The sequence below is a fragment of the Symphalangus syndactylus genome, chromosome 22 (genome assembly GCF_028878055.3).
Source record: "Symphalangus syndactylus isolate Jambi chromosome 22, NHGRI_mSymSyn1-v2.1_pri, whole genome shotgun sequence".
Lineage (NCBI taxonomy): Eukaryota > Metazoa > Chordata > Mammalia > Primates > Hylobatidae > Symphalangus > Symphalangus syndactylus.
The window spans coordinates 13,139,375-13,410,458 of NC_072444.2; the positions used below are offsets into that span (position 1 = coordinate 13,139,375).

At 46.7% G+C, this 271,084-nt stretch overlaps 3 protein-coding genes across 14 annotated transcripts; 1 reads left to right on the forward strand and 2 right to left on the reverse strand.

Annotated features, from left to right (window-relative positions):
• Nucleotides 1-13,941: 13,941 nt before the first annotated feature.
• Nucleotides 13,942-75,651, reverse strand: NIPAL3 (NIPA like domain containing 3). 6 transcript variants are annotated; one of them, XM_055260973.2, is made up of 11 exons: nucleotides 75,524-75,651; nucleotides 46,763-46,831; nucleotides 44,776-44,947; nucleotides 41,766-41,825; nucleotides 37,068-37,213; nucleotides 32,859-32,955; nucleotides 30,233-30,368; nucleotides 27,535-27,623; nucleotides 25,964-26,027; nucleotides 22,775-22,869; nucleotides 13,942-17,946 (listed from the first exon to the last, which is right to left on the reverse strand). In XM_055260973.2, exons 1-11 carry the CDS (start codon nucleotides 75,611-75,613, stop codon nucleotides 17,747-17,749), a joined length of 1,218 nt encoding a protein of 405 aa, XP_055116948.1. In that variant the 5' UTR covers nucleotides 75,614-75,651; the 3' UTR covers nucleotides 13,942-17,746. The 6 variants fall into 6 exon arrangements, with proteins under 6 accessions (XP_055116948.1, XP_055116947.1, XP_055116949.1 ...); XM_055260972.2 differs by lacking the exon at nucleotides 75,524-75,651 and adding an exon at nucleotides 71,785-72,134; XM_055260974.2 differs by lacking the exon at nucleotides 75,524-75,651 and adding an exon at nucleotides 71,812-72,019.
• A 1,986-nt stretch (nucleotides 75,652-77,637) lies between these two features.
• Nucleotides 77,638-135,593, forward strand: STPG1 (sperm tail PG-rich repeat containing 1). 4 transcript variants are annotated; one of them, XM_063631606.1, is made up of 11 exons: nucleotides 77,641-77,748; nucleotides 80,907-81,021; nucleotides 82,394-82,491; nucleotides 90,248-90,385; nucleotides 99,995-100,113; nucleotides 107,593-107,694; nucleotides 111,772-111,942; nucleotides 118,159-118,267; nucleotides 122,140-122,305; nucleotides 131,249-131,439; nucleotides 133,960-135,593. In XM_063631606.1, exons 4-11 carry the CDS (start codon nucleotides 90,316-90,318, stop codon nucleotides 134,034-134,036), a joined length of 1,005 nt encoding a protein of 334 aa, XP_063487676.1. In that variant the 5' UTR covers nucleotides 77,641-77,748; nucleotides 80,907-81,021; nucleotides 82,394-82,491; nucleotides 90,248-90,315; the 3' UTR covers nucleotides 134,037-135,593. The 4 variants fall into 4 exon arrangements, with proteins under 4 accessions (XP_055116958.1, XP_063487676.1, XP_055116957.1 ...); XM_055260982.2 differs by lacking the exon at nucleotides 82,394-82,491; XM_055260983.2 differs by lacking the exons at nucleotides 80,907-81,021; nucleotides 82,394-82,491 and having other exon boundaries at nucleotides 77,638-77,748.
• GRHL3 (grainyhead like transcription factor 3) lies at nucleotides 127,509-173,309 on the reverse strand. 4 transcript variants are annotated; one of them, XM_055260977.2, is made up of 16 exons: nucleotides 173,040-173,309; nucleotides 161,116-161,302; nucleotides 157,710-157,771; nucleotides 155,596-155,941; nucleotides 155,287-155,360; nucleotides 154,649-154,802; nucleotides 154,335-154,446; nucleotides 152,667-152,761; nucleotides 150,161-150,319; nucleotides 149,645-149,723; nucleotides 149,392-149,525; nucleotides 147,492-147,526; nucleotides 145,914-146,002; nucleotides 145,010-145,095; nucleotides 142,462-142,526; nucleotides 127,509-127,806 (listed from the first exon to the last, which is right to left on the reverse strand). In XM_055260977.2, exons 1-16 carry the CDS (start codon nucleotides 173,054-173,056, stop codon nucleotides 127,620-127,622), a joined length of 1,881 nt encoding a protein of 626 aa, XP_055116952.1. In that variant the 5' UTR covers nucleotides 173,057-173,309; the 3' UTR covers nucleotides 127,509-127,619. The 4 variants fall into 4 exon arrangements, with proteins under 4 accessions (XP_055116952.1, XP_055116954.1, XP_055116953.1 ...); XM_055260979.2 differs by lacking the exon at nucleotides 127,509-127,806 and adding an exon at nucleotides 137,165-138,159; XM_055260978.2 differs by lacking the exons at nucleotides 127,509-127,806; nucleotides 173,040-173,309 and adding exons at nucleotides 137,165-138,159; nucleotides 169,489-169,605.
• Nucleotides 173,310-271,084: the final 97,775 nt, after the last annotated feature.

A 271,084-nucleotide genomic window follows, 5' to 3' on the forward strand; every position in this document is an offset into this window, starting at 1 on the left:
CCCCGCCTCTACTAAAAATACAAAAAAAAAAAAAAAAAAAATTAGCTGGGCATGGTGGCAGGCGCCTGTAATCCCAGCTACTTGGGAGGCTGAGTGAGGCAAGAAAAATAGCTTGAACCTGTGAGGCGGCGGTTGCATGTGCCATGATCGCGCCACTGCACTGCAGCCTGGAGTCTTGCAAGAGTGCAAGACTCCGTCTCAAAAAATACAAAGCAAAACAACAACTACAAAAAAACAGCTAATATTATTGAGGTCTTACCATGTGCGAGGCATTGTTCTATATTCAGTCCTTATAAACACCTACACGGAAGGGAGTATTACCATCCCAGTTTTACAGATGAGGAAACAGAGGTCTGGAGGGGTTATGTAATTTCTCAAAGTCGTCTCAGAGGGTGAACGCCAGAGCCTGGCACCCTTTGCCACGATGCCATGCTGCCTCCCAGAGTCCTGCGTCATGCTTGTTATGACTCGACAGGCCTTCCTAGAAGTAGTGGTCTTCCTTCTACCTATGCTGCAGGCAGTATCCCAAAAGATCTAGATGACATTTAAAACCCACCTATGCCTGGAATTGAACAATGAGAACACTTGGACACAGGGCAGGAACATCACACACCGGGGCCTGTCGGGGGTGGGGGCTGGGGGAGGGGTACCATTAGGAGAAATACCTAATGTAAATGACAAGTTGATGGGTGCAGCAAACCAACATGGCACATGTATACTCATGTAACAAACCTGCACGTTGTGCACATGTACCCTAGAACTTAAAGTATAATACATTAAAAAAAAAAAAGAAAACTCACCTGTGCCATGAAACCAGAGATCATGGTGAATGGTCCTGCTGCAATACACACAGCCCCTTGAATGGTTTCAAATGCTGCCGGCATTTGCCTTGATGTCGCTGTGGCCTGACGGGCTGGATTGACATCCTCTTCTCAGAATGCAGTGGGGTACTTGGTGAAGACCTGAATCAAAATTCTGGACTGGGCATGATGGCTCACACCTGCAATCCCAGTACCTTGGGATGCCAAGATGGGAAGATCGCTTGAGGCTAGGAGTTTGATACCAGCCTGGGCAACATAGGGAGACCTCACCTATAGAAAAAAATGTTTAAAATTAAACAATTAGCTGGCGTGGTGCTAAGCACCTATCTATTCTAGAGGATCGCTTGAGCCCAGGAGTTAGAGGTTGCAGTGAGCTATGATTGCACCACTGCACTCCAACCTGGGCAACGGAGCGAGACCTTGTCCCCCCCCACCAAAAAAAAAAAAATCTGAAGCTGAAAAAAATCTACCATTTGAAATGTTTTTCTTTTCTTTTTCTTTGACACCGAGTCTCACTCTGTTGCCCAGGCTGGAGTGTAGTGGCGCAATCATAGCTCACTTTAACCTCCAACTCCTGGGCTCTAGCTGTCCTCCCACCTCAGCCTCTCAGGTAGCTGGGACTATAGGTGTGAGCCACCACACCTGGCTAGCTTTTTATTTTTTTTTTTTTATATATATATTTTTTTGAGACGGAGTCTCGCTCTGTCGCCCAGGCTGGAGTGCAGTGGCGCAATCTCGGCTCACTGCAAGCTCCGCCTCTGGGGTTCACGCCATTCTCCTGCCTCAGCCTCTCCGAGTAGCTGGGACTACAGGCGCCCGCCACCACGCCCGGCTAATTTTTTTTTTGTATTTTTAGTAGAGACGGGGTTTCACTGTGGTCTCGATCTCCTGACCTCGTGATCCGCTCGCCTCGGCCTCCCAAAGTGCTGGGATTACAAGCGTGAGCCACCGCGCCCGGCCAGCTTTTTATTTTTTATAGAAACAGGGTCTCGCTATGTTTCCAGGCTGGTCTCAAATTCCTGGCCTCAAGTGATCCTCCTGCCTCAGCCTCCCAAAGTGCTGGGATTACTGGCATGAGCCACCTTGCCTGGCCTGAAATAGTTTTTGACTTTAAGGGAGAAGACTTGAGTTGCCTCAGTTCTGGGAGGGCCAGCTGTGTCGGGCTCTTTGAGAAAGGAGATGTAAGTTAAGTTCTTGAGGAAAGACTTGGGCCCAGTGGAATCCAACAGGTCCAGCTTCTCTGGTACTTGGAGATTCTTGGTGGAGGGAAAGAGGGCTGCCCCTGAGCCGTGAAGGCTTACATGGATGGGGGATTGGTGGGGGGAACCCTGCTCATTGAACCTTCTGAGGTTAGGCATGGCCTGTAGGCTCACACGGAGCCATTTCCAGGGCCTGTGCCCTGCCTCGTAGGGAAAACCCACGGTGGAAGGCAGAGCAGGTTGGGAACCCCTGGCAGTGGGAGGTGAGCAGCAGGGGGCTGCTGTGTGCTGGTCTTGAGGGGCAACAATAGCTGAGCAAGATGAGAAAACCCAAGAGATGTTGCAGAGTACACGGTATGCTCAAAGCATTCCCTGAGACTGTCTCCAAAAAACAGAAGATGCGGATGGGGGAGAGAAAATGTCACATTGAGGTGGGCTAATTTCCAGCTATTAAAAGCTTGTGATGGAATCATTTGATATAAAAAGGAAAAGCATTATTAGCCAGTCATGGTCTGGTGAGGCCTGAGACATAAGGGTCCAACTGAAATGTAAATTAGACAAACTTTTTCTCTGTTGCCCAGGCGGGAGTACAGTGGTGCGATCTTATCTCACTGAACCTCCGCCTCCCTGGTTTAAGTGATTCTCCTGCCTCAGCCTCCCTAGTAGCTGGGATTACAGGCACGCGCCACCACACCTGGCTAATGTTTGTATTTTTAGTAGAGACCGGGTTTTGCCATGTTGGCCACGCTGATCTGGAACTCCTGATCTCAAGTGATCCGCCTGCCTCGGCCTCCCAAAGTGCTGCTATTACAGGTGTGAGCCACCGTGCCCGGCCAAATTAGACACTTATCCAAGTGGGACATTCGACCAATCAGGCTGTTGGTGTCAGGTGATTTGGCTTGAAGTGAATTGACTCAGATCCCTGCCATCTGTATATCTCTCTTTTACTTCAAAGCTTTCCCATGCAGTGTTGAGCTGTCTCTTGATTTACAAGTCTTTGATTTTTCAAAAGGCAGCAGTGTACTGCAGGTGCCCACAGAGCAGCAGAGTCTATTTTCCTTCTTTCTTTGAATCACCGTAACTTATTTTGATGGAAACTGATGCCTACAACTTTTAGGAACGTGCTGTTTCTCTTAGATGAGGCATGTCTTGAGCTGGATTCAGAGCAGCTTTAACACTAAGAACCTACCAGTTTGTTACTTTTAGTCCAAAGAAGTGGGCATCGCCTAAGTGTCCTGGAAAGGCCCCCGCTGGACAGATATCCAGGGTCTGCTTCCTGGGCGCTGTGAGCTGTGCAGGGGCACAGCGCCCCACATTCTAAAGGGCCTCACACTTGGTTTAAATGCCCTGCGTTTATCATCTTGAAAACCTTAACCATCTCATCTCTGAATATTTTTCCATCTGTAAGCAAAGTCAGATGGGACAATGCAGCCGTGGGCAGATTGGCACAGTATATGTGTCTCCTGTTTTTTGCTGCCCATTCACATACAGCATTCACCACGCCCCTGAGCACCGAGTTCTGTTGGATCCATCACGTGTGCGCAAAGCAAGTCCAAGGTTAAGTGTGTGATGGCCGGGCACAGTGGCTCACACCTATAATCCCAGCACTTTGGGAGGCCAAGGCAGATAGATCATTTAAGGCCAGGGGTTTGAGACCAGCCTGACCAATATGGCAAAATCCCATCTCTACTAAAAAAATACAAAAAATTAGCCAGGCATGGTAGTGCAGGCCTGTAATCCCAGCTGCTCGGGAGGCTGAGGCATGAGAATTGCTTGAACTAGGGGAGGCGGAGGTTGCAGTGAGCCGAGATCGCCCCACTGCACTCCAGCCTGGGAGACAGAGAGCGAGACCTTTTTTTTTTTTTTTTTTTTTTTTTTTTGGAGACAGAGTCTTGCTTTGTTGCCCAGGCTGGAGTGCAGTGGCACGATCTCGGCTCATAGCCACCTCTGCCTCCGGGGTTCGAGCAATTCTCCAGCCTCAGGCTACCAAGTAGCTGGGATTACAGGCGAGCGCCAGCACGCCTGGCTAATTTTTTTGTATTTTTAGTAGAGACAAGTTTTCACCATACTGGCCAGGGTGGTCTCAAACTCTTGACCTCAGGTGACCTGCCTGCCTCAGCCTCACAAAGTGTTAGGATTACAGGCGTGAGCCACTGTGCCAGGCCGACTCTGTCTTAAAACAAGGTGTGTTATGTTTATGATTCTGCGGGGGGCGGGAATGGGAGTGGGGAAGGGATGGCCTAATGGGAGGCCATGCTTTCTCTTCAACCCAAACTTTCTTTAAACACAGAAAGAAGGCTGTGGACAAGGAGCCCTATCATGTCCTCCTTACTAATGCTACCTCCTGTGTCAGCCAACAGCATACACTGAAAATGATGACATACAGAGACAGGAAAAGGTGGGGCAACCCACAGTGTCTTTTCCTTTCAGTCTCTTTTTTTTTTTTTTTAAAAAGAATCGGGGTCTTGCTGTCACCCAGGCTGGAGTGCTGTGGTATAATCATAGCTCACTGCAGGCTTGAACTCCTGGGCTCAAGCTATCCTCTCACCTCAGCTTCCTGAGCAGACAGGACCACAGGCATGTGCCACCACTCCTGGCTAATAATTTTTAGTTTCTGCAGAGTCAAATTCCTGGGCTCAAGCGATCCTCCTGCCTCGGCCTCCTGAGTAGCTGGGACTTCTGGCGTTTCCTTTTAGTCCTTCTTGACTCATCAACAAGCTGAAGGCAGAGAGAGGTGGTAGAACGTGTGCAATCAATCAATGAAATAAACACAGTTGAGTGTGTTTCATGCAGGGTTCTCACTGTTCTGGTAAGAACAAAATACGTATGTATGAGCAATGAAACACAAATTCTATACTTCAGTGATTACAGGTACGAGTTAAGTGCTCTTATATTTGCATTTAAAATGAGTATTTCAGAAAACAAAGATGAATGGGTAAAAAAATTCATGCTAATCATTTAAAATTTTAATTTGCCTTTACTGAAAATGACATTAAGTAACACATTTAAAAAGTCAAGAGAGAGACTGTTGTTAAAGAGAGAAAAAAGCTTTTAGAAGTCCCTTGGTGGCACTTTTTCTTGGTTTTTGAACTAAGGGCCCCTCCATTTTCATTTTGCACTGGGTCCTGGGGACCGGGTCAGGAAAGGCTCCAGGTACGAGATACACTGCCTGCTCTGTCACTGCCAGGGCCACCCCCACAGCTTTCATTTCCCTTTCTTGGTTCTCTCGCTTCCTGCTTCGTCCTGACACTGTGAAGTGTCATTGCTCCCTCAGTTATAACATTCACCACACTTTATGTGGTTTGCTTTAATTTCTGACTGCTCTGCATGGGGGAGGGGCACTCTCTCTCCTTCTCCATTGTATATCCAGTGCTTAGCTCCTAGTAAGTGCTCAGTGACACTTACTTTTCATTTTTTACTATGAAAACTTCACATAGGCTGGGCACAGTGGCTCACGCCTGTAATCTCAGCACTTTGGGAGGCCGAGGTGGGCAGATCACCTGAGGTCAGGAGTTCGAGACCAGCCTGGCCAAGATGGTGAAACCCCATCTCTGCTAAAAATACAAAAATCAGCCAGGCGTGGTGGCGTATGCCTGTAGTCCCAGCTACTTGGGAGGCTGAAGCAGGAGAATCGCTTGAACCCGGGAGGCAGAGGTTGTGGTGAGCCGAGATCGCACCATTGCACTCCAGCCTGGATGACAAGAGCAAAGCTCAGTCTCAAAAACCACTTCATGTAGACATAAAATAGAGAAGGTAATTTAATGAACCATTGCCCTGTCTGCATTATCCTGCCATTCTTATATTAACTCAATTATTTTATTTTTTAAATTTTTTGAGACAGGGTCTTGCTCTGTCGCTCAGGCTAGAGTGCGGTGGTGCAATCATGGCTTACTGCAGCCTCCATCTCAATGGGCTCAGGTGATCCTCCCACCTCAGCTCCCCAAGTAGCTGGGACTCCAAGTGTGCACCACCATGCCCGTCTAATTTTTTGTATTTTTGTAAAGACAGGGCCTCTCATGCACCATGCATTGTGTGCATTTTTTTTTACCAGGTTGCCCAGGCTGGTCTCAAACTCCTGGTCTCAAGCAATCCTCTCCCCTCGGCCTCTTAAAGTGCTGGGATTGTAGGTGTGAGCCATTGTGCCCAGCCTCAGTCATTTTAGTCTCTCTCTTTCAAGCTGTTGAATTTCCTCAAATGGCTTGTGATTCTTGGTGGACAATCCCATTTATAAATAAAGAACTACAGTGCTTACTAGAGATTTCCTTTGCAGTTGTGTGCATTTGTTTACCTGAAGGCGTACCATCATCCCCTGAATGTGAGGGGGGATTTTCATCTTGGAGGAAGTGAGCAGGGCCTGGTCATCGGTTTCCTCCTCAGGTGCGTGAGCATGGAGCTGCTGGCTGCCTTGAGACAAGACATCTGCTGAAGGACGTGGGACTCGGCTCTAGCTCTCCACAGGTCTGTCTCCTGACAGAACAGAGCTGGAGGTCCATTCGTTTCCTCACCCCCTGCTCCAATATCCCTACCATGGGCGGTCCACAGCCAAATCTGCCACTCTTTTTTTTTTTCAGACGGAGTCTCTCTCTGTCACCCAGGCTGGAGTGCAATGGCATGATCTTGGCTCACTGCAACCTCTGCCTCCCAGGTTCAAGCGATTCTCCTGCCTCAGCCTCCTGAGTAGCTGGGATTACAGGTACGTGCCACCATGCCCTGCTAATTTTTGTATTTTTAGTAGAGATGGGGTTTCACCATGTTGGCCAGGCTGGTCTCAAACTCCTGACTTAGTAAACATTTTTGTATTTTTAGTAGAGATGGGCTTTCACCATGTTGGCCAGGCTGGTCTCAAACTCCTGACTTACTAAACATTTTTGTATTTTTAGTAGAGATGGGCTTTCACCATGTTGGCGAGGCTGGTTGCAAACTCCCGATCTCAGGTGATCCACCCGCCTTGGCCTTCCAAAGTGCTGGGATTACAGGTGTAAGTCACCGTGTCCAGCCATCTTCTGCTGTTCAGAGTAATTCTTAGGGTTGCTTCTGGGGCCGATGTTGTTCTGTGTCCATGGGACCTATAAATATTCTTCACATTAATCCAGACTGCTGCCTATAGCACACTTGTTCTTCTCACTGTCTAAGCTCAGAGCCACTCTGGAGCAGAGAGGAGGTGAATGTGTGTGCCTAGGTTGCCATGTTGAACAGGAACCACTAACAGATATTCTTGGCATGGTTAAATAATTGTTTTCTCTCCCACTTAAGGTCAAGGAGTATCTCTTTTTCAATCTGTGGTCTCCAGGGCTCATCCAGAGGCTCATGGGTCTGAGTCTCCTTTTTTAAATTTTTTTCCCTGAGACAGAGTCTTGCTCTGTCACCTAGGCTGGAGTGCAGTGGCGCAATCTCGGCTCACTGCAACCTCCGCCCCCCAGATTCAAGCAATTCTCCTGCCTCAGCCTCCCAAGTAGTTGGGATTACAGGCATACACCACCACGCCTGGCTGATTTTGTATTTTTAGTAGAGATGAGGTTTCACCATCTTGGCCAGGCTGCTCTCGAACTCCTGACCTCAGGTGATCTGCCCACCTCGGCCTCCCAAAGTGCTGGGATTACAGGCGTGAGCCACCGTGCCCAGCCTGGGTCTCCTTTTCATAGGGCCTCTCCTCCAAGCTGAGACAGAGCATCAGCTAGTGAGGCTGCCTCCTCAGTGCTTGAGTTTCAGGTCCACAGGGCCCCTCCTCCAAGCACCTGCATTTTAATGATTCCAATCTGTTATCTGTCTTCCCCCAGTCCTAGGGGTGGTGGCTTTTGACAGTGTTCTCTCCACAATACCTTAGCCCTCTTTTACCCTTTCAGTTACCTTGTGAAAAAAAAATGTATACCTAGTTAACAATTATGTATGTATTTATTGTAGAGACAGGGTCTCACTATGTTGCCCAGGCTGGTCTTGAACTCCTGAGCTCAAGCAATCGTCCCACCTCAGCTTCCCAAAGTGCTAGGATTACAGGCGTGGGCCACTGCATCCAACCCTAGTTAACAATTATTTATGTTAAATTTTCTGTTCCAATAACTGCTGTGGCTTCTGTCTCCTGACTTGACCGTGATAGACATGACTGCCAAAGAAATGATACATACCTGGGCTAGGCAGAGTGGCTCACGCCTGTAATCCCACACTTTGGGAGGCCAAGGCAGGCAGATAGCTGGAGTTCAGGAATTCAAGTCCAACCTGGGCAACATGGCAAATCCCGTCTCTACAAAAAATTTTTTGAATTAGCTGGGCATGGTGGTGCCTCCTGTAATCCCAGCTACACAGGAGGCTGAGGTGGAAGGACCACTTGAGCCTGGGAAGTCGAGGCTGCAGTGAGCCATGATCACACTATTGCTGTCTAGTGTGGGTGACAGAGTAAGACCCTGTCTCAAAATAAATAAATAAAATAAAGAAATGATACATGCTGGGCACAGTGGTTCATGCCTATAATCCCAGCACTTTAGGAGGCAGAGGCAGGTGGATCACCTGAGGTCAGGGGTTCGAGACCAGCCTGACCGACATGGTGAAACCCCATCTCTACTAAAATACAAAAATTAGCCATGCGTGGTGGTGGGTGCCTGTAATCTCAGCTACTCGGGACGCTGAGGCAGGAGAATCGCTTGAACCCAGGAAGCAGAGGTTGCAGTGAGTTGAGATCGCACCATTGTGCTCCAGCCTGGGCAATAAGAGTGAAACTCTGTCTCAAAAAAAAAAGAAAAGAAAAGAAAAGAAAAAGAAATGATACACTAGGTATATCAATGAAAGGACAGATGGCCTGGCCCAGGGAGTTTATGAAGACTGACAAGCTAATAGCTGTCACGATACTCAGAACCCAAGGAAGTTTCATTCTACGCAAAAAATAAATAAAGAATTTAAAATAATTGTCTATTGATATATAGAGGACTGAAATTTTTTTTAAAATACAGACTTTGAAATCAGTCATATGTAGGTTTGAATCCAGGCTCTGCCACTTACCCACCAGGTGGCCTTGGACAAATTACTGAACTTCCCTGAACCTCCGTTTCCACATGTGTATCATATAACAGGGGTTGAACAGCTTCCTTGTGGGGCCGTTGTGAGAAGAAAATGCATAAAGTATGTAAAGTGCCTGCCCAGAGTGAAAGCTCAACAAAGGATAGTGGACCTAGGATGTAGGAGGTGTTAAGAGGACGAGACCAGAGATCATGAGACCTGAGTTAAAGTTCTGAGCCTGCAACTGACTAGCCAGTGACATCCTCTCTGTGGCCCTCCCTCTCCTTACACCTGTACCAAGACCAGGTGTGGCTCTACAATGCTGTTCTCATCTTACCGGCCTGCAGCAAAATAGGCAAATAATGACAATGTCTGACATTTTTCATAAAGCTAAATTATTCAGTTCAGGCCGGGCGTGGTGGCTCAAGCCTGTAATCCTAGCACTTTGGGAGGCCGAGGTGGGCGGATCGCGAGGTCAGGAGTTCGAGACCATCCTGGCCAACATAGTGAAACCCTGTCTCTACTAAAAATACAAAAAAATTAGCTGGGCGTGGTGGCGGGCGCCTGTAGTCTCAGCTACTCGGGAGGCTGAGCCAGGAGAATGGCGTGAACCCGGGAGGCGGAGCTTGCAGTGAGCCGAGATCGCGCCACTGCACTCCAGCCTGGGGGACAGAGCCAGACTCTGTCTCAAAAAAAAAAAAAAAAAAAATTATTCAGTTTAAAGGATTACTATCTGAGATTTTGTTCTTCTTACTGTTTTGGTGTTAATGTCTTTTTTAAATGAAATGACAGGATAGTAGGGTATTTTTTTTTTCCTTTCTATGTTCTGGTTTGACAAAGTAAGTTTGAAGAAGAGCAAGGAGCTGAGACTTGCCCAAACAGATTGGAAAACATATTGGAAAGCCTCGATAATTGGAACAGTGTTACTGGTGAATGTATAGGCAGACCACTGGAACAGAATGGCAAGTCCCAAAACTATAGATATTTAGTGTATTATAGAAGTGGCATCCAAGTCTTTAGGGCAAAGCTGGACTATTCCATAAATGGTATTGGCATAGCTTGGTAGCTATCTCAGCAGAAAAAAGTTGGATACATACCTTGAACTGTGCACCAGAATAAACTCCAATGGCTTTCAGATGTAAACACACAACCAGACTATTGTCTAGTAAGTCCAACATAAAAAAAAAAAAAAACTAAAAAGACTCAAAGATGACATGGGGAATTCTTTTATAATCTTGGAGTAAGACCTTTCAAACTATGATTCAAAATCCAGAAGCTATAAAAGACAAGACATTCGATTATGTAATACAAATATTTGTATAAGTAAATAACATATTTATATAGAAATAACTATATGTAAAACAATAAACACAGAAGAAAAAGTCTCTTTCATAGTAAAAATAAATACTACAAGCAAATCAAAAGGCAAGTAACAAACGGGAGGGAAATAATTGTAGGTGTTATCACAAAGAAAAGGTTAATTGATACCAAAGAGCACTTTCAAATAAATAAGAAACCAAAAGAACCATAGAATGCTGAGCAAAGCATATGGACAATTTACAAAAAAAGAACAAATAGTGGCTGGGCGTGGTGGCTTATGCCGGTCATCCCAGCACTTTGGGAGGCCGGGGCGGGTGGATCATTTGAGGTCAGGAGTTTGAGACCAGCCTGACCAACATAGTGAAACCCTGTCTCTACTAAAAATACAAAAATTAGCCAGGTATAGTGGCACACACCTGTAATCCCAGCTACTTGGGAGGCTGAGGCAGGAGAATCGCCTGAACCCAGGTGGTTGAGGTTGCAGTGAACCGAGATCACACAGTTGTACTCCAGCCTGGGCAACAAGAGCAAAACTCCGTCTCGGAAAAAAAAAAAGTACATGAACATATGCAAAGATGCTTAGTCTCATTCATATGAAGAGACATTTGTGACTTGACAATTTTGATAGAAGATATTTTCATAATTATAAGACAATAGAAGAGATTGCTATCTAGTTTCCTGAATCATCCCAGGAGACCTACACAGCTGAGGTGTGGGTCAGAGTGCAGGGACAACCGCATAACTGTATTTCTGATGCTGTTGTTTAAAAGACAAACAGGAGAGTTAAAGATAGGGCTTTCTGGTTTTTTTGTCTTTTAACTTCTTAAAAAGTAATCCTGAGAATTAAGTGCATCAAAGTTTCTAGAGTGCCTCACATTTCAGTACAAGCTGGAGAAGGCAGAAAGCAATGCTCTATCTTCTCTCCTTACACCTGGGCAGCTTTCACAGAACTATGCTCCTACCTGAATACCTTATGGCATCACAATGGGAAAATGTTTGTTTCTTGGCTTGCATTTGCTTTATATTTATAATTTTAATATTCTGCTTGGTGCATTTTGACATTTAATAAGGTCATGACAGAACACGGTGCTGCTGCACCAAACATCGTCTTTTTCTTAAGCAAGCCTTGTACTTTGTTTTCCTTTTTTATTGTTTGTTTGAACAAAGAAAGCTGATTTTGTAGTGAAACTAATAAGAAACATATTAAAGAGAACAAGATTAGCTATAGAAATAGTAGCCTTTTGCCAAACTCTATAAAATTTTTGTTTCATGAAACCAAAAAGTAAAATAAAAACTAACTGAATAAACAAAAAAATTAATGAGAACAAGATTAACGACGTAACCTTTTGCCAATCTCAATCTAAATATTTTATTATTTCATGAAACCAGAAAGTAAAAACTAATAAAAATAACAACTGAATAAGCAGCAACAAATTAATAAGAAGATTAACTATAAAAAGTAACTCTTTGTCAATCTCTATTTTAAAATTGTACTGTTTCATGAAATAAAGTCTGAGAGTTGTGGATGATTCTAAAATTCCCTCCAGGTCTGTGACAGGCTGAATTTTTTTTTTTTTTTTTTTTTTGAGATGGAGTCTCACTCTGTGGCCAGGCTGGAGTGCAGTGGCACAGTCTTGGCTCACTGCAACCTCTGCCTCCCTGGGTTCAAACGATTCTCCTGCCTCAGCCTCCCAAGTAGCTGGGACCACAGGCATGCACCAGCACGCCCAGCTAATTTTTGTATATTTAGTAGAGACGGGGTTTCACCGTGTTGGCCAGGATGGTCTTGATCTCTTGATCTTGTGATCTGCCTGCCTCGGCCTCCCAAAGTGCTGGGATTACAGGCATGAGCCACTGCACCTGGCCGGTAGACTGAATTTTATTCCCTCGTCTGGTTAGCAGGTGGGACCATTGCAAACGTGGTCCCCAGAGACTCAGCTAATGAGCTTCTGTCCTTCAAGTCTGCACCTTCCTTTGAAACTGGGCCAAAGGTGATGTCCTAACCCATGGCAGACCTTACTCCCACTAAAATCCCGCTTGCCCACACCAGGAAAGGCAGCACAGTAGAGGGAAGAGCTCAGGTTTTGGAGTCAGGCAGTCCTGGGCTCAAATACTGGCTCTGCTGTTCACCACCTATGAGACCTGAGTCTCAATTTCTTTTCTTTTTGAGATAGGGTCTTGCTCTGTTGCCCAGACTGGAGTGCAGAGGTGCAATCATGGCTCGCTGCAGCCTCAGTCTCCTGGGCTCAAGCAATCCTCTTACCTCAGCCTTCTGAGTAGCTGGGACTATAGGTGCACACCACCATGCCTGCTAATTTTTATTTTAACTTTTAATTTTTTTTTTTTTAGTAGAGATGGGGTCTTGCTATATCGTACAGGCTGGTCTCAAACTGCTGAGCTCAAGTGATCCTCCTACCTTGGCCTCCCAAAGTGTTGACATTACAGGCATGAGCCCCCATGCCCAGCCAGTCTCAGTTTCTTCATCTGTAAAAGGATACGATTAAAATTTACCTCGTGGAACTGTTATAAAGGAGAAATGAGATGTAAAAATGAGGTCTTAATATATCATGTGGCATACAGTAAGTGCTTAATATATGAGTATGTATATATGACTGTATTTTTGTGACTGTACAAATAAATATATAGGTAACATACTACACCTGCCTTTGTAAATTGGAAACTCGGAATAAGAGACATATGTCCTTAGAAATACTTAAGATCAAAAGTGTTCATTATATAATTTAAAAAAGAATAAAGAGAAAAAAAACCCCATTGTTTCAATATAATACAGTGCCTTGATGGGATGCTCATATAGTTCCAAGACTTTACATATATTAACCCATCCAATCCTAAAACAATCCTTAATAATGCTGTTATTCCTGTTTCACAGATGAGGCACAGAGAGGTTAAGTAACCTGCCCAATGCTACACAGCTAACAAATGAGAGAGGAATCAAATCCAAGCAGTGTAGACAAAGAGTCTGTGCTTTTTTTGGGGGGTGGGGAGGGATGGAGTTTCACTCTTGTTCACTCTTGTTGCCCAGGCTGGAGTGCAATGGTGCAATCTTGGCTCACCACAACCTCCACCTCCCAGGTTCAAGGGACTCTCCTTGCCTCAGCCTCCCGAGTAGCCGGGATTACAGGCATGCGCCACCATGCCCAGCCAGTTTTATATTTTTAGTAGAGACGGGGTTTCTCCACGTTGGTCAGGTTGGTCTCAAACTCCTGACCTCAGGTGGTCTACCCGCCTCAGCCTCCCAAAGTGCTGGGATTACAGGCCTGAGCCACCATGCCTGGCCAACAGTCTGTGCTTTCAACCAAGGTGAGGGTTGCAGGGGAAGCTCAAGTGAGCCTCAGCTGCAATTATGGGCATCTCTAGACCTGTACTGTTAATATACGAGCTACATGGAAATGTAATTAGATGAAATTAAACATTCAGTTCCTTGGTTGCACTAGCCACATTTAAAGTGTTCAACAGCCACATGTGGAGAGTGGCTATCATGTTGGGCAGCACAGACATAGAACACTTCCATCATCACACAAAGTTCTACTAGACAGTACTGTTCTAGATAATTCTAGGTAGTATTAGCCAAACATAAGACACGAACTCAGCTGTCACTGCATGGATTTTTAATTAAATACCACTTCATAATGTTATTCGCACCTAGTACTTTTTTTTTTTTGAAAAATAAGACATGCCATAAGTCGTGAAGTTAACAAAATATAAGCATCCGCACAGAATATATTCTAAGGTGACTTCACTTACATCGCTTCTCAGACACACAAGTAACCTTTTGTCTGCCTATCAGCCAGTGTTGCAACAGCTTTGGAATTCACATGGAAGGCTGCCGGGCTGGTTCCCCAACACTAGCCTGATGGAATCCTGTATCCGCACCGCGCCATCAAACTGGCTGGTTTCCACTAGAAAAGCAATGGAGAGTCAGCTCTCCCATCTTTACCCAGCATTCAACTCCACACTGCAAAAACTGCATAACCTGAACCCCGATGTGATGGCAACTGAAGTTTAAACCCAGGTTTGGTGACCTTGCTTTAGGTACCTGGGCTGCTCGGAAGGGTCCGAGGTGTGATATTTAACATTGCTTGCAACATTCAAGAGGGCTTGGGGACGTCAGAGCCATGAGTAACAATAACGAACCAGGGCTATGAGTGGAAGCCTGGTGTACCCCTTCCCCATCCTAACAGCCAGTGCTGCGTATGGCCATCAGCAGACAGTCCATTTATACCACGGGACAAAGATTGGGAGGAACTAGCCCAAGACAGATGATGGCTCCACACCCACTGTGCTTCCTGACTACTCAAGTGACCTACGTGTGGCTTCCACTCAGGAAACCACCATTTAACTTTCTGCTCAGCCCTTGCATGGCTCAGATTGGTGCGATGACGCCACTGCTCCAAACCCGAAGGCAAGGGAGCTTCCCAGGCCTCAGCAGCAGTTCCTGGGTGGCACTGTCCCCATGATCTGAAGCAGACCTGAAATTACAATGCACTTTTATTCACTCATCTCAAGAAAGCTGGCCGGCCCAAGGCTAAAAGGCCCATACCCCCCTCCTCCAAAAAAAAGGGGAAGGAGGGGGGCAGAGTAAGTTTGGGAGCATATATGTGCCCAAATTATTACTGATCACCTGGGTTTGACCCATCTAAATAGCCTCCCTGCTCACCTTTTCTTTCTCCCTCCTGCCTCCACTCCCAGCTTTAGAAAAATCATTTGGGAAAGGAGGAATATATAAATAGCAGTGAAACCTGATTTTAATTTCCGCTTTTTGTTTTTTGTTCTTGCGGGCTCGGAGAAGGTAACTTATTCCCCCGTCTGATTCTTCCTCCACACTGAACAAGCCCTCCTTTTCAATCAGTGCTGATCCTGCCCTTCTCTTCCTCACGAACCATCAGTGGCTCCCATGTCCTCTCAGATACACTTTAAACTCCTTAGGCCAGGTATTCAAGACCCTTCATGATTCGGCCCCCACTGCTTATCTTTTTTTTTTTTTTTTGAGACATGGTCTCATTGTCACCCAGGTTGGAGTGCAATAGCGTGATCATGGCTCACTGTAGCCTTGGCTTTCTGGGCTCTAGCGATCCTCCCACCTCAGCCTCCTGAGTAGCTGGGATCACAGGCATGCACCACCACACCCAGCTAATTTTTTTAATTTTTAGCAGAGATGAGGTCTTGCTACGTTGCCCAGGCTGATATAAACTCCTGGGCTCAAGTGATCCTCCAGCCTTGGCTTCCCAAAGTGCTGGGATTACAGGCATGAGCCCCTGTGCCCAGCTTCCACTACTTAGCTTTGAGACTCATCTCCCACCACCTTCCCTGGCTCTCCTTTCTTTGCCCAGCTCCTCTTATCTCTGTGCTTTGCAAATGCTGGCCCCTCTGCCTTGGGGGTGATCACCCTACTTTCATATGCTTTATACAAATCTTAGATTTGCTGCTCATCTATGAGTGGGGCCAAAATCATCTCCACTTCTGAATACCCCTTTGGGCTCATGGTCCGACCTTTAGCAGGGTCTCCATGATGGTCATTTTCTGTGGCCCACCATTGCACTTCACACCCCTCAGAGATTCCTGGGTATTTGTGCCTCCCTCTGCTGGCCTGGAGGACAGGAACTGTCTTATCTTTGTAGCTTGGGTCTTCCAAATGCTTAGCACATAGTAAATGCCTTATAAATATTGTTGAATTGAGTTGATACTCATCCTAAGGGAAAGGAACCCACTGCCCGTTGCCGCCTTAGGCAGTTAAGACCACACAATACAGAAGTGGTTAAGACACAATACAGAAGTGGTTAAGACGCAATACAGAAGTGGTTATCACAGACAACAGATGTCAGTTTTTGAAGTCAAGATACTAAATCAGTATTAAGCACAATCCATAAAGATAAGTGATCTATCACACTGGTCTATTAACACTGTTATCATGCCTATTAAAGGCTGTCTAGGGAAGTGGTGAGTGTAGCTCTAAGTAGTATTCACTGGATGGAGAAATGCCACAGATCCTATGGGGATTATTTAACCTTGCAAAGGAACCCTAGTGAGGAAACTTTCTAGCAAGACTGCATGGGGCCCTGGGGGTTTTAGCAGAACATCTTTGTAAATTCTTAAGCTTTCCAGATGTGAAATCTCGGGATTGCAGCATCGCATCAGAATCACTGGTGGTACCAGTTAAGAATGCAGACCCGTGGGCCCCACGCCAGTCCCACTCAACAGTGTCTGCAGCTCGGGTGCAGGAATCTGCATTTTACATACACTTCTAGGGGATCCTTATGCCCATTAAAGTTTGCAAACCTTTATCTGCCCCTCTCAAAAGTATACCATCAGTCTAGGGGAAGACAGTCACATATGCAGCCAGGAAGAAAGCAACAGCCCTGTTTTTGAGAATACTTGCTCCTCCCAGACATATATGCGTGGGGATGAGGACCCAGAGAGTCTCTATTGACTTCAAGGAAATTAACCAGTAACTCGAGCTTGGCTTGTGGCTCTGTAATGGAGAGACGGAGGACAGGTAAAGAGGCTGTCTCTGAAATGAGGATCCCCATCTTTCCAGGGGGCACTGGTATGCAGGGGGAAAAAAACACATAAAGTGGCCAGATATTCTACCTATCCTTTTTTAAGTGGTGCAATCACCTTTTGTAAGAGTAACGGGGACTTTTCTTCCTTAATGGGCTGAAGCATCATCACACTCTCCTATCCTCCGTATTCTTCCCCTTCCCTTAACTTCCTAATTCCTTTGGGGGCAGGAGGCAGACAAACAAGTAGTCCTCACAGGACCAAAACCAAATTCGTTTTCAGAGTAGATCCAATTTGAACATATCAAGAACATCTTCCCTAGAAGGGCACAGATGACTGGAAGGCAGATGTACATTTCTGAAACACAAATGTCAGAACTTTCCACCCAGGGTTGGCCCAGCCTGCCATGTGAAGGCAACGCGAGTGCTATCACAGATACGGCATCAGGAGTGTCGGGGTGAGATCAGGCATGCACGTGAGGTGGAGGAAGACGAGATTTAGAGGTGTCCAGGCTTTTGCTGGATTTGAGAATTAACAGCAGACTCTCTGTCTTGTCTTAGCTCTGAAGGATACAGCATCCTTTGGTCACTGTCGGAGGAAGCTCGGTTACCATCCTCAAGGATGGTAGAAAGGCTTTCCAAATCCCGCTGGGCTAATCCAGGCAGAGGTTGGATTCTATCCCGCCCACCTGGAATAATGCTTCCATCCCCCTACCCTCATCATTTGAAATTTCCAAGACCAACATAACGCATCCTTTCCCAGAGACAAAGGCTTTTTGAGATCATCATCCATAGAGTTCTCAGTTAAAAACAAAATGAGACTTGAAAGGCAAGTTTTAGGATTCAGGGTTGAACCACTGTCAGCCTGGCGGGGACAGTTGTAAATAGAGGGAGGCGAGTCTCATTCCTTCTTGGTGTGCTCTAGGACTCGGTAGGGGACCCCAGAGGCACTTCTGGAGCCGTGCTCTTCTTGCATGACTGGCAGTGTGGCAGGAGCGTAGATCTCAGAAATGTTGTCATTGTTTTCCAGAGCCCCATAGGAAAAAGAAGATTTGAGGTCAGGCTGGACAGTCATCCCTTTATCGTGCATGTTCTGCATACCTGAAATGAAATCCATTTTCCCCAAATCATTACGTGGTAAGGGGGCCGAGGAGGCCGCATCTCCCTCTATCCCGCCCCAGACTAATTATAGTGCTCAGCAGCTAATCATGTGCATTGTCAATTTCCTGAATGCTTTAGATTTAAAAGAGAACACCCACAAATATACACTGGAACTATTACGGTTGCTAAGCAACAAGGGATGAATCTTCAGGAAATATGCACACAGACCAGCTGCTGTCAGGAGGAACCCTCAGGTGGCCTAAAGTGAGGTGGGAATGTCGGTGTGGGCCCCAGGTGGAATGGAACTAGCACTGTGCTTTGAACGTGGTAGATGCCAATGCTTCACTTCTGAATTAAATCAGGATCCAGGAAACTTTGTTACACTGTCGAGGAAAGAGGATAATTTTTGTGTCATGGGCACCTGAAGGTGACAGATTCATTCTGATGCCCAGAGGGAGCATCTTGGCCTTTAACTTTAAAGTCCCTGGGCCACATAAAGGGGAAGGTGAGATTTGCTTATTATTACTTCTGGGTACTTTGACAAGGGATTCCTACTTACATTTGAGGGCAAAGCCTTTAATCTTTAATTCCTTTACCTTTGTCCTACAATTCCGCTAGTCAGGTCAGGAGGGACGTAGTTTGTTTGTTTATTTATTTATTTACTGAGACAGGGTCTTGCTCTGTCGCCCAGGCTGGAGTGCAGTGGAGTGATCTTGGCTCACTGCAGCTTCAGCCTCTGGGGCTCAAGCGATCCTCCCACATCAGCCTCCTGAGTGGCTGGTACTACAGGTGCATGCCACCATGCCCGGCTAATTTTTGTGTGTGTGTGTGTTTTTTTTTTTTTTGGTAGAGATGGGGTTTCACCATGTTACCCAGGCTGGTCTCAAACTTCTGGGCTGAAGTGATCCACCTGCCCCGCCTCCCAAAGTGTTGGGATTACAGGTGCGAGCCATTTCGCCAGGCCGGTTACTTTTGAGGCCAACTTTCCCTGCCAGGGAATCAAGACTTCAAATTCTGCCTTCAGGCCGAGTCATAAGAAATTGAATGCAATGAAACTATGATGATAATAACAGCTGACATCTAACTGTTTAATATGCCCTGGGCACTGGGCTAAATAAAGCACTTTCTTTTTTGAGGTCTGTGTTTTCCAGGCTAGTCTTGAATACCTGGGGCTCAAATGATCCTCCTGCCTCAGTCACCCAAGTAGCTGGGATTACAGGTGTGAGCTAAAACACCTGACTGGGCTAAGCACTTTAAATAGTAACAGTAACAACAATAGCAATGACAATGGCTTATGTGTATTGAGTATTTAACTGGTGGCAGATACTGTTCCAAATAGTTATAAAGTTCTATCTCATTTGATCCTCAAGATGACTAATAAGGCAAATGAAGCAGGAGAAATGAAGCATGTAATTTGCCTGGGATCACACAGCTAGTAAGAGGCAGTGCCAGGGTCCAAATCTGGGAGTTTCAACTCGAAAGTCCATCCTCTTTTTTTTTTTTTTTTGAGACGGAGTCTCGCTCCGTCACCCAGGCTGGAGTGCAGTGGCGCAATCTTGGCTCACTGCAAGCTCTGCCTCCTGGGTTCACGCCATTCTCCTGCCTCGGCGCCCACCACCACGCCCGGCTAATTTTTTTTTTTTTTTGTATTTTTAGTAGAGACGGGGTTTCACCATGTTAGCCAGGATGGTTGCAATCTCCTGACCTTGTGATCTACCCGCCTCGGCCTCCCAGAGTGCTGGGATTACAGGCGTGAGCCACCATGCCTGGCCGGAAGTCCATACTCTTAACTGAAAGCTGTGTGGCTTCCCTATATACCTGCACTTAATCCCCAAACAATCCTATGACAGAGATGAACTACTGTCCTCATTTTCTGGATAAGAAGAGATTCAGAGAGGTGAAGTAACTTGCCCAAGGTCACACAGCTAATGAGAGACTGAGGTGGGATCTGCCACCAGAGCCTGTGCTCTTATCCACTCTGCAAATGGCCTGGGAAGACCCAGTCCGTGAAAGGCCCTTTGGCTCCCTATTGCATAAGACTTAACTGATGGTTCTTTGAAGGGCACAGTTTAAGAGTCTGTGGTTTGGATTTTGGGGGAGGGCAGAAGAGGGAAGTGGAAGAGCTGAGGAGGTGCCTGTCCTCAGGGAAGAGAGCTGGCTTAACAGGCCTGGTTTACCTTTTGGATTTTGTCAATGCCCTCCAGCCAAAGACCAACAGGAATACACCTATAGTCTAACAAATATGGGTTTATTGACACATTGCAATGAGAGAGATGTACACGGCGGGGAACGATGAACCATCTAAGAGAGGGCTACAAAGGAGTTATTGTGGGGTTGGCTTTGACTAGATGATTTTGGGGAGGGTTCAAGGAAGTGAGGCTTTGCTTTGGGTTGGATGCTGTCAGGAAGCAGGGCTAATTCCATAATTGGAGATCTTAGTTTTTACCTAGAAGATGCCTAGACTGAAGCTAAAGCTGTGCCTGGAAAAGAAGCGGCGGTCTCTCACATTAGCAAGGTCAGAGGGATGTTTGGTGTTTTTCATGATTTGGACAATGTCCATTTTTTGTCTATGTTTAGACAGGCTAGCAGAGTAGTCCTGTTTGTGTTTGTTTATTTATTTATTTATTTTTAATTTTAGGAAAAAACCCTTTTCTTCCCATTCCACCTGCTTGTGTCCTGATCCATCACAGCTGCAGAGTGGCCTTGTCTGCTGTTGATGTTCTGTGAAATTCTTTCTGTTCAACAGGAGAGGGCCAAGGCCCAGCTGAGAGTGCCAGGCTAGCTCCTGGAGGTCAGGGGCTGTTTCTCGTTCTCATTTTTAAGAAGTCTTTCAGGTGCCTGAATTACTCAAAGTTTCTCCAAATTGTGGTGTGGTAAATTTCTGGAATTTGAATACCTCTTGAACAGCAGTTGTCTGTTGTGAAGATATGAATCTAGGTACCCAAAAGGCAAGATCCTAATGCTGACCAGGGAAACCAAGTGGCTGGAAAAGCACCTCTATTTAGACGGAGACTGTTCAGCAGTTTTATTCTGCATGTTCTACCTGCCACCAGGTCAAAGAAGTGTGTGAAACTTCCAAAGGTTTTTAAAGCAAAAGGGAAGTGAAACCAAATATAACCAGGCATCTACCATGTCCCAGACACCATGCAAGAGGCCTTTACACATATGACCACTAGCCTGAAAGAAGGAATCCCAGTTACAAGTGAGGATGAGAGGCCTTGGGAGGTCACACAGCAGGAAGGTGGTAGAGTTGGGATTTGAATCCAGGTCATCTGAAATCCAAGCCCACGCTCTTCACAGTACAGAACACCTACAGTCGGAAGTGTCCTGACAAGCCACTGCAAGGGCAGGGTCTCCCTGATTCAACAGCTGACTTCCCACTGGTCACAAGGTACAAAGAAAAAGCTGAGAGCCACACCCACAAACAGACCACAGAATGTTGATATCTAAGATTACCTTAGGTTACCTTCTATTTTCCACCAGAAAATACATCTATATATATATATATACACACACACACACACAAATACTGATATTGATATATACACAGTTTATAAATACACGAACACACGTATACATACACATACTTGCACACACAGAGTTGACACCTCACCTATCTGGAATTCAGCTATCCAGCGCCCTCATCTATCCGGAACACAGCCGAGAAACAAGGAAGTTAGCAAAAAAGGAATCTGAGCAGCCAGATTAGACGTTTAAAAAGTTCATGCACCAAAGCTCATGCACTTCACTCCTAGGAGAAATCTTAGGCCCCCAACTCAGAGCTCCTTCATTTTGATTTCATTTGTAATTTGAACAAGCTGGGTTGAAGGAGCACATTGACACTGAGTTACTATACTCAGGCAGGCTGGCTACAGCAAGAAGGACAGACAACACCTTAATAACGAGAGAGGAGGAACTAATATAAAAAGTAGACACATAAACCCTGGGGCCATTTAATGTAGGGGCACACCAGTCAACCCTGAGAACACACCTGCATCACAGTGTTACGGCATGAAAACCTCTCGAGTAAGCAGTCCTCTAGACCGTCAATGTGTTTATATTTTGTTCATGAGATTGTGTTAATGAAGGACAGGAGATTATGTTTTAGAGAGAGTTCCATCTTGTATAAATAAAATTAAAATGTTGAGTTAAGTGTGAAAGCTAATGGTCACCAGCAACCTACAGAGTTTAGGTCAGCAAATCTGAGGTTGGTCCAATGTCTTAACTTTTCTAATCCAAATTCCTTTAGGCTAGACAGGCACTCTCCAGTCCTCCACAGGTCCCACCACTCCCTGCTGGGCAGCATTTGGCTGATTCACATGTTTATGTTACTGTCAGGGCTTACAGACATTTAAATTTGTGTTTCTCGGTATGAATCCTTAGCTCGCTAGGAAATCAGGCTTTCCAGAATGATCCACTCCCTTGTGGCATCCAGGGAGTGAGATTATAATATTTTAATTTCATTCCACTCATTTTCCTTCCCCTCTCTGATCATTTCATTCCAACTAGATGAATGGATTTTTCCATTTGCAGGCATGAAGCCTGGGGCTGCAGATCCTAATTATATTGAGTATGAATCAGAATTTTATTTAAAAGATCCCCAAATAGACACGGAACTGGCAAGATGTGCTCAAAACCAACCGAGGTGCCTCAGCCATTGTCTATCCTTTTGCACAAAATTAAAAAAAAAAAAAGAAAAGAAAAAAGACAGTGAGAGAACAGTCACACGATAAAGGCACAGCACAGCAGTTGGTTGTCTCTTTTTAAATAGGAAGTAGCAGTCATTCTATATGGATGGTCAGCTAGACCCACAGGGCTTTAACCTTACCTGGCATGGCATCCATGGAAATATAGGGCTCAAGTGGAATGGCCTTCTTCCTGTTACGCGTGATTAAGAAGACGCCCAAGAACGCGATGAGGCACCTGAGGAATGGAGATAAGATAGGAAGAGAAATAAGGCCAGGAGCAAGGTCGGGGAGGGACACTTTCAGGCTCAGGTGATGGAAAGAGGTAAAAAGGCTTGCAGGCTGCGGAGGAGGGCTCACCGCCCAAGGAGCCCTGAGAGACTGCCAGCCTGGGATCAGCAGGGGCAGATGCAAGTTGAATAACAATAGCTGGAGTGGCCTCACATGCCCTACACTCTCCATGAGCTGTAATCAGAATAAATTAGACTCTCCTAGGCGAGCTTCTCATAGCTCTTCACTTCCATTCAATCGGGATTCTCGGAAGCTTGCCTTTTAAAATATTTTTTTAAATTGAAGTCATTCATTTCAATCACTACTGAAGTATAGATAGTAAAAATCAATAAAAATTGGAGAGTCCCTGTACTCCTGGTCTCACTTGGCCAGGCAGGTGTATAGCCTTCCAGGTTATTTTCTGTTTTGTTTTGCTTTTTCCCTTTTTCCTATAGCTTACATAAACAAGCATACTTTCTAAACATTAAAGTATAATTTATAAGCAGAAAAATGCACAAACCCTAGATGTCTAGCTGAATGAATTTTACTTGTGGAATCATCAACCAGGTCAAGACAGAAAATACGTCCAACCCCCTCAGAAAGTTTTCCTGGGCCCCTTTCCATTTCATGACAGCCCTTCCCCAGAAGTACTACTATCTTGACTTCTCTCACCATGGATTAAATTAGTCTGTTCTTTAATTCACGTAAGTTAAATCATACAGTATGTACTCTTTTATGTCTGGTTTCTTTCATTTGATAAAATGTTAAGATTCATTTTCCTTTTTTATTTTTTTATTTTGATTTTTTTTTTGAGATGGAGTCTCGCTCTGTTGCCCAGGCTGGAGTCCAGTGGCAGGATCTCGGCTCACTGCAACCTCCACCTCCCAGGTTCAAGCGATCCTCCTGCCTCAGCCCCCCAGTGCCTGGGATTACGGGCATGCGCCACCATGCCAGGCTAATTTTTGTATTTTTAGTAGAGATGGGGTTTTGCCATTTTGGCCAGGCTGGTCTCTAACTCCTGACCTCAAGTGATCCACCCGCCTTGGCCTCCTAAAGTGCTGGGATTACAGGCGTGAGCCACTGCACCTGGCCTATAGCTCATTATTTTTAATTGTTGCGTAGAACCCATTGTCTGAATATACTATGTTTTTCCTACTCTCCTGTTGGTAGACATTTGGGTTGTTTCCAATTTAGACCTATTATGAATAAAGCTACTATATAAATACTCACGTGAGAGTCATTTTGTCAACAGATGCTGATATGGTTTGGCTGTTTCCCCACCCAAATCTCATCTTGAATTGTAGTTCCCACAATCCCCATGTGTCATGGGAGGGACCTGCTGGGAGGTAACTGAATCATGGGGGCAGTTACCCCATGCTGTTCTCATGATAGTGAGTTCTCACGAGATCTGATGGTTTTATAAGGGCTTTTCCCCCTTTGCTTGGCACTTCTCTCCTTCCTGCTGCCATGTGAGGAAGGACGTGTTTGCTTCCCCTTCTGCAATGACTGTAAGTTTCCTGAGGCCTCCCCAGCCATGCTGAACTGTGAGTCAATTAAGTCTCTTTCCTTTATAAATTACCCAGTCTCGGGTATGTCTTTATTAGCAGCATGAGAATGGACTAATACAGATGTACTCTTTCTTTTGGGTAAAAAATCTAGAAGTGAAATTGCTGGATCATAGGGTAAGGCCACTGTTTTTTTTTTTTTTTTTTTTTTTTTTTTTTTTTTTGAGACAGACTTATGCTCTCATTGTCCACGCTGGAGTGCAATGGCACGATCTCAGCTCACGGCAACCTCCACCTCCCAGGTTCAAGCGATTCTCCTGCCTCAGCCTCCTGAGTAGCTGGGATTACAGGTGCCTGCCACCACGCCTGGCTAATTTTTTTGTATTTTTAGTACAGACGGGGTTTCAGCACGTTGGCCAGGCTAGACTCAAACTCCTGACCTCAGGTGATTCACCCGCCTCAGCCTCCCAAAGTGCTGGAATTACAGGCTCGTGTGCCACTGCACCTGGCCAAGGCCACATTTTTAAAAGTTTGTGATTTTTTTTTTTTTTTGAGACGGAGTTTTGCTCTTGTTGCCCAGGCTGGACTGCAATGGCGCGATCTCGGGTCACAACCTCCGCCTCCCGGGTTAAAGCGATTCTCCTGCCTCAACCTCCCGAGTGGCTGGGAGTACAGGCATGCACCATCACGCCCGGCTAATTTTTGTATTTTTAGTAGAGACGGGGTTTCTCCATGTTGGTCAGGCTGGTCTCGAACTTCCGACCTCAGGTAATCCTCCTGCCTCGGCCTCCCAAAGTGCTGGGATTACAGGCATGAGCCACCTCGCCCAGCCTGTGATTTTTTTTTTTTTTTTTTGATGAATGTGTTCTAGACATGATTCTGTGTCAGCACCTACGGACTGGCCTCAAGTTTTCAAAATGGCAGCATGGCATGCTATTATCTGGATATGGCATAATTTTTTAACACTTGTATTCTACTGCTGAGCATTTCTATCGTTTTCAATTGTTTGCTTATACAACTAATTTAAAAATTAATAAATAGCCTCATACATGTGTCTTTGCATCCCTGTTGAAGCATTTTTCCAAGATAAATGATTAGAATGGAATACTGTATCAAAAAGTATGCTTGTGTGGATTTTGTGTTGCTGTTGTTACATTTTCCTCCCACATTCAAGTATGCTAACAGTGTGGTAGTCGGCTGGCCTCCTCATCCTCTCGCCAGTGTGGAATACTATTAATCCTGTTAGTTTTTGCAAAATGATGGTATCTCATGTAGCTTCAATATGCATTTCTTAGATCCGAGGTGAGGTTGAGAGACTTTTCTTGTGTCAAAATGTGATATTTGAGAAATGCCAAAGAGATTACAGTCCAAAAGAGAAGGGGAAGATAAAGCCCTTAGAGGAATAAAACGCTCACCTCTGGGGACAAAGCTCCAAAACCCCACAGCTCCTCTGACTCTAAAGGACGGGGCAGCTGTAGCAATAAGGGAGGGAGAGGGGCAACCTGCCTGGAATTCCACACGTAACGTTTTGGGGCCGGCAAGCAGGACAGAACTCACCCCAGTGCAAACATGCAGATGTGCAGCACGTCCTCCCCGATGAAGTCCAGGTAAAATATTGCACCTGCAGCAGCAAATCATAGAAAATACCGTTGAGCTGTTTTCAAATCACCCATCTGCCAGTCTGTCTAGAATCTGGCTAAGCTCTCTTCCTTTTAGGAAAGTAAAATGATCAAAACTTATTATGACTGTGCCTTACAAGAAGAAAGGAATAAAAGCCATTTAGGGGATCAGGTTGTCAACTTTATTCCACCTTAGGCCCCTCTGATCTCTATGTTGTTTTTTAACTTTTATTGGGGGATAATATTAGACGCACAAAAATGGTGTAGAGTCCCCATGCACCCTTCCTCCAGCTTTCCCCAGTCATATCTTCCATAACCACAGCACATAATCAAAGCAGGAAAACGACAATGAACACTTACTAACCAAACCACAGACCCCGTTTACCAGCTTGTGCCTACAGTCGTCTCCCCTCCACCTTTCTTAAGATAGATAAACAAGGCTTTGTGCTTATGTTGTTAGAGCTTTCTAACCTCATGTGGCCAGTAGATCCCAAGTCTGTGAGTCTACTCCTATGGTATGGGAGTGGGGTGGGCCTACTGCCCCTGCCCTGAGCCAGCCTTTGTCTGGAATCATCTCACCCACACAGGCCTCCAGCTGCATTACTGAGCTCCTGATTCCCTGCCTTGACTTCTGTTCTCACTCAACCATGGTGTTTGCAATTCCTTTCAACCTTGACTGGACTTCACGCTTCTTGACTAAGCTTCTTGACCCTGACTTAGCTTATGGCTTCTGGCTGCTCTGGGTCAATGCCTCATGGCCCCTGGTGCTGCTCACAGCATGGGCCCTGGAAGCTGTGCGCCTGTGTGTTCCTCCTGTGTAGACAGGAACTGCAGCACCACTTGTCTTAAGTGTTGTGCAAAGCATAGGGCTTTACAGCCAGGTTTTCATCAAAGGAAAGCACTTAGTTCTTATTGGATTTTTTACTCTGAAGATTTTAGTCACCTATTATACCATTTAAACAAACAAACAGCTTTATATAATTGCAACCTCTGAGGCCACTACAGAAAGAAAATGAAAAAAAAAAAAAAAAGAGAGGTGAAATAGAGGAAAAGGGGGCTGTGATGCTAATGATCACTTATTGAGCATCGATGATGTTGCAATGCTATGCATATTCATAATCTCTAAAGTTATATAGAAGAGATTTGTGGTCACTTAGCCAGTGGGGGTTGTGGAGCTAGAAGATAGCAAAACTTGTTAAAGTACACACAGTTCGGCACAGGGCACATTTGGATCATACCCATTACAATTCTAGGAGGTAAGTGTTATTATCCCATTTTATGAATGTGGAGCTGAGGCTCAGAGAGGTTAAGTGATGTATGCAGAGCTGATGTGCGTCTGTGCTGGGATACAAACCCAGGTCTCTCTGTCTGGAAATCCTGCACACTCTCCATAAACCCATACATCACTCTATGGGGAGAACAAGTCAGCAGAATCAGCCTCCCTCCGCCCTGGGATAATACCCTGCTGCTAAAGTAGAAGACAGAAATCTAGCAATGGGTCACCCTTACCTGCTGTGATAGCAATGGTTGTGGATAGAATGTAGCCCACACTGGCAATCAAAGAGGAATCATACATCTGTGAGGCTTGACTCAAAAACCTTCAACACAAAAGCACTCCAGTCAGTGGGCTGTGGAGATGTTGGAAAGGCTAAGAGCTGACGACAGTTGAGTTTGGTTTGAAATATGAAGATGATACATTTAGGAATGTTCCTCGGGTTTCTAAAAATGCCACCCTCATGTTACAGGGCACCGTGTATCCCTGGTCTGGGGTTCATGCTTGATTCCCACTCTTCCCCTAGACACATAGCTAAGGCCCATCCCCATTTCCCAACTGAGCCATGCCATCATGGTCTCACACCTTTGGCCGCACGGTTCCTGTCACCTGAAATGCCCTTCTCCTCACCCCCCGTATCCCCACCCCATTAAAAAGAGCCATTCCTGCATCTCTTATACCCCTGCCCCCAGAAACTCTTATAGCACGAATCACGTTCTGCCTGGTGGCATAATTATTCTTTTAAACAAAATTTCTTTTTAATTTGAAAATAATGTGATCACTGAAATAAATATAGGAAAAAGAGAAAGAGTTCTTCCTAATCACTCCATCTATGATAAACAATACCCTCGTCTTGGAAGATATGCTTTGCCCTTTCTCTGCATAGTTGCTTACACCATGCTCATCACTCAATTGCTTTTATTTTTTTACCTCGCTTTGTGGCCTAGGCTGGAGTGCAGTGGCACAATGATAGCTCACCACAGCCTCTAACTACTGGGCTCAAATGCTCCTCCTGCCTCAGCCTCCTGAGTAGCTGGGATTACAGGTGTGAGCCACTGCATGCAGCTTGGCTGTACTAGTTTGTTCACCGGCTGTCCCCCAGCCAGGGCTGTGAATGCCTGAGGGCAGTGAGTGACTACCCTCATCATCTCTGTGTGCTGAGCACCCTCAGTGGGCTGCACTGGCTCGGGGATGAGTAGCTCCTTAGGAGGTGGGCGGTGGCATCTGAGCCATGTTTGTGACACCTGGAGTGCTCGGCACAAGGCCTTGGACTGGCAGGAGCTCCCTGGTGATGGCTAGAATTGTTGCAGTGGGACCAAAAATAATAACGACCAAAATAACAATAGCAAGGCCAATAATCATAGAAGCAGCTCATGTTTACCGGGCATTTCCCTAGAGACGTTCTCCTAAGAACTTCATGTGATTCTCTTAGGTAGGGACTGTTGTTCTCATTAGCAGGTGAAGAATCTGAGTCTTGGAGAAGCTGAGTAGGCGACAGCAGAGCAGAGCGGTGAGGGCATGGGCTGGGGAGCCAGATACCTGGGTTCAGATCTCAGCTCCGCCACTTCCTAGCCTCTCACCCTCTCTGCCTCAGTTCCTCATATGCAAAATGGGGATAATATCCTCTACATCAAAGGCGTGTTGTAAGGACCAAATGAGCTGGTTCCATAAAGCACTGAGAAAAGAACCGGGCTCACACCGGGCCAGCAGCAGCTGCTCCTGTGGTCCCTGGAGGCCATGTGGCTGGTGGACCTTGAGTCTGAGCCTGAGCTTCCCAGGCTGGGTCAGCCTTGCGTGCTGCTGAGTCCTGTGCACCTACACAGGTTTTGTCACCTGCAATATTCCTAGAGCCTCTCCTCCCAGGCCCTCTGTTGGGCTCTAGGACTTAGATGCAAACAAGACACAGGCCCTGCCCTCAGGCTGCTGCCTTTTATTTAACTTCATGCTTAGAAAGAGGAGGGGGCACTTTGCCTTCCACTCAGGAAGATTTGGAGGTGATACATTGAAGGCAAGAAATGACAACTTTTCTTTCCAACCCAGCAGACAAGCAGGTGCCTCCTAGGGATGGCCATGCTTCCGAGGCCCCTGAGACAATCACCTGCCCCAGAGAAGATGGGAAGTAAGGCTGCCTCCAACCGCAAATTTCTCACATTCTGGCCAGGTGTTGTGGCTCATGCCTGTAATCCCAGTACTTTGGGAGGCCAAGGTGGGTGGATCACTTGAGGTTAGGAGTTTCAGACCAGCCTGGCCCACAAAGTGAAATCCTGTCTCTACTAAAAATACAAAAATTAGCCGGGTGTGGCGGCACACACCTGTAGTCCCAGCTACTTGGGAGGCTGAGGCAGGAGAATCGCTTGAACCCCAGAGGCAGAGGTTACAGTGAACCGAGATGGCTCCACTGCACTCCAGCCTGGGCAACAGAGTGAGACTCCATCTCAAAAAACAAAACAAAACAAAACAAAAAAATTATCACATTCTGAGGGAGTGGGGAAAAACCCATCCACTGCTGGCTTCGTCTTTCTTTTTTCTTTTTTAATTCTTGTGTCTCAGCTTCCTGAGTAGCTGGGACTACAGGCATGTGCCACCACACCCAGCTAATTTTATTTCGTAATTGTATTTTTAGTAAAGACGGGGTTTCACCATGTTGGCCAGGCTAGTCTCAAACTCCTGGCCTCAAGTGACCCACCCACCTCGGCCTCCCAAAGAGCTGGGATTACAGGCGTGGGTCACGGCACCTGTCCTGGCTTCGTCTTTTAAGCAGCAGGTGTCCCTCCAGGTGACAACTCAGCAAATTGGCAGCTCCTCTCCACGCTGGATGCCAGGCCCTGGGGCATGTTCTGGCCTCCTTGTGGCTTCACAGCATACGTCATCAGGCCCCCAAAAGAGAAGCGGCCTGAATGGCGGGGCCCAGCAGGAAACGGATTTGTAACTCACGCAGCCTGATAGACGGCAGTTGCCACCATGCACACGAACATCACGTAGAAGATGGGGTAGTCAAGCTGCAGGTTCCCTTGAATGGACAAGACAAGCATTCCAGCCACGGCCTTGACTGTCACCACTGTCATGGAGCCTGCAGACAGGAGACAAGGGCGAGTGGGGAAATGCAGAGAGTTAGGTCTGGAAAGCCAGCCTGTAACCCCAAAGGACTTGGGGGACAGAGGGGAGGGAACAGGAACAGAGTCAAGCCGGCAGTTTGCACGGTGACAGACGCCATTTGCACTGGGTCTCGTGTGCACCTCTCCCATGGACTCCCATGCTCTGTGCTGACTACACCCTAAAGGAGGGAGGAAGGCCAAATCCCTGCAGATAATCCTAGATGTCACTTCTAAACTGCTAAGCATGGGCAATAAGTTCAGCTCTCTGAGGCCCACAGTGCCCAGCACTGTGGCCAAAAGGTTCCGAGTGGATCAATGAACTTACCAGTCTCATGGCAACCACAGGAAAAACATGTGGTGTGTAAACAGCTTAGGAGTTGTTGGGTTTTTTAGTGCTCAGCCACTTGCATTTTTTGTTGTTGTTGTATTTTTTTTTTTCCTTTTCATGGAGAACAGGGTCTCGCTATATTGCCCAGGCAGGTCTCAAACTCTTGGGCTCAAGCTACCCTCCCACCTCTGCCTCCCTAAGAGCTGGGATTACAGGTGTGAGCCACCACACCCAGCTGGTCACTTGTATTTTTAAAAACATTTCTCCAGTGTTTGGGAATGCACACCCCTGTGTCCAGAGAAAAAATGATTGAAGTTCTAATATTCTCTCTGTGTACCCAGCAGAGCATCCTGCTCACCTCCCTGTGGAGACCCTCGCTCTACCCTACTGTTCAGAAATGTCTTCTAACTGCAGACTGCCCTGCCAAACAGGAGTTAGACACAGCCCCCAATACTGGTCCAGGTGAAGCCCTGGTCCCAGCTGCTGTGCTTTGCTTTCCTATTCTTCAGCTTTGGTTTATTTCACTTTCTCCTGCCAACACCCCCAACACGCAGTGTCTCTCGGGCTCCTCACCCATTAGGCTACAGTTTCCAAACGTCAGCAGCCACTTAAGCACTTGTCATCAGGGAGTCCTCCTTAGTCAGAAGGGGATCGGCCAATGGCCCCAGAACTTTCTGGCCTTCCTACGTAAGAGGAGAGGATGTTTCAGAGCCGTGATCCTTCCCATCCACTTTGAAAACAAAGTCACCAAGGAATGAAAGACTGATTCATGCTACGACGTGGGTGAACCTCAGAATCATCATGCTCAGTAAAAGAAGCCAGTCACATCAGGCCACAAAGCATATGACTTTATTTATGAAGGTGTTCAAAAAGGCAAATCTACAGGGACAGAAGGTAGCTTAGTGGTTGCCTGGAGCTGGGAAGAGGGAACAGGGAGTGACTGCTAATGGTTTCTTTTAGGGGTGACAAGATGTTCTAAAATTAGATTAGGATGATGGTTTCACAACTCTATGAAATACTAAAAACCACTGAATTGTATACTTTAAACAGGTGAACTTTATGGTATGTAAATTATATCTCAACAGAGCTGTTAAAAAATTAATGAAACCCTGTCTTCGGTGACAGGTATCTATTTGGTTGATGGCTTGTGGCGGTGGTAGGGCACACAGTAGGAAGGCTGGAAGAAAAATGCACATATTAGGCACCTGTGCACATCTCATTTAACCCCCACTCCCTTCCGTGACTTGGATGTTCTCATAGGCTCCCCCCTTTAGAGAAGTGGACAGTGTGGCTTAAGGAGGGAGGGTCACTAGCCTGAGGCCACACAAGAGCAGCGAGGTAGCAGGCTTCACCAGCCCTGACACCAGCCTGCTCCTCCGCCTCTGTCTGCTTCTCCTTCTCAGGAAGGATGGATTCCGCACAGCTCTATTTATCTATCAAATTATATGTAGTTCTAGCCAGGCACAGTGGCTGATGCCTGTAATCCTCGCACTTTGGGAGGCCAAGGCAGGGGGATCACTTGAGGCCAGGAGGTCAAGGCTGCAGAGAGCTAAGATTGTACCACTGCACTCCAGCCTGGGTGACAGAGCAAGATTGTCTCAAAAAAAAAAGGAAAAATTAATATGCAGTTCTAGCCTCAAGCTGATTCAGGAGCTATCTCTTCCACAGCACCCATCCCTCTAAAAGGAAAAGAAAAAACAGACGACAAAATCTAGTTTTACCTTTGAATCAGAATGAATTCCTAAGCTCTGATAGGTTTCGCATGGATCTTTTCAGGGCTCAATCGCAGGGGCATGCCCTACTACTACCGTCTCTGAAACAACGTAACTCACCTCATCCTCACTCTGCTTTATTCTTCCTCATTGGAATTGTTATTGCCCAAACTTACATAACCTATGAATTTGGCTAGTTGTTTACTGCTATTTTCTCCCTTTAGATTGGAGGCTCCTGGAGCACAGGAGTTTGCCTCCAGTCAGCAGGGACCCAGCTCCCCAGAGCCACTGATGTAGACAGAACAACCTGAGCCAGTCTCAAGCAACTTCTGTGTCCAGCGGCTACAGCTCTGCAAACAAAACCCACATCTCCATTTGGTGCTTCTTGGTGGTGGCAAAACTCAATCATCCAGATGCCAACTTACCAAGTAACGCCACCAAGAGAAGAATCACGACAATGTTGTTGGCGTTCCTCTCCTTGTAGAAGTAGAGCAGCAAGCAGAACAGAATGATCTCCACCAGCTGTGGAAGGCAGCGAGCAGGGGGGTCAGTGGGGACCGCAGAGGTAGGCGACACCGGGAGACCCTGGTGGGCTGGGCCATCATCAGAGTCACAGGGTTGAAAGGGAATGACTGAGCTACGATTCAGCATTTCCCAAACTACTGTTAGACATTCAGGGGAAAAAGGGAAACAGAGTGAATCTCTCTAATCCCTGGCTAGTACTGAGAAGGAATTCCCTGTTGTCCTGAGGCTGAAGCTTTGAAGGTGATGTGCTGCCCTCATATCCACTCTTTCTTGGAGGGCCAAGATTCATCAGGCTGAGATGGTTTCTTCCCACCCCACTGCTCCATGGGTATCCCCATGAAAACAATGGGTTGGTCCAAGAGGGAGACACTTGTTCACCAAGCTCTTTGGTCAAGAATGCGAGGCCAGGCACGGTGGCTCACACCTGTAATCCTAGCACTTTGGGAGGCCGAAGTGGGTGGATCACTTGAAGTCAGGAGTTCGAGACCAGCCTGGCCGACATGGTGAAACCCGGTCTCTACTAAAGTAAAAAAAATAAAAAAAAATAAAAATTAGCTGGGCACGGTGGCATCTGCCTGTAATCCCAGCTACTCAGGAAGCTGAGGCAGGAGAATTGCTGAGATCGTGCCACTGCACTCCATCCTGGGAGACAAAGTGAGGGTCCATCTCAAAAAAATAAATAAATACATAAAGAAAGAATATGAGTATACACTCCCTGTGCTCCCAGGCAAGCTTCCAGTGTGAAGCTTAACAGAGTAGAATGAGGAAGGCATTTGGAGTCAGGGAGACCTGGGTTTGAACTTGGATCTGCCTCTAAACTAGTTGTGTGGCCTTGGGTAAGTCACTTAACTTCTCTAAACCTTAGTTAACCCTCTGTGAAGTAGGGTTAAGAATTCTTTTTATGGGCGCATAATCATAGCTTACACTAAATGACGTCTCCTTGTACGCCAGGCAGTGTTCTAAGCATTTTATCTACATTAAACTCACTAAATCAGCACAATAACTCTACGAAGCAGGTACTACCATGATGGCATGGCACAGAGGAACTTAAACCTGGACAGTCTGGCTCCCAGGCCCATGCACTTTCCTGCTAAGCCACACTGTCTGGTGCTCTGTGAGTAGAAACTTACCATTAGACGATGGCAAGTCCGAGCTTGAGAAGCTCCCCCCCTTGCATCAACAACTTTTCCTTTCTACCCCTTAAAAGCCCAGATATTTGCTAACACTTTCCCAAGAAGTTAAGCCAACCCTAGCGCCCAGTGCAACTAAAGCAGAAAACTTTGACAACAGCTTAGTCCCATTTGCCTATCCCAAACCCCTTATCAAAGCTGATTTAGTATAAAAAAAACACAGAAACATTAATGGGCATTTTGAAACATTTAAAACATTCCTTCTAATTAGAGATGATAAAACACAGCTGCTTTCATTTCCCCCTGTTTCTTCTTTGTCTTTGTTCCAGTGAATCCATATTTTATCGAGTTGTCATTATAGTCAATGCACAATTTCGTACTGGGCTGTTTTTAGTTACCATAAACAATCTTCATGTTTTGTGAAGTTGTCATAATTATCTTTAATTGCTGCAGAATACTTCATCAAGTGGATGTGCCGTCAATCATCAACATTCCCAACCACTGTGCCTGCATTTGAGGGGTCCCAATTTTTCAGCCGTTCTCCATGATTTTTTTTTCTTTCTCTTTTTTTGAGACAGGGTCTCACTGTGTCACTCAGGCTGGAGTGAAGTACTTGATCATGGCTCACTGCAGCTTTGACCTCCAGGGCTCAAAGCTATCCTCCCACCTTAGCCTCCTTAGTAGCTGGTACTACAGGCATGCGCCACCACACCCGGCTAATTTTTACTTTTTTTTTTCCAAATAGAGACAGGGTTTTGCCACATTGCCCATACTGGTCTCAAGTTCCTGGGCTCAAGCAGTCCTCCTACCTCAGCCTCCCAAAGTGCTGAGATTACAGGTGTGAGCCACCACACGTGGCCCATTCTCCATGATTCTAAAATGAACGCTGGAATAGCACTGGATATTATATCATGAGATGGCTGTGCATATGTGGTGCCTCCCAACAGTCCGTGAGTTCTGTGGGCATGTCTCATTTATTTTTTATAACCATAGTGTCTAGCACACAGCAGACGCTCAATAAATATTGACTGAATTCGGTTTGGCCAAATCTCTCCAGCTGGCGGCACTGCCTCCCAGCCATGATGAAGTAAGACGACAGAATCATTCACTGAGCATCTACCACCTTCTGGGTGACTTAAATGCTACTTCCTAGATCTCCCAATAGCAATTCTAAGTCCAGAGATTCTTGCCACTTTACAGAGAGGGAAACAGAGAAGGAAAGCGACTTGGCTAAGGCCACACAGCACTTAGGAAGTCTTGGGCTTCAATCCTCTGAGTGAAAGGTCTGTTTTGGGGTAAAGCTTTGCCCAAGGAGGCAGTCCTTTGCTCTGTCACCAACTACATGCTGGGGCTGGCTGCCAGTTGGGAAATGACACAGCCCCCATTTCAGGGGAAGTGATCCTCTGCCTTGTGGATAATCTGAGGGAAAAGGATGTTCCAGGGCCTCTAGACTCAACCAGAGATCAGGCTGTTTATGTCAGAAGAAAACAGTGAACACCTTTGTCGGCAGGCCACGGGGAAGGAAGACGGCACCTGAGGCCAGGTGGGTCCGGCCTTCAAATCCAACTCTGATTTTATGGACTCTGAGCAGGTCAGCTAAGCTCTCAGAGCCATGGTTTTCTCATCCATAAAATGGGAAGAACATTTACTTTATAGGGTTAAGAGAATCTGAGATGATATATAAAAATGTGTTTAGCATAGCTCAGGGCATGGAACAAGAACGTACCAGTAGCTTTATCACATACTTTAGATGTTTTCCTTAATCAGTTGATTTATAGACTTAAAATGGGATAGAACTGGGGCAGAGGACGGAGCTCTGGCGGAGTGGTTAGGAGACAAAGTTTCCCGTGTCTCCTGGGCTTCTATCAGCAGTGTGATACGGGGAAAAAAAATAAAATAACATTCTTAAATGGTTTACAGTTTTAACTTTTTCTTCCCCTTACCATAAAAGTTTGAAATGGTTACTGTAGAAATTTTGGACAATTCATAAAGATGAAGAGGAAATAAGAACTGAGTCACAACACTATCTCCCAGAGCCAACTACTGATGGAATTTGCTTTCCCATCCAGGCCTTCATAGATATATTACATGACCATATACCTTTGCACACCTCTAAAAAATAAAACTGACATCATACTGTATAATGGTTTTGATATTACTATGTGGGGCACAGCGGCAGTTCATTCGTTCTCACTGTGTACGGTGATCCACTGTGTGAATACAACACAATTGATTCATTCTACTGCTGGGGGGTATTTGAGGAGTCTCCAGCCTGGAGTTATAAAAAATAATGTTGCTGTGAACATTCTCGTACATGTCATTTGAGAAACATATGTATGCATTTCTGCTGAGTATAAAATGAGGGGTGGAATTCCTCCATAGGATATGTGGATGTTCAATTTGGTAGTTAGTGTCAAATGTTTTTCCCAAGTGGTTGTACTAATTTACACTCCCACCAGTAGAGTTTCTTTTTTTTTTTTTTTTTTTTTTTTTTTTTTTTTTTTTTTTGAGACGGAGTCTTGCTCTGTCACCCAGGCTGGAGTGCAGTGGCGCAATCTCGGCTCACTGCAAGCTCCGCCTCCCGGGTTCACGCCATTCTCCCGCCTCAGCCTCTCCGAGTAGCTGGGACTACAGGCGCCCGCCACCACGCCCGGCTAATTTTTTGTATTTTTTTTTTTAGTAGAGACGGGGTTTCACCGTGGTCTCGATCTCCTGACCTCGTGATCCGCCCGCCTCGGCCTCCCAAAGTGCTGGGATTACAAGCGTGAGCCACCGCGCCCGGCCTAGAGTTTCGATATTACATAAATGAAACAAGCATTTCGCCATGAACTGTGTACTCTCCAGAAGCACGGTCTTTCATGCTGGTAAAATGTGCCACAATTCATGGAATCCCCTATTGCTGGGTATTCACGTTTCTGGTTTCTAGGACTTGATCTCCCTCCTGCCACCTCAGGGGGAAGGACTGGAGGCTTCTCTTACCATGTACAAAAGGAAAGGCCAGCTCACGAGGTGCCTGGTGACATTCTCGCCTGTCATCTTCTCGTGACTGTTGGGTGCGAATGTCACCAGCAGGTAGGTGCCCACGACAGCCAAACCGCAGCCAACAAAGGACAAGACGTAGCGCCCTGTGGGGAAGAGAGGCTGTCACGGACTCATTGCAATAACAGGCCCGAGATACAGTACACGTTCTCAGCCACGAAAAAACAGGCTTCTCCTGCAACATACCATGACCTGGTATTGTTTGTATTTTTGATTTTTACTTTAAAAAATAAATGATTTTCCTTAATTTTGTTTAAAAAAACACAATGTAAAAAAAAAAAATTTAATGAAGTATAACATGCATACAAAAAGCGCTTGAGGAATTCTCCCAAAGTGAACACACTCATGAAACCAACTCCCTTAGCCGGACACTGAAATTTCTCATTTGTGAAACTGATCACTAGACCCCACCCTTTCGATCGCTAGACCCCACCTTCAGGGTTACACTATCTTGACCTGTAACAGCACTGATAGCTTTGCCTGGCTTTGCTTTATATGAATGGACCCATAGAGTGTGATCTCTTTTGTTTGTATTCACTCAACATGATGTTTCTGAGATTCATCTGTGTTGTGGGGCACAGTGGCAGTTCATTCGTTCTCATTGTATATGGTGATCCACTGTGTGAATACAACACAATTTATCCATTCTACTGCTGGGAGGCATCTGAGGAGTCTCCAGCCCAGAGTTATAAAAAATAATGTTGCTGTGAACATTCTTGTACATGTCATTTGAGAAACACATGTATGCATTTCTGTTGAGTATAAAATGAGGGATGGAATTCCTCCATAGGATATGTGGATGTTCAATTTGGTAGTTAGTGTCAAATGTTTTTCCAAGTGGCTGTACCAATTTACACTCCCACCAGTAGAGTAAGACAGTTCTAGTTACACTCTTGTCAACACTTACATTATGTCTTTTTCATTTTAGCCATGATGGTATTGCACTGTGATTTTAATGTGCATTTTACAGGTAATGTTTTAAAGCTAAAATCACTTTACGGGCAAACTAAAAAACCAAATAAAATAAAACATAAAGGCAAACCTTCAGAGTTCAACATGTACCTTTTAAAAATTACCTCATCCTTTCCCAACTGGCTATTTAACCTGATGCCAAGAGAACTATATAATAACTACATAATTACTGTCAATATTCTACTCCACAGACCTGTCAGAGACTGTTAGTGGTCCAGGTGGCATGGCTCTTGTCTCTCCCCTGGAGTCTTGTCACACTCCTATTGAACTCTGTAAGGTTGGTGAAAAGCCTCCAAGGTCCAGCCCAGCCCCAGGCAGCCAAAAAATGGCTGAGAGTTCTAAGCCACACTTATGGTGACCACAGGCCTCTGGACTTTTCTGGGATAGAACTAACTTTGCCTATTTCATCCCACAGTAGGGAAAATGTGATACTATGTTAAATGTCTTTTATCTTTATTCTCAGTACTAGGCCTCGTAAATGTAGGAGGTGCTTAAAAAACGGTTGTTCAATTGTTCAATGAATGAATGAGCCACGGTTAAACTCAACAAAGTAAGTCTGTTATCTAAAGTTTTCTTCAGGCAGGGATGGGTCTTACTCATCTCCACACCTGCAGTGTCCAACACAGGTCTAGCACTGAGTGAATGTTTGCTGAATGTAATGGAACTCCAGGTAAGACAGTCATGTTCAGCTGTGCAGGTTGCTCACTGCACAAGGGCACCTGGCTGAATAGGTGAGATGGGCTAAAATCCAGCCCATGCTCTGCTCATCAAGGCTTGTGCCTACAAAACTACAGATGCCCAGAGGGGCCTTCTTTATCCAAGTCACATAGGGCACTGCTTGGACTAGCATGGCTCTCATCCTAGGACTACCTAGAGTATTCCCAAAGGGATGCAAACTTCTATACTGGTCTTAGAACCAGCCCTAACCTCCCTGCCCCATCATTAAGACTACTGAAATTCAGCCTGTCGTTTGGTCTTCTTGGCAGTAGCTCCAAAGTCTCTACTTTTTTCTTTTGGCAAAGTTCTGCTTTTTTTTTTTTTTAGAGTAAAATTCTTTTCTTTTTTGGCCTCTTGGTCCCACCCTGATCTTATTCTATATCAATGATTCAGAGTGGTCCCCAAACTTGGCTGTATATCCACAACATCTTGGAAATTTTCTCTCCCCGAAGTTCTGTTTTAAAAATTTTCAGACATATATTAAAGTTCAAAAAGTTGTATAGTGGGCCGGGCGCGGTGGCTCACGCCTGTAATCCCAGCACTTTGGGAGGCCGAGGCGGGCGGATCATGAGGTCAGGAGATCGAGACCATCCTGGCTAACACGGTGAAACCCCGTCTCTACTAAAAATACAAAAAATTAGCCGGGCGTGATGGCGGGTGCCTGTAGTCCCAGCTACTCAGGAGGCTGAGGCAGAAGAATGGTGTGAACCCCGGGAGACAGAGCCTGCAGTGAGCTGAGATCATGCCACTGCACTCCAGCCTGGGCAACAGCGAGACTCCGTCTCAAAAAAAAAAAAAGTTGTATAGTGAGTACCCATAGTCCCAACAGCTAGATTCTAAACTGACCTTTCATTATACTTGTTTTCTCACATATCTATCCATCTCTCTATCCATGCATTAATCCATCTTATTTTTTATGCATTTCAAAGTGATTTGCAGGCATCAGCATACACTTCACCCTGGGGAGCTCTATAAGAATGCCAAGGCCCTGGCCCCAGCCCAGAGCTCAGAATCTCTGAGGACAGAGCTTGGGCCACCATCACATCACTCCTCAACTCCTCAGTATGGCACATAAGGCCTACACATCAGCCAGTCCTCCACGTCTCCCTGATCTCCCTCTCACTTTATTCATTACCCTCTGGCTACACAGCCTTACTGAGACTGGACAAACCAAGCTTGTTCCTGCCTCGGATCCTTTGCACCTGTGACTCCTGGTATGTGGAAAACCCTGCCCACAGACCTGGGGATGGAAATCTCCTCAGTATCACCTGGATCTGGGCTTAAAAATCACCTCCTTGTGTAAATTAGTTCAACGATTGTGGAAGACAGTGTGGTGATTCCTCAAAGTCCTGGAGGTAGAAATACCATTTGACCCAGCAATCCCATTACTGGGTATATACCCAAAGGAATATAAATTGTTGTATTATAAAGATACATGTGTACATATGTTCACGGCAGCCCATTCACGACAGCAAAGACATAGAATCAACCTACATGCCTATCAATGACAGATGAGATAAAGAAAATGTGGTACATCTACACCATGGAATACTATGCAGCCAAAAAAAGAATGATATCATGTCCTTTGCAGGGACACGGATGGAGGTGGAAGCCATTATTCTCAGCAAACTAATGCAGGAACAGAAAACCAAATACTGCATGTCCTCACTTGTAAGTGGGAGCTGAATGATGAGAACACGTGGACACATGGTGGGGGAACACCACACACCAGGGCTTGTTGGAGGGTGGGGGTTTGGGGGAGGGAGACCATTGGGAAGAAAAGCTAATGGATGCTGGGCTTAATACCTAGGTGATGGGATGATCTGTGCAGCAAACCACCATGGCACACGTTGCCCTATGTAACAAACCTGCACATCCTGCACATGTACCCCTGAAATTAAATTAAAAGTTGGGGGGAAAAATCACCTCCTCAGACAGTCTGACCCTGATCAGTCTAGGAAAGTGTTCCCATCTCCCCAGTCGCCAAAAGCATTCAATTTTCTCTGAAAAACTCACTACAACCTAAAATTATTTCATTTAGTTGCTTGTTTATTGTATCTCTCCCCTCCCCCAACACACACACACACCACACACACACACACACACACACACACACACACACACGACTATAATCTCTGTGAGCAGAAGCCCCATCTATCCTACTGCTGTATCCCCAGCACCTATAACACAACATGGCACTTAGTAGGTGTTTTGTGGGGAACGCTTCTTCCCTACTCCTTGGGTTTCCATGTGGAGGGACCTCCATTAAAGTGACTCTTCTGCCTCTTGCCCTATTGGTCTACATTTCTCAACTTGGGTGGAGCTAATCTACTTAAAAAAATAAAAAAATTAAATACTGGGGCTTTGATCTTTTTTCTTCCTCCTCTGGCCCAAACTATGTGAGGCAATAATTCTGGCTAAGTGTCTCCACTCTGTAAACCCAAGTGTTTCTTCAGGGGACCCGCCCAAGGTCTGACTGGGAGCTGGAGGGTCCTGTGGGGAGAGTGCAATGACATTCCCTTGGCTGCTCACCTAAGCAGCTTGATGCTTTAATCTAGCTCACCTAAAATGCTCTAATCTAGCTTTTATTAGGAGTAAAGCATGACTTCTGATCATCTGTGTTTGACTCCCATTGCTTTAGAACTCGGTCAGGGAGAGAGGGTTTCTTTTCTTAGGCATCCTAAAATCCCAATAATAGATGCTCAAAATTGATCCAACGGGGTGGATAAAAGTCCATTTTTAAAAGCCTCACCGATGATTCTGATGTGTGGCCAGGCTTGAGAACCCCTGATTTAAAAATCCAGCTCTCAGGAGCCTGTTGAGGGCAGAACATAGAACCACAGAGGAGAGCAGGAGGCAGATAACCTCTGAATGAGAGTGAACTAGTTTTACAATTAATAAAAAGCCTTCATATAAAATTAAGGACATAGTTCAAATCACTGAACTTACTCAGAAAGTCTTTTGGTTTCCACTTTTCCTTGATGAATATGATTCCTATGATGGCACTAGCTGAAAAATGAAGCACAAAGAAAAGGGAATTGAGGCTGCTGTTAAAGGGCATCCCTTCACCCATGCCCTCTGGGTGGCTCCTTTGCATTGGAGCTTGGCACTTCCTAACCTGTCACTCATGCTGCCAAGAGCTTGGTTCCTGTGTGATTCCATCTAGGAAAGGGAGGTTCAGAGAGGAGGCCTCCTTCCTGAGGATTTCCTACAAGGCCAGAAGCATCGAGTGCCTGCTGTGTGACAGGCGATTTACACAAGTTATTTCTGGCACGTTCACCCTTGGAGGTGGGTACTCTCATTATTCCTATTTGACAAATGGGGACACTGAAGCTTAGAGAGGGAAAGGGCCCGCTTGAGATCATGAAGGTGGTAGGGGAAGGCAAGACTTGAACCCAGGATTGCAGGAAGCCAGGGCTCTTACTTCTTCCACTGTAACACCCACCTCTGACATGTCTCCCGGCTCTTTCCTCTCCCTGGCTCTTGCACGTTCACAGATGTACTCAAACGCCCTTGGGACTGCCCAAAAGGATAGGGCTGGCAGTCACTGTGAACAGACCTGGATCACTCACTACCCTAGTGCTGCCTCTTCTGGCTGTGTGTCCTTGGATATGTCACTTCACCTGAGTCTCAGTTCTCTAGTCTATGAAATACGGTGTTAGATCCAGCTGGCACCAGCTCATAGAATGTTAAATATTTTGTTAAATATTCAGAAAACCATCCGTAGCTTGAAATCAGCCATAGTGGGAGTAATAATGTCTACACCATATAAACTGGCAAGCACTACAAATCAGGTCTTCCTTTTCTCCCTTCCACTTTTCCATCCCTTTTCTCCATCCCTCCATCTCCTCTTCTTTTTCTTCTCCTTTGTCTCTCTGAGAGGTGGTTTACCAGCACACCACTGAAAATTGCTTTTCTGAATGATAGGGGTAATTCAATGATATATGTAAGTCATTTGGCACACAGTCAATCTCAATAACTAAGCTAGTATTATTACTAAAAGTACCTGGAGCAGTGATGGTTAAGTCATAGATATCCAATAAGTGATAATCATTATTATTTTTAATATTACTCCTCACTGGATGACTTCAGAAGCTCTAGGGCCCCTTAATTTCCAGTGACTGATATCTGAAGTTTTATCATTATAACTTGGCCTCTTTAAAAAAAAAAAGAATTTGGTTATTTGAACCTTACTAAAATTTGAAGACTAATATTTAAAGCACCAGTCACTTAGACACTTATTTCTCATTGTGAAAAAGGTTTGGGAGCCCTTTGGAGATATCTGCAGTGGGCAGAGTGATAAGGCTACAGGTATGATCACATACAGGGGCTGGGGAGTAACACAACACCAACATAGAAAATGGTCTGGAAGTAAGACAACAGGGAAAGGCTGAGACTCTGGCAAACTACTTGCCTCAGCTAAAGACATTCAAAATACATTTAAAAAATACTGTGTGGGGAAAAAACACACACCATGTCTGAGGACCTCATTCACTTTGGAAGCTGCCAGTTCACCAACCCTGGTTAGGAAAAACAGGGCCTTATAACAGGATCAGGGAAAGTAAATAGGTTTCTGCTCCTTTGCCAACTCCTGGTGATTGGTAGTGACTGCTGGAAGCACTGAGAATTCTGAGGTCTCATCTATGCTCTCTAGGAAGGAGTGCCATGATTGATTAATGATGTCTGCCTTGAGCACAGGAAGGGAGGGGCACATAGTTACCATGCATCTGCCATCCCTTGCATAGAAGAGAACCTCTTAACTGAAGGAGGAATAAGACCCAAAATATGACTTTCTCCTTTAAGAGCAGAGAAGAGCATCTGGGCAGAGTAGTGCTTGCCAGCAAAATGGAAAGAAATATTTCAAAGCAAGTTCATTGTCCTGGCTGCTATGCACACAAAAAAGCTATTGTTCACTAATCTACTAACATCTTTTCTTTAAGAAGAAATTTTTTTTTCTAATTCTGTTTTGCTTGTGTTCTCATGAACATTAAAGCTCCCTTGTCTTTTAGTTGGTTCAAATGTTCTGAAACACTGGTTCAGTGATTATGGAAATCACAGAAAGCTGGCAGATGAGAAAGTTAATGGCCGGGTGTGGTGGCTTACAATTGTAGTCCCAGCACTTCGGGAGGAAAGGCAGGCAGATAGTTTGAGCTCAAGAATTTGAGACCAGCCTGGCCTGGCCCCAAACCCTACAAAAGCTTAATTTGTTTTTTTAATAGATGGGGTCTTCCTCTGTCACCCAGGCTGGAGTGCAATTGTGTAATCAAAGCTCACTGCAGCACTCAAACACTGGACTTAAGGGATCCTCCTGCTTCTGTTTCCCAAGTAGCTAGGACCACAGGTGCATACCACCATGCCCAGCTAATTGTTTTTCTTTTTTGTTTGTTTGTTTCATTTTGTAGAGATGGGGTCTCTCCATGTTGCCCAGGCTGGTCTCAAACTCCTGGCCTCAAGTGATCCTCCCACTTCAGCCTCCCAAGTAGCTGGGATTACAGGTACAAGCCACTGCACTCAGTGACAAGCTTAATGTATCTTGATGGTGAAAAGATGCACGGGTTAAGGTTTATCTTCCTTCTTCTTTTAGAAATAAAAAGCAATTCTAATAAGCTTTCTGAATCTTAAACAGATCCTGGAGCCAGACAGCCGAGTTCATATCCCAGCCCTGTTACTCACTAGCTGTGTCATTTGGGGAAAGTAATTTCATTACCCCGTGCCTCAGTTTCCTCATCTGTTAAATGGGGATAACAACAACATCTCCCTCAACATGTTGCTGGAGGATTAGCAGAATTAATATCTGTAAGCACTTACAGAGCCTCGTGTGTCTGAAGCCCTTTGTATTAGGCTATTATTATCCAAGCCAAAGCTGGTTTGTTCAATGGGCACCTTTGATCCTGGTGGTGGCACTCTGGTCACGCAGCTGGGAGCACCCCAGGGGAGGGTGGGGCAGCCCTGGTCTTACCTATCACAGAGACTGCGCTGAGGGGCACAATGAGTGACAGCGGCGCGAAGGCGTAGGAGGCGAACACACCCAGCTCGCCCAGAAGCATCAGGAACAGGCCCAGCCACCATGTCTTGGTCTTGAAATAGGCCCGGGGATCCTTGGAGCCTGCCAGGCGGATGTGGCAGTACTTCTAGAAACCAGAGAAATAATGCAGTTTGCTCAGATGTTTGGGGAAAACAATGCTGTGATGTAGGTACCCTAAATCTACCCCCGACTTGCAAATAAATTGGGAAGACTTGTCAGGTTCTTGTGGAGTCCTGACTCAGAGAAGAGTAAGACAGTAGGGATCTAAATACTAGATCTAAATTCTAGGACGGTAGCTCTCCAACAGGCTGAGAATCCTTATAATCCCCTGGGAAGCTCTGTCAAAATATCCACCTGGGCCTCATCCTGAGTCAGTCTCAGAGAGGTATGGGTGAGCCTGAAAACAGGCATTTCTAATGCATGTCACAGGCAATGCAGTCTCAGGGTGGGAGCCATAGTCTAAGGATCCCACTTGGCCTGGCCCTTGGGTTGACCTCCTCCCTCTCTGCAGTTTCCAGGATTCCCCACGTTTGGATGCCCAAGTGTTCGGCACACTCCTTCCTGTCTACATGCCAGCAGCTCTCACTGGGCAGTTGTGTGGGTATCAGTGGGCCTTGCTCTCCCTGGGGTGGATACATGGCTCAAGCATGGTCAATATTCTTTTTGGGGGAAATGTGAACCTGGGACATAGAAACTGAGGCAGTAACTAAAGCAGGCTAGAAAGTCATGTTGACTTAGAGGGCCAAGTCTGCCATTTGGGGAGGATCATGATGTGGGCTGCCCAAAAGCGGATGAATAACTAGAGATGCTGCCCTGGAGAAAGAAGAGAATGAACCAGACAAGTAGCTAAGAGACCACGTGGTCTCAGTGACACACAGAAACATACACATCCCAGAGCTGAGATGCATAGAGTACAGGTGAACAAGGCACAAGCGTGTCCCCACAGGGATCACAGTCTCCTGCCTGCTCCAGGGAGGGAGAGCAGTTCACTGCAGGCAGAAGCTGGGCAGGGCTGGCAGAGTGAAGCTGGCCAGTGTGCTGTGGGATTCACCCTGTTAGCAGGTATCAAGTCTTATTTGGGTTTCCCAGAAGCAGTCCCTGAGACAAGAACGTGGGAGCAGGTAGTCTGTATGTGATGATTCCAGGGAGCACGAGTAAGGGAGGGGGAAAGTGAGGCAGGGAACAGAGATGAAAGGTGCATTCACGAGCGAATTAGTCCAATGGGCAACTAGGGCTCAGTCTCACAGGGGACCCTCTGAAAAACCCTGTGAATCTCACCTTAGAATCATCCTAGCAGAGGATATGAGCCTGGGGCATTTATTCCCTGCCTCCCACCCCTGCTGGCAGAAGGCAGCCTCCAAGGTCATTAACCGTCCCACTTCCCCAGTGCACACCCCAGTTGTGCCTGCGTGCCAGTAGCACCAGCTCCCTGGTGCCCCCATGAGAAGCTCCTTAGCTATCAACTTGCTCCACACCACAGCTGCTTGTGAACTCAGACATGCTGAGGGGATTTGGAGGTCAGTAGGAGGGTCCACAGCAGCTGTATAGGGCATCTCTGAGGCTTTTAAGTAATGAACGGTGCTGTAATTAGAGTTGAATTTGACAAAACTATGGTAATTCCAGCAGCTTTGTGGCAAGGCAAAGAGGAGAGGATGAGACCAGAGCCAGGGAAGCTAGCAGGAGGTCACTGCAAAGCCCAAGGAGAAACAGTGAGGACCTGGCTAGGAGGGCGAGGGCGGGATGGAGTGGGGCCACTGAATCAAGAGAAATCCTGGAACGGCCCACAAGGTATTGTCCCAGGTGCAGCCCAGGGATGCAGTAGGCAAGGCCCTGCAGAGAGGAGGCAGCTGGACTTCGATAAGACACCCTGACTTGTCTGCTGTGTCTCTGCCCCGAGACAGTGCTGGTAACTGAAACTTACCTGGAGGTTAAGTGCAATGCTGACCACGAGGTGCCCGAAGATCGCCAAGAGGGCGCCGATCAGGTTTTCCTGTAAGGAAAGTTCACAGGAGCGGACATGATTTGGGCACAAGCCAGGGGACCCCAGGACACTTCTGACACTCAACCATTTGCTGCCCCAAAACAAAACCAGAAAAACAATATCCGTGACAAAGCCACACTCCAGACCCACAAGTGGAATTTTACTACTCAAGGTTAATCTGGCTGCTTTGCTGGTTTATAAAACGCTGCCCTGGATACTTTGGTGGCCCGATCACACTAACCTGACAAGGTCTAAACCTGCTATGCTATTCCCTTTAAAGTATTAACTTGCCACCATCTTGTGTGGAAAAGCAACATTCCAAAATCAGAATTTACAAGAGAAATACAGGCCAGAGAATACTTTTTGCTGTCTTGTCAATAGTGTCTTCAATTTCCCAGAGGGTTTCAATGAAACTCTTTTAACTGGCTCACTTGCTTAGGGCATTTTCAATTACTCAATTTATAAAAAGTTAATTTACATCACCTATGAGTTAGGTTCAGACTACCTGGCATGGAATTTTTTACTTTATGAAATGATTACCAAACATATATTCATTGTAGACTAAAGAGGAAATATATATAGACAAAAATAATAATATCTTAGACAAGGTAGCATGAGAAAAAAATGAAAAATAAAAATAACAATAACACCACCATAATAGAAAAGTCACTTTTAATTCTATAACCCAGAGATAATGACTGTAAACATTTTGGTTCTTATTCCTGCAAACATTTTTCTGTCCATAAATTTACATATCAATGGAAATGTTAATTTACTTTATAAAAATAAGATTACCATCTGTTTCATAATCTGTTTTTTTACTTAACATATTGCGAACACATTTCCCTGTCAGGCATACCTAATTTGTCATTTTTATTAAATGTCAAATAACTCATTATTTTTGGATGTGCCATATTTTATATCATTACTTTGCTATTACTGGATATTTAGGCTGTTTCCTTTATTATTAATTTTTCATTTAACTTTATTTTAGAGTCGGGGTAAATGGGCAGGTGTGTTACATGGGTAAATTGTGTAATGCTGAGGTTTGGGTTTCTAGTGAACCCTTCACCCAAATAAGTGAACACAGTACCCAATCAGTAATTTTTCAACTCTCACCCCCACCCCAACCCCTCCCCGTTTTGGAGTCCCCCATATCTATTATGTTTCCTTTTTAAAAATCAATGCTGTGATTGAATAGCCTAGTGCACACATTTTTGTGCGTTTGTCTGGATTAGTCCCTTGGGGCAAATTCCTATAAGTGGAATTGCTGGGTCAAAGTGTACTAGCATTTAAACCACGCTATAGCGAGTCCCCAACACACCCTCCATCCGTATTCCACCACTGAACACCAAGGAATGCTCTATGCTGGCCAATGCTGCATCCTCCTTCCCAGCATGTTCTCCCAACCCCATCTGGTTCCCCTCCCTGGCGAAATCCTGCCCATTCTTTAAGGCGTGGGACAGGCCCTAGGGAATCGGCAGTTTACAAGACAAACAGTCCTCACTGTCATATGTTCAGTCCATCTGGAAAGACAGATAATTAGCAAGCTGCCCCGCAGTGGCCAGAGCTGGCCGAGGCTTCCCCCTCAGGACAGAGTCAGCAGTAATAGTGAAGTCAACCCTCCCTCCTTCCCTCCTAGATCGCGGGGCTTAGAGAGCTGAGGGCAGGTCTTCCCTGAGAAGGGGCAGTTGGCCAGGGACGGGAGAGGGCAGGAGGACTGAGAGGGAGTCCCACCAACTGAAATCACCATGGACAGCTGTCCTTAACTTCTCTCCCAACAAGGCTCAGCGCTGCCACAGAAGGGAAAGATGTGGAGCCAGGGGACCCCAGTCTAGTCCCAGCTCTGCCACGACCTCACCACACCTGAGATGTGTCCCCCACCTGGAAAAGGTCAGAGCTGGGAACTGATTCTGACTCACCTGATGAGCAGCAAGATGGAATAAAACCACCTGTGGGCAGAACACGTCCTTCCTGTAGGATCACAGGATCTCAGAGCTAAAAGACTCGCTGGAGACCTGCCCAGCCAGGGTTTCCCCAGCTGAGTTCCCAGAGATGCTAACGGGGTGCTAAGGCAAGAAAAGCACCATGTAGTTAAAGGCAACGCATCCTCTACCCACTGCTGGGAGGCCCCCACAGCATGTTAGAGGCTCTCAGAAGAGTTTCTCCTTGTCTAACTCAGGTTCTCAAACTTATTTGGCTCTAGAACTCTTAACTTGGAATCCAGCCATCAGCATCTGGACTAAACATCTATGACTCTCACTTGACTAACATTTTAATCCTTTCCTTTTCTTCTGATAAACGGCACCCTGATTTTGCTGGGGAGAACTTTACTCCGCCCCCTCCCCATTGGACACAGTCTTATTGGAACTGTCATTCCCAGTGCTCCATCCTCCCTAGACATCATGGCCCAAGTGTGACCCAGGCCAGGCAGGCCAGAATCTCTTTCTCTGGGATCCAGATCTTGGACTGAGAAACACAAAGGCTGAAGAAAGGTTGGCTCCCTTCAGCCCAAGGTGAGGCCTGAGCAAATCATTAGCTGCTTCTCCTCGGGACCCTGGAGCTATCCTGGTCCCAGACCTCCGGGTTCCAGACCTTCCTGAAGCCAGGAACAGCCCAATTTTGCTTAAGAACTTGTTTCTGTTACTTGCAACTAAAAAGCTCAACAGAATCAACACTTTGTGGAAAGCATTTTGGGACACTATTATTAGCCCAACTTCTCATAAACATGAGTGAGGTTTTTTCTTCCCCCTTCTTAGAGGCATTGCTTTGGTGGACAAAAAAGGCAATCTGCTGGGGTGGGGGAGTGGGGAGGGACAGCATTAGGAGATATACCTAATGCTAAATGACAAGTTAATGGGTGCAGCACACCAACATGGCACATGGATACATATGTAACAAACCTGCACATTGTGCACATGTACCCTAAAACTTAAAGTATAATAATAAAAAAAAGAAAAAAGAAGGCAATCTGCTTTTATTTTGTAAAAAGAAATATGCTATTCAAATTTAGTTTTTTGAAATAAAACCTTACCACAGAACTAATTATTATAAATAGCTAATTATATTTACAAATATAATGAATCTTAGATATACATATTTTGAGATGGAGTCTCACTCTGTCGCCCAGGCTGGAGTGCAGTGGCGCGATCTCGGCTCACTGTAAACTCCACCTCCTGGGTTCACGCCATTCTCCTGCCTCAGCCTCCCGAGTAGCTGGGACTACAGGCGCCCGCCACCACGCCTGGCTATTTTTTTGTATTTTTAGTAGAGACGTGGGTTTCACCGTGTTATCCAGGATGGTCTCGATCTCCTGACCTCGTGATCTGACCGCTTTGGCCTCCCAAAGTGCTGGGATTACAGGCGTGAGCCACCGCGCCCAGCCAGTTTCAAAATTTTAATGCTCCTTGCATACAAAAAATTATTTTATAACTTTCCATTTAAAAAGTCAATTATAGAACATCTGCTTCTGGGAAGATGGAGTAGATGTACTTTTCCCTCTTCTTCCTGCTACGTACAACTAAAACCCTGGTCATCACATATAAGGCAAACAAAAGGCCAGGCACAGTGGCTCACACCTGTAATCCCAGCACTTTGGGAGGCCAAGGCGGGTGAATCACCTGAGGTCAGAAGTTCGAGACCAGTCTGGCCAACACTGTGAAACTCCATCTCTACTAAAAAAAATAAACAACCCAAAAATTATCTGGGCATGGTGGTGGGCGCCTATAATCCCAGCTACTCAGGAGGCTGAGGCAGGAGAATCACTTGAACCCAGGAGGCGGAGGTTGCAGAGAGCCGAGATTGCGCCATTGTACTCCAGCCTGGGTGACATGAGTGAAACTCCGTCTCAAAAAAAAAAAAAAAAAAGACAAACATAAAACAATTCTGAATGCAGACAGAAGAAGGCAGAGAAGCTAGAAAAGTCGGGACCCCAGGAATGGCATATTGATGAGCTCCTTGGGTATTCTGTATTCTTTTTGCCTCATACATCCCAAACTTGTAGGTGAAGAAGCCAGCACTCTGGAAATACCAACAGAGGTGGAGCAGGGTTAAAAAAAAAAGCCCCAAGAAAAGCCTCCTCTCACTACCAAAGGACAAGTTGATGGGAAGCTTGGCAAGAAAAACACTTTTAGACAATAACCTCACTATTCCAAACATCACAGAGAACAAGGCACCTGTACGTCTGAATGTTTGTGCCCGCTACCCCCTAAGTTTATATGTTGAAGTCCTAACCCCTAAGGGGATGGTATTAGGAGGTGGTGCCTTTGGGAAGTGACTAGGTCATGCGGGTGGAGCCCTCGTGAATGGGATCTTATAAAAGAGGCCCAAGAGAGGCCGCTTGCCCCTTCCATCACGTGGGGACAGAGAGAGGAAGTGCCGTCTGAGGTGGCGGGTCCTCACCAGACACCCAATCTGCTGGGGCCTTGATCTTGGACTTCCCAGCTTTCAGAACTGTGAGAAATACATTTCTGTTGTTATAAGCTACTCAGTTATGGTATTTTGTTACAGCAGCCCAAATGAACTGAGTCAGCCCCTCAACTCCCTTGTTGGGACTATCAGGGAAGGCTAAGCAGGGAGCCAGCGGCAAGTTGTCCTCCTCCCCATGGTGTCAACAGAGACCACACGGAGAGGCTGGACTTCTACCTTTGATGCCGAAAAGTTTTAAATTTTGATGAAGTCTAATCTATCTATTAGATAGACTTTATGTTTTTCTTTTGTTGTTTATGCTTTTGGTGTTTATGCTTTTGGTGTTTATGCTTTTGGTGTCATATTTTTTGTTTATGCTTTTGGTGTCATATTTTGTGACCATAATAGCATCGTGGGTGGGGGAGAGGGATGGAGCTATATAGATACGACCTTTCACGTACTACTAAAATTAAGTTGGTGTTAATCTGAACTAGACTGTTATAAGTTAAGGTGTTGTTATCCTCAGCACAATCACTAAGAAGATAACTTAAAATATATAGTGGAAGAAATGACCAGGGAATTAAAATGGTACACTACAAAATATATCTATTTAACACAAAAGAAGACACTAATGAAGGAACTGAATAAAAGAGACAAAAACTGTTGCCTGATCTAAAATAACACCTTTATTTTCTTCTAAGAATTTTACAGTTTTAGCTCTTACATTTAGCTCTCTGATCCACTTTGAGTTAATTTTTATGGATGGTGTGAGGTGGGAATCCAATTTCATTCACTCTTTTACATATGGCTATCCAGTTATCCCTGCACTATTTGTTGAAAAGACTATTCTTTCTCCATTGAATGGTCTTAGCATCTTTGTCGAAATCAATTGACCATAGATGTATGGGTTAATTTCTGGACTCTGAATTCTATCCCATTGATTTATTTGTCTGTCTTTATGCCAGTACCATATTGTCTTGACTACTGCAGTTTTGTAGTAAGTTTTGAAATCAGAAGTGTGAGTTCCTCAACACTGTTCTTCTTCCTCCAAGATTGTTTTGGCTATTTTGGGTCCCCTGGACTTCCATATGGATTTTAGGATCAGCTTGTCTCAAAGTAGTTCCTATAATTTCCCTTGTGATTCTTTTCATTGACTTGTTGGTTATTTAGGAGCGTGTTGTTAAATTTATACATATTTGTTAATTTCCCACTTTGTTTTTGTGAATTTCCTTTTGTGATTTTTAATTTCATTCCATTGTGATCAGAAAACATACTTTGTATAATTTCAATCTTTTAAATAATGAGACTTGTTTTCTGTCCTAATATGTGCTCTATCCCAGAAAATGTTCATGTGCACTTAAGAAGAATTTGTATTTTGCTTTTGTTGAGTGGAATATTCTATAGATTTCTGTCAGGTCTTGTTGCTTTACAGTGTTGTTCAAGTCTTCTATTTCCTTGCTGATCTTCTAATTGTTCTATCCCATTAGTAAAAGTGGGGTATTCGCTATTCTAGTCTGGCTATTATCGTCTATTTCTTCCTTTGATTCTGTCAGTTTTTGCTTCATGTATTTTGGGACTGTGTAGGTGCATTTATTTTACAATTGTTACATCTTCTTGATGAATTTACCCCTTCATCATAATCTAATGTCCTTCTTGGTACCTGTAACAATTTTATCTTCAAGTCTATTTTGTTTAATATTAGTATAGCTACTCCAGCTCTCCTTTGGTTATCGTTTACATGAAATATCTTTTTCTTTTTTACCTTCAATCTATTTGTGTCTTTGAATTTAAAGGGAATCTTTTGTAGATAGCACATACTTGAATGTTTTAAAATATATATTCTGCCAATCTCTGCCTTTTATTTGGAGAGTTTAATCCACTTACATTTAATAATAATTAGTAATAAGAAAGGACTTCTGTCATTTTGCCATTTGTTTTCTATAGTCTCTTTTTGTTCCTCAATTCCTCCATTACTGCCCTCTTTTGTGGTAAATAGATATGTTTTCTAGTGTACCATTTCAATTCCCTTGTCATTTATTTTACTGTACATTTAGAGTTATTTTCTTAATGGGTGTGCTGAGGATAATTAACACCTTAATTTATAACAATCTAGTTTAGATTAATAGCAACTTAATTTTAGTGTTATACAAAACTTTGCTCCTATATAGTTCCATCTTTCTCCCCCACCCTTTATGCTATTATTGTCACAGGTTTCTTAATTCCTTTTAAAACTTAATCATCTGATATGGGTAGACAGAATTCTACCTTCCTTTCATTTAGAAATTATATCTAATTGGAGCCTCCACGTCTCTCTTTTCCTTCCCAATCAATAGAAGGAACTCAGTTTATGTTTCCTGAATAAATGACTTAATCTAAGCACAAATAAATGGCAATAATTGAAAGAGTGCTGAGAAAAAGGTAGAATGTCAAAGGAGGAATTTACTCTGGGCACAAGACCTGAACTACTTGGCTTAATATTATGTGGCAAAGGAAGTATGGAAGGACTATAGCTAAAATTCAGGCTCTCAGACTTCCAGCCTGAGTGTTTTTTACATGCCCGGCCTCCTCCTCCAACCTTCATATGGCACCCGGCCTGAGGCAGAGCATACCCAACCCCCTCAACCAACATTTGTGGCCTGAAGAGGACTGCAGAAGGCAACCTACAACGTACAGTGTTTTGTGGAAACTAAGAGGACGTCGTAATCCTAACTGCTCCAGCACAATAAGTGTGTGGAGTGTGGTTATTCAGAGGTAGGTTCTAGAGTCAGGCAGACCTCACCTTGAATCCAGCCTCTGTCCTTCATGACACTGTGACTTGGACATATCTTTGGGCATTTGCTTCCTCAACTGTAAAATGGAGTTATTAAGGGTACTTACTCCTCATGGCAGTTGCAAGAATGAAACAAGATAAACCCAAGGAAGTAACAAAGCACGATTCCTAGCACAAGTCAGAGGGTTTACGGATACAGATTTCTTTACTATGGGGCTTCTCAGAGCCTTCAATAAATATTAGCTATCATAGTTAGAGTCATCCATCATTCAACAATAGGGCATCATGAGAACCTCCTACGTGTTAGGCACATGACAGTGGGAGGTGATCAGGTTTACTAGAGAGCTCAGCCTTTGGAAACTGACAGACTAGCCTTGTTGTAAAGATTAGAAATGATGACAACAATGATAATCATAAACTAACATTTATCAAGCACTTACTATGTGCCAAGTATTACTCTAAGTACTTCAAACATATTAACTCATTTAATCCTCATAACAACCTTTTAAGGCAGGTACTATTATCATCTAATTTTACAGTGAGGAAGCTGAGGCACAGAGGATAAGAGATAGCTAGTAAGTGGCTGAAGAAGGATGGGAACCCAGGTAGTCTGACACCAGAGCCCATGCTCACAATTATTACGTCAAACTATACAATATATAAAGCTCTATAACAGGCCTGGAACAGGGTAGGTATTGAATAAATAGTAGCTATTATTAGGAGCTGGGGAATTGGTTCTTCACCCGGTGACTCCCAGGCTAGTGCAGAATACAGACACTTAAAATATTACAATCTGGCCGGGTGCGGTGGCTCACGCCTGTAATCCCAGCACTTTGGGAGGTTGAGGCAGGCAGATCACCTGAGGCTGGGAGTTCGAGACCAGTCTGACCAACATGGAGAAACCCTGTCTCTACTAAAAATACAAAATTAGCTGGGCATGGTGGCGCATGCCTGTAATCCCAGCTACTCGGGAGGCTGAGGCAGGAGAATCGCTTGAACCCGGGAGGCGGAGATTGCAGTGAGCCGAGATCATGACTTTGCACTCCAGCCTGGGCAACAAGAGCGAAACTCCATCTCAAAAAAAAAAAAAAAAAAAAAATCTATTAGAGATGGGCACAAGACGTACAGAGAAGGGAGGAATGGCCCTCCAGTCATTTGTTCCTTCAGTGCCTAGCTTGTGCCATGCCCTGTCCTTGTCCTCACATAACATACATTGAACTGACTATGTAATCACATTGTGGTTAGGGCTACACAGGAGAGGCACAGGGTACTCTACATGACAGGGACCTGATCTAGTGTGTGTGTTGTGGGGTGGTCAAGGAAGACACCTCTGAAGAATGATTTCTGAAGGGAGGCCTGAAGACCTGGAGTGGTGGGGGTGGGGTGGAGAAAGCTGTTCCATAACGCGTAGGAAGATCCTGGGGTGGGAACGAGCAAGTACTTTTGAGGAAGAAAAAGATGGCTGGTGTAAGAGGAAAAGACTCAGGGAAAAATGGGATCGGGGAACTGATTAAAGGGAACCCCCTTTAATTCAGTTTTAAAAGGGGTCCAGGGAAGATGGAAAGAAACCAGAGAAGACTGCAGTTATGGCTCAAATCTGTGTAGGGGACAGACCAAGGGCTCCTCCTGATGGCATAGCCAAGGAACCAGTGAACTGGAAATGCAACCCCCTGATTTTGAAGAAGGTCTCCATCTATTTCAAAGGCACACGTTCGCCATCTTGGCCACGCTGGTCGCCAGCTCCTGACGCCGAGTGCTCTGCCCGCCTCAGCCTCCCGAGGTCCTGGGACTACAGACGGAGTCTCGCTCACCCAGTGCTCGGTGTTGCCCGGGCTGGAGTGCGGTGGCGTGGTCTGGCCTCGCGGCAGCCTCTGCCCCCCAGCCGCCTGCCTTGGCCTACCAGGGTGCTGGGATTGCAGCCCCTGCCCGGCCGCCGCCCCATCTGGGAGGTGGGGAGCGCCTCTGCCCGGCCGCCCCGTCTGGGAAGTGAGGAGCGCCTCTGCCCGGCCGCCCCGTCTGGGAAGTGAGGAGCGCCTCTGCCCGGCCACCCACCGTCTGGGAAGTGAGGAGCGCCTCTGCCCGGCCACCCACCGTCTGGGAAGTGAGGAGCGCCTCTGCCCGGCCACCCACCGTCTGGGAAGTGAGGAGCGCCTCTGCCCGGCCACCCACCGTCTGGGAAGTGAGGAGCGCCTCTGCCCGGCCACCCATCGTCTGGGAAGTGAGGAGCGCCTCTGCCCGGCCGCCCCGTCTGGGAAGTGAGGAGCGCCTCTGCCCGGCCGCCCCGTCTGGGAAGTGAGGAACGCCTCTGCCCGGCCGCCCCGTCTGGGAAGTGAGGAGCGCCTCTGCCCGGCCACCCCGTCTGGGAAGTGAGGAGCGCCTCTGCCCGGCCGCCCCGTCTGGGAAGTGAGGAGCGCCTCTGCCCGGCCACCCATCGTCTGGGAAGTGAGGAGCGCCTCTGCCCGGCCTCCCATCGTCTGGGAGGTGAGGAGCGCCTCTGCCCGGCCGCCCCGTCCGGGAAGAAGTGAGGAGCGCCTCTGCCCGGCCGCCCCGTCCGGGAAGAAATGAGGAGCGCCTCTGCCCGGCCGCCTCGTCCGGGAAGAAGTGAGGAGCGCCTCTGCCCGGCCGCCCCGTCCGGGAAGAAGTGAGGAGCGCCTCTGCCCGGCCGCCCCGTCCGGGAAGAAGTGAGGAGCGCCTCTGCCCGGCCGCCCCGTCCGGGAAGAAGTGAGGAGCGCCTCTGCCCGGCCGCCCCGTCTGGGAAGTGAGGAGCGCCTCTGCCCGGCCGCCCCGTCCAGGAAGAAATGAGGAGCGCCTCTGCCCGGCCGCCCCGTCCAGGAAGAAATGAGGAGCGCCTCTGCCCAGGCGCCCCATCCGGGAAGAAGTGAGGAGCGCCTCTACCCGGCCGCCCCATCCGGGAAGAAGTGAGGAGCGCCTCTGCCCGGCCACCCACCGTCTGGGAAGTGAGGAGCGCCTCTGCCCGGCCACCCACCGTCTGGGAAGTGAGGAGCGCCTCTGCCCGGCCACCCACCGTCTGGGAAGTGAGGAGCGCCTCTGCCCGGCCACCCACCATCTGGGAAGTGAGGAGCGCCTCTGCCCGGCCACCCACCGTCTGGGAAGTGAGGAGCGCCTCTGCCCGGCCACGCCCCGTCTGGGAAGTGAGGAGCGCCTCTGCTCGGCCACCCATCATCTGGGAAGTGAGGAGCGCCTCTGCCCGGCCACCCCGTCTGGGAAGTGAGGAGCGCCTCTGCCCGGCCGCCCCGTCTGGGAAGTGAGGAGCGCCTCTGCCCGGCCACCCATCGTCTGGGAAGTGAGGAGTGCCTCTGCCCGGCCTCCCATCGTCTGGGAGGTGAGGAGCGCCTCTGCCCGGCCACCCCGTCCGGGAAGAACTGAGGAGCGCCTCTGCCCGGCCGCCCCGTCCGGGAAGAAATGAGGAGCGCCTCTGCCCGGCCGCCCCGTCCAGGAAGAAATGAGGAGCGCCTCTGCCCGGGCGCCCCATCCGGGAAGAAGTGAGGAGCGCCTCTGCCCGGCCACCCATCGTCTGGGAAGTGAGGAGCGCCTCTGCCCGGCCACCCATCGTCTGGGAAGTGAGGAGCGCCTCTGCCCGGCCACCCTGTCTGGGAAGTGAGGAGCGCCTCTGCCCGGCCACCCTGTCTGGGAAGTGAGGAGCGCCTCTGCCCGGCCACCCATCGTCTGGGAAGTGAGCAGCGCCTCTGCCCGGCCACCCCGTCCGGGAAGAAGTGAGGAGCGCCTCTGCCCGGCCACCCCGTCCGGGAAGAAGTGAGGAGCGCCTCTGCCCGGCCGCCCCGTCTGGGAAGTGAGGAGTGCCTCTGCCCGGCCGCCCCGTCCGGGAAGAAATGAGGAGCGCCTCTGCCCGGGCGCCCCATCCGGGAAGAAGTGAGGAGCGCCTCTGTCCGGCCGCCCCATCTGGGAGGTGAGGAGCTCCTCTGCCCGGCCACCCATCGTCTGGGAAGTGAGGAGCGCCTCTGCCCGGCCACCCACCGTCTGGGAAGTGAGGAGCGCCTCTGCCCGGCCGCCCCGTCTGGGAAGTGAGGAGCGCCTCTGCCCGGCCACCCCGTCCGGGAAGAAATGAGGAGCGCCTCTGCCCGGGCGCCCCGTCCGGGAAGAAGTGAGGAGCGCCTCTGCCCGGCCGCCCCATCTGGGAGGTGAGGAGCGCCTCTGCCCGGCCACCCATCGTCTGGGAAGTGAGGAGCGCCTCTGCCCGGCCACCCCGTCCGGGAAGAAATGAGGAGCGCCTCTGCCCGGGCGCCCCGTCCGGGAAGAAGTGAGGAGCGCCTCTGCCCGGCCGCCCCGTCTGGGAAGTGAGGAGTGCCTCTGCCCGGCCACCCATCGTCTGGGAAGTGAGCAGCGCCTCTGCCCGGCCGCCCCGTCCGGGAAGAAGTGAGGAGCGCCTCTGCCCGGCCGCCCCGTCCGGGAAGAAGTGAGGAGCGCCTCTGCCCGGGCGCCCCGTCCGGGAAGAAGTGAGGAGCGCCTCTGCCCGGCCGCCCCGTCCGGGAAGAAGTGAGGAGCGCCTCTGCCCGGCCGCCCCGTCCGGGAAGAAGTGAGGAGCGCCTCTGCCCGGCCGCCCCGTCCGGGAAGAAGTGAGGAGCGCCTCTGCCCGGCCGCCCCGTCCGGGAAGAAGTGAGGAGCGACTGTGCCCGGCCGCCCCGTCCGGGAAGAAGTGAGGAGCGCCTCTGCCCGGCTGCCCCGTCGGGAAGAAGTGAGGAGCGCCTCTGCCTGGCCGCCCCGTCCGGGAAGAAGTGAGGAGCGCCTCTGCCTGGCCGCCCCGTCTGGGAGGTGAGGAGTGCCTCTGCCCGGCCACCCATCGTCTGGGAGGTGAGGAGCGCCTCTGCCCGGCCACCCATCGTCTGGGAGGTGAGGAGCGCCTCTGCCCGGCCACCCATCGTCTGGGAGGTGAGGAGCGCCTCTGCCCGGCCACCCATCGTCTGGAAAGTGAGGAGTGCCTCTGCGCGGCTGCCCCATCTGGGAAGTGAGGAGTGCCTCTGCCCGGCCACCCATCGTCTGGGAAGTGAGGAGCGCCTCTGCCTGGCCGCCCCGTCTGGGAAGTGAGGAGCGCCTCTGCCCGGCCGCCCCGTCCGGGAAGAAGTGAGGAGCGCCTCTGCCCGGCCACCCATTGTCTGGGAAGTGAGGAGCGCCTCTGCCCGGCCACCTATCGTCTGGGAAGAAGTGAGGAGCGTCTCTGCCTGGCCGCCCCGTCTGGGAAGTGAGGAGCTCCTCTGCCCGGCCGCCCCGTGTCTGGGTAGAAGTGAGGAGCTCCTCTGCCTGGCCGCTCCGTCTGGGAGGTCTACCACGGAGGCCAGAAGCAATGTGGGGGCTGGACGTGGTGGCTCACGCCTGTGGTCCCGACACTCTGGGGGGCGAGGCGGGTTGATCACTTCGGGCTAGGAGTTCGAGACCAGTCTGGCCAACTTGGCGAAACATGAAGAATACAACAGACAAACCAACCAACCAACTCAGTGACAACAAAACAGGTCTACCCTGGAGTCATACTCTAATTTTTTCTATTTTCCTCCCTTTCTGATCCTTTATCCCACTTTCTTTTTCTTCCTCTTCCTTCTCCCTCTTCTTTGTCAAATAGAGGATTGAGTTATTATCACTGATCCAAAAAAAAAAAAAAAAAAAAAGAAACCAGAGAAGCCCTGCTCCAAGACATTGGACCTGGCTATGGAGATGACAGGGAGGCTCTGAGTGACGTTATTAGGACTATGTTTCTAAAAGAGAAATCATTTCACTTGAACACTTGGAGGTCATAAAATAAAAAATAAATAAAATAGAAATCAGGGTTGCAAGGACTAGAAGGCCATCTTCTTTGGACTGGGGCCAGAGATTTTCTTCCACAAGGTGATACTGACAGTCTTAAGGGACTTGATCACCTATCTTCATGTCCTTCCATGTTCTTTGCCAGCTTTTCGTATGTTCCGCTTTCTCATTTCACCTTTTACAGCAGTTTTCTCCCTTTTGATCAAAGAAAGGCTTGTCCTTCATTTACCTTAGAATCTTACTCTGGTACATTGCCAAGTTGTAAAACCACCAGGAAATCAAGGGGAATTCTGAAATTTTGTTTCCCACGTTTTTTTAGTGATAATCAAGATGCTGTAACACTCATCCCAAGAATGACTTTTCTTCCCTCTGTCATCCATATTCCTGTTAGGGCATGACACTGGAATGGGACAGTCTGGCCCTTGTTGGAATATTCCTAAGCCAGAGTCTGGTTTGACTGATGTTTGGACAACAAGGACTAGCTTTGTTAATTAGGTTATATTCCAGATCTGTTACACAGATTGAATGAGCTAAATTTCCTGCTCTAAGCTTTGACAAAAATATATTCAAAGCTTGTTATAAAATAAAATCATTTATACTTGAAATATATGTGCAAATACTTATACATTATACTACATAATAAATGTAAAAATATATGTGCATTAAAGTACAGCATAAGCAAAGGAATAGTAAAAATAATATTTCAATATCCCTGACCCTTTCTAGAAAAATCAGGTTAACACAAGGTGTCTTTAGGTGAACGAAGTTACAGGCATAATCGACAATGCCCTTTTGGTAAACTTCACAGAAATTGTGAAAGCAAAACAAATCGTGTTGTTGTAAATTAGGAGTGTCCAGTACTTTGCTTTGAACAAAAATGAAGGTGGCTCTAATCATATCGTTAGCTCATGAAAACAGTTTATCATGATGTGACTTTTAGCATGTAACTTGGAAGGAGTTTAAAGAATTTAGTGATACTGGAGCCGAGCACGGTGGCTCATGCCTGTAATCCCAGCACTTTGGGAGGCCGAGGCGGGTGGATCACTTGAGGTCAGGAGTTCAGGACCAGCCTGGCCAACATGGTGAAACCCCATCTCTACCAAAAATACAAAAATTAGCCAGGTGTGGTGGCTGGCACCTGTAATCCTAGCTACTTGGAGGCTGAGGCAGGAGAATCACTTGAACCTGGGAGGTGGAGGCTGCAATGAGCAGAGATCATGCCATTGCACTCCTGCACTCCAGCCTGGGCAACAAGAGTGAGACTCTGTCTCAAAAAAACAGAAAAAAAAAAAAAAAAAAAAAAAAAAAAAAAAAAGAATTTAGTGATACTGCTATACCAACACTCCTTCCATTCCAGGTACTTATACTAATGTGAATAAAGTTCTTAGCACTTTAGCTTTGGGAAACAAAACTTGCAATAGAATTGATGCTAAACTCTACCTCATTCTAGCAATCAGTAATATTTATCTTGAATACAGAAATTAATTTTTAAAGAAAGCCTCATTCTTCTCATTCAGCTATTTGTTTCTAACACATTGCTTTTTTGCTTAATAATCATTGTAAAACTTTATACTGCATTAACAGCTTTCAGTCAATCATATCAATAAAAAAACTCTTCTGAACCTCATATCCAAGGAAATTTTAATAAATGAAATTTGATTACCTATTCTACATCTTTTCTTATAGAGAAGTATGAAAAAATTTTCACTGGGAGGCCATCAGGCTGAGACAGCTGTAGGGCCTTGGGTTCCTATGTAAGCAAACTGATTTGCAATGTAACCAGTAAAATGAAACTTAAGCATAACCAATCAAAGCATCAACTAACCTCTAACTGGGGACTTTCCTCCAATCAGACCGAAATAAAGCAAGCACCTGTCCTGTCTGTAGCCAATCAAGCCATTTCTTTGCTTTGCTTCTGCATTCAACCTATAAAAGTGTGCTGCTCAGGCCACTAAAGCGGAGCTCTCTGAACCTCTTCTGGTTCTGAGTGCCTGCCCATTTCATGAGTCATTCTTTGCTCAAATAACTCTGTTAAATTTCATTTGTCCAAAGTTTTCCTTTTAATGGAAGTATGAGAGGAGTCCACCAAACTTTCAAGTATTAAAATACACAATTTTGGAATAAAATTCTGTGAGGGAAATAGAATGGAAATACAAATTCAAGGAGAAAAAGGAATGATGTAAAATTTTCAACACTTAAAGAACAGCTTATATATTTTCAGAAGGCTGATAGTGGGTACTGAATGGTCTTTAGACCAAGGGCTTCAGTTAAGAGTATCTAACAGCACTCAATACAATAAAAAATACCAATGTTTAAATTTGCCAGAAATGGTTCAATCCATTCTCCTGCCTCAGCCTCCTGAGTGGCTGGGACTACAGGCATGTGCCACCATGCCCAGCTAATTTTTTTGCATTTTTAGTAGAGACGGGGTTTCTCTATTGTTGGCCAGGCTGGTCTCAAACTCCTGACCTCAGGTGATCTGCCCGCCTCGGCCTCCCAAAGTGCTGGGATTACTGGCGTGAGCCATCACGCCCGGCCAATATTCAACCATTTTTGATGCATAAAGGTGGTAGTTTCATATGGTTCCACCTATAACTGGTAGCTGCTATTTTATTTTTACCACAAGAGACCAAGAGGAGATGGCCTCAGATGAGTGGTTGACTAAATCCACGAGGATTTAGTCTGTCTTCACAGACTAGCCTGAGAATGTGTTAACTCACTACCACGAAAGTGCAGAGCTGCAGAAGGGCAGAGGGAGGCCACTGTGGCCACAGAGACAAGTCAGGGAGTGGGGCAGGGAAGGGTGGGACCCAGAAGTGAAAACTATAAACCTCACAAGGAGGAACCCATCTAGGCAGCAAAAACATTGGAGGCTAAAAGGTTATGTATGGGCCAAGGGAAGACTTCCCCAATGCCCTCGGAAGGTTCGCTGAAAATCAACTGATGAAAGGCAGATTAATAGGAGAAAAGGCATACAAATTTATTTGATCACCATTTTATGTGACATGGGAGCCTTCAGAGAGAAGACCCAAAGACACAGGAGAAACTGTCATTTTTAGGCTTAGGTTCAACAAAGTATGGACGACTGTGTAGAAATATGATTGCACAAACGGGCCTGATCTACTGCTGATAGACTGAGTGGGGAACCCAGCCAGGTCTGATGTTGAGATTCTTCTTGGCCTCTCTGGGTAGCATTCCTTCCTTATATGAGTCAGGACCCTCTCTGGAATAGGGGGTCTTCTGACCTATGATCAAACAAAGTAGGTCTGATAATTTCCTTATGGCCAATTTTTACAAAGAAAAGTGGAAGAAAATTAGAGTAATATTTTAGGTCTTATAACTGGCTTTGGGGAAAGGAGGTTCTGGTCTCTCTCTCTCTCTCTCTCTCTATTTCTTTCTTTCTTTTTGAGACAGGGTCTCGCTCAGTCACCCAGGCTGGAATGAGGCTGGAATGCAGTGACGTGATCTTAGCTCACTGCAACCTCCATCTCTGGGGATCAAGCCATACTCCCACCTCAGCCTCCTGAGTAGCTGGGACTACAGGTGCATGCCATTACACCCAGCTAATTTTTGTATTTTTAGTAGAGACGGTGTTTCACCATGTTGCCCAGGCTGGTCTTGAACTCCCGGGCTCAAAGGCTGCCTGGCCTTCCAAAGTTCTGGGATTACAAGCATGAGCCACCTCAGTGCCTGCAGGGGTTCTGGTTTCTATGACCTGCCTTGGGGAAGAGGGATTGTAGTTTCTATGGCTAGCCTGGTGGAGAAGGGGGGCCAGAGAAAGGAGAGCAAGAAAAGGTCAGAAAGGAACTTTTGCTTCTGAGGCTTTTTCAGGTATGGTTTTCTGATCCCCGATAGTTACTATGATAATAAAGGCTGGTATTGATGGAGCACATATCAATGGAGCACACTGATGGTGGGCTAAGCCCTTTCTGTGCACCCTCCTCTTAGGGCCACAAACAACGCTGAGATGGGTGTTACTATGAGTCCTGTTTTTAGTATCTAAGCCTGACTTCCAGCCTCTTGATGATAATTACTCCTCCAGACTGTCTCCATTGTGTTCTATGAAGTGTCCTTCAAAGGTGGCACAGTCAATTAGGAAAAAAAAATAACCTTATCAGTGCCACATTTCCACTAAGGACACAGATGGCTGAGGTTTCTTTTAAAAGCCATTTCCATAACATATGAATGTCCACATGTAATAACCAGTTACAGACAGACACGATTAGCAATAGTGTAATATAACTCCACCTAAGCGTTTCAAAGGGCTTCATCAACATTAATTATGCCCCCAAACCCTTGTGAAGTGATGACGGGTCCAATTTTATGAGCATTCAAAGACAGGCCAAGAAGTTGCTACCAGCCCTGGGTTACACTGCTTGTACACACACCTGTGAGGTGCCCTGCAGTGCCTGGCATAGGGCAATGGGGAGGCAAGGATGACTCCTGCCAGCAAGCTCTTCCTCCAGCCCTCAGGTTGGAAACCATAAATGTGGGTGCCCAGTTCTGCTGCAGGGAGGGAATGGGTAGTGCCCGGCCAGCTCCCACCTCTGGACCCCGCTGGCAGCCTTCTCTACCTAGTCTGCCCCTCTTTTTGCTGAGGAACCACCTTGTATGTCTTCACTGGGGTTATTTCAGGGGTGGAGCGCTCACAAGTACACGTGCATGGTTAACCCAGAACAGGGATATTCCACCTTGAATCAGTTGACTTTGTGCCTTAAGCAAAGACACAGTGCAAAGTGGAACATATGGTTCCCAGCTGACAGGCAGGGGTGAGAACTGTCTTGGGTGGCCCCAGGCTTGGGCACTGCCAGATCAGGTTGATTCTTCTGAGGCGACACCCAGTCAGGTTCCCAACTTTTCTCGAGTTGACAAGGCAGAGTAGAATCGACAGTGTCAACTGAAGTGGAAGAGAGGGGAGAAGGCTGGCAAATATCTCAGGAGCTGCTCCCAGTGGAGATCTGTTACCCAAGAAAGCCCAAGACTCAGCCAAAGTCACGGAATAAGCGACTGTCAGGGTCTCCCCACACCACTCTGGTTCCAGTATTTTATGGGTGAGGAAGTATGAGGCCTCCCAACTACCAGGAGCCTTATATTTAGGGTAACTGTGTACCTTCCAAATAGGAAGACTCCTCAGATCACCTGAAGTCAGCAGTTCAAGACCAGCCTGGTCAACATGGTGAAACCCTGTCTCTACTAACAATATAAAAATTAGCTGGGTGTGGTGGCACACGCCTGTAATCCCAGCTACCCGGGAGGCTGAGGCATGAGAATCACTCGATCCCGGAAGGTGGAGGTTGCAGTGAGCCAAGATCATGCCACTGCATTCCAGCCTGGGCGACAGAATGAAACTGTATCTTAAAGAAAAAAAAAAAGGAAGACTCTGAGAATGAAAGGGGGCTCTATTAACATACACAGGCATAAGGCACAAACCAGGACCACGGTCACTCTACCCGTGCTGCAGTCTCTCAATGGGGAGTGTTACTGGCGAAAGAAGTGAGGTGAAGGCAAAACTACTCACCCCAACTACGCTACCCATTGACTGTGTGGCCATGGGAAAGTTAATTAACCTCTCTGTGCCAGCTTCTTCACAGGTAAAATGGGGTTGTAACAGTACCTATCTCATGAGAGCTTTTGTGAGGATTAGCACAGTTCCTGTTCTATAAGTAATGTTAATTGCTTTTATTATGATGATTACAATAGTCATTGTTAATTGGCTATGAAAGGGTGGCTAAAGGACCTATATTGTATTGCCAGGAAGACTGACAAAGGCTTCATGGATGAAAAGGCGATACTTGTGCTAGAAGGCTGGGTAGGATTTCCAAAGGCAGAAGCAGGGGGTGGTGCAGGCAGCTTCGTTTTGCTCATCTGTAAATTCCAGTCATTCTCATAACTACCCTATAGGATGGGTATAAGACTTACCCACAGAGGGGTTACATGATTTTCCCCAAGTTATAATGCTAGAAAATAACAGAGCTGGCGCAGAGAGCTATAATCACTGTGCACTCAGCCTGGGCCACACAGGAGACTCTGTCTCCTAAAAAAACTAAGAAGAAAGGTAATAGGGCCAGGGATTGGAGCCAAGTCTCTGATTCCAAAGGCCATGCTCTTAACACTCTGTTGTATCTCTATTTTTGTGTCGAATTCTGTCTTGAGGGGTAAACACTTGTGAAAATGTATCTTCCCCACCTCCCTCCTAGACTGTAACCAGGGAAGATCTGTCTTGATGATCTATATCGGGGTGTTCAATATTTTGGCTTCCCTGGGCCACACTGGAAGAAGAATTGTCTTGGGTAACACATAAAATATGCTAACACTAATGATAGCCACTGATGAGCTAAAAAAAAAAAAAAAAAAAAAATCTCATAATGTTTTAAGAAAGTCTGTAAATTTGTGTTGGGCTGCATTCAAACCTGTCCTGGGCTGTGGGCTGGACAAGCTTGATCTATATAGCTCCCGCCCCACCCAGCACAAGCTGGAGAGAGTAGGTGCTCAGATGAAATGTCTACTCACTCAATAGAAGAATTGAGACCTGACTTTTCCCGGCTGAGGTAAAGCTTCCACAGTGTCAATGTCCTGCTGGGAGCTGCTTCCTGGGCAGCTCAGCCTGGGGGGCTTCCTGTAGCAGAGTGCCCTCCCCAGCAACCAAAATTTATACGCTGATGGGCAGGGCAGAGGGCAGGGCTGCAACTCAAAGGCAGACAGCTTGCTCCTAACTTCATCCCACCCATCAAGCTGGACTTAAGAGTCTCTCAATATTTTCCTCCTCCCAAAGGTAAGAGATGAGTTGTGAGCAGCCTGCCCAGCCCACATGACCACTTTTCTGAGGCCTGCCCATAATGGTAGAGCCTCAGAAACCATGTTTGCCAGGTGGTGTCAGCTGGGTGGCACTCCCTGGCCATCACCGACTGAACCAGGTAGACAACTTACCCAAGATGGCCACTCAGGTCTTCCCTCTTTTGAAGGCGAGGTATGAGTTCCAGCACCTTCCAAGCCCCATTGCCTTTCCTGCCACTGGATTTCATGAGCTACCCTGTAGCCTTATAATAATTTCCCTTTTTGCTTCAGCTTCTCTGAAATGGGTTTTTACTCCTTGCAATCAAAATAGCCTTAACAAAATTGAGAAAAGAGACGGCTTTCCCTCAAAACCCCTCTCCCCATCCCCATGCAGAATTAACCACACCTTCCCCTCTACTCTGTGTACCTTCGTCTGTTCCTCTTGGAAACCCTGGGGCATATCTGAGTCACATGCTTCCTGCATGCCTAGTACATGGTCAGACACTGCGTTAGGTGCTTTTTCATTGATCCACACAGCCGCTGGGAGGGAAGGATGAAAACCAACATTCTACAGATAAGATAACAGGAGCTCTGCAGGGTTGCACCATACACCCAAGGTCACTTAGCTAAGAAGGAACAGTGGGGATTTGGACCCAGGTCCTCTTCTCTTTACCCCACCCAGTACTTCAGTCAGCTCAATCATCATCACAATCATGACTGTCCCTCACCTCAATTCATACATCCTTGGTAGAGTCACCATGAATTATTCATCTTTGCTCTGGCATGAAGATATTCCATACTAGGCAACTGAATTGAATTTGTGATTAAAATGGAAACTTACTAGAAATCTCATCAGGGAGAGTGCTCTGAGTTTTCTTAGATTCTTATATTTGTCCATTTGGCATCCATTCATCACAGGGCCAATTGTATTAACTGATTTTTTATATTCTAAGGAGCATACCTTTCATATGCTAACTAACCAATCCAGAGATGCAAACATCTCCTTTATTAAACTCTCACACCCCAGGTCAATATTTCCCTTGCTCTACATCAACCCAGGGCTACGTACCAGACAACCCAGGGTTCTTCAAATCAGCCAGTCCTAAACTGTTCACCCTGTCCTGCCGTGCCTTTCCCACAGAAAAACACAATAAAGGCTCTGATCTAAGCTTTCCCCACATGCCCTCTGCTTCTAACCAACTGACCTTGGTGTGTCCCGTGTGGCCCTCTGCAGCACGATGTGCCATTTTTTTTTTTTTTGTGAGACGGAGTCTCGATCTGTCCCCCAGGCTGGAGTGCAGTGGCGTGATCTCGGCTCACTGCAAGCTCTGCCTCCCGGGTTCATGCCATTCTCCTGCCTCAGCCTGCCAAGCAGCTGGGACTACAGGCACCTGCCACCGCGCCCGGCTAATATTTTTGTATTTTTGAGTACAGACGGGGTTTCACCGTGGTCTCGATCTCCTGACCTCGTGATCCGCCCACCTCGGCCTCCCAAAGTGCTGGGATTACAGGCGTGAGTGCCTCCTTCCTTTAGGAAATGTAAGCAACAAAAATCTTCTTCAATGGCATTAGCCATCCATGGAGTCACTCTGTCATCTTCATAAATTAAAGCCTGGGGAAAACTCAAGAGAACAGCTTCTATCATTACATTAGAAATGGTGTAGACTCTGAATATCAAAAGCAGAATGGAACGTTCTGGTTCCTTCACAGAATGAAAGCACTCAGCACCTTCAATATGTAAGGCAGTATTCACTCAAGCTGACCAGTAGCTCCTGAATTTCCTCTGAAGTCAAGACTGTGCCACCATCAATGTGTTTTCTGACTTGAAGAGAGGGTGATTACTCCTGGGGGGAGGGGAGTGACTAGCAGGGGCACAAGGAGACTTTTGGGTACTAGTAACGTTCTGTTTCTTGATTTGGGCATCAGTAGCAGGTATGCACCCTCTTCGTTAAAATTTAACATCTAGAGCTCATGATTTATATATTTTTCAGTATGCATACCATACGTCAATAAAAAGGCTAGTTAAGAGAAGTGTTTTCCGACTTGGAACCCTGCTCCATTTTGAATAATGCTCTGTGCAGCACGCGGACACCTCCAAAGACGGGAACAGTAATGCTGCCTACTTGAGAAGAGTGTTTTGCTCACTTTGAATATCAGTGCTGACTAAGATGTGATGGCCTGAGGTCTTGATTTCTCAGGATGATGGAGTTGGTGCGGGAAGGAGCTTAGTAGATCATGTGGTCCACAAATTCCCACACCTGGCTGATTATATGATTTACCTGAGGAGGTTTTACAAAATGCGTGTTCTGGGTTTCTAGCCTAGCTATGCAAAACCACAGTTTGCAGGGGAGTGGAGACAAGGGGGTAAAAGGGTGAAGGCAGGGAGAGATGAGTCTGAGGCCTAGAAATCTGCAGATTTTTGAGCTCCCCAGGTATTTCAGGTGGCTAGGCAGGACTGGGGACCATCTATGAACTCTACCTCTTCATTTTACAGAGACAGAAACTGAGGCGTAGAGAAGGGATGACACTTGCCCAAGAACACATACCCAGAGATGACAGAGCTGGGCCAAGAACTCAGGTCTCCCAGCTCTCAGCCTGATACTCTTCCCAACAGAGCCCTAGATGAATACAGTAGCTGCACAGGAAGGGGAAACAACAGGCTTTCATGGAAAGAAGATCAAGGGGCGAGATGCCAATGCTGAAACAGTCATGCCATCTTGGCTCTGAAACTGGTCTGCTCGGTGAGGCAGAGTCTACTGAGAATGTCAGAGTCAGTCTTTGTTCTAGAACGAGTCTAATTCCAGACAAATGTTCATAATTTCCATACATATTCCACCTGGCTGGTCAGATGGAATTAAAATGACAAAAGCCCTTTAATGACCTGCAGAGTCCCCTCCTTGGGCACGCTGGGATGTGGTGGCAGCAGTAGGAGTCAGGACACCGGGGAGTCAGAGCAGCGCCGCAATTGGGAGCGTGGGTTCTGCAGCTGGTCTGACCCGGGTTTAAATTCTGGTTGCACAACTTACTAGTTGTGCCAGTCAGGGCCATTACTGAACTTCTCTGTGTCTCAGTCTCCTTGTCTCTAAAGTGGGGATAAAGATGGTAACAGCTAGCACTTGACAAACATTGGCCATTATGTGTGGGTCATTGCCTAAGGGCTTCACATGAATAAATTCATTTCATCCTCACCACCACCAGGAAGCAGTTACTATTCTACAGAAGAGGAAACCTGGACCTACTGTGTAGTGCTAGTGTGAAGATTACCCAAGGAAAGGCATGTGACAAACTCAGCACAGTATCTGGGATAGAATAAATGCTCAATAAATATTAATCATTGTTATTATGATCATCATTATTATCTAAAATTAACAACAGTTCTAGCTCTTCCTCTCAACTTGCTGTAGGATCTTAAGAATGCCACTTCTCACCTCCCAGCCTCACTGTTCCAATCAAATGAGAGGTTTGATGAGATGATCTCTAAAGTCTCCTTTAGCTCTAGGGTATTAGCAGTCACTGATTTTTTTTTTTTTTTTTTTGAGGTGGGGTCTCACTCTCTCACCCAGGCTGGAGTGCAGTGGTGCAATCTTGGCTCACTGCAATCTCTTGCTCCCTGGCTCAAGTGATCCTCCCAACTCAGCCTCCCAAGTAGCTGGGACCACAGGTGTGCACTACCACACCTGGCTAATTTTTTGCATTTTTGGTAGAGACAGGATTTCATCATGTTTGCCTAGGCTGGTCTTGAACTCCCGAGGTCAAGCCATCCACCCGTCTCGGCTTCCCAAAGTGTTGAAGTTACAGGCATGAGCCACCACACCCGGCCTCTCTGACCTTTAAAAAAACAATTTTCAATAAATCCAAGTCATCAGATGCTGCATTGATAGGTGTTTAGAAACACTTAAATTTGACATTAAAACCCCCTTTTTCAAAAAGGTGCATTCCCTTTGACCTATTCATTGTACCTACGTGACTATATCTAAGGAAAGGATCAGAGATCAGCACAGAGATTTACAGTCCAGGATGTTCATGGTTTACAGCCACTCCAGATTAGAGACAGCCTGAATACCCAGCAGCGAGGGTCTGTTGAGCAAAGTTTGACACAGCAGCTCAACAGGTTATAGGGCAGTCATTCAAAAAGTATGCTTTCAGTCACTACTCGATGACATGGGGAAATAGTCCACAAGTAAGGTCAAGTTAAACAAGATACAAAACTTTACAAAACCAAGATACAAAACTTTATGTGCAATGTGACCCCAAATTTATAATACTAGAAAAAAACAAGGAGATATATTGAAATACGAATGAAAATTATCTCCAAGTAATGGAGTAGGTAATATACATACATACCTATATATATATAATTTTTTTTTTTTTTTGGCAACAGGGTCTTGCTCTGTCACCCAGGCTAGAGTGCAGTGGTGCAATCATAGCTCACAGCACCCTCAAACTACTCTTAGGCTCAAGTAATCCTCCCGTCTCAGAATCCTGAGTAGTTAGGACTACAGGCACATGCCACCACACCTGGCTAATTTTCAACTTTTTTGTACAGGCGAGGTATCACTATGTTGCCCAGGCTGGTTTCAAACTTCTGGCCTCAAGAGATCCTCCCACCTTGGCCTCCCAACGTGCTGGAATTATAGGCATGAGCCACCACAACTGGCCCAGAGTAGGTGATTTTTTAAAAATCAAATCTTCTAAGTGGGAATGCATTCCTTTTATTCTATACCTTTTATGGTGTTTCTCTGCCTCCCTATTTTTATGTATTTTAATGAGCATCTCTTTTTTTTTTTTTTCCTTTTGAGACAGAGTCTCACTCTGTCGCCAGGCTGGATAATAGCGGCACCATCTCAGCTCACTGCAACCTCTGCCTCCTGAGTTCAAGTGATTCTCCTGCCTCAGCCTCCCGAGTAGCTGGGACTACAGACGGACACCACCACACCTAGCCAATCTTTGTGTTTTTAGTAGAGACGGGGTTTCACCATGCTGGCCAGAATGGTTTCAATCTCTTGACCTCGTGACCCGCCCAACTCCCAAAGTGCTGGGATTACAGGCATGAGCCACCGCTCCCGGCCCATCTCTTGTCTTTTGCTTACACATTCCCTTATCTGTGTGAAGAGCCTGCCTGTTTCTGCCAGTGCCAGGCATGCAGATCCCATACATATCTGTTAGCCAATGCAGAGCACTGTGTAACTTTCTTGTTAGGAAAATACAAATTCCCAAACCCCAAAAAAGCCCTTGCCTTGTAGGAGAAGGAGGACTCGCTCACAGCGCTGGAGCTGCTTGTGGGAGGCAGCTGCTGCAGCTGCAGGGCTGCACTGTGGGCTCCGTCCATGGTGGTCTAGTGGCGCATCCCGCAGGGCCTGGCCCAGGAGGTGGAGCTGCTGCTAGGCGGGGCCCAGGCCAGATGCCATCTCTCCTCGTGGTGTTCACCTCCCTCCAGCAGCCATCACTTCCTCATGACAAAAGAATACTTCAAGGCTGTTTTGGCAGATTTACAGCCTTCTCCTCAGCTTCATTCAGAGAAGTGCCAATTTCCGTGGCTCTCCCAGGCAGACAGAGAGGGGTGTGTTTTCCAGTTCTTGCGGTGCTCTAGGGTGGTGGAGAGGAACATTAAAAATGCATGGACAAGGAAACACTGAGCCCAGCTTTGTTATCTGAGAAGAGAATACCATTCAGATAAAACATAACCGGCCATGACAAGTGAGTCCATTAAAAAAATTCTTCAAAATTCCATTCTAGCAGTTAAAAACAAGTTCTATCATGCCTTTGTCCTCCCCTTAATACAAACCTGACTCATCTATCTCAAAAGCTTTCTCCCTGGCCCGTAAATGTTCCCTTTCCTCCTCCACTTTGCTTCCTTCCTCCCATCGCACCCTAACTTAAATCCTCCCTTTTTCCACAGCTCTTGAGCACAAGAAGTAGAATACTAACTTCTCCAGGTCTCAAAAAAAAAAAAAAAAAAAAAATTCCACTACCACAAAAAGGGAACATTTAAGTTTCAACTTAGGAAGAAAAGAATCAGAAGAAAAGCTACGTCAATGGAAAACAGAACTGGCCTGCTACCGAGGGTTGGCCTGACACAGGTGAGGTGACACTGGTCTCGGAGGTGGAAAACGTGTGTGACCAGATAACTGCCTCTCAGAGATTCAGTTGCCTCCTCTGTAAAGTGGGGGTAATAATGTGGCCTCAAATAAACCCAGCAATGATGAGAATCCCTACTAATTTCATCGGACTTATATTTTCAGTGCTTCCCGAACTTTTCCTTTTTTTTGGAGACAGAATCTCACTCTGTCATCCAGGCTGGAGTGCAGTGGCACAAACATGGCCTCAAGCTGGGCTCAAGCAATCCTCCCTCAGCCTCCCAAGTAGCTGGGACCTCAGACGCACGCCACAAGGCCTGGCTAATTTTTTTGTAGAGACAGGGTTTCGGCATGTTATCAGACTGGTCTTGAACTCTTGGGCTCAAGCAGTCCACTTGCCTTTCCCGAAGTGCTGGGATTACAGGTGTGTGCCACTTCTCAAAATTTTCTACCAAACAGAGAAGAGAAAGTATACTTCTAGTGTCCTAGGAGGCAGGGCCAAAACCCTACTTAAAAGTGTTAGGGGTTTCTTTGAGGACTTTTCATACATTTTTTGAAAATGTATTCTACTGCATAGTCTATGTTTATTTTAATAGAAAAATGTTTTAAATTGCTTTTGATGTGCCATGTGCTACCTGTTTTACCCTTGCCAGGTCATTTAACTTTTCAGCCAGGTTCTCTAGCTGTGAAATATAGATAATAATGTTCTCGCCCCACATGGCAGTCATGAGAATTTGATGAAATCATTCATACATGTAAAATGCAGGCATAGCAAATGGTCCATGAATGTCAACTGCTGTTAGGATTAATTTTATTCTCCCCTGTTTAATTATTTATTTTGCCCATTCCTTTCTCTGTCATGCATTCATCCAACAAATATTCACTGAGGGCTCACTGTGAGCTAAACAATTTCTGCCACTCCCTGAGGCTTCAGAGAGCTGCCTCCTGTGTATCCTGTAGCTTCCAGTTCCTTCTGCTATCCAGCCCTAGGCCCAGGAATTCTGGTTCATGGTGTGGACAGCACATACATATGTGATAAGGCGAACACCATGTCCAGTCCTGGGAAACAATAGATGCAGGTTTAGCACAGGGACAGCTACAGAAGCCTTTTGGCTTGGTTTCACTTTGTCAGAGGGCCTCAGGATGAAATTATTGCTACTACCTGCAGACGAGGTTATATATCCAGCATACAGACATGAGATGTAAGCATTCACCGGGTAACTTTATCAGGTAATTCACATCCCATAGCTAGACTTCCCTGCCTGTAAAACCCTATGAATATGTGTTTGCAATCTTGTGGAAAGCATAATTATTCACTATACTTTCACATACATGTGAAAAGCATTATTGTGTTACATTTCTGTAAAAATGTTTTAGCATTTGTAATAATCATAAGAGCCTTAAGAGTGGCTCAGGGCTCTTTGTACCTCTGAGAGGCCCCGGGAAGCATTCAACCATGAAGCAGTCATGGAGTTGAGGAGCACAAACTCCAGTGGTGTTTGCGGAATACCCTGTTCAGTTGCTCCCAGCTGAGATCTAGCCCAGAGCCTGACAGTGACTTGTATACATACCAACCCACTGACTAAATGACATCTAGCCCAGAGCCTGACAGTGACTTGTATACATACCAACCCACTGACTGAATGCAGGCCGGTTAAGCACGGGGTGCACTGTGGCCCCTTCGCAGTCAAGAATGCCTTTCTAAGGCCTAATCAACCACAACTCCAGAGCTTCAACAAGCAGATATACTCAGCCCCACCCACAGGAGGACAGAGAAAGCCAACAGACCTTAGCGACATGTCAATCAAGGGAGTGGTGGGAACTCAGACCTCCTAACATCCTTTAGACTAGTTTGCCCAAGTGCTTTTCTGGTTTTGCTTTTGTTTGTGGTGGTTGGCATTGCTGTGGTTTAATTTTTCTTTTAAAAAGCAGCTTCCCTCTCTGCCTCAGGAACTCGCAGGCCTCTGAGGCATCGCCTGCAAAGATTGAAGGCTCTCCCTCAGCTGGGTGGGAGTCCGGACTGAAAGCCTGGAGGAACACTTTGCAAGCTGTACTCCCTTATAAGACACATACTTTTCACCTGGTGACTCTCTTTTCCTGATTTCGAAGCATTTCTCCAGGACCTACATATGCCCGAGAGGCAAGCAGTCACCTGTGCGTTGTCAGCCACCCCCCCCACAATTAGAGCACGTGGTCACTGACCCAAGAAAGTAATGAGAATTCACTGGGTGCTCTGCTTCCATTCCCACCCCGTTTATCTCGATGACGGATTTCACCAATCCCACAGAGCACGTTTTACAAATGAGAGAGCCATGGCTCATAGCGTCTGTATTCGAATTTGCCTCTTTCTGAACAAATCAATAAAACACGCTCTTTTCCACCACCTGACGATCTGGCTTCTGGAGGTGAGCGCCAGTTCCCTGCCAGGCTTCCCGTTCCTGGGCTTTGGCTGACGAGAAGGTTACGTTCTTCCGTCCCGTCCCATTGAGCTGGAAACTACAACTCGAGGAGACAGCATCTCTGTTCCAGAAGCGGGCTTAGACCAAGAACGCCTCCCCTCATCCCACCTGCTAACTCCACCATCTGCTGCCGCCAGGAAGCCCGAGCCGCTCGGCACGAACAGGAGAAATTCTGGCAAAGTTACTCCATGTCACTTCCTGGTTGGGTAGAGCCTGGCATCACCTTTAGTAAGGTAGCCCATGCCCCCGCTCCTCTTGGCCTCGATGCAAAACTGGAAAGAACATTCTGAGGCAACAGGACCCAGGTTGGCGAGGCTGGTGGCAGTAAGAAGGAAGGGTATGTACACTAGGGGACGTTAGGTGACTTCGCTTTTTCCAGAAAAAAAAAAACGAAGGTTAAATTCAATTCCCCTTCCTCCCAGTGTTAATCACTACTCACCGGCGGCGTCTCCTCTAAGGCCCACCTATCAAAACCTTCTGAGAAATGACTCGGACTCTTCGTGCAACCCGGAGGCACAGCCTCCTTCATCCCTTCCCAATTCAGGGCTGCCAAGATTCTGCAGTGTTTTGCTTTCAAAGGTCGCGATTTGATTTGCCAGACTGCCTGCCAGTCAGAAGTTGGCAGGCATTTCGCGCAGGCGAGTGGCTGCGAGGACGGGGAGTGGGCGGGACAGCCCCTGGCAATTGGCTGCGCTGCAAAGCTTGCTTGAAGGATAGGGGAGCGACCTGGGGCTAGAGCTTGGCGCTCACCTGGAGCGGGGACCCCCTAGCGGCCACAGGAAGAATGTTGCGGCGACTCCCCTGCCCCCTCTCCCGCTGTCCTAGAGAGCTCAGGTGGTTGCTCGCCTCCACCTGCCCGGCAGGTGGGCCTGGTTTTAGCAGCCTGCCAGGTGTCCTCCCTTCTTATCCTCATAGCCACCTTCCGGGCTTTGCTCCTGCTGTTCCCCTACCCGACGCTCTCACCAAGTATTTAAATCCAAAACGTCCTTGAAGACCCAGCTCTCCCCAGAGCCCTCGCGAGACTTGGGGCCAAACATATCTCTCCTTTCCTGCCCTCCTGGAACACCTGTCGGATACCAAGCCTCCCAGCAATACTGAAGGTCCTGAAACGAGCCTAGCGCTTGGTTAATGTTTCTATAATGTACATAATTATCACGGCTATGATAATTAACATGCTCATGGAGTTTTACAGATGACAAGCTTCTCATCGCTCACACGTTGTCATATACACGCATTTGCTTTCAGATCGTCACAGCCATGAGTGAGACATGAAGCCCGTTTTACACATGAAGAAATGTCGTTTGGGCCTAGACATCAACAATGAGAAAGAGGCAGTTCTGGTCTCAGATAGTGGGGCAGAGAAAGCTCCTTGGAAACACGAGAGAGGAACGAGTTGGTGCATTGTAGAAATTGTCCGAAGGCCAGCAGGGCTGGTGAGAGATTTTTCTGGGGGCGTGGTTGGGCCTGCGATCTGAGGGACGGGCCAGGGACAGTTTATAAATAGTATATTTGGGGACCGGGGCGGTGGCTCACGCCTGTAATCTCAGGACTTTGGGAGGCCGGGAGGATCACTTAAGCCCAGGAGTTTGAGACCAGCCTGGACAATATAATGGGACCCCATCTCTACAAAAAAATTTAAAAATTAGCCGGGCGTGGTGGCGAGCGCCTGTGGTCCCAGCTCCTCAGGAGGCTGAGGCGGGAGGGTCGCTTGAACCCGGGAGGCGGAGGTTGCAGCGAGTCGAGATCGCGCCACTGCACTCCAGCCTGGGCGTCAGAGCAAGACCCTGTCAAAAAAAAAAAAGCTCAGATTTCACCCTAAATTTAAAGGCGAGCTATTGGAGGACTTTAAGCAGGGGAGTAACAAGGTCGTTGTGATTGCCCTGCCCTGAAGCGTCTGAAGAGGGGCTCCTGGAACACTAAGTGGCTGCCCTTTTATAGTCGCCCACGTCAAACTTTTTTTTTTTTTTTTTCCTGTTAGAAACAGGGCTTGGGGCCGGGCGTGGTGGCTCACGCCTGTAATCCCAACACTTTGGGAGGCCGAGGCGGGTGGATCACCTGAGGTCAGGAGTTCGAGACCAGCCTGGCCAACATGGTGAAACCCTGTCTCTACTAAAAATACAAAAAAATTAGCCTGGCGTGGTGGCGAGCGCCGGTAATTCCAGCTACTCAGGAGGCTGAGGCAGGAGCATCGCTTGAACCTGGAGGGCGGAGGTTGCAGTGAGCCAAGATTGCGCCACTGCACTCCGGCCTGGGCGACAAAGCCAGACTCTGTCTCAAAAAAAAAAAGAAACAGGGCTTGGATGAATGTTAATTCTCTTAGGTATATTCCTTGAAGCAGGATTTTTGAGTGAGTAAAATTCTAAGGCTTTTGGTTTATCACAAGATTTTTGAGGCATGGCCTAGATAAATCTCTCATTAGTTCCCCACCTAGCCACAGGCCCTGATGTAATTAACCTAAGCCCTAAAATTCGTCCGGCTTCACTGCGGACTTTGAAACGCCTCTAATGATTGGTCAACAACTTTTCACGTTAAAGAAACAGAGGATGCCATTGGCTGGAGTTACCTCGCGGACGGCGGAAGGTGGACTCGCGAATGTTAAGCCTGTGGTTGCCACAGCGACCGGGAGGTTGGGCTGGCCAGATTCAGCCGCCGGGACCGGACCAGGTAGGAGGCAGTTCCGGCGGGGGGACCGGTCCCTGAGGTCGTGGGGAAGAGGACACGGTGCACCATGTCCTCCGCATGGGACGCCCGCGGAGATCCCCCCGGCCTCCGGGTGCTTGCGGAATTCCAGGGCTGAGCTAGGTGGAGCCCCGAGGGCGGGAAGAAGCCATCATGGGAGTTGCCCCTGCGTCGGGGCGTGTCCTCGGTGTTTCCACCCGAAAAGTGGTGACAACTGGGGCTTGCCTGCTCCACCGAGCTCCTGCGAGAGGCGTGGGCGTCCGACCCTTCTGGCTCAGCCTCCGCGAGTGCGCAAAAGTTACGAGGCTTCAGTGCCTGGCAGTGGGTGGACGCCAAAGATCTGATCTCTACTCATAGGTCCACCCCAGCTCAGGGGGTGTCCCCCAGCAAACGACTTCCCTGCTCTGGGCCTCGATTTACCCATCTGTAAAATAAAAGGGTGAGATTGGAACCTGGTGGTCACTAGCCCGCCGCTAAATTTCCTTCCAGCTCCCTGACACACTTTCTCAGCCTATGAAGACTATCAAATGGGTTATTTACCTGAGTGCTTTGAAAAAATGTAAGCTTCTTCCAGGATGCTTATAACTGAGTAGATAAAAATCGCCTACAGACGAAACTACTCAGGACATCCAAAAAAATTCCATCTAAAGTAACAGTATACATAGTTTAGTATATGTTTATATACCCTGTAGAGTAACATGTATAATGTAAACTATAATACTTAGCATATATAACGTTTTTTAAAAACATAAGAGATGATAAAATGAAACTGTGCCTATAGTTGTGACCATGTGAGCTGTCCTTATAGAATCTAACCTGCAGGAAATATGAACACAGCTGTACACACAATTGCTAAAAAGTGTCTACCTCTAGTATTCATTCATTCATTCCACCAATATTTATGAAGAAAATACTATTTTTAAAAATTCTCGTTACTATTATTATTATTTTTGTAGAGACAGGGCCTCGCTATGTTGCCCAGGCTAGTCTTGAACTCCTGTCTCAAGCCATCTTTCCCCCTCAGCCTCTCAAAGTGCTGGGATTACAGGTGTGAGCCACCATGCCTGGCCAACTGAGCAAATACCATATGCCAGAAAATAGAAGATTCAGAGTTGAACTTTCTATTGGGGAAGATCATAAACAAATAAAGTAAGGAACATACAATATAATGTTGGGTAGTGAAAAGTGCTTTGAAAAAGATAAAGCAGAATAAGGGACAAGAGAGAGATGGGTTGGTGCTTCTTAAGAGAGGGTGGTCAGGGAAGTCATCCCTAAGAAGGTTTGAGCAGAGAGTCTCGTGAGTTTGGTGACAGGACTGCAGGACGATGCCCGGGTCCAGTGAGGAAAAGGAACTGCCCGTGCAGGGAGGAGATACATGGCAAAAGCCAAGAAGGTCCCATGTGGAGAAGAAGATTAGTCTTTAGGTGGTGGGGCATGACAGCTGCCTTCAAATTCTTGCAGAATAGTCATATAGAACAGTGGCTTTCAAACATTTTGACTGTGACTCATGGTAAATGCATTTTATATTGTGACCCAGCACGCACACACGCATATGACAAACTAAAACTTCACAAAAGACTACAGACTATGACTTGCATTTTGAAAATCACCAATGTGGAAGAGAAATGAGACTTATTTTGAGTTGGTTCCAAGGGTGGGAATTAGGACGGATAGAAAAAGAAAAAAAGAGAGAGAGAATCAGCTTTGATACAGGAAGGAACTTTCTAGCAATTAGAACTGCCCAACAGGCTGAGCGCGATGGCTCACGCCTGTAGTCCCAGCACTTTGGGAGGCCGAGGCGGGCGGATCACAAGGTCAGGAGATCAAGACCATCTTGGCTAACATGGTGAAACCCCGTCTGTACTAAAAATACAAAAACTTAGCCGGGCGTGGTGGCGGGCGCTTGTAATCCCAGCTACTCAGGAGGCTGAGGCAGGAGAATGGCGTGAACCCGGGAGGTGGAGCTTGAAGTGAGCCAAGATCGCGCCACTGCACTCCAGCCTGGGTGACAGAGCAAGACTCTGTCTCAAAAAAAAAAAAAAAAAAAAAAAAAAAAAAAAAGAACTGCCCAACAGTGAACTTCCACCAGTTTTTAAACTGTGTTCTGATGAAACCTAGCATTCTGTGAATATTCAAGAGAGTCAAATATTTGCCCCCCACCCAGCCATCCCTTATTTGCTTTGTATTTTGAAAACTATATGCAATATTCTAACTTCAGAAACCCAACCAGGTCAGGCACAGTGGCTGTAATCCCAGTGCTTTGGGAAGCTGAGGTGAGAAGATCACTTGAAGCTGGGATTTTGAGACCATCCTGAGCAGCATAGTGAGACATTGTCTTTACAAAAAATTTTAAAACTAGCCAGGTGTGGTGGCAGGTGTCTGTAGTCCTTGCTACTCTGGAGGCTGAGGTGGGAGGATCACTTGAGCCTAAGAGTTTGAGGTTGCAGTAAGCTATGATTGCACCACTGCACTCTAGCAAGTGGATGACACAGCTAGATCTTATTTCTAAAAATAATAATAACCAATCATAGCCACTTGGGTGCTAAATGTCAAAATTTAGCAAGTTAATATTTAGTGTGTGCTGCCTGAAAGGTTATTATAGAGGTTAAGGAGTGAGTAGAAGTCAGACTTCCTGAGTTCAAAGCCTGATTCCACTTTTCTTCTAATGTGACTTTGGGCAAGTCACTTAACCGCCCACCAAACTTCAGTTTTCTCATCTGTAAAAAGTGGGGATTATACCTCACTGGATTATTGTAAAAAATTGCATAAGATATTCCATAGAAGACATTTAGGACTGTACAGGCTCAATAAATGATAGCTATTATTTTAAGTTGTTAATACGATATCCCTGTGCATATATTAAAACCCTACGTTAATACAAGCCTACTGCAGGATAGGCAGTATTAACCACTTCACATGGGTCAGCCTAAGAGGAAGGTACTGTTATCAATCCCAGTTTATGGAGGAGGAAATGGGCTCAGAAGGTTGAGTGACTCATCTAGAATCAGGGCTATTAAGTGGCAGACCATAACCTTGAACCCAGGACTGGATACTCTGGACTGCTGCACTGGCTCCCACGTAGGAATTGCTTAAACATATGTTGTTTATTTGGAAGGTGGTATATCTTCACTGCTCTTTCTTAGATTCTAGGTCCATGCCATTCTGTCATGAACAGTTACACAGGTGGACCAGTGAAGCACACCTGGGCAGTGCTCTGTTCACATCTGGCCTGCAACTGCTCTCATCCTGCCTTCACAGGTATGCAGTGAGAAGACTGGAAAGCATTATTAACAGTGTGGTCTTTTGGTGGTAGGATTGAGGATTGTTTTTTATTTGTTTGTTTGTTTGTTTGTTTTGAGATGGAGTCTCGCTCTGTCGCCCAGGCTGGAGTGCGATGGCGCGATCTTGGCTCACTGCAACCTTCACCTCCGGGGTTCAAGCGATTCTCCTGCCTCAGCCTTCTGAGTAGCTGGGACTACAGGTGCACGCCACCATGTCCAGCTAATTTTTGTATTTTTAGTAGACATGGGGTTTCACTGTGTTAGCCAGGATGGTCTGGATCTCCTGACCTCATGATCCGCCCGCCTCGGCCTCGCAAAGTGCTGGGATTACAGGTGTGAGCCACAGCGCCCGGCCATGGATTGCAGATTGTTTAAAAATTTTTTGTAATTTATCATATTTTCTTAAATGTTGACAGTGCACATACATTATTATTACAGTAGTCCTCCCTTATTCAAGGGGGATATGTTCCAAGACCACCATTAGATGCCAGTGAAACAGTGGATAATACCCAAACTGATTACTGTCAATCAGACTGTTTCTGTTCATATCTTCCACTCACAAATTTAATGCTTTTTCCATCTTAACTAAGCACTTATCATGCTCTGTGGCTACAATTTTTATAGTTTGAGGTGAAGCACCAAAACTAGCACCAATTTTTTTCCCCTTTGAAATTTGATGGATAAAAGTTTTATTCTTACTGTAGATCTTAGCAACCTCAGAATACAGTTTTTTTCTTGCCTTATTAAGTCAAGAACTTTCACCTTTTCACATAAAGGAGGCACTTTACAGCTTGTCTTTGGCATGTCCAAAGTGCTGGCATCACTACTCTTGTGCTTTGGGGCCATTATTAAGTAAAGTAAAAGTTACTTGAACACAAGCACTGAGACAACGTGACAGTGGATCTGACAATCGAGATGGCTACTAAGTGACTAATGGTGGGGTAGCAAATACAGCTTGAATGTGCTGGACAAGGATGGTTCACATCCCCATCGGGTGGAGTCAGACGATAGGAGATTTCATCACATGCGTCAGAATGGTGCATAATTTAAAGCTGATGAATTATTTATTTCTGGAATTTTCCATTTAATATTTTCAAACCACAATTGACCATGGGTAACTGAAACTGGAAAATGAAGCTACAGACAAGGGTGGACTACTGTGTAACAGGAAGCTTAATATTTTTCTAATCACTCATAATTCCAGAACACTAATGCATTTTTTAATAACAGCTTTATTAAAGCTAGGGCAGTAGATGGTTTTTACTAAAATGGTATAACATTGAGGGGTGGTAAATGAATAGTGGCTGCTTTGGTTATTTTTTGAGACAGCGTCTCACTTTGTCACCCAGGCTGAAGAACAGTGACACGAGCATAGCTTACTGCAGCCTTGACCTCTTGGGCTCAAGTGATCCTCCTGCCGCAGCCCCTAAGGTAGCTGGGACTGCAGGTACATGCCACCATGTCTGGTTAATTTTTATATTTTTTGTAGAGATGGAGTTTCACCATGTTTCCCAGGCTGGTCATGAGCTCAAGCTATCCCCCAACCTCCGCCTCCCAAAGTGCTGGGGTTGCAGGAGTGACCCACTGCACCCAGCCCAGGATAGTACCCAGTATAGATACTAAAAAACCTTGTTAAGCTGGATTGGTGATTGTGCTTTGATCATTATTGATTTGCTTCTGTTATTTTGAATCTCTTAATTTCTTGAAGAATGTTGTCAATAATTCTATTAAATATCAAATTTTTAGTGTAGATTGTCCACCAAAGAAAAGTGAGAATTGCTGCTGTGAGGATTACAGAATAAAGTAAGGAAAAATACTGCAGGGAAAAGGACCAGTAGAGCGTAAAATCATTTATTCAGTCCTTTACTCATTAGAATATATAAATGGTATAAGTTCCTTAGGGAAAAAAATGGACAAAATGAAACCCAAGTCTGCTAATGAAAAATAATTGCTATGGAAATTAAATTATGCCCTTGCTATTAACAACTAAAAAGTAGTTAAATGTGTTAAACAACTCACATTGGACAACAGGCACAGTACAATAATCCCTGAAGGAAGAAAAGCAAGATGAGTCCTACAGTTGCCCCCATTTAGTACTGGGGTCAGTTTTTAGGCCATATTGTAGGAAATCCAAATGAATTCCAGATTTCTGAGTTGAGAAGATAAAAATAAGAATTCAGAGAGGCCAAAGAGGCTAGAATTTATAGGGAGAACCCTAAAGGAAGGAACTGCACCAAAAATGTTCAGAAACCTGAAGAGAGGTCTCCTTGAGTTTTTGGCTGAGCAGTAATCTGCACATGCATGAGAAACTAAGACTGGGGAAATACCAACCAAAAGGCCATAGGCTGAACAATTTCTGGGGCTTAAACAGAACTGGGAATGTTTCACGTTACCATAAACCAGAATGGAGACACATGGTATTAGATAGGAATTGGGTAGAGTTCACAGAAATGTCATGCCTTAGTAGTGGGGATAAATTATTCCCAGAGTAAAAGCTGCTCTGGACTTGCCATAACAAAGTTTGAAAGCTTGAAAGAGTCAGATGGATCTACAAGTTACTGAAAAGTGTGCCACATCCTTTACAGGAATATATCAAAACCCAGCACTCAGCAATGTAAAATTCAAAATGTCCAATATCTAATACAAAATTACCAGACAAGAAAAGATACAGGAAAATATGACCCGTATCTGAGAGGAAAATTAACCAATAGGAACAGACTTAAAAATGACAGATTATAGAATTAGTACAAAGAAACCTTAAAGCAGCTATTGTGAATCTTACAAATATTCCCAAGGATGTAAAGGAAACTGAACATGATGAGGCTAGAAATGGAAGACATAGAAAATGAGCCCAAATTTAACCTCTAGAAAGAAAAAATACAATATTTGAAATAAGAATACAATGGATGGGATTTGCAGCTGATGAGAGACTTCAGAAGATCAGTGAACTTGGCTGGGCATGGTGGCTCATGCCTGTAATCCCACCACTTTGGGAAGCCAAGGCAGGTAGATCACAAGGTCAGGAGTTCAAGACCAGCCTGGCTAAGATGGTGAAACCGCATCTCTACTAAAAATACAAAAATTAGCCAGGCATGGTGACAGACACCTGTACCCAGCTGACACAGAGAATTGCTTGAAGCTAGGGGCAGAGGTTGCAGTGAGCCGAGATCACGCCACTGCAATCCAGCCTGGGTGACAGAGCGAGACTCCGTCCAAAAGAAAAAAAAAAAAAATCAGTGAACTTGAAGACATGACAATATAGACTACCCAAATGAAGGACAGAGAGAAAAGAGACTTAAAAATAATGAACAGAATATCAATAACCTTTGGGAAAATATGAAGTGATCTAATATAACTGTAGCCCCAGGAAAGAAGGAGGCAGACGCAGAAAAACTATTTGAAAAAATAATGGCTGAATATTTTCCAAATTTGGTGAAAACTATAGCCTACAGATTAAAGAAGTTCATTAAAACCCAAACATTAAAGACATAAAGAAAATTATGCCAAGATACCATGAAAATCAAATGCTGAGAGGCACATAGAATAGTCAAAGTAATAGAAATAGAAAGTACAATGGTGGTTGCCAGGGGTTGCAGGAAAAAAGGAATGGGGAAATACTGAGGAAGCACCGTGTTGTAGGAAATACCGGGCAAGTACCATATTGGTTAATGGGTATAGCGTTTCAGTTTTTCAAAATGAAAAGATTTACAGAGACGGATAGTGGTAATGGTTGCACAACATTATGTATTTGAATTCCACTCAGCTGTACACTTAGAAATGGTTGAGATGGCAAATTTTTGTTATGTGTGTTGTACCATAATAAAAAATTGGGAAAAATCAAATTGCTGAATGAAAGTGATACACAGAAAAGCTTAAAAGTTGATGGATAAAAAAAGAATTATTACTGACAGAGGAATCAAAATAAGAATTACAGTGGACTTCTCATCAGAAACTATGCATGTCAGAAGACAAAGGAATAATATAAAAGTTCTTGGGAGAGGTAGGAAGAGAAAAAACCTATGAACCCATAATTCTATACTCAGTGAGAATAAGTTTCAAAAATAAAAGAAAAATAAAGACCATTTCAGACAGACAAAAACCTGGAGAATGCATTATCAGAAGACCTGCACTACCTGAAAATTTAAAAGAATTTCTGTAGATAGAAGGACTATGACACTAGAAAGAATCTTGAATTTACACAAAGAATTGAAAAGCACTGAAAATGATAAAGATAAAATACATTTTTTCTTATTTTAATTTCTTTAGAAGATAATTGAGTGTTTAAAAAACAATATTAGATTAATAATATATATATAGAAGTAAAATGTATACAAAAGTAACAAAAAGGATGGAAGATAGGAAATGGAAGTGTATTGTAAAATTCTTACATTATATGTGAAGTAGCGTACTATTATTTGACTGTGATAAATTAAAGATGTATACTGTAAACCTTAAATCAATCACTGTACATAAGTATAGCTAATAAGTCAGAAATGAAGATAAAATGAGACCATAAGAAATATGCACTTACTCTCAAAAGATCCAAGAAAAAAGAGACAAGGGCCAATATAACAAGTAGGAAATTGATAGGTTTAAGCCCAACCATATCAAGTGCTACATTAAATGTAAAAGTTCTAAACACTCCAATCAAAAGGCAGAGTTTGATTAGATTAAAAACCAGGACCTAATATATGTTGTTTTTAACAAAACATCTTTAAATATAAAGACACATTCCTGCCAGCAGACGTATGAAGAAAACTCAATAATTAAATATAAAGACACAAGCAGGTTAAAAGTAAAAGGATAGAAAAAATATAGTGTGCTAATAGTAATCAAAAGAATGCCGAAATGGCCATGTTAATATCAGAAAAAATAATAGACTTTAGAACAAGGAATATTACCAGGGATAAAGCCGGGTATTTCATAGTGATAAAGGGGTCAATTCACCAAAAAGACATAAAAATTATAAGTGTTCATGCACCTGGTAATAGTGCTTCAAAATACACAACAACAATCAACAAAGCTTAAAAGAGAAATAAACAAATTCACAATAATATAATATGGTAATTTCAACACTTCTCTTAGTATTGATAGAATGAATAAATTGCAAATCAGTAAGGATGTAAGAGACTTGAACAAACTATCAAACAATTCTACCTAATTGACATTTATAAAAAACCCCATTCAACAACAAAAGGAAAATTCAAAAAGATAACTAGAGAATCCCCCTGACTACTTGGAAATTAAACATTAGACTTCCAAATAAGCCATGTGTAAAAAAGAAATTACAATGAAAAATAAAAGGTATTTTAAACTGAAAGAAAAATGAAAACACAACATGTTAAAATATATGAGATGCCACTAAAATGTTGCTTACAGGAACATTTAAGATATTAAATACATGTATTAAGAAAGAAGAAGGCGCTGGGTGCGGTGGCTCACTCCTGTAATCCCAGCAATTTGGGAGGCCAAGGTGGGCAGATCACTTGAGGTCAGAAGTTTGAGACCAGTCTGACCAACGTGGTGAAACCCTGTCTCTACTAAAAATACAACAAATTAGCCAGATGTGGTGGGAGTGCCTGTAATCCCAGCTACTGGGGATGGGGAGTTGGAGGTTGCAGTGAGCCGAGATTGTGCCATTGCACTCCAGGGCCTAAATTCAATTATTGAAGCTTCCACCTAAAAAGCTAGAAAGAGAAGAACAAATGAAACCCAAAATAAGCAGGAAGAAAGAAAAAGTAATCATAGAAGTCAGTGAAATAGAAAATTTAGGAAAACAGTAGAGACATATCAATAAAACCACACGCTGTTTTCTTTTGAAAAAATCAATACATTGGTAAACCTCTAGCCAGACTTAACAAAAATAAGTAAAACACAAATTACCAATATCAGGAATGAAGTAGGGACATTACTACAGAACCTGCAGATATTGAAAGGGTGATAAATGACTTTATGCCAGTAAGTTTCATGATAGATGAAATGGAAAAAATTTCTTGAAATACACAAATTACCAAAGCTCGGTTAAGAAGAAATAGTTAATCTGAAGAGCCCTGTATCAAGTTAATGGACTTTGTCATTAAAAATCTTCCCACAAAGAAAACTCCAGACCCAGATGGCTTAATTTGTAAATTTAAGGAAGAACTAATACCAATTTTACACAAACTGTGCCAGAAATTAAGAGAAAAAAAACACCTTCCAACTCATTTCATGAAGCAAGCATTACCCTGATGCCCAAATCAAAGACGTTTTTAAAATGAAAAGGAAAGCTACAGATTAATAGCCCTCATGAACACAGATGCAAAAATCCTTAACAGAATTTTAGCAAACTGAATCCTTCAATATATAAAAGTGATAATATCTTATGACCAGGTAGCATTTATTCCAGGAACACTAGGTTGTTTTAACATTTGAAAATCAATCAATGTAATTCAATTAATATATTCACAAAGAACAATTATATGATCATCTCCATAGATGCAGAAAAAGTATTTGATAAAATTGATCACCTATTCCTGTTAAAAACTCTTAGGAAGCTAAGATTAGAAGTGATAACAAGCTTTTATTTAAAAAAACCTACAACTAACATTGTACTTAATGCCGAAAGACTGAATGCTTTCCCACTCAAGCCAGTAACAAGACAAAGATGTCCACTATTGTCATTTCTGTTCAGTATTGTACTGGATGCCCTAGTCATTGCAGTATTACAATAAAAAGAAATAACAGGCATACAAATTGGAAAGGAAGAAATAAAATGTTTTATTCACATATGACATGATTATGTATGTAGAAATTCCTAATCGACAAAAAAGCTACTAGAACTAAAAAAAATGTTTAGCAAAGTTACAGGATACAACATCAATATATACAAATTACTTATATTTCTGTATACCAGCAATAAACAATTAGAAATTTAAAAAATTTTAAGACCATCTTTATGACATAAAATATGAAATACTTAATCAGTTTAAGAAAATATGTGCAATTTTTGTACACTGATAACTGTAAAATATTGTGAGAAATTAAATAATATCTAAATAAATGGAGAATATACCATATTAATGGAACATAATACTCAACAAAGTTAAGATTTAAGTTCTCCCTAAATTGTTCTATAGATTCAATGCAATCTCAATCAAAATCCAGGGAGGTTTTTTTTTTTAGTAGAAATTGACCTGTAAGTTATATGGTAATTCAAAAGGGCTAGTACAAAAGCTAATATAGTCGAAATAATTTTGAAAAATAAGGCAAAGTTGGAACTACCTGATTTTAAAACTTATTCTAAAGCAAGATAGTGTGCTGTTGGTATAAGGATATACACAGAGTTCAAAAGAACAGAATAGAGAATCTAGAAATAGCACTATATATATCTAAATAAACACATACACACAGAGTAGATTTTTGATGAATGTGCCAAGATAATTCAGTGAAAAAAGGATATTCTTTTTAGCAGATGGTGCTGGATTAATTGAATCTTCAAATGCAATAAAATGAACCTGACCCTTACCTTAATACCGTATACAAAATGTAGTTCAAGATGGATCCTAGGCCTCAATGTAAGAGCTAAAACTATAAAACTTCTAAAAGAAAATGTAGGAGAAAATATTTGTGACCTTGAGTTAGGCAAAAATTGCTTAGATCTAACAAAAGAAATCTTAAAACCTTAAAAAAAAATTTTGACAAATTTGATCAAAATTTAAAAATTTGCATTCAAAAGATAATGTTAAGAAAATAAAAAGGCAAACCTCAGCCAGGGAGCAAATACTTTCAAAACATATATGATAAAAGGCTTGTACCCAGAATGTATTAACTTTTACAACTCAATAAATAACCCAATTAAATCCAATTGTTTTTGGGTTTTGTGGGGTTTTTTTGTTTTGGTTTGGTTTAGTTTTTTTTTTTTTGAGATAGGCTCTTGCTCTGTTGTCCATTCTGGAGTGCAGTGGCACTATCATGGCTCAGTGCAGCCTTGATCTCCTGGGCTTAAGCAGTTCTCCCACCTCAGCCTCCAGAGTAGCTGGGACTACAGGCTGGCTAATTTTTTATTTTTTGTAGACATGGGGTCTCACTGTGTTGCTTAGGCTAGTCTCAAACTCTTCGCTTCAAGCAATCCTCCCGCTTCAGCCTCCCAAAGTGTTGGGATTATAGGTGTGAGCCACCATGCCTGTCCCAGTTTTTTTGTTTTAAAGGCAGAAGATTTGAACACACTTCACTAAAGAAGATAAATAAGCACCTGAAAATATCCAAATTAAAATGACGATGAGATACCCTATAAAATCACTAGAATGCCTAAAATTAACCAGATTGAGCAAACACATGTTGGTGAGGATGTAGAACAATTGGAACAAAGTACTGGTCTATGCAACAATATGGAAGAATTTCAAAAGCATTACACTAAGTGAAAAAAGACACAAAAGAGTGTTTATGATTGCACTTATGTGACATGCTAGAAAGGCAACAATTGTGACAGCAGAGCAGTGGTTGCCAGAGCAGTGGTTGAGAGGGTACTGACTGCAAAGGGACACAGGGAGCTTCTCAGCATCATAGATAAATTAATATCTTAATTGTGGTGGTATTTAACTCGACTGTAAACATTTGCTGAAACTTGGAATTGTACAACTAGCATGACGAGTTTTATTTGTGTATACATTATGTCTCAGTAAAGCTAAATTTAAATAAAAATAGGCCAGGCATGGTGGCTCACGCCTGTAATCCTAGCACTTTGGGAGGCAGAGGCAGGCAGATCACCTGAGGTCAGGAGTTCGAGACCAGCCTGGCCAACATAGTGAAACCCCGTCTCCACTAAAAATACAAATTACAGGTGGTGGGCGCCTGTAATCCTAGCTACTCAGGAGGCTAAGGCAGGAGAATCACTTGAACCCGGGGGGACGGTGGTTGCAGTGAGCCAAGATCACGCCATTACACTCCAGCCTGGGTGACAAGAGCAAAACTCTGTATCAAAAAATAAAAAATAAAGATAAAATCCAAGCCTTCAGTAGTTCTGTGAGCAACATCAACAGTGACTTCTTATGCAGTTCCTACTGCAGGCAGCACCATGTGCTTGGGACTTTGGGTCACTGGACTTGGTAGATCTCAGCCGGCACCCACACCATTTCTCAGTTTACCCTGTAGATAGAACAGAACCCATTTGCAATAATTAACCAATGCGAAATGATCTCTACAAATGCTGTGTTTTGCTGTTTCAGGTGCTTAGGAGAAGATGCAGTAGAGCTTTTCATCAGACAAATGGAACACATCACAGAATTTTGCTAACATGGACAACTCTGCACAGAAAAATGAACGCGCTGGCAAACATCCCAGATGTGCCAGTGAAGTACAGAAAGGTACATGTGTCTTTGCAGGGAGGAGATAGCTCCTGACGTATGCTTATTTTAGTACATAAGAGTAAATTTGGGGGGAATAGTAAATCCTGGGTTATATCCACAGGGCCATCCTTACAGGCATACCAGATAGATGGCTTTAGGCCCTACTGTTTCAAGTGTGATGATTGGGAAGAAACTGTGAGAAGAAAGGATGAGAGAAGAAAGAGGAAGTCTGTTTAAAAATAAAAAACTAATAAACAAAACCCAGACTTGTTATTTCCATGTATCTGGTAAGAATCTCTATCCTCAAATTTAGATATGTAAGAGATCTTTTTTTTATTTCCTAGAAGTCAACTTGAGTTATGACTGCAAGTCCCCATTCTGCTGGGTTGTTGGAAAGGATGACTCCAGCCATTATCAGCATAAATCCTATCTCCCTCATGATTGTTTCAAGTTCAGAACTTTCCCAATAGTTAGTGTGATCCTGGGAGGCTGGGTTGGGGTGGGGAGGAATACTCAGGTCATTGGTCAACCATCCACATTGGTGAGATCCCCAGTGTCCCAGCTCATGTGCTCCCTTTGGTTTTGCTAGTGTTTGGCAACTAGTGTTCTGGTTCGTTAGTGTGGTTTAGGAATTATTACTGAGATGGGAAACCTCATTTTGAGATCCTCCTAGGCTCCAGCGCTTTTTCTTTCGAGGCTGTTATCACCTCCCTGGTGGGCTTCCAGAGTCACTGCTGCTCTCAAATCCACAGAGATCTCTCTTTCTTCCTCCTGTCCTCTGATTTTGCATTCTCTTTTTCTTTAACATTTCTTTAAATTGAAGCATAAATATATATTCAGAAAAAGTGCACAAATCCTGATTGTATAGCTTAATGAATATTCACAAACACCGCCTATGGAATAACTTCTCAGACCAAGACAGAATGTCAGCAGCATCTCAAAAGCCCTTGTCCCTTCTCAGATATGGATCTCCCTTCCCTGCAAAAGCAAACACTATGGTTACCCTGACTTCTCATCTCATTAATAACTTTAGTTTGTTTTTGAATGTTATGTAAATGTGAATCATACAATATGAACTCTTTTCTCTCAGGCTTTTTTCACTTATGTTTCAGAGATTTAACTTCATGTTGTTTTATCTTACCTATCAGTAATTTGTTCATTTTATTACTCTTGTTTGAATATACCACAATTTATTTATCTATTCTACTACTGAAGGACATTTAGGTTGTTTCCAGTTTGGGGCTATTATGAATAAAAACTTCTGTAACTATTCTTGTACTTGTCTTGTGGGACACATATTTATGTATTTCATGGGTCTATACCTGAGGAGTGGAACTGCTGGGTCATAGGGTACGTTTAGGGTAAGCTTAGTTGATATTGCCGAACGGTTTTCCAAAGTAGCTGTGCCAATTTTACCTCCTTACAAGCAATGTATGTGAATTCCACCTGCTCCAAATCCTCACCAACATTTTAAGCTCATAATAGTTTTAATTTGTATTGCCTTAGATCAATGAGATTGAGCACTTTTCCTGTTGACTGGCCTTTTGGATATTCTCTTTGGAGAAGTGACTGTTCAACTTTTTTGCCCATTTTCTTCTGCTGGGTCTTGTCTTTTCTTTTCTTTTTTTTATTTGTAGGAGTTCTTTAAACCATTCTGTCCTTTTCTTATTTATAGGGATTCTTTATTCTAGAAACAAGTCATTTGTTAGCTATAGGTATGTGTCTTCCCCTATCCTGGGACTTTCCTTTTCACTCCCTGAACAATGTGCTAAGAAATGGAAACTGTTGATTTTAATATAGCCCAGTTTATCAATCTCTTTATGTTTAGTGTATATGTCTATTCTATTAATACTTAAGAAATCTTTGCCCATCCCAAGATAGTTTCTTCTAGAAACTCTATTATTTTACCTTTTACATCTAGATCTACAATTCACTTGAAATTGTTTTTGATTGAGGAAGATGCCCAATTCTGTTGTTTTCCATGTTGACCCAGCACCACTTATTGAAAGGCTGCTCATTCTCTACTACTCTGTATTGCTCTTGCTATCTTTGTCATAAATCAAGTGTCCAGGCGTATGCAGCTCTGCTTCTTGATTATTTATTCTGTTCAAATATCATACTGTCCTAATTACTGTAACTTTATAATAACTCTTTAATAGCATAAGCCCTTCAACTTTGTACTTCTTTGTTTATGCTGGCTATTCTTGACCCCAGTGCATTTCCATATAAACTTATTTTACTTTTTTATTTTTAATTTTTATGGATACATAGTAGTTGTACATATTTATGGTGTACATGTGATATTTTGATAGAAGCATACAATGTGTAATGATCAAATCTGGGTAGCTATAAAAATTTTATAATCAGCTTATTAATATCTTAAAAAAGCTACTCTCATTTTAATTTGGATTGCATTGATTCTAGAAATCAATTTAAGGATCATTTACATCTTTACAATAAATATTAACTTCCCTAATCCATGTATAGATCCTTTTATTTAAGTTATCTTAAATTGTTCTCAATGTTTTAGTTTTCTATGTAGAAGTCTTGCATATCTTCATTATATCTATTCTAGGCATTTGATTTTTATGCTGTTATAAATGGTAATTTTAAGTTTTATTTTAAATTGTTTGTTGCTGCTGTACAAAAAATTAATTGATTTTTGTATATTGACCTTGATTCTGGTGACCTCACTAAATCCAACTATTACCTCTTATAGGGTATCCATAGATTCTTTTGCAATTTCCCCGTATACAATCTTGTCATCTGTGAAAATGACAACTTTATTTCTTCCTTTCTCATCCATATATTTTATGTATTTTTAATATATTTTATGTAGGCGTTTGTATTGGCTAGAGACCTTCAGTACAACGTTGAATAGAAGGATAATAGCAGTTGTACTAGTTTCACTCCCTGTCTCGAGGGAAAGCTTTTAATATTTCACAATTTGGTATCCTGTTTGCTATAGACTTTTGTTATAGACACCTTTTATCAGATTAACAAAGTTTGCTCCTATTCCTAGTTTGCTAGAGTTTTTCTTTTAATCGTCAAAGGATATTAGATCTTATGAAAAGCTTTTTCTGTATCTACTAAACAGTTACTTCACCAAAAAAAAGACATACAGAGGGAAAACAGCATATGAAGGAATGCTTAGCATCATTAGTCATTAGGGAAATGCAAATTAAAACCATAATGAGATACCATTACATACCTAATGGGATGCCTGAGATTAAAAAGACTTCCCATTGCTGATAAGAATGTGAAGTCATAGAAGCCCTCATACACTAATAGTGGGGATGTGCAAAAGTACAACGACTATGAAAAATAGCTTGGCAGTTTTTTAAAAAGTTAAACATATGATTAGTCATTCCACTCCTAGGCATTTACCCCACAAAATGAAAGCTTATATCCATTTAAAGACTTGTAGATAAAATAATCATAGCAATTTTATTTGTAATGCCCCCAAACTGGCGACAACTCAAATTTACATCATCAACGAATAGACATCATGTTTTTATACAATGGAATATTACTCAACAATAAAAAACAATGGAGTATTAATATATCAGCAACAGAGATGAATCTCATAGTAATTATGCTGAGTGAAAGAAGCCACACAAAAAGAGTATATGCTACAGGGATATGATTTTTTTAATCTGTTGAGATACTCGTAAGATTTTTCTTTTTTAGTTCGTTAATATGATGAATTATATTGATTTTTAAATGTTGAACTATTTTTGCATTACTGGGGTTGGTCATGATGTATTATCTTTTTATATATTGTCTGGCTTGATTTGCTAAAATTTTTCTAAGAATTTACGTATTTAATGTTTATGAGGGCTGTTGAACTCTAGTGATCTTTTTCCCTCTTATAATGATGACATATAGTTTTGGTATCAGATAGTGGTTGCCTCATTGAATGAGTTTGGAAGTGTCTTTTCCTCTTCAGTTTTCTAGGACAGCTTATATGGAATTGCTAGGTGGAGTGTTCTATAAATGCCAATTAGGTCAGGTTAGGTAATAGTTTTGTTCAAGTTTCATATATCTTTACTGATCTATCTACTTGTTTGAATTATCGAGGGATATGTTTTAAAATCTCTGACTATAATTGTGAAATTTTCTATTTTTTCTTGCAGTTTTATCAGTTTCTGCTTCTTATATTTTCAATCTCTTTTTATTGGGTACATCAGCATTTAGGACTGTTATGTTCTCTTGAGGAGCTGATTCCTCATAATGACCCCATTGTGAAATGACCCTCTTTATTGCAGGTAATATTTTTTGCTCTGAAATCTACTTTATCTGATAATATCCAACTATCTTTTGATTAGTGTTAGCATAGTAAATCTTTTTCCACTATTTTACTTTTAACTTATTTCTGAGTTTATATTTAAAGTATGTTTCTCCGAAGTAGGTGTTGGTCTTTCTTATCCAATCTGAGAATCTCTTTTTTAATTGGGATATTTAGATTATTTACATTTAATGTGATTATTGGTATATAAGTTTAAGTCTATCATCTTGTGACTTGCTTTCTATTTGTCCCATCTGTTCTTTATTTACCTTTTCTCTGTCTCTTGTATTATTTTTAATGCTTCAATTTTATCTCCTTTGTTAGCCTATTAGGAATAACTCTTTGTAGTATTTTCCTAGTGGTTACCTTAAAGCAACAGTTGGCAAACTTTGCTCCTTGGACCAAATCTGACCCACTGCCTATTTCTATTAATAAAGCTTTATTGGAACACGGCCACCCCAGTTTATTTATGTATTGTCTGTGGCTGCTTTTACCCCATAATGGCGGCACTGAATAGTTGCCACAGAGAATAAATAGGCTGCAAAGACTAAAATATTTACTATCTGGCCGGGCATGGTGGCTCACACTTGCAATCCCAGAACTTTGGGAGGCTGAGGCAGGAGGATTGCTTAAGCCCAGGAGGTCAAGGCTGCAATGAACTATGACTGCACCACTGCACTCCAACCTGTGCAACAGAGCAAGACCCTGTCTCAAAATATAGATCAATAAGATAGATAGATAGATAGATAGATAGATAGATAGATAGATAGATAGCTAGCTAGCTAGCTATAGACAGATAGATAGACAGATATGTACAATCTGGCCCTTAGAAAAAGTTTGTTGATCCCTACATACTTTAGAGTTTATAATATATATCTTTAACTTATCATAGTCTACCATCAAGTGATATTGTAACACCTCACATATAGTAGAAGAACCTTAAAACAGTATATTTTTATTTTTCCCTTCCTAGCCTTTATGTTATTGTTGTTAAACGTTTTACTTGTACATATGGTATAAACCATACAAAACAGTTGTTATTTTTGCTTTACGTAATTTTTTTTTTTTTGAGATGGAGCCTTGCTCTGTCGCTCAGGCTGGGGTGCAGTGGTGCAATCTTGGCTCACTGCAACCTGCACCCCCCGGTGTTCAAGCAATTCTCCTGATTCAGCCTCCTGAATAGCTGGGATTACAGGCACCTGCCACCATGCCTGGCTAATTTGGTGAGGAGGTCTCCCAAAGTGCTGGATTACAAGCTACCGCGCCTGGCCCATAATCATTACTTTTTAAATGTTTAAAATGTTATATTTAAATTATTCAAGGCTGGGTTTGGTGGCTCACGCCTGTAATCCCAGCACTTTGAGAAGCCGAGGCGGGCAGATCACAAGGTCAGGAGATCGAGACCATCCTGGCTAACACGGTGAAACCCCGTCTCTACTAAAAATACAAAAAATTAGCTGGGCGCAGTGGCGGGCGCCTGTAGTCCCAGCTACTCGGGAGGCTGAGACAGGAGAATGGCGTGAACCTGGAAGGCGGAGCTTGCAGTGAGCCGAGATCGCGCCATTGCACCCCAGCCTGGGCGCAAGAGCGAGACTCCATCTAAAAAAAAAAAAAAATCATTCAATGTATACTCATAATTTTATATTTTCTATTTACCCACATATTTACTATTTCCAGAGCTTCATTCCTTTATGTGATTCAGATCCTACTGGTATCATTTTCTTTGGCCTGAAGGGCTTCCCTTAACATTTCTTGTAGCTCACGTTTGCTAGTTTTAAAAGCTTTTATTCTGCTTTTGCTTTCGAAGATGTTTTTACGGGTACAGGATTCTAGGGTGACAGGTTTTTTTTTTTCCTTTTAGTGCCTTAAAGGTGTTGTTTTCAATACCAATCTGCTGTCATTCTCGTATTTGTTTCTTCATATGTGACATGTCCTTTTTCTCTGCCCAATTTTAACATTTTCTTCTTATCACTTTTTAAGCAATTTGATTATGGTTGGCCTACGGTGTTGTTTTCTTCATGTTTCTTGTATTTGACGTTAAGTGACTTTCTTGAATCTGTGAGTCAGTTTTTTTTTAATCAAATTTGGAAATATTTCAACCATTTTTTCTTGAGCTATTTTTTTCTATTTCTTCTCTCCTCATATTTCTTTTTTTGAGAGCCTGATTACATATATATTAGGCTCCTCGAAGTTTCCACACAGCTCACTAATCCTTTTTCTTGTCCTTTTTCTGTGTTTTATTTTGTATAGTTTTATTTCTAGGTCTTCAAGTTTACTAATCTTTTTTTCCTCTAATGTCTAATTTGCTATTCATCTCATCTAGTGTATTTTTAATCTCAGACATTTAGTTTTCACATCTGGAAGTTTGATTTGGATCTTTTCATTATATTTTCCATATCTACTTAATATGTTCAGTCTTTTCTCTGGCTTCTGGAACATATGAAATACAGTTAGTGCAGCAGTTATAATGTTCTTCTCCGCTAATTCTATCATCTGTATCATTTCTGAGTTGGTTTTGATTGTTTATTTTCTCCCCACTTTGAAGTATTTTTTCCTTCTTCCTCCTATTAATTTTTTATCAATGCCAGGTATTTTGAATTTTACTTCTTAGGTGCTATTTTTGTAGTCCCATACATGTTCTTGTGCTTTGTTCTGAGATGCAGTTAAATTATTTGGAAACAGTTTGATCTTTTCAGGTCTTGCTTTAAAGCTTTGTTAGCTGGAACCAGAGCAGTATTTAGTCTAGGGGTAATTTTGCCCTATTTCTGAGGCGAAACCCTCCTGCATACCCTATGTTCCATGAATTATGAGGTTTTCCCGCTGTGTCTCATGAAAACAGGAGCTATTCCTGGCCCTGTGGAAGCCTCAGGGATTGCTCACTTCAATTCTGCCAGGCGGTTCCTTCTCCAGCCCTGGGTAGTTTTCTCATGCGCATGTGTTGGTCAATACCCAGGAACTTACTCAGGGGACCCTATTGCAAAGCTCCATAGCTCTCCATCTGGGTAGCTCTCCCTTCTCTGGTACTCTGCTCTGTGAACTTAGCTGTCTTGGCCTTTCTGGACTCCCAGATCTATTTCTTCAACTCAGGAAGACCACGGGGCTCCATCTGGATCCCTTCTTCCTGTGCTGTGGTCTGGAGATTTTCTCCTGGCAGAAAGCTGGAGGCCATCTTATTGCCAACCTCATTTATTTTGCTTCTCTCAGGGATCCCTGTCCTTTGTCGCCTGATATCCAGTGTCTTGATTGCTTTATATATCTTGCCCATTTTTAACTTTTTTTTTTCCGGCTGGGAGGGCAAATCTAGTCCTGTTTTGGTTAGAAATAGGAGTTCAGTCATCCAGAGTGTTTTTCAAAAATTCTACTTTTTAAATTGTTTCATCAAGAGGACTGCTCTGACACATGCCATTCTGTTATAGCCAGAAGCCTTGGATCTCCTTTCCAGTCAGGCAGAAACCTCTCCTTTCCCCAGGAGAATGTCCTTCCTTCAACCTTTTTTAAATAACTGTCTTTACTGCCTCCTCTGCACATTCCCTTAGCTGTTCTATAGGCTTAGGCTTTTAGAGACAAAAGCCAGGAAGTCTTGCAGCTGCTTCTGCCTTTGGATTTGCTGTATAGCTCTCTTAAAGCAAACAAACCAAGAACATAGCCATTCATCTACTTAAATGGGGAGGGGAGGAGAAGAATACATTTACCGTATATTGGTATCCCCAAATATTTTCTACTTAAACACGTATTCAGCTCCTTTTACTTGCGTCATCCTCCACCCAGGCAGATGAGGCTCGAGTGTCCTCTCCCTGTTGTGTTTATTGAGCACTTACTAGAGGCCAGCTCAGGAAGAGGAAGCACAGCTCAGAGCTCAAGAGCCCGGGCTCATTAGGCAAATCATGTTCACACCCCACCTGTTCCGCTTAAGTGCTGGGTGTTTTGGATGAGTAACTTAATCCCTGTAAGCCTCAGTTTCCTCATCTGTGAAGCTGGTTCATGATTGTACCCCTTGAGGGGTCCCTATTGTCTTCAGGCTTCCCACTCTGAAAAGGAGTATTGTTTTTCTAAAAAAATTCAGAGATGAAGAAATGAGCCTTACTGATAGTTTCCATACAAACCACCCTCTGCCATGGCTAACACATACTTTCTTCTTTCCTTCTCTTGACTGTTTTTCCCCCATTTCTGCATGTATTTTCTCTCTGAGGGTTAGGATTCTGATGTTAAAATAATTTGGCTTACTGTTGTGAACAGCCTACAGGGTCAGGATGCACCTCCCACCCAAAATTTGGTTTGGATGTCAGGACTTACGGTGCCACACACACGCTCATCAAGAGTGTAGGAAAAGGCTTATCACCCACATAGTGAGGCCTTCTGAGGACGGCAGTACAGCCTTCCTAACCTGATCCAATAATGGCTTGAGAGAGCAGGGAAAGGAGCCTGGCTTGGGGGTTTTCTTATGGTTGGAAAGCGGGGCTGGACTGAAGGCAGGGGTTTGCGTGGTTTGAACTTCCAGCTGGTGCCACGGGAGGGAGCTCTGGGCTTTCTCATCCGCTTGCCCAGTGGTGGGGCAGAAGGGAATGAGGGAGTGGTGAAGCTGAAGAGCTATCAGCCATCAAACATCAAAAAACTGGAGTCAGAGTCCATTACACTTACAGGTTAGAGTCTATAATCAACCTGCTATGCAGACAGATGCTGCCAAGTTCTAGCAGTTGTGGAAGTCTCGGCAGGAGGGGAGTTTATACATCAGACGTGCATGTATACATCACAACCTAAACAAACGAACTTTTAACTTCAGTTTTTATAGATGATCCCTTTCTGCTTTTTAACCCCATGTCTGCTCAAAACAGAAACGAAAACTTAACGCCTGTCTTGCACAGTGCCCTGAAAAGTGAGAGCCAGCCCCAGGCTGGGATTTCCCTAACCTCTTTGGATTTTAACGGCCTAATGCTGGTGTCTGAATCTAGGCCAAGGAGCAGTGAGGATGCTTCCTCTGTCCTCTGACCGCGCCCTGTCCAGGCTGCTCCCAGAATAGTTTTGCTGTCTCCTTCCTGCCTGGCAAGAATGTCTTTACTATCATCTCCTTCCTTTTCCCTGGGACGCCTGCTTTAAGGTACTTTATGTGACCACATCTCACTAGTTTAAGAACTGGAGGGGGGAAGTCCGATAAATTGCCGAGAGGGAAAGAAAGTTAGGAATTTTTTTTAAAATCCGGTTTCATGTCTGTTTCCTGTCAAAAGGCAAGTTTCTCTTCTCTACCATTTAAAATAAAACTCTAATATACACCTTGGTGTTTTCCACATCTGTCAATCATTGTTTTGTATTCATTTTGATTTTATTTCATTTTTGTCGTTTAGGTTTTACTGCTGCATATCCAACACAGTCATCCATTCCTTTTAAATCTCAAGCTTCGGTAATCCCAGAATCAGAAAAAAAAGGATTCAATAGTCAAGCCAAGAGATTTTCTCATAAGAAGGTAATGACGTTGTCTTAGGGGTTCTTTCATTTTAGTCTGAATTTTAGCCTTGCGGGACAGGCACGTTCTGTCTGGCTGCTGTGTCTTTCTGTGGACAGTGGAGGGCAGTGTGCTCCCAGGAGCCGTGGCACCAGCTGCACTGAGGGGCACTGACTGGACTAACTGTAACGAGCCTGAAAAATGGGACATCCAAGGAAAAACAACTATGTCCGGATTTATGGCGCCAAAAATATTGAACTGGACCAAAACTATTCTAAGAAAACGATATATTTTGAAAATCATTATAAAACTAAAAAATTGCAAAAATTCCCATGTTATCAATTAAGTAAAAGGTTAAAAAAAAATCTTCCCCATCCTTGTGAGAGGAAATCACACGACTTCAAATAACACAAGAGGAAAAGAAGAGTCGAATACATCTCGAATTACCTTTGGAGGGCCGGGCGAGGTGGCTTATGCCTGTAATCCCAGCACTTTGGGAAGCTGAGGTGGGAGAATTAATTGCTTGAGCCAGGAGTTTCAGACCAGCCCAGGCAACATAGTAAAACCCCATCTCTACAAGAAAAAAAGAAAGAAAAAAAAAGTACAAAAATTAGCTGGGCATAGCGGTGTGTGCCTGTAGACCCAGCTACTCAAGAGGCTGAGGAAGGAGGATCACCTGAACCTGAGGAGGTCAAGGCTGCATTGAACCAAGATAGCGCAACTGTACCCTAGCCTGGGTGACAGAGCGAGACCCTGTCTGGGGGAAAAAAAAATTACCTTTGTAATGAGCCCTGCCCTACTTTAAAACAAAAAAACTTCCTTAAACAATGTGTTATTAGCCAGGTGCAGTGGTTCACACCTGTAATCCCAGCATTTTGGGAGGCCAAGGTAGACAGATCACCTGAGGTCACGAGTTCGAGACCAGCCTGGCCGACGTGGTGAAACCCCATCTCTACTAAAAATACAAAAATTAGCTGGGAGTGGTGGCGCACACTTGTAGACCCAACTACTGCCTCTCCTGAGGCAGGAGAATCGCGTGAACCTAGGAGGCAGAGAGTGCAGTGAGCTGAGATTGCGCCACTGGACTTCAGCCTGGGCAACAGAATAAGACTCCATCTCAAAATCATCACCACCACCACAACAATGTGTTATCATATTCCTGTGTTACCCACCACCCCCCCTTCCCTAAATCTTGCTGCATCTCTTTTCCTCTCTAACCTGGAAAGTTCTGCGTGGTTCCTGACCGGTCCTTATTTACTCTTTGGGATTTCTGGGACCTGACTTTCTCCTCTCTCACCAGCAGGGGACAGAAGCAACTCATAGGCGTCCCTGGAGTCTAAAAAGTTTTTCATTCCTTCATTCATTTAAGCAAGACCTTTAGAATAACGTTCTTTTGGAGGAGTCCTCATTTCACGTATCTTTTGCTGCACTCTAAAAATGGTTTTCATCCCATCACCTTGCCCAGATGGCAGAGAGGGAATGAGGAGATCTAGGTTCTGAACGGAGCCCAGGCATGGAGTGAGGGGCCTTGGCCAGCCCTGGTGCCCTCAGCCTGATTCCTCCTTGGTAGATGAGAACGCTGAACTAGAGAATGTTTTAAGTTTCTTCCACTTCTGATATTTTAGGATTCTAAGAAAGCAAATAATAAAGAATAGAGTGTACACACACAAACACACGCACACAGTTTTAAATCACTTGTAGGTTTTCTCCAAAGATAATACATATTTGCTCAGGAGTTTTCTTCTCTCCCTGGTTTCTCTGTTTTAACTGTTTGGCTCTTTCCCATTTTCTGTCTGCTTTCCCATTTGTCAATTTAATGATAATATATTGTCCCTCTCTAGGATATTTGCAGCCCAGCCTCCGATAAAAACAATAGCAGCCACCATTTACTTATCCTTACTATGTGTACTTTTAGACTGCCTTTTATCTCTAATCCTCAGAACAATGCCGAAAGGAAGGGTTTATTATTTTAATTTAACACGAGGAAACCGAGGCTTAGGGAAGTTAAATGACCCACCCAAGGTCACACAACACAGGGTTTGGCACATAAGAGGCTCAAAATAAATGTTTGCTGAATCAATGTTGAAAGAATTAGACCTCAACCCAGGTGTAGTTCACTCCAAAGCCTCTTGCTCTTTCCACACACTGCACCACGCCTGCCTTTGTGGCCCGCAAAGCTGTAAATTTGGCCTGTGAAAGTCAGCAAGTTTCGGAAAAGGCCTTAGCAACACAGACCAAGCTGAAGACAAGGGAGGATGTCAGCTACCGTGGATGGGCCCCATCCCCCGTGATCTAGTTCTGAACACTCAAATTCAGAAAGCAAGCGGGCTTACTTGTCAAGTTAGTGTTTTAAAAGGTGATTGCTTCTCAGAATGTTTTCGACTAAAGGAACCAAGGAGGCAGGTAGCCAAACCTACAGGCAGCATCGAATAAAGACGGGAATTGCTCAGAGATTGGGTTCCAACTTTTTAAATGTGGTCGTGTTACTTGCAACATGAAAACTCATCTCAGCATTTGTAAGCATTTTAGAAATAAGGATGGAATTTTATGGAAAGGGCAGGGGATCCATCAATCAGGCTTTCTGTGTCCTACTTTGTCACTGGCTATGTGCCTTTAAACCAGTCACTTGACTTTTCTGGGCTTCAGTTTCCTCAACTGAAACATAAAATTTGGATTATATAATTTTCGCGGTCTCCTCAAGTTATAAAAACAGAAAAACAAATTCCTATTCTATGTTCGTTCTCATTTTTCCTGAGGGAAATGGGCATTGAGAAGTTAAAGCTCTTGTTTAACATCACCTGATAATTTAGTGAGGCAATACAAATTAAAAACAGATTTTAAAACTCCAGGGCTTCACCACCCTTCTTAAAGCATTAGTCACACACACCCTTGCTCCAGATTGAACATGGCTGCCTCCTCACAGTAGTCCTGTGGCCCATCTTAGCACAACTTTGACACAGAGAATCAGTGCTGTTTGAAATGTGCAATTACCTTATCAGGCTAACTTTGCAGTGAACCATCAGGGCCTCGTTGCCCAGCTCACATTCCCCATGAGAATCTTACTGCAGAGTACAAGGAATCCTTCATAGAGCTCAGTGTCTGGACTGGCAGTTTTGGCTGCTGGAAATGAAGTCTTTTCCTGAACATTTTTGAGTTATTTACAGATGTGCTGGTAACTGTGCGTAGGTGAAGAGACATGCCTGATCTATGTGACAGAGCATGGCCCAGCGGCCTGTCGGACATTTTCTACCCCCGCCTCCCTGTTTCTGTCTCCACTTCACCCTGGATTGTGGTCACTGTTTCCCAAACTGTGTACCCCTAAGGACACCACTTAATGTCTTTGCTTCTCTGTTTCCTCATCCTAAAAATAAAGATGTTGTAATAGGTAGGTAAGCCCTTGCCAGGAATGAGTATTTCATGGTTCTAAACCTCATCCCTTCCAGGTTTGAATAAATAAATACCGGTAGGACATAGGTACTATGTGCTCTAGATGGGAACAATTTAAAAATATGTGTTAATACCATTACATAGTAAATCTACCTTCCCAAATGGGAAGCCAGCCAGTGGTTAATTTGTGATGAAATCATACAAAGTTAATATTGTTCACTTATTAACTTGATATGACACTAGACCAGGGATATTTAAATGAAAGGAGGTTCAGTTTGCAGAAGTCACCATGTTCAAGGGGACAGCTGCCCCAAGTGTGCCCTCAGCTGCATATCTGACCCTCAGTAGGGTCTGCCCTGCCTCCCTGCTCTGTGAAGCCTGACTTCTCTGCATCAGTCACCAGTACCCCTTCCTAAGGGGTCTGCAAACACTGGGCTGGCACTCATGACATGCCAGGTACCCCTCAAAGACCTTTGCATTTATTACCTCATTTAATCCCCATAATAACCCCGTGAGCTAAATCCCATCATTATCCATACTTTTCAGATAATGATCCCGAGATGAAAAGAGGGTGAAGTAGCTTGTGCAGTTGAGGCTGGGCAGAGTGAGGATGAACCCAGGTAGCAGCTCCTGGTCCTCAGACCCTCTTTCCGCAGCATCTTCCCCAGGTGGAAGCACCTCCCACAGCCTGTCTTATGCCCTTGATACGAGGTTAATGTGTGTGCTGTCTTACCTCTACCACCTGCCTAGGGGCTCCTTGGGCAGTGGCCATTGCTGTCCTTTCCAGACCCACAAATCCCTCAAAAATGGATCAAATGACCCCAACTCAAGTCTGCGCATTTCCCATCGAGTCACGACCACACATTCATCCATGAGCACTGCTGTGATGCATCTTCTTCCTCCCATTCCTAGACCTTGTGAGCCGCTAACAGGTTTCGCCTGTATCTTCCATCCTTGGCATAGGTCCTGATGCACAGTAGGTTTCAATCAGTGTCTGCTAAATGGCATTTTTGCCCCATCCCACGCAGGGGACTTCAAGAGGCTGCTTATAAGCTGCTCAGTCCCACTCTGAAGGTTTGTGACTCCCAAGGGAGGGTCGTGGCTCCATGGAGGCAGTAGCGGGCAACATCGTGCGTGGTGATGATGATGATGGCGGCCCGCATCGTCACTTTTCCACCCACTTTGTGTGTATTGACCCCTTTAATCCTCACACTTAGAGGCAGTGAAGGAGACAGCGGGTAGGGCTTCCATAGAGCACTAGTAAATGCGAGTTCTCTTCCCTTCTCCCTCCCCATACATGTTTTTGTTTTGTTTGTTTATTTGGTTTTTGCCAAGAAACCAAGGAGTGGCTAAGTTCACACCAGTCACAACTTGGATTCTCGTTCTCTGGGATTTGCTCTGAGAGGCCTAAATTCATCCAAGTCACAGAATGTCAGTCGCAGGAACTGGTTTTGCACAGGCGAAAGGTCTCTCCGAGGGTGCCATCCGCCCACCTCTAGAAGTTGCAGGAGAATGCTTGACATTTCCCTCCCAGAGACCTACTTGAGCATTGCACGAGGGTGGTGGTGTGCTGGTCACCCATCATTTACCCTCCTCGAAGAAAAGTGCCGAGATGTAGCATCTGCCCGTTTTTGTGGTATAAATACTCCCACCGTGGCCAATTTCAAGCCACCACCAGCAACATTTTGGAATTTTTAACAGTTGTCCTCACAAGCTGCCGCTGCCTGGAGGACTCTCTTTTGCTCACTAAGAACAAACAGGCAGCACTCCATTCCTCCAGGCTAAGTGGTAACAGCCTTCTTCCCATTTGCCCTGGACTCAAGCCAGTTTGCAAAGTGGCAGAATTAAAGTGTGATTAAAGCCCAGGAAGGTTGTGAGCTTCAGCAAATGAAAATACAAGATGTCCAGTTAAATTAGAATTTCAGATAAATGGCAACTCTGTTAGTACAAGTATGTCCCAAATATTGCATGGGATATACTAAAATCATCATCTGCAGTTTATCTGAAATTCTAATTTAACTGGGCAGGTAGGATGGAGCAGGCATTTAGGTCTTGCATTTTGTCTGGAAACCCTAGCTCCTCAGACACATATGAGTGCTCAGAAAATTCTTGCAAACTGATGGTCGGGTTCAGAGTGTGGTGATAACCAGGAGCTAGAGGTGTGTGTCTTCACTATCTACTATTTAAACCGAGAAGAGTCACAGTGCCACTTCCTGTGTCAGCTTTCCTAGATTCAGGGACTCTGGAAGCTCAAAAGCACCCCAAGGCCCAACACCTTGGACTTACAAATAAGGAAGCGTAGAGAGGTGACTTGCTCAAGATCGCTTAGCGTGTGGCAGCACAATTTCTGATTCATAACCCAGTGGGGATTTTTTTAATCCTATACGATCTCATTTGAGAGTTAGTTTGGTTTCGTGGTTAAGAGCAGACTCTGTGGTCAGAGTGCCTCGGTTCTGGCTCTGACATTTATTAGTTATATGGGCCTTATCTCTTTTGGCCCCAACTTCTTTAAAATGGAGATTAAGTGAGCTAATAGTACATGTAAAGTCCTCAGAACGGTGCATGGCACTCAATAAATTGATGCTTACCCTGAAAACAGCTGCCTAGAAAAATCTCTTCCTTCTCTCCCGGTAGCCCTTCACATCTGCATCCACAACACCAGGGTTCTCCTGAGCCCTCGGCCTGGGGTGCTGGGGTACCTGGCTCCACAGCGCCTCCTGCTGCCTGCCTCTCCATGGCAGTGAGTTCCTCTTCCGTCCACCGGGGATCATTCTCACCTAAAGCAGGAATCAGCACCCCTGTCGCCACCGCCCATGGGGCAAGGGTGAAAGGACTCACTGCATTTAAAAGTCAGCACAGAAGAACCTGTTAACAGCACTTTGACCCTATTCCTTATATGAAACCATAATTACACACTGCCCAGCCAGACTGGAAAGTCCTGGAAGGCACTGATGGTACCTTGGGCTTTCTACCCTAAGGAAGGCAGTAGGGATGGTGGAGACAGGACAGGCCTGAGTGGCAGAGATTGGAGATAGCGAGCTCTGGAGTCGGGCTGTCTCGGTTCAGCTCCAGGGTTTGCCACTTACTAGCTGTGTCTCTGGGCCTCACTTTTCTTAAAGTAGCCCTGACCATACCTCATTGTAAAAGGCTTGTTGTGAGGAGTAAACAAGACAGCACACACCATGGGCTTGGCACTGAAGTCAGGTACTGCCACTTACAGCAGTGGGACCTTGGGCAAATTCATCTCCACGTGCCTCGGTGTCTCCATCTATCAAAGGGGGACAGTAATCCCTTCCTCACTGGCTGATGGTGAAAATGAGACCAACTTTGAAAAGCTTCTGACACCAAGCAGGTACCCAGGAACCTCTTGCGACAGTGGAGCATCCTTAGCATTTCACACCAGTCAGCCAGCTTCTGTCAACATTTACTTCCCCCTGGTAACTAGCACGGGAAATGCAATGAAAGCCCGATGAGCCGCCACAGCAGAAATGAACTTGGAAGTGACCTCTCACTTATTCCTCTCTCACATGCCTGCATCATTCAGCACTTGAGCCTTAAGAGCTTGCCTCTTTCTGTCTGAGAGTTAGAAATGGCCTGGTTTGGGATGAAGGTTGTTTTTGTTTCATTTTGCTTTATAAACAGAAACACTCCCTGGTTTCTCTTCTGAAAGGCTGAGGAGGAAGCTGAGTCAGGTGGGGTGGGGTGGGGTGGGGTGAACGTGAAATCGCTCACCCTTCCCTTGCCGTGGGTCTGGCTTACCCAATCACTGCACACTGACTTGCACATCAGCTGCATTCGGTGTCCCACTTTAGGCCCATTTCTCTAATGACTTGAAAAAACAACTGTGTTCTTATGGAATGTGGCAGGGCACAGTGGAAAGAGCAAGGGCTTCGGGAGTCTAGCCTGGCTTGGAATTCCAGCCCCACCACTTGGTAACTGAGACGAAGATCGGGCAAGTCAGGAAATGGTGGAGCCAGGCTGTCGCCTGCCAAGTGGTGGTAGCGCCTGTGCTGTGGGATTACGGTAAGGCTTAGTATTAATGGATGTGAAGCCTGTAGAAAAGCACAAGGGAATCGAAGTATCTCGATGACACCACCTTCTCTTCCCTTTCAGAATGATATCCCAGGTCCTGGGTTCTACAATGTCATTCACCAGTCACCAGTGTCCAACAGTGTCTCATTGTCCAAGAAAGGAACTTGCATGTTTCCCTCGATGGTGAGAACCACTTCTCTTGAGTAAAGCATTAACTGGTCAGTGATTTCCTTCATTCATTGCATAATTATATATTGGACATCTGGTCCTTTCTCTCCAAAGGCCCATGGTTCTAATTAGGAGAATAACTGCCTCCTCAAATTTCACACAGGTAAATTGGACCCTGTGTCTCTAAGTAACTTTTTCCCATCTCTACCCATTGCCAGGGTGGGAAGAGAAGCCAGAGGAATCTTCAGAACTTGATCCTTCCAAACCAATTTTGTCATCACTGAGTGCACTAAGCAAGTATTTTCCTGAGATGTTTAGGCATGCCAGGAAATTGTTACTCTTACACATCTTGGTGTAATATGATTTTTACAATGCTTAATCTAATTGGTTGTCAAACTATTGAGAAATCTGATAGGACTAAAAAGGGGGCCGGCAGTGGGCTGAAATGTACTGGCCCCACCCCATTCCTTCTCTTCGTAAGATATGGGACTTAATTTTTGTTGAGGGCTGTAACAATCAAGTAGCTATATGGATTGCCAGTGACCCTGACCAGAGTTGGGCAAAGATAGGCTTCTTAAAAATATTTATACATTGTCAAGAAAAATAGATACAGCAAAATAGATAAATGGTCAAGAAAAATAGATACAGCAAGGGGAAAGATACAAACTAAGGTAAGACTACTTGAGGAAGAAAAGTGAAAAGTGGACAGGCACGGTGGCTCAATGCCTATAATGCCAGCATTTCAGAAGGCCAATGCGGGAAGATCACTTAAGCCCAGGAGTTCAAGACCAGCCTGGGCAACATAGTGAGACCCTATCTCTACAAAATAATTTAAAAATTAGCCAGGAGTGGTGATGTGTGCCCATTGTTCCAGCTACTCGGGAGGCTGAGGTGGGAGGATCACTTGAGTCCAGGAGGTTGAGGCTGCAGTGAACTATGATTTCACCATCACACTCCAGCCTGGGTGACAGAGGCAGACTCTGTCCCAAAAAAAAAAAAGTGAAAAGAAAGCAAGCCCAGACTCTAACATTAAATTAACAAACATATGCCATCTTGTCCCTTTAAAAGTTATAATAATTTCTTGCACAGATGTATTATGATGCCTGACATTGGAATTGATTTTTTTTTTAACCACACAAAGGGACCATTTAAGACACACTAAATGTAGCCACGTCTTATTGGAATTTGAATTTGGCAGAATTGGATACTCAAGGAACAGACCAGCTTTGGAGTTAACTCCCCATTACCGAAGAAGCTGAGTTTGTACATGGCCTCAGTAGGTCCACAGAACAGCCATGCCTCTACCTATTTTTCTGCCACCAGCTCTGCTAGGAAAGAAACTCAAAAGAAGTGCCGTCTCATGAAGTCCTAGTGTAGAAGACAAGACTTCAGACCTGATCCTGCCTCAGCTGTGGATTCTTGACGTGACCTCAAGCACGTCACCCTTCTGTGTCCCAGTTGCCTCATGAAAGTGGAGACTCCCTGGAGGCACTGGGCAAATTAACGTTGCAATGAGTGAAATACTCTTTGAAACAGCAAAGCATTATAAACATGCTAAATATTATGATTGTTACCACCTGAGTCACAAACAATACTTCCTGCAACACCTAGGTTTTCTCTCCGAGAACTTCTTTGCTAAATAATGGCACTGCCCATTCCTTCTTGGTGCCAACAAAGAGACTGAATCAGAGGACACGACTGGTTGTCTACAGGCTTTGCGTGCGGTAACTTTCCAAATGAAAAGCCGGACTCTGGAGGAGAAGGGGCCCAAGGCAAGAGCTGAGTGTTGCAGAACCTAGCCACGCCTTTCAGGCCTTTAAAAAATTCAGAACCAAACCCTAAAGAAGGCAGACTTTGAGCTGTTCAGGCTTCCCCCTCTCCTCCCTTTCACAAATATGGGAATTTGTATTTATAGTTATGTTACACTCAGGTATAAGCACTTAAGGTCCTATACCTGGGGATGAGTGCCTGACATGGTCGATGGCGATCTATTAGGAGATCTCTGCATTTTACCTCATTCCTGCGTGAACTGGATGAGAATTTCATAGCCCCCCACCCCACCGCCTCTTTCAGTAACTTTCACCTTTAGCACCTCCTCTGCTTCTGCATCCCAAGACTTGGAGGGAATTAAAAGTAGCTCTCATCAGAGAAAGATCAGAATGACCAGTAGGAATGTGATTATGGGTGAGGCTGACCAAAAAACTCTGTGGGTCTATAAATTTTAGAAACTTCCTCATGACTGTTGAAACAACTACACCCAACCTTTTGAGAGACCTGTCATCTCTCTAAGTCCGAATGATATAAAGAGCTTTATTAGTATATTCCAAATCTTTGCTCCAGAATTTTCCACAGGACTGACTAGGAGAAGTGTATGAGGCAGGTGGGTGGAGAGTTTGATGGCCTCTCTGTATTTGCATGCTGGCAGGAGTGGCTCTAGAAAAGTTAGCAGGTGCTGGAGAGAAGTTCATAAATGCCGGCGTTTGGCCAGATTGGAGGCCACAGGCCTGGCAAGTAAACCAAGAGGTGTGTAGTGTTGGTGAGTGAGTGTTACTCTAGCCATACTCTGAGAGTAATTCTATTACGATACTTTATAAAACATTGCCTCTACTGGGACTTTTTTGGGAAGAAGTCTTTTCATTTTCAGAATGTAAGTCATAGGTGTTCTAAACCAAAAAAGAGTCTATGATTGAATGGGCTTGCTGTTATCCCAGGGCCATGCCACTCAACCCTTTCCTCTTTAGAATGGGCTATCTGATCCATGTCATGTAGTGGAGGCCGACTGCTTGGGTAGGAATGCTGGTCCTCCGCCTGGATTAGCTGAGGAAGTTCAGCTTCCTCATCTGTAAAGTAGAGATAATCATAAGATCCACTGCTCAGGGTTGTCGTGAGGATTCAACACAAAAACCCACCAAAGGTATTGGTTAACTCTTGGCCAGAATGAAAAAGATGAAGCATGTTCAAAGCTGGGGTGACCTTACTTCTAGGAGCATCAGCAAATCCTTACACACTGCATGTAGCCACTTCTTATTAGAATTCGAGTTTGGCAGAGTTGGATACTCAAGGAACAGATCAGCTTTGGAGTTAACTTCCCATTACTGAAGAGGCTGAGGTTGAGCTGGGGCTTGAACCCAGGTTAGGCTCTGAACAACTTAGGCTCTGGACAAGAACACTCCCACTTCTGGTGCTACACCCACCCAAATGCTAGTGGGGGTCCATAAACCAGACGCTGAGGACCGTCACCACCAAGCACAGAGTGAAGTAGGGGGGCCCTAATGCCTTCCTTTTGGCTCACCCACTTTCTGTGTTTGTGTAGTTATTGATTCCTATCAAGTGAGAAAACCCAGGGCAATGTTCTCAAGCTTTTGACCATTAAATAGTGGGAAATTTTTTGTTTTATCAGACTCCAATACTTGCCGTGCTATCTTAGGGGAAAGTGATGTTATCACTGAGTTTCTGTGACTTTTGTCCCTGTTCTTTTGACAAACATTGATTCTGTTTGTTTTTTAACTGAAGATAATTTATTGTGGCTTCCTGAAAGGAGTGGGATTGGTTCTGTTAAACAGTGAAAATACTGTAGGATTTGATGAAAACAGTAATTTGGTGGAGGGTAGGAGGCACGGATGGACAACAAGCCCCCTGGAGCTTTGTTTGAAGCAAACTTGTTGCTTAGGCAGTTCAGATCATTTAACCTTAGAAACAAGATGTGAGATTTTACTCAGAAGAAAAGCCTAGGCTGAGAAGAGCGTCTAAAGCTTCCTATCACATAAATTACCCAACAGCTGATGAGTCAAGGGTAAGTGGCCTGGAACAGGATTGGGTGGAAATGCATTTATGGCAAAATCATTTTTGCCAAGTCCCAAACAGAAGATGAATAATTTGAGTTAGTTTACAGAAGCCAGTACAGGTCTGAACTTGCGTTTTCCAAGGGAAGATCCTCAAAGCCCGAGGTCAGTTTATCATTGTTACCTGCCAGAGTTTTGCCTTTTATAAAATGCATTTAGACCTTGTGCTGGTCACCATCTTTTTGGCATCTGTCCTTCAGAGCCACAATATTATGTGACAACGCTTATTCCTTTGGTTGTCTCCTTACAGTGCGCCCGATTGGACACCATCATTTCTAAATACCCTGCGGCGAACGCATACACTATCCCGTCGGATTTTATTTCCAAGAGAGACTTTAGTAATTCGTGTTCCAGCATGTTCCAGTTGCCAAGCTTTATGAAAGTTCTCAAATTTGAAACTCCTGCACCAAACTATTACAATGTAAGAACTCTGCCTATGCTTGCTAAATATAGATCAAATTAACGGTTTACTAAAATAAAAGGAAGAGGGGATCTTGGGGACATTGTATTTTAATGCAATTGTCAAGCCAGTTAGCATTTGTTGACTACCCAATGGGTGCCTAAGGCTGTACAAGACTCTTACAGGGAATTTGCAGACCCCAGAGATCAGGGTGGGCAACATGGAGACCAGTATCAAGCTGTGGGGAGGCCACTGCCCTGAGAAACACATATTCTAATTACTCTTGTCCTGTAACCTTTCTGGGACATAGTTTTCTCATGTGTAACAATGGGTGGATTATTTACCACTTTGTCTGCAGCCACTAGTGATTTCCTTTTTAGGTTCTTCTAGGGAAAATAAACTTTCATATCAGAAAATAGGTGTTTTAACAGTCGTGCCCTGCTGTGCCAATTATGATCGCTTTGTATTCACTGAGGCAGAATGGCGTGGATGGTTAAGAGATGGATTCAGGAAGGTTTGGTTTAGCTCTTGTCTCTTGCCACTTTCTAACTTTGTGGCCTTGGGCAAATCCCTTAACCTTTCCAGAGCTTAGTTTATTGATCTGTAAAATGATGATGTATGTTTACCTCATCATGTTAATGCAATATTAAATGAGACAGTGTATGCTGCATGCCCAGGACAGCACCAGTCACACAAGGACCACACAATACATGGAGATTGGTAGGGCTGTCTTTGTTAGTACATGAAGGGTATTTACTTACCTTTAAATACAAGGCAAGTAAGTAAGTCACAGCCCCCACTGTACAATGGAATCGATTCTACTTGCCCTACAGGGTTACCATAAGGCAACGAACATGAAAACACTCTGAAGTGTGCAAGATATGAATTGTACTTAAGACATCAATGTTATTGTGCCATTTTCCAAACTATTTTGGTTTTATACATTTATTATACCATTTCCTTTTCTCCTTCATAATATTTATAATTAATAATTATTTTTCTGACTACAAAAATCCTGCCCACCTTCTGTGATGGCTTCAAGCAATTATAATGTGTCCAAAGTAATAGAAGTGCCTGTTAGGCCAGCACTGTCCACTAGAAGTAGAATAGGAGCCACAGACATCATTAAAGATTTTCCTTTCTTTTTTTTTTTTTGAGACGGAGTCTCTCTCTGTCCCCCAGGCTGTAGTGCAGTGGTGTGATCTCGGCTCACTGCAAGCTCCGCCTCCCGGGTTCACACCATTCTCCTGCCTCAGCCTCCCAAGTATCTGGGACTACAGACACACGCCACCACGCCCAGCTAATTTTTTGTATTTTTAGTAGAGATAGGGTTTCACCATGTTAGCCAGGATGGTCTCAATCTCCTGACCTCGTGATCCGCCCGCCTCGGCCTCCCAAAGTGCTGGGATTACAGGCGGGAGCCACCGCGCCCGGCCTCATTTAAGATTTTCTAGTAGCCACATCTAAAAAGAAAAAGGGACAGATGAAGTTAATTTGAGTAATATAGTTTACCCAACAGATCCAAAATATTATCATTTCAACACTAATCAATATAAAAGTTATGAAGTTTATATTTGAGGAAGATTGTTTTCCTTGTACTGAGTCTTTAAAATCCAGCATGTGTTTTATTCTTCCAGCACATGTTAATTTGGGCCACCCACGTTTCCAGGGCCAATAGCCACGTGCAACCTGTGGCTACTATACTGGGCAGTCCAACTCCAGGCAGTCTTCCCTCGGCATAATCAGAGCCCGAAAATGATGATGAGGAGGGGGAGGAGGATGAAGCACTTCTCATGTACTAAGTGCTGGTCTAAGAGTTATGTATTAATCATATTTAATACTCACAAGTGAATCCATAAAGTGGATTATCTTGTTCCCAGTATAAAGAAGAGAAAGCTGAGGCTCAGAGAGGTGAAGGGACTTGCCCAAAGTTACCCAGCTTGAAGGCCAGCTTGAAGGGCACCGGTGGATGGCTGGGGTGGAAAGCTGGGGAATGATCAAAGTCACCTCGTTCCAGCCCTGACAGGCTTCCCTCTGTGGATCCTGTTGCTCCTCTGTGCCAGGCTGGTGATACAGCTTAGATTCCAGTGGAGAATTCAGAAAAGAACAGGTAAACAAAATAATTACAAACTGTGGTCAACTTTGAGGGACAGCTGGAGCCTGAGGGAGAATATGTGGGAGATAGGGAGGTTGGCAGTACCACATACTTTAGACTTGGTGGTCAGAGAAGGCTCCGAGGCTGAGACCCAAGGATTGAGGAAGAGCCAGGGTTGGAGAAAGAGCATGTGCCAAGGTCCTGGTATAGCAAGGAGCCCAGCCCATGAGGACCTACAGGAAGGTCGAGTGGCTAGTGTAGCATGAGCAAGAGGAGAAGGGAGAAGGGAGCGCCAGACAGGCCGCAGCCAGTTCATGCAGGGCCCTGAAGATCCTAGGAGGAAGTTCACATTTTCTTCTCTGGGTCCTAGGAAGCCCACGAGGGGGGCTGGAGGTGTGGGGTGGTGTGATCTGATGCTTTTTTTTTTTTAGATGGAGTCTTGCTCTGTTGCCCGGGCTGGAGTGCAGTGGCATGATCTTGGCTCACTGCAACCTCCGCCTCCCCAGTTCAAGTAATTCTCCTGCCTCAGCTGGGATTACAGGCGCATGCCACCATGCCCGACTAATTTTTGTATTTTCTTTTTTTTTGAGACGGAGTCTCGCTCTGTCGCCCAGGCTGGAGTGCAGTAGCACGATCTCGGCTCACTGCAAGCTCCGCCTCCTGGGTTCACGCCATTCTCCTGCCTCAGCCTCTCCGAGTAGCTGGGACTACAGGCGCCCGCCACCACACCCGGCTAATTTTTTTTGTATTTTTAGTAGAGACGGGGTTTCACCATGGTCTCGATCTCCTGACCTCGTGATCCGCCCGCCTCAGCCTCCCAAAGTGCTGGGATTACAAGCGTGAGCCACCGCGCCCGGCCTGTATTTTTTTTTTTAGTAGAGATGGGGTTTCACCATGTTGGCCAGGCTGGTCTCAAACTCCTGACCTCGTAATCCACCCACCTCGGCCTCCCAAAGTGCTGGGATTACAGGCGTGAGCCACCGCTTCCGGCCAATCTGATATATTTTTTAAAAAGTTCCTCCCAGCTGCTGTGTGGTGAATGGACTGCAGTATGGGTTGTAGAGTGGGTTCTGGAAAACCAGCGAGGAGATTATTATGCTAACAGGAGAGACGGCAAGGTGTGATCCAAGAAAGTGATCAGAAAGGGGCTTAGCCATTGCCCCTTTGCCAATCCCAAGTGGAAACCAGGCTACTTGGGAGAAAAACACAGGCACTGACTGCGCATGCCCCTCTCTGCAGCCTCCTGGTTGTAGCTGAAGGACGCTGCCGTCAGTGTTTCATGCACCATTCTCCCCGAATCACTGTCTACTCCTTCACCCGGCTTCCTGTCTCCAATGCCCAGCACAGGTCCTGGGATGCAGTTAGCATCCAATCAATGTTTATGACATCAAAGGAATAACTTTCCAGTAGTATACAGCTGTTAATCTAGAAAGGACCTCTTCCCAAGTCAGAATTGTGTCCTTCTGCCAATAGATACATTTAGGCGCATGTTTTTTGTTCATTATTGTCTTAATATGACCCTGAAAATAATACATGCTCATCATAAAATATATTCAAGCCCTGTAGAAACCCATGAATTAGGAAGTGGAAGTCCCGTATAGTTCTACTTTTCAAAGCAAACCACTGCATCAAAAACCAGGTGCAGGCCAGGCACAGTGGCTCACGCCTGTAATCCCAGCACTTTGGGAGGCCAAGGTGAACAGATCACCTGAGGTCAGGAGTTTGAGACCAGCCTGGCCAATATAGTGAAACCCCGCCTCTACTGAAAATAGAAAAATTAGCCAGGCATGGTGGGACACACCTGTAATCCCAGCTACTCGGGAGGCTGAGGCAGGAGAATTGCTTGAACCTGGAAACTGGAGGTTGCAGTGAGCCAAGATCACACCACTGCACTCCAGCCTGGGTGGCAGAGTGAGACTCCATCTCAAAACAAAACAAAAACCAGGTGCAATTTCTTTCATATTCTCTCCCACCTCTGTCCCTCCACCAGTGTTAGCATTATGCTGTACACAGCACACATGCATTTTCTTCTTAGATTTCTTTCCATGGCAATACAGTAAATCTGCTTCAGTCTTTTTTAACCTGCTGAATATTTTCCTGGCCCCATGGGGAAATCTTCCAGTGACGCACACTCAGCATATACAAAAATGCTCCCTTTTTCAGTTGCTTTTCTGTCTGGGTGAAAAATAAAGCTGAAGTGCTGTTTTGTCTACAGGTGGCTTTTTTTCAGGCCAGGAGAACAATGGTTGGGTCAACTGGTGAGGAGTAGAAATGCAGTAATCCTGTTAGCCACACTGTGCTTTGAGGTCTGTCAAAGCCTTTCTCTGCCTTTGCTGCCACCATCCCTCACTTGTATATCAAGTCCTCTTCCTCGATACTGTGTTATTACCTTCTCTCCGGCAACCTGGCTCCTCTCCCCCACTCCCCGTGTCCAGTAATTAACCTGTCCCATCTGGTCTCTTTGTTTGCCCTCTCTGCATGCCGTCTAGCCATTAGGGCCCTGGGAAAAGCTAAATTCCTCCACCTTTGTAAACACAAAATCAAAATGCCATCTGCATTTCTCGAGAAACTTTTTTTTTGACAAAGGAGTATCACAGCAAATCAAACCATCCTGGCCCCAGCAAATAGTTTCACTCATTCAGCAAATATCCCCAGCAATCACGGGTTTGATTTGTATTGCCTCTGTTCTCCAGTGAATACAGGAGACTGCAAATTGGCATTTAAAATATTTATGATTCACGTGTAACAGAAGAATGATCTCAGGGTTTTTTTCCTATTATTTTTAGAGTTCTGGACACATCACATACTCTCAGATGTATTTCGTGAGTCGGCCAGAATTCTTCATTTCTGGTCACTTCAGGAAAGTCGAGACAAGGGAGTGCTTGCAAATGTGATCACAATCTTAAATGACGCGACTTTCTTGTGTACCCCAAATGCTGCATTTGTAGAAGGGCTGTTTGAACAGTGAGCAATGCACCTAGGAATGAGGTTGGGGATGGGTAGGACTATGTGTCCCGAAAACAGGAAAAATAGTAGAAAACCGGGTGCAGTGGCTCACGCCTGTAATCCCAACACTTTGGGAGGCCGAGGCAGGCAGATCATTTGAGTCTAGGAGTTCAAGACCAGCCTAGGCAACATGGTGAAACCCCATCTCTACAAAAAAACACAAAACAATTAGCCAGGTGTGGTGGCATGTGCCTGTAGTTCCTGCTACTCTGGAGGCTGAGGTGGGATGATTGCTTGATCCTGGGAGGCAGAGGTTGCAGTGAGCTGAGATGGCATCACTGCACTCCAGCCTGGGCAACACAGTGAGACTCTGTCTCCAAAAAAAAAAAAAAAGTAGCAACAATAATGAAGATAATTTGCGGGTGTAGCGTTACACACTTAAAAAAAAAAGACACTTTCCGGCCAGGTGCGGTGGCTCACACTTGTAATCCCAGCACTTTGGGAGGCCGAGGTGGGCGGATCACGAGGTCAGGAGATCAAGGCCATCCTGGCTAACACGGTGAAACCCCGTCTCTACTAAAAATACAAAAAAATTAGCCGGGCGTAGGTGGTGCACGCCTGTAGTCCCAGCTACTCTGGAGGCTGAGGCAGGAGAATGGTGTGAACCCAGGAGGCAGAGCTTGCAGTGAGTGGAGATCGTGCCACTGCACTCCAGCCTGGGAGACAGAGCGAGACGCCGTCTCAAAAAAAGAAAAAAAAACCACTTTCCTAGAGGTGATCTCTGTTGGCCCACCCCCACTCCCTGACGGAACTCCACAGCAAGTGGAGCTGACTGTCCAATCCATTTTACAGATGAGAAAACTGGGTTTCAGAGAGGTTACAGAGCTGATGCAGGGCCACACAGCCTGTCCTTAGCAGAAGTGAGCCTAGAAGCCAGCCTACAGCTAGCTGTGCGTTCTGTTCCTTGTTGAGTGACCAGCATTTTCCGGGGATCACAAACTCATAGACCACTTGAGCTGGGATGACAGCGAAGCCACAGTCAGTGTGATCTTTACAGCTCACATCTGTTCATTTGCTAAGAAGGACAGGTTTCGGTTTGATTTTTTTTACGTAGATTTGCCACTTGTCCAGGCACGATGACGAAGACAAAAGAAAGGAAAGGCACTGAGTACACTGGGTGTATTTTCTCCCCCTAGGCCTCTGTCTCTTGCTGCAAGCAGAGAAACAACGTCTGTGCTCGAGCCGGGTTTGTGTCAAAAACCCAAAGAGGATCTTTCGCTTTTGCTGATAAAGGACCTCCCCCAGGTAAGCAGCTGCTTTGCACTGGCCTTGACCTAAGGGTTAAGTGTCCCAGATTTGATTTGCAGGGCACCTACTTCTTCACAGGGAGTCTTTGGAAGGATTTAGTCTTTGGGTGGGGAGGAGTAGCAGGCAGGTACTGAACAAAGAGGAGAGGTGAGAAGACAGCCAACTGTCCCCACCAGGAGGACTGTGGCTGGCTCTGGAAATGGGCCTCCAAAGCGGCTTCCTGGCCTCCCCTTTTATGACCTGGCATACCTGCTCTGGGCAGCCAAGTGGAGAAGTGGCTTCTCACCTCAGAAGTGTGCACATTCGTATACCCCAGGTGCCATCAGAGGCCACTGGGGAGGGGCGGGAGATACAGCGCATGACCATACATCCTGTTCCTTCAACACTGAGCTGCCACATTCCTTTTCTCCTATACTAGAGGTGACTTCATCATCCAGTCATAAAACAGAGGAGGCAGCTCTCTTTCTGGAGCACCCACTCCACGGTGAGTGGTTTCCACGCATTCTTGCAGGTCTGCCATCATAGGTTCATCCACTTAGCCCTGCTTTTCAGGTGAGGAAATGGAGGCTCAGAGAGTTGAAATGACTTGTCCAGTGACACACAGCCAGTAAATGGCAGACACAAGCCCAGAGGAGTCTCACTAAGAAGCCCACGTCTTCCATCATTCCATTGTCCCTTCTGGTACCTCCAAGATTCAGGAATACACAAGAGCTTTCCTGCAAGTGTTTCCCCTGCTGGCCTTGGGGAAAGGTGTTGCACCACGCCTGTGCTCTGACCTCCAGTCCCAGAGCACTCATTATATTAGATTATCCCAAATCAGTCCCACAGACCGCGCCCCACCCCCAGGAGCCTTGAGCACCAGAGCTGCCCCAGGAACCTTGGGCCGCAGAACCAGGAGGAGGAGCAGGGAAGGTTTGCTTCTGCAATCATGCCCCTTGCAGAGGGGTGTGGATAAAATTGTAGTGCATGTCAGATTTCAGCAAATCCAGATTAAAGTTGAAAAGATCAATCTGAAGCTGAATAACAAAACCAGCGCTAATTAGGAGGCTCAGCCCCAGTTCACGCTCCTCTGCCTTGCATCATCTGTGGGCAAAACACCACCTTGTCTGTCTATACAGAAGAACAAAGCCAGCATCCCTGGGGTTGGCCAGAGTCCCTGCCAGTGAGCCCTGGGATGCGGGAACCTCTACAGTCCGCCACCTGCTCCTGCTCCCTCCCGGGGGGCGGATCCTGAGAAGCCTTGAACCTCTTATAACACAGAACAGGAGGGAAGGGTGGGTACTAGCATCTGTTAAGCTCCCCGTGGGTGCCAGGGGCCTTACATTCATTATCTCATTGAATGCTCCAAAGCCCCATGGAGCAGGTACTCACCACATAATCATGTGCTCAGAAAGTGTGAGCTCTTTTTCTTCTTTTATCCCTACTTCACAGACAGAGGTGATAGAAAAGCAGGTGACAGGCCCAGTGTCCCACAGCTGGATTTCTTTTTGTTTTTGTTTTGTTTTGTTTTTTTGGAGATGGATTCTTGCTCTGTCACCCAGGCCGGAGTGCAGTGGCACGATCTCGGCTCACTGCAACCTCCGCCCCTCGGGTTCAAGTGATTCTTCTGCCTCAGCCTCCCAAGTCGCTGGGATTACAGGCACGCGCTGCCACGCCCAGCTAATTTTTGTATTTTTAGTAAAAACAGGATTTCACCATGCTGGCCAGGCTGGTCTCAAACTCCTGACCTCAAGTGATCCATCTGCCTCAGCCTCCCAAAGTGCTGGGATTACAGGTATGAGCAACCATGCCCGGCCCCACAGCTGGATTTCAATCCAGGCTCATCTAGTTCAGTATCTGGTACCTTCAGCTCACCCCCCACCCCAGCTTCCTGGTGGCTGGCTCTGTCTGGTAGTGGCAGCATAAATGCTGTCTATTCCTTGCTTTTGCTTTTCATTGTTTTCCGTATTTTGTAATTCAAGTGTTGCTCTAACCTTTTTAGTAGAAATATATATACAAAACAGAGAATATGAGAGATAGTTATCCAATATTGTAAATGCTGCTGACATCTGCTTCTTTAAAAATTTAAGCACATACTGGGAACATTTTTTTTTTTTTTTTTGAGAGGGAGTCTCGCTCTGTTGCCCAGGCTGGAGTGCAGTGGTGCAATCTCGGCTCATTGCAACCTTCGCCTCCTGGGTTCAAGTGATTCTTCTCCCTCAGCCTCCAGAATAGCTGAGACTACAGGTGCACGCCACCACACCTGGCTAATTTTTTTTGTATTTTTAGTGGAGATGGTGTCTCACCATATTGGTCAGGCTGGTCTCAAACTCCTGACCTCAAGTGTTCCACCCACCTTGCCTTCCCAAAGTGCTAGGATTATAGGTGTGAGCCACTGTACCCGGCTGATACTGGGAACATCTTTTCATGTCAGTAAAAATCTTTCGGAACATCATTTTAAATAAATATATAGTATATTATTCTATGATAGTACCATAAATTAAGGAGCCAGTATAGTCTTATTGGAAATTGTGATTGTTTTGAATTGATTGCTAATATGAATAGAGTGGTGGAGAACATCCATTCACAGGGCTACTGACAACTTAGGGGTGAGATCGCTTCCTCTTCACCCCAGTTTTGGTCATTCTCTTCTTCCTTAAAGCTTTGTACACAAATTCATTTTATTCTGTCACAGTTTCTCAAGAGAAGGCATTGTGACATGGTGGGGAAGTATGGGCTTTGGAGACAAGCAGACCAGTCTCTCCATAGTGGTGCTCAACACATACATGTTAGCTGGGCATGATGGCTCACACCTGTAATCCTAGCACTTTGGGAGGCTGAGGTGGGAGGATTGCTTGAGCTCACAAGTTCAAGACCAGCCTGGGTAAAATAATGAGACCTCGTTTCTATAAAAAAAAAAAAAAAAAAAAAAAAAAAGCTGGGCACAGTGGCTCACGCCTGTAATCCCAGCACTTTGGGAGGCCGAGGCAGGCTGATCACGAGGTCAGGAGATCGAGACCATCCTGGCTAACATGGTGAAACCCCATCTCTACTAAAAATACAAAAAATTAGCTGGGCGTGGTGATGGGCATCTGTAGTCCCAGCTGCTCGGGAGGCTGAGGCAGGAGAATGGCGTGAACCCGGGAGGCAGAGCTTGCCGTGAGCCGAGATCGCGCCACTGCACTCCAGCCTGGGCGACAGAGCGAGACTCTGTCTCAAAAAAAAAAAATTTTTTTTTAATTTGCAGGGCGTGGTAGTACATACCTGTAGTCTCAGCTACTCGGGAGGCTGAAATGGGAGGATCACTGAGCCCAGCAGGTCAAGGCTACAGTGAGCTGTGATTGTGATTGTGCCACTGCATTCAAGCCTGGGCAAGAGAGCAAAACCCTATCTCAAAAAAAAAAAAAAAAAAGATAGTTGTTGATTGCATGATATTTACAGAGCAACCACTATGTGCTAGGAACTTAAAATGTTATTCAACTATCATAACAACTCTGCTGTCAGAAGAATTATTATTCTTACTTTATAGAGAAGGAAAACTGGGCTTCAGCAAGGTGGAGAGATCTGTCTAAGTCCCGGGTTAGATGAATGTCCTTTGGCAAATTACTTAATATCTCTGAGTCTCAGTTTCCTCATGTTTAGAATGAAAGCAGTAATACTCATCTTGCCAGGCTAGTACGAGAACTAAATCAGCTAAGTGTGTGCTTCGCGTGCCATCTGTTCTCTGCATGGTGAGGACTGTTTTTGGCTATCTCAGGCAGCCCTTCCACTTGGCCATCCTAGAGTGATGTTGCCTTGCAGCCATCAAGTGTGTTCTTAGGGGTAAGGTACTGCTTTTTATTTACTTGAGAAGAGTTCTTTATTCTGTCCTAAAATTTCTTTCTCCTTAGGGCATTATGATATCAACGAATCCCTTGTGAAGCGGTCGCCAAATACATTAATGTCTTGTTTTAAATCAAAAACCAACCGTGGATTAAAACTGACGTCAACAGGCCCGGGACCCGGTTATTACAACCCCAGTGATTGCACAAAAGTTCCAAAAAAGACTCTTTTCCCGTGAGTCCCGATCATTCTGGTCTTTCTTCTGAAAAGTGGTTGTGGGGAAGAAGCCCAACATAGAGAAAAGGAAGGGGTGTCACTGCTTGGCAGAACACAATGCTGGGCCACTCTCTTCAGGGGCCCTTAGTCACACATCATGATGCTCAGTAAATGCCTGTTGAATGCCTGATACTTATTGAGCAACTACTGTGTGCCAGGAACTTAAAATTGTATTCAATTATTATTATAATCCTGTTGTAAGAATTGTTACTCGTACCCCATAGAGGAGGAAGCAAGGCTTCGGATTTGGCAAGAGATTTGCCCAAGTCACATAGCCAACTTGAGGAGCCACAGGGAATTGTCTCAGGACTAAGTCTTTCCTCATTCCCTGTGATGCTGGATTCCCCTGGTGCTGACATTGTTCTATTTTTGTAACATAAAATCTTCGCTGGAGTGTCAGGACATTCCAGTCAAGCTGAGAAGCAGTCAAGCTCTCATAGTTTTATACCGATGGAAGTTTAAGCCCAGACTTTGGAGTTGGTGATACCTGCTGGATTTGTACTTCACCTCTGCTGTTTTTATGCTCTGTGACCTTGGGCAGAGTTCTAACCTCTCTGAGCCTCCATGCCCTCATCTGTAAGGTGGGAATAATTCCTGCCTCGTAGGATTTTGCTTTCAGAATTAAAAATACATGTTTGGCTGGGCGCAGCGGCTTGCACCTGTAATCCCAGCACTTTGGGAGGCCGAGGTGGGCGAATCACTTGAGATCAGGTGTTCGAGACCAGTCTGGCCAACATGGTGAAACCCTATCTCTACTAAAAATACAAAAATTATCCAGGCATGATGGTGCACGCCTGTAATCCCAGCTACTCGGGAGGCTGAGGCAGGAGAATCACTTGGACCTGTGAGGCCCAGATTGTGGTGAGCTGAGATTGTGCCACTGCACTCCAGCCTGGGTGACAGAGTGAGACCCTGTCTCAAAAAAAAAAAAAAAAAGTAAATAAAATATATGTTTGGCATTGGCATTGCAGCTGGTAACTCAATATTAACACAGATTTTTAAAAGTAAATACAGGGACTTGTGTTACCCTATTTAATATCCTACACATTTTATATTACTCTCAGCTAAGAGGCTCAAATACTCACAGAGCTTATTTATTTGTCGAATGGTTCTAGAACTTCTGGAACTAACTGCAGTTAGGGTTAGTCCTCCTGTTACCATCTCAGCTCTCACTCATGCGTAGCCCCCCAGACAGAGCTGGCCACTGGGAGGGCTGGCCAGGTGGGACCAACAATATATCCACTTGGGCCCCTCCAGAGAGATCAGGCAGGTGGTGGGAGCCACAGCCACAGTGGGTCAGAAGTCCAGGCAACCCAGGGAGGCTGACAACATTGGGCATACTCTGATCATCAGCCTAGGGCAAGGGGACCACAGTTAGAGAGAGGCACAAGTTGTGCATCTGCCAAGTCGAACTTAAGATCTGGAGAGGTGATTGAGACCTCAGCTGGAATCCACCAGAGGAGTACCCTTCTGCCCTCCAGATCTAGGGCCCTGCAGGCTGGCCTTGTACAGGCTGTAGGGCTAGGGGGTGGGGCAGGCCAGTCTCTAGGAACAGCTCTGTCTCTGGAAAGTCTCTCTCCAGAGACTTCCCGCCTCCAGGCTGGCATGCAGCATCTCTACAAGCAACTATTCCCTTACTCTGCCAGAGAAAGAGTGGTCAAGAGGACAGGTGTTGGGGTTGGCCGACCAGAGTATGAATCCCAGCTCTGTACCTTCCAGAGACTTCTCCTCTCTGAGCCTCAGTTTCATGTTATTAAGTAGACATAAGAATCTTATCTCGTAGGGATTCCATGAACATTCGATGAGAAGATGTTGGAAAATAGCTATTATCGGCTGGGCATGGTGACTCACATCTGTAATCCCAGCACTTTGGGAGCCCAAGGCAGATGGATCACTTGAGGCTAGGAGTTCGAGACCAGCCTGGCCAACATGGCAAAACCCCATCTCTACTAAAAATATAAAGCTGGGCGTGGTGAAGGGCACCTATAATCCCAGCTACTCAGGAGGCTGAGGCAGGAGAATTGCTTGAACCCGGGAGGTGGAGGTTGCAGTGAGCCGAGATCATGCCACTGCACTCCAGCCTGGGTGACAGAGCGAGACTTGGTCTCAAAAAGAAAGAAAATAGCTATTACCCTTATAATGATAGCTGTGGTTATTGTATATCCTACAGACATATTCGGCTATATTATACAATACAGCTGTTATTTGGCATGGCAGCTCAAGCCCCCAGCCCAAATTTGGAAGCTTCTTCATGGAAAATAGTGAAATAACATAAGAGTGGAGGACGCTCGATTTTTAACTGCTTTATCTGGAGAAATATCTTCTGGCTTTTGCTCAAGTTTGAACAGGTGGTTTGAGATCATTCTTGTTTTACAGCATTTGCATTTGTCAGTCAGCAGGCTCTATAGATTTCTAGTTCTGTACTGGAGGCTCAGGTGAACAGGACACCACGCCTCCAGCCAACCTCATCTGGGAACAGCCTCGAAGCCAGATGGAGGAGCCTGCAGCAAAATGCTGGGTTAGGTGGCCCCAGGGGTGTGTGGCCATGCACATCCCATGGGGCCGTCTTCCCCCTGAGCAATGCAGCGGGGCTGCATGTCTGGGGCTTCTAGGGCTCGCTGGCTCTCTGTCAACGCTTCATAAATAAAAGGTCTTCAGTTAATAACTCTGAGAAGCACTGCATCATAACCCTCTGCCCCTGAGAACATGGCAATCCGCACAGGCATCTTAAAGGCTCTGAGAAGGCCTGCGGTAAAGGAACCTATTAACCTGCTGTCTCCTAAACTTGGGTTCACCCTGATGAGTGGATGGTGCCTCAGACTCTATAGCAGGACATTTGTGTAGCTGGCTCTGTGGTCTGGGGCTGCTCTGGGCACCTCTCTGGATCTTCATTTCTCTATGAGCGAAAGAAGGGCGTCTGCATTTCTGACACATCAGAATCCCAGGTTTGCTCACCATGGACTCAGGGGAGCACACAGTGGGCATTGAACGTGGAGCCAGCCTGGACCCATAGAGGAGGTCCAGATTATGTATTTTAAAATTAACGTGGGAAAGATGAAGCTAAGAAATTTATAATTTTATTTGGAAAGCAAGAAGACGAGACTGGTAGGCTTTGGACTATTCTAAAAAAGCATCCATCTGTTCCCGATGAATGATGAAGAAAATGATGTAATGAAAAGAAAAGACAGCTGAATATCAGAGTGTTGAGGAAATATCCAAAATCCAGTTTCTCAATTTCCAGTTCTGTTTTCTCCTGTGTCCCTGGAGGGAAGAGAGGGACAGGAGCCACATGGGGTCCTGAGGTCAATAAACACCTGGGTGACCCCATCTGCATGCACCTTCCCTTAGGACTTTGTCCACATCAGAACTAATCCTCTTTAGCTCTCCACAGCTACGTGGAGCGGCGGTGACTCGCCGCCATGTTTCTTTCTCGGGAACACACGCGTGCTGTGCAGGGGGAGACCTGCCCTTATCTGTCTTGGGTTGGAGTTGATGGGCTTCCCATTCTTGGGCAGAGTTACAGCTACAGAAATGCTCTTCTGGATCTGCTTTCTTCAAGGGGCAGGAAGTATCAGTGCAGATGTGAATTATTCCTGGAGTTTTTAGTCTCATGTTACTGGCCAAAAAATGTAAAGCCCAGCCGTGAGAGGATGGCTGGATATGACCAAAGCTCAGGAGGCCGCCATTAGGGCGGGGAATGGCTGATCACGTCTCCTGGAGAGGCCATGGAGGCAGCGTGGGCAGTGGATTGATTAGCGCAGGCCCCAAAGTCAGTACCATGGAACCTCCACTTTCCCCGCTCACCAGCCCTGTGGGCCTGGGGGAAGGGAGGTCACTTAACTCCCAGTGAATTCAAAGTCATCCTTGGTGAACCAGGATGAGAACACCTCATAATGTGGTTGTAAGGATAAAAGGAGATAACCCACAAAACCCACATGGTAACTTGTAGTTTTATAAAAGCAGGTGAACGGGTCCTCTCTGTCTTCCTAGAGTTTCTAGTGTGGCCCCGCAGGGCAGATGCTGTGCTAGGGGCTGGCTGTTTGTTAGCACTGGCATTTCTGAGCTCCTTAGCTAAAGGTCACGCCATCGGGTGTTTCTTGGCCGTGGCCACCTTGCTGACTCAAAAGCTAAGAGGACTTCTCGGCTTCCAGGGTGTCTTCAGAAGCAAAGTGAAGTATCAGCCAAGGTTTCGCTTCTGAGGTCTTCAATATCCGTCACAGTGATGACTCAATGACTTAGGGTGAGTCAGGGTGAGAGTTTTGGAGATCAAAATAGTTCCTCCTAGGCACTGCCTTCCAACTCATGCTCCCCAGCAAGGAGGTGCAACACTCAGGGCCATCTTTCTAACCCTTGATCTGCTTCCTGGAGTTTTAAGCCACTGGATTTGCACAGACACGCTGTCTTGTCACAGCTAGAGCTGAAAAATAAGCCCCGTTGGCCCCACTCCAATTTTGGTAATTAGATTGGACCCACCTTAACTTCCCCTGGGATTTTCAATTAGATATGGGATGCTTCTTCCTAAGCGGCTGTAATCTGTCACCCGCTACCCTGTTAAACAGATACTGCATTCCACCCCAGAGGCAATCGGCTGCCCTTTAATGATGAGAAAAATTGCCCCTTTATCCCTCCCAACCCTGGGAATCCCTGAGGCAGAGTGAATGTGTGCCTGGGAGTGTCTGGAGGGTCTCGGATGCTTTCCCCAAGTGGCCTGCTGAGTCCTCTAAGACATTCATTATTCTTAGGTGATTTGCAAACAGCTCACATTGGAAGCTGCAAACACACTTAATCCACTTGTGGCTAACTCAGAGCCTTTGATAGATGTTTTCTTTCCACGGGGCAGGGCCAGGTTGGCTTTTATAACTGAGCAATGAGGCTCGTAAAAGCCCTGGTCACAATGCACTGTGGGCTGCCCTGGGTTTGATCCAGCCTGACCTTTGTGATTTGTCAGCCCCACCTCGACATGGAGGGACCAGCCCTGGATGAGGATGAAACTGGCATGTGGGCCTCAGATGCCTGGGCTCGTTTACTTGCTGCCAGCCCTCTGCTTTTCTCTGCACTTCAGCAAATGTTCCCAGGATAGGGCTGGGGGCCTCAAAACTGAGGAAGACACAATCCCTTCCCTTAAAGAGCTAGGCAAGTAAAAGCCATAGAAATTGCAACATTTTAAGTGCAAAGGAATAGCCAGAATGTATTCAGGGGCCACATACTCTGAGCTGAGAGCTCTCAGATGCGACCTGCCATCGTCCTTCCACCTCTCTTCCAGGTGGGTGTGTCATTCCGAGTTTACAGTGAAGTGCAGGCTGTTTACGGTGGTGGGGCTGGGAGTTGAATCCAGGTCCCTCTGCCTCCAAAATCCATCTCCAAAACCCATGTTCCTCACTTGATTCACAGGATGGGAACATTCAAGACAGTCAGGTGGGGGGTGGCGAGACAGGCGTGGGTGGAGGAGAGAAGTTTCCCTGAAGGAAGTGAAAACGTCAAGAATGGAATTCAAGTTTGCAGGGAAAGTTGGTGTTTCTCACAGAAGGAACAGCAGGGACAAAGGCATGGAGTTGCTGAACTGTGTTGTGTTGGGTGTTTCTGGAAGGTAAAACGGAAGCAGCAGGACGTGGGAGATTAGGCTGGATTGAGAGGCCATAAATAGATCTTGCCTTTAAGTTTTCATCAGGGTTTGTAAGTGGGGAGTGTCAGAAGCAAGTGAACAACCCGGGAAATCACCAGTGAATGGAGGGTTGAAGGCAGTCTAGGTGCTCAGCGTCTGTCTCCTTGTGTCCCAATTCCTACCATAACAGCTACAGCTTTCCCCATTCCATGCTTTTGCTCCTGCTGTTCCCTCTGCTGGAAATGCTCTTCCCCACCTGAAGATTTTCTGGATTTCTGGATGGATTTCTGGATTCGTCTTGTTGGAATTAATGTCCCTCTGTCTCTGTCTCTTTCTCTCTGCTCTCAATGCAGTTTTTTTTAAAAATCTCTATTTGAACAGATTTCATGTTTTTAAACAAACATTACAAGTAAAGCACAATCTTCCTAACAATCTGGGAGGTAGGTATTATTTCCACCATTTTACAAATGAGGAAACTGAGGCTTAAGGAGGTTAAGAGCCTTTTCTTTTTTTTTTTTTGAGACGGAGTCTCGCTCTGTCACCCAGGCTGGAGTGCAGTGGCGCGATCTCGGCTCACTGCAAGCTCCGCCTCCCGGGTTCACGCCATTCTCCTGCCTCAGCCTCTCCGAGTAGCTGGGACTACAGGCGCCCACCACCACGCCTGGCTAATATTTTTTGTATTTTCAGTAGAGACGGGGTTTCACTGTGGTCTCGATCTCCTGACCTCGTGATCCGCCCGCCTCGGCCTCCCAAAGTGCTGGGATTACAAGCGTGAGCCACCGTGCCCAGCCAAGAGCCTTTTCTAAGAACACATAGCTGTTGAACGAGGAAGTGGGGATTCAAACCCAGCTCTGTCTGAGTGCAAAGCCTGTACTGCCTGAAGTTGTCACCAGTCATGGCTGTTGCTGGCAGCGGATTGTCAAGCCCTTAAGGACACTCAGGTCCGTGTCTTAGTACAGAACTGCCTGGATTCCCAAGCATGCCTGGCCCAGAATTGCACATATGGCTGGTGCTCATGAAAGATCCATAGTGCTAGGCTGAAGGTTCTGAGCCTCTCCTGGGCATATTGAAGAAGTGGAAGACAAGGAACCTCTCTAACCCATCTTGCCAAGAACACTGGTGAGTCATTAACTCAGTGTGCTCCAGCCTCCTGCAGGCTGTCCTTGGCTAAGAAAGCAGACACCTCATGGTTTTCTCAAAGAACAGGGTGGGAATCTTGGGCTTGGAGTGACCCAGACCAGTGATGGGGTAACCTCATATAATGGTTGATTCGTTCCAGCTGTAATTTCCAGGAATCAAACCTGTCTCTCCATGATGCCAGCCACAAACTCATCAAATGTCTGGAGGTGTTTTGAAGGGGGAGCCACAAGCCAGAACAAGAAGCCAGCTTTTATTTATAAGGGGAGAGGTTGTTGATTACACCCTATAACCAGTTCTTCCATGCAGATTCACAGCAAACAGGGAGGCATCATGTCCCCCCTTTCCCTGTGGGTACCTTTGTTCTAAATATAAGCATCCACGCCAGCTGCTCCTCCACCACAAGATGTGAGCCTAAGTACATTTATGATGGCTTTCAGTGTCCTGCCTGACAAGGCGGTGTCCCCTGCCTCAGCATGACTCTGGGGTGGAAGGGCCCTAAGTCAGTCTTTTACAAGGCTCAGTTGCCTCTCTGTCACCAAGCAGCACACACTGATGCTGACACAGGGATCATCAGAAGAATAACAACTACCTTTATTGAGCACCTACTATGTGCTGGTGCTCTACTAGGTGCTTTACATACTTTTTCTCTGTTCATCGTAACTCCTTTATAAAGTTAGTGTCATTGTTCCTTGCCGTGCTGTGTATACTGACACTAAGCTATAGAGAGATCAGGGGCTTTGTCTTACAGCCAGTAAGTGGCATGACTAGAATTCAGCCTCAGGTCTGTGTGACCCTTAAACTCAGTCCCCTCCGCCATCATGCTTTCTCCGTATTGCTAGGCACCAAAGACTTGAGTTCTATGCCAGCATTCCTACGAATGTGCCTATGACTTTGGATCAGTTACTTTGTCTCTGCGGACACCAACATTTTTAGAAAACTAAGGAGGTTGAAGAAGACATCACTTGGGTCCCCTCAAGCTCTCTGTGTTTAAGAAGTTGTTGGCTAAAGTGCAGTAGTGCCTCAGTGGCCAGGAATCCCAAGTCCCCTCCTTTGCCTGGATGGGCTGGCTCCCTTGGTCGTTGAGTGCTGGGGGAGACTGGGGGAGGCTCCCTTGGCCATTCAGTGCGGAGAACCTCCTCGCCCCTTTTGGTGAGAAGCCTTTTAGAAGAAGCCTTGGGTGTGAGCCAGAAGGAGGTGGCCCTTCTATTATGTGGTTGGGAGAGGAGTGTGATTCCTGTAACAAGCGCAGAAGTCTCTGACAGCCCAGTGGAACTTTCAATCAAGACCTGATGAAAGATCACAGCAGGAAGGGACCTCAGAGGTCATCTTGTCCAACCCCTTCCTTTTACAGATGGGAAAACTGAGGCCCAGAATGAATTAATGACCGAGCTAGGACTCAAGTACATGTCCTAGTTCTCTTTCATTTAATGTCTCAATATCGGAGATAAAAGATAGACTCCCTTTCTGGAAGGAGGGGAAGACAGACTTGAAAACAATGGTGGTGTGAGTGGTAAAGGGTTATGCGGAGTCTCTTGATGTCCAGCCCGGTGCTTTTCCACTCCTGCCTCCTGCCTCCCCAGGATGATATTTATTAGGATTCTGGAACATCAATGTTACAGTGGCCTCTAAAGACCTGCTGGTGTTGGGATGGCAAATCTGTGGAATGTCAGATGCTTCTTTCTCTTCCCTGACCATGGCAGACATCACAAGTGGATCACCAAGGCCTCTTCCCATTGAGTCCATATGGGGCCTCAGTTTTTTTTCACAGAACTCCAGCCAGGCACTACCAATCAATCAGAGTTGGCACATGAGATATACACTGCCTGCCATTTCTGGTTAGCTCCACGTCTACAATAACGCACACTGAGCTCTCACTGTGTGCCAGGCCTGTCCTGAGTACTATGTTTTAGGTGCATCATCTCATTTATCCTGACAACCCTGACCTCAAAGTAGGTACTATCATGATTGCCATGTGCAGGTGAGGAAACAGATCCAGGGGTCCCCAGCTCACTGCCAGTGGAGCTAGGGCTCTGTCCAGGTGCCATGACCAGTCCTCTTCCAGACAGCTTGGTGCTGTGCAGGCCTTGGCTGTGTCTAGAAACTGTGCCTTCCCCACTAGACTGCCTTAGTGACATCTTCCCGTTTTATCTTTCCCAAAGGAAAAACCCCATCCTGAACTTCTCTGCCCAGCCTTCACCTCTGCCTCCGAAGCCGCCTCTCCCAGGTCCTGGTCAGTATGAGATCGTGGACTACTTAGGCCCCCGCAAGCATTTCATCTCTAGCGCATCATTCGTGTCCAATACCAGCCGGTGGACAGCGGCGCCGCCTCAGCCAGGCCTGCCTGGCCCAGGTCAGAGGATTGTTTTAAATGATTGTAAAAACCAAATCTTCTGGAATTGTTTGTCATTCTTGGGTCATCAAATGCCATTGATTTATAGGTAGTTTCCCAAATAGGTTACAGGGACAAGGGTAGATTTGGAAGCATTATCAGTTCACATTTTCACAGTACAAAAATGTTTTGTGTTTTAAGGTGAAAGGGCTCTTAGAGATGGTCCAGGCCAGGGATTCATACTGAGGACCATGAACATCTAAAAGACTCAAAGAGAGTCTTGAAGGGGTCTGGGACTCTGCAGTTGGCTGAAGATTTGGCACATATAGACATTATTTTCTGGGAAAGGGGGCCATAGCTTTTGTCAGAGTGTCAGAAAAGTTCTTTTTCTTTATTATTATTAATTTTTTTTACTTTTATTTTTTTGAGACGGAATCTCGCTCTGTTGCCCAGGCTGGAGTGCAGTAGTGCAGTCTTGGCTCACAACTTCCGCCTCCCAGGTTCAAGCAATTCTCATGCCTCAGCCTCCCGAGTAGCTGGAATTACAGGCACATGCCACCACACCCAGCTACTTTTTGTATTTTTAGCAGAGACAGGGGTTCGCTATGTTGGCTAGGCTGGTCTCGAACTCCTGACCTCAACTGGTCTGCCCGTCTTGGCCTCCCAGAGTGCTGGGATTACAGGTGTGAGCCACTGTGCCCAGCCAGAAAAGTTCTTTTTCTTAAAAATATTTAGGCCGGGTGCGGTGGCTCACGCCTGTAGTCCCAGCACTTTGCGAGGCCGAGGCGGGCGGATCACGAGGTCAGGAGATCGAGACCACGGTGAAACCCCGTCTCTACTAAAAATACAAAAAAAGATTAGCCGGGCGTGGTGGCGGGCGCCTATAGTCCCAGCTACTCGGAGAGGCTGAGGCAGGAGAATGGCGTGAACCCGGGAGGCGGAGCTTGCAGTGAGCCGAGATTGCGCCACTGCACTCCAGCCTGGGCGACAGAGCGAGACTCTGTCTCAAAAAAAAAAAAAAAAAATATTTAAGCTACTGGTCTAGTGTGGCCAGGTTATTTTACAGCTGAGGAAACCCTCGAGAGCGGGTGGGCCACAGGTCCGCAGCGAGTTCATGGCGGGCGGTGCCAGGTGTTCCCCATTTATGCCTTGTTTGTTCATGAAATTAACCAGGGACTGTCCAACCGAGCAGCTCTTTTGAGCCTTCCATCGCCACGCCCTTTTTATAGGCAAGCATAAGTAGGGATCCCATTACATCTGGGATCTACCTGGGAGCTAATATGAGGGACTCAGGATCCAGTGGGTGGCCTCTGTACTTCCTGACCTATTTGTAGCTTCTATAGAGCACTTTTGCTATTACCACACCCTGACCATGGCCATAGCTGGTGGCATTGGGGACTGACATGTGTGGCAGGTGGCATGGGAGGATGAAGGCAGAGCTGTGATGGCTGCCAGCTTGGTTACACTCAGCCTTTCCGTGAGTGTTGACGATGCTCCCGTGCTAGGGAGCCAAGATGACCTGGGCCCCAGGTTTGCCCCCAGAGGCTGCAGTCAGGTGGGGAGACTCCTTCAGCTCCATACTCACAGGTGAGACTAACATAAGGCAGACTGCGCTGGGAGAAAGTCATTCTCCTAGCTTTGGCCTTGCAAATGTGGTGATAATCACACCAGCAAGGCTGTAGAGGTTTGATCTGGGGCTCATCTGGTCAGTCGAGGAGAACTCAGCATTGCAAACATGCAAATGCTCCATACAAGGGTTGAGCGCCAGAGAGGGCAGGGCACGGGCAGGGATCCTGCTTTGACCCTGCTCTACCACATCTTCTGGAAGCATTGCCCGAATGACTTTTCCATGCCGTATGTGGTGCTAGGCACCTGGCACACAGAGACAGGCAGCTCCTGCCACTCTGATCACCCATGCCAAGGTGGGCTTCTGCAAGGGGTTTCCTGGGCACGTGCATGTGCCGGCATCTGCCTGCTCAGCTTCCAGTAAACTCAGGTATACCTGGACTACCATGGGCTCCCCTGAGCGGCTTCCCAAGTATAGGAACAGAGAGGCTGCGCACGGGACCCTCATTAACCAAGTCAGTATCAACATGAGTTTCTGGTCACCTGGGGCTACAGTTCCCAAGCCCTGCTCATCTCCTAGAGAACCATGTCCGCAATTGTCATGGCTTCTGCTTTTATGGAAACCCCTGAACTAAATCAAAACAAGACCCCATGAAGCTAACACCTTGCTTCTTTAAGAATATTGCCTTACTCAATTTCTTTTCGAATTTCATAGAAAATAGTTTTGTAAATTTTGTTATGTTAAAGAAAGTTGAAAAGAATTAAAGAAGGCAGGAAGCCAGAGTTCGACTTCCCCTGGGCCAGTTAAGAGCCACATAACCTCGGGCCAGTTCCTTCCTCTCTGTCTCCCCACGTGTAAGATACAGGGGCTGGCACAGGGGTCCCCAGGCCTTCCCAGCTCTGAGGTAGAATGCCAGAGACTGCAGCAATGGGCCTTTTCTCTCTTAATGCCTCCACCTCTCTGTCCCCTCACAGCCACGTACAAGCCAGAGCTCCCAGGAAAGCAGTCTTTCCTCTACAACGAGGACAAGAAATGGATCCCAGTGCTGTAGGCATGTCACACAAGGTCAAGGAGAACTCCAGCCACCAGCCCACCCCGCCCAGCATCCCCAGGACATTCCTCAGGAGGAGACCGATCATGTGTGTGGCAGCTGACAGCTTGGGGGGTGACCCTACCACTCTGGCCTGGCATGCTAGCCGGACTGCTGCCATTGCCTTTGTCTTGAGCTGGAGACATTGCTCCTTGGAGACTGCACCCCAGCCCCACCGACTCCAGTGGCTTCCTGAGCAGAAGGGAGGAGTGGACAGAGCCCCCTGGCTGCTTCCCCACGCACCCATCCAGGCTGGCTTCCGGCACGACTCCCTGCCGCAGACTGAAGGGACTCCTGAAGCGCAGACTTTAAGGAGGAGCAGTCCACCCTGAAGGTGGCCAAGCCTGGAAGCCCCACCCTTCCCTGTTTCATTCCTTCATTCATTCATTCCCTCGCTCCTGCCTTTCTCATCTGTCCCTTTCTGGCCTCACTCACTCACGGTATGTCTACTGGGTGAAAGCTACCTGCAGGCAGCTGATGCTTTTTCCACCAGTCCACAGCTTCCTTTCTAAAGTGACCACCTGTTTGGAAAGGCCTCTCTTTACTCCTTTTAGACCTTTTTCTCTTTGGAGTGGGAGATCATAGAATGGCAGTCAGTGTCCAGGCCCGGGGGCTGCGCTTTTCCCTGACTTTCTCTGCTGGCAGGACTGAATTTTCTCCAGGCTTACAGGCCCTTCCGTGGAGTCCACATGGCCTGTCTAGGCCTGGTAGCCTGTCTAGGCCTGGTAGCCTTTGTCTCTATGTGGAGGGAAAAAGAAATGTGCCCTGGTGGTTTTGGTGGAGGCTGCACAGATGCGCGGTGGGTGGGGAGCTGCCAGGCTCCTTTCCTGATCTCCCAGCGGACTGTGACTGACTGGGCTTTGACTGACGCTGTAAGTCTCTCAGTACATTAACCCCGCCAGCTACTGAGAGGTTACAAAGCCTCCAAGACCTGTACAACTGTGGCCTCTCGAGAGAAGTGGTCCTCAGCCTTGACTGCACACTGTAATTACCTGGGGACTTTAAAAAATACTGAGGCTTGGGGCCCACCCACAAATGCTGATTTAACTCCTCCAGGGTGGGGTCTGGGCAGTCGGAGGGGAGGCAGGAGCCACCCAGGTGATTCCAATGATAGGTGAAGGTTGAGAAGTGCCACCTTCCAGCTTCCTAACTGGCTCTGGGAGGGGACCTGGGTAGGCAGTTCAGGAGGTGGGAAATTTATACACCCGGAGCACCTGGAGCATCTACAGCATGACTGTGGTTCCACGCTCCTCTGTCATTTAACCTTCACGCATCACCTTATTCTGACATCAAGGGTGCGTCGCAGCCACAGTGAGGCCTGGCCTGGGCAGAGCAACTCTGGGTGCCCCACTGGGTCCCTCCCACAGAGGCAGGCAAGCCTAATGGGAACCCCAGGCAAAAGGAAACATCAGCAATACGAATCCTGTCTTTAAAACTGTGATGTTTTGTTCACCGTGGATTTTTTTTTGGCCTTAATTTTAAAAATATTGCATTAAACTTATTTATCTTGCTAATTGAGCTTTTGGGCACCCCTTAATTTTTGTGCCTTAGGCTAGAGACTCACCTGCCCATAGCCTTGACTGTAGGTAGGGGCTTGGGAATTAGGACCACAGACTCTGTCAGCGCTGGGAAGTTCTTAGAGGGATCATGCTTTTCACACTTTTTTAAAAAAGGTTTTACTCAGACTGATGTTTACAAGAAACCCAAATATTTAAGTGGAGAGAAGCAGAGCTGCGGTGGTGGAGTTAGGGGTGATACGCAGGGTCTGCTGCAGCCCCTTCCTCGCATTGTAGTGGCCTTGGAGACCCACCAGTGAGTCCTGAGGCTCTGAAGATGATAATTACAAACAACCAAGGGAGATCATGTCCTGCACTTTATAGCCAAAGAAACTGAGGGCTACAGGTAACAGTGGCTGGTAAGTCTGCTCTCCCAAAGGAACAAAGACCCACTTCAACTTGGCAGCTTAAAAAAGATAAATGAGGCCGGGCATGGTGGTTCACGCCTGTAATCCCAGCACTTTGGGAGGCCGAGGCGGGTGGATCACAAGGTCTGGAGATCGAGACCATCCTGGCTAACACGGTGAAACCCCGTCTCTACTAAAAATACAAAAAATTAGCCGGGCGTGGTGGTGGGCGCCTGTAATCCCAGCTACTCGGGAGGCTGAGGCAGAATGGCATGAACCCGGGAGGTGGAGCTTGCAGCGAGTTGAGATCGTGCCACTGCATTCCAGCCTGGGCGACAGAGTGAGACTCCGTCTCAAAAAAAAAAAAAAAGATAAATGAGGCAATGGAGGAACTGAACTAAAAGAGACAAAAACTGGCCAGGCACAGTGGCTCACGCCTGTAATCCCAGCACTTTGGGAGGCCAAGGCAGGCGGATCACAAGGTCAGGAGTTCGAGACTAGCCTGGCCAATATGGTGAAACCCGTCTCTACTAAAAATACAAAAATTAGCCAAGCGTGGTGTCGGGCACTTGTAGTCCCAGCTACTCAGGAGGCTGAGGCAGGAGAATCACTTGAACCTGGGAGGCAGAGGTTGCAGTGAGCCAAGATCATGCCACTGCACTCCAGCCTGGGTGACAAAGCGAGGCTCTGTCTCAAGAAAAAAAAAAAGATAAATGAAAAGAAAGCAAGCCTGAATCTGTGATTTGTTCTCTAAGGAAAAGTCAATTTCTGACTGTCGCCATGGCTGATTTCAATGTGCCAACATAACCACACTCCTTCAGAGTTGGGAAGAGATGCCTGCAATTGCTTCTGTGAGCTGTAGGAGCTGGCTCCAGGGAAAGTGGCTTGTACTAGAGAGTAAGGGCAGAGCTGGCACAAGACTCAGGTCATGTGGCTCCCAGCCTTGGGTGCTGCCTGATGGCCCCAGCTGTGAGGTCCTCTTCAAGCTCATTCTGCACCCTTCCCAGGACTTTCTCTGCAGAGTCAGTGATCCTGAGGCTATAACATTCAAACACAAACATCTGGGCATCAGGAATCTGCTGCCTTCCAGAGGGGGCACCTCTGCTTCACCGGTGCCCTGCATGTCCCGGCATCCTTCAAGTCCAGGGAAACCCGCCCTCAGCACAGAGCCAGAGGGAAGGAGAAAGAGGAGCGAGGCCCCGACCACTGTAGCCCTCTCTTCCCAGCAGACTCTCCCAAAAGGAACAGGTGCAGCATGTGAAGTAGTGTGACGTAAAACATAGGTGGATTTTTATTACTAAATACCACATGAGTATACAAAATGCATCACTGAATAACAGCTAAAAAAAGTCCAAGAAATGTGAAATACACATTTTTTGAAATGATAAAAACGTATCCATGAAAAATATAAAATGTTGCATGTATATACAATATATTTATATATATATATAACATAAAATCGTAAATAAGAAATGTATACAACAGTCAGTGGCAAGGCAGTAGTTTTACACCGCAGTCACTTTGTTCCAGTCAATCGTCGGTGCTATTTGCATCTTGCGCTGAGGAAGTCTGAGAAAGGGACTCCACTGTAGTGTCTTTTAAAAGTCATTTGCACTGAAAATCAAGAGGTTTCCAGTTAACTGACCAAAGGTTGAGACATCCTTTGTCTGAAGTTGAAGGAAGACAGAGTCGGGTCTGCACCAGCTGGCGTGGTGCTGCGGGAGGGAGCGTGTGCCGCCACCATCTTAACGGGCAGCCTGCAGGAGCGCCACTGCAGACAGTCTTCTGGGTAGGTGGTAACCATGGTGACATTGTTTTGGGGTACGGGGAGGCACTGGCAGGAAGCTCAGGGAGCAGATTCAAGCATGCCATGGGGATTCAGGCCAGGGGACCCCCCAGGTCTCTCCCTGGCCCTGACGTCTGTGGGTCTGTGACTCAAGGGCCTCTTCCCTCAGGGAAGGCATTCAAGTAACAGCGCTGAGGCATGTGGAGAGGTTGTGTGTGGCACGGGGCCACGTCCCTGCTGGCCCCTTGCAGGTCGAGAGGGTTTGGATGCTTGAGAGGCCTTACAGCTCCTTAAGGATGATCTGAATTTTGCCGTCCAGCTCCCCCATGTCCAGCAGGAAGGCGACATGGTTGCTGTAATGTTGAATGATGTTGTTGTCCATGTTGACTAAGATTCTGGAATGGAAGAGGGGATGTGGTTGGAACACAGCAGGCACCCTGTTTTCAGGCCTTCTGAGTGACCAGGATGAGTGATGGGTCATACCCAGTGGGTACCTGCCACATTTTAGGCACCTCACGAACTTTCCCTCTGATCCTCACAACAACCCCGCGAGGTGGGGGAGTCACAGTCTCATTTACTGCACAATGCCCAGTGGCCGAGCCACAACTCAACCCAGGCCTGCTGGCCCCCACACTCACAGCTACTGTGCCAGATTGCCTCTCTCCTGGTACACCCGAGGATGGACACTCAAGCAACTAGTGTGTAGATCTGGGGGAGACGCAGTGCTCCCTTAGTCACCATATTGAGGACTCAGACATGAAGTGTGAGTTCAAGTCCAGGAGTGGTTTGGGTTCAACAGGAGGCTAGGATGTGTCCCTCAGGCATGCCTGCCTGAGCCAGAGGCAGGTGCTACACAAGCCCCTCCCATTTCCATTCCCAGGAAGCTGAAATCTCAGGAGGATTGTCCGATAGACTTGAGGGGCTAGGCCCACTCTCTCCCCATATTCTCCAGGCAAGGACCTGGGTCAACCTGAGAGAGACAGAATCTTCATGGCTGTGGGCCCCTGCAGGGAGTCAGAGCCATTGTTTATGCCAAAGAGCAGCCCTCTAGGAGCTGCTCTTGATGAAGGACCCACCAAGATGTGACTTGAGCTGATCACATCAACCTTCTCTTTGCCCCTTCCCTGCTGTCTTCTGAGCATGTAATGGAGTTGCGTATATCCACCCACACATTCACTATCCACCATCTATTCACATACACACACTCCCCCTCCATCATCCACCCACCCAACCACACCCCCATCCACCATCTACCCACCCATACACACCCCCATCTACCATACACCCACCCATTCACATCCCCATCCACCCTCTACTACGCACCCACACACACCCACCTGGCATCTGCTCGCCCATCTACCCCACTCATGTACCATCTACCCACACACCCACCCATCTACCATCCTCCATGTGCACCATCTACCCACACCCGCACCCATCCACCATCCTCCATCCACCTGCCCACCTGGCTTCATCTTCCCATTCATCTCCTATATTCACTGAGGCCTTTCCATGTGCAGGACCTTGCTCAAAAGCAAGGACCATATGGAGATGAATTAGACCTAGTTCCTGCCTCCCAGGAGTTTTGAATCTAGTAGGGACTGGGAGGATGAATCCTTATATTACCCCAGTTCATAGATGGGGAAGCTGAGGTTCAAAGAAACAAAGTTATTTGTCTAAGGTCACACAGTTCATAGATGGCAGGGCTGGGATTTGAACCTTTGTCTCTTTCTACTGTATCATTTTTAGAAGGAAACAAAGCCCTACAATACAAGTTAGGAAGCAGTGGATAGAAGGAAGGCAAAATCCAGGGCTATGGGAGAGTTCTTTGAAGTGGTGCAGGAGCGACAGGCACGAGGACCCCCCGAGGGCAATGGAGACGACATGGACCCGAAGGCATGGCCCACATCCAGTTGTCTCTCCCTGCCGCTCTCAGGAAGAAGATCCAGGCTTGGGCTCTCAGTGGTTTGAGTGCTGACTGCCAATGTGTAATCATAGGCTCCCCTTTCTTGGGTCCTGCCTGGAGTTCCTTCATTTCACAGAGGGCTCTTTGGGCACTGGGGGTCGGAAACAGACCAGCGGAGATCAGAACTGGGCAGAGGGGTGGGTGCTTTGTCAAAATCAGGGTTGTTTTGTTTGCCATTGATTGGGTGCTTCTAGGTGCCAGGCACTGTGAAGTAACTGATGTGCACCATCTGGAAGGCTGGATCCCTCCCACTCCCCAGCAGGGCCTCCCAGCGCCCTGAGCTCACACCTGCTCACACCTGCCAAGCTCACACCTGCTCACACCTGCACAAGAGGGCTTCCAGATGGGCCCACAGACCCCTCTTCTCAAAAGTCAATGACAACAGGCCCCTGAGAGGCAGAACCACTGTCACCAAATGTGGGCCTCTTGTTACTTTCCACCTTCTAGTTGTCTTCAGTCCTGGGTCACATTAACCCCCTGGCCAGCTGCTAGCAAAAACAAAGTATTTGCTCATCTTTCCAGCACTTAGTGGTTCTTGTAAAGCTGATTCTATCTACCTTCGTCTAGAGGACTTTTGGGAGGGTTTTATGAAAATAAACCAAGCCTTTGATCAGAATTTCCTGTTTCTCACATGAGGACTCGCAGGGAGGCAGAAGATGAGCCTGGCCTCTCCTCTCCTAAGATATATTTTGGGGAACACTGTCATTCAGACATTTCAGACAGTTCTGGGGCTGAGGTTTTCATGGCCATGGGGGTGTGTGAGGTGCCTCTGAAGGGCTGCTGAGTGATGCCCTGGGCTATGGTGCTGGGCAAATAAGCTGGCCAGCCTGGCTGAATCCTTTATTTGCACATTGCTTAGTGGTTAGAGGAACAAGCAGGAGGCAGGATAACAGAGTGGATGTCTGTACAGGCTTTAGAAGTCTGAGATGCTTCTGCCAGTTCCTAACTCATGACCTTGTAACTACTGCAGACCTCAGTTTCCCCATATGTACAAACAGAGATAATCATACCCAGCTCAAAGGGTCAATGAGATGATGCTTGGGAGTGATACAGCCCAGTGCCTGGCATGTAGGAAGTGCCCCATAAATGGAAGGTTTTAGAATTATGATTTCAATAGCTGGCTGGGGCTTAAGGGGAAGGGCAACTCAGCCAGTGGGGCTGGGGAACATCCTTGTACGCACACCCCACCCTCCCACCCCCCATGCAATCACACAGCCTGGCCTGGAGTGGGATTGGTAAGAGAGGCCTGCCACAGGTGGGGCTGGAGCCAGGGGCCGTGGGCACTGGCGCTGAAGGGAGAGTGGGGCTGGGCTTGTCTGGGCAAAGCAGAGCCTGCCCTTTGCTGTGAAGTGGATTTCACTCTACAGAGCATGTGAGACTCAGTTGGAAACCAAAACTTGGAAAAAAAAGACACACAAAAAACTCTAGACATGCATGCAACTAAAACCAAAAAAACCCTTCCCAGGGGCTGCAGGGATGGACACCTTCCCCCACCCTCAGCCTTCTATGGAAGGCTAGGAAGGAACCAAGGAGGAGGAAGGCAGGCAGGGCTGGGCCTGTGAGGAAGGCGGCCAGGCCCCTAGGCCTGATGAGATGGGGACTCAGCTTGAGTACAAAACCTGCCTCGCTTTGCAAAGTCTTCTAAAAAGGAAGATCCACTCGCAATAGCCACGGGGCAAGCGGCTGAGCACCTCCAAGGGGCTACTAGCAAATGTCGCTGGAGTTAAACTATCCACAGCAAGAGGATCAGATTGGAGCTGTAGGCAGAGGGGCTGGGAGTGCATTTCCCAGGGCTCTGGTTCTGGGGCTTCTGGGCTGGCAACAGCAGTGACAATTCCTCACTGTCTGGGGGCCCTATGCCAGGCTGGTGAAGTCACCTACTCAGGAAGGGCTGCAGAGGCCAGGCTCACTGGCTCTGACCAGGGGACTGATGTCTGGAGGACAGTTACCATGTGACCCTACCTCCCTTTCTCAAGGGATCTTCTGAGCAGACAACAAAGGTACTATGGTCCCCAGGAGCCCATGGTAGGCAGCCAGGCACTGCCTGCCCCCTGGAGGGTACAGCTTTATTCCTGGCCTAGTCTGTCTAGCAAAGGTGGAGGAGGCCTGTGGAGCATCCCTGGCTGGATTCCCTGAAAATGACTCCCAATCACAACTCCTTTTCCAGACTCATCGCCAGACACTCCCTTCCTGCCTATGGCTCTGTCAGTAGCAACCTTGTTAGGCCTGCCTGCCTCATGCCTTTGATCTACTTCTCCTGCCCCTGCACACTGCTTATTACCTCTGAGCCTCAGTTTCCTTATCTGTCAAATGAGGACTGTGGTATTTACCTCTTAGTATGGCTGTGAGGGTCATGTAGGGTGTGCTTAGCCTAGTGTCTGACACATAGTGAGTGCTCAAGTGGATGGTGGCCACTATAATCATTATAATCAAATGGCTTGGTTTCCCAGTGGCCTTGAACCTGGGTCTTCTGACACATGACCCTCCACTTCTCCCTCCACCCCACCCAGGAGGTTATATGTAAAGACCCTTCCACTTGTCTCCCACTCCCATCCTTCCCAGTTGTGACCCATGTCTGGTCTCTGCAGATGGAGAGGTGACCAGTGGCCTTGGCCTGGCTGGGGAGCTCTCCACCCCAACTCCACATCCCCTCAGCCCCTCCACAAAGGCCAAGTACAAACATTGCTCAGCACGGAGCAACCAGCTGGGGGAGGGTGAACTAAGCACTCACCCTCGCTTGCATTTCTTGTAGACTTTGTAAATGTTCTCTTCAGGGAACCCATACTTCTCAGAGATCTGGAAGGAAAAGACAGGTGATTCATTGCCTGCTGCCCACGCTAGATTTATACAAGTTTTTTATGCCATCGCTTTTCACTTCCTGATTACAAAAGTAAAACATATGCATATTGTGGACAAATATGAAGAAGAAAATTACAATCATCTATAATCCTGTTTCTCAGAGATAGACACCAGTAACATCTGGGTGTGTGTCTTCCCATCTTTTGGTCATGTGTACGGTTGTGTGTATAAATGTTTTTAGGTTCCACATGGTTTTTTATATCTTTTTACTTATCATCCTAGTATAAGCCTTCCTATATCACAACAAACACTTGTCAAGCAGCATTTTTAGTGGCTGAAAAATATCCTGAAGAGCATCTACCATTTCCCAGAACTCGCCCATGAGACATTGAAACTGTCCTAGTGCTGAGGGTGCACCCATGTACCAGCTGGCTGGCCTCGTGCAAGCTACCTGTGGAGACAGGAACTGTGCCCACCTCAGAGGCTTGCTGGAAGAATCAAGTGGATTGATCCACATTAAACACTGAAGACAGCTCTTGGTGTGTACTGAGACCTGAATAAGCGGTCAGTGTTGCTTTTTTAGAAGCAGAGCAATGAGGATGCTTCTTGCCCTGCTGTGACAGGGGAAGCCCCAGACATCTCCCCCTTTTAGGCCGGAATTATTAAGCCCATCTGATGGGCGAGCATGCGGAGCTCAAACAGGATAAGCCACGTGCCCAAGGCCTAGACCCCAGGTTAACTGACTCCATCACATCCGAAAATGTTGGAACTTATTTCCCTACATGAGGAGACTGTGGGTCAGAGGCTTGTTGAGTGACCAGCTTGAGATCACACAGCCAGCATCGGCCTGTCTCCCCAGAGCTTCTGAAGTTTCCTCTGGGGCAGGCAGATCCAGTCTGGTCCCAGCTGCACCACCTGGACGTGCAGAACTTTGAACAGGTCACTCTTACTTCTCTGAGCCTCAGTTTCCTCACTTGTAAAATGGGCATAGTAATAGGAAGTACACACAGTGTGGTTCTGCACACGAACTGAGATAATTGTATAAAGGGCTCAGCCCAGTGCCTGTCCCAGGTAACAGCTCTGTAAGACGTCGGTGTTGATTAGTACTAGCTGCCTAGAAGCTGCTATGATATGTGCGAAACCTCAGGTCCTGGGTTTCTGGTGGAGGTCATCCTCACTGGGCATTTTAGAAAAAGGATCAGGTTCAGCTTCTCAGTTATTCTCTACCCCAACAGAGATTCCTCCTGGCAAGAAGAGTTCTTAGATGACTGTTTCTTTTAAGATGATGTGACTGAAAGCTACCAGGAAGAAGATCTCAAGTCAATCCAAGGAAGAACTCAGGAACTCTCTCACCATAAATTGGACAAATTGGACAAAGACACCATGGGCTGCCCCATAGGTAGTAAACTCTGCATTCCTGGAAGTACACAGGTCAAAAGTGGGCACCAGCTTGGAAGTGCTGCTGGAGGGAGGGAGCGCAGGCACTAGGTAGGGAGCTGACCCTTTAAGGTATTGTCCAACCCAGAGCCTGAGTCTATATTTAGGTGACATTAATGGTCTTATGTGAGCCCAACTTCCTGGGGCTGACGCCAAGCAGGGCTGACAATGCGTAGAGAGAACAAGCAGCCAAGTAGTGTGAGGAGAGCCTGGGCTGGCATCCCGGCTCTGTCACCTGGAGCTGAGTAACCCTGGCAAGTCACCTGACCTCTCGGAGGCTGTGTCCTTGCGGGAAACGAGGAGATACGAATAGTACCCACTTTTCAGGGTCGTTAAGGGCACATGATGAGCCAGCACAGGCGGCATGTCTGACACATAGTGGGCCTTCAATAAAGGCCAGCTAGTGTTACTATTTGATGCCATTTTCACTCCGCCAGCCTGAAATCTTGACACCATCTGGCTTTTCCAAGTGGTTCCACCTTCGGCCACAGCTGACCCTGGTGGAGGCTGTGTCTGCTGAGTTTTTGGTGGAGCCACAAAGCTGGCTATGGGTTTTATTCAGGACTGGGCTGTTTTGCCCACTCTCTGGTGGTTTGGGGGTCTGGGGAAGGTCTCCTTGCACAGACATTGCCTTCAGCTACCCCAGCCAGTGGCCCCCAGCCAACCACAGGCAGGTGGAATGAGGCCCCCTGGGAAAGAGAAAGAGAGAGTCTCTGGGGCCTGGCCTTTTTGGGTTCCATTCCCATTAAAACAGAAACAGGTTTGCAAAGCCAACAAAAAACCCTGGCCCGTCAGACAGCAGCCATCAGATTAAGGAGGATTTATGGTGTGTGCGACTCCCAGGGTGGAGTCAGGGTTCTGGCTGGGAGATAACATCGCAGAGGCACACCCCCAGCGGCAGGGCCCCTCAGGCCCCCTGAACAGGGTGGGACGGGTAGGCCACCGGCATGCCAAGGTTCCCTCCTGTGGGAAATCAGAACTCCTGTGGGGACAGGAGCCTAGAGGGGATCTGCCATGGTGGGCGGGGTCCACAGGCAGCTTACCGCATTCCTGAGCCCCTTCAGGTCTGGGGTCTTCAACATGAGCGCGTCAAACACCTCCTCAGTCTCCCTTCGCACATACAGCAGAACTGAAAAGCAAGGGGCAGCTTGAGTGCAAGGATAATGTGAACAGGATCATCTCGGGGCTGGGGAATCTGAAAACATTACTTGAAGATTGACTTCTGCTGCGGGTCTGTGCCCAGCTGGGAGGCCCTTCGGCCGGCTCTGCAGATTCCCATGCACCTTCTTAAGCTGTGCTGATGTGGGGTGTCTGAACCCCTGCTCTACTACCTGCCAGCCAGGTGACCTTGCAAACGTGATTTTAACATCACGGAGCCTCATTTTATTTGTATGTAAAATGGAGGCTCTGTCCGCTGTTGCGTAGAGTCATTGTGGGAATTGATGGCAGTGCCTGGAAACATGAGGTGCCACGCAAAGCTCAATTCATGGCTGCTAGAAGCTTTTGAGCTTAGCTGCCAGTTGGTTTCTTCCTGATGGTCAGCTACAGCCCCCAGAGGTTTGGGCTTGTTCCCCACCCCGAGGAAGTCACAGATTTAGAGGGTCAAAGCAAGAAAGCCAGACATCAAAACCCCACCCTTCTCCCACTCCCCATTAGAAAAAGTGGGAGAGGGGGACTTGCCCAGAGTAACGAGCCTGTTGACTATGCCAGCTGCCCAAGACGCCCACATCCACACCAGGTCAGGAGACAGAAGCCACCAGTCCTGTGGTGGTCTCTCCAAGCAGCCTGAGGTGCCCTCCTTACCCCCACCCCCCAGTCTTGACCTAAACCTAGCTCCAAGGGGTAAGGCAGCGCCTCGTGCCCCCCCACGGAGGCTTTGGGAAAGCCCATGAGGGAGGTGGGAGCTGGGGTGGGCTCGGTGAGTAAATGAGGAGGGCGGGAGGTCACCTCTCTGAAGGTCGTCTTCCTTGGCCTGCTTGGAGGGCAGAGGCTCAAACTCCTCAGCAAAGGGTGAGCAGGTGCGCTTCAGAGGCAGCCTGTGGGGATGGCAGTGGGGGAGCTCGTGAGGAACTCGGGGACCCCTAGAGGCTGAAGGACCCTGCTGGGCCTCCAGGGGCCCTAGAAATGGGGAAGAAAACACAAGGGTGGATGCAAAGCAGAGGGACAGTGGGGGTAAAGCAGCAGGTCTGGAGTTGGACTGCCTGGGTTCGAATCCCAGCCCTGCCACGCACTAGCTGTGTGACCTGGCGAGTCCCTTAGCCCATCAGTGACCCCCTTAGCCCATCAGTGACCCCATGTATAAAATGGGATGATGAGAAAGTAATGATAGCAATACTTCATAGAGGGGTGTGAGGCCACAGGAGACCATGCTCACTGCGCTTAGTACACTGTGACTCACAGGAGGGCCTCAATAAATGTGGACTCATCGTCATCATCATCGTTCCTTTTTAAAAGAAGTCAGGTCAGATGTAAGGCAGTGGGGGGTGGAAGGACTGTGGGCTTTGGAGTAAGACAGGCTTGGGTTCCAGTCCTGCTGCTGTGACTTTAACAGCTGTGTGACTAGAAGGCACTTCACTTCTCTGAGCCTCAGTTTCCTCATCCATAAAGTAGGGCAGTAACCCTGCTTGCCTAACTCTGAGGCTGTTGTGAGGTGACAAGTGACATAATTTGGGGTGAAAGCACCATGTGAAAAGTACATTTGTTCATAGGGAAGAAACTGATAACAGCAAATGATCTTCATAAAGTGCTTTCCCACTTACGAAGATTCCATATCCACACCGCCCTCCTCACCCTCTCAAGGCTGTTTTCCTCATCTGACAAATGTGTAGGCTGAGGCTCAGAGAGGTGAAGGGACTGCTCAGGGCACTAAGGCTGTGGCTGACAGAGGGAAGGAAACGAAGGCCCTTCCTAGGCCAAAGTGTCAAGGGGTCCCGGCCCCAGCTAGGCCCCCCAGTGGGTGTGTGTTGGGGAAGGAGATGGAGGGTTTTCATCCCCTAAGCCTCTAGCACAGCTTCCCTCTTCTCTCTGAATCTGCATCACCACAGACTCTTTTCCTTTCTCTTTTTACAAGCAGGTGTCTCGCCAGAGATTCGCCAATTTTTCACATAAAAAAACCCATAAAAACCCAGGCAGTTTCAGTGAGAAAGGAGCGTGGATCTAGCTTGGGGGCTGGGGACAGAAGCTGGTGGCTTCCTCCTCTGGCCCCATGCCCTAGCTTGCAAGGAACAGGGAGAAAAGCAGGCTGGGGGCAATGGGCATGGTACAGTGGGCATGGTACATAGGGCACAGGTGTGGAGGGGGCACAGGTGTGGAGGGGTCACAGGTATGGGGGCACAGGTGTGGAGGGGGCACAGGTGTGGCGGGGGCACAGGTGTGGAGGGGTCACAGGTGTGGCGGGGGCACAGGTGTGGTGGGGGCACAGGTGTGGAGGGGGCACAGGTGTGGCAGGGGCACAGGTGTGGAGGGGGCACAGGTGTGGAGGGGGCACAGGTGTGGAGGGAGGCGTGTGGTTGCTGCTCTCTATACCTGTTGGAGCTGCTGGGTCCTGCCGAGGGGGCGGCCTGCAGTGAAGCAAAAAAGACATTTTCCATCACACGCAGGAAAATGAGAGGGGCCCCGGCTGCTGGAGGCTCTCTGGGAGGAATAGTTTTGGTGGGAGGTGGGGAGAATACTGTTACAATGTCTTTCTAGCCCATTCTGCTCAGACAAGTGCCCTTAAGTGACCTAAGATGTTGAGTGGAAAGGAATCACCCAGCCCGAGCTGGATGGGGTCAGGGACTCAATGAACACACACGAGGTGCTAAAGCCATGTTGTCAGAGCAGAGTCGCACTGAGCCCCACCTGGGCCCCTGCATGCCCAGAAGGGCTGGGAATGGCAGATGGTCCTGCAGCCGGTAACTAGGCAGTTGGAGCTGAGGGCCAAGGGAGCAAGGGGAAGAGGCCTTTTTTTTTTTTTTTTTTTTTTTTTTTTCTGCTGGCAGGGAAGAGTCCCCCAGGCTGGAGTGCAGTCCCACCACCACAGCTCACTGCAGCCTCGACCTCCTGGGCTGAAGCAATCCTGCGGCCTCAGCCTCCCAAGTAGCTGGGATTACAGGCGTGTGCCGCTAAGCCTGGCCAGAGGCCCTCTTCTTGGACCCTACAGTGTGCCTGGCACTGTACAGTCTGGGGCAGGCATCACCCAGTCTTGTGAGGTAAGAAGCCGAGGCCTGGAGAGAGCAGAGAGCCTCTCGAGATGACGTGCGTGGCAGGAGGCAGTGTCGGGGTTCAAAGTCAGGCTCTCTGTTGGCTATTGTCCTGGGCTCCCCCTCTCCCAGGCTCAGGTGCAGAGGCTGGCCCACCCTCAACCCCCACAGGTTGACTGTCAACCTAGCCACAGGGGCCTTCACCCTGAGTGGTCATCTCCTTACTGAGGGCCTCTAGTTGGTGAGAGAGTGAAGAGCCAAGAGAGAACAGGTTCACATAGCCGCCTGTGCTGTGGGGCCACAGTGCTGCTCCCAAGGTGGCAGAGAGAGGGACACAGACAGTGCTCTGCGCCTGTGCCAAGCTCTGTCAGCACTGGCCACTCTTCTCAGTGCCACTGTCTACACCTCATTGTCCTAAGTCAATACACTAAACATGCCTTGTACACCGAGGTCCATTTGTGTAAATATTCCTGAAGAAACAGTGCACAGCTGTACCCTTAAAGGAAGGAAGTGCTCAGACTCTCCAGTATGGAAGCGCACTAGAAGACAGGCTCTGGGGTCTTGACCCTGCCATTGAATTGTTGTGGGACCGTGCCTCGATAAAGGGGTAGGTGCAGTCTCTTGGAGGACAGCTGTAACAGGGAACCCAGCCCACTCCTGGCTGCCAGGCGCTCAGTCCCAGCTGCTTGAGAGGCGGAGCAGCTAGTGGGGAAAGGTGTGGATTCTGAACAGGTGCCTCAGTCCAGATCCTGGCTCTGCCACTTACTAGCTGTGCAATCTCAGGAGGTTTCTTAACTTCTCTGTGCCTCCATTTCTACCCCACAGATCCAGGGAGACATTATTATTGACTTCCCAGGGCTGTAGAGAAGGGTAAGGACGTTGATGCCTGGGAAGTGCCCAGGGCCGCACCTGGCACACAGTGAGCACCAAGTGCTGCTGTGAGAATTCCATGGGGCCACAATCAAATTCGGAGTCAGATATCAGAAGCTTCCTCTTTGTGTGCCCTAAGCATGAACGTTTTAATGGTTACGAAATCTGTTTTTTTATAACATTCTTCTCTTCAATACAATAGGTCACTGAAGCTATAGGACCATGTATACATGTTTAAACCCCTGTGATTCAATAAAGGTCTTGAAACTGGCTGAGTGGCAGGCTGCTCCCCACTGGTCTGTGCTAAGGCGGACCCCACCCAGGAGCCAGGACCCTCTCTTGGCTCCTCCCAGAGACCCCAGCCCTGGCCTCACCCCTCCAGAGCGCTGCAGGCTGGAGAAGTGCACATTGGGGATGAACAGCACGGGTGGCGTCTCCAGGTCGGTCTCTGGCCTTAGGTAGGTCGTCTCATTGCCCCTGAAGCCTGACAGCAGGCAGCCCTTGACGCCTGATGGGAGAAGGAAGCCCATGTGCCCCGAGGTCCCTCCACTGAGGTCCCTCCCACCTCTAGTCTCCTTCTTCCCTTCACACCAGCCCAGCCCACCCAGGCCTTGGATCCCCACTGACCACTGTTGCTGGAGTCAGGGCACTTGACCTTCCTCCGGAACTGCTTCCGCTCGTCATCACGCATCTTCCTCTCAGCTCCCTGCAGGCGAGAAGGAGAGAGGGTCACCAAGGGCCTGGGAGGGGCTAGCTACTTTCACAACTGCTGCTTTGCATCTTAACTATGGGCCAGGCTTCTGGTCCTTCTTTTTTCCAGAACAAGACCAGGAAATGGGAAGGTACCAGCACTTACCTGGCCCAGCCTGGCCAGTGGGGCCTGGCCCTGTTTGCCTGAGGTCAGTACAGGCCATGAGAGAGGCAGACAGACAGAAGACAGAAAAGAAGAAACTCAGAGAGACAGAGAGATGGAGGAGTGGGGGTGGAGGAGGAGTAGGGGTGGAGGAGGAGAGAGGAAGGAGGAGAAGGGACAGAAAAACAGAGAGAGACAGACAACCCAGAGAGGCTAGGAGGGTGCACGGGTCAGGGCTTGGCCCTTCTACCTCCCCGGGACCCAGTATAGGGTCTGCCCAGTCCAGCCACCTTGTCACAGAAGATCTTGATCTGGCAGACAGCGCGGTGTACCAGGCGCTCAGTGCCCAAGCCACAGTCATAGGTGTCAATCTGCAGGTTCAGGGGGACACCCTTCACCCCCTTTTGTGAGGAAAAGTCTGTGCTCAGACAGTTTATGCCGATGAACACCTGGAGACAGAGGGGGCCGCTGGGTAAGTGGCCTGCCCAGGTGGCCAGCCCCACCGTCCCACAGTGAACCTATATTTCCAGCCTTCTGTGTGCCCGCTGCTCACGCTCAAGCCCCACTGGGCCCCTAGAAGGCAAACACCAGCACTCCTCTTTCACAGATAGGGAAGCTGATGCTCAGAGAGGTGAGGCAACTTTCCCGAGGTGACACGGGCAGTGTGTGGTGCAGCAGGGGTTTGAACCCAGACTCACAGCCCAGGCTCTTCGCCACTGTTGTTACAGTTTCCGCTAGACTGCCAAGGGCAGCCCAAGAGGTGGAGACTGGGGGGGATGTCAAGAGTCCTATAGGAGCTTAAGATCCAGAGCCTCATTTTTCTGCAACTCAGGACAAGGAGGTGGAAAAGGGCTGAGTCCCCTATCCCCAGCACAAGGAGACCACTTTCCTGCTGGCCCAGAGACACAGCCCCTCTCCACCCCAACCACCCACTCCAGCCGTAGCAGGACCCTGTAGTGAGAGGTTCTTTCAGCTGATTTGATCCCACCCCACATACAGCAAGGGAGCGTCCTAGTCACCCCATCTTACAGCCAGGGAAATAGACGCTTTGAGCAGGGCTATAATTGTTGCCGTTCCCCTAGGGAGTCAGACATGGGGCATAACAAAGTGAGCCTGGAGGTGGGGCCGCCCACACCTGCCGCGGGAAGCTGGGCTCTGCTGCTCACTAGCCATATATGGCTTCAGACAAAGCCTTTCACCTCACTGAGCCTCGGTTTCCTTGTCTGCAGAATGAGGATAATGAAACTTATCTTGTGTGGCTGTGGGGGGTGTAGGCTTGATATGTTGTAACCATTGCCACGAGGGACAGCTGGAAGTCTCATCCCAAAGCCTATGCCCAACTAATGGTCACCTGGGGTCAGTCTCAGCTGGGCAAACCCTGGCAAGGTCACCTGGTGATTGTCCTTCTCTGGGCCTGCGTGGGAACCCCGGTCCCCCCACAGCAGGCTGGCCCCTGGTCTTTGGAACATTTCCTTTGGAAATGACCCTGACCCAAACAGGATGTGGAGGTGTGTGTCTGAGCAGACCCCCTTCTTTCCCTGGCTGTGTGGAGCAGGCCCCCAGGCATATACCAGACATACCTCCCCCTCAGCCAGCTCTGCCCTCATGCAGCCCCCGCCCAGCTCGCACCTGAGAAAGACCCAAGCCTGGGGGCTTAAGAGGCTGTGAGAAAATCCCCACCGAAACCCATCTCTCCCTTCCCACGAAACTCCCCACTCCCTGAACCCGAGGCCCCAGCTCCTCCTCCAGCCCGGTGTCTGTCTGAATAATAATCCCTGCCTTTGTGCTCCCTTTGTGTCTTCTGAGCTCCTGCACATCCATCTTCTCCAGGCAGCCTGGCCATCCCTGGAGGCAGGCAGGGAGGCAGGGGTTAGCTCCCCAGTCTCTCCAGGCCAGAAATGCCCCTGAGATGAGCTGGACCTGACCCTGCTGAGTGAGGTAAGCCTGGTCCACGGAGGGGAAGGGACAGGCCGAAGGTGCTCAGCTCCCGACTCCCACGCTAGTGCCTCTCCACCATGCCGGCTCTCTAAACAGCAAACCAAGACACAGCGAGGCCCATGGGCACACGGCAAGCCCACGGCTGGGCTCAAGCACTAAGGCTGGAAGAATCTTAACGGCTTAACTACTGGCATGAAAACATCACCAGAGGCTCCATCTCTCAGGCCTCTCCGGTTTGTAGACATGCATCGTCTTGTGGGATCTGCACTCCGATCCTAGCAGGCAGGTTACTGTTCTCATTTTTACGGGCTCAGAGAAGTGAGATAACTGGGATTTGAGCCCTCATTCACCAGACTTCTTCGCATTTCTCCTGCATGCGACATTCTGCGCTGGCCAAGAAGTCAGGAAACCTGGGTGCCCCCAGTGGCTTGCTGTGTGACCATGCAGAAGGCTCAGTTTTCCCATCTAGTAAATGGGCGGACTGGAGTAATATCAACAGTTGCCACTTTTGGGCCAGGTGTGTGCTCTACCTTTTACTTATCTCACCTGCTCCTCACTACAGCCTACCAGTTGGTGCTATGATGCCACTCCTATTTTATAGTCAAAACAACTGAGGCTCAGAGGGACTAAGGCACTGGTCCAAAGTCACACTTTGGACCAATAGGTGGAAGGGTGGGATGCGGACCCAGCCTGCCTGGCTCCAAAGCCCAAGCTTCCACACCACACTGCATCCTGCCTCCTCCATGGGTGTCCTCATCGGAGCAAATGCCACTATCCTAGGTGCAAGAAAGCCTCTACTCCAGAATAGGGACTTCCAGGCAGCCCAGTCCCATCCCAGCCACTGCCCTCAGCACTGACCTTGGCCTCTTCATTCACATTCCACACAAAGGACAGCGCGTTATAGGCCACCTCCTCAATGTGCTCCACAGTGTTGAAGTTTTCCTTGCAGTCAGCTGAAACCACAGGAGACCAGAAGGAGAATCAGGAAGGAAGGGATCTGGGGCCACTTGAGGAGGGAGGCATTAAAAACCGGCCCTCACTCGGCTGGGCGCGGTGGCTCACGCCTGTAATCCCAGCACTTTGGGATGCCGAGGCGGGCGGATCACAAGGTCAGGAGATGGAGACCATCCTGGCTAACACGGTGAAACCTGTTTCTACTAAAAATACAAAAAATTAGCCAGGCATGGTGGCAGGTGCCTGTAGTCTCAGCTACTCGGGAGGCTGAGGCAGGAGAATGGCATAAGTAAACCTGGGAGGCGGAGGTTGCAGTGAGCCGAGATCGCGCCACTGCACTCTAGCCTGGGCGACAGAGCGAGACTCCGTCTCAAAACAACAACAACAACAAAAAAAACTGGGCCTCACTCTCGGCAGGGGCATGCATTCTCTCCCCCAAGAACCACACTTCAATCCAGGGAGGAAAAGGGATTCCTGTGCCCCGGATTACAGATGGGAAAACAGGTCCAGCCTGAGAAGCAGATCTGCCCAAAGCCCCAGAGGGAATCCCAAGCTTTGCCAAATAGGCTCGTCGTGTTGGGGGTGGAGGTTATACTTTTCACCAGGGCTGTGATTTGGGACTTCTTCCAGATGAAGCAGCAGCAGCAGTGTGGTAATAACAACAGTAATAGGGGGAGTAAGAGCAATAGCAAAAGTAGTAGGACTAGCAAGTACCATTTCTTCAACACTTACAATATGCTAAGCCCTCAGTTCATCCTCACAACTATGCTTCGAGTATTCAGTTTATATATCAGGAAAACGAAGCTCAGAGAGGTTTGGTTACTTGGCTAAGGTCACTCAGCTAATAAAAGGCAGAGTAGGGGCTGGAGCTCAGATCCGTCTGGCTCCTGAACCCATGCTCCTCACTACTCTGCTATCCAGCCTCTCGGACAAGTCATTAAACAGTTCCCTATGTGTATCGTGTTCCCCAGGGCACATAGCTCCAAAGCTGAAATCAGCACTGCAAGCAGGCAAGGCAGCTGGCCTCAGCCCATTTGAGAGTTGAACAAACTGAGGCTCAGGAAGGTGAGGTGACATAGGTCACACAGCCAGGAAGGGAGTAAGGGAGCCAGAAGCTGAAGAGTTGAGGAGGGCGGGCTGTGCCTCCCACTTGTTTCAGGGCTAGGGATGGGGACCAGGTGGCACCCACAGAGAGCCTTTCCTCCTCCCAGCTCCCAAAAGCTGAACGTCCTGTGCTGTGCCTCAGGCCTTCTGAACCTGCCGCCTGTACCTTATCTTGTGCATTTGTGTCTTCATCAGCCTCCTGATGGAGACAAACAGGCCAGCATCTCAGGGGCCTATTTATCTCACACTGCTAGGGTCCCCAGGGCCCTGTTTATCCCAAAGCAATACAGAAAAGACGCCACAGCTTCTACTCAACAGATGCAAATCCTTGCAAATCCCACAGTGTTTGACCTGGAGACAGAGGTCAGAGCCGGGTAGGGAAACAGGGGTAAGCAAGAAAAAGGCTTGATTGGTGCGGGGGTGGAGAGAGAGAGAGGAGCTGGAATGGAGGCTTGAGAAGGCTCTCACCCACGTCAATGACCCGCTGCTTGGCAGTGGGTTGCCGGGAATGCCAGTGCTTCCAGAAGCGCAGCTGCTCTACTGGGACCTTCTCATTGTCGAAGACAACCATCACCACACTCTGCAAGCACAGTTGGTCACGGTCACTCCCGGCCTCTTCCTAGAGCCTGGGTCCAGTGGCCTGCCCTTTTGCCTCAGTTTCCCCAACCCTGTGGCAATGGGCTATTATCAAACAGCCTTTCCCCAGGGTCCGTGGCTAGCCCAAGGAGGAGGTATATCTTGCCCCATTCCACCCCTTCCGAAGCTGCTCCAGGCCAACGCACCTTGACTTTGTTGGAGGACAAGGCAAGGCCTTTGCCACCTGCTGGGGTCCGCAGGGTGACGGGGTAGAACTGGCCTTTGTTGAGGTAGGCCATGGGTGACTCGCCTGACTTGATGTGGATGGCTTTGGGGGAGCCCAGGGTGTATTCAAAGTCACTGCAGGGACGAGGGAGAGGACAGTGAGGCTGGGCTCCCAGGCAGGAAGTCTCCTAGAGGGCAGTGGGGCAGGAAGCCTGAGGCTATGTTACAGACTTGCTGTTTGACCTTGGAAAATAACTTTACTTCCTTGGGATCCAGTTTCCTCAGTTTGGGGGTTCTATTTAATGGCTTTGTTGAGCCACAGTCCTGCTGAATAATGAGGGCCCAGTGAAAATTAGAGAGAACCCTGAGGGGTGATGAAACCAGGGAAAACTAAGGATAAAAGAACCTCAGTTTTCTGATAAGGTGCAAGTTCTGAGCTCCCTATCACAGCCCAGGGACAGGATGTGGGAATCATTCTGTCTCCCTCTATCTATCTGCCTTCATCCCCCACTTTTCATTAATTGATTGTGCCTGCTATGCTCTGGGGACAGTGTGGGGCTCTGTCTGCAGCCTCCTGCACACTGCCCAGGTGTCTGAGGGTCCAGGGAGACCAAGTTACCTTTTGAGGCTGGGGTAGTCCTCTGGACATGGGGGTTCCGGGGAGGTTTTCAGGATATCTGGGAAGAGCATCGACTGCAGAGAAACACAGCCCCAAGAGAATAAATGATCACATTCACTCTGGGAAGCCTCAGCCCAGGGCTGTGCATTACACAGTGTACAACTTGGACAATAGTACATGGCAATCCCGTCTAAGCTCTAGGATGCTTTCCCCCATGGATTCCAAAGCCCTGATCTGTTCACTATCTTCTCTCCTTCTGTACATGCACACACATATCCATGCTATAGGGGAGCGGGGATGGGCCCTCACCTCCTGTGGGTCATCTTTGAAGGTGCTGTCTGGCTGCCAGCGCTGTGTGGGCGGCACCCCATGAATGCTTTCAAACAAGGAATTGAGGGAGCCATTATCATACATATCACTGGTGGGCAACAGGTAGCTGTCCACAGAGCTGGCCTCCAGCTTGCTGGGGCCTGCAGGGAGGGGAGCTGCCTTGCCAGGGGTGGGCAAGGCCCCCTCCAAGCTCATCAGGTTATTCTTCTTGAGCAAATCTGGGTACTCTGGGGTTCCAGACACGTTCTCTGTCAGGAATTTCATGAGGTGTGTGGGGCTTTCAAGGGGGGTGAGGTCCGTCTCATATTCCATGCCATGGTAGTACCTGGGGAGAAAGAAAAGGGGCTGAGTGTACTTCTCTCTGGGCGTAGAGGGGGTCTTTGGCTAGAGTGGAAGGCACCTGACACACTGGCCTTTGATCCAGTGTAAAGTTTAGGCCCATCCAACATGCACAAAATAAGACACTGTAGCAGCCCAACTGGCCACACGGATGAGCAGGGAGGTGCTGAGAATGGAACCAAGTACAGGCTCAGGGTTAAGGGAGCAACATCTGTTTTATCCACTACAGTACTTATTAAAAAAAAAAAAAACCCTGAAAGTTTAATCATTTATTTTTAGCCAAAGTCAAATGTCTCAGTGTCAAAACGTCCCTACTTCAAAACAACTGTATTACGTCAACCCTAGCGGGGTGTGTACAAAGTGGGGAGGGTGGGAGAAACATGTATCTGTGAGTACAGTTAACACATGTTTAGAAAAAGGTCTGGAAGGATGTACCCCAAACTGTTAAGCGGGAGAGGGGTACAGGATTATAGGAATTTTTTTTTTACTTTATATATTTCTGAAGAGTTTGAATCTTTTACAAGAGACTGGTGTTGCTTTTGTAATCAGAAGACCTAATGATATTTTTAAAAATTAGTTTTGAGTGGCAGGGCACGGTGGCTCACGCCTGTAATCCCAGCTCTTAGGGAGGCCAAGGCGGGTGGATCACGAGGTCAGGAGATCAAGACCATCCTGGCTAATATGGTGAAACCCCGTCTCTACTAAAAATACAAAATATTAGGCGGGCGAGGTGGCGGGTGCCTGTAGTCCCAGCTGCTCGGAAGGCTGAGGCAGGAGAATGACGTGAACCCGGGAGGCGGAGCTTGCAGAGCCAAGACCACGCCACTGCACTCCAGCCTTGGTGACAGAGCAAGATTCCGTCTCAAAAAAAAAAAAAAAAAATTAGTTTTGAGAAAGGTCCCCATGTACCCAAACCCACTGTTCCTGGCAGTGGAGGGGACTGGCCCTGAGCCAGCTGCAGGCCCAGGCTGGGTTATGAGATGAGCTGCAATGCCTGTTTGAGTTTTTCAAAAGGCTTCCCAGCAGAGGCCCTACAGGGTCATTTGTGAGAAGTCACCTGATTGGCCAGGAAGGAGAAAGTGGAGAAAGAGGGGCAAGGTCTTTCCAGTGCCTATCTAGTCTTAAGCATGGCCTGGGCAGCTTTCTAAAGGAAAGGAACGTCAATGCCCTGGGGCACTAATGCCAGGGGAAGAAGTATGGGAACCCAGATGTCCCTCCCCCAACACAGGTCACCCTCCCCCAACACAGGTCTCCCTCCCCCAGAGGCTGTGGGGATGCAGGGGAGAGGGTTTTGAAGCTGAGAAAGAAAAGCTGCCCCCAGGGCTTTTCTACTACTAAGGCTTTGAAGTTTGTTTTCAGTAAACTCCAGCCCACATGGCCTATAGGCATCTGGGGTGCGCGTGTGTGTGTGTGTGTGTGTGTGTGTGTGTGTGTGTGTGTGTGTGTTTTCAAGCTGAGTTTCATTAGGACTTTCAAGAGCCCTAGGCTCTGCCTTCACTGGCGCCTTCCAAAATATTTAAAAATATCTTTAGTAAGTACATTGGTATAAAGACAAATATAATCCAAGTTGGATTATATTGATTTTTTTCTTTTAATTTTAAAAGAAATGAAAACAGTATCATGGATCCCAAAATGTGTTGTGGGCCCTCAGCACTGTGCCTCCTGTGCCTAATGGATAAGTCAAGCCTGTGTGGAAGAGGCCCCAGGTGGAGGTGGGGAAGGGCAAAGAGGCAGAGGGTGTTGGCAAGCCTCACCTCTTTCCTTGGTCATTCCTGCCCCCAGTGCTGGAGGACAATATCCGCTTCTCCTTGGGACCCTGAGAGGAGAGACAGGAAGGATTTATGCATGGCTAAGCTTCTGCTGGTAGGAGCCTCAACCCCCTTCTGCAGCTTTGGCCAGGCAGGGGAGTAATTGGTGATATGGTTCAGCTGTGTCCCCACCCAACTCTCAGCTTGAATTGTAGTTCCCATAATCCCATGGGAGTGGGAGGTAATTGAATGATGGGGGCGGTTACTACCATGCTGCTGTTCTCGTGATAGTGAGTTCTCGTCGTATCTGCTGATTTTATAAGAAGGCTTTCTCCCTTTCGCTCGGGACTTTTCCTCGCTGCCACCACATGAAGAAGGATGTGTTTGCTTCCCCTTCCTCCATGATTGTAAGTTTCCTGAGGCCTCCCTGGCCATGCTGAACTGTGAGTCAATTAAACCTCTTTCCTTTAAAAATTACCCAGCCCCAGGTATGTCTTTATTAACAGCGTGAGAACAGACTAATACACTTGCTCACTAGAAAACCCTCCAGTCCTTCCCACTGGCTGGAGCTCTAGCTATGATTAGTCTGAGCCCCAAGTCAGGGAGTGGGAAGAAGAACCTCAAGCTTGATAGTTAAGGAGCATGAAATTTGGAGTCAGGCAGGCCTGGCATAAGTCCTAGAAATGCCACCTGAAAGTGCACTGTGACTTTGGATAAATGACTACGCCTCTCTGAGACTCAGTTTCTTCATAAGTCAAGTGAGTGGTTATAATACCTACTTAAAAGGGATTATGAATATTTGTCAATAAAAAATACTTTTTTAATAGAGTACTTCTTATGGGCTAGGCCTTGTACTAAGTGCCTTCTCATCTCTTAATCCTCACAATCACTCTGAGATGTCTACTAGTATCATCACCCTTCTATGGATGAGGAAATGGGGGCCCAGAGAGACTCTATTGTCTTAGTACTTACGAGCATAGACTCTGAATCCAGATTTCTTGGGTTCAGTTCCTAGACCTACCACATACTAGCTGTTTGACCTTACACAAGTCCCTTAACCTCTCCGTTCCTCATATCCTCATCTGTACAGAGATTATAATATAATACCAACCTCAGAGGTCACTTTGAACACTCAGAATAGCATCTATCACATGGAGAGCACTATATAAACGTGACCTTTCACGAGTATAATTATAATATTGTTATATCTTAGAACATTCTAATTCATTTGTCTCTAAGGCTGATATAGCTAGAACCAGGACCCCAACCCAGCATAGCCTCCAAAGCCCATACTCTTTTTTTTTTTTTTTTTTTTGAGACGGAGTCTTTCTCTGTCTCCCAGGCTGGAGTGCAGTGGCGTGATCTCGGCTCACTGCAAGCTCCACCTCCTGGGTTCACGCCATTCTCCTGCCTCAGCCTCCCGAGTAGCTGGGACTACAGGCGCCTGCCACCACGCCTGGCTAATTTTTTGTATTTTTAGTAGAGACGGGGTTTCACCGTGTTAGCCAGGATGGTCTCGATCTCCTGACCTCGTGATCCGCCCGCCTCGACCTCCCAAAGTGCTGGGATTATAGGCTTGAGCCACCGCGCCCGGCCAAAGCCCATACTCTTAATCACACCCTATGAGAGTATGAAGGAAGGTGCCTGACACAGTGGTGGACATTCAAGAAGAGATGGTAAGCAGTTGCCTTTAGCACTATATTACCCAAAGCCACATTTGTGGCAGGACTAGGTCTCAAATTCCCGACTTGGTGCTCCTTCCACACCATCAGACCATGTCATCACTGTCCAGGGGGCTGTTCCGAATCCAGGGTGCTCTGGAATGGGGAGGCCAGGGCAGGTGTATCTCACTGAGACACTGTAGTTCGCTAAAACCAGTATTATCAGTGTCACCTTCAGAGCCTCTCTTCTGCCATCCTGGCCCTGGAATGGCTTCTTGCCAAGGGGACAAGGAGTTGGATTGTATTTTATGGTCCATTCTCAGCCTATAAATCCCAGGCTGCCATTTGAACCTAGATCTAGAATTCTGGCTCCCACCATGGCCCCAAGCCGAGGCAGCCATTCAAACTCCTCTTCCATCGACCTGGGCCGAACAGTCTCTGGATGCTACCAGTGTGCTGGGGAGGAGGGAGGTAGGGTAACCAGACCACTCCAGAAGGAGAACCAAAGCCAGGGGATAGTTTTGGGCCTTCTCCTATCTGGAACCCACTTGGCCTCTGAGTTCACACAAAGAATTTGCCTTTATTCTTGAGGTAGAGTGGATAAAATACTTCTTGGGCTAGTAAGTTTGAGGTCTTATGTACAAGGTAGCTTTAAATCTTCAAGTTTCTCAATAATTGGCTAGCTGTGTGCCCCCATCCCCCAATCTAGGAAAGTTTCTTGGAGCAGTTACCCAGCCCAGGGACAGCAAGTCAGTTTGCTGTCTTGTGACAATTCAGACAGATGGGTAGGGCCTACCTGGATTACTACATTGACAAAGATTCTGCAGCCTCCTGTACCTTTCATGAGAATGCAGGCTACAATCCATTAGCAATGTCTGGCACACGGACTGGAGGTGGGAGGGGGGTTGTGTCATGTGTTATACCCTCGTGATTCCTGACTGGTCCAACCCCTACTTAACAGATATGGGAGGGCCTAATTCCTATTCTCAGGAGCCGACAGCCTCCCAGAGACAAGGCCAAGACCCTGGAAGTAGTTAGAGAACAGTAAAAGACATAATGGCAGCTGGAGTAGGAAAGACACTAAGACCCTCGGGAGAGGGAGATGAGGTGGCAGATGGCTTCTAAGAGAAGGTGAGCCTTGGGAAGGGCCCCGAAGGAAGGGAATGGGTTAAAGAGCAGGAGGTATGCTCCAGGTGGTGGGGCTGTACCAGGTGGGTTGGGATGACAGGGAAACGTAAGATCCGAGGGACAGGGGCAGAAAGAAGATGGTGGCATATGAGAGTGTTGCTATCATAGAATGTGCTTGGACCAGGCAAGGAGTGGGTCAGGCACTGTCCACTTGGTCAGCATGTGTCACGGACTGTGTGGCAGGCTGTATGGTGTGCTGAAGACTCAGTAATGATCCTCTAGGAGCTCAGTCTCGTGCAGAAGATGGAAGAAATAAATGTGTAAACAGCAAGCTTCTAAGCATTCTTGATGGCAGCAAAGATGACGATGGTGGTTGCTGAGGGCACCCAGACAAGAAAGCCTCCCCTCCAGTGAATGAGTGAAGTGACATTTAAGCTGAGACCCAAAGCTGAGAGTAGGGGTTAGCCATGGGAAAGGGAGGGTGCCAGGCAGAGGGAACAGCATTGTGCAAAGGCCCAGAGATGAGGGGCTGGGGTGGTCATGGTGGGCTGCTGAGCCATGAGGCCTGAAGTGAAGACACCCATTCAGTCAAAAGGGGGCATGTCCAGAGGGGGCAGACGTACCATGTAGTAATCATAGAGGAAGCTCAAGGCCGCAACGCTGTCATCATCTCCATTGACTCTCATCATGGCCTTTGTGGCAGCTGTCAACGGGTTTTCTAGGTACGTCTTCCAGGCCTCATCCTCACTAGTGTAAGAGAATTTCTGCAAGTTGACTGGGTCGTTCTTTAGCAGCCGCACAGACCTGAAACTGAATGCAAGTAAGGAGGGTCAAATTTAGGCTATCCCAGAGGAAGGTCCATGAATGGGCAGCCACAGGCCAACGCCCAGGAATTCAGAGTTATTAGCTTTGAAAACATGAAACTGCCTCTTCTGCCACCATTAGGCAGTGTGGGGCAGCAGAATGGACACAAACTCTGGAGCTGGATCAATTCCAAATGTTGCCATGTAGAAGCTGTTGACCTGGGCCTTAGTTTCCTCTTCCACAGCATGAAGGCCGTCATCCTTATCTTCAAGACTACAGAGTGGATTCAATAAAATACTTTCATAGTGGGTACTTATTCAAAGAGAATTTGTGTAATGAATGGGAAATGCCAATGACAAGCTGCAATGTGATAAGAATAAAATTTCCAGATAACCCATCATGAGTTCTACTGAAGAAGTTGTCCTCAAGACTGTGAAAGGCACAGAAGGCTGTAGCTCATTTCAAGTCTGGGAGAAAGCGTGGTCTGTGACAGAGAGAGCCAGGGTGAGGAAGCCCTTAGGCAGAACCTGGTCTGGGAAATGACATTTCAGACCAATTTTATTGCAGAGTTTTGAGCAGTTGCTCAGAAGCCAGGAGCTGGAGTTGAAGGCTGCAGGGCACACAGAGGCATGCAGGACCCGGGTACTGGTGCTGAGAAGCTTGGACAAATACAAGGTATTATCTCACTCAAGAGACAAGCCACAAGGGCTCAAAGGAAAGAGATCAGGAAAGGCTTTCTGGAGCAGGCAGACATTTTAGTTGGGGAAACTCAGCACTGGGGATTATTTCACTCAGCAATGTGGGGAAGGATCAGGGACCTAACAGAAAAATAATGAGAATGGAAAAATAATAGCTACTCTTTACTGAACACTGACCATGCATTAGGCACTAACTAAGCACATTTCATAAATTACCATGTTACTTGAAACAACCCTGCAAGGCAGATACTATTATTATTCCTATTATACAGTGGAGGAAACTAAAGCTCAGATAAGTTGAGAGTTGTCCAAGGTCCCAGTAAGTGAGTGGCCCAGAGGGGATTCAAGCTCCTTCAGGGTGATGCAATGGTACAGAATAATGTTCTCAAACTTTAGCTGCATGAGAATGACTTGGAAGGCTTGTTAAAACACAGATCGCTTTCACAGCAGGGTGACTACAGCAGAGAACAATGTAGTATATACTTCAGGATATCTAGAAGAGTAGATTTTTAATGTTATCATCCCAAAGAAATGATAAATATTTAATATTTAATGTGATAAATATGGCAATTATCCTGATTTGGTCATTATACAATGTAAAGGTGCATTGAAATCTCACACTGTACTCTATAAATATGTGCAATTATTATATGTCCATTATTTTAAAATTAATTTAAAAACACACAGGTTGTTGGGCCCCACCCCTGGAGTGTCTGATTCACTGGCTCTGGTGGCTGAGAATGTGCATTTCTAGCGATTCTGGTAGTCTGGGGACCACATTTTGAAGAATCACTGGTTACTGCACATGCTCTTAACCACAAACAAAGGCATAGAAGCAGAAAAGTTCTGGTTGTGTTCAATTTAGAGCAAAGAGTGTATGAAAATGGGGTGGTCCAGGCTATGAAGAGAGAGCCCCAGAGATGAAGTGGGCACTGGCTGGTCTCCTGGTTTCCCAGTGCCTCCCTTTCTACATGAGCCAGGCAGAATCTCCCACGTTAGGGACCTAAGAACAATGCCAGCTGCCATTTACTATAATGCATATGAATGTTCTGTTCATTAGGCCATGCTTCTTACAAGGACACTACAAGGTAAGGATCATTTGCTTCGTCTGCTAAGATGAAGGAACCTGAGTCTTGCAGAGAATGAGAAAATGTCCAAGATCATCCAGCTGGTCCATGAGACAACCAGGATTTCAACTCAGCCTTACTGAGCACAAAGGCACACACTTGCCACTCAGCCACACTGCTTTTCCGTTGATGCAGGGGTGCAATCTTTATCACAGCAGAAAAATGTGTTTGTGGTAAAACTGTGGCACAGTGGCAGACTAGTAGGTGGGCAGAGACCCCTGTAATCAGGTGCACGAAGTACCCTCCTGCTGCCAGGCCACTCGGCCCATATCCTCAGACTGCAGTGGGAACAGCAGGCCAGGCCATACCTCGGCACACAGGAGGCGGCAGCTCTCCCAGCAGCTTCATCCAGGACAGTGTCTCCCATCCCACCGGACCCCAAGGTGTGAGGAGTTGGGCTCTGAGAGGAAGGGAGGGGGAGCTGTCACGCAGGAAAGAGAAATGACAGAAACTTTCCTGTTCTAGGGGTGCGGAGAGCGGGAGGCACACCCTGAGTTTCTGTTGCTATAAATCAAGGGGCCTCAAGGAGAGGTGAGAAGAGGCCCCTCCTCGTTGCCTCCTGGGCCTGGGCTTTAGAGGAATTTACTGAGCAAGTCCAGGGTGGCCACCCTCACTGTCTGCCCAGCCCTAAACTAATGGAAACTCCCAACCAACGAGGCATGGGAAAAGCAGGGAAATGCCTGATTGATCCCACCCCCTGGGTCAACAGGGACCACCAGTGCTTAGCACTGTTCCTCATTTGTAAACAAGTCTAATAAAAGCACCCACCACATAACATCATGAGGATAATGCATCAGCATAAGAAAAATGCTTAAAACTGTGCCTGGCACAAAACAAGTATGTAATTCATGCAAGCCATCACTGTGTTCCAGGTCAGCTTGGGGCAAGACATCGAGGGGTTGCGAAGTGGTAGAAGACATGGTTACTCTGCAAGTCAGTGGCAGGTCTGGGCCTGGTGCCCCAATCTGCTGACTCTAGGGGTTGACTATTATCAGCTTTGATGCTGTGAGTTATCTTACCCTTTAAAAAAGATAAATTTTAGAAGACAACAATAAAGTGACACCGAAACAAAAGAACAGACAATGTCTGCTATTCACCTGGGTGGGTCTCCTGGCCTATAAGGTCTCCAGTCTATCCTGTTGGGATCCCAAACTCTGATTCCTTGATAAACAGCAGCTTCTGTACTTTAAACACTTACCACTGGCAAACATAGTGCCATCTGTTTTTGTGTGTCATCTCATCTACTCCACATAACAGCCCTGAGAGACAGGAATTATCATCTCCTTTTATAGAAGGGGAAATTGAGACTCAAATAGGTGACATCACCTGCTCAAGGTCACTCAGCCAGTAAGTGATGGAGGCTCAGCTTGAACTTGGAGCTGTCGGACTACACAGTACAGCACTCAACCCCTGTGCTAGTCTCTTTTCTAGATGCCTTTCCTATTCTGGAAATTTCCCTTCTCAAAATACATTGAACTAATTCTCTGCTGCAAGGCAGAAAGGAATTTCCCACCCACACAAGGCAGGAGGAAGGTGGCAAGATGATGACTGGAAGAGTTTCTGGTCAGGGGCTGGGAGTCCCAGTGTCCTGGTTCCCATGCCTGCTCCTACCACCAATAACCTCATGTTCTAGAACTAAGCATTTGGCTTCTAGAAAGTCTTAATGGATAAGGTTAGTATTGACTTGTGTGTTGAATCCTAAAATCCAACAACTTTTGGCTCTCTGCTCTCTTAAATATTACAAATGAGGACTGAGGAGCCAGTAGGTGAGAGAGGGGGGGAAAATAGTTGTCCCAGGAGCTGATACTGGATCAATGTGAAAAGAGTTCTAAGAAGGAGTGAGTCCTACTCATGGGTGATAGGGCCAGAAGAAAGAAGGGAAACCAGGGGACTCCCAACCTAAGAGGTCAGCTTCCCTGGGGCCTCCACAAACTCTCTGTTGGTGTCCCTGTCCAAGACTGAACTAAACTATCAGAAAGTGAAAAGGCAATGAGGGAGGAGGGAAGACCCGCCATGGACAGCATGCCATCAGATCTCTACCAGACACAGCACACCAGAACCTGCAGCACCATAGAAGGAGGCAGCACCAGGGTCACAGTGTATGGGTTTGTTAACTACATGTCCTTGGGTAAGGCACTTAGCCCTTCTATTTCCTCATCTGTTAAATGGGTCTATTGAGTGTCTTCTAAGTGCCAGTGTGCCAGTCAGGGACTCTTCTGGGCACTGGGAATCAACTAAAATGAGACAGATAAGGCTCTGCTCCCATGGAACTTACAATCTAATTGGGGAAGACAGACCATAAACAAGCAGGGAAATTAGTTATTTTTAGTTAGTAATAAGTGCTGTGAAGGAAATTAACATAGTAAGATAATGGAGAGTCACTAGGGGTGGCTACTTTAGAGTAGGGTTCGTCTTACGGGTTGTTAGGAGAATTAAGTACATTAAGGTAAGAAATGTGTTTAGCCTAGAGCCTGCCAGAGAATAATTGCTCAGTTAATAAAAGCCATCATCACCATCATCATCCCAGAACCTCCAAATGGGAGTAAAGGGGATACTCTGCCTGAGGTTCTGAAATTATCATCCCCCCACAAGCCTCCTGTCTGTGAATGGGGTTCTGTTCAAAAGAAACAAAAGAGATAGTGTAATAACACCTTGCCCAACTTCCATTATCTCATAGAGCCTCCCAACATACATAATGTGTTATTATCCCTACTTTACAGACCAGGAAATATACATAGAGATGTTAGGTGACCTGTTGCAGGGTACTGGATGAGTGAAGCCAGGACTCCTAGGGTCTGGCCTGGGAACTCCATGGCTAGCACTTTTCCAAGAAGGAAAAAACCACTACTTTCCAAGAAGGGATGTAGGAGAGATTTAAAAAGCAATAAAACCTGGGTGGCATCCATCCATGTAACCATCCATCCCTCATTTTTAACAAATATTTATCAAGTAACTGCTATGTGCCAGAACCTATCCTGGGAGAATAAGATAACGAGGTCATCCCTGCTGACAAGGAGGTTGCATTTTAGTGGCAGAAAAACATACATGACCACAAAATCAAACAGTTAACATTAGATAGGTGAAGAGAGCTAAGAAGAAAAAGAAACAAGAGGACTTCTGACCTGCCTGAACCCAAGGGAGTGATGGATGTTGGTTAAGAAGAGGGGTGGAGGGGAAGAGGGAGAATGGAGATAGTTGGGAGGACTTGGACCTTCCAGATCAAAGGCAAGGCAAGATCAAAGGCATCAGCCCGGGACAGCTCCCAGAGCTTGTCCGCCTACTGTGTGCCAGGTGTGAGCCAGGTGCTTTGCATATGCCACCTTGTTTTAAGGAAAGCCAGCCCACTAAGGAGGAAATCTAAGATTTGATAATCCCTCACATTTGCATAGTGTTATATTTTTCAATGTGCTTCTCATACATCTGTCATCATCTCTGATCCTGCAACGCCCCTGTCAGGTAGGGAAGGAAGTTATGACTGTCCTCATTTGAGGAAAAACTGAGCCATAGAGAGGGCCACCGGCTTGCCTAAGGCCACCGAGCTTGTACCTCAAGGCATCAGGCCTAGAACTGAGGTCTCTGGCTCCTAGCATCCAGAACCTTCACAGAGCCGCCTCCTCAGTCTCCCCGTCTGGCTTCTCCTCCACTTAGGAGAGAGTTGGCAACAAGATCAAGAGAGAGGAGCTCAGGGCTCTACCTGATAGGCCTCACTTCTGAGGCCTCCCGTCCAGTCTGTGAGGAAGTGCAAATTGCCGGGGCCAGTGCTCTGGGAGGAGGGGATGGGACCTTTCCCCACTTCACTGGCACTCAGCACCACAGGGGTGTGGTGCTAGCTGCTCCATGCCCAGCCAGCCTCAGCCTTCATGGCTCCAACATGCCTCATTCTGGGCACCAGGATGGTGAAAGTCTAGAGTGGTAAAGTGGGGTTTCATCCCAACAAGTCTCTTCTGACTCAAAATGCCCACTGCTTTCTAGCTGTGCTACTTAAAACCCCCAATAAGGCCAAGGAAATGCTGTCTCAGCCATCAGTTGAGAACTTTTGGTATCATTTCCTTCTGTTAGAATCCTAGCAATTTAGGATGCAGACAGACCTCAGAGATCTAGTTCCAGAGAGGCACCTGCCTAAGGACATGCAGCATACGGCAGGATGGGACTCAGTAGTTAAGCTACCGAAAAGAAAGTACTCACTCAACTTTCCAGAAGTGGGAAGAAAACCCAACACCAAAGCAGGTGGTCTCAAGCTCCACCAAAGAAGGTGTGTGGCACAGGACAGATCCAGCAGGCTAGACCCCACTTCCCTTCAGCCAGAGGAGGAAGAGTTCCAGGGGCCGCCTGAGCTGGGTGTTGACACCCAGATACTCCCAATGACTTGCTAAATCCTGCCATGAGACACCCAACCTCATTAACAGTGATCAATCACTCTCTAATCACCCACAGGGAGGCCCTGACACAACTGCTCACAGAGGAATCATTTTTCAGTCAGCCCCACACATGATGCTCCCTGGGCACGACAAGGGCGCCCCAGGGTTCTCGTGCCTGCCAGTGGCCCATCTGGTTTTCTGGGCGTACAGATTGTGAAATGTGCCTTGTCACATGGGCTGGGGGCTCATTTGGGGGCCTCAGTGGGGAAATGGCAGAGTGTAGGGCATGGCTCTGTAATGACTCCAGTTTGAATGAGGCAGTATGAACTCATCGTTATGGGAGTGGGCCCAGAGCTTTGCAGACCTGGGTTCCCGGTCCAGCTCTGCTACTTACTGGGTGACTTTAAGCAACCTGACATCTCTGTGCCTGTTTCCTTACCTGCAAAATGTGAGGCGATGAGAATGCTAAACTCAGAATTATGATGAGAGCTACCGTTCATTGAGGGATTACCAAGTACCAGGTGCTGGCTGACAACTTCTAGTCATTGTCTTTGTCTTTTACAACTTTGTGAAGTATTACTGTTGGAAGATGCAATGAGGTAATGCAGGTACAGCGATCAGCATAGTGCCAGCACATGCTTATTATTATTACTAATGCTTTGTGGGGTAGCCCCCAGCAAACTGCACAATTCACAGCCTTTCTCCAGCCTATGAATCGGGATATCTCTTCCTAGCTGGCAGAATCATCCTGCTGCTTGGAGATTTCCACTTAAGAGGAACACGCACTATCAGCTTCATCGTCAGGACCCAGGTGGGCAAGCTGACGGTGGTCAGGCTGCAGCAGACACCTTTAGTTGCATGTAAATTATCTAGATGCCCTTTGCTAATTAGAGCAGAAACTCACTTTCTTCTCTTTTAAAAATTCTTCCCTGTATGGGAATTTTTCTTTCATGCTATATTCTCCTCTTGGTGTCTTGTCTAATTTTCCTTTTCTCCCCGCCATCTATTGCTCAACTGAAGTGTGAAAGAAGTTGAAATCCACGTGTAACCCGGGGGTGCCACATCCCTTCATTTATTCACTCACTGGTTCACTCAACAAACATTCACTGAGGATTACTCTGTAAATGGCCACATACTGGGTGCTGAGGACAAAAAAGGTGAAGGCCACTGCCATTCATGTGGCTACACTGTTCTGTCCCCTTTCAGTCCCTGCCCCTGAAAGTTCCCAATTCTTGCTGACCTCCTGGAAAAGCCTAGCGAAATAACACCAAATAACAGTGAGATAATGTCCCTTCAAGACTTTCACTAGGTCAGTTGTTCTAACCTTTTTAGGAGGCAAAAGGAATAGAGAGAGGTAGGCAGCCAGCCAGGATTATTTGCTGCATTTTAGATAGGAAAGCTGAGTTCCAGAGAGGGGAGGGAAGGCAAGAGAGGGAAAGGAAGGAACTCAATTATTTAAGAGTCAGGCCTTGTGCCTTTTTATTCTCACACATGCCTTGTGAGGTGGGTATTTTTATCATTTTACATGGGCAAAAACTGACACTTAGGTTAAGGAGCTCATCCAAGTCACCCAATCTGTAGGTGGCAGAGCTGGGCTTAAAACACAGGTGTGATCTTGGAACTAAGCTCTCAGCCTGCTGACTCAGCAACTACACTGCAGGTCAGTAGTGGATTTGGGAACCTCCTGCTTCCCAGTCCTCTGCCTGGTCTTCTAGGTCAACAGTTTTACAACTTGGACACGCATCAGAATTACCTGGAGGGCCTGTGAAAACACATAACGCTCAGCCGTACCCCCAGTTTCTGATTCAGTAGGTCTAGGGTGGGACTGAGAATTTGCATTTTTAACTAGTTCCCAGGTGATGATGATGATGATGGTCCACGGACCACAGTTTGTGAACACTGCTCTAGGTGTTCTCTTTCAAAATAATGACTCCCTCTCTTCCCCTTAACGATTCCGAAGGTAACACAGGTTTGTAAAATACAACAAATATATAAAATATGGAACCTACAGAAAAATAGGAAGAATGGAATTCAACCACATTCTTCTGCTCAGAAATAACCACTCTTAACAGTTTGGCATATCTTCTCCGTCTTCTTTTCAGAGGCTAAGCACAGAGGAAGCGGGGCTAAGACCCGGTTAATATCCCAGTACTTCCGTGAGACCTCGGGCAAGTCTGAACCAAGTCTGGGTCCCCTGTTAGGCAAAACTGCATTTACACTCCCATCCTGCATTAGTTTGTTGGGAGGGTTTAAAGAAGAGCGTGTATTTATCAAGCACTCGACACAATGTCGGATGCGGAGTCAGCGCTCCACAAATGTTGGGTGTCGTTTTTGTTCTAAAATAAGAGAAAACTGGATGATCCCATTTGGGTTTCAGCCCCGTTGCCTCTCTTCACTCCTCCGGTGGTTCAGTGGGAGCTCTGCCGACCGCCTGGCTGCGGCCACTCACTGCTGGGACTGCGCGGCCTGCCCGCTCCCAGCAGCCGGTTGAGCCGCAGGACCCCCGCGCAGCCCGGGCCGCCGCCGTTAGGGTTGGCTCAAGCCTCTCGGCCCAGTCCGCCAGTTTTATAGCCCGAACTCAAAGAGGGCTTTTAACTTTTCATTCAGCAGCAGCGTAGCTCCGACTTTTAATAACACACCTCGTGCACGACAAAAATTTGCTCCTGGCAATCATGGTTTCGACCACAAAACCACAGCGGGGAGTGGTTCCTGATTAACTCTTTCAGCGCTCCAGGCAGTCTGGAGCCGGCGCTCCTGGAGATCAGATAGACCGGCGGCGGCGGCCGCGGTCAGGACTGCGACGGTTCTGGTCCCCTTCCCCCAACCGAGTCGCGTCTCTGCGAGGCTGGGGGGAGACTCCAGGCGGCAGCGGTGGGGCCCAGAGAGCACGGAGCGAGGCCGCGGGGGACGCTCCTACCTCGGTGCCTTAGACCTACTGTGTGCCAAGCCCCTTTGCGGCGAAACTCTCCTTTACTGGGCTGTCAACGGGGCCTGCCTGGAGCGCCAGGGGATGGCCGGCGCTCCAGCGGGGAACAAGAGGTCACCAGCGAGGTCGCCAGCGGCTCCAGCTCCCCTGGGGCCCCGACGCACCTTCAGGAAAACTCGACGCCGGGCAGCTGGCGGGCGCCGGCTGTTTTCCCGCGATACCCGGGCGGTCGGCGGCGACTTCCGGCGCCCTCGGCCGCAGCCCAGGATCCCTTGCGCCCTGCGGTAGCCCGGGGCTGCCCAGGGCTGCGGGCTCCAGGCACCCAGAGCGCTGCGACCACATGAAAGGCCTGGCGCTCAGCACCCGCCAGCCACCTCCAGCTAGTTTCTAACTACACCGCCGGGGCCTCCATGCTTCTCAGGGACCAGCCTTCGAAGTGCCGCCTTACACCCGGGGCCTGGCCACCGGGCGGGCGGGTGCAGATGGAGCTCCTGGTCCACATTTGGGAGCCCACAGTTGTTCCTGCCAGGTAGGTGTTACAGACAGATGAGCAGACTGAGGGTCAGGGAGGACAAACAAATTCACCAGGATCCTGCTGTTGGTAAGTGGCATAATTTAGAGTGACGGGCAAGTCCCACTTTTTCCACTATATCAAGGCCTGGCCAGAGTTGGCCATTCCATGAGGGCCCAAGCTGTAAGCTATGGCCAGTCCTCTTGGCACTTTTTAGGAGAATGCCGAGGCCGCAGAAGCAACAGCAGCTCAGAATTTGCAAGCCAAGCGCCGAGTGTCCTACCCTTATCAGTAGGGGCAGCTGAGCCCCCAGGCCCTGCCACTGTAATCTCAAATGGTGGCTTGGAGTCAGCCTGCAATTACTCAGCAGGCAACTGGCTTCCCTCACCCCACCCCAAACCGAGAAGCCTCAACTGTCAGCGGATCTGACTTCAAATCCAAACCATTAGGGAGGAGAAAAGCAAGAAACCTTTCTGTTCAAGTAACCCAGCTTCAGAACACATACACCCTAACGTGCAGCAATGAATAGATTCTGTCTGTAGCCTCTGCAGTTTTAGCCAGCAAATTTAAGTGGGATGGAGACACATCTCAAGATTTTTTTGTGTGTTCAAAGTATAGAAAAATAGCAAGAGGTTTGGGAATGCTCATTGATTGGTTAGTTCTGCATGAAATAACAATGGTGTTGCTAGTGTGTTCTCCACCAGCCTTAAAAGCAATCACTATTCTAAAATTGTCAAATCCTCTAACAACCCCATGAGGTGGATACTACTGTTGGCCACAATTTACAGGTGAGGATTAAGTGACTTGCTCAACATCACACAGCTGTAAGTGCTGGAGCTGGGACTTGAACCCAGGTGTCAGTACCAATGCTCCTGCTCTTATTCTCATTGTGGTCCAATTGTCAATACACTGTCAACCCCGGGAAATTATTTCAAAAGAAACGTGCCTGTTAACCCAAATGATTGTGCTGTGAACATGAAGAGCTGAAGGGCTATAGCTAGAACATAGAATCCTGTCTGCAATCACGACCTAGCACTCTCTGCCCACAGATCTTCAAGTTCTTAAAAGTCTGTTGAGGAGCAGTTAGAAAAAAGAAGGTACAATCCTTGCCTCTGCCCACTCACCTCTGAGGGTGGCAGGAAAAGGAGAGCCTGTGTTTGAAGGGTTCTGGCTTCTCCTGCCAGCTCCCTGAACCCAATCTAAAGCAGCCCAGATCCCAGCCTCATCCTACCTTCTCTAAGGTCTGGACCCCAAGAAGGACACCATGGTGAAGATCAGCATCAGTCAGTCAGGATCTTAAATCTCAGATGTGGGCAGGAAGGCACGTGCATCCTGCCAGCCAACAGAGGTGACCTACCGAAAATCACTTCTCATCTTCCCCAGCCTTAGAACTGCCTCTGAATAAGATGAACCACATTTTACTGAACGCATCTTTAGACCATAGTATGATATGCTAAGCATTTTATGCTAAGCATTTTACAGCATTTATCACACTTAACTCTTTCAAGAATTCTACAAAGCATTCCTGTACCTGTTTTCCAGATGAGGAAAATGAAGCCCAGAAAAATTGAATATCTTGTCTGAGATCACCCAGGGACAGAGCCTGGATTTGAACTTAGGTCAAGCCCACTACAAAGAGTACACATGCTTAACCACCACACTGTAACCTTCCCACTTGGGACTGTTCCAACCCAGCAAACAAGTCCCTTTAGAGAAACCCAACTCTCTGCCTAAGACAGCTCTTAGAACTACCTCGAAGAAGTTCCTTTTGGCAAGAAGATAGAAAGCCTCGATGGGATTGGGGTTGTCTGATTTCCAAGGCCCCTTCAGAGGATCAAAAAGTGGTGCCAGAAACCTTCAGTTTCAGTCTTGTGGTTCCCTGCCTGGCTCAAAACTGCTCAGCAAAGAGAATGAGAAAAACTATTTTCCCAGGGAAACACTCACCTCCAGCTTGAGACTGGGGCTTGCCTTGACACGCCAAAGTAAGATCGTCAGCCCATTCATTTACCCTTACAAATTGCTCTGTGAATCCCAGTGCCGGCCTCCCCGCTCTTCCCCCTCCAGGAAACCCCATCCAGCCTCCACACTCTGAGAGCGGCAGGTATCCACCGATGTTTACTCACTCAAGTTCATTCGACATCTTCCTGCTCCCAGGCTCTGATGATCAGCACTGAGGCTCTGCTGACCGCTTGTCTCTAATTCTTGCCTGACACAGACATTCTCTGCCCAGGAAAGTGTTTGATTTATGTTGAGGTTTGGGTGTCGAGATTTTGCTGACAGGTAGGTTCCCAGCAGCGCTGGCGCTGATTGGCTACAGGTACAGGTGCCGGCGACTGGAGGTATACCTCAACAGGTGCAGCTGTTAACTCTTAGCCTGCCGAGGAGGGCGGAGCTATGGGGGACTGGCTGGGTGTAGCTGGCCAATTCCTTCCTTGGTGAGGGGGTGGGGGGCGGAGATGAGGGTGGAGGGATGGAGAAAAAAATGTTGGAAAGAAGCAAGATAACTAGAGGAAAAGTACAGGGACAAACAGATAACTTGGCTTAAAGGAAAACTTGATTCCTGTTTCGAGTCATTGTCCCAGATACCCAGAAACATCCCCACCCCCAAATTTCTTTGCCCCCTCCTTCTGTACCACTGGGGAATTCTCAAAGGAGAGAGCAACTTTTCCCAGGTAGATCTTTGTATAAGTTCCCTTTTTTTTCAGTTTCCCCTTTAAGATAATATTTATGAATAATCTTTTACAGTTACTCAAGTGACTTCTTTTGGTTCTTAGAGTAACTGGCTGTGGTCGATTTATTATCACTTCCCCCTTCCTCTTCAACACACATTTCACAGATGAGGGAGGAAATGGAGGCCAGAGAGGCAAAGTGCCTTGCCCAAGGGCACAACTAGCGAGGTCCCAGCCCAGATCCAATCTGCAGTCATCTCACTCCAAGTCTGGCTGCCCCTTGGCTGAAGTCAGTGGCCTCAATTCAACAGACATTCCTTGAGCACCCGTTGTGTGCCAGACCCTACTCTGGGTTCTGGAGAAACGGAGGCCAGAAAAAACAGGGGTTACTGTTCTAGAGGAGTTTACAATCTGGGGTGTGTGTGTTGGTGGCAGGGGGTGGGGGAGTAAAGGAGAACAGGCTTTTATTGGGTGTGAAGGGGGTGTGGGCAAGCCACATACCTCTAGTCAGCACAGAAGGGATAGAAAAGTTGAAGTCGCCTTCGAAGCCTCAGCCAGCTGGTCATTTCACGGGCTCCAAGTGCTTCGTTCTGTATTGGGAACTTGGGAGAAATTCAATGCCTGTCAGATGAAGTAATTGTGGAGTAATTGCTGTGAGCTGTCTTCTATAAAGAACAAGCTTGGTAAACCCCAGAATATCCACAAACACAAACAGGAAAATGTTAGAGCTTTTTAAAGAGCTTCTTCCAGGATTAGTTTAAAATTAAATCTAAGCCAGAGATCTTGGCATCTTTTTTTCCCTCTCTCTCTTTCTATTCTCCCCTCCCCCACCCTTCCCCTTTTGGCAAATTATCTCTTTGCTCTATCTTCCTGGGAACCTCAACTTGGCCCACTCCTCTCTCTCTTCTCTGGGAACAGCAAGTGAGGTTTCAGCTACCCCTGCCAATTTATGGAGGCTTTTCAGGGTAAAGTCAGAATTCAAAGGAGCCCTCTTGGGGTGGGGTCAGGGCTCTGGAGATGGGGTACTGGGTTTGAGAACTCTCAGAGGTTGGTTTCTCCCTGGAGGCTGTGTTGGGGGAAGCCCAGGGGACCCTAATAAATAATAGTAAATAATAGCTAATAAAGCCACCTCCTCAGAGCAGCCCTCTTTAGTCACCCTTGTTAATAAAGTAGACGTTCAATCACTCCGGATCACACTACTTTTTGTTCTCTGCAGAGCCCTTATGACTTATGATATAATGTAATATGACCTATGATATTTTTCTAATTGTTTATTGTCTTTCTCCTCTTCCTCTGGAATGTAAACTCCGTAAGAGCAAAGACTTTGTGTCGCTCACTGTGGAATCGCCAGTGTCTAGCACCTAGTAGGTGCTTCATGTACCACAGGCACCGGGCATTGTGCTAAGCCTTTGCATGCATTGTCTCACCCTAATCCTTACAGCAACCCTGGGAGATAGACATTTTTGATACCCCCATTTTACAGATGAGAAAACTGAGGTACAGAATACTGAAGTAAACTACTCAAGCTGCAGAGCTAGGCAGTGGTAGAGCTAGAGCTGGGATTTAATCCTTGAGCAGAGCCTAGGTGCCCAACCACTTCACAGAGGTTATTGGTGGCTGAAGCGCTATTTGGTGCCAACTGTAACTGCGAAGCTTATTGCAGTCCAAAGGATGGCACACTCCTCTGTATGTACCTGTCTGCCCACCTCATGGAAGGCTGTAGAGTTTCTGTCAACCGTGTTGCAACCCACAGGTGAAGGGCTGTGGGGTGACTCATGCTGACTGGGCTCATGGGAGGCTGGGGTTCCAGGTGGCGTGTCTGTGCTCGCTGGGCTTTTAAAAATGGGTCCTCTCCCTCTGCCTCTAGGTTTTGCCTCTTTCATCACCCGCACCCATCTTCAGAGATCAGCAGAGACCCAAATCACAGGGCAGAGGGTTTCTATGTCTCCACACACAGGAAGGCTACAGAAGTGTCCTGGATGGGATAGGAGGACTGGTGGTCTGGGTTAGGTAGGCAGGAATGCCATGAGCCAGTTTGCAAGGTCACCAGACCCCTCAATAGGAGTTATACCTCCCAGGCAGGAGGTACAAGTGCTGTTCCAGGCCTTCATCCCAACAACCCAGAGATGCCAGGCCTTTAAAGAGACACTCCCCATGCTTTGCTGCTGCCCCCTTCCTGCTCCTGTGGGGCTAAGCTTGCTGCTACCCCCTTCCTGCTCCTGTGGGGCTAAGCAAGGCTGGCACCTACTTCCCATTCATGGATCAGCAGAGCTGTTGGTTCCTCTGCAGAGGAGATTTAAAACAGAACAGCTATTCCAAAAAAAACACAAAGTTTAAAAAAACATAGACAGAGACCAGCCAATTACCTGTAACATAATAATTATATCCACAATAACGACAGTAAATAATGAGGGCTGCTGTTTAGTTAGCGTTTGTATTTTGCAAGCACTGTGCTAAGACTTACCTATGTGATAAGATAGTATTGTTCTGAGACTCACAGGCCTCCTTTCAAATCTCAGCCCAACCACTTACTAGGTACATGATGTCAGGCAAGTGGCTACAGCTCTTTGAGCCTCAGTTTTCTCACCTGTAAAGTGTATATAAAAATTGTATTCCTCCCTTATGGGGTTATTGTGAGGATTAAATGAGATAATGCATGTGAAGTGCAGTATCTGTACCTGGCATCTAGCACTCAATACTTGTTAGAAAAGCCTTTTTTTTCCTTAATTCTCATTTAAATCTAATGAGGAAGGTATTAACCTTATTTCACAAGTGAAGAATCTGAGACTCAGAGGTTAAATGATTTGTTGGAAGTCAAAAGTTAGCTGGGTGTGGTGGCTCATGGCAGTAATACCAGCACTTTGGGAGGCCAAGGCAGGCAGATCACCTGAGATCAGGAGTTCGAGACCAGCCTGGCCAACATGGTGAAACCCTGTCTCTACTAAAAAAACAAAAATTAGCTGGGCATGGTGGCATACACCTGTAAACCCAGCTACTTGGGAGGCTGAGGCAGGAGGATTGCTCGAACCTGGGAGGCGGAGGTTGCAGTGAACCAGGATCACGCCACTGCACTCAGCCTGGGTGATTGTTTTTTTCTTTCAAAAAAAAAAAAAAAAACCCAAAAGCTAATAAGTTAAAGAACTGAGATTTGAACCCACATCTTTCTGATTCCATTCTTGCAGGACTGGACTAAGTTAGGGAGTGCCCTGGGCTCAAGTTCTGTCTGACCTCTGCCCACTTATTGTGTGACTGAGTAAATTCTCTCCTCTCAGAGTCTCAATTTCCCTCTCTATAAGAACAGATTAGTGAATCACTATAAGGGGGGAGTTCCCTACCAAAATCATCTTGATTTGCTTTTCTAGATTACTGATGTTCTTTTTCCAGACGTTATGATCTGCCCTCTTGGAGGACTGCACAGTCCTTCATCCCTCCCCTCCTGGACGATCATGCCTGTCCAGAAGCCACTGTTGCCAAAGAGTATGACACTTCTCCTTGGCATGTTGGGGAGGAGTAAAAGTTAGGGCCACTGTAAGTGATCACTGAGAGCCAGGGCTCCTCTGTGTGTCTGTGAAGATTGTGTACTGAACAACGGCACCGTTTACCAGACGGGACATGCGCTGCTGAACATGAGGACGCTGCTGACCGCCGTCCTTGTCTAACACTTGAATGCTTTCTAATTATCCAGAACTCTTAATGCAAATCTGTTGACCTATATTCGAATATTGAAAGAACATATACCCACATGTCAACAGTGCTTCTCTGTGGGCACTGAAATACCAGGATTTCACTCTTTTCCCCGTCTTCCCCCAAATGGGCTACATTGAACTTGCACTGCTTTTGAAATTAGAAATTCTGTACAAAGCCCCAGTTTAAATGTCATTAAACCAAAATAACTTCCCATTGACAAATGGCCATTGTGTCCCCATCTTTCCTGGGGCAAGGGCAGGGATGAAGAGAGTGAAGACTGAGTCCTTGCCCAGTGATTCCCTGGGAGGCACAGGAATGGAGACGGGGCTGTCTGGCTTGCAGGGGGGCTGTCTGGCTTGCAGGGGGTCTGTCTGACTTGCAGGGGGCTGTCCGGCTTGCAGGGGGGCTGTCTGGCTTGCAGGGGGCTGTCCGGCTTGCAGGGGGGCTGTCTGGCTTGCAGGGGGGCTGTCCGGCTTGCAGAGGGGCTGTCTGGCTTGCAGGGGGCTGTCCGGCTTGCAGGTTCTCAGCAGCAAGCTCAGCTATCTGATCTCATTTTGATTTTGCAATTAAAATTACTATCATTTATTGAGCACTTAACGCCGTAATGCTAGCTGTAGATGCTCTATCCCATTCCTACCTGTAAAATGGGGTCACATGGTTGGCCATGTTACTAAAGAATGTCAGCTCTGAGGGTGACTGCCTGAGGCCTTGGACAAGCAACTTCACTTCCTTGTGCCTCAGTTTGTCCTCAGTGAAATGATTGCTATGAGGATTAGATAACAGTGTCCATAGTATGTGTCAGGCACTGTTCTAGTGCTTGATATATATATCATGTAATTCAAGAGGCCTGTGAAGTAGCCGCCATAAGTATCCCTGTTTTACAGAAGATGGTAACAGTCCCAGAGAGGTGATATAACATCTAAGGTCACCTGGCTCTCCCCTTAGTGACAGAGATGAAATCAAACTGAAGTTGGCCTGATCCCAAAGTTGTGGAAATATTCCTTTCAAGCTTCCTAGTCCCTGTCTGGAACAAGGTCTAGGAGGGATAGATAGAAGGGAGATGGGAGGGAGGGAGGCAGGGAGGGAAGAAAGTAGATAGGTTGGTTGATAGTGTCTGCAAGGCAGATAGGATTTGTAAACTTCTGGAGGGCAGAAACCATACAAGGAAAAATAAATCTCACATAGCACTTGTCCTGTGTCTCAACATAATAGGTGTTCAATAAATGTTTGTTGAATAAATGAAAAATGGATGAATGAATATAATCTCACACATTACTGACATTCTGGGCAAATTAGGTATTGCCTTCTACCCCCCACCCCACCCACCACCACCCAAGGGAAGACCTCCAAAGTTTGAATTCCTCTACTCCCTCTTATTTTCATGTGCCAGTGCCTTCTCTTTGCACCCATGACTTCAGGTCTGTAAGTAATTTCCCATTATGCTTCAGTGGGGTCAGCCTGGGAATTAAATGAGATATTGACGTAAAACCTATGGCAAATAGGTACCCAGTGAAAGGTAGCTGGTGTTATAGGGAGCACCCAGCTTAGAAAAAAGGCCTCAGCCACTTCCCATTTCCAGCCCCAGTGCACAGCTAAGTTCACAGCATTCAGCCCTCAACCTCCCTTAAATACAGTCTCTGCTAGATGCAGAGCTCTTTTCAAAGTGTTTTCATGTGCTTCGTCTCCTCTGATCCATACAGCTATCCCAGGAGGAGGGGACAAGAGGGCATGGTTGGCCCCATTTGTTAGACTGAGGTTGAGAGAGAGTGCCCCCAGTTAAGTGAAGAACTTTGGATTGACCCTTGACTTTCGGACAAAGCATCACCCTAGATACCATTATGGGTCCTAAGGGGTCACAGAAGTGCTGTCCTGGGCACTCACTCAAAGCTCATTAAAATATTCCGCAGCATTTCATTTGAACGTTTAACATTTAAAGTAAAAGCTTCATTATAATGTTCTTAAGCAGAGGGATAGGCCACATACCCTACATAGATAATATGGCCCTTTTTTATTTGTTTGTTTTTTGAGACAGAATTTTGCTCTTGTTGCCCAGGCTGGAGTGCAATGGTGCGATCTCGGCTCACCACAACCTCCGCCTCCTGGGTTCAAGCGATTCTCCTGCCTCAGCCTCCCTAGTAGCTGGGATTACAGGCATGTGCTACCACATCCAACTAATTTTGTATTTTTAATAGAGACGGGGTTTCTCCATGTTGATCAGGCTGGTCTCGAACTCTGGACCTCAGGTGATCCGCCCGCGTTGGCCTCCCAAAGTGCTGGGATTACAGGCATGAGCCACCGCGCCTGGCCATGAGAATATGGCCCTTCTTTGAAGGCATGGATGGACCTGGAAGTTGTGCCTGCAGAGCAGCAGGACATGGAACGGGCAGCTCTCAGGCCCTTTTACATTCTGTACTTTAGCTGGTTATCACAGTTCTTCCAATAAGACCACCTACATTCCTTCCTGGAGCTTCCTTGGACATGAGGAATCATGGAGTCTAAAGTCACCCTGGAAGCTCTCCTTAGAAATAAGTCTCTGAAAGCAAACAAGCAGTTATTTTTTTTTTTTCATTTATCCAGTTGATAAAGATGAAAGAAAATGCTAATCACAGTATTGGCAAGGGAAAACAAGCATGTTCCTTGCTGGAAGGAGAGTGAGCCAGTCTAAGCTTTGGCTTTCGAGTTTAGCTCATCCTTTGATCTAGCAATTTCACTCATAGGAATTTTGTCTAAGCAAATAATCTGTGTGTGCAGAGTTACCTACAAGGATATGCATCAGAGCGTTGTTTATAATCCTGAAAAATTAGAATTAATAAAAATACCCTTCACAAGAGATTCAGTGAAGTAAATTAAGATACCTGAATGTAGCTGCATGCCCCGCTACCATTTAAAAGGATGCTACGGAGGCTTCCTGTGTACCATGGAAGTTATTTACTGTGCTTTCAGTACAGTTGTTAGCAATTATGTGTCTTTATGATGTTCCAGGCGTTAGGCTCAGTGTTTGACCTCATATTATTCTCACAACCACCTTATGATGTAAGTACTATTATCTTTATTTTGCAAATGAGGAAAGTGAGGCACAGGAGTGAAACTTACTAAGGTTATTTTCAGGGAGTTTCTGAGCTAAGTCTTGAACCCGGCTCTGATTCCTTACTTTTAAGTCTTCCGTTTACTTTTAGTAAATTAGTCCATTCCTATTTTAAAAATCCATTTATATGAATAGAGAAAACAATAATTCACCCCAGGGAGTATTATGGATATTGGAGTCAGTGGCGATTTATGCTTTATTTTTGTTTCTGTGGACATTATTTCTTCTGTTAATAAGAAGAAGAAACTTTATTTAAAAGTAACAAATCAGAGAAGGCTTATCCTCTGCTCAGGCAGAGAAGGAAGAAGCAGCCAGAGTGCTGTCTTGAGATTCTTCCTCTGTTGTCAGGAACCAGCCAGAACAGGAGGCAGCCAGGGAGAGGGGAGCCAGGGAGAACGCAGCCTCAGTCCTGGAAGGAGAGGGCCTGCTGGGAAGAACAGAACCCAGCTGCCTTGGCCCCAGGTGAGCCCTCACCTGTGCCTCAGGCCCCAGCAGCCCAACCACTATTACTGAGTCTGTCTTAAAAGAGGCCATTAAACAAGACACTGCCCACTTCCAAATAAAAGACAGCATCACAGAGAAAACACGTATTTACCCCCACGTATTTCCTCCTCTCTGCAGGGGTCAAACTGGGGCCTGGAGGGTTAAGATGAGGATTTCCTTGAAATGCTGCAGAGGAAAATTGGCCAAGGTCTGGCTTGGACAGAGGGTCTTGGTGCCCCCGTGCTGAATGGAATGAGTAGGTGGCCAGGGTCAGTGCTGCCTTCCTAGGTTAGGGTGGGGTGGGGTGAGGTGGGGCAGGGCAGGGCGGGACCTGCTTTGCTTAGAGAGGTTCAGATAGGCACAACTAACCCATAAGGTCCTAACCCGTCCTGTTTCTTAGGAGTGTTCCTTCAAAGGCTGCCATTGGTGTTTATTTAGATCTGATCTCACTGGAGAGGGTGGGGAGAGGGAGGGTTTTGCTGAGGCCTTTCTGGGCCCTGTATCCCCCCTAGGAAGGCAGAGGCCATGTGGTCAGAGGTTAAATGCTCAACCTTGGGCCTTGAACATTCAGATGAGGGGTTTTCTGAATCCACTGCTGGCCTGCTGGGGAATTTTTCAAGGCCATCAGTTTGGGGCCCTATGGTCCAGCGGTGGAGAAGAGGAAGGACTTAGAAACTGTGGCCTACAGGGGCCTAAGAACCATATCTTACACCAAGATCAGGCCCCTCTGGCTCTTCTCTCAGGAAGGTAACCGCTCAGAAGTCACCATCAATCTCCCCACCCCTCACTTGCCCCTGCTCACCCTTTCAGCCAGTGCTCCGGACAGGCTGCCACATTGCCTAGGCACATGCATTATTCATTTATCCATTCATTCAGTGAGTATGGAGAGTTATTTAATCATCACCAATTATAATAGCAGCTCTCATTTTTTGAGCACTTAACTCTCTGTCCGGGTCTGTACACTTTACCTGTCCTGTTTCACGCGGTCCTTACAAGTGCCCACCTCTATTTTATAGATGCGGAAGCTGAGACTTAAAGAAGCTAAGAAACTTGATCAGGTCATGCAGCGCCAGAGGACCCAAGCTGGGATCTCAACTCAGACTGTTTGGCTCCAAAGCTGAACTGCTACATTATGTCGCTTCAGCAAACAGTCATTCAGGTAACTTGGTGAGCACGTGCTCAGTTCAAGCAGCTATGCCACAGTCTGGGGAGAGAAATGAATAAGGTATATTCCTGTACACAAGCCCAGTGGGGGAACCTTGATGAAACCCCTCTACTCGAAAACCTTTCCTCTGCTTGCAACTAGATGTTTGGAAACATTGTTTTGTTGTCAAATTTCACAAAATCTCTTGTGTTGGAGGAGTCCATTAGACTTCTCTAATTTCACCCTTCAGGTGATGCAGAAGTCTGTACTGCCGACTACCTACCGTCACACACACGTACACAGAAGGTGGAGCATACCTAGCTTGGATTTTAGAGCCAGTCTACGTGAGTCTGTATCCTGGCTCAACCATTCACTACTTGTGTGACCTTGGGCAAGTCCTTTGAGCTCTCTGAGTCTCAGTTTCTTCATCTGTAAAATAGGCATAATTTCACCGTTGTGAGGTTTTTGCAAATAAGGTAACACAGTGCAAAAATTCAGCACCACTCTGGTGTATGGTTAAGACCTGATAAGTGTCAGCCATTGTCTTTTATCATTAGGGATGGGCATCTCTTGCCACTCCAGTGAAATAGTTCCTTGTCTTGTCTCTTTCTTTGCTTCTGCCACCCGGGGCACTCAGCCCAAGGCAAATGTGCCTGATGATGGGGGTTAGTCATCAGGTTCCCCTGCCTCAGAGGATGAGAGCATGACTGCTGCTCTCTGCCCAGGCTCCTAAGAAATCTGATTCATGCCTTGCCAGTACTCTATGAATATGCATACTTCACCCACAGCCCTGTCTCCTTTCACAATGAGCTCAGTCATTTGCACCTCCTGGGTCATGTGCAGACATCCTCAGTATTACCCACTGATGGGCGCTGGAGAAACCGCTAGGAAAATGAGTCTTGATAGGCAGGTGACAGTGACTTGACTCTCTAGTCCATGGCTTTGCCTGTTTGGCCGTATTTCAAAACTACCAGGAGCCTCTGAATTGACTGATGACCCAACATAGGGTCACAGTATTTCATTTGGCTGCTCTTAGACTAAAGTGACAACTTGGGACAGCCCCATCTGAATGGGACCAGTTTGGGAGCCTTTTGTTTCGCCCTCTTTCTCTCTCCAGCCCTTGTGGATTCCCTGAAATGTGTGAGGTGGTTTGGGGATGTTGAAAGTTAAGCCCCTCAAAGAGAAGACTTATGCCTTAGATTAGCGTTAGTGATTACAAGCTCCGGGTTTTGAGACTGATCTGGGTTTGAAACCTGGCTCGGCTTTTTGTTAGCTGTGACCCTAAGCTTCATAACTTGTTTCTCTGAGTCTGTTTCCTTATCTATAAATGGGATTAATAGTAGTATTTATTTCATTGGATGGTTGTAAGGATTAAATACATGTAAAGCACTTAATATAGTGCCTGGCACACAGTAAGTGCTCCATAGCTGTTACCAATATTATGCAGCAGGAAAGACGGCACAGGACCAAGGGGCAAGAGATCAAGGTTTGAGTTCCAGCTCTGCTGCTTGCTGGCTGTGTGACCTCAGGCAAGTCATCTTCCTTCCCTGAGCCAGTTTCTCCAACTGTGAAATGAATGGTTTGAGTTTGAAGGTCACTTAGGTTCTTTCCAGCCATCTGAGATCTGTGACTTTGAAGGTGACAAAAAAAGAAAACAAAGGAAAAAATAATTAGTAGCAGATGCCTTTATCAGCCAAGATAACATTTCCTAAACCCCCAGGCCTTGACACCATCTTCAAAAGCCACCCCATCCTGCAGCTTCTAGGCAGAACCTTCTTGACCAGATAGGGTGAATGAACTGTTTGCAAGACCTCAGAAAGCTTTCTGGAGCCACAAGGAGGCCTCAGGGAAGGTGTAAGGCTAAAAAGCGAAGCCTGCATCACAAAGGGAGCAGGACTGAGAAAACCAGCTAACCCCAAACATCAGACCTGGGGGATTCTGCCTTTTGGTGCCTTGGGCAAGAATCATCCTCCACTTGACCAGAATGGATTAGTTTATGGTAAGGGAGGGATGTTGTCCCTAGAGCCTGGGGATGTCCTGATCTGTTGTAAAACAGACCCCACCTGGGAAATAGAACATTTTCTTTTTTGGGGCCTGGTGACCTCTGACACCCCCACCCCCTTCTCCTGGCCCACTATGCAGTCTGAGTCACACCCAGCAGGAGACCAATGCTGGGAATGGAGGAAGCGTTCAGCATCCCCCTTACCCACAAGAGTCTCCACCGAGTTATTCTTAAGCCCTGCTTGAACCCTGAGGGGGATGACATGGGCGGGATTTACAGAAAATAAAAAACAATCAGTTTCAACTCGCTCTACCAGTTTTTGCCCCTTACAGTACAAAGTCTCTTAACCATCTTAATATAACAAATTTCCCTCTACAGAGACAATGGCCTTTAGAGGAGTTTAGTGATGTTACTAACAAACATAAGTACCTTGTACTAAGCTCCTGGTGCCCAAGTGTTTGAGGTGAGAAAAACAAACATGAAAAGCCCAGAGAGGTAAAGTGACTGGTTCAAGGTAAGTGGTGGAGTTGGTATTTGAACCCAGATCCCCTGTTACTTCAGAACCTCAGCTACCGCCGTGACTTTGTGTGCAAACCTGTCTGAAGCTTGTTGGTGAAGCTCCGCCCAGCTGTGAAGAGGCACAGATCTGCCTGCCTTCCTTGGAAGGCTCAGACCCTTTTTCGCCTACCTTCTCATCCTTTGGCGGTGGGGGGAACTGAAGCACAGTGAGGGAGATGAGTGTGCCATACAACGAGAGGACAGAGCTCAGCGCTCTTCACTCATCTGCCTGTGGGAAAGAGGCCAGTTCTAGGGGTGGGGATCGCGAAGGAGCACCCTACTTCCCTGTCCTTGTCACATCCCATGGCCAGTAGCCATGTACTTTTTCCTCCTTTTTCTCTTGCTCAGCAAATACAGGCTCCAGCTGCAGCCACTTTGGAGATAAAGTTTCCTCCATAGAAATTCTGCAATACAGATGTCCTTCCACGGTCCCAGTTCAGTCCTGCACCAGTTCCTTTTCCCACTGGGAAATTTCTTTCCTCTTCCTACTTCCATGCAACTGCGAGGCAGGGCTCAAGCCCACTTCCTTCTCCTTTTCCTGTGCCTCCCTGTGGAAGGAGCTCCCTCTTCTTCACAGCTCCAGGCTCTTCCCTACTCTGGCCCAACCTTATGGGCATTTTGCTCCATAACTCTCCTCGATCTGAACTGCTTCTGATTCCTCTCAAGTCATGTCGGGGAATCTCACAAATGCATTCTGAGAAATACAAAAATGCCTGAGATGTTCCAGGCAGAAAAGATTCCAGGATCAAAACGTTTGGGAAAAGCTTCACACCTCTTAGAAATGAACAAGGCATAGTCATCAAGCCTCTGAAAAGTCCTGCAGTCAGGAAACCTCCTTAGTTTGTTTTTTAACCCAGTATTTCCCAAACTAAGATGGCCATGATTTCATCTCCTCCATCCCCACTGACTCCTATAACAACCTGTAGAACCAGTGATCCACTGTGGAACACACTTTGGGAAACACTGTCCCCAGCCCTCCAAGAAGGCATAGAGTTGACCTTGCCTTCATTTATTTAAACGCTTCCTGTTTCTCTGGGCTATTTATTTACTATTTCACATACAAAATAAGGTGATGTCTGCTCAATTGGGTTTTTAGGAAAGACATACCCAATGGGAATGAAGATTTTCTTAGCAGGATTTGATGAGCCCATTACCAGAAAAAAAATCAAGGATTTCCCAGACTTTCAGGGTGAAGAGATAATTTGATACAACCAGCAGAGGCTGGGCACAGTGACCCACATCTAGCACTTTGGTAGGCCAAGGAGGGAGGATTGCTTGAACCCAGGAATCCAAGACCAGCCTGGGCAACATAGTAAGATCCCATTTCAATTTTTTAAAAAAGGATTTATCAAACTTGTTTCCTAGTCAACGGATAAAGCCAGAGATATAATGGCCAGAAACCCAAAATCTAGAGTTCAGTACCAGATAAATACTTTTTGGGTGACTGAATGAATGAGCAGGCTATTGATCACAAAGTTGGCAGACATTGTGAATGAATGGATGAATTAATAAACAATCAAATAACTGGTCTCCAGGCCTCCAGACTTCCTGAACTTCACTGTATCTACCTGCTGTGGCCACATATATGTCTTCTCAAAACCCCATCTCACCAGTCCACTCTTCCGTTCCCTGGCTGGCTCCCTGTGGCCTTCAGGATAAAGTCTATATGCCTTTGTCCTGGCGTTGAAAACTCTGCAAAAACAAAGTTCCAACCTAGCTTTCCATCCTTCTTTCTCTTCCCCATTGGGTACCCCTTACTCTAGTCACACCAGTCCCCAATTCACTTTATCCGTCTCCTTTTCTTTCTCAAGCTATTCCCTATACCTCACCTTTTCTCCCCTGCCTCCATGGTTGCTTATTCAATCCTAGCAGTGCCTTCAGGCTCAGCTCAAACTTTATCACCCATGTTAAATGGAAGAAGCCAGACACAAGAAGGGGACATTCTGAATGATTCCATTTATATGAAGGTTAAGAACAGGCAAAACTATTGTGGGGAAAAAACAGAACTGTGGTTGCCTTTGGGGAGTGAGGATTGATTAGAAGGGGTTTCGGGGGTATGAAAATGTTCTTGATCTTCATTCCAGTGGTAGTTTCATGGGTGAATACATTTGCCAAAATTCATTGAATTGTACACTGAAGATCTGCATTTCTCTGTATTGTCAATTTAATCTAAAAAATCTTACCACCCAGATCTCCCTGGCAAGAATTCACTGCTTTGTCCATTATTCTCTCAATGCACTTTGTCTATACTGGCAGCACTTCACTTAACATAGACTGCCTTCTTTGAGAATAATTTACGTATATGTCTGTTTGCCTTCCCCACCACGTAAGAGCTTGCCTCTAGGGCCTTCACACAGACACTCAACAAACATTTGTGAGGTTGAGTTAAGGCCCAAAACCAACAAACAACAGCAGCTATCATGTATTAAGCACCTATTATGTGCCAGGCTGCATGCTAAGTTCTTTACACGTATATTTAATTTTATAATATAAAATATATAATGTATATATATCTCTCCCACGAGCTCAGATCTATCTCACGAGCTACTCTGTATCTGAAAAGAGGAAAATATGCATAACAAATGTGAATGGCATAGCTCGATTACATTAAAATACAGGCAAAATAAGTGTGTTTCCAAATTTTATGGTTACTGTGTGATTAAGGACACATATGTTTAATTGTCAGTCTCTATTTTACATTGATAATACTGAGGCCTGAGATACAACAACATATAGTGCTAGAAATAGGATACAAACCCAGGACAGGCAGATCTCAAAGCCATCAAGCTTGAGTACCTCCAAAGTGGCATCACATAAATCTAGGAGAAACAAAACAAAACAAAAGAAACCTTGTGAGATCTTTCTGGCCAAGAGACTTGAAAACAGCAAGTCCTGAAATTGAAAATGTGTGTGAAGTGTGTATATGAAGCACGCCCTGAGAAGAGGCTCTCCGGGGGCTCTGCAGGGCCCCAGGTGGGTGGTTAGCAAGAGGAGGACTTGAGTTTATAATCCTAACTGCTCCATTTAGCAGCTGTATAACCTTGGACAGTTATTTAGCCTCACTCAGCCTGACTGCTCTCCCACTTGCAAAATCGGTGTAATGACAGTGCCCACCTCATGGGGTTTTAAGGGAAGATTCAATGAAATAATGCATATAAACCCTCCAGCATGTGTAAGTACTCAGGAAATATTTGTTGTAGTTTATTAACACTTTGCTGCTTTTACTATGATTACAACCACCTGTATCCCTCCTCCATGTCCTCCCCTACACCTCCACACCCCCCACAACAGTATTTTGGCCTTCTACCCACCCCTTCCTTTCCTCAGGTGGTAGAAGCCCAGCAGGTAGTTCTCTAACAGCAGTTGTGATGGACAGTTTCATAATGAACAGCTATCACAATAGCCAGTCAGCCCTGTGAGTACAAAAAGGGGTTAATTCCCTGGTGGGTAGTGACTCTAGGGATCCCTAGCTAATTTGGAGAAAAAAGAAAAAATCTTTGTTTTTAAATAATCTTTGCCACCTGCTTTGGGCTTCTCCTTGCCTAACTCATTCTGAAATGAGCTGGTGGGAAGGCTTCCAACATGATGAATGGGGCCACTGAGATCGGGGTGCTCACCCTTGAATTGCTAGCAAAAACCAGGCCGTGGAATTCAGGGCTGATGGGAAGATGGGAACCTGCCAGTTGGAAACTCGCCCTTTGGGATTTGGCCTGAAGGGCTGGCTGGGGATGAGGGTCCTCCATTAGAGTTCTGAAGACCAGACATCAGGGTTTCCTGTCCTCCATCTGAAACAACCCTCTGGCAGGTAGAGGACTTGCCAAGGATAAACCCTCTTATATTTCAAGCTTTTCATTTTTGTGATTTGTGAGCTCAACAGGCCAATGTTATTTGCAATAAAATAACTTTTTTTCTTCTAATTACAAAAGCAACCAATGCTCACTGAGAGGAAAAAAAGCAATGAAAATGCAGATAATTATAATGAAGAAAAAATTAAATATTCATAATTCACCATCCCAAGAGAACCACCATTATTCTCCTATATGGTTTTCTTTGCCTACAGGAAAGCAATTACATCCGAGTTAACTGCACAGGCTCTCAGAGCCAAACTTCAATCCCAGCTAGAACATATGGGCTAGTCTCTTACACTCTCAGAGCCTCAACTTTCTCAATTGTAAAATGAGAATAAAAAGAGCACCTATGAGGCTGGGTCCACACCGGTGGTCTCAGCTACTTGAGAGGCTGAGGCAGGAGAAACACTTGATCCTAGGAGTTCAAGGGTGTAGTACGCTATGGTCACACCTCCAAACAGCCACTGCACTCCAGCCTGGGCAACAGTGAGACCTGTCTCTAAAAAATAATTATTTTTTTATTTATTTTTATTTTTATTTATTTTTTTGAGACGTCTCTATTTTTTTGAGACGTCTTTATTTTTTTGAGAGTCTCACTCTTGTTGCCCAGGCTGGAGTGCAGTGGCGTGATCTCAGCTCACTGCAACCTCCGCCTCCTGGTTTCAAGCGATTCTCCCGCCTCAGCCTCCCAAGTAGCTGAGATTACAAGCGCCCGCCACTATGCCCGGCTAATTTTTGTATTTTAGTAGAGACAGGGTTTCACCATGTTGGTCAGGCTGGTCTCGAACTCCTGACCTCAGGTGATAGGCCCACCTCAGCCTCCCAAAGTGCTGGGATTACAGGCGTGAGCCACCGCGCGTGGATATTTATTTATTTTTTTGGAGACGGAGTCTCACTCTGTCACTTAGGCTGAAGTGCAGTCGTGCAATCTCGGCTCACTGCAGCCTCCGCCTCCCAGGTTCAAGCAATTATCCTGCCTAAGCCTCCTAAGTAGCTGGATTACAGGCACCGACCACCACACCGGCTAATTTTTATATTTGTAGACAGACGGGGTTTCACCATGTTGGCCAGGCTGGTCTTGAACTCCTGACCTCAGGTGATCCGCCTGCCTTGGCCTCTCCCCAAAAAAATTATTTTAAAGAGCACCTATGATAGTTAAGAGTTTATTAAACAATTTTTTTAAAGAGTGTCTGTTACAGGGTTGAAATAATGCCTAAAAATGACTCTACAAATGTTAGCTCTTACTGTAGAAAATACATATTCTTTGTTGTCTTTTTCAGATGGAGTCTTGCTCCGTCTCCAGGCTGGAGTGCAGTGGCACAATCTCGGCTCGCTGCAACCTCTGCCTCCTGGGGTCAAGCAATTCTCATGCCTCAGCCTCCCAAGTAGCTGGGATTACAGGCGCCCACCACCACACCCAGCTAATTTTTGGAAAAGACTTGTTCTTACTGAAAAAATGCTGCCACACTATTTGATGGCATTTTCGTATCCTGCCTTTTCTCCCCACTGGACAACAATGTGAACCTCTGTAGCATTAAATATTCCCTGGTGACCTTGGTGTGGAAGACCCATGCCTAATTTACCAGTCCCCCATTGACGTACAAGGCTGTATCCAGTATTTCATTATCATAAACAACGCTGCACAAACATAATTATGGCTAAACCTTTGTGCCCAGCCATAATTATTTCCTCGGGGCCAATTTCAAGAAGTAGAATTGCAGGGTTATAAGGGTAGGCACAGTTTTATGACTTTGGATAACTGTTATCGAACTGCCCTCTAGAAAGATTGACCACGTTCCTTTCCCACCAGCAGGGAATAAGAGTGACTGTTTCCCTGCACAGTCACCAACACTGAGTTTTATCATTTTTGTCCATCTTTAAACAATTATTCTTGAGCAAGGGAATTTCTTCTATCTGCCTGATTCAACTGAGAACTCCCAGAGGGCAGGGTGGGAAGTAGTTCCTTCATCTCTGCGTATTTCCAGTACCTAGTACATGCTCTGCCCACAGTAGACACTCAAGAAATATTTGAGCTGAATCTTAGAAGCAGCCAAGAGTGGTTTTAAAAGCCTCCTAGACAGCCAATTCTTATTAAGCGCAACACTTAACAACTAAGAATTGTACCTGGATGAAATTCAGAGAGTATGCACTGAGGAAGGCAAAGGCATTTCCAGAAATGCAGCCCTGATATTCAGATATTAATCAGCTAAGTGATACCTTCTGAGATCAGCCTGGGTTGGGGCTGCTTATCTGCCAACAGATTTGCATGTGTAACTTGAGATCCACTCCGGTTCCAAATACTTGGGGGAACTCTGAGCCAGAATATCTGGGTTTTGCTCTGTCACCATTTTGGCAGTGATCCAGAGCTCATCACTTCATCCTGTTGAGTTTGGTTCCCCATCTGTTTGATGGGGAACATACTAGGATTTCCATCAGAAGTATTTTAACAATCATAGAATTCTGCTTCCCTCTCCCTCCAGGATTTATTGAGGACACAGCCTTCTACCTGTACTGAAAGCAGGTTAGCATGGTGGACGAGGAACCAGGTTCTGGAGCTGGACTACTTGGGTCCAAAATCCTCTCTGTCACATTCTCACTATAGGAACTTGGGTTTGCTGGGAGGATTAAATAAGGTCATCTGTACAAAGCACTTAGGACAGTGTTTGGTAATAGTAAGCACCAAGTGTTGGCAACAGTTACCTTATTTAAACCTTACAGTAACCCTGTGAAGTCACTATTTATTATTTACTCAATTTTAAAGATAGAGAAACAAGGCACAGAGAAGTTACACAGCTGGTAAGGATAAAGCCAGGCTTTGATCCCACGTCTGTCTGACTCAGGACTATTTTCAAAACTCTAAAATGTTAAAGCTGGAAAACACCCTATAGATTATCTAATCCAGTCCTCTCATCTGACCCATGAGGAAATCAAGACCCAGAGAGCAGAAAGAACTTGCCCAAGGACACAACAAAATAGTGACAGAGCAGGGCCTGGGCTCCAGCCCCTGCTTCCCAGAGACAATGTAGCCTCTCACGTTGCTGCCTTTGCTCCCCAGCAGAGGAGAGGAGCAAGGAGCCTGCAGGTACTTGAGCAAAAAGTGCCTTGAGCAACTCCTGGCGCAGGCCAGGTGCCAGGAGAAGGCAGTGTTGTCATTGGCCACTCCGGTTACTCCTTTTGTCCAATTAATCCAGCCCTGAGTGCCCTCCCAGGGGGAAATCTACCATCTCCTGCCTGGACTTGTGCTTTCTGCAGCTCCCCTAAGTGCCAAGGCACAGTGACTCCAAAAGTGGCTGCTCCTCCCAGGCCCTCCCTCGCCCCTCATTCCAAGCCCACCATTGGGTGCAGGGAGTTGAACAAAGAGACCTGGGGAGGAAGGTCCCTGCCCTCCCTCCCCCACAGTTGTACCTCCTCTGCTTTGTTTCTAGGCTTGTTTTTTTCAATGGTATATTTTACTGAACCCTATATCTGAAAAATTATTTGGGGCTGGGCGTGGTGTCTCACACCTGTAATCCCAGCACTTTGGGAGGCCGAGGTGGGCAGATCACCTGAGGTCGGGAGTTCAAGACCTCATAGAGAAACCCCGTCTCTACTAAAAATATAAAATTAGCCGGGCATAGTGGCACATGCCTGTAATCCCAGCTACTCGGGAGGCTGAGGCAGAAGAATCGCTTGAACCTGGGAGGCGGAGGTTGCGGTGAGCCAAGATTGCACCGTTGCACTCCAGCCTGGGCAACAAGAGTGAAACTCCATCTCAAACAAACAAACAAACAAAAAAACCAACAACAACAAAAAAACTTATTTCAAAATGTATTGAATATAAATAAATTATGAATGAGGTATTTTTATTCTTTTTTCTGTAAGTCTGATTTACCTTTACAACACATCTCATTTGAATGCTATATTTTCAAGGGCTAGTAGCCAAAAAAAATGGAAACACCCAAATGTCCATCAGCTGATGAATGAATAAACAAAACATGGTACATTCATACAATGGAATATTATTCAGCCATAAAAGGAGTAAAGTACATCATGGTTGAACCTCAAAAACATATACTAACTGAAAAGAACCAACACAAAAGACACATATTAAGTGACTGCATCTATATAAAATGCCCAGAATAGGCAGATCCGTAGAGACAGACAGTGGACTAGTGTTTGCCTGAGGCTAGGGGTTAGGGAGGAATTCAGAGTGACGGTTGACAGGTATGGGTTTTATTTGTGGGGGAGGGGTGATAAAATGTTCTGGAATTAGACAGTGGTGATAGTTGCATAACCTTGTGAATATACTAAAACCACTGAGTTGTAACACTTTAAAATGGTGAATTATTTAAAAAAAAAAAAAAAAAAGCTGGGCATGGTGGTTCACACTTATTATTGCAACACTTTGGGAGGCTAAGGCAGGAGGATTGCTTGAGCCCAGGAGTTCGAGACCAGCCTGGGCAACATAGTGATATCTTGTCTTACTAAAAGTTTTTTTAAAAATTAGCCAGGCATGGTGGCTCACACCTGTGGTCCCAGCTCCTCAGGAGGCTGAGGTGGGAGGATCCCTTGAGCTGGGGAGTTTGAAGGTACAGACAGCTGTGATGGTGCCGCTGCACTGTAGCCTGGGTGACAGAGCCAGACCCTGTCTCAATTTAAAAAATGAATAATCAAATGGTGAATTTTATAGTATGTGAATTACATCTCAGGAAAAAAAATTAACAATAAAATAAATAAAATTAAGATGTAGTCCTACAAAAACAATGCAGTTATATTTAATAGGAAAATCTTTTACACTGATTAGGTTTCTAAATTTAAATGTAAGTTAATTAAGATTATAAAATTAAAAGTTCACTTCCCTCATTAAGGCAGCCACATTTCAAGTCATAATAGCCATGTGGGACCAGGGGCTACCATAAAGGATGTTGTACCTCTGAGAGCTCGCTGCCCCTGGACACCAAATGAGGTCCTGAGTGGCCCTCCTCGACCACTCCCTGGGTAAGTCCTGAAGGAACCAAAAGCAGGCTGATAAGAGGATGCTAGAGTGAACAAATGAAACTATATCATACAGACCCTTTTTCTTTCCACCATAATGCAGAATCACATCAATTACATCATTTCTTTCCAGCAGCAACTCTATCTTATAGGTGAAGAAATCCATACAATGTCAAAACCAGAAGGAATCTTTGAGACAACCAATTTTTTAAAAGTTTAAAAGTACAATTCACTCTTTATGGCATAGAGTTCTATGGATTTTGGCAGAGGTATGGATTTGCGTCCCCTCTACCACAATCAACATACAGAATCATTCCATCACCCTCAGAGGTCTCTCACGCTGCCCAGTTATTGTTTGAAGCTTTCATTCATTTCTTAACTATCCACTGTTTACCAGGCTCCCTCTCTGCACTGTGATCTTTCTTTTTTCTTTTTCTTTTTCTTTCTTTCTTTCTTTCTTTCTTTCTTTCTTTCTTTCTTTCTTTCTTTCTTTCTCTTTCTTTCTTTCTTTCCTTTTCTTTCTTCTTTCTTTTTTCTCTTTCTTTCTTTTTCTTTCTTCTTTCTCTCCCTCTCTTTCTTTTTTTCTTTCTTCTTTCTTTCCTTTTTTTTTTTTTTTGACAGAGTCTCACTCTGTTACCAGGCTGGAGTGCAGTGGTCTCAGCTCACCACAACCTCTGCCTCCCAGGTTCAAGCGATTCTCCTACCTCAGCCTGGGACTACAGGCACAGGCCACCATGCCCAGCTAATTTTTGTATTTTTAGTAAGATGGGGTTTCACCATGTTGGCCAGGATGGTCTCCATCTCTTGACCTCGTGATCCGCCCGCCTCGGCCTCCCAAAGTGCTGGGATTACAGGCGTGAGCCACCGCACCTGGCCAACTGCAAACTTTCTTAGTCCCCTTAACCACTCTGTGTAGTGGGTATTCGGTTCCCCTTTGCTCAAGGCCACACAGCTCTTAGTGGCAGAGCTGAAATATGAACTCAGATCCACCAACTCTAGTCTTAACTAGGAATTAACTTAGTAGTTCTTAACTGCTGCTATCCAAGACTCATTCATTTGCTGACTGCCCACCAGAGGCTGGGTGTTCATTGAAATATTTATTGAGCACCAGCTATGCGCTGCCCTATTCCAGGAACGAACAAGCCATGGTCCCTTCTGGATGATGCAGCTTCTGCCCTGGTCCCAGACTGCTGGGGTGCTGGGCTCTCACCTGCCTCACCAGGGGCAAGTTCAGTGGTACAAAAGCACATGGCTGCCCTCTCTTCTTCTTCTTCCTCTTTCTCCTCCTCTTCCTCCAGCTGCTCTCCCCTCTTCCTCCTCCTCCTCCTGCTTTCCTTCTCCAAGTACCAAGCCTGACAGCTTTCACCAGGAGAACTGAGAAGCCTCTCCTAAGGTCCTCTTCTGTTAACAGTGAGCTAAGGGCAGGTCCCCTCTGTCATCCTTTTCCAAAGGAGAGGAAGATGCCCCACTTGACTAGCCCTCCTCCTCACCCAAGCCTTCCTTAGGGTGGACATAATCTCCCCCGAAGCAGCAGCAGGGCTGCAGGACCAGGCGCACAGGCAGCGGCTTGGAGGGCCCTTGCACAGACCACTGTGTTTTGCAACCAGGAGCGGAAGGGAGGCTCAGAAAACATCCCCAGGAGCAATGACCCTGGTGGCCTGAGGGCTGTTTCTCCCGTCACATAAGCAACTACTGTCTGGGGTTTCAAAATCCCTTTTCAGACTTCATCACTAAAAAGTGTTTTACTCCCAAATGACCTGTTGTCATCCTCCTGATCTTCTAGAGCTTTTTTTTGTTGTTGTTAAATAAACTCCTCCCCTTGCTCAAGGTGAGGTGATGCCAAGACTGTCTAGGCTTAGCTTCAGGTTTCCAGCTGAGGAAGCTGAAGAGATTTAGTAGCAGAAGCCTCATAAAGAGAGGCTTCCCCCAGGGTCCTGCTTGTTCCTGGCTCCTGCTGAGGAGCAGACACAGACCAGAAAGGCTGGGACATAGGGCTGGTTCCATATTCAAAATCCTGGTTGCCTTAACCTGGGTTTAAACAGCACATTTTGATAAACAGCCCCGCTCTGAGAACTGTACAGTGTTGCTAATCCCAGCCTCTCAGGGTAAAGCAAGGCAAGGGGAAAACAAACATTTTATGGCTGTGGAAAGACAGCCACTCCGGCCCCGTGCCCTTCTGTGACAGCTCTCATTACAGGAGAAGCTAGGTCTAGAGGGAAAAAAGGGCCACAGAGTCAAATACAAATGGTGAACAATGATTTCTCGTTTTTGCTTTGAAACGGAGTCTCGCCCTGTCGCCCAGGCTGGAGTGCAGTGGCATGATCTCATTCACTGCAACCTCCGCCTCTGGGGTTCAAGCGACTCTCCTGCCTCAGCCTCCAGAGTAGCTGGGATTACAGGCGCCCACCACCATGCCCCGGCTAATTTTTATATATTTAGTAGAGACAGAGTTTCACCATGTTTGCCATGCTGGTCTAAAACTCCTGACCTCAGGTGATCCATCCACCTTGGCCTCCTAAAGTGCTGGGATTACAGACGTGAGCCACCGCACCCAGCCTAATGATTTCTCTTTAGCTTCAATTCCCTGGGCTTTCGGGGTGGTAGGGCTGAATTGAAGAAGGCATAAAAGCAGAAATTAGCCACTGACCTTGAGATATTTTTGTCTGAATCTGGGAGACAATTTTAAGCTAAGCTGGGGTTGGATTTACCAGAACTATCTGGGGGTTTACTTTTATTATTTATTTCAAATGAAATATATGTTTGTGGGAGAAAATTTTCAGAATTACCAAAGGCAATAAATAACTAAAAATTTAAAAACATTACTCCACCATTCAATGCTGATATTTTAAAACCTTCCAACCTATTCTTTCCATAGTAGATTTTTTTCACAAAAATGGAATTGCAGACAAGATACTATGTTTTATAAGCTTGCTTTTTTCTTTTTTTTGAGATGGAGTCTCGCACTGTCGCCCAGGCTGGACTGCAGTGGCGCAATCTCAGCTCACTGCAACCTCCGCCTTGTGGGTTCAAGCGATTCTCCTGCCTCAGCCTCCTGAGTAGCTGGGATTACAGGCACCTGCCACCACGCCCAGCTAATTTTTTGTATTTCTAGTAGAGACGGGGTTTTACCACGTTGGCCAGGCTGATCTTGAACTCCTGACCTCATGATTCACCCGGCTCGGCCTTCCAAAGTGCTGGGATTACAGGCATGAGCCACCGCGCCCGGCCTAAACTTGCTTTTTTCCAAAAAATGTATCAATAGATTTTGTTGTTATTAATGACTGTGTGAATAGTTCTTAAGCCCACTGGGCAAATTATTAATACTCTGTAACTAGAAATGATTCCCCCGCAGCGACCTGAGAGATGAACATGATTCCGCACAGTGACTTCAGGGTGGCTTATTAAGGAGATAAACTCCTCCACCTCTTCTTGTTACACATGTCTGTTCAACAGTCCAAGCCCAAGATGAAAGGCAAGTGGCATGGCTGAATCAGCACTTTGGTCCCACCATGCCTGCCACCTGTTTTATTAAGCGTGCCAGTGTGTCAAGTGCTGAGGAATGAAAAGAAGGGTGTTGTTGTCAACCATGACTTCACTCCCTCACTCCAGGCCTTCCCTCAGCCACCTCAGCTGGAGAGGCCTTGAGGCTGAGGAAAAAGTGCCTTCCGGGAAAGCAACTGCACACATTTACCTCAGAAAATAGGAAGCCCCCAAGAGCAGTGAATGAAACATTATTTTGCTGTCTTTGGAGGCCAATTTCCAGGTCTCTCCATTTTAAAAGGAATGCAGATACAAAATCTCCTCTGTCCCATGTAGCCACATGTGTCGTGTTTGTCCCCTTGGGACAGAAAATGGTGAGCTTATGTCCTGTGGTGAGCAAGAACCCCCCCTTTGACCTGAAGTAGCTTCCATCCGTCCCTCAGCCTCCCCCTTCTCCTTTCCAGTAAAGAAACCCGGTTGCCTGGTACAGTGTCAGACTGTGCAAGGCTGTTAACGACCTATAAAAGTCCAAAGACAGAATACTCGAGAAGGAGGAAACACTGATTAAGGAAATCCTGAATGCCCTAAGCCTGCTCATTAACAAGAGGCACATAATAACAGCCAAAGTGGAGAAGCTCATAAATTACCCAAGGAAGCCCAATGCAGTTGGGAGGTGCGGCCTGACCAATGGAACCCAGGGTTCACTTCTGGGGTTAATGGAATCCTGACTGGTCCCTGGGATTGCCCAAGGCCAGGCGTGGTGTTTCCTTCCTGCCTTGCTGGGAGAGGTGAGGAAGTTTGAGGGAGGTGATTATTGCAGAGTCACCCGCAAATCAGGGTGATACCTGCTCTAGGCCACAGAGGGAAGTGGGTCACGCACGGGAGAATATTAGAACTCCAAGCTTTGTCTTGGCGATGTGCTCCCAGATAAGTAAACAACATCCCTCCCTTTCCCTCCCCCTACTGGGCATCTTCCACTCCCAGTCACAAACCCCAGGCTGAAGAAAACACATTATTAAAAAGAAAAAGGAAAGGCGGGAGGAAGACCTAGGACTTCTCAAACCCTTTCCTTGCAAGAGCTCCAGGCTTGATGCTATGATCACTATGAGCTTCCCGGCAAAAGATTGACACATTCAGCTAGAGAAACCAAGCAACAGAGAGGTTCAGTGATGGGCTTCCACACCCCCAACAAACAGGGGGATGAGTTTAATTTGCTTTCCATTAAAGCTCCTGCTACTTACTAAAGATTTCACAACGTGATGGCTCAGTATAAGCAAAATGGAAGCCCCAGGCATGACTCAGCCCACCTTTTCATGACTCAGGATCTGGAAGAAATTGGAGAATGTATGATCAAATCTCACCTGTGGCACATCCAGTATGAAGAGGTTTCCCAATGCCCTGATGTTTGTGTCTGTGTAGACGGTGATTTCATCACTCCACCAATAAAGCCTAACAGTACGAACAACAGCAAAAGAATATGGTAGCTGACCCTTATGGAGCCTTATCCCTCCCAGGCATTAATAGACACTTACACACGTTTCCTCCTCTGGCCCTCACGCTAAACTCAAGAGGAAACCTAGGCTGAGAGAGGCGACGTGATTGCCCAGATCGCACAGGATAAGACCCATGGCCAAACTCGGGGCCCAGTTCCCTAACTGTATGACTACAACCAGATTTTGTTGCCATATTTGATGCAAACTCAGGTAGAGGTTAAGATCATGGGCCAAAGAGCCAGAAAGTCCTTGGAGACTGTCTTGGCCACATACTTTAGGGTGAGTCACTTTGCCTTCCTGAGCCTCACCTGTAAGATGGGGGAAATAATACTGTTTGTGAGGATTAAATGAGATTCTTCACATAAAACGCTTAGCACACTTGTAATAAGTTGTCAGTAACTGTAGGTTGCCACGGACTGGGAGTGCCGGCTTCTGGGGGTACCCAGGTGGGAGGGTTTGGGGAGGGCCCCAGGAGGGCCCTTAGAGGAGCCGCAGAAAGCAGCACTTGCCATTTCCACAATTTCGATGAAACCCATAATTATAATCCCTCCTGCCACCCCTGGCCCTGGGGCAGTGATAGAATCTTGCTGCTTTCGGGGTCAGGCCTAATCACCACATGGATGGGCAGGCACAGGGTGCTGTGGGAGATGGGTGGGGGACAGGTGGGAGAGGGCACTTGTCTCTGAGTCAGGCAGCAGGACACACCCAGAACTGCACCGTGGCGCACCCACCCAAATGGAGAAGCTGCTGCGGCCCCTTTCACAGGAGATTGCAGAGTGAGATTGCAAGGCCTAGAATTTCTGCCCAGGTATTTTTTTCCTCCTCCCACCCTAGGAGCTCATATGTAACATGCTGAATTTGAGCCAAAGTCATATTAAATAACATCTCCTCTGAATTGAGTTCTTACCATATACCAGGCCCTAGGCTGGACACGTTTTATTTATATTCTAATTTAATCCTCACAAAAGCCCCATGGGATGGTATCAGTTCGGTACATGTATGTAGCAGTTACTATGTGCCAGGCACTGTTGTAAGCATTTCATGTCTATGACTTTATCCATTCCTATGAGGGGAGTACTATTATTACTCCCTTTTTACAGCTGGAGAAACCAAGGCACATAGAGTTAAGTAAGCTGCTCAAGGTCACAGGGCTAGAAAATGAGGGAGCCAGGTCTCAAAGCAGGGCAACTGGACCTGTGCACACACTTAACGTCTACATTACAAGCCTTCTGTACCCCACGAGCTACTGTTATTATCCCCATTTGGCAGATGAGCAAACTGAGGCTCAGAGACCAGAGCCAGTATCTGGCGCCAAGACCCATGCTCAAATTGTTATACCAGACTGGCCTATGCTCTGACTGCAGTGGGGTTTTTTTTTTTTTTTTGAGATGAAGTCTCGCTCTGTCGCCCTAGCTGGAGTGCAGTGGCGCAATCTCGGCTCACTGCAATCTCTGCCTCTGGGGTTCAAGTGATTCTCCTGCCTCAGCCTCCCCAGTAGCTGGGACTGCAGGTGCGCACCACCATGCTGGACTAATTTTTTTGTATTTTCAGTAGAGACAGCGTTTCATTATGTTGGCCAGGCTGGTCTCGAACTCCTGATCTCATGATCTGCCCGCCTCAGCCTCCCAAAGTGCTGGGATTACAGGCATGAGCCACTGCACCCAGCTAGTGGGTCTTTTTTCAGTGGAACCTGAGTGATGTGATTTAAGGAAAAGAGGCCGGGCCCGGTGGCTCACGCCTGTAATCCCAGCACTTTGGGAGGCCGAGGCAGGTGGATCACGAGGTCAGGAGATCGAGACCATCCTGGCTAACACAGTGAAACCTCATCTCTACTAAAAATACAAAAAATTAGCTGGGCGCAGTGGCGGGCGCCTGTAGTCCCAGCTACTCGGGAGGCTGAGGCAGGAGAATGGCGTGAACCCGGGAGGTGGAGCTTGCAGTGAGCCAAGATAGTGCCATTGCAGTCCAGTCTGGGCGAAAGAGCGAGACTCCGTCTCAAAAAAAAAAAAAGGAAAAGAGAGGGGCAGAGAGCCCCAATGCCTAGAAATAACCACAATCAGTAGCCCTTACACCTGTAAGTGTTACTTTTCTTCTCATTTTATGTATGAAAAAAATTAAGTCCAGAGAGGTGAGGTCCCTGTCCCGCCAGGGAGCAATGGGGCTGAGGCTTGAACTCCTGACTCCTGAGCCGAAGCCCCAGTGCGTCTCTTCTTCCAGGCAAGGTGTCTGAAATTCCACTCTAAGAAATTCGTTCTTTGGGTCCTGAAAGTGTTTGGCCTTCAAATCATTTAAAAAGAATTTGTTGAGCAGCGACCTTATTCCAGGTGTCGTGCTGAGTCAGGGTTTTCACACTGCGTTGTGAGGCCCCGGAGCTCTGAGGCAGCGTCCCTGGTGGGTCTGAGATGCTCACACAGGCGGGGCTGCCCCCAGCCCCCTTCCCCATTCTGCCAAGAACTGCTTTCTTGTATCTGTTTTATTTTGAGATACCTATAGATTTTGCTTTTGAAGAGAGAGTTCCACAACTAAAAATGCTTTAAAATCACTGTATTTGGTCCTGGGGACGTAGAGGTGGTCTGTCATGTCCTCAGCCTCAAAGAGGCACCTGGGACAGACAGACAGGAAAACTCATTGCAGTACAGCTTAGCAACCCCCCAGGCAGGTGGGAAGTGTGGAGACAACGCAAAAGAAGAAGTGATTTAGCTCTAGGGCAAAGGAGGGAGAAGGGTTTCTAGAGGAAGGGACGTTGAGCTGAACTTGGAAAGACTCTGGATTCTCTGAGCAGCCGAGGTAGAGAGAGCATTCCAGGTGGAAGGAACAGCATGGCCAAGGCACAGAGGTGTAGTGGAAAGTGTATTGAGGGAACCTGAAGGAACCCTGGAATGGAAGGTGTGGGACACCAGCACGTCATCATCAGCTAGTGGCTGAACATGGAGTAGGTCACTTTTAACCATGCTTTTACTGTCAGTGTACTTATGCCGGGTCCTATGCTGGGCAGCGGGGACAAGGATATGAACTAGACAGAGCTCCTTGCTCTCCCAAATCTCAACATCTGGGGTGGGGAGGGGTGAAGAAATTCAGCCCAGCTGCTGGTCAAGGAGAGTTTCTTAGAGTGGGATGTAGGGGGCTGGAGATGATCAAGAGTTAGTTATTGAAGCCCAGAGCAGGGCAAGGCGTAACGCATTTTAAACAGGGACGTCCGGGGAGGGCTTCACAGGCAAAGTGGCACCAAAATTGGACTTGGAGAGGTGGGGATGATTGTGAGAGTCGGGGGTGGGAGAACACATTCCAGGCCAAGGAAGGAACAGCAGCAGGAAAAGCCTAGACACAGGAATGCACAGGGTGTGAGCAGGGAACAGGGAGTAGCTGGGTTGGGTGCAGCATCGGGTATGGGAAAGGAAGTAAAAGGAGATCAAACTGAAAATGTCTGTTAGAGCTAGACTGTGGAGAAATGGGCAAGAGGCGAGCAAAGGAGTCCACACCCGAGGATCTGAACAACAGGATGAGCAGGGCGCAATACCAGCCCCGTGTCATCACCACCCGTGGGGGGTCCACCTCCTGAAACACCTCAGAGGGACCAAAGCAATCGCAGCCCAGAGGGCAGCCTCTGGAGCCAGCTGCTCCACTAAGCAGCCATGCGACCTTGAGCTTGTTACTTGGCTTCTTGGAACCTCGGTCTGCTCATCTGTAAAATGGGCACAGTAACACATCTCCTAGAATTGGTGTGAGAATTAAAATAGTTAATACACTCAAAATGAAAGGAACACAGCCGGTCACATGGTAAATACTCCTATTATGCTAGCGCTTATTATTTAAAAGACCAATTCACTTAATTTATCTCCTTTTCCAATGATGAGAAGGAGAGTTCTCCAGAGAAGGAGAGCTATGAGAGGAATTCCATTTCATTCATTTCTTGGCTCTTTCATAGTTTGGTCATCCAGTTGGTAGGTCAGGCATGCCTGTTCTTTCCTTCCTTTTCCTCCCTTCCTCCCTGCTTCCACAGATACTTTTTTTTTTTTTTTTTTTTGAGATGGAGTCTCGCTCTGTCACGCAGGGTGGAGTGCAGTGCACAATCTTGGCTCACTGCAACCTCCACCTCATGGGTTCAAGAGATTCTCATGCCTCAGCCTCCCCAGTAGCTGGGATTACAGGCACCTACCACCACGCTTGGCTAATTTTTGCTTTTTTCAGTAGAGTTTCATCATGCTGGCCTGGCTGGTCTTGAACTCCTGACCTCGAGCGATCCACCCGCCTCAGCCTCCCAAAGTGCTGGGATTACAAGCATGAATCACCGCGCCCAGCCCACAAATACATATTGAGTGCTAACTCTGTTCATCACTTTCTATTCCGTGTCAGGGAAGTTTGGGTGAGACACCCAGTACACTCTAGGTCACTATTTTTTCAACTCATAGCCCTTCACAGAGCACTGATCTGTGCCAGGCCCTGTGCCGAGTATGGGGAATACTGATGCGTAAGCTGCTTCCTGCCCTGGGTGAGTTGCCATCCTGGCCTTGCTCCCGGGACTCTTGACTGTTAATCATAACCCAGTGGGATCCATGCTAAGCAGTCCCATGGGAAGCCCAAGGGGAGAGTGGAGAGCCAGGGCCACAGCAGAGGAGAGGGGAAGGCTGTCATTGCAAAGCAGAAAAGTCCTGATTTGGCCTGTGTCATGAAATCATTTTATTGCTTACAAGTTTCAACATTCAGATTATTTTCTGAGTAGCCAGAGAGGAGCTGAATGGGACAAATAATTTATGAAAATGATGCCAGCCCGGAGTTCTGGTGCAGACAGGCCTTCCCCAAACCTTGGTTAAAATCACCCTGTGTATAGAACAAAGGATCCTGGGCCAATGATGATAATAGTAACAATGCACATTTTTGTTTTCTGTTTTTATGAGACAAGGTCTCACTGTATCACCAGTATGATCATGACTCACTGCAGCCTCCAGCTCCCAAGCTCAAGTGATCCTCCTGCCTCAGCTTCCCAAGTAGCTGGAATTACAGACATACACCATCACACCCAGCTAACGTTTAAAACTTTTTTTTTCTAGAGAGGGGATATTGCTATGTTGCTTAGGTTGCTCTTGAATTTCCAGCCTCAAGTGATCCTCCCACCTTGGCCTCCCAAAGCACTGGGATTACAGGCATGAGCCATCTCATAATGGCCGGTTTTTTAGCACCTACTGTGTGTCGGGCACTGTGCTAGGTGTTTTACAGACATCATTTCATTTAATTCTCACAACGACTCTGCAAAGGAGATGAAATCTAGTTCAGATATGGACACCCAAGGTCATACAGCTGGCCAGAGGCCTGGCGTGGCACCAGGGAGCTCGCAGAATGCAAAGTTGAACTTTAAAAGTATCGCCAGTCGATCCTCATCCTTTGCACCTTCCATATTTGTGAATTTGCTTGCTTGCTAACATATATTTGCAACTCCAAAGTCAATATTCACAGGGCGTTCACTGTCTTTCACACACATGTGTGGAGCAGCAAAAACTTTGGGCTGCCCGATGCTACAAAGCGAGGCCGTGCCCTCTTGTTTCAGCTGTCATACAATCAACAAATGTCCTATCATGCTCTGTTTAATTCTGCACTTTTCACTTTTTGTGCTTTTTGTTGGTGATTTTGCTGTTTAAAATGGCTCCCAAGGCTGAGTGCAGTGGCTCATGCCTGTTAATTTCAACACTTTGGGAGGCCGAGGTGAGAGGATCGCTTGAGCTCAGGAGTTGGAAACCGGCCTGGGCTATATAGTGAGACCCTGTTTTTACAAAAATAAAAAAATTAGCTGGACATAGTGGTGCATGCCTGTGGCTCCAGCTACTCAGAAGGCTGAGGTGGGAGGATTGCTTAGGCCTAGGAGGTAGAGGCTGCAATGAGCTGTGATCACACCACTGCACTCCAGCCTGGGCAACACAGCGAGACTGTGTCTCAAAATAAATAAATAAATAAATAAATAAATAATAAAATAGCCCCTAAGTGTAAGGATGAAGTGTTGTCTAGTGTTCCTAAGCTGTGATGTGCCTTACAGAGAGAAAATACATGTTAGATAAGCTTCATTCATGCATGAGTTATAGTGCGGTCAATGTTAATGAAGCAACAACTTACACTAAATAAAGTGTGTTTAATAGAATCACACATAAAACAAGGTTACATATTGCTTGGTTAATGAAAATGTGATCAGTGGCTCACAGGAATTTCACCTTGGATTTATCTAGGAGCAATGGTTCTGTATTTGGGAAGTCAGTGTTTGCGGTGACTTTATAGGAGGAGAACTACCGTAAGTAATGAGTGTCAACTGTATAGAACAACACAGAAATTCTTCATTCAATGTACTTATCTCTGTCTCTTACACATGCAAACACATACATACATACATACACATTTACACTTTTTTTTTTTTGAGACAGGGTCTCACTCTGTTGCCCAGGCTGGAATGCAGTGGTGTGATATCTACCCACTGGGGCTCAAGTGATCCTCTTGCCTCAGCCTTCCGAGTAGCTGGGGCTACAGGCATACACCAGTACACCCAGCTAGGTTTTTTTTTTTTTTTTTTTGAGACGGAGTCTCATTCTGTCACCCAGGCTAGAGTGCAGTGGCATGATCTTGGCTCACTGCAACCTCCGCCTCCTGGGTTCAAGCGATTCTCATGTCTCAGCCTCCCAGGTAGCTGGGACTACAGGTGTGCAGCACAGTGCCTGCCCGGCTAATTTTTTTTTCTTTTGTCAAGACGGGAGTTTCACCATGTTGGCTGGGCTGGTCTTGAACTCCTGACCTCAAGTGATCCACCCGCCTTAGCCTCCCAGAGTGTTGGGATTACAGGCATGAACCATTGCATCTGGCCGGTTTTTAAAACATTTTTTGGAGAGATGGAGTGTTCCTGGGTTGCCCAGGCTGGTCTCAAACTCCTGAAGTCAAGCGATCTACCTGCCTTGGCCTCCCAAAGTGCTGGGATTACAGGTGTCTCTACACACACACACACACACACACACACACACACACAATTGGCCAGGTGTGGTGGTGCACACCTGTAGTCCCAGCTACTCGGGAGGCTGAGGTGAGAGGATCACTGGAGCTGGAAAGTTCAAGACTGCAGTGAGTTGAGATTGCACCACTGCACTCCAGTCTGGGCAATAGAGTGAGACCCTGTCTCAAAAAAATTATAAAATAAAATAAAATAAATGAACCTAAATGGGATCCTACTGTGTATATTCTTTTGCAGTTTTCTGTTTTTGCTTCACAGCAGGCTGTACGTGCTTTCTGTGTTGCTGTGCCCAGATACCAGTCTCACTCTTTTTGAATATCTGTGTGATGTGAATGTTTGTTCTCTCATGTGTTTAACCATTTGCCCCTTTGATTGACATTTAGGTTGTTTCTATTTTTCATTACAACAAACATTTCTTGTCCATGACAATAGGGATCTGTAATGGGCCCTTCCATTCCTTCATAGAGGGTTTGCACTGGGAGAGACTGGGGCCAAGCCTTGCTCAGATCTCTGGGCAGAGCTAGAGCCACAGGACCCAGAATCCCAGCAGAGCTCCAGTTACCTGTGAGAGAAATAGGTGCCTGCGAGGGCAGGGAGGGTGGGTGGAAGGCGGTGGGCACAGAGCCCCCGCTCCCTGGCAGTGCGTGTGGTCCCATTCCTCAGGTCCTTGTGCAAACACCGCTTTGTCCCTGGCTGAATAGGAAAGTCAGCCCCAAATTAGCACTAATGTGAGGGCGTTTAACCCTCTTGTGAGGCCCTTTGAGAAAGCACAAAAGAACATTTTCAGGGGCTGGGCTGTGCAGCCCAAACAGGTCTGACTTGGAGACACATGCCTAGCAGGAATGCCAGCCCTAGGGAGACTCAGCAACTGCCCTCTCCCGGCAGGTAACCCAGCAGATGGAATCTGAACACAGCCCCCGGTCCTGGAAGGCCTGCACCTCAAGGGCTGTGGCAAGCAGGGGCAGGCCACAGTGCCAGAAGGCAGGATCTCATGGCTGGTTAACTAATGCTTTGACATCAGGGAGATCTGGGTTCAAATCCTAGCTCTGCTGTCACAGACTGAGACCCTCTGAGCATGTCTGTTCCCCATCTGAGTCTCAGCTCTTTCAGCCATAACATGGGGATGGTAATAGTGATGACCAGAGGAGCTTATTAAGAAGGTGACCTGAGACGATACAGTGTCACCTTCTCCGGGAGCCTGATCAGGCTGTTTAAAACCACAACAGTAGGTGGGGCACAGTGACTCACGCCTGTAATCCCCAGTATTTTGGGAGGCCAAGGTGGGAGGATCTCTTGAGCCAAGGAGTTTGAGACTGGTCTGGGCAACATGGTGAAACCCTGTCTCCACAAAAAACACAAAAAAGAAAAAAAAAAAAGAAAAATTAGCTGGGCGTGGTGGTACACACCTGTAGTTCCAGCTACTTGGGAAGCTGAGGTGGAAGGATGGCTTAAGCCTGGGAGGTCGAGGTTGCAGTGAGAGCGGTGATTGCAACACTGCCCCCCAGCCTGGGCAACAGAGCAAGACCCAGCCTCAAAAATAAAAACATAAAAAAAAAATAAAACCACAGCATTCCCCTGCCCAACTCCACTCCTCTCTCCTCCTTTCCTACCTTATTTGCCTCCATAGCACATGCCCCTTCTAACCTGCTATATAAGTTACTTATTTGTTTCACTTACTATGTGCCTTTCCCAACCATAAGCTGCACGAGGGCACAACTTCATACCTCCTCTGTTCATCGCTGTATCCCAAAAGCCTTACACAGTGCCTGGAGAACAGTGGGCCCTCAATAAATATTGGTCATGTACAGAAGGCTTAGCACAGGGCCTGGCACATAGAAGTCTTTGATTTTAAAAGACAGCTTTGGCAGCTGCCGCTGTTGGCATTGTTCTTATTCTCAATGTAATTCCCCAGGGCACACAGACAACCAGGTCCCTGTGCCACTGGGCTGTGCCTATCGGGATTCTCACCCTCCTCAGCTCATAAATCAAGAAAGAGAAATATTTGCGTCCATGCAAAACCACAGCAGAGGGCTGGGCCTTGCCCAGAAGTTGCCTCTGAGTGGAGTCTGTACATGCGTGCGAGTACGTGTATTCATTGCCCTGTCTGTGTGTTTTCCCATCAGCACAGGTGCCTGCTGGGCCACACTCTACACCACAGGTTCTCCTCTCTCTCAAGATGGAGGTCGGGGTGTAGCTGCATTTGGGGAGCAGCTGCAGCATTTCCTTAGGCGTGTAGCAGCCTGCGTGTGCTCCAGAGACTGACAGCGTGGGTGAGGCTCAGGGTTTGCCAGCCCCAGCGGCCTCTGCTCCAGAGCAGGCTTGTCTGGGCCTGCCCACCCCTAATCTGATCACAGAATTGGGGAACTGACTGAACCCCAAGTTCTAGGGGGGTACAGCTTGAACGCCAAAGCTTCTGCCACTATCTCTATGGCCTTAGCCCAAACCTTAGCCGCAAGAGGCCAAGTCGAAGGGCCTCACGTGGGTGCTGGAGGTTCCAGATCCACAGGCCATCTCCTGGGTTCTGAAAGGGTCACTTGTGTTTCCCAAGAGCCCAATAAGTGCCAGACCTGCATGAGGAGCGGGATGGAGGGGTGAGCAACAGAGACCCAGCCCTCCCCCACGGGGCTCCCAGGCTGGGCCAAGGAGGCAGATGTTAAACAAAGAGTTACTTAAATTACAGATGTGATGAGGCTGAGAAGGAAAAGTTCAAGGGACTGTGTGTGTTTTGAACTGGGCACCTGCGCTGGGCTGAGGTGGGTGCTTTGAACTGGGCACCTGAGCTGGGCTAAGATGCTCTCTGAAGAAATAATATTTATTTATTTATTTAATTTTGAGACAGGGTCTTGCTCTGTCACCCAGGCAGGAGTACAATGGCATGGTTACAGCTCACAGTAGCCTCAACCTCCCAGTCTCAAGCAATCCTCCCACCTCAGCCTCCTGAGTAGCTGGGACCACAGGCACACACCACCACACTGGGCTAATTTTGTTTACTTTTGTAGAGACAGGGTCTGTGTTGCCCAGGCTGGCCTTGAACTCCTGGACTCCAGCAATCTGCCCACCTTGGCCTCCCAAAGTGCTGGGATTACAGGCATGAGCCAGGGCACCCGGCCAGAAATGATATTTAAACTATGGCTGGAAGGATGGTTGGTGTTAACCAAGTTGAGAGGGTGGAGTGGTGATGGGAAGAGAGGAATTGTGTCTCAGAAAAAGGGAACAGCATGTGCAATGGCCCCGAAGCGAGCCTGATCCACGGTGTGATTGTATTGAAACCTGCAACACCCTAAGAGGGAACTTTTTATTTTGCTGATGAGAAGACGAGGCTTAAGGAGGTTGGGCCACCGGCCTGGGACTCTGCAGGTTGCATCCTGAGCCCCTGGGGTTTTCCTGAGGACTCAGCCTGAATCACCTAGGACTCAGTCGAGTCCAGAAGACCAGCCTCCTTCACCTGTGGAAAATGTTCAAAAAGCTTCAGGGTTAATGAGGTTTCTGGGGAGGAAACTCATTGTGAAGGAGAAAGCATTAAAAAAGAGCAGAATCCTGATTCTGAGGTGACTGGGAAGGCAATTCCAGGATTCCAGCATCCTTTCCCAACCCGGTTCCTCCTTGGATGTGGTCCCATCTGATATAGATTTCCCAGCATGAATCACAATGCAAAACTCTCCAGATGCATGTAGATAAGTAAATAAATAAACCCAACAAGTGGCCCAATTCCTTCTTCCTGGAGGAAGTAGCTCAGTAGAGTCCACAGATACAAAACAGAGTGTGTCTTAAGATTTTAATTAATCACATTGTTGATTTTCCCTGGGTTACTGAATAAGGTCCACTCGGAAATAATGAAGACACCAGTGTGCCTGGGCTTCTGGGCGAGTGAAGAGAAGGCAGCATCTGGCAATGCCTGGTGAAGGCCTAAGTGAGGTGTGGGTCATTCACTGTGATTTGCTCCACATTTATTTAGAAGCCCAGCAAGCTGTCCCTACTGTCCTAAGGTGAGCAAGCATAGCTTGACTTCCTGGGCTAGAGCAGGCGGCGTCTTTTTTGAGGAGGCTGCAAATGGCATCCCCCACACTCCCTGATATGATGACTGTGACTGGGGCCTCCAGGTAATAGGTGAGGCCTGGGCACCCACCTGTCTCGGGGTAACCGCACCTACCTGGGTAAGCATTGGGTAACCAGGCATGAGGCACCCATCTGCATGGGCAGTTTGTGCAATTACCCCGTGTGCCCAGGTGAATCAATGTTTACTTGCTGCAAAGCTGGGGAACCTCAACCTCGCCTGTGGTCCAGGGACCTCCAGGGCAGCAGCACGGGAGGAATGCCTGGTCCAAAGGGCTAAGGCATCCCCAGCCCAGTTTCAGGTACAGACTCCAGCAGACTCTCCTGTATCCATTCAGGGTTGAGAATGTTGAGGAACCTGGAGATATTTGAAAAATAACTCCAGAAACAAATGATGCGATTTTTAAAAACAGGGCACAGTCAGGTGAATTAACTTGCCCCAGGTCACACAGTGAATACACAGCAAAGTCAAGACTTTAACCAGGCACAGGCAGACTCCAGTATCCCCTTCTACTCTTGGGTTAGTATACTTATATCTATTGTTGCATATGTATGGAATAGAAGGTCTGGAAGCATGTACATCAAAGTGATTTTTCTTTACTAGTGAGATTATTGCGGAGGGAGGGGGGCTTTCATTTTCTATTTTTCACAATCATATATTATTTCTTCTTTTCACAATCTGCATTAATTTTATATTTAGGAAAAAGTGAAAAGATGTGGTTTTAATCTGGTGCTCCAAATTGATAATGTTTATCAAAGGCTTTAAAAATATAGTAAGGGAATAATCACATGTAGTCAAGAGGATACAAAGCTGTTTCTGGAATCACTGATCTTCAACCCACTGCTTTATCACCTGACACAGTGCAGCACCTGTTGCTGGAATTAGGAGTGGAGTTTTGAAGAACATGCAATGACATGAGAAAATGTTAATGACATAGAGTTAAATATAGAAAGGAGGGTATGAAATTGTATACAGAGTATGATGCCACTGGTGTTTTTAAACAATTCTAGGCTGGGCACAGTGGTTCACGACTGTAATCCCAACACTTTGGGAGGCCAAGGTGGGAGGATAGCTTGAGCCCAGGAGTTTCAGACCAGCCTGGGCAACAAAGTGAGACCCCCATCTCCACAAAAAAATGAAAAAATTATCCAGGTATGGTGGTGTGTGCCTGTGGTCCCAGCTACTCAGGAGTCTGAGGCAGGAGGATTGCTTGAGCCCAAGGGGTTGAGGCTGCAGTGAGCCAAGATCATGCCACTGCACTCCTGCCCAGGTGACAGAGTGAAACTGTGAAAAAAAAAATTAAAGAAAAATTTTTTAATCCTATATAGAAATACTAGAAAAATGCACCAAATATTAATAACAGTGATCTTTGGATGTCAGGGTTATGATAACTTTAAGCTTCTTTCTACTTTTCTTCATTTTCTATGATAATTGTGTGTAACTTTTCTACTCAGATAGAATAATAACAAAACAACTAATGTTTACTAGTGTTTTCTGTGCTAGGCATGTTACATGTTCCATCTTATTTAATCTTCACCACAAACTTATGAGTAGATGTGAGGGAATGAAGACTTAGAAATGGAAAGTAATTTGTCCATTGTCACACAGCTGGTATGTGGTGAGGCTGGGGTCTGAACCCAGACAGTCTAACTGCAGAGGCCACTCTCAGCCACTATAAATGCTATTTTTCTTTAAAATAAAGATAGTACTTTAAGGGCTGGCTCCTGTTCTTCTTGCCCAGTAGGCACAAGGGTGACCTGAAGCACAGCCACCGTGGATCGTTGGGCAGGCTGTGCCCCTGCTAAGCTGTGAGCCTTGGCAAGGAACTGTATCCATCTAGAGAAAGAGGTTCTTTCTCATAAAAGTGCGAGTTAAAACCACAGTGAGCTGCTGCTACATACCTACCAGAAACATTAAAAAGATGGACAATACCAGCCAGGTGTGGTAGTTCATGCCTGTAGTCCCAGCACTTTGGGAGGCTGAAGTGGGGTGGATCATTTGAGCTAAGAAGTTCGAGACCAGCCTGGGCAACGTAGTGATACCCCGTCTCTACAAAAAATACAAAAATTTAGCCCAGCGTGGCCACACATGCCTGTAGACCGAGCTACTTGGGAGGCTGAGGTGGGAGGATCACTTGAGCTTGGGAGGTGGAGGTTGCAGTGAGCTGAAATCGTGCCACTGCACTCCAGCCTGGGTGACAGAGCAAGACTCTGTCTCAAAAAATAAAATAAAATAAAATTAGACAAAATGTTGATGAGGCTGTGGAGCAACTGGAACTCTCATTCATTGTTGGTAGTAAAGTGATACATTGGTGGTGCAATAAAATGATACCACCACCTTGGAAAAAGATCTGTCATTTTTTAATAAAATAAACATTTTTTTATAAAATAAAACATACACCTACCCTGTGACCCAGTCATTGTACTCCTAAGTATTTACTCAAAAGAAATGAAAGCATATATTCACAAAAAGCCTTGTAGAAGAGTGCTCATAGCACCTTTCTCATAATAGCACCAAATTGTCAACAGCCCAGGTGTCCATCAATAGGAAAATGGACAAACTGCAGTATAGGCCTACAAAAGAATACTCCCCATTAATAAAAAGGAATGAATTAATGATATGCAGGAACAACATGGATGAATCTCAAAACACTACATTGAATGAAAGAAGCCTTACATGAGAGATTATATAAGGTGTGATTCCATTTATATGAATTTTCAGAACAGGCAAAACCAATCTACTGTGGAAAAATATTAGAACAGTGCATTGCCTAGGGTGCTGGAGGGGAGAGTATTGACTGGGAAGGGGCGTGAGGGAACTTCCTGGAGTGAGGGGAAGATTCTTTATTTTGGGAGAGTTTGGGGTCACAGGTGTATGCATTTATCAAAACTCAATAAAAAGCACTTGTGCATTTCATCATATATAAATTTTACATCAAAAAGACAAAAGTTGTGAGCAAACATATGTGCATGCTGAAGTAGTTAAGTAAAATTGTATTGATGCCTGCAATTTACTTTGAAACTCGTAATGAAGTTGAAGCATTAATGAATGTCTAGAGGGATGGCTTTTTATGAAAGAAAAGCAAGTGCAGTACAACATTCATAGAATTTAAATGGTGAGTTTAAGGATATTCACTATAAAATGCTCTCAACTTTTGCTGTGATGTTTGGAAACTTTCATAAGAATACGTTGAAAAACACACTTGTTGTACACAAACATAATGTACGAAAGAAGCCAGGCACAAAAGGACACATGATGTGTGATTTCATTTAGCTAAAGAACAAAATGAACTGATGAGATTAGAAGTCAGGATAATGGTCAGGACAGGGGAATGAGGGGTTGTGTGTTACTGGGAAATTCTGCTTTTGCACCTAGGTGTGGATGGCAGTGTTCAGATTGTGAAATTCATAATTGGTGCACTTTTCTATAATGTATATTACACTTTTCTGTACATATGTGTTTGTACTTAATAAAACTGGGTTTTAAAAGACTTGTCATGTTACCAACTCCTGCTTCAATCAATATGTGGTAATAATTCACCATCTGTCTTACTCAAAGAGAAATGTGGCTTCAAATTCTGGTTCTGCCACTTACCAGCTGTGGGATCAGACAAGTAACCTCCATGGGTCTCAGTTTTCTCCTCTGTTAAGAGGAATAATGACATCTCTCCAAGGGGAGGTGACGTTGAGATGGAAGGAGACAATACACACACATTGCTTGGCACTGCGCCTGCCACATTGTATTAGGTTGGTGCAAAAGTTGCTGAGTTTTTGCCATTAAAAGTAATGGCAAGAACCGCAATTACTTTTGCACCAACTTAATAACTGCTTTCAACGAGATTAAATGGTGGTGATTAATCAGTACCCTCAGGCTTCCCCTGTTTTCACCACCACTGGAGATGTCATGACTGGGCAGCAAGAAGGCTTTTGGGTTGGCTGAGGTCCTTTGGGCCACTTGTTTAACTTCAACTTCTCTGAGCCTCAGTTTCCTCATCTACAAAGTACAGATGATAATTCCTGCTGGGCGGGGTTGCCGTTAGCACCAGAAAAACTTTAGATCCATTAGCTTGAAGACTTGCAGGGTTTTCTGAGGACCTTCTTGTTTTTTTGTTTTTTGGTTTTTTTTGAGACAGGGTCTCACTCTGTTGCCCAGACTGGAGTGCAGTGGCGCAATCTCAGCTCACTGCAACCTCCATCTCCCAGGCTCAAGTAATTCTCCTGCTTCAGCCTCCCAAGTATCTGGGATTACAGGCGCATGCCACTACTGCCCAGCTAATTTTTGTATGTTTTAGTGGAGACGGGGTTTCACTGTGTTGAACTCTTGATCTCAAGGCCAGGCTGGTCTTGAACTCCTGACCTCAAATGATCCACCTGCCTCAGCCTCCCAAAGTGCTGGGATTATAGGCATGAGCCACCGCGCCCAGCCCCTTTCTTGAAGTTTCAAACCCCACTATGGGGATAATGGATGTAGCTTGGACATCTTGGAATAGAGGCTCTGGGGTCCTTCCCAGGATATAGTGACAGCCCTTGTGGCACCTGCCCCTGGAGGCCAACACGGTAGCCTTGCTGGCGCAGCCTAGCAATTGCTCCAGTTATTAAATCAGGGATTGCACTTCAGTGAGTAACCTGCCACCCAGGAGCAGTTATCCGCTGCTGCCACCACACAAGGGAAGCTCTGTTCAGGCACAAAGCGACTGCTCGGGGTGTGGGCGAGACCAGAGCTTCCCCTGGCCCTCGGGCCAGGACTTGGGACTGGGTGTCTGGCCCTGAAGGTGGGTCTCAGCTTCCCAAAGGTGACTGCCAAGCTCAGAGGCATTAGGATGTGCTCATTCCTGAGCTTCAAGACAGCTTGTCTTCCACCCACCCACTCTGCCAGGACCCAGGCTGGCTTTCCTGGGGGCAGCTGGTCATTCTAGTGTGGTATGTGTGCCAGCCATGGACCAGATGGTCTACAAGCCAAGGATCCTCAAATGGAGACCCTTGACCCCAGCCCAGGACTCCTCAGCTGGAGAATCAGCCCACTCCTGCCCAAGAGGGACAGGTGCTTAGGACCAAGTGGGCAGTCAGTAAACATACACTAGAGAGAATAGTAGCTAAGGGCTTAGTTGCCGGGCAGCATGCCAAAGCATTACACACATTGTCACATTTGGACTGTTATTATCCCATTTCTCAGATGAGGAAAGTGAGGTTTACAAAGATGATGTAACCTGCCCCAGAATCCATGGTTTTAGCCCAGCTTGGGCGACTTTGAAGAGCCCCCAATCTTTTTTTCTTTTCTTTTTTTTTTGAGACAGTGTCTCATTCCCATCGCCCAGGCTGAAGTGCAGTGGCCTGATCACAGCTCACTGCTGCCTTGAACTCCTGTGCTCAATTGATTCTACTGTCTCAGCCTCCCAAATAGTTGGGACTACAGGCACGTGCCACCATGCCCAGTTAGTTTTTTTTGTATTTTTGGTAGAGATGAGGTCTCATGATGTTGCCCAGGTTGGTCTTGAACTCCTGGATCCACCCTCCTCGGCCTCCCAAAGTGCTGGGATTACAAGCGTGAGCCACTATGCCTGGCCAAGCCTCCGCTCTTGCCCACCTTGTTATACTAGCAGCAAGTGATGACAACAATGATACCTGACTTTTAAGCACGGATAGTACATGTACTAAGCACTGTATATTCATTATTGGATTAAATCACTCGAACGATCCTACAAAGTAAATGTGATTATTCCCCATTTTATGGAAGAGGAAACTGAATAAATGAACGGCTGGTGGGCTTCGCCTCTCAATAACTAATTTTTATCACATAACTGCTCAACAGAATTGGGTATTAGAATGACACATTCATACTGATGATAGCCTTTCATCTCCACAACCCCAATAAGACGTCAGTGTTAGTTCTTTCATTTTCTAGATGATATAACTGAGGCTTGGAACAGTTACGTTTCCTGTTACACAGCTAAAAGCGCTAGAGCTGTGATTCAAACCCTAGGCAATCTGCCCCCAAAACACACATTCCTGCCATTCTAAACTACTGTGCCAAGCCTACAAGCCAGTTGCCTTTAGCCATGCTTAATTAAAGAATGATGCCATATGGAATATGCCTGGCTAGGCTGATTAAATTAATCGAATGTCAAAGTATCTGGGTGGACAGGAAGACAAGTCAGTGTGAGTCGAAAGGAATGCATAACTGCCCCAGGCCCCTGGTTTTTGGGGGGCAGTGTTGCTTAGTGGTAAGGAGCCCAGAGTGCCAGAGCCAGCCTGTGTGGGTTCAAATCTCAGTTTTACTGTGAGTAGCTGTATGACCTTAGGCATGTTGCTTAACTTTTCTGTACCTAGTTTATTCATCTGTAAAATGGGTATGATGATGGCAATATAACAGTGCCCATCTCCTAGGGTTGATATGAGAATTAAACCAGTTAATATATGTAAAGTACTTAGAACACAGCCTGGCATGCTGTCAGCATTATATAAGAGCCTGTGATTCCATCCACGAGTTGGGCAGTGTATGCAAGGACTTAAGTTTTGCCACATGCAAAAATATCTTTGCTGAGTTGTGATTTGATGTTATACCCTAGTTTTATAGAGGGTGGATGTGACAAACAGTTATTGAAGAATGTGTCAGTGTCACTGGCGAAGCTGAGGACATTGTTCACCATGTTGCACAACGCCCTTTATCTCAACATTCCCATGCTCTCTCTGTTCCTCCCGGAGCTGAACACCAGGAAAGACCATGTCTTTCCAGACCAGCACGCATCATGTCTGGGAGCAGCACAAGACCCCTTTGGCTGTCAGGAATTTGGAAATAAAATGAAATATGATGTCCATTAGCTTAAGCTCAGGTCCTAGGACATTCTCCTTTTCCTGTTGATTGTTTTCTTTATCAAAAACATTGTTTTAACTTTGATGCTTTTGAAATGGAAATTGTTTTATAGATTATTTCTGATTTTAAAACATATGTATCTTGATTGTAAAGAAAAATATTAATATTTTGATGTATCCCCTTCAGATGTTTATATATACATCTGGGTAGTATAATGTATGTGTGTATTATGTGTACTATAAGCATGTGTATGTGTAAACATGGATATGTGTGTGCATACGTTTTTGGAAACAAAATTTTAGAAAAGGGAAAATGGTGCCATACTGTTTTGAAACCTACCATTTTCTTTTAGCTTACTGCAGTCATTTTAAGGAGTTACAATATCTCAGGGTATGCTTGTTGAAAAAGAAAAGAAGTTACAATAACCGCAGTCATAACTTTATTCATTCATTTAGCAAAATATGTATGATACCCATAAGTATTTTCTAGGCACTCTCTCTAGGCTCTGAGAACATAAAACTGAACAAAATAGATAAGATCTGCCCCTCATAGGAGCTATCAAACCATAAACCACTAAAAATGATCATTTCAAATGTTGCTGTGAAGAAAGTGATGCCCACATGTTGAGGGCAACATTGAAAAGGGGGTCATAAAAGCCTGCTTAGGTGAGGCGCAGTGGCTCATGCCTGTAATCCCAGCACTTTGGGAGGCAGAGGAAGGCGGACCACCTGAGGTCAGGAGTTCAAGACTAGCCTGGCCAACATGATGAAACCCTGTCTCTACTAAAATACAAAAAGTAGCCAGGCGTGGTGGCAGGCGCGTATAATCCTAGCTACTCAGGAGGCTGAAGCGAGAGGATCACTTGAACCCGGGAGGCGGAGGTTGCAGTGAGCCAAGATCACGCCACTGTACTCCAGCGTAAGTGACAAAGTGAAACTCCATCTCAAAAAATAAAAATAATAAATAAATATACATTTTTTAAAAATAAAGCCTGCTTTGAGGAAGGGATGTGTGAGCTGAAGCGTGAGTCATGAGAATGGGACAGCCTTGACCGCATCCTGGCAGGAAAATGGAGGAATTGGCAAGTGCACAGGCCCTGTGGTGAGAGCAAGCGTGGTCCATTCTAGGAACAGCAAGAAGGCTACTGTGGCTGGAGCTGATCAACACACAGGTGGCGAGACCAGAAGGGCCCAGTTCTTGCAGATCCTGGGGAAGGGCTTGGGTTTTTCTTTCAGCGTCATGCTCTGATTTAGCCATTTGAAGATCAAGATCACTGTGGCTGCTTGGTGGGGACTGCAGGGACCAAGAGTGGAAGCAAGGAGAACAGTTGCAGGAATCCGGGTGGCATGCACTAGAGTGGCAGCAATAGACGTGCCAAACCCTGGCTGGATTGAGACTTAATTTTGAAGTAAGTCAAAAGAGATACTTGCAGAGGTAAAGAATGGGGGGTTCAAGGACAGCTCTCAGGCTTTGGATAACAACAATAGTTATTGTAGTCAGCCCTCTGTTCCAAGGATTCAGCCAACTGTGGATGGAAAATATTTCTTAAAAATACAATAACAAGTGGGTGGCCGGCAAGATGGCTGAAGAGGAGCAGCTCCAGTCTGCAGCTCCCAGCGAGATCAACACAGAAGGCAGGTGATTTCTGCATTTCCAATTGAGGTATCCAGCTCATCTCATTGGTACTGATTAGACAGTGGGTGCAGCCCAGGGAAGGAGAGCCGAAGTAGGGTGGGGCGTTGCCTCACCCAGGAAGTACAAGGGATTGGGGGAACCCCCCTCCTAGCTAAGGGAAGCCGTGAGGGACTGTGCCTTGAGGAACGGTGCATTCCAGCCCAGATACTACGTTTTTCCCATAGTCTTCGCAACCCATAGATCAGAGATTCCCTCAGGTGTCTGCACCACCAGGGCTCTGGTTTTCAAACAAAAAAACTGGGTGGCCGTTTGGGCAGATGCCGAGCTAGCTGCAGGAGTTTTTTTTCATACCCTAGTGATGCCTGGAATGCCAGCAAGACAGAACCATTCACTCCCCTGGAAAGGGGGCTGAAGCCAGGGAGCCAAGTGGTCTAGCTCAGTGGATCCCACTCCCGTGGAGCCCAGTAAGCTAAGATCTACTGTCTTGAAATTCTCGCTGCCAGCACAGCAGCCTGAAGTCGACCTGGGACACTCGAGTTTGGTTGGGGGAGAAGCATCTGCCATAACTGAGGCTTGAGTAGGTGATTTTCCCCTCACAGTGTAAACAAAGCCTCTGGGAAGTTTGAACTGGGCGGAGCCCACCACAGCTCAGCAAAGCCACTGTGGCCAGACTGCCTCTCTAGATTCCTCCTCTCTGGTCAGGACATCTCTGAAAGAAAGGCAGCACCCCCAGTCAGGGGCTGATAGATAAAACTCCCTGGGACAGAGCATCTGGGGGAAGGGGCGGCTCTGGGCACTGCTTCAGCAGACTTAAACATTCCTGCCTGCTGGCTCTGAAGAGAGCACTGGGTATCCCAGCACAGTGCTCGAGCTCTGCTAAGAAACAGACTACCTCCTCAAGTGGGTCCCGGACCCCCATGCCTCCTGAGGGAGACACCTCCCAGCAGGGATCGACAGACACCTCATACAGGAGAGCTCTGGCTGGCATCTGACAGGTGCCCCTCTGAAACAAAGCTTCCAGAGGAAGGAGCAGGCAGCATTCTTTGCTGTTCTGCAGCCTCTGCTGGTGATACCCAGGCAAACAGGGTCTAGAGTGGACCTCCAGCAAACTCCAGCAGACCTGTAGCAGAAGGGCCTGACTGTTTTAAGGAAAACTAACAAACAGAAAGGAATAGCATCAATATCAACAAAAAGGATGTCCACACAAAAAACCCATCTGAAGGTCACCAACATCAAACACCAAAGTTAGATAAATCCATGAAGATGAGGAAAAACCAGCGCAAAAAGGCTGAAAATTCTAAAAACCAGAATACTTCTTCTCCTCCAGAGGATCACAACTCCTCACCAGCAAGGGAACAAAACTGGAGGGAGAATGAGTTTGTCGAATTGACAGAAGTAGGCTTCAGAAGGTGGGTAATAACAAACTTCTCTGAGCTAAAGGAGCAATGCAAGGAAGCTAAGAACCTTGAAAAAAGGTTAGAGGAATTGCTAACTAGAATAACCAGTTTAGAGAAGAACATAAATGACTTGATGGAGCTGAAAAACACAGGACGAGAACTTCATGAAGCATACACAAGTATCAATAGCCGAATCGATCAAGTAGAAGAAAGGATATCAGAGATTGAAGATCGCCCTAATGAAATAAAGTGTGAAGACAAGATTAGAGAAAAAATAACGAAAAGGAACAAACAAAACCTCTAAGAAACATGGGACTATGTGAAAAGACCAATCCTACATTTGATTGGTGTACCTGAAAGTGATGGGGAGAATGGAACCAAGCTGGAAAACATTCTTCAGGATATTAGCCAGGAGACCTTTCCCAACCTAGGAAGACAGGCCAACATTCAAATTCGGGAAATACAGAGAACGCCACAAAGATACTCCTTGAAAAGAGCAACCCCACGACACATAATCATCAGATTCACCAAGTTTGAAATGAAGGAACTAATGTGAAGGGCAGCCAGAGAGAAAGGTTGGGTTACCCACAAAGGGAAGCCCATCAGACTAACAGCTGATCTCTCTGCAGAAACCCTACAAGCCAGAAGAGAGTGGGGGCCAATATTCAAGATTCTTAAAGAAAAGAATTTTCAACCCAGAATTTCATATCCAGCCAAACTAAGCTTCATAAGTGAAAGAGAAATAAAGTTCTTTACAGACAATCAAATGCTGAGAGATTTTTGTCGTCACCAGGCTTGCCTTACAGGAGCTCCTGAAGGAAGCACTAAATATGGAAAGGAAAAACTGGTACCACCCACTGCAAAAACATACCAAATTGTAAAGACCATCAACACTATGAAGAAACTGCATCAACTAATGGGCAAAATAACCAGATAGCATCATAATGACAGGATCAAATTCACATAACAATATTAACCTTAAATGTAAATGGGCTAAATGCCCCAGTTAAAAGACACAGACTGGCAAATCGGATAGAGTCAAGACCCATTGGTGTGCTGTATTCAGGAGATCCATCTCATGTGCAAAGACACACATAGGCTCAAAATAAAGGGATGGAGGAATATTTACCAAGCCAAAAAAAAAAAGCAGGGGTTGCAATCCTAGTCTTTGATAAAACAGACTTTAAACCAACAAAGATCAAAAAAGACAAAGAAGGGCATTATATAATGGTAAAGGGATCAATGCAACAAGAAGAGCTAACTATCCTAAATATATATGCACCCAATACAGGAGTACTCAGGTTCACAAAGCAAGTTCTTAGAGACCTACAAAGAGACTTAGACTCTCACACAATAATAGTGGGAGACTTTAACCCCACTGTCAATATTAGACAGATGAATGAGACAGAAAATTAACAAGGATATTCAGGACTTGAACTCAACTCTGGACCAAGTGGACCTAACTGACATCTACAGAACTCTCCACCCCAAATCAACAGAATATACATTATTCTCAGCACCACATCACACTTACTCTAAAATTGACTACATAGTTGGAAGTAAAACACTCCTCAGAAAATGCAAAAGAACTAAAATCATAACAAACAGTCTCTCAGACCACAGTGCAATCAAATTAGAACTCAGGATTAAGAACTCACTCAGAACTGCACAACTACATGGAAACTGAACAATCTGCTCCTGAATGACTGCTGGGTAAATAATAAAATTAAGGCAGAAATAAATAAGTTCTTTGAAACCAATGAGAACAAAGACACAACATACCAGAATCTCTGGGATACAACTAAAGCAGTGTTTAGAGGGAAATTTATAGCACTAAATACCCACAGGAGAAAGCAGGAAAGATCTAAAATTGACACCCTAACGTCACAATTAAAAGAACTAGAGAAGCAAGAGCAAACAAATTCAAAAGCTAGCAGAAGACAAGAAATAACAAGATCAGAGCACAACTGAAGGAGATAGAGACACGAAAAACCCTTCAAAAAATCAATGAATCCAGGAGCTGGTTTTTTGAAAAGATTAACAAAATAGATAGACTGCTAGCCAGACTAATAAAGAATAAAAAAGAGAAGCAATCAAGTAGACACAATAAAAAATGATAAAGGGGATATCACTACTGATCCCACAGAAATACAAACTACTATCAGAGAATACTATAAACACCTCTATGCAAATAAACTAGAAAATCTAGAAAAAATGGATAAATTCCTGAACACATACACCCTCCCAAGACTAAACCAGGAAGAAGTCAAATCTCTGAATGGACCAATAACAAGTTCTGAAATTGAGGCAGTAATTAATAGCCTACCAACCAAAAAAAGCCCAGGACAAGATGGATTCACAGCCGAATTCTACCAGAGGTACAAAGAGGAGCTGGTACAATTCCTTCTGAAACGATTCCGAATTCTACCAGAGTACAACGAGGAGCTGGTACAATTCCTTCTGAAACGATTCCGAACAATAGAAAAAGAGGGACTCCTCCCTAACTCATTTTATGAGGCCAGCATCATCCTGATACCAAAACCTGGCAGAGACATAACAAAAAAAGAAAATTTTAGGCCAATATCCCTGATGAAAATCGATGCAAAAATCCTCAATAAAATACTGGCAAACCGAATCCAGCAGCACATCAAAAAGCTTAGCCACACGATTAAGTCGGCTTCATCCTGGGACACAAGGCTGGCTCCACATATGCAAATCAATAAACGTAATCCATCACATAAACAGAACCAATGACAAGAACCACATGATTATCTCAATAGATGCAGAAAAGGCCTTCAATAAAATTCAACACACCTTCATGTTAAAAACTCTCAATAAACTAGGTATTGATGGAATGTATCTCATATACATAATAATAAGAGCTATTTATGACAAACCCATGGCCAATATCATACTGAATGAGCAAAAGCTGGAAGTATTCCCTTTGAAAACCGGCACAAGATAAGGATGCCCTCTCTTACCACTCCTATTCAGCACAGTATTGGAAGTTTTAGCCAGGGCAATCAGGCAAGAGAAAGAAGTAAAGGGTATTCAAATAGGAAGAGAGGAAGTCAAATTGCATCTGTTTGCAGATGACATGATTGTGTATTTAGAAAACCCCATTGTCTCAGCCTAAAATCTCCTTAAGCTGATAAGCAACTTCAGCAAAGTCTCAGGATACAAATCAATGTGCAAAAATCACAAGCATTCCTATACACCAATAATAGACAACCAGTGAGCCAAATCTTGAGTGAACTCCCATTCACAGTTGCTACAAAGAGAATAAAATACCTAGGAATACAACTTACAAGGGATGTGAAGGACCTCTTCAAGGAGAACTACAAACCACCACTCAGGGAAATAAGAGAGGACACAAACAAATGGAAAAACATTCCATGCTCATGGATAGGAAGAATCAATATCATGAAAATGGCCATACTGCCCAAAGTAATTTGTAGATTCAATGCTATCCCTATCAAACTACCATTGACTTTCTTCACAGAATTAAAAAAAAAACTACTTTACATTTCATATGGAACCAAAAAAGAGCCCATATAGCCAAGACAATCCTAAGCAAAAGAACAAAGCTGGAGGCATCATGCTACCTGACTTCAAACTATACTGCAAAGCTACAGTAGCCAAAACAGCATGGTACTGGTACCAAAACAGATATATAGACAAATGGAACAGAACAGAGGCCTCAGAAATAATGCCACACATCTACAACCATCTGATCTTTGACATACCTGACAACAACAAGCAATGGGGAAAGGATTCCCTATTTAATAAATAGTATTGGGAAAACTGGCTAGTCATAGGCAGAAAACTGAAATTGGACCTCTTCCTTACACCTTATACCAAAATTAACTCAAGATGGATTAAAGACTTAAATGTGAGACTTAAAACCATAAAAACTCTGGAAGAAAACCTAGGCAATACCAGTCAGGACATAGGCATGAGCAGAGACTTCATGACTAAAACACCAAAAGCAAAGGCAAAAAAAGCCAAAATTGACAAACGGGATCTAATTAAACGAAAGAACTTCTGCACAGCAAAAGAAACTATCATCAGAGTAAACAGGCAACCTATAGAATGGGAGAAAATTTTTGCAATCTATCCATCTGACCAAGGGCTAATATCCAGAATTTATAAGGAACTTAAACAAATGTACAAGAAAAAAAAACAAACAACCCCATCAAAAGGTGGGCAAAGGATATGAACAGACACTTCTCAAAAGAAGACATTTATGCAGCCAACAAGCATATGAAAAAAAAGCTCATCATCACTGGTCATTAGAGAAATGCAAATCAAAACCACAATGAGATACCATCTCATGCCAGTTAGAACGGCGATCATTAAAAAGCCAGGAAACAATAGATGCTGGAGAGGATGTGGAGAAATAGGAATGCTTTTTTTTTTTTTTTTTGAGACAGAGTCTCGCTCTGTTGCCAGGCTGGAGTACAGTGGCATGATCTCAGCTCACTGTGAACTCCACCTTCTGGGTTCAAGCAATTCTCCTGCCTCAGCCTCCCGAGTAGCTAGGACTACAGGCGTGCACCACCACACCCAGTTAATTTTTGTATTTTTAGTAGAGACGGGGTTTTACTGTGTTGGCCAGGATGGTCTCGATCTCTTGACCTCATGATCTGCCCACCTCAGCCTCCCAAAGTGCTAGGATTACAGGCTTGAGCCATCATACCTGGCCAGGAATGCTTTTACACTGTTGGTGGGAGTGTAAATTAGTTCAACCATTGTGGAAGACAGTGTGGTGATTCCTCAAGGGTCTAAAACCAGAAATACCGTTTGACCCAGCAATCCCACAGTATAATCCTTTGGGTATACACTGGGTATATACCCAAAGGATTATAAATCATTCTACTATAAAGACACATGCACACGTATGTTTATTGCAGCACTGTTCACAATAGCAAAGACTTGGAACCAACCCAAATGCCCATCAACGATAGACTGGATAAAGAAAATGTGGCACATATACACCATGGAATACTATGCAGCCGTAAAAAAGGATGAGTTCATGTCCTTTGCAGGGACACGGATGAAGCTGGAAACCATCATTCTCAGCAAAGTAACACAGGAACAGAAAACCAAATACCCCATGTTCTCACTCATAAGTGGGAGTTGAACAATGAGAACACATGGACACAGGAAGGGGAACATCACACACTGGGGCCTGTCAGAGGGTGGGGGGCAAGGGGAGGAATAGCATTAGGAGAAATACCTAATGTAGATGATGGGTTGATGGGTACAGCAAACCACCATGGCACGTGTATACCTAAGTAACAAACCTGCATGTTCTGCACATGTATCCCAGAACTTAGAGTATAATTTTAAAAATACAATAACAAATAACATTACAACAATAAAAATAATGCAAATAAAAACCAATACAGTAGAACAACTATTTACATAGTGTTTACATTGTATTAGGTATCACGAGTAATCTAGAGATGGTTTAAAGTATACAGGAGGGGGCTGGGCACAGTAGCTTACACGTGTAATCCTAGTACTTTGGGAGGCAGAGGCAGACAGATCACTTGAGGTCAAGAGTTTCAGACTAGCCTGGCCAACATGGCAAAACCCCATCTCTACTAAATATACAAAAAATTAGCCAGGTGTGTTGGCACATGCCTGTAATCCCAGCTACTCAGGAGGCTGAAGGCGCAAGAATCCCTTGAACCCAGGAGGCAGAGGTTGCAGTTAGCTGAGATTGCGCCTCTCTGGAAGACAGAGTAAGACTGTTTCAAAAAAATAAAAAATAAAGTATACTGGAGGGGACCGGGCACAGTGGCTCACACCTGAAATCCCAACACTTTGGGAGGCCAAGGTGGGGATGGATGGCTTGAGCTCAGGAGTTCAAAACCAGCTTGGCCAACATGGTGAAACCCTGTCTCTACAAAAAGTACAAAAAAATTAGGATATGGTGGCACATGCCTATGGTCCCGGCTACTCAGGAGGCCAAGGTGGGAGGATTGCGTTTGCCTAGGAGGTCGAGGGTGCAGTGAGCTGTGATCACACCACTGCACTCTAGCCTGGGCAACAGAGCAAGACCCTGTCCCCTCAAAAAAATGTATATGGGAGGATGTGCGTATGTTATATGCAAATACTATATCGTTTTGTATCAAGGACCTGAACATCCTCAGATTTTGATATCCCTGAGGGGTCCAGGAAACAATCCCCCTCAGACATCGAGGAATGACTATATTTACTGAGCAGTTACTAACACCAAGAACTGTGCTAAGCCCATGTACAGACTGACTCCACAGTTCCCCAAACTAGGTCTGTGGTCTAAGGTATTAGACCCACCTGCTGTGGTCCTGAAAATGCAGGGATTTATATTCATGTCATTATTCCAGGGATCTCATTTGTGGCCAAGCTAGGGGTATTAGTGCTCATTTAATCATTCAACAAGTCCACAGGTAGGACTTTGTATATTAGTTTTACAGAGTGGGAAACTGAGGTTCTGGAAGCATAAGTGACTGGCACTAAGTTGACAGTCCCTCTGACTTCATAGCTGGGCACCTAGGCACTGCAGTCCAAATACTGGCAATAAATATGGCACCACCCAGTGACTTAACAGCTGCCCTGGATTCTACTTTATGGATTGCCTGATACTAAGTAAACACAGTCTTTCCTTTTTACCTTTTATTTTCATTACTTTGGGGTGTGACATGGACTTGGGTTCCAAACCTTGGGCTTAAAATCCTTTCTAGATGTAGCCAGAGTGAAGCACCACTTCAGTAGCAGTTAATTACCTTTAATGATAATTGGTAACACTAATAATTGCAGCTCCCATTTACTGAGCGCTTACTACAGGCCAGGCCCTCTGCTACGGGTGACGTGTGCTCTTTGAACACATCATCTCCTTCATCCCGCCCAAGTGAGTGTGGGCTGGGGATATTCACACCGCCCTCAGCTCCCTCCCTCCCTCCCGGGTATGCAGGGAGACAGTGATACCATCAGTTAAGCCTGGTGATTAAGCATCTTCGGCCTTTGCTACTATTTCCATAATAAGGCAGTGGCTTTTGACCTACTTCCTGGGCCAAAACCCTCTCTGGGGATTTGGTGGCTCTGTGGTAAAATCTGACCCATGGTCTATCTCCTTGTGGTCAAGAATCAGGGTGGGGCAGTGGGCGCTGGTGGAGAGAAAGGGGGAGGAAAGATTGCAGCATGAGTCAGACCCTGGCTCCACACTTAATGGTCACCAAGAAGTCTGCCCCACCGTGGTGGCATTCCAGAGGCCAGAGGCCGGTGTGACTACTGCAGCTGGAATCTGACCACTGTGGCTTCCACCATAATAACACTTTGAGAGAGGCTTGGTGGTCACATGGGGTGTGTTTTCTTCCCTACTCTTCTCTCACAGTCTTTTCCAATCTCAGCCAGGCCCTTGGGCTGTCCCTGGGGAAGGGAGCAGAGAGCTATCCAAGTAGAATGCTTGGTAGGCAAGCACTTCCTCTGGGGACTCTTGTATTCATGCACTCATTGGTTCCTCTCCACATCCATCCATCCATCCATCCATCCGTCCATCCATCCATCCATCCATCCATCCATCCACCCATCCTTCCATCCATCTATCCATCCATCCATCCATCCATCCATCCATCCATCCATCCATCCTTCCATCCATCTATCCATCCATCCATCCATCCATCCATCCATCCATCCATCCTTCCATCCATCCATCCATCCATCCTTCCATCCATCTATCCATCCATCCATCCATCCATCCATCCTTCCATCCATCTATCCATCCATCCATCCTTCCATCCGTCTATCCATCCATCCATCCATCCATCCATCCATCCTTCCATCCATCTATCCACCCACCCATCTGTTTATCCATCCAGCAAATGACTATGTCTAAGGCACACTTGTAGATATTTGGGGCTATGGGAAATAATGAGGAGTAAGACACAGACCTTGCTCTCAAGGAGCCTGCAGTCTCATGTCGGAAACAGAAGTAAACTGACAATGCCGTAAACTTTGGGAGTAGTTTCTAGGAGACATATTAAACTGTGCTGAACAAGTTCATTTGAATTACTCAGAGCCAGTTTGGCCTCTGGAGGCACACATCCCTGCTCAGATCTCAGCTCCACCAATTATCATCTGCATGGCCTTGGGTAAGGCACTTCACTTCTCTGAGCCTCAATTCCCTCATCTGTAAAATGGGAGTAATTATAATACCTACTTCACTGAGTTGTGAGAATTAAAAAGAATATGTATGTACAGGACAATGCCTGGCCTGTAGTAGATGTGCAATCATTGGTTATTTCATTTCTCTTTTTTTCTTTAAGTTCTCTGGGGGGTACAGAAATGGATAAGCTCTAGTTCCTATCACAAAGGGACATAGAATGTAGTAAGAGAGAGTGACCGTGGGTTTAGCCCTTGCTGTTTGCCAAGTACCGTGAAATGCTTCCTGTTTATTTTCACATTTAGTTTGTACAACACAGTGAAGGCTTTATAATTCCCATTTCACAGATAAGGTAATGGAAGCTCAGAGAGTTAAATGACTTGCCAGGTTTGCACAGCTAATAAGTGGCAAAGCTGGGATCTGAACCCTGGTTTATTTTACTGCCGAGTCCACAGTCAAACACTAGGTTATAGTGTCTGTATACAGCTATGCATGGTAGAAGGTAATAAGTAACCTCATAAAGTGTCAAGCACATTGTTCTGAAAACATGGAGAAAGAACTTCTTGGGATTTCTCGGAGAAGATGGTATTTGAGCTCCATTGTGAAGGAGAGAAATCTAGAATATCAGTCTCATTTCATAGAAATCGCAGGTGGCAACTGTGGTGTTCCAGGCAGACAGCACAGCTTGGGTAAAAGCATGAAGGCGAAAAGTGTGCAGTGCTTTAAGGGAGTAATCCTAGGATCACATGCCATTTATAAAACTTGAACATCATGTTAGTCCAATCCCATTGTCTCACTAGTGACAAAACCGAGGTCCTGGCCCAGACCCCATAGTAGTGAGTGGCAATGCTGGGGTCAACCCAGCATTGTTGGAGTGCAGAGTGTGGGACAGATAAGGCTCACCAGAAAAGTGGGAGTCAGATTACAGAAGACCTTGATTCTAGTGTGAGGAGTTTGGAAATGGAGAACTGTTGAAGATACCTGAATAAGGTGAGTTCCAAGCTATTGATGGCGGAACTGGAGGGACCACAGTCCCACGGGATGGGAATCTTGGGTGGAGTCCGGCAAATCATTGGCTTCATGGGATTCGAGCCACTTCAACTGGTCTGGAGCTCTTCATCATGGGGACATTAATTTGCTTATCAAAAAAATAGGTTTGCTTGAGGACTGGTAGTTCTCACAAGGTGTTTTGATTTTTAGATTTAGAGGTCTCCCCTGTTAAATAAATGCCCTCATAGAACTCTGTATTTTCTCCTTTGGAGTACTTATCCCACTGTATCATTAAAGTTAATTGTGTGAAAGTAGTGAATGTCTGGCTCCATGGTCGGATCAAAGCTCTGGGGTGGGAGGGACTGTCGTCTGTTTTTTTCAACACCATATACCTAACATCTAGCAAGGGCCTCGCATAGAAGGGTTTAATCGACATTTTTGAATGAATCAATGAACCAACCAATGAATCAAAACTAAGTTCAGCCCAAACAATTTCCAGATAAGAAAACTGAGGTCCAGAGAGAAGCAATTCTTTCATTCAGCTTGACACATATTCCTTGACCTACTATGCACCAGGCAATATCGTAAATAAAATGAACAAGACAGACGAGGTCCCTGTCCTCATAGGGATTAGGAGTGAATAAACAATATGTGAGTAAACAGATACATTGAAAAGGCCGTTCTGTTAGGTGCCTGTCTTGAGAACAAGGTTTCCCTTGGAAACAGGATGGGCTGGCCAGAGATAACTCTTCTTTTCCTTACCACACACTTCATCCCTCTACCTCCTCCAAACATTTTGAAGGTTTTGGTTTAAATCAACATGTGGGATCAACTCTTAGGCATTTTCTCCCAAACCAGATTGAACATTTGGAGTTCTGGGATGATGGGTTTGAAGCCACCAATAGCATTTGTGGAGCACACTCTCTGCTTCTAGAAATGTAGGCAGGCCAGGCACAGTGACTCATGCCTGTAATCCCAACACTTTGGGAGGCCGAGGCAGGCAGATCCCTGGAGCTCAGGAGTTCAAGACTAGCATGGGCAACACAGGGAGACCCAGTCTCTACAAAAGAAAATACAAAAAAAAAAAATATTAGCTGACATTGGTGGTGTGCACCAGTAGTCCCAGCTACTTGAGAGGCTGAGGTGGGAGGATCTTTTGAGCCCAGGAGGCGGAGGCTGCAGTGAGCCATGATTGTGCTACTACACTCCAGTGACAGAGTGAGATCCTTTTTTCAAAAACAAACAGAAAACAACAAAAAAAAAAAACAAAAAGAAAGGAAAAAAAAAGGTAGGGCAGACCAAGAGACAGAGCCCACAGCTTACATCATCCCAAAGGTCAAATTCCACTTGATGAGGCAAAGAGAACCATGGAGCTTCTCATTATTGTTTGAGTTTGCATTTCCTTGATTATGAATGAGGTGAAACATCTTTTCATACACTTCCTGGCCATTTGAGTTTCCTCCCCTGTGAAGTGGTTGTTCGTGGCCTTCTTTTTTTCTATGACCTCTGCCTCCTTTCGCACAGGAGGAAACTAAGGTTGACAGTCAACATGACTTGCCTAGAATCAGATAACTATTTTACATAAAATTACAGAAAACTATGTTATCTATTGTATGTTGCCTTCCTCAAGGTAGGTACCTGCTCAAGACCTGTGTGTTGAACTGAATTTAAATGAACAGAGAAGAACCCTGAATGTGAGACACCATCCTTGGGTGGTGAAAGGAACAGAGATCTGGAGTCAGCCAGCCCGGGAGGGCACTAAACCTGGCTGTGCTGTGTGATCTTAGATAAGCACCAAGCCTCTCTAAGCCTCCATTTCCTTGTGGAAATGTAAGAATCTCTATCCCCAGGTGAATCAGGCAACCTACCACAGGGCTTGCTCAGGGACCATTCATTTTTCCCTCTCACCCCTTCCTGGAGGATGCAGAACAGCCAAGTGCACAGGGTTGTGGAGGCCAAATCAAGCAGGCACGAATAGGAAGGCAGGCTGGATGGATGACGGCCCCCAAAACGTGCAGTCTTAATCCCCAGAGCTTGTGAACATGTTACCTCACCTGCTCAAAAAGACTTTGCAGACGTAATTAAGTTAAGGATCTTGACATGAGAGATTATCTGGGTGGGCCCAATGTAATCACCAGGTTTTATGGTCAGAAAGGTCAGAGATACAGAGAGAGAAGTGAGGACAGAAGGCAGAGATTAGCGTGATGTTCTTTGAAGATGGAGGAAACGGGCATGAGCCAAGGGATGGAGGCAACCTGTAGAAATTGATACAGAGAAGAAAACAGATTCTTCCCCGGAGCCTTGGAGGGAGCATGGCCCTGATGACATCTGGATTTGATCCAGCAAAACCCACATCAGACTTATTTTTATTTATTTTTATCTCTTCGAGACAAGGTCATGCTCTGTCACCCAAGCTAAAGTGCAGTGACACAATCATAGCTCACAGTAGCTTCGACCCCCTGGGCTTAAGCAATCCTCCTACCTCAGTCTCCTGACTAGCTGGGACTTCAGGCATGCACCACCACACTTGGTTAATTTTTTTACTTTTCGTAGAGATGGGGTCTCACTATGTTGTCCAGGCTGGTCTCAAACTCCTGGCCTCAAATGATCCTCCTGCCACAGCCTCCTAAAGTGCTGGGATTACAGGCATGAGTCACCACACCTAGCCCCATTTCAGACTTCTAATAGGTAGAACTGTAAGAGGATACATCTGTGTTGTTTTAAGCCACTAAGTTTGGGGTAATTCATCACAGTGGCAGTAGGAAACCAATAGGGATGACATATTGGAAAAACCAAGTTTTCTGAAGGAGGGGAGAGACATGAATGGTGGTGAAGAAACAATAATAGCTCCTGTGTCTTTTTTTAGTGTTTATTTTATACCAAGAAGTGTTTGAAACCCTTGTTTCAAATTATTTCATTTAATCCTCACATCACCAAGTGAGATAAAAGCCATTATCCCATTTGCCAACCAAAAGAACAAAGGCCCAGCAAGGGGGAAGAATTTAGTCCCGTTAAGTCAGTGGAAGAGCTGGGATTGGATCCCAAGTCCACCTGTCACCAAAACACCATGATTTTCCCGAAGTGGAAGTCTATGGCATGGCCAGAGGCCAGAGGAAGTCTAGGCTTTAGTTTTAGAGCTGGCAGGTTGCTGCCAAGTTCACTTCTTTGTGCCTAGCATTGCACTAGTGCAGGGGAGATCCACACTCCCTGGGAGACAGAATGTAGTGGAACACAGAGACCCAAACTGAACGATTCTGAAAATATAACCACGTTCTAAAATGCCTAATTGTGCTTAAATGAAGTGGAGAGGCGAAGAAAAAGAGAGATTGGGCCTAGCAGGATGGGCTTTTGAGAGAAGGTGGAGCCTTAACTGGTCCTTGAAGAATGAACAGGAATTAGGGAGATGGGGAGAGGCCCCTCTGAGCGGGGAAAAGGCTAGAGAAGGGGATGCTGCCTGTGCCATTCCAGGCTGCGATGCAGCAGAAACTCAGTCCTGGGAGAACTTCTACAACTCTACGAGAAAAACCTTGAAGATGCCAAAAGCTAAATGGATGAAGGAAAGGAAAGGTTAGAAGACAGGAATAAGCAATTCACAAACACATGGAAAAATGTTCCGTCTCATTAGTTATTGAAGGAATGAAAATTAAAACGAGATGCAAATGGTTGCCTACCAAATCAGCCCAGATTTGAGGAAATGATAATAGCCAAGGTTGCCAGGGGTGTGGTTGAAAGAGGAGCCCTCATTCATGACTGGTGGGAGTGGAAATTAGTACAACTGTTTTGGAAAACAATTTGGCAAAGTGTCTTAAAAGCCCTTGGTATGTTGATACCCTTTGATCCTGTACCTTCTCTTCAGGGAGACTTGCTCAGGTTATTGTGAATAGGGAAAACCTTTGTATATGAAATTCTCGCTGCATCCTTACTTATACAGTGGAATAACAACCACGGTGTCCCAAAGAGGAATGTGAAGTAAACTACGGTATCTCAACCTAGTGAAATATTATGTATCCATTCAAAATAATGGCAGCAAAAATCTAGATTTGCTTTAATATTTTACATTAAGTGACTACAGCAGGACACAAAATTTCACATCCAGTAGAGCAGCCACATACATAGTGTTTTTTGTAATTGTGGTTAAAAAAAAAAAAAAAAAACCTCCACAACATAAATTTACTCCCTTAACTATTTTTAAGTGTACAGTAGTGTTAACTATATGCACGTTGTCACATAACAGAGCTCTAGAACTTTTTTTTGTTTTGTTTTGTTTTTTGAGACAGAGTCTCACTCTGTCGCCGGGGCTGGAGTGCAGTGGCACTATCTCGGCTCAGTGCAACCTCTGCCTCCCGGGTTCAAACAAGTCTCCTGCCTCAGCCTCCTGAGTAGCTGGGATTACAGGCACCCACCACCACGCCCGGCTAATTTTTTGTATTTTTAGTAGACATGGGGTTTCACCATGTTGGCCAGGCTGGTCTCGAACTCCTTTCCTCGTGATTTACCTGCCTCGGCCTCCCAAAGTGCTGGGATTACAGGCATGAGCCACTGCGCCTGGCCAGCTCTAGAACTTTTTAATCTTGCATGACCGAAAATCTATACCCACCAAACAACTCCTCATTCCCTTCTCTTGAGTCCCAGGCAACCAGCACCCTACTTTCTGTTTCTAGATGAGTTTGAATGACTTTGGATACCTCACAGAAGTGGAATCGTGCAGTATTTGCCTTTTTGTAACTGGTTTACTCCACTTAGCATAATGTCAAAGTGTTTTTTAGAGGATTAAAATAAAAGATGCCAAAACTTGTGGTTGGCTTTGAATGGTGGGTCTAAATATGGTTTTAAGAGTTCTTTCTATATTTCCCTTTTTCCAAATGGTTTAGGCGTGTAGTATCCCTTTAATAATAAAATAAGACTCATTTCTTTTTAAGGAAAAAGGACGAGAACGTGGGTCCCAGAGGCCTAGAAGTAGCACATTCTTAAATTTGTCACATGCTATGGAGGTGACAGGCTGGCACAAAGAAGACCTTAGGCTAAAGAAAAGCCTCCAATATGAGGCCCAAAGCGTCCAAGCTTCCCCTGTCATCTTGCCTTCTCAGAAAGCCAGCTGCCTTCTGGGTAAGGCCTGAGAGCGAGGGACATAGAGGGCAGCCTGCCCTGGTTCTCTTCTCTCCGAGAATCTACCACTTCTGGGCCCAGTATTGGTTTTGTTTGTTTGTTTGTGTTTTTGTTTTTTTTTTTTTGAGACGGAGTCTCACTCTGTCACCCAGGCTGGAGTGCAATGGCGCGATCTTGGCTCACTGCAACTCCGCCTCCCAGGTTCACGCCATTCTCCTGCCTCAGCCTCCCGAGTAGCTGGGGCCACAGGCGTCCGCCACCACACACGGCCAATTTTTTGTATTTTTAGTAGAGACGGGGCTTCACCGTGGTCTCAATCTCCCGACCTCGTGATCCGCTGGGCCCAGTATTGATTAGCGACAGGGCCAGTTGATATTCACCGCCCAAGACAACTATGATTCATTCCTCCCTCTCCCAGGGAATGTTAAATAGCTGTCTGCTCTTGCCTCTCTCTAAACCCACCCAGCCAAGCAGCCCTCGGGGACTTAAGCCGAGCTCCACCCGCTACGTGCAGAGTTAAAAGGAGGGACTGATGCTGAGTGGGTATAAATTAGGAAGTAGGTGGAGGGGACAGAAATACATCCGCCCAGTACTGTTTTTTGGGTCCACTGCTGTATTGGAAAATCCTTGCGGGCCCAGATCTTTTGTTGTCCAGCATCTCCGCCCTCCAGCCCTGATTACAGGGTTGTAGACCTTGTAAAGACTTCATAAATATTCATTCACTGGATGAACCAAGAGCATCCTATCATTTGGTCAAACAGCTCATTTGAGGTGTGGTGCATTCATCTTGGGAAATCACCCAGACACTGGAAAGTTACAGCAACAGGCAGAGGACAGGCAGGGAGGAGACCTCAGGCAGGGAGCTGGAAGGGACGCCACGCACAGCAAAGGCGCTCTCAGTTACCTTCCATCCCGCCCTGCTTCCATGCTGCTACCTCTGAGTGCTGGACCCCTCCCCAACTTGATGTCTACTCCTATCCCTAAGAAGCATGACATGAACACGGGCAAGCACACTTCTCCCATCCTGTTCAGGGCAGCTGGAATACAATAAGCACCGACTGCTACCATCCCTCAGGACCAGGAAAACTGAGTGTGAGTCCTAGCTCTGCTGCTTACAAGCTGAGTGACCTTGGGCAAGTGATGTATCCAAGGGGCAACAGACTACATAATGACTATGTAAGGCATACCTAATTTGAAAATATTCATTTTTTGAGTTCTTGGAAACTTTACAAATAGCATCTACTTCTCGCAATGCCCTGTGACAGAGGGACTATTCTTATCCCCATTTTACAGAGAAAGAAAGCCCAGATTCAGAGAGGTTTAGAAAATGTCCCAAAGTCGTAAGAATATGAAGTGGTAGAGCTGAGATCTGGACCAGCTCTGATGACTTTACAGCTTGGGCTCTGCCATCAGGCCATGCTGCTTCCCATCCACACCTACCTACAAAGCATTGCTGTAAGGCTCAAAAATGGGGTCACGTATGTGAAAGCATGTTGTGAACTCCAGTGCACCATATGATTATTAGGCTGGCTGTGGAGACATCCACAGGACAGGGAGACAGGAAGGGACTGGAAAACCTCAGGACCACCTACCACACCTCATCTGTCCCTATAAGCTTCTCAGTTCCCATGAGGGTGTTTGGCCCTCAGGCAGCCCTCCCTCCTAAGGTGGACCAGAAGAAATTCTCCTTGCTCTGGAACTGAGGAATTTCACAACTAGGGCTGTGTCCCATGAGCTCTTTGCATCAACCAATTGACCTTTCCATCAGCTGACAAGGTGTCCAGAGTGCCTAACATGCATTCAGCACAGCGCCAAGCCCTCTGCCTTCACTGGGGGGCCAGGCCAGGCTTCAGGAGGCAGGCTTTTGCCCCAAGAGAGCTGCCTAACTCCAGGGCTCTGGGGAAAGAGAGCCTGACTAGAGAAAGGCCTCTTTCGGCCGGGCGCGGTGGCTCACGCTTGTAATCCCAGCACTTTGGGAGGCCGAGGCGGGTGGATCACGAGGTCAGGAGATCGAGACCACGGTGAAACCCCATCTCTACTAAAAATACAAAAAAATTAGCCGGGCGTGGTGGCGGGCGCCTGTAGTCCCAGCTACTCGGAGAGGCTGAGGCGGGAGAATGGCGTGAACCCGGGAGTCGGAGCTTGCAGTGAGCCCAGATCGCGCCACTGCACTCCAGCCTGGGTGACAGCGAGACTCCGTCTAAAAAAAAAAAAAAAAAAAGAGAGAAAGGCCTCTTTCAGATGTCACTGGAGGTAAGAACTCACAGGTGACAGAACATATGCTTTGTAGGTCTGGCTGCCTAAACTGGCTGTTGATTGACTCAACCGTACAGTTCATCACCCATTCATCACGGTTACTGAACAACTTCTCAGCAAAGCCGGGTGGCACAGCGATCAACCACGTGGGCTCCAGAATCAGACAGACCTGTGTTGGAACTTGGCACTGTGTTAATGAAATCACTTCAACTTGCTGATCCTCAGTGGCCACATCTGCAAGATGGGGTAATATGATCCATTCACAGAATTTCTGTGAGGAGTGGAAGAGATGATGCACGTGGAGGCTTCAACACAGTGGGTTTGTAGTAAGTGCTTTAGCATGTAGTAAGTGCTCAGTAAATGTACCTGTGTGTGTGGCCAGAGGTACTTAGATAGGTAACTAAGATGAATAAGAAAAAGGCTTGCCTTCAAGGATTATACATTCAGTAGCAGGGTCAGAAAACTACAATCTACACTATAATCGTGACTGCACTTAATATTTATATTTAGTTATTCCATTCAATCCTTGCCCAACCAAGATCAGGCAACAAAAACTTTGTAGAGCCAGGATTTGAACCCAGGTATGGCTTACTAAGATTGAGACATTAATTTGGAGAAAAGGATCAGACCTAGAGTTAGGAGACCCAGGAACGAGTCATCTTTTTGGTTCAATTTTCCTAGCTGTCATATATATATTTGGACATTTGGAAATGAATGTGCTGGGCACTCATCAAGTTGATGATTATTACATACGGTGGTAGAAACTGAAACCAGACATAGTCCTACAGAAAGTAAATTAGAGGCAAGGTCTGAAATCCTTTCTGACTTCTGAGCCTGTGCTCTTTCCCATGTGCTATGTCGACCTGCCAGCCTTGAAGGTCTGATGAGAAATTCACCACGGGTCTGCCAAGGAAGCAATAGGCTTACCAATCATTCATTGTTCTACTGTCAATCACTAGTTTTGAGGAACCGATGGATTTGTACTGAAGTAATTGTGTCTCCTGGGTGACCTAATCATGACACCAGGCAATGAAGAAAGGAAACAAGAGAGAATACTTTCACGGAGCCTGCATGTATTCATGACCTACTGTGTGCTCAGCCCTATGCCAAACCCCAGCATACAGGTGTCATGCCCTCCCTATGCTTCTAGGCTTGTGGTGAGCCAAGGCAAACACCCAGGAGGTATCCAGCCACACAAGACTCTAACCAGAAGCTCGGTTTTACTTTGAACTGAATTATGAAGACCTTGGAGTCATACAGACCTGGGTGCAAAACTGGGTTCTGATACTCAGTGCCTGTGCAGTTTTGAGCAAGTCACTTCACCTCTCTGAGCCTGTGAAATGGAGATGAGAAGGATGTACTCAGGAACGTTGGCTGACAAAGACTGCATTGGGTTGTGCAAGACAGGGTGGGTTTCAAGACCACCTGGGGGAACACTACAGCCTTGTGGTTGCCAACTAAAGAAAAATCAGGCTTTGAAATAGTTTTTATTTTTTATTTTTTGAGATAGAGTCTCACTCTGTTACCCAGGCTGGAGTGACATGGCGCCATCTCGGCTCACTGCAACCTCTGCCTTCTGGGTTCAAGCGATTCTCCTGCCTCAGTCTCCTCAGTAGCTGGGATTATAGGCGTGCGCCATTATACCCGGCTAATTTTTGTATTTTTAGTAGAGATGGGGGTTTCACCATGTTGCCCAGGCTGGTCTCGAACTCCTGACCTCAGTGATCTGCCCACCTTGGCCTCCCAAAGTGCTGGGATCACAGGTGTGAGCCACCGTTCCCGGCCTAAGAATTAGTTTTATTAAGAGGATTGCAACCTGGTAGTCTTTCAGAGACTTTTGATTCTCTGCCTGTGTTTTCCTTTTCCCTCATGTTTCTCCAAACATCTTCCTTGTTGATGGTTGGAGGTCATTAAACCAGCCTTGGATGGCTGTATTAAGGCCTTCAATTAACAGAAGACATAAATCTTATACATAGAGACTATTCTGTATATATAAAATAAGATTGTGGGGCAGTCCCAGTGGCTCACACCTGTAATCCCAAAACTTTGGGAGGCCAAGATGGGAGGATTGCTTGAGCCCAGGAGTTTGAGACCAGCCTGGGCAACAAAGTGAGACCCCCGTCTCTACAAAAAATTTTAAAATTAGCCAGGTGTGGTGGTGCCTACCTGTAGTCCCAGCTACTTGGGAGGCTGAGGCAAGAGGATTGCTTGAGCCCAGGAGTTTGAGACTGCAGTGAGCTGTGATTGAGCCACTGTACTTGGCCTGAGCCACAGGGCAAGACCCCGTCTCAAAAAAAAAAACAATTTTTAATGGCAAAAGGAACATATTTGTATAAATATATATGATGTACATATGTTTGAAGAGACTTAGAGAAGGTATATGGCAGTGTGTTGGAAGGTTTACCAAAGTGTATTGCTTATACTTTTGCATTTTATTATGGGAGACTATTAACTTTTTCTTCATACACTTCGGCATCGTTTGATATGTTACAATGGGCATATAGTATAATCATCATCATTATTAATATTATTTTGTAATTAACAAAACAGGGAATACAGGTGTTCCTTGTATTGTTCATGTTACTTTTCTGTAAGTTTGGAATTACATAAATTTAAAAACTTAAACATTTTAAAACAAAACAAAATAAAAAGTTTGTTTTTTCAAGAAATTAAATACTAAACCAGTACAGATCCCTTTCGAAACTGCCAGCTAAGCTGAAATGACCCACACAAAAATATTCAGATTAAAAAAACGAAGGTCTGGGCTTTGGCTGGGACCCTCCTCTTCAGTCCAGGGGAATCCAAGGCCCCTCTTCATCTGATAATTCACGAAGCATGGAGAGTGTAAAACTGTGGACATGACTCCAATGCAGAGGCTAGAGAGAACCTGTGGCCTCCTGACATTTTAGGAAGATGTTTCTCTGTGCATCTTTTGTGTGTCTTCAGCTCTTTTCCGATTCTCAGAGGGTCTGTGACCTAAAAGAGGCTAAGGCCCATAACTTTGCTTTATCTTTAAATTCTGTGATTTGCAGATATGATTTCAGTAAGTCAGCCTACAAACTGAAAACATTAACAGCCAGGACAAACACGATGATTTTTATTACTATATTCATTATAATAAAACTCACTGTAAAAATGAGAAAAGCCTATAAAGCCATAATATCTGCAATTATAATTTTTTACTTTCTGTTTTTGTTCATTTCTACTTTTTTTTTTTTTTTTTGAGACAGAATCTTGCTCTGTCACCAGGCTGGAGTGCAGTGACGCGATCTCAGCTCACTGCAACCTCCGCCTCCTGCGTTCAAGTAATTCTCCTGCCTCAGCCTCCCAATGCACCCACCACCATGCCCAGCTGACTTTTGTATCTTTAGTAGAGAAGGGGTTTCACCATATTGGCCAGGATGGTCTCAGTCTCTTGACTTTGTGATCCATCCACCTCAGCCTCCCAAAGTGCTGGCATTACAGGCATGAACCACCGTGCCCAGTCCATTTCTACTTTCTAAATATACTACAGTGAACACGTATTATCTTGGCAATAATAAAATTCTATGAACACAGTTATTAGTATAAATATAAACATGTATATTGAACGACACGTAGACAAAAGCCTGGAAGAAATCACACCCGAGATGGTCACCATGTTTGTGCATGAGTGATGGGGTTGTGGGTTTTTAAACTTTCTTCTTTGGGTTTACTAGGAGTTCCTACATCTTCTTTATTGCTTTTGGAATAGGGGAGAAATTATTCTGAAGCAATACGAAATCACTTCCCTCAGCCGGGGGCGGTGGCTCATGCCTGTAATCCCAGCACTTTGGGAGGCCAAGGTGAGCGGATCACATGAGGTCAGGAGTTCGAGACCAGCCTGGCCAACATGGTGAAAACCCATCTCTACTAAAAATACAAAAAATTAACTGGGCGTGGTGGTGGATGTCTGGATCCCAGCTACTTGGGAGGCTGAGACAGGAGAATTGCTTGAACCCAGGAGGCGGAGGTTACAGTGAGCCGAGATGGCGCCATTGCACTCCAGCCTGGGCAACAAGAGTGAAACTCCAACTCAAAAAAAAAAGAAAAGAAATTACCAGTTCCCTCCTGTTGATCATTTAAGATCTTTTTCTACCCCCCCAACAACGGGCACCCCCTCCTGCAACCCCTCTCACTCCACATTCATAGCCTTGTTTGGGGAAAGCGGGGACAAAGAAGGCTCACCCAGGCATGCTGGGAATGACTTCCTTTTGGGGCTCAGCCCCTGAATCGCATGAGAAACCCTCAAGCACAAACTCCAGACGCTTCACTCTCTCCCACCGCTGCATTCTCATGGGAGAGTTAAAAGGTCGAAAGGGCAATCTAAGAGTTGGAGTAGCTGAGGCTCAGACAGGCTGAAGGGAAGAGGCTTTCTCAGATTCAGGGATTTTTCTAGATTCAGGGATTTCTCTAGCAGGGTAGAAATTGGGAGGTTGGGCTCTGATGTCAGGCTGCCTGAGTTCTAATTCCAATTCTCCTGAAGTATTGGAGTTCTAATACCAGCTGTGTGACCTCAGGCTAGTTCTTTAACTTCTCTGAGCCTCAGTTTCCTCATCTGCAAAATGGGGTGGTGATAGTACCGAGAAGGAGGTTGTGTGATATGAAGACATATCAATAAAGCAACCCATAAAATGTGAAATCATGAACATTCTCCTTCTGTAAATGAATAATTTATCGAAACCTGCATAATTTCATAGCAGGCAGACCAAGAGAATTGTAACCTCTTCACACCATAGCTATAGGGTCACACCACTTTGGCAGGTGAACAAACACACAAACCGCCTTTGTCGATATTAGTCTCGAAGTATGTGAGCTTGAAATGATGTAAGGTCTTTAACGAAAGGGCTTTCATATTTTAAGAAATTCATCCTCCCAGGATTGTAAAATGCCAATGACATACTTTATGTCCAGCACCTAGGTTAGTGCCCGGCCAGAGTGCTTCATGTGCAAATATCTACTCAAAAAGATGACTTTGGCCTCCTGCCCCCTGGGGCCTGGCAGCCACCCTGAGACCCCATCCACCACCGCTGGCCCCACCTTTCCTACACGGGAAGGGGCTGCTGGTATTCTCCCGGCAAGGGTCCCATCTGGTTCTCACCCCAGAAACAGAAGGTAATTAGGGGCTGGGGGCTTGCAACAGAAATCCTGGAACTCCTCCTGGGCTAGGAAGTAGTGTCCCAGCAACAAGTCAAAAGTGGGAGCAGGGGCGTGTGGTATGTGACCCCAAGATGCTCCTCTTCCCCCTTGCTTGGGGCTCCCTACTTGTCAGTAGTTTATACATCACCTCCTCCAGGAAGCCACCCTAGATTCTCTCTCCCCATCCTACAACCGGAGCCTCTTCTGGCTTCCTCACACTCTGCTTACCCCATCACAGCACTCGGCACAATCGATTCCAATAGCCTGTCCGCTTGCTCAATGCTACACTCCCAGTGCCTCCCACCTGGTAGACGGAGAGCTTTGAGGAGGACAGGGAGTGTGTTTTATTATCTGTATCTCTGGCATCTAGCACAGGGCTCAGAGTGGGCCCTCCATAATCAGGTATGTGAGTAAGTGCCTGAGCATATGAGTACATGAGTAGTTTGGCACAACTTGTAGGGCACAGGTTAAGAATCTGGGCTTCAGAGCCAGACGAACCTTGATCAAATCCCAGCTCCACATCTCCCTGGCATGGAACTTGGACGAGTTCTTTCCTCCCTGGGCCACGTTGTCCTCATGGGTAAAATGGAAATAATAACAGTTCCCAAAGCACCAGTTATTGTGAGGGTTAAAGGCGGCAGTCACAACAAAGAATGAGCTCAGAGCCTGCATGCAGTAAGTATTCCATAAATGCCCTCTGTGCTGCTGTCTCCCAGCTCCTGGAAGTGTGGCGGCTGGAAGCCTCCATCCCCTCCACCCCAGGAATGTGAAGGGCCCGCCTTGGGGGCAGTGTAGGGTCGCGGGGGGGGGGGGGCGGGGGGATGCTGGTGGGGCTTCCTGACCCGGATTGGACCCACTGCTCCTTTCAGAGATAAGGACTGAGATGCTGGCCTCAGCCTGGCTCACCCTTCCTGGGCCTCAAAGGCTGGGGCTCCCCCACTCCTTGTCAAAATTAGCCTATCACATCCTGTGAAACTCAGGTGGGTGACTCAGAGACAGGCGGGCCACCTCGATTGCTGTTCCCAGGGTTGGGCTCATGGGCAAGGCGAGGCGTGGGCCCTCCACACACACCCACACCCCACAGGGACCCCAGGCCAGCAGCGAGCACCCTTTCTTCCCTCTCAGAAACAGCCAGGGAAGCCCACCTCCCCCGACTTTTTCTCCTCTTTTCTTTTCTTCCCACTCGTCCAGCCTCTTGTTTTCTACCCCCGAGGTGAAACGTGAGATCTGTCATTAGAAATTACCGGGACTGACTGACTGTCTAGCAGCTGACAGCATGGAGGAGAAGGGAGGGGTGGGGTCTGCGGGGCTGGCTCAGTGAGTGAGCTTTTTCCTAGTCCCTCCCCCGACTGCCCTCCCGGGAAGGCAGAGCCAGATGTGTTCACATCCAAAACACACTAATTGTTTCTGGAAATAATCTGGGAAGATCTTCCTACAGCTGCAGTTCTCAAAAGGTGGTCTGTGGCCCCTTGGGCATCCCGAAGTCCCTTTGAATCTTTCACCTTTTACCAAAGACCCTTGGAGGGGGCCACAAGATCAAAACCATCATAATCATCCTGAGATGGTGTCTTTATCACTCTCATTCACTCACAAATATTGAATGGAGTTTTCTGGGAGCTCTGTGACATGTGACATTGCAACAGATTGAATGCAGAAGTAGATACCAGAATCCGGCGCGGTGGCTCACACCTGTAATCCCAGCACTTTGGGAAGCTGAGGCAGGCGGATCACTGGAAGCCAGGAGCTCGAGACCAGCCTGGCCAACATTGCGAAAACCCATCTCTACTAAAAATATAGAAAAATTAGCCAGGGATCGTGGCACATGCCTATAATCCCAGCTATGCAGGAAGCTGAGGCAGGAGAACAGCTTGAACCCGGGAGGCAGAGGTTGCAGTGAGCCGAGATTGTGCCACTGCACTCCAGCCTGGGTGACAGAGTGAGACTCTGGTTAAGAAAGAAAAAAGAAAAAAAAAGAATCCAGCTGTCTCCTGTGAAGCCAATCATTAAAGAGACCTGCAAAAATACAAAATAATGCCACTCCTTTAATTGGTTTTAATTTGGAAAATTGTGTTATTTCTTATAAAACTATGTTTTGTGTTAACATGTGATGAATTTATTATCCTCACTTTAAATCAGTTTCTCAACCTTGGCACTATTGACACTTGGGCCAGATAATTCTGTTTATCGGGGGCACATCTGTGTATGGTAGGATGCATCTCAGATGCTTAGCAGCATCTCTGGCCTCACTACACACTAGATGCTGGTAGCATGCCCCATCTCCAGCTGTAACAAATAAAAATGGCTTCCAGCCTTGTCAAGTGTTCCCTAGGAGATAAAGCTGCCCCTGGTTGAGAACTACTACTTTAAATAAATGAACTACTACTTTAAATAAATGAACTAATTAATTAATTAAAATTTCTCAGTTTCAATTTCTAGTATGACAATTAGCAATAAATATAACAAAACTCTCAATGACTTTTCTCTTCTTTTTTTTTTTTTTTTTTTGAGATAGGGTCTCACTCTGTTGCCCAGGCTGGAGTGCAATGGTGTGATCACAGTTCACAGCAGCCTCAACTTCCTGGGCTCAAGCAATCCTCCCACCTCAGCCTCCTGAGTAGCTGGAGTCCCAGCTACTCGCCACCATGCGTGGCTAATTTTTTAATTTTTTTGTAGAGATGAGGTCTTGCTATGTTGCCCAGACTGATCTCAAACTCCTGAGCTCAAGTGATTCTCCCACCTCAGCCTCCCAAATTGCTGGGATTGCAGGTGTGAGCCACTGTGCCTGGTCACTCAGTGACTTTTAAGAGTGTAAAGTGGTCCGGAGACTAAGAAGTTTGGAAACCTCTGCCTTAAACCACACACAAGGCGTCATGTGTTTGCAGATGAGGACAAAGGACTGGCAGCTCCGACGTTTTCCACTGGCCTGTTCCTGCAGAGGAGAGCACTCCTCACTGTGTAACTGTGGGAGGTGTGAGTCAGCCTCCCACAGAGGGGATTCTTTTTGTCCTTTTAAAAAACATTTATTTTGCTTTTTCAAAGAACAAAACAAAATCAGCACGTAGGGTGGCAAACATACGAAAACACAAGGGGGTGAGAAAGAATCTCCAATGATTCTTTCTATTCCACCCAAGGAATAACTACAATTCACATTTTGGTGTTTTGTCTTAATAGTTAAGGAACTGAGTGATATGGTTTGGATCTGGTCCCAAATTGCATGCAAATTATAATTCCCAGTGTTGGAGGTGGGGCCTGGTGGGAGGTGATCAATCATGGGGGTGATTTCTCATGAATGGTTTAGCACCATCCCCCACACACCCTGTGCTGTTCTCACAATAGTGAGTTATCACGAGATCTGGTTGTTTAAAATCGTGTAGCTCCTCCCCCCTTGCTCTCTTTTTCCTGCTCTGGCCATGTGGTGTGTGTGCTCCCCCTCCACTTTCCCTCATGACTGTAAGTTTCCTGAGGCCTCCCCAGAAGCTGAGCAGATGCCAGCATTATGCTTCCCAGACAGCCTGGGAAACGGTGAGCCAAGGAAACCTCTTTTCTTTAAAAATTACCCAGTCTCAGGTATTTCTTTATAGCAATGCAAGAATGGTCTCATACACTGAATCTCTATCAGATTGTGGTGCCAACATGGTCACACTGGGCACTGTGAGATGGCTTTCTCCCCAGCTCAGTTGGGGAAGCACCTTAGATTTTCGGAGGTGACTTAAGCTGCTCTCTGCTGCACTAGGTGGAGTGGGGTCGGGGGCTGGGGCCTGAGGACGTGATGAGACTCCCTGAACTGCACAAAGCCAGCTGTGTCTGCAATTCACACCTGCCCCAAGGCCTCCTTGGCCACTGGGTGGTGCCTGAAAGCTCACCATTTGCATGGCATCTCTTTAACTTGAGGCTTTCCTCCCTAGTAGGCCTTCCAGGGGTATTCACAATCTCCCTGCTTGAACCGCTTCTGGGTTCCCCATTACTTGCAAGTTGAAGTCCTGATGCATTTTCATAAGTGAATAGTAACAGTTCCCAATCACAGTGTGTTTCCTGTGTACCCGGCCCTGTGCTGAGTGCTTTTCCTATTATAACGCATGTCATCACATGACCTACCACAAGGTGGGCATCACAACTTCACTTTTCAGATGAAGACAAGGCATAAGGAGGCTAAAGGACTTGTTCAAGGCAACACAGCCAATGAGTGGCAGGTTGAACCCACTTCTGATGACACGGAAGCTTGTGTTCCGAGATGCCACACTTTACACACACACGTCCCTCACTGATCCCGTTTGCTTCTACAGCTTCTCCCCGGAACGTCAACAGTACGGAGCTTTGGACACAATGGATTCTAGCCTTGACTTCACCTTTTTTTTTTTTTTTTTTTGAGAGACAGAGTCTCACTCTGTCTCCTGGGCTGGAGTGCAGTTGTACGATCTCGGCTCACTGTAACCTCCGCCTCCCAGGTTCAAGCGATTCTCGTGTTTCAGTCTCCTGAGTAACTAGGATTACTGGCGTGTGCCCCATACCTGGCTAATTTTTGTATTTTTTAGTAGACATGGGGTTTTGCCATGTTGGCCAGGCTGGTCTCAAACTCCTGGCCCCAAGTGATCCTCCCATCTCTGCCTCGCAAAGTGCTGGGATTACAGGTGTGAGCCACCATGCCTGGCTTGACTTCATCTTAAAAATAACTGTAGGCCAGGTGCAGTGGCTCATACCTGTAATCCTAGCACTTTGGGAGGTTGAGGCAATGGATCACCTGATGTCAAGAGTTCGAGACCAGGCTGGACAACATGGCAATACCCCATCTCTACTAAAAATACAAAAATTAGCCAGGCATGGTGGCATGCACCTGTAGTCCCAGCTACTCAGGAGACTGAGGCAAGAGAATCACTTAAACCCAGGAGGTGGAGATTGGAATGAGCCAGGATCACGCCACTGCACTCCAGCCTGGGTGACAGAGTAAGACTGCATCCCCTGCAAACAAAACAAAACAAAACAAAACAAAACAAAACAAAAACTGTAACCTGGAGGAAGTCACTCAGCCTCTCTGAGCCTCGGTTGCCTCATCTGCAAAGTGGAGTGATAATGATACTAACTTCATAGGGCCATTGAGAGGACTCAGTGATGCAGGCATGCTAGGGCCTTTGCGCTGAACCTGGCCACCAGTAAATGCTCAGTAAGAGAAAAACAATCCTACAACCAAACACGCTGATCCTTATAGTTCCCCAAACACCCTGAGCTCCTTGGAATCACCCCGCTTTGCAGGCAGTACTCCCTCCGCCTGGCATGTCTGCTCCTTCACTTCCAACTCCTACTCATCTTGCTCCATCTCTTCTTCAAAGTCTTTCTTGCCTTCTTTCCCCATGGTAGTCCCAAACCTACCTGGGCCTCAGAACCACAGGCTTCATGGGAAACCTATGTACAGCCACCTTACCAGCTGAATCAGAACGTCCAGGGTGGGGCTTGGAGCCAGTCCATATTGTGACATGCTTCCCTGCTGATGAGTACACGCAGCCAGGGTATACCCTCTAGGCCTGCAGCACGCCTTCCTATGAGGATTTGTTTCCCAGGATGCTCAGCGTGGTCTCCCACAGATGGTGGGGAGGACCTGGGAAGCAAGAAGGGGTCTTCTTGTTTTTGAATCTTCCATGAACTCTTAGCATCTCCTGACCACTTACTTGCTCTATGCCAGGCACTGTTCTACTGCTATGCTCATATTATCTCATTTAACCCTCAAATTGCCCTAGGAAACAGGCATTGCTAACAGGGTGGGTGCTGTGGATTCACTTACTCCACTCCACCCTTGAGCACCTAGAGAGGCAGCCATGAGCACTGCCTTTCAAACTTCCTATTACAGGGAGTGGAACCGCCCACAGTCTCAGTGGCTGTGCTTTGAAATCTATCCCCATGGGATGGTCCCATCCAAAACTGAATATAGTAGGGATACTTAACTAACCAGACCCATTCCTTGGGGATGTGGGACTCGCTTCGCGACCAACTGTGGTTCAAGGACTCCCAGATGGCTTTGCAGAAACTTTCTAAGTTTGCACAGCCTACAATGCTTCTTCTACCCAACCCTCTCTCGTCTCTCCTTCACTCAGAGTCAAACTTGCTTTGCAATCTGAGGGTCTCCAAGCCTTGCCTGGCTCTCTCCCTATTTTCTGCCCAGGCATTTCCCCTGGTAAAATCCTTGCATGTTTAATTCTTTCTTGTCCTCTGCTTCTCACAGGACTCAGACTAGGTCACTTTTTTTTTTTTTTTGAGACGGAGTCTCGCTCTGTCGCCCAGGCTGGAGTGCAGTGGCGCGATCTCAGCTCACTGCAAACTCTGCCTCTTGGGTTCACGCCATTCCCCTACCTCAGCCTCCTGAGTAGCTGGGACTACAGGCGCCCACCACCACGCCCCGCTAATTTTTTGTATTTTTAGTAGAGACGGGGTTTCACCGTGTTCGCCAGGATGTTCTCGATCTCCTGACCTCGTGATCCACCCACCTCAGCAGCCCAAAGTGCTGGAATTACAGGCGTGAGCCACAGCGCCCGGCTTAGGTCACCTTTTATTGGCAAGATTAGAAAAACTAAAAACTACTTTTCCTAGATTCCCTTGTACCTAGGATTTTGGATGTGAATTAGGTTCTGCCAATTAGATGCTGTAGCGTGATTTTTGTAGGTGGAAAAGAGGAAAAGCCTCTTTCCCCTCTCTTTTTAGTTGTTTCTTCTGGCACGCAAATTTGGGGAAATACGAGATTTTTCTCCAGCAGATTCCAGTGACCCTTATGCATGGGTGCCAAGGGGCAGCTGCACGCCAGGTGCGGTGGCTCACGCCTGTAATCCCAGCACTTTGAGAAGCTGAGGCCAGTGGATAGCTTGAGTCCAGGAGTTTGAGACCAACCTGAGCAACATGGTGAGACCTCATCTCTACAAAAAATAATAAATAAATAAATAAATAAATAACAGTTGCAGTGGTGGCTTCTAAATCTGCCTTCCCACCTCCTGACTGGCAGTTAGGGGTGTTTGTCTTGAGCAGGGCCCCAGAGGTAATAGATCCCCAGAAGGTCAATTCTAAACACAGTTTCTGGAGGCCCGACCTAGAACTTGCTCCCTCAGCCCTTCGAATCATTTTGAAAGTCCCTCATTCCATGTGTTAAATCTTCTTGCTTACCAAACCCTGAATGGCTTCTGTGTCCTGCACTGACACCAGCATGATTCTTCTCTTTTTGTAGATGAGAAAACTGAGCCTCGGGTGGTTAAGAAACTTCGCCATGGTGATTGGCGATCGATTGGGAACTGGCCATAGAACCTGGCTGTCAGGCTTTGGAGCCGTGTCCCCAGCCACTGCACCACTCTCTGAGGCACCCAGCACAGGGCTCAGCATCTCTTACACTCTGGAAACTTCTGCAGTAATTAGATGGGAGAAAAACATATTTCCCACTATAAACATATTCTACCTTGTTCTTTTCCTTTTCTTTTCTTTTTTTTTTTTTTTGAGATGGAGTCTCGCTTGTTACCCAGGCTGGAGTGCAGTGGCGCAATCTCAGCTCACTGCAACCTCTGCCTCCTGGGTTCAAGCGATTCTCCTGCTTCAGCCTCCCGAGTAGCTGGGATTACAAGTGCCCACCACCACATCTTGCCAATTTTTGTATTTCTAATAGAGACTGGGTTTTGTCACGTTGGCCAGGCAGGCCTCAAACACCTGGCCTCAAGTGTCTGCCCCCCTCGGCCTCCCAAAGTGCTGGGATTACAGGCATGAGCCACCGGGCCTGGCTTCTGCCTTGTATTTTTAATAAGATCATTTTTCACCCTTTACACCTCATGTCATAAGACTTCAGGTGGTTTTCACTTATGCAAAACAACCTTCCAAAATACAAATCAAATCAAATGTTGTGATGTGCTTAAGAATTACTTTAAAATATACGGCAAAAATGCAAAACTCAGAAAAAATATATACGTTTTTAAAACTAAGATGTTTGGTTGTTTTCTTATTCTCAAGGCAATATACGTTCATCCCTCAGTATCTGTGGGGGATTGGTTGCAGGACTGCAGGACCCCCTGAAGATACCAAATCCCACAGATGCTCAGGTTCCTCATTTGCATACACCCCATGCACCTCCTCCCGTATTCAGGCAAACCTCCTCTTACTGCATTTTGAAGATGTTGTGTTTTTCGCAAATGGAAGGTTTGTGATAACTCCGCGTCAAACAAGTCTCCTGGCGTTACTTTCTCAATAGCATGATCCTACTTCATGTCTCTGTATCACATTTTGGTCATTCTTGCAATATTTCAAACTTTTTCATTACCATATCTGTTACAGTGATCTGTGATCGGTGATGTTTCTATCGTAATTGCTTTGGGGTGCCACGAACCGGGCCCATATAATATGGCAAACTTAATCCATAAGTGTTGTGTGAGTTCTGATTGCTCCGGAGACTGGCTGTTCCCCATCTCTCTCCCTCTCCTCAGGCCTCCCTATTCCCTGAGACACAACAATATTGAAATTAGGCCAATAATTAACTCTACAATGGCCTGTAAGCGTTCAAGTGAAAGGAAGAGTTGCATGTCTCTCACTCTAAACCGAAAGCTAGAAATCATTCAGCTTAGTGAGGAAGGCATGTGTTGAAAGCTGAGATAAGCCAAAAGCTAGGCGTCTTGCACCAGTGAGCCAAGTTGCGAACCCAAACGAAAAGTTCTTGAAGGAAATTAAAAGTGCTAATCCAGCAAACACACAAATGATAAGAAGGTGAAACAGCCTTATTGCTGATATGGAGAAAGTTTGAGTGGTCTGGATAGAAGATCAAACCAGCCACAATCCCCTAAAGCCAAAGCCTAATCCACAGCAAGACCCTAACTTGCTTCAATTCTATGAAGGCTGGGCGAGGTGAGGAAGCTGCAGAAGAAAAGTTTGATGCTAGCACAGGTTGGTTCATGAGGTTTAAGGAAAGAAGCCATCTCCATAACGTACAAGTGCAAGGCAAAGCAGCAAGTGCTGATGTAGAAACTGCAGCAAGTTCTCCAGCAGATCTAGCTAAGGTCATTCATGAAGGTGGCTACACTCAGCAACAGACTTTCAATGTAGACAAAAAGTCTTCTATTGGAAGAAGATGCCATCTAAGATTTTCATAGCTAGAGAGAAGTCAATGCCTGGCTTCCAAGCTTAAAAGAACAGGCTGACTTTCTTATTAGGGACTAATGCATCTGGTGACTTTATGTTGAAGCCAGTGCTCACCATCATTCCGAAATTCATGGGGCTCTTTAGAATTATGCTACATCTCTTCTGCCTGTGGTCTATCAATGGAACAACAAAGCCTGGATGGCAGCACATCTGTTTATAGCATGGTTGACTAAATATTTCAAGCCCATTGCTGAGGCCTATTGCTCAGAAAAAAAAAAAAAAAAAAAGATTCCTTTCAAAATATTACTTCTCATTGACAATGCACCTGGTCACCCAAGAGCTCTGATGGAGAGATACCAGATTAATGTTGTTTACGTGCCTGCTAACACAACATCCATTTTATAGCTCATTGGTCAAGAAGTAATTTTGACTTTCTTTTTCTTTTTTTTTTTCAGACGGAGTCTTGCTCTGTCACCCAGGCTGGAGTGCAGTGCCGTGATCTCAGCTCACTGCAACCTCCGCCACCTGGGTTCAAGTGATTCTCCTGACTCAGCCTCCCATGTAGCTGGTATTACAGGCGCCCACCACCATGCCCAGCTAATTTTTGTATTTTTAGTAGAGACGGGGTTTCAGCATCTTGGCCAGGCTGGTTTTGAACTCCTGACCTCATGATCCACCTGCCTCAGCCTCCCAAAGTGCTGGGATTACTGGCCTGAACCACCGTGCCAGGCCTTAATTTTGACTTTCAAGTCTTGTTATTTAAGAAATGTATTTTGTAAGGCTATAGCTGTCATACATAGTGATTCCTCTCATGGACCTGGGCAAAGTAAATTGAAAACCTATTGGAAAGGAGTCACCATTCTAGATGCTATTAAGAGCATTTGTGATTCATGGGAGGAGGTCAAAATATCAACATTAACAGGTGTTTTGAAGAAATTGATTCCAATCCTTATGGATAAACTTGAGAGGTTCAAGACTTCAGTAGAGGAGGTCACTGCCAATGTGGTAGAAACAGCAAGAGAACTAGAATTAGAGGTGGAGTCTGAAGATGTGACTGAGTTGCCGCCATCTCATAATGAAACTTGAATCGATGAGAAGTTGCTTCTTAAAAATGGGCAAAGAAAGTGGCAAAGAAAAATGGGCAAAGAAAGTAGTTTCTTGAGATGGAATCTATTCCTGGTGTGAATACTGTGAACATGGTTGACGTGACAGCAAAGGATTTAGAATATTCCATAAACTTAGTCGATAAAGCAGCAGCAGGGTTTAAGATTGACTCCAATTGTGAAAGAAGTTCTACCGTGGATAAAATGGTAAACAGCACCGCATGCTGCAGAGAAATATTTTATGAAAGGAAGAGTCCATTGATGTAGCAAACTTCATTGTTGTCTTATTTTAAGAAATTGCCACAGTCACCCCAGCCTTCAGCAACCACCACCCTGATCTGTCAGTAGCCGTCGACATCAAGGCAAGACTCTCCACCAGCAAAAAGATGAAGACTCACTAGAAACTCAGATGATTGTTAACATTTTTTAGCCATAAAGTATTATTTAATTGACATGGGTACATTGTTTTTTAGACATAAGGCTATCACGCCCTTAATAGACTGCAGCATAGTGTGCATATCACTGGGAGGCCAAAAAGTTTGTGTGACTCAAGTGTACTGTGATATTCACTTCATTGCAGTGTCTCCGAGGTATGCCTGTACTTTAAATCATCTCTAGATTACTTATAATACCTAACGCAATATGAATGTTGTGTAATTAGTTGCCATTGTGTATTGTTTAGGGACTAATCACAAGGAAAAAAGTCTGTACGTGTTCAGTACAGATGCAACCACTCATCTTTTTTTCGGAATATTTTCGGCCCATAGTCTGTTGAACCCACAGATGCAGCACCCATGGATATGGAAGACTGACTCTATGTTTGTTAACAGGCAAGCACGCAAACAATGAAAAAGTAGAGACGAGTTGTGCAAAATTCTATTCCCCAGGAAAAACCACTGGTAATAGTGTATGGTGGCCAGGCATGTGGCTCACACCTGTAATCCCAGCATTTTGGGAGGCCGAGGTGGGTGGACACTTGAGGCCAGGCGTTTGAGGCCTGCCTGGCCAACATGGCAAAGCCCCGTCTCTATTAAAAATACAAAAATTAGCCAGGCGTGGTGACACACACCTGAAATCCCAGCTACTCGGGAGGCTGAGGTATGAGAATCACTTGAACCGGGAGGCAGAGGTTGCAGTGAGCCGAGATGGTGCCACTGCATTCCAGCCTGGGCGACAGAGTGAGACCCTGTCTTAAAATAAATAAATAAATAAAAGCTTTCCCAATAGGCTGTTGCATGTGTGTGAAGCCATCCTTCTAGATAATGGTGAAATTGTTTCGAGTGCTTCCCCGATCCCTCTAGGTCAGGATCTGAACCAGCTGCTCACCCTGGGGAAGGTGGTTTCTGTAAGGAATCTTCTGGTCAAAGTCCTCCGCCTCCACAGTTGTTAACAGAGTGAGGACAGCTCCAAGTCCTGTCCTTCGAGATTCCGCCTCTTTTGGGGGCCCCTCACTGATCCCTGCTGTCTTGGGGAGGGGAGCACAGAGCTCCCTTTGGTGGTCTGCTTAAAGCACAGCCTCGGAGCTCTTGCCTTCATTCCCCATAGCACAGCTGAGCTTCTTTAAACAAAAGGTTGGCCGGGAACGGGGGCTCACACCTGTAATCCCAACCCTTTGGGAGGCTAATGCGGGAGGATCGCTTGAGCCCAGGAGTTTAAGACCAGCCTGGGCAACATAGCGAGACTCCGTCTCTACCAAAAATACAAAAAATATAGCCGGTGTGGTGGTTCGCATCTGTAGTCTTGGCTACTGGGAGGCTGAGGTGAGAGGATCGCTGGAGCCCAGGAGATGGAGGTTGCAGTGAGCTATAATCACACCACTGCACTCCAGCCTGAGTGACAGAGTTGTCTCAAAAAAATAAAAATAAACAAGAAGTCACTAAGTCCCTGGGTGGAGGAAGGGAGATAGGAAGGAAATAAACACAGACGGCAGCACGAGACAAAGTTACCTGTATCACCTGCCACACCCCTCGGCCTCGGTTCAGCAGCCTCAGCAAGCGCTCAGCTCCCTGTCTACGTCCGTGTGCAGGAGGCCTCTCTCCATCCCCCAGAGCATCCCCCACCAGAACACCCAAGCTCCTCCAGGCCCAGATTACAGTGAGTGAGGCCCAGAAGGATGCAGAGGCCCTTTCCTCTGCCGAAGCCCTGCCTTCCTGACTCAGGACCTGCCAGAGGATCAACTCCCTCTAGCCCCAAGGCGGGGATGGAAACAGCCTGCCGCACTCCTCCTCTCGCACCCAGGCCAGGCGGCCCCTGCTCATCACTGAGCCCACTTACAGCCTGGGAATCTTCAACACGGGCCTCGCTGAATTTACTGCGGTCCTTGGGTTCCATTAACCCTAACTGTTGTCCTTGACTTATGGCCTGAGTAGGGCAACCAGCTCAGATGGTAGCCCCGTAAACCCACATAGGAGAGGTATTATTTCTTCCCCAAATTCACCCTTTAAAGACACCAGTTGCCTAAAAAAATGGGATACCAAGGCCTCAGATATGGCCCTTCATTTCTGCTTCCACATCGTGAGAAGGAAACCTCTATGGAAATGCAGGAGAGGAGAGAGTCAGGGAGACCAAGGATACAGTTCAGGGGAATTTGTCCCAAGTGTAAAGGTCATCCCCAACGAGCCTAGGTCAGCCTCTGATGGCTTCAGAACAGCCACTTACGACTTCTATTCTGGGAGATGATCCCATCGCAGCCTCCCTGCAATCTCTCTGGAGGAACTTATGCACAACCTCCAGGGCTTCAGAGCTTGTGCTCTGTCTGGCACCTGTGGACCTGGGTGTAAATCCCAGCTCAGCCACTTGCAAGCTGTGTGACCTTGGACAACTCTCACCCTCTCTGAGCCTCAGTTCCCACATTTCTAACATTTTCTCAGCCGGGGCCAATTCTGTGCCAGGGGCATCTGGCAGTTTTGGTTGTCATGACTGGGAGGTGGAGAATGCTACTGGCATCTGGTGGGCAGAGGTCAGGGATGCTGCTGAATTTCCTACAACACAAGGGACAGCCCCTCAAACAAGTCAACAGTGCCAAGGATTAGAAGCCATGCTCTATATTAAGAGGATAACAGTACCCATCTCGTAGGGTGATTGTAAGATTAAGTGAAGACATGTACATAAAACATCTGGAATCTATGAAGTCCTCAATAAATGAGAAATATTGCCAGAGTAGAAACCCCACCAGAACATTAAAAATGGGGCCCACAAACTCCAATCGTTTCAAATGCAATCTTGCATTAGCTTATGTCTAGCCACCTGCGTAGCTAGCTGGTCTTGACTTCCAGGAACCTGGAGCCAAATTGCCAATGGCAGTTTACCAGATTTACACTATCATGGGGTTTTCTTGAATTTTTGTTATTCCTATTTTATGGCTATGAAGCCCAACTTCCTGCTGGAATTGGTTTGTTTGTTTGTTTTGTCTTTTTGTTGTTTTTGTTGTTGTTGTTGTTTTGAGACAATGTCGTGCTCTGTCGCCCAGACTGGAGTACAGTGGCACAATCACGGCTCACTGCATCGTTGACCTCCTGAGCTCAAACCATCCTTTCACCTCAGCCTCCCGAGTAGCTGGGACTACAGGCGATGCCACCACACCTGGCTAATTTTTGCATATTTTGTGGAGACAGGGTTTTGCCATGTTGCTCAGGCTGGTCTCGAATTCCTGGGCTCGAGCAGTCCTCCACCTCAGCCTCTCAAAGTGCTGGGATTTCAGGCGTGAGCAACCGTGCCCAACCTGGAATTGTTTCTGTACAAGTACTTCTCCAACTTGCTTCTTCTAGTCTAAGGTGGGCTTGAAAACCTTAATGAAAGTTGTTTGTAAGCCAAGAGTAACTAGGTTACAAATGAGAGTCAGAGGGTATTTCTAGGAAAGAAGTCATAGGTATTGGCACATGAACTTTATACTTTCGTGTGTTCAGAGGTCTTTTCTGCTTGCTTCCTGGTTCACAGATGAGGCTTCCTGATACTGGGTCTGAAGACTTGAGGTATTATCACCACCTGAATAAATTCTATCTACTTTGGAATGCAGTGTATGACTTTTGTGTGTGTGTGCCTGAAAACTTCCTTAAGTTGGACTTAGAAGAATTTTTTTCAGCAAATATATATTAGGTGACTACTCTGTTCCAGGCATAGTAAGTGCACAGAGCCAGCCAAACCAGCATGGGATTCAGATCTGCGTATACAGCTCAGCACGGTCAACAGTTATTCTTGTTCATTCATTCATTCATTCATTCATAAGAAAAGTTTAGTAAGTACCAATGTGCGCTAAGCACTGTTCAAAGAACTTCACTTAATTAAATCCTCTATCTTAAAAATTACCAAGCAAGGTAGGTCTAATTATCCCCACTTGAATTAGATGAAAAGACTGAGAGTAGGAACAGCGAAATCGCTTATTCAAGATCACACCTCCAGGAAGGGGTAGAGCTGGGCCTGAGCTGTCAACCCTGCTCCTCCCTCTTCCCACTCCCTGCCACCCCCACCCCCACCCCCACCACAAGGCTTCTGACTCCCCTAAGAAAGGCTTTCTTAATTGCTCTCTAAGAACCTTGCATAGAGCACTTAGTTTTGCCTGGCTCTGAGAGCTGTGAAACGGGTATTTCATTAAGCTCTTTATAAACTTGCCTGGTTCCACCTTGAGAGATACCTAAGCGCCAGCCTCCCATGACAGAGGGGAAACCCAGCAGCTCGGTGGAGCTGGCGACGCTGGCCTGGTGCCAGCTGTCCCAGTCCCTGAGTAGAGCCAGACCTGGTCACAAGGACTGAGGGCTGGTGAAGACGGAGGGCATGGGGAGGGGTCCGTGATCAATGAGGACAGAGGGGGTCTGTGAACCTGCCAAGGAGAACAGTTTTGCCGCTGGGGAACACCTGTGTTCTTACCTGGTTTCATGGGAAAAGTGGGGACTTTGGGGCCACAGACCCTACTCTGCCTACCTTTAGCTGAGGGACCTTCTAGCTGGAATGTGCTACATAATCTCTCTGTTTCTCAGTCTCTTCACTTATAAAATGAAGATGATAAGTCCGACCCATGAAGATTAAATAAAATCGGCCAGGCACATTGGCTCATGCCTGTAATCCCAGTACTTTGGGAGGCCAAGGTGGGTGGATCACTTGAGGTCAGAAGTTCGAGACCAGCCTGGCCAACATGGCGAAATCCTGTCTGTACTAAAAATACAAAATTTAGCCGGGTGTGGTAGTGTGCACCTGTAATCCCAGCTACTTGGGAGGCTGAGGCACAAGAACATCTTGAACCCAGGAGGCAGAGGTTGCAGTGAGTTGAGATTATGCCACTGCACTCCAGCCTGGATGACAAAGCAAGACTCTGTCTTAAAAAAAAAATTAAATTAAATTATGCCCTACTGTACTCGAGATACAATTTGCCAGGAATATGAAATGTGCAGCACAGCTAACTCCCCATCTCCCCTCCTGTGCTCATAGCAGACATCACTAACAGATCACAGAACCCTTCTTCACCAAAACAAACCCATCTCAGCTTCAGATGCCTGCCCAAGGGAGCGTCCCAGGCAGCCACCTCCCACAGATCAGAGTTGACATGTGTCCCAATAACCTATTACAAAGTTGTTGGTTTAAGACAGCATTTTATTATATCTTGTGATTTTGTGGGTTAGGAATTCAAGCAATTCTTTGGCTTCATGTAGCGTTGACTGAGGTTACTTGGAAATACTCAACTGGGCTCATCTGAAGGGTCCACCAGCTTTTCTCACACCCCCGACAGCTCGGTGGGGGCTGCTGCAAGGCTGGGCTCACCTGGGCCCCTCTTCGTGTGCAGCAAGGTGGTCAGCCTTCTCACCTGGCCACTCAAGGCTCCAAATGACAGGGAGTGAAGTTGCAGTCTCTCAGGGTCTGAGCCAGGACCTGGCCCAGCATCACTTCTGCTGTTTTCTGTTGGTCAAAGCAGTTACAGGCCCCTTAGGTCCATGGGAGGCGTGTCGGAGAATTTGCAGCCATCTTTAACCCCTGCGGCATGAGAGATGAAGTGCGTTTCCCCCAAAACAAACAGCAAATGCTGGGGCTCTTTGCACTTCTTCCTGGGTACCCACTGCCCCTATCTGTATTTACTCCAAGCCTTCTCTATGGGTGTGAGCAAGTGCCATGTTCGGTGGGGATACAGGAATCAGCAGGACCTGGCCCTGCCCTCCAGGAGCTGACTGTGGGTCTGAGAAAATGGGCCACATTCCGTAAGGAACTGACAACAGGGCCACAGGGCTTAGCCTAGGAAGAGAGAGACAGAGGCTTTGGTGGCTTCCATCTGGGGAGAGGGTGGGGGCAGGTGGCATCTGAGCTGCATTTCCAAAATGGTCAATACTTTACAGCTGGAGTCTTGCATTCCACTGAGCACTTATGAGGTGCCTGCTGTGTGCCAGGTACAGTTTTTGGCTCTGAGGGAGCAGCAGCAGGCAGGATAGAGTCCCCTGCATGAGAAGCTGACCATTTTGGCTGGGGTCATTCATAGTCTTATGAAGAGGCAAGGAAGTGAGTAAACAGAGAGCATAGTTTCTGATCACGATAAAGGCTGCGAAGAAAATAAAGTGAGATAAAGGAACAGAGCAACTTGCCGGGGGAGAAGGTCATAGGTGGGGAGTCTGGGGAGGCCCCTGAAAGGTGGTGCCTGTAATCCCAGCACTTTGGGAGGCCCAGGCGGGTGGATCACCTGAGGTCAGGAGTTCGAGGCCAGCCTGCCTAACATGGTGAAACCCCGTCTCTACTAAAAATACAAAAACTAGCTGGGCGTGGTGGCGGGCGCCTGTAATCCCAGCTACTCCAGAAGCTGAGGCAGGAGAATCGCTTGAACCCAGGAGGCTGAGGTTGCAGTGAGATGAGATGGCACCACTGCACTCCAGCCTGGGTGACTGAGCAAGACTCCGTCTCAAAAAGAAATAAAGTAAAATAAAAAATTATCCCTCCGCAAATGTCAGAAGTACACTGAGATTGAGAATCTCTGACACAGAGCTTCCAAGAGAGGCAAAGAACCGCGTGGTGGGGCGAGGGGATGGGAAGGAATTTTGATGGCAGGGCTTGAATGAGCAAAGGCACCAGGGCCAGAAAGCCCAAGTGAGTGGAAAGGAGAAATCCAGGCTGGCCCTGGGAGTATGTGTGCCTGTTGAGAATGCGCACAACAGGCACGTGGGGACCAGACCCCATATGGGCTGCAGGCCAGGCTGGGGAGCCTGGACTCCCCTCAGCAGGCGGCAGAAGTCCTGAGGGTCTAAGCAGAGGAGGGCAGGGCCTGGAGGGAGGGCATGCTTGCCCTTCCCATACCTGCTCTCAGAAAAACAGCTAACAAACTCCTTTACACTAGGGATAAATGACAGAAGACTGGATGGGTGACCCTTTTCTGGGCTGTCTGTATTTTAACCAGGACGAAGTCTTAAGCCAAAGAAGTGAAGCAATAATGGTGGAATTTCAGGCACCGTCATGATGAATGTGGAATAAGCCTGACAGTCCCTCTCAGGCTGGACTGAGGTTGGAGGCCTGGACTGGATTTAGGGAGCCCAGGTAAGGAAGCACCACTGTTTTTCCATCAGTCAACATCTACTGTGTACTCAGGCCTCTGTTCCAGGTACAGACCCGGTAGGCCCCATAATCCTGGGAGGGGGGTTCTGCTAGAGAGGATCTCCCCTAGGCACTGAGGGATTGAGTGGTACGGGGTGGAGCTGGTCCTAGAACTCAGGCAGCACCCCTCTGGGACTGTGTTCTTTATCTTGTCCAAGCCCAGGGCAACCCTAAGAACTGCTAGAATTTATGGAGACCTCACTACTTGTCAGGTATTTTAAGCTTTGCATATAGCAGTTCATGCATTCCTCAGGCAAACCTATCAGGGAGAACCACTATCATCCCCATTTTACAGGATAGCAAACTGAGGCACAGAGCGGGAAGTAACTCGCCTGGGGTCACATGGCTTGTAGGTGTAGGAGGCACCCAAGCCAGGACTCAGAGCTAGGCAGTCCCACGCGAGAGCCACCCTCTTTGCCCTCCCGAGCAGCTGGAAGCCCTGGGCTTTGTGGGAGGAAAGAGGAGGACCCGCCATTCCGGGCTTTCCCAGCACAGCCGCTCCGCTCTCACGCTGGCAGATGAGTGCCCTGGGGATCTCAGACACCAGGGATGGGGTGGGCGCTGGGGAGGGACCGAGGAAGAAAATACAGGACACATTCTTGGCTTGAGGCCAGTGCTGAAAGTTAAAGAAAAGGCCAAGAAAATTCCCTTTCGGGGGCCTGGAGCTGTTTTGCAAAGGTGTTGCTTTTCTCCTGGACTGTGTTTACTTTGCCAAACTGGAACGCTTTTCTGACATCCAGCAGCCCAGGAGGCTCGGGGCTGTTTGCCAAGGGACCAGAGCCAGGGCAGGAGGGGAAAGCAGAAGGCAGGGCGCTGCATCTCCTCAGGGGCCCACCTGGCTGCCTGCTCCCGGGACGATCTGCCTGGAGGGCTGCAGGAGTGAGAGAGAGGGAAGGAGCATCTGGCGGGGAGTCAGGAGGCGGGTGGCCTCCCTGTCCTGTTTCTATGTCAATGCCTCTCAAGTGTGTGTCTCTCTGGACCTCTGCCCCAGCTGAGATTTACAGATCCGCCTGTCCACTCAGCTGGGCCGCTTGAGTGTCTCATTCACATCTCACCCTTAACAAGTCCCCAGTCAAAATCTGAGCCCCACCCCCTCGTACCTGCTCATCACCCCTCCCACCCCCCACCCCCGCTCACCTGTCCCCTCCCTCCAAGTGCTCAGATCAAAACCCCAGCAGGCACCCTGGATTCCTCTTCTTTCCCTCACGCCCCACATCCTGTCCATCAGCAATTCTCATGGGTCCACAGTTTATTTATGTATTTTGAGACAGAGTTTCGCTCTTGTTGCCCAGGCTGGAGTGCAGTGGTGCGATCTCAGCTCACTGCAACCTCTGCCTCCCAAGTTCAAGCAATTCTCCTGCCTCAGCCTCCCAAGTAGCTGGGATTACAGGCATGCGACATCACACCTGGCTAATTTTGTATTTTTAGTAGAGATGGGGTTTCACATGTTGGTCAGGCTTGTGTCGAACTCCTGACCTTAAGTGATCCACCAACCTCAGCCTCCCAAAGTGTCGGGATTACAGGCGTGAGCCACCGTGCCCAGCCAGGTCCACTGTTAAAATACGTCCCGCATTGAACTCATCACTTCTACCACCTCCATCAGCCTGGTCCGTGCCACCAACCACTTCTAACTTGCCATTTTGTCCACCCTTGCCCCTCTACAGCCCTTCTGCACACAGCAGCCAGAGTGGTATTTTAGGCCTGGCACAGTGGCTCACGCTTGTAATCCCAGCACTTTGGGAGGCCGCGGCGGGCAAATCACGAGGTCAGGAGATCGAGACCACGGTGAAACCCCGTCTCTACTAAAAATGCAAAAAATTAGCCGGGCGTGGTGGCGGGCGCCTGTAGTCCCAGCTACTCGCAGAGGCTGAGGCAGGAGAATGGCGTGAACCCGGGAGGCAGAGCTTGCAGTGAGCCGAGATTGCGCCACTGCACTCCAGCCTGGGCGACAGAGCGAGACTCTGTCTCAGAAAAAAAAAAAAAAAAAGAATGCAAATCAGATTGTATGACTCCCCTGCTCAGAACTGTCCACTGGCTTCATGTTACACTAGAGGAAAAGCCACTGTTCTCACCACGGCCTTGTCTGCTCTGGCCCCTGCCTTGCCCTCCTCTCCTTCTGCTTCAGCCCCCACTGTTAGCTTTGTTCACTCTGCACGAGGCACCTGGGGCTTCTGGCTGTGCCCCCTGCATTAATATTCTCTTCTCCCTAGAATGCTCTTCCTCCAGAACTTCCTGTGGCTCCCTCCTTCCCATCATTCATGTCTCATCTCAAATGTCAGCTTCTCAGAGAGGCCCGTTTGACCACTATGGTCAGTCACTCTGTATCCCTTTTTCCTTAAAAAAATAATTCTCCATAACACACGTTATATTCCGGAATTACTGAGTTTACGTATTGTCTTTCCCCTGTGGAATGTCAGCTCCTTGAGATGAAGGACCGAGTGTCTCTTGTTTGCTGCTGTGTCCTCAGCGCTGAGAGCAGGGACCCGCACACAGTAGGTGCGCAGCATATTTTGTTCACTAGGTGCATGAACATGCTTTATGAGGGTCCCCATAAGCAGGTGATGGGCACTCTCTGCACCCTGGTTCTGTCGTGTGTAAGATGAGGCAGCTGAGCCTCACCTGCAAGGGGCCAACCCCCTCTAACACCTCTGTGAGTCTCTTATTGTTCAGAACCATAAAAGGCCAGATCGAAGACGTAGCAATAGAAGCAAAAGAAAAACTGAGAGAGATGGAATTTTCTGAAGATAGTAAAGGAGGGATTTGGAGCCCCACGTGAGTTCAGGTGTGAAAAGTGTCGGTGGAAGAGCTGGAATCAGGAGAGCTCTGTTTGAGTCCCGCGCCCTGGCCATTTACCTGCTGAATGATTTCAGATGAAGAAGTTTGCCTGTCAATGCCTCAGTTTCCCCCTCTATAAAATGGCAATGATACTCCAAGCCCTGCTTCCTTTGCAAGGTTGCAGAGAGGGTCAAACAAAAACTGATTTCATGGGTCAAAATTTAATGAACAATTATATGATAAAAAAATTGTTTTGGAGAAATCTTTACTGAGTGTCTGGGAGCTAGACACTGCTCTGGGGCCTGGGGGTACTGTGGGGAGTGACCCTTTCCTTCAAGGAGGAGGATAATCATACAGACAAACGTGTGCTCACCAATAGTGAAAGGTGTGTTGAAGGAGGGGTGGATCCCCTGAGAGACTAGTCTGAGCTGCAGGTCAGGGAGGGCTTCCCTGAGGAGGTGCCCTTTGGACTAAGAGGTGAAGGATAAGCAGAAGTCAAATAGCAAAGGGCAGGATGGGGGCTGGAAAGGGTGTTCCAGGCAGCAGATACAGCTCAGGCAAAGGCCTTGAGGTGGGAAAGAACAGAGTGCAGGAGACTCGATAACTGGCATGGCTGCAGAGGTAGAGAAGAAGCCTGCATCAGAGAAGCTGGCCAGGTTAGCAGAGGCCAGGTCCCGTGGGGCCTCACAGGGCATGGGAAAGCTCCATTGTCATAAAGGCAGTGTGGCCCCCAAAGGTTTGGGTGGGGGAAGTGGGAGGAAATGATGTAGTCAGGTTTGTATTTCAAGAAAGCAACTCTGACTGTTGTAAGGACAGAAGATGGAGGGGAGCAAGGTGAATGTGGGAAGGCTGTTCACAGGCTACTGCACCTGTCCTAGCAAAAGTGGATGAAGCTAAAATAGGATAAAGTAGGAACTTGCACATAGCATGTTCAAGAGGGTAATTTCTGAGGGACCAATTTGCAATCTGAGGCAAAATAGCAAATGTGTAGACACTTTAGTCAAGTAATTCTGCTTCTACAACTCAATCCTACAGAAATGCTGGCACAAAAGTTCAAAGACCTCTGTACAAGATGTTCATTATACCACTGGTTATAATAGTAAAAACTAGGAACAACTTGAGTGGGCATCAATTGACTTTGACAGAATTATGCAGGGGAATACTATGCAGCTGGTAAAAAGAATAAAACAAATCCATGTATACTGATGAGAAAAATAGACACGACACATGACCAGGTGAGAAAACAGGTTACAGACTGCATAAATATTATTAAACCATTGATTTTTAAGTATATATCTTCCTCATGTTTCTGTATACATAAAAAGGCCAGAAGGCTGGATGCAGTGGCTCAAGCCTGTAATCCCAACATTTTGGGAGGCCGAGGCGGGTGGATCACTTGAGGTCAGGAGTTCAAGACTAGCCTGGCCAACATGGTAAAACTCTGTCTCTACTAAAAACACAAAAATTAGCTGGGCGTGGTGGCGGGCGCCTGTAATCCCAGCTACTCGGGAAGCTGAGGCAGGAGGATCGCTTGAAGCCAGGAGGGAGGTTGCAGTGAACTGAGATCACGCCACTGCACTCCAGCCTGCGCCACAGAGCAAGACTCCATCTCAAACAAACAAACAAGGCTGGAAGACTGCACTCCCTTGTAACTAGTGGCAAATGCCTGAAGTAAAAGAATAAAATAATACAGAGAAACTTTCACTTTCTCTGAATTGTTTGCATTTTTTTTACAGTAGACATGTATTTTTCAGCAAAACGTATTTCTTTTAAAATATTAGCTGCTATAATGAGATGTTTTAGTCTGTTCAGGATACTATTACAAAATGCCAATAAACTGGGGGGCTTATAAACAACAGCAATTTGTACTTGACAGTTCTGGAGGCTAGAAGTCCAAGACCAAGGTGCCAGCAGATTCGGCATCTGGTAAGGACCTGTTTTCTGGTTCATAGATGATGGCTTTTCACAGCATCCCCACCTGATGGAAGGGGCAAGGGAATTCTCTGGGGCCTCTTTTATAAGGGCACTAATCCCATTCATGAGGGCCATGCCTTCTAATCACCCCCCAAGGCCCTCCTCCTAATATCCTCATATCCTCACACTGGTGTTCAGGTTTCAACATACAAATTTTGGGGGCACACAAACATTCAGACCATAGCAAGATGGCTTCATCTATCATCCACCCCACTACCACTAACATCCCATCAACCTCACCACTGTCACCACCTCTACCATCTCCTCCATCATCACCTCCATCACCATCACCACCTCTATCACCATCACCACCTCCATCACCATCACCACCTCTATCACCATCACCACCACCATCACCATCACCACCTCCATCACCATCACCACCTCCATCACCATCATCACCTCCATCACCATCATCACCACCATCACCATCACCACCTCCATCACCCTCACCACCTCCATCACTACCTCCATCACCCTCACCACCTCCATCACCATCTCCATCACCCTCACCACCTCCATCACCACCTCCATCACTACCTCCATCACCCTCACCACCTCCATCACCACCTCCATCACCCTCACCACCTCCATCACCACCTCCATCATCACCTCCATCACCACTTCCATCACTCTCACCACCTCCATCATCACCTCCATCACCACCTCCATCACCACCTCCATCACCCTCACCACCTCCATCACTACTTCCATCACCCTCACCACCTCCATCACCATCTCCATCACCACCTCCATCACCATCACCACCACCATCATCATCACCACCTCCATCACCATCACCACCACCATCATCATCACCACCTCCATCACCCTCACCACCTCCATCACTACCTCCATCACCCTCACCACCTCCATCACCACCTCTATCATTATCTCCGTCACCCTCACCACCATCATCATCACCACCACCATCACCACCTCCATCACCCTCACCACCTCCATCACCACCTCTATCAGCATCACCACCTCCATCACCCTCACCACCTCCATCACCACCTCCATCACCCTCACCACCTCCATCACCACCTCCTTCACCACCTTCATCACCAACCTCCATCACCCTCACCACCTCCATCACTACTTCTGTCACCCTCATCACCTCCATCACCACCTCCATCATCACCTCCATCACCACCTCCATCACCACCTCTGTCACCACCTCTGTCACCCTCACCACTTCCATCACCACCTCTATCACCACCTCCATCACCCTCACTACAGCCATCACCACCTCCATCACCCTGACCACCTCCATCACCACCTCCATCACCACCTCTATCACCATCACCACCTCCACCACCACCTCCATCACCACCTCCATCACCACCTCTATCACCACCTCCATCACCCTCACCACCTCCATCACCACCTCTATCACCCTCACCACCTCCATCACCACCTCTATCACCCTCACCACCTCCATCACCACCTCTATCACCACCTCCATTACCACCTCTATCACCACCTCCATCACCACCTCTATCACCCTCACCACCTCCATCACCACCTCTATCACCCTCACCACCTCCATCACCACCTCCATCACCACCTCCATTACCACCTCTATCACCACCTCCATCACCACCTCTATCACCCTCACCATCTCCATCACCACCTCTATCACCCTCACCACCTCCATCACCACCTCTATCACCCTCACCACCTCCATCACCACCTCTATCACCCTCACCACCTCCATCACCACCTCCATCACCACCTCCATTACCACCTCTATCACCACCTCCATCACCACCTCCATCACCACCTCCATTACCACCTCTATCACCACCTCCATCACCACCTCTATCACCCTCACCACCTCCATCACCACCTCCATCACCCTCACCACCTCCATCACCACCTCTATCACCCTCACCACCTCCATCACCACCTCTATCACCCTCATCACCTTCATCACCACCTCCATCACTACCTCTGTCACCGTCACCACCCCCATCACCACTACCACCACCTTTACTCAAGAGACAGGCAGAGTGCTTATGAACACAGATTTTAGAACAGCACTGTCTATGTAATTATAACTACATAATTCTAACTATAATTTTTAACTATATGATTTTAAATTTTCTTGTAGCCATATCAAAAAGTAAAGATAGGAGTGAAATTAGTGTTAACGATATATTTTATTTAACTCAATATATGGAAAATATGTCACCATGAAATCAATATAAAAATCTCAATGTGATATAGTACATTCTTTTTGTCACACCAACCATTCAAAACCTGGTGTCCATTACACACTCACAGCATGTCTCAATTCACACCAGCCACATCTCTAGTGCTCAATGGTCACTCAGGGCTGGAGGCTGCCCTCCTAGGCAGCACAGTTCTGAAGCCAACTGCAGCCACCACATACTGGCTGTGTGTCTGCGGGCAAGTTGCTTAACCCCTCCGGACTCACTTTCTTCATCTGTAAATTGGGCATAAGAGCAGAGCTGTGAGGATGACATGCATTAACATGTGCCCGGTGTTTGCTCCAGTGCCTGGCACGCAGGCAGTGCTATCTAGTATTGGCTGTTATTCTTCCAGAAACCTGGAAGAAGTTCAGAGGTTCTGGCTTTGCATGTGGAACCACCCAGAGAGAGGGAGATTCATGAGCGTTGGTGTAGCCAGAGGTGGCTTCAGACTTCCTGGAGAAGCGATTTAGTCAGATCTTGCAGCTTGGACAGAGCTTGCACAGGAGGAGGAAAGTGGAGAGGGCTTTGTGGAGGAGAGGAGGGGAGTAGGCTCAGGAGGATGCCTGTCTGATTAAGAAAGAGGGTGTAGGTTGAGGAGCAGAGGGAGAATTGGGCATGGGCAGACAAGGGGGATGAGGCAAGGACTGAGGGACCCTCGAAATCATGTCCTCCAGCGTCCCCATCTGACACATACGAACACCAAGGCCAGGCAGGGAAGTTACTTCCCCACAGAGCCGGCCACACATGCTGCCCTTTGTTCACTGACCAAACACCCCACCCGTCGGCACTCTGCCCCTGAAGCTGGATCCTGCTGAGCTGAGCAGGCAAGTTTCTCTGCTGTGAAGAAGAAACTCTGTGGCTCCCGAGGCCCCATCCCAGGGTCTGGACACCCTTGGAGAATTGTAAGCCTTCCTTGAACTGAACGCAAATCCTTCTTTCTGTGGTTAATGGTGAATGTACCTCTTTGCAGGGTGGGCAAAGAAACTGGCCCCCAGGCTGCAAGGACCCCCTGGACTGTTTAGAGGCAACAGCTTATGGCCGGGGATTCAGTTGCCGCCGTTCTCTGGTCAGTAATTAACCAGGCCTCATCTGGGCACCGATAAGAATGCTGGGGCCGTTAGCTGGGAGTATGCTGTGTGTACATCTCCTCTGGGGATCACCCCCAACTGTTTGCTCCAGGAAGCGGGTGACAAGTCTGCACAACCTGGTCCCCATCTCCAGGTGACTGGCCTTGAGGTCGGTGCCACCCTGGACAGAGGACCCAAGCCACCCACGGACTGACCCATGGGCAATGGGCAGGCAGCTCACTCACAAATAGCCAAGGCCGTTCCCACTGAAAAGGGCCTGATCGAGGCCACCCAGGGGTCAGAGGAAGTTCCTGGCTGTGAGGCCCTCTGCAAAGGTCATCCATGAGGACTGTGGGCTGCTTTTTTTGTTTGAAATCAACTGTTCCCAATTTTCTATCAAGTGCGTGTCCTTTCCAGAGACCTTCTCACAATGGGCACAGGTCATTTTAAAAAGTGTTTTTGTCAAGGAAATAATAAAACAAATAATATTTGTTATAAACAACTCAAGTAATTTTATTATTAAGTATTAATATTAATTTGCTTTTTTTTTAAGACAGGGTCTCACTCTGTTGCCCAGGCTGAGTGCAGTGATGCAATCACAGCTCACTACAACCTCGAACTCTAGGCTGAAGAGATCCTCCTACCTCAGCCTTCCGAGTAGCTGGTACTACAGGTGTGTCCCACCGCCCTCAGCTAATTTTTTTTTTTTTTTTTGTGACGGAGTCTCACTCTGTCACCCAGGCTGGAGTACAGTGGTGCAATCTCGGCTCACAGCAACCCCCACCTCCCAAGTTCAAGCAATTCTCCTGCCTCAGCCACCCGAGTAGCTGGGACTACAGGCGCACACCACCATGCCTGGTTAATTTTTCATATTATTAGTAGAGACGGGGTTTCACCACATTGGCCAGGCTGGTTTCAAACTCCTGACCTCGTGATCCACCCGCCTCGGCTTCCCAAACTGCTGAGATTACAGGCGTGAGCCACCACGCCCGGCCGGCTAATTTTTTTTTATTTTTTGTAGAGACAGGAGTCTCACTATGTTGCCCAGGCTGGTTTTGAACTCCTGGCCTCAAGCTATCCTCCTGCTTCGCCCTCCCAAAATGCTGGAATTACAGGTGTGAACCACGGAGCCCGGCCTTAAAGAGCTCTCTTAACCCATGATGATAACTCAGCTCTGGCAGAGATCAAACCAGCAGCTCTGTGTGTGTGATTGACCAGCACACAACAGATCCAAGTGCTTATTGGGCAGCCTGCACAGGATCAGAACATGGCCAAGTTCTAATTGGATAAACAGCCGGGGACGTTGCTGTACTTTAATTGGATGACCTATACAGGAACACTCCATTGCTAAATTCAGATTGGCTAAATGTACTTCTGTCCAAGTTCATGAGGTACCTGCGCAGGATGGCATGTTGCAGAAGCCAATCTAACAGCAACTTGAAGCTGCTCATGGTCGTATTTCTCGTGTTACCTTCCAGTTTCATTGCTCAATCTACAGTCTGACAGTGTCCGGAAAGAAGGATTTGGCAGACGAAAAGTCCCAAACCTATGCTCTCTTCCCTAAAGAAAGGCTGAGCTGGGCACAGTGGCTCATGCCTGTAATCCCAGCCCTTTGGGAGGCTGGGGGGGGGTGGATCCTTTGAGGTCAAGAGTTCGAGACCAGCCTGGCCAACATGGTGAAACCCCGTCTCTACTAAAAATACAAAAAAATTAGTTGGGCGTGGTGGCAGGCACCTGTAATCCCAGCAACCCGGGAGGCTGAGGTGGGAGAATTGCTTGAACTCAGGAGACAGAAGCTGCGGTGAGCCGGGATTGCGCCACTGCACTACAGACTGGGCGACAGAGCGAGGCTCCGTTTAGAAAAAGCAAAACAACAACAACAACAAAAGGCTGAAACAGCTCACAATTTTGTTGACAATTAACGTCAACAGTCCTTATTGGTGAGAGCTCTCACTTGCAGGGCAATTAACATACGTCAGGTGCTGGGCTTCACAGGCAACACCTCATTTAATCCTCACAACAACCCAGTGAGGTGAGCAACATGTTTCCCCACTTTACAGATAAAGAAACTGAGATTCAGAAAGGGCCAGAAGTTATCCAAAGCAAAGCCATGTGCCTAGAAAGAATCTGAGTTGGGATTCACACACATATCTGCCTAATCTTTACCCTGGGCTGTTTCTCAGTTTGCAAATAAAACCAAAATGTGCTGCTGGACAGAAACCAGCATTCTGCTTCCTCCCAGTGGGCAGGAAGGGTGTTTATGGTGGTCCGGTCCAGGCCTACACTCAGCACCAGTACATCCACAAAATTGGCAAAATATTGAAACGCTTCCAAACTGGTTCATAAGCAGCTGCTATCCTGAGTCCCCCAAGGGTCTCTCAGCCTTCTTGATTCTCCGGGGACACCATCCCCTACCCTGAAGCCTTCCAGACCTCCCCACGAGCCAGTGACTGAAGGGCTAATGCCCAGCCCACCGGGGGATCCCGGTACATTCCCACCTCCAGTACATGGGTCGGTGCCTGTGCTATATGGGTCAATAAATATTTGAAATATCACTCGGGTAATGCAAGATCCATAGCTTGGCAGCTTATGCTAAATTACCTCACCCAAATGACCTAGATATTCTTCCCTTCTTCCAGAATAATGCACGTCTCACCATCTGTTTTGAGAATGGGCTGATATCTAGCACATAAAGTCTGACATGGAGTAAGCCTCCAGTCCATGGAAGTATGTTGTGTTATTATAATTATTGCTAAGGTGGGTCTGCACTTTCTAGCATTTCTCAAAAGGTGCTCAATAGCATTCTAGACCCAAGAGATGCTCTACTATATTAAAATAAATAAATAAATAAATAGCCAGGTGCAGCAGCTCATGCCTGTAATCCCAGCACTTTGGGAGACCAAAGTGGGTGGATCACATGAGGTCAGGAGTTTGAGACTAGCCTGACCAACATGGAGAAACCCCGTCTCTAGTAAAAATACAAAATTAGCCAGGCGTGGTGTCGCATGCCTGTAATCCCAGCTACTCAGGAGGCTGAGGCAGGAGAATCGCTTGAACTTGAGAGGTGGAGGTTGCAGTGAGCCGGGATCACGTCATTGCACTCCAGCCTGGACAACAAGAGCGAAACTCCGTATCAAAAAAAAATAAAAAAAATTCTGAGGTCAAGCAAATTTGGGAAACTGCAGATGCTCACAGATTCACAATGTGCACTAAAGGATATAAAGGATCTGAGGTCTGCATTAGATAAATCGGATTTGTATCATTTAATCCTTAAATCGTGTGGTCCCAAATCTATCTGACTGCAGGACTCCCTTGTTCAGGTAGGACAGATAGGTGGGTGGGTAAAAATTTACGGATATCCTCTACAATTTAATTTGGAAACATCTGTTTCTAGGCAAAACCAACACAGGATTCCCAAGTAATGATAGGGGCGTGTGTGCATGTGTGTGGGTGCATGTGTGTGCGTGCTTGCATGTGTGTGTGTGTGTGTGTGTGTGTATTTCATCTGCAAACTGAGACCATTTCCAGAAAGGTATCCAGCATTTTGAGCCTGGGCAGGAAGAAGGCGTCTACGACGGGGAGGCTCACACCTGTGAGTTCTCACTGGGCTTGGTCTCAGCCTCACCTCTCTCCCTCCCAAGGGATGCAAAGTGATGCCAGGCAGTGTGGGGTGGGGTCCACCTGAGAAGGCTTCCTGCAGGGAGGGAGTGTGGAGCCAGCTAAAGGGGAGGGGTGGGGTCCAGATGAGCAGAGAGGAGGGTGGAGGTGAAAATGCCACTCCCCTGGGACACATGGCACCTTCCAAATCACACAATGCCCTGTCCAAGCCAGCTGCTGGCTTTCTGCCCTGGCCTCTAGCTCTCCTTCCTTCCCCTCCTCCCCTCCCAGGTCTAGAACCATCTCCTGAGTCAGCTCTGGGCTTCCTGCTAGGAGCTCAGACCCCTTCCTGCTCAGGGAAGGTAGGGCTACCTGAGGGACTGTACCTTGGGGGCGGGGACTGGACACTCGCTGACAGTGCACAGCCCAAAAGGAACAGAGAGTGCAAGGCCAAGTCTGTTTGCTGAGCCCTGGGGTTAACCCTGAGACTCAACCCTCTCAGCCACAACCACTTCTCTTATGGGGAAGGGGTAGGAACTGCCTGTGCCTGGGGCTGGGGAAGGGAGAGGAGGCCCAGGGGTGGGAATCAAACTCAGGCTGGAGGTAGGACCGGCCTTTCTCTGGCCCCACGGGAGACCCAGAGCCAGCCTGGGAGTGAGAGGTGAGCCGGGAGGGGCAGGGGGGTGGGAGAGGCCGCATGAGCCCAGGCACCAGGCGGGTTCCTCCACCCCAGCCCAGGGGAGCGGTCTAGATCCCTCCCTCCCTCCCTCTCAGCTGACAGGGCAGGGCCAGGCAAGCATGCAGGGACCTGGAACCGAAACTCAGCAAAGAGT

Excerpts from the sequence above, each read along its gene's own strand:
- NIPAL3 (XM_055260972.2), bottom strand. The coding sequence starts at position 71,877 with ATGGACGGAGCCCACAGTGCAGCCCTGCAGCTGCAGCAGCTGCCTCCC. Across the intron at positions 37,214-41,765 it reads GAAACCAAAAGACTTTCTGA|GGCGCTACGTCTTGTCCTTT; the intron begins GTAAGTTCAGTG and ends TCTTCCCCACAG. Across the intron at positions 26,028-27,534 it reads AACCATTGCTATCACAGCAG|GTGCAATATTTTACCTGGAC; the intron begins GTAAGGGTGACC and ends TTGCTGCTGCAG.
- STPG1 (XM_055260981.2), top strand. The coding sequence starts at position 90,576 with ATGAGAGAAGAAAGAGGAAGTCTGTTTAAAAATAAAAAACTAATAAAC. Across the intron at positions 111,943-118,158 it reads CTGCACCAAACTATTACAAT|GCCTCTGTCTCTTGCTGCAA; the intron begins GTAAGAACTCTG and ends TTCTCCCCCTAG. Across the intron at positions 118,268-122,139 it reads TGATAAAGGACCTCCCCCAG|GGCATTATGATATCAACGAA; the intron begins GTAAGCAGCTGC and ends CTTTCTCCTTAG.
- GRHL3 (XM_055260977.2), bottom strand. Across the intron at positions 155,942-157,709 it reads AGGAATGACCAAGGAAAGAG|GTACTACCATGGCATGGAAT; the intron begins GTGAGGCTTGCC and ends CTTTCTCCCCAG. Across the intron at positions 145,096-145,913 it reads GGAAGACGACCTTCAGAGAG|TTCTGCTGTATGTGCGAAGG; the intron begins GTGACCTCCCGC and ends CTTGCTTTTCAG.